The 288,358-nt window shown below is 45.2% G+C and overlaps 3 protein-coding genes, 1 long non-coding RNA gene and 2 other non-coding genes across 8 annotated transcripts; 2 read left to right on the top strand and 4 right to left on the bottom strand.

Moving 5' to 3' along the window:
* Window positions 1-1,129: 1,129 nt before the first annotated feature.
* On the bottom strand, window positions 1,130-22,373 carry RIOK3 (RIO kinase 3). Its single transcript, XM_061399761.1, has 13 exons — window positions 22,141-22,373; window positions 16,375-16,490; window positions 15,512-15,657; window positions 15,312-15,419; window positions 15,016-15,125; window positions 13,712-13,855; window positions 12,927-13,054; window positions 7,794-7,991; window positions 6,386-6,545; window positions 4,602-4,682; window positions 4,424-4,513; window positions 3,463-3,570; window positions 1,130-2,732 (listed from the first exon to the last, which is right to left on the bottom strand). Exons 1-13 carry the CDS (start codon window positions 22,201-22,203, stop codon window positions 2,625-2,627), a joined length of 1,560 nt encoding a protein of 519 aa, XP_061255745.1. The 5' UTR covers window positions 22,204-22,373; the 3' UTR covers window positions 1,130-2,624.
* Window positions 5,747-5,818, bottom strand: TRNAC-ACA (transfer RNA cysteine (anticodon ACA)). Its single transcript has one exon. It is a non-coding gene; the product is annotated as a tRNA-Cys (tRNA).
* A 78-nt stretch (window positions 22,374-22,451) lies between the features above and the next one.
* TMEM241 (transmembrane protein 241) lies at window positions 22,452-147,214 on the top strand. Of its 2 annotated transcripts, none has more exons than XM_061399762.1 (16): window positions 22,452-25,355; window positions 26,237-26,958; window positions 29,308-29,354; window positions 35,170-35,247; window positions 56,574-56,655; window positions 74,529-74,606; window positions 77,953-77,978; window positions 82,645-82,696; window positions 85,146-85,194; window positions 85,936-85,981; window positions 89,086-89,121; window positions 92,623-92,657; window positions 99,108-99,177; window positions 104,272-104,365; window positions 133,480-133,544; window positions 144,664-147,214. In XM_061399762.1, the coding sequence occupies exons 2-16, from the start codon at window positions 26,887-26,889 to the stop codon at window positions 144,722-144,724; spliced, it is 891 nt and encodes a 296-aa protein (XP_061255746.1). In that variant the 5' UTR covers window positions 22,452-25,355; window positions 26,237-26,886; the 3' UTR covers window positions 144,725-147,214. The 2 variants fall into 2 exon arrangements, with proteins under 2 accessions (XP_061255746.1, XP_061255747.1); XM_061399763.1 differs by having other exon boundaries at window positions 22,452-22,618; window positions 26,641-26,958.
* Window positions 147,215-159,039: 11,825 nt separating this feature from the next.
* On the top strand, window positions 159,040-164,355 carry LOC133237574 (uncharacterized). The gene is made up of 2 exons (XR_009733250.1): window positions 159,040-161,579; window positions 162,459-164,355. It is a non-coding gene; the product is annotated as an uncharacterized LOC133237574 (long non-coding RNA).
* On the bottom strand, window positions 163,846-266,065 carry CABLES1 (Cdk5 and Abl enzyme substrate 1). 2 transcript variants are annotated; one of them, XM_061399759.1, is made up of 10 exons: window positions 265,139-266,065; window positions 218,438-218,509; window positions 211,433-211,525; window positions 198,741-198,818; window positions 184,638-184,734; window positions 182,556-182,712; window positions 181,269-181,372; window positions 169,116-169,222; window positions 166,921-167,128; window positions 163,846-164,959 (listed from the first exon to the last, which is right to left on the bottom strand). In XM_061399759.1, exons 1-10 carry the CDS (start codon window positions 265,975-265,977, stop codon window positions 164,819-164,821), a joined length of 1,896 nt encoding a protein of 631 aa, XP_061255743.1. In that variant the 5' UTR covers window positions 265,978-266,065; the 3' UTR covers window positions 163,846-164,818. The 2 variants fall into 2 exon arrangements, with proteins under 2 accessions (XP_061255743.1, XP_061255744.1); XM_061399760.1 differs by lacking the exon at window positions 198,741-198,818.
* Window positions 177,527-177,599, bottom strand: TRNAW-CCA (transfer RNA tryptophan (anticodon CCA)). Its single transcript has one exon. It is a non-coding gene; the product is annotated as a tRNA-Trp (tRNA).
* Window positions 266,066-288,358: the final 22,293 nt, after the last annotated feature.

Raw genomic sequence — 288,358 nt, forward strand, 5'->3', positions numbered from 1 at the left:
CTGGAAAGCCAAAAGTCATACTGTTTCCAAATGTAACCTTTTTTATTTATGAATTGGGAAATAAATATGAAATCAAAGAATAAAAACAAGAGGCTTTGACAGGAATAAACTGGTATCTCCAACTATAAACTTTGAGAAATTAAATCATTCATAAAATACGTCTTCAAAAATAGAAATACTGAGGTTTGAAAATACAATCAGATGAGCTTTTCCCTAGCAATTTCTAAAGTGTTGGAAACTGATCAGAAGTTTTCAAAAGGAGCAGACAACAATCTCTTCTGATGCCCTGCACCTAAACAAGCAACACTGTATAGCCTCTAATGTATCTTAGGGCCTTTGTCTCCTTCATCTTCCTTAGGGCTTTACCATAATCGACACTCCACCATCAGCTGCCTAGCTTCATCTCTTTCTGTCCAAAGATTTTTTAAAAAAAGAGAATATAACATTTACTGAGAGGAAACAATATGGCATAGATGTATGCCCCACTGCATGCAGTGATTTTTGGAATTCAAGGGGGCATTTATTTCAGCACTTCTGGATTTCTGTAATATTTAAATTTAAATAAGCATGCATGTCTTAGTTTTGTAAGCAGGAAAATTGATTTTTTTTTGGCTGCTCTGTAACTTCTGACTGAGAATTCAACCCAGGCAGTGAAAACAAGGAGTCCTAACCACTGCCAGGGAAGTGGATTGGATTGCCAGGGAAGCCCCTGATTTTCTTTTTTTTTTTTAACAAAAGGAAACTGGGAAAAAATTACCTTGTTGAAATAAAAATTCTCTACACATATCTTCCTTATTTTGATAATTTATCTCATATTCATACATCCACTTCCATTAAAGTGAGGCAAAAGATCCTTGTTTCCAGATTTTGTTATTTCCCATTTGTATTTGACTATTTAGCAAATCAACATTTTGCACTGTGTGAAAAATTTACTCTCAGCTCTGCATGAGGGGAAAAACCTATTTGTAATGTGAAATAAGTCATTTAAAAGTGAAATCTATAGATGGGAAGTTGGGGGGGGGGGACTGCTTAAAATAGCACTGCTGAATTTAAACAGGACGGTTAATGTAACTCAATGCCAGGACCTATGTTAATATATGGAACAGGAAGAATACACACAAAGAACCAATTCTAAAATGATCTCTTCATTTTTAATTTCTTAAAAAGCATGTTCACAGCACACTCCAAGAATGCCACACAGCAGTAGTTTGCTGCTACTGTCAAACGGAGTATGTCAGAAAACAAAACAAAACAAAATTTAATGGTTAATGGTTTTTAAAATTAGTTCTTTAAAACTTCTGTAAAGTCAGTAATTCCCGGTCATTTAAATATTTGTTTCATAGTGGTAAACATTTCATGAAATGCAATGAGGAGCCCCAAATCACACTTCTCTGAAACACAATTAAAAGTTATACAACAGAAACAAAATAAATATTTTTCTAGAGAGAACGTATTTGGCATTTTAAAATAATCTTGTGTAACTAATGTCAGGTTTTACTTTTTACTATCAGAGTTTAGGTCTTCAGTGATTTCAATCTGATTCTAGTAATAGGAGGAACGATGCTGTTGTTCTGAATAAGCTTCAGTCTTAATAGAGTCCATGTATTTCGTCTGCATTAAGAACTGGCGCCCCAACAGTACTAAAAATTATTAAAAGCGAGATCAGGCAGTTTAAATTAGTTGGTGATCTGGTACCCAACTTGTTTTGTATGTACTTTTCATCCTTTGAGTATATAATCTTTCTAGGTAGCCTGCTATATTTCTTTAAAAATCAGTAAGTATACAGCTTGAGTGATGTGTAAACTGAATTTTGTTTCAGTGACTTCATTAAAAATGTTAAACATGGTTGAAGATTCTACTCTGTCCTTCCAGATAATTTACATTTTCATTATAAATGCAGAGCGGCTGCACCATGAGTTACATCCCAACCATTTCACCTAAATGTAGAAAAGCTGGAAGTTAAATTTAAAAACTGTGGATAGTTGAGAAGTACTTATTTATCTCTTTCAGAAATTGATGATGCCTTTTCCTTGCATATTTGTGGGAAAAAATTCAAGATGTACCAATAAAAAGCACTTTACTTCTGTCAGCCATTCTCAAACCAAATTTCCATTTATGTCACCTACTAAAGAGAAGAAATTTCCCTTTAGAATCATGGTCACAATCTGGAAAAAGAATTAAGAAGTGCTAATTTTAGGCCATAAAATATTTGAGGAAAGATGCAACACAAAAGAGGAAGGTGAGAAAAGCCAAGTGTGTTGTAATAAATGTCTCCTTTGTAAACACATCTGTCCCTTCCTTCCATATTTGGAAATGTTAAAAATTCTCATCAAAACATTTTATGCCACAAATCCTGTAAAATCAGGTTGATTTCGGCCAGATAACCTGTAGCTGTTAAGAATTATATTACCCTATTCATATCATGAGAGGTAGTGACATTTTATTCTCTCAATGCTGAGCTAAAAATTCCACGCATCTGGTATATGGGTTACAAGGGAAAAAAAGCACAGAAGCACCATTGTACACGCCTCATGTTTTGATATTTCAAGTCACCCATAACTTCATTTGCCATTGGCAGCTGACAATCACCACTGTGTCAACACTGAAAGCAGTGGGCATTAGTGCTATTCATCATATAAGACTGGTGGACCTCCATCATCTTTCAAAAATGAAGCAGCTTTCCTTCCATTCTTCTGAACATGATCTTCATTCATTTTCTCCAAAGCTTCTATCTATAAAATACATACATTGAATCCGTTGGTCAAAATGCTACTTCACAGAAATCATGCTTGAGATTGAACTGGTATTTTTACTCCCCTACAACAACATTCCTAATGACACTGGACTTGAATCAGAATTACAGTGTGTGACACAGATCACAGTGTGATACATATGTGTGTGTTTTTACTTGATTATGTTATCAGGATTGATGCTTAGTGTCTTTATCAAGCTAACCACTGGCATCAGATAGGTCTTATGATATAATCTATACAGCTTTCAGGGAACAAGAAAAAGGAAATCCGAAAGTTGACTCAGCAGCAGCAACATCAAGTAACTGTCCTGAACTAAAGGCTAGATGTACCAACTTCCCGTCACTTCTCTTCTGGCCTTAGACTCCAGCATGGCTTGGCCAAACTCAAGTCACACTGGGGCTTTCTGAAACAGATTCTACAATCATTCTCTGCTTTGGTAGGTTGTTGGGAATAATTAGTTGCTGTTTCACATTTCGGTTTTTGTTCAGTTTTGAGAGACCTTCCCTGGAGGAAGGTTTTTTTATGGTTCTGTAGATCCACTGCAATGACTGGGTATTTCCAAGGAAGGATCAAAAACATCTCAAGAAAAGAAAAATCTCTAATTTTGTTTCTGAGGGGATGAGAGGATAAACTCAGCTCTGGGTTTCATTATCTACTCCGTCCAGCTCCCCACTATCAGCGAGGTGAAAAACAGCCTTACAGCACTTACCTCAGCTAAGAAATCAGCTTCATTATCTGCCGAGATGTTTAAGCCTGAAACAGCATTGAAGAGTTCTCGTTCACCAAGGGCTTCCTTTACTCCTCCTTTCTGAAAAAACTAGTAAAGAAATATGAGGAAGTCAGCAGAGATATTAGCAAGGTTCTCTCAGAAACAGGAAACAGTGAACTTGTGAGACACTGGTGAATTCCCTCCATAATTTTTTAGCTACAGATGTTTCCAACTCAAATAAAACTGCGCTCAGGTTCTACTTGCTTCCTGTCCTCTCACACATTCGGGCTGTCTTCTGGATTTAGTAATAAGTCTGTCATGTTGCACCTTCTATACCTATGAGTGATATACATAAAATTGCTTGGCATTGCTTTAAGTAGACACAAAATAATCACTAAATTTCATGAATTAAACTTTTCCAGTAAAGTCAGACGTTATTTCCAAAATGAAGTTGTTCTATCATATATAGAAAGAACATTCCTATCTGAATCTGTTGCTGACAATTCATTTCCTTTAGAAAATAGCAAACAGATGTGTCCCAACTCTGTGATGACTGAGTTTTACCTTCCCTCGTCTAGGGAACTACACCACTAGGAAGACTCTTTTCTCAGTGTAGTAACAATGGCAGGAAGCATGCAGGGTTGCTATAGTTCAGCTTCCCTTAAAGCACTGTGCATGGATTACATGTCTACTTGACGGATCAAATATTTAGAACCAAAATAAAGCTTACTCTCTCAGAAATTTAATTCATTGGCCCAAATGTGAGGCATGTAATCAAATTCTTGCAAAAAATGAAATCTGACAAATCAATCTTTGTCTCTTTATCATGAAAGCAAAGCAAAGAAGAACTAAACCCTTCCTTTAACTTCTAAGAACAGTGTCTTCTTATTGGTCTTAGGAGTCAGAAAAATATTTCAATCTATTACAGCCCACCCATAAAAAAGACAATTTACATTCCCACCTGTGAGACATTCCTACAGTCACGAAACAAGAACTCCAGGCCATGAGGGTGGGTTGGTTCTACAGACTGACTGACATCGATCAACCAGACCTGTTTAAATACACAGCACAGTGATTTCTTTACAGTCAGTCATTTACATCAAGTCACTAAGTCTGAACATGAACAAAATGCTCCTCACCTTCCCAGCATGCCAGAGCATGTTGTACTCACTGAGGTCGGCGTGTACGAGCGTACATTCGTTATATAACTGCTGCATCAACTGTGAGGAGGCAGGACAGACATTTAGGACATGAGGAACCATTCTAAGTCACCCACACAACATCTACATCAACCAATATTTTTCGGAAAGAGCAAAACCAGGGTAAAGAACTTAACTTCTTTTTTGTGCTACAGTCAAGGCTGTGCCTTTTTTTTTAACCTCAAGGAAGGATGGGAGAACAATGAAACAGTGGAAGAGATATGACACTCTACTTCCCTGCCCATGTGACAGAAATGCGATCAGGATGCCAAAGGGCTGACCTGGATTCCCACGCATGTGAGAGAGCTGTGGTCACTCAACCAGGGGACCTAGGCTTACCCTTCATAAAAGGGCAAACATCTCACTGAGAATTCCAAGGGGTGCACACAACTCCAAGATAAAAAGTACTTCCTGCCAGACATGTGAAAAAGAGACAGTCTTCTAAATTAAGCGGTATTATATATATATATAAAATATTACACATACTATGGAGAAGGAAATGGCAACCCACTCCAGTGTTCTTGCCTGGACAATCTCAGGGATGGGGGAGCCTGGTGGGCTGCCGTCTATGGGGTCACACAGAGTCAGACACGACTGAAGCGACTTAGCAGCAGCATACATACTATATGACTCACGGTGATCCCTAGCCTTAGAGAAATCAGCACTAATGTCTGTTTTCCAGCTTTAACAGAATCAAATATGAAGTTCATCACTACTTCATCTCTTCCCCAGCCACCCCACGGCCAAAAGAAACAAAAAAGGTAGGTTTGATTTTCGTTGAATGTTTTCCTACTAAAGGCAGAGAAAACTGGACTAACTCTCTAGCCATATTTTAAAAAATTAATTTGTATAACATGTTCATATTCACATCAACTGCTGCATGATATGAGAGCTCCATGCACATACTGTGCTAAAAACACCTTTCTCCGATTCAGTTAAAAAAAAAAAAAGAAGTGAAGTGAAGTCACTCAGTCGTGTCTGACTCTTTGCAACCCCATGAACTGTAGCCTACCAGGCTCCTCCGTCCGTGGGATTTTCCAGGCAAGAGTACTGGAGTGGTTTGCCATTTCCTTCTCCAAAGGATCTTCCCCACCCAGGGATCGAACCTGGGTCTCCTGCAGTGTAGGCAGACACTTTACCATCTGAGCCACCAGGGAAGTCTTAAAGAGACGCATAACAGTATCAGGAGCAGTTTCTTGAGCTAGAAGGATCCCAGACTGAATTTGGTTGCTGTCCCAAAATATAAATACTTTCCTCAAGATTCCTGACATATGCCTTCTAATGCCTGCACAGATGGATAAACCTCACCTCACCATCTTCTGATCAATACTTCCTTACACTGAGAGCGAATCTGCTTCCTTCTAAGTTCCCAACACTAACGGTATTTCCTTCACTGTTTCAAGAAGGTATACAAACTAACAAGGCACTGTATCTGGTATATATAGTAACATCAAATTTTATTTAATGAAGTTTTATGAATAGCTTCTGGCTTCCATGTCACTAACACTGACCCTTCACTTGCTCCACTGGTCCATAATTTTTCTAAAACAACTCAAAACACACGCATATTGATAGAAAGACCACTCTTCAATATTAACATTCCTTCACAAACTTCCGTTTGTCCTCGTTATAACACCTTAAAATAGTCCTGTTAGGAATTTTTTTAGTTTAGAGGAAGCATTTTTAAAAATTGGTATCTGAATGCTCTGTACGGCACAACTTACATGAAGAGTTTGATAGTAGGCGTCTTTCATTTCTTCACTGCTGAGCTTTACTTCTTTCAATTTAGGGGCTGGAACTTGATCATGGCCAATAAAAGACATAACTAAAATGTGTTTCTTGAGTAGTACAACTGTTGGACAAGGAATTCCAGCTCTCTGCATCCTATACACAAAGAAAGGATCAACAAGGTAAAGACCAGTAGGAGAGAATATTTCATTTATTCAACAAATATCTAACGAGGTCCTGCAATGAGCTGTCACTGTGTTCCACTCTGGGGAATGCTGGAATGCAAAGGCAGTATATGACACAGCCTCTGCCCTCACAGAGCCTGTGGCCTGGTGAAAAACACAGATGAGTGAGGAGATGACGACAGCACAATGTGGCATGGGCACTGGCAGAGGTGCGGGTAGGCGGCATCGAGGAAGCAGCGGGCAGACGGAACCAGCGGGCAGACGGAACCAGCCAGGCTCAAACTGTGGGGAGGCGTGCTGTGGAAGCTGCTGTGAGATGCAGAGGCATCAGGGTGCACAGTCTACGTGTGTGTGTGTGTGTGTGTGTGTGTAAATCCACACAGTTGGATCTTGAGTGGGAGCAAGGACATGTGGGCTGAGCCCACAGAGAACGGCTGGCTCTGCATCACAAAACAGCTTTGAACTTTACACTCAAGACTATGGGAGCTACGGGAAAATGTTAAGAAAGGCAATGATGAGATCTTAGTAATACAGAAAACAGCCTGCAGGGCAGAAAGGCCTGTTGGGAAATTATCCTAATTAGAAGTCCTACTAAATACAAGACTTGCAACTAATAAATATGGATAATTATGTTTGAAAACAAACAACTTTAGGAAAAGTAAACTAAAATTAAAAGCTTTTAATAGTTCAAATATAGGAAGGTTTGTAAATAAGAAAGATTACTAGTCAATTTCTTGGTTGACAAAACAATTTCCTTGATAAATTCTGCTTAGAGAATGGACAACAAGTCTAATAAATTAAAACAAATGCAATCAGACTGGTAAAACCCTGCCCTGACCAAATTAACAAATATTAGATGGGATAAACCTTTCCTGAAACAAAAAAGGAAATTATTATTTATAATATGCCTAACTGGAAGCTGGAAAAGAGCATTTAGATATATGACAAAATATCTTTAGTAGAAAATGACTTAATTTCCCTCAAACTTTACTGAGGAAAAGAAAAAACAAAATGGATTTTTCACCCTATGAGTATGAATTCAGGTTATACGCATGGAAATGCTTTCTTACAGAAGCCCTCCTTAAATACTAGAATTAAGGCCTTTCATGCTTTCTACAAATGAATTTAAAAGAAAGCATGGGTGTTTTTGCCAGGCTAGTAGACTTAATACAAAGAGGTGATCACCCAAGATGACTTCCAGCACAATGATTTTCTTTACCTTGTAAGATTGTGCATTTCTTTTTCTGCCCACATGCGGATGATCTTACGCGGATTTAGTTTACTGAAGCGATCTTTAAACCTGAAATCATCTTTAATATATTTGTCACGATTCTTAAACTCATTAAGGGTTGTTTTAAATACCTTGATGGCACATTCTGTAGGTATAACTTTACTATCTTCCTTTCCATCCTCCATGCTAAGTGGAAGAAACAAACATTAAGTCAGTGTCGATTGCCAGGTAAAAAAACAATTTCAAAATTAAAGATTTTATGACAAGAAAGTAGATCTATCTTCTCTGAGAATGGAAGCCTTGGGGTGTTTTGTTTTTTTAAGCCTCCACATTTTAGAAGAAAACCTTAGCTTTTAGCTTTTTTAATAAGACACACTTTCAAATAAATTGTCAATGGTTTTCACAACCCATAATATAATCTTCATTTAATGACTATGGAATTAAACTTGGAACAATGAAGACCTATACACTTGCCCAAAGTTTATTCAAATTTCCTTAATGAATTTTTTCTTTTTTTTTCGTACACTTTAAAATAGGCTGCAGTCTGCCTGGCGTCCCTCTCCCTCCCCACAGCCAACCCCACAGCACAGACTGTCCACTCTCACTTTCCAAACACACACCAGCCGTCTCCTATTCTTCATCTTCATTACCTGTCAGTCTGACCAAAGTCATCTCTCAACTATCACCACAACTTTCTAACTGATCTGTTTCTTCTCTTGCCTGACTAGAATTCATTTCCCACACAGCAATCTGAGTAATCCTTTGAAAATGAGACTCAAATCTGAGCTTTGGTTCCCACTGCACTGAAAAAGCAGACTCCTTACCCTGGCTTACAGAGTGTTGCCTGATCCACCCTTTGCTTCTCCAGCCTTCTGGCTCCTCCTCACACACTACACTCCAGGGACACTGCTTTCTTAGTCTCCCAAAGATACGAAGCTTACACCTGTCTGAAGGCATTAGCACTAGCTGTTCTTTAGTCTGGAACGTTCTTCCTTCTGATATGTGATACTGAATCCAGGTGTGTCATTCAAATCCAGATTTAAATGTCACCTCATCAGAGGTTTCCCAGTCCTACTGATAAAAAGCAGTCACCCAGTCACTATGACATCACCCTGTTTTATCCATTTGCATGGCACTTATCTGACAGTCTTGGGAGGGGACTGGAGGAAGGGGTGAGAAGGAAGTACAGTCTATGAAAGCAGGGACCTCCCTTGTACCAGTCATTGCTATAGCCCCAGTACACAGAAGATGCCTGGAACATGGTAGCTGCATACTCAGTGAATGAACAAACCAGTTTTCAGTGAGACAGAATAGAGATTCTCTCCAAGGAAGAAATGATAATTTAAAGATGTTATAGACATCTCTGGATTTTGAGATAAGTTCTCTGTCATTGAAATAATTTAACCATAGGTAGATGAGGCCCTATCAAAAATAGCACTGAGGAGATTCCTCATTTGCAAGGTCTCCAGGATAGAATCTAATTTATAAGATTCATCTTGTCATTCTCCTACTAAAAAAAGCTTCCATGTTTCTCAGTAAATTACACAACCATCTGCCGAGCTCTTAAGGTCCTCCTTACCAATTTCTGGTTTGCTTACACAATTTTATATCTTATTACCTCTAAATATGTAACTTCTAATTTTCTGTCTAATCCCATTGTCTAAATTTCAATCCTCCCATTTTCAGCACTCCCTCCTCCACTTTTTTTTTAAGAGTTAAACTTTATAAATAAAGGTGAAATTTCCTTTGGTTACCACCTGTGGTAGTTAGTTTCATTCCCCATTTCAACTCTTGAGAGACAATCACGATCATGAATAGTACTTTTCTAATCTTTTAAAAAAGATACATACATATGTATTAAAAAAAAACAACCTATGTATGTTACAATCTGTATAACTTTTACCAGTTCTTACTGTAATGTCCTCCTCTTGAATATATCATAAGCTCTTTGAGAGTAGAAAACATGTTATACACTTACTTCCTGAAAAAATCTAGCACGTTACTATTCAAATAACTGTTGATTACTTGGTCAATGTGAGCATGACAGAACCCAGAAGAGCTCTGTGGCAGGCAGGACCTAAAAGGGTCCCCAAGATCCCAGTCCCTGGGGTACATGCCTATATAAGCCCCTCCCTTGAGTAGATTACACTACAGTAAAAGTGATGGTACAGTCATTGCCAGGATTATCTTCCATCCTTTAAAACTCAGTCTTAGTAGACCCAAGGCAGAGAGTTTCCTGATTATTCTGAGATGTAACCTGCTGTACAAAGGGGCTTCATGACTAGAATGTACATGGGCCTCTAGGAGTTCAGAGCAGTCCCTGGCTGGCAGGCAACCAGAAGGTGGAGACCTCTGTCCTAAAGTCACAAGGAACTGAACTGCGCCTAAGGAAGACGACCTCATGCTCCGGTAAGGGACAGAGCCCAGCTGACATGCAAGACTGCAGTCCTGGGAGACCCTGAGCAGAGAACCCAGCTAAGCCGTGCCTGCCTGAACTTTTGATCAACAGGAACCCTAAGATAATACATAGGTGTTGTTTTAAGTTGCTATATCTATGGTAATTTGTTATGCAGCAGAGGAAACTAACTTACACTTTAAAATGTATTTACTCTCAGCTGTTGAAAACCAAATGCTCTCTAGCTCTACTAACTTACAAATGCCAAAGTATAGATTATAATACCAATTCCACCATAAGCAAAGGGAGCCCACTTGTTCTATTAAAGGATCATTAAGTTGAACAGAAAATGAACAAAGAATAAACAAGGAAAATGGCACGAAAAAGAAACCCAAGTGGCCAATACATGTGAAAAAAAAAATACAACCTAATCATAACTAAATAAACGCACACCAAAACACTAAAGAGGTACTTTCCATCTTTTACCCTGAGAAAAAAATATTAAGTTTGATAAGACTAGGCACTGATGAGGATGAGGGAAACAGGTTCATACTGCTTACTGGTGGTGGCATAAACTGGTTAACTGTCTCATCAGGCAATTTGGCAACACCTACTGACATTCAGAATTGTGCAACCTGCAGATCTAACTAGCTCATAGGGAAAAGTGTGTTTGCCTCACTTTTAAGAAATAAACAAATTTAAGATTTCTGGCCTTTGGTGTGACACATAAGAAGAAAAAGTTATAAAGAATTTTTAACGAAATAACAGATATCAAGAAACATTGATTGCTGTAACAGCCAGCTCAGCGGGCCAAACAGTGAGCAAAATCTGGTACTCTCCCTTCAGTAAGGCCTTCCACTGTTTAACAGAAAGGGGAAAAATGCATGTAGTCTTTGCCCCAGCAATTCCAAATGTTAGGAATTTAGCTTAAGGATTTATTTGCAAAAGTACACCAAAGCTTATGTACAAAGATATTCTTGTATATTCGTAGAGTGGAATGTTCTACTATAAAAATGGTATGATATAAACCAGTAAAATAGAATGACTTGAGATATATTAATTGAAAAAAAAAGATGCTAAGTGCAGCATATAAACAAAAATAAGAAATACATGCATAAAAACTTCTGTAAGACTAGACTAAACACTATTAATAGTGGTAACCTTTAGAGGGAAAACCTGTGGGGCCACAGCTGGTAAGATGAAGGCTGCTGCTGCTGCTGCTAAGTCGCTTCAGTCGTGTCTGACTCTGTGCGACCCCATAGACGGAAGCCCACTAAGGCTCCCCCGCCCCTGGGATTCTCCAGGCAAGAACACTGGAGTGGGTTGCCATTTCCTTCTCCAATGCATGAAAGTGAGAAGGGAAAAGGAAGTCGCTCAGTCGTGTCTGACTCTTAGCAACCCCATGGACTACAGCCTACCAGGCTCCTCCATCCATGGGATTTTCCAGGCAAGAGTACTGGAGTGGGGTGCCATTGCCTTCTCTGCTACTTTCATTTTAATCCTTTTTGTACTGTTTAATTTTTATTGTGAGGAACTTTTCATTTTAAAATAATTTGTGCCATTAAGTTATGTTTGCCTGATCTCAGGGAACCCTCAGTTGAAATTTGGAAAGAGGGCAACAGAGCTTAGAGGTAAAAAAAAAAAAAAAAAAAAAAGGTTTATTAAGATTAATTTATACCAGGTATAATCAAATATGATCTCAATCACCCCAACTAAAATCCTATGAAGGGAGGGTCAGTTTTCAAGTAAGTTTAGTAGACTGCTTCAGATCACATTGCTTAAAAAATGTTGAATCATTTTAACCTAACATTCATTTTTATCCCTTTCATTTTGGAACTCAGTATAATTCAATACATGATTATATGTGTATGTCTCATCTAGAAAGGGAGACAAGTTAAATAAGAAAACCAAGGGCAAGTACTTCAGAAGTAATTGTTTGAATCCCTTTAAGTATGTAACAAATACCTTCTAAAGCTAAAAATAACTAGAATAATCTGTCATCTATTTTAACATTTTTGTTTATAAACACTGCTAACATAAAGGATTAGCTGAGCTAGTAAGCCTTGCTGAACTAGTAAGACTTCAAAGCTAAGTAACCAGATGACATTATATTCCTGGTTTGCACATTCTCTCTACAGGCTCCACGTTTAAAATGTTTTCTCTTCCTCATGCCATCCTTTATTTGACTAAGATCTTGTAACAAAAGTAAAGTGGGTAGGATCTAAAATGACAAAAAAGCTTTAAAGACATTTCTTTAAGTATAACTCTCCCAACTTGGTATCAGAGTCCCATAGAGAAAAGTTTTGAATCAAACTCAGGTTCAAATTTTGCTATGCCACTACAGCTGCCTGTGTGATATAGAACACTTACAATAATATGAAAAATAATACGTTCATAGAAAAAAGACTGGAGGAGTCTACACAAAATTATTACTGGTTCTCTCTTGATGGTAGAATTGGGATGACTTTTTTTTTTTTTTTGGCCACACGGCGAGACTTGCAGAATCTCAGTCCCCCAGATCAGGGACTAAACCTAGGCCACAGCAGTGAAAGTATCGAATCCTAACCACTAGACCACTAGGGAACTCCCTTGACTGTGTTTTTCTTTTTATGTCCCTATATTGCTAAGACTTCCTAAAATAACACTTTAAATTTTGATCTTATGTAAATTCAGAACAAGGGACTAAGCTTTGGTTTATATTACGGTACTGTTTTCTGCTCATTTACCTCCCTCCATATGCATGAAAGACAACAGATTCCTTTCCTGTACTAATACAGCCAGTGATTGTCTCCAACATTCCAGAGTTGACCATTTTATACATAAGTAAACGTGTCTTAGGATCAACTGCTTTTTCCTGGAAAAGATAAAATGCTGTAAGTGAAAATGACTGGTAATCACAAAACATTTTCTGAACCATTTCTAATATCTAACATTCAAAATATATACTTTTTAAAACTTATTGTTCATTTACTTAGATGTATATATAACAGGCTCTTAAAAGAGGACTGTTAAGATACCATCCATTCCTATAACTCTACTGTCTCTGAAAGTAAATATCTAAAAGAACTACTAAAAATCAGATTCTAGCTTAGTCAAAGTTTTATCTCTAAACTTTAAATAGCTCTCCTGATGTACCTACCATTAGTTTGTTTTTCTAAAAGTTTAAAAATTATTCTCAAGATACTAGACAGTAACTTCATTAATGTAAAACATTATAAACTATTATGTTATTATAAATATATCATGACAGAAAACAATTTCTCATATGCAATGAAAGTAACATAGTCCAAATTAATTATGACCACTGAAAGGCTAGTCTTGAGTAACTGGTTAATAACCACTACATGAAATCTCAAAGTCAAATGGCAAGGCTACTTGGGTTTTATTCACACCTTTGATTTGAAAAGTCAATCTCATGAAAAAATATCAAACATGAACTTTTGTCTTGTTTTTCCCTCCAAACGTGAAGTTTTCCAATATGAATCTTTCCATTAAACGTAAGAATACTTACTGCAGTGGAATGCTCCTTTTTCTCATGGAGGCGGGCACTTCGACGTTCTTCTGAGTAGGCATGTTGTTTTAAAGCATTGAAAACATGGTTTGATAGTTTTAAGTCCATTCCAATTCCATCTCCTACCTGAAACCCAGGTGCAAACTGCCAAAATGAAAAAGAAAAATCAGTATCTGAATACTTTAACATGGGACACAGAAAAACAGTTTTACTCGGATTAGGTTACCTACTCAATAGATGATAATGCTATGAAGGCAGAATCCATAGACATTACAGAGGAAAAACCAAAATAACTCACCAGTGAGCTCAACAGAAAGGGAAACAAGGCTTTTTAAAGAAATTTCATCCCAAAGGAAGGGAGGGTTTATTTTATGCATAGAAAACATCCAAACACATCTGAAAACTAAGGTATTTTAGCATATCCTCTGAACTTTGCTTTTATATCAAAGGATATATTATATTTTGAAATCACACCAAGTCTTAACAAAAAAAAAAAAGAACAATTTCACAGTCAATTATTTTTGAAGAGTAGGGTAAAATAGCAAGCTATGCTCACACCATGACAGTTACGTATAATATGGAAGCCACTAGCCACATGTGGATGCTTACATTTAAATTATTAAAATAAAATTAAAAATTCAGTTCCTCAGTTGTACCAAATTTCAAGTACTCAGCTGTCAAATATGGCTATCATATTAGATAGCACTGGTACACACAGTGTGTGGTATTATCACAAAAAATTACACTGGACAGAGTTGTTCTAGAGTCAGACAAGTATTTGTTCTGAAGTCTAAATGTTTTATATTTACCATGATATTTATGAAGGAGGAAAAAAATGCCATTTTTCTTTTTCTATTTTTCGAAAATCACGTTTTGTTTCTGATTTTGCAGGGGTAGGCACAAGATAAAAAATTTAAAAATTATAACAGGGTATACAGTGGGAAGTATTTCCACCACCCATTGTTATCCTCCAGTCACCACTGTTATGTTTCTCAGGTATTTCATGGAAAACTGAGATACTGAAAAATGTTACTTTCATAAGAACAGTTTCTTAATTTTAGAATCAATGTAAATCAAACTAGTTTTCTTAATATTGTTGGAGAATTTTATTCTGAGGTACAATATATTCTCATCAGTGGCTGAGTTCCCATGGTTTTGATGTACTGTCTTCTAAAATATCTCTAGAAAGGATGAAGGATATTTTTAGAAACTCAAGATAGTATATTTAGAATCCTATGTTTTTAACTTATTCTAATAAAACTTTAGGATATTTATGATTTAGAGGAATCCTTTCTGTAACTTACATTTTCCATTCTGGCTGTGTTCTTTCTCCCACATACTACTTCATCGTGTTTGGTGGTGATGTCTTTTCCTTTTCCAATAAAACCCTTTTTGGGAGTAGGAATTGGTTTTGCTAAAGGTGATTAAAACAAGTCAAGTATGTAAAAATAGCAGAGACTAAACTGCTGCATTCATTATTGTCTGAAAAAGATACCTGAATCTAATAGTAAAGTACCAAATGAGAGTCAAAGATAAATATACAATACTTAATCCTCCTGTCTCCCCATTCTATGCCCCCAGAAGGTCAAAGCCCTGATACCTGGTCTGTAGGGGTCATCACGAGTGTCCTGCCAGTCAACCTCATCTTCAGAGCTATCACTGTCTTCGTAAGGATGCACTTTTCGATAATTTTCAAAGGAAATGCAAACTTAAAAGGCAAAAACAGTGGAAGATTTATTTAGGGCCCATTACAGGCATTTCCTACCACCCAATGGGGTTGTCACAATAAGGTCATAGTACCTTTGCTATCTCCATTGAATTTTTTTTCTTCACGCCTAAGCTGGGCATCATATTCTCTGTCAAACTCCATCTGTAGCATCTGAGCCAGCATTAGGTCGCTGGAAGTGTCAATGTTTTCTCCAGTAATAAATGGTCCTTCAGCAACACTATTCAAAATAAGGCAATATAGACTAATATAATGTGCTGGTGTAAACAGATGCTACCAATTATGAGTGAGACGTGCCTTTTCAGTGTTAACACTGTAGTGAAGCAAGAATGGAGGAACTTTACCAAACCTTTCACCCTCTCCTGCCCAGCTGCCCTCTGACCAACAGCAGGCACCTGTGAGAGCACCGAACAGGATTAAGGGAGCTTTAAGAAACAGAAAGCTAAAGGGCCTATCATAAGAACCAAGCAGACCCCAAATTCATTTGTTCTGTATTCTGATCAGAGGAGGGATGATGTATATATGGAAAGATAAACTACAAACACTTAGTCAAAACTGTTAATCTATTTGATTATTATTTGTTAATCTATTTGATAACAAAGTTCAACTGCTGCAGTGGAAAGATAAACTACAAACACTTAGTCAAAACTGTTAATCTATTTGATTATTATTTGTTAATCTATTTGATAACAAAGTTCAACTGCTGCAGTAACTGAAACCCAGAGAAACTGAGCAGTTTGCCCAAGATAATACTGAAAACTAGTCACAAAATTGGGACTAAAACCCAAGGATCAGTGAACTCCCAAAATGGTGCTCCTTCTATTGCACTGCTTTTCTAAATCTCTGACTCATTTGTCATGACAATCACTAATCAAATCCTAAGACTTGGCTATGGTCAGTTGCTAGATCAAATAGATTCTTTGTGACTTTTACTTACGTAACTTCAGGAAAAGCGGCAGCTTCTTCTTCTAACTGCAATTCTTTAGCCAACTGCTCACTCATTACATCAGACAAAGAACAAGATATTGTATTTTGAGGGGTAGCCCATGGACACTATTAAAAAAAAAAAAAAAGGCAATTCAAAATAATGAAATTAAAGTGACTTCCAAACTTGGAAATAAGGTATCTTTTGAAAATTAAACGAGTTAAATAAACTCAAAAGGAATGTTTAGTTTTTTGCAGAAATCATCTTGAAGGTAAAAATAGCTCCTAGCTCAGATCTAATCAAAGACACACCTAGACTATGACAGCCAAGAGCACTTTCCAACCTGCTTGGTGGGAATGTCCTTATAGTGGAGGGGAGCCCAGGCTACGCCAGCATCACCTGACTAGCCACTGAGTTCGTGTGATGCCCCTTGTTCTGATATCATGCTCACCAAGCAACTTATACTTTGCTCACCTTCCACTTATAATTTGGCTTCCTGGGTAGATTCTGTTAGAGGAACAGGCTATACCAACTACCATAATTCAAAGCCCACTTAGAAGTTACACTTCCTTCTAATTTAAGTAGTAAGTCTTCAACAAGTATATAGTGTACAGCAGCCCCTTTCAAGATAACCTGGGATATGCTAAAACAAAAAAAACTCAGCAGTGACAAACAGTGAACCCTATACTTCTGAACTTTAGAAAATGAGAAATGGATTCTTGAAACAATATTACTAGAGCAAAGTAGTATTCTGTGAGACTCTTCAAGAATAGCTGGCCGGTCATCCCTCCTCAATGGCATCACCATCTAAGCCCTCCTGCAATGTGTATAAACCGCAGCTTTATTTCACAATTCCTAATTTTTGAGGAGAGAAGCTTCACTGAGCAGCAGCAAATGACTCCATCTGCTAGTCCAGTGATTAAGACCATTAATACTAATAAGAGGTCTAAGTATCTCCTGAACTGGTTCTCTATCCCCTTTCCGAGGTGTCATCCTCCCATCACTGGGTTACTCACTGTAAGAGCCTCCTAACTGCCTTCTGTTTGCTTCCACTCTCCACACCACAACACAACGGTTTTTCTAAAATGTAGATTTGACTGGCTCAGTTTCCTTATTAAAGTTCTTTTATTGCTTTAATGTTTCCCACTGCCTTCAAGATAAAGTCCAAACATTTCTTAACCACTACCACTCCTCAGAGTCTAATTTAGAATAGCATGTGATGGTAAGTGTTTTAGCCAGAGTCCAGCATAGGGCTTCAGACCTAAAGAGGCATTCAAGTTCTTTACTGAACAGGCACCAAAAGGAAACCTGGGGATATGTCAAGGAACTGCCAGGGTGTCCCTAGGCTGGAGAGGTCTGATTTCTTTCTACACCGCTCGTAGGTTAAAGTCCTCCTCTCCACCGAGCGGTCAGCCCCTCTGCCCACCCACTTCTCAGGCTTCTAGTCTCTAGCTAGCAGTCAATTAATTCTAAGATGTTAAAACATCTGTGGACAATCTCTCAAAGAGAGGTAAATAATGAAAGGCAGTCACTGTGTTATTTTGGAGGCAGAGATTTACCTGCTTCCAAGACAGACTGAATGGGAAAGGGAAACCTGCAGAGACTGAGAGCACCAGCAAGACACCAGGACTGCTCAGTCCTGCGGACCGCGCTCCTAGGAGCCTGAGGCTCTAGAGCTGGACTGCTCTGTACCCCTGCTGGCCAGCTCAGCTGGGCACCTCACACTGAGGTGACTTCCTTGGGTGGGGTAAATAAGTAAAGATTTCTGAAAGTCTGCCAACTTCCATACTTTGAAATCACATCTTCAAACCAGTAGCCCAAAATTCCTCCTTAAAATGTTCCAGGCTGTGAGGGACAGCTTCCAGGCATGGTAGCTCTCCACAGGCTCAAGTGGTCATCATCCTGAGGGGGGCTTAGAAAAGGCACTGGGGCCCCTTCTCCAAATGGGCACCATGGGGTGAATGGAGGGGAATCTTCTGTCATATTGCAATTCTTCAGGAAGTCGTCGGCTCCCTCTGTCAAATGTTTAAGGAGATAAGAGTAAAAGGCCCTTGTTCTACTCAAGCAGTCCGACATCATTTCCCACTACTGCTTTCAACAAATTAAAACTCACCAGGGCATCCAGATCTGATGGGAAACTCCAACCACTTCCAGTTAGTTATTCTGCTTTAAGTGACATCTACCAAGCCCATCATTAGCTCCCTGACTCCTGTTCGCTGAGGACCCCTGACCTACCCTGTTTTCCTCTCCTGGGAAACTGCAACCACTGAACGCAGCAACGTGGGGTCTTCACAGCTGCCATCCTCCCTCACCTGCTGGCTGCAGACGGGAGGGAAATCATTCCCCCTTCCCTCTACTCTTCAAGATGCATCACAAGCTGCCCATCCCACTTTTTGTTTCTTTTTAAAGATTTTACTGCACACAACTAGAGGGAAAGAATCAACTTAAAAACAAAAAACAAAAAAACAACAGCAAACATGAAGGAGGTACATAATAACAAAAATTCTGTCCTCAACTTGAAGCCAGTCAAGGGAACCATAACTTACAGGAAAGTTCCTTTTCAGCTCATGCAGCTGGAAGACATACTCTAGGCAAAATATTTAAGTGGGTAATTTTACTTCTCAAAACAAGGACTTCTGCAAAATGTGATCTGAGCCTACACAACAATACTAATTTTTTTTTTTAACTTTCAATTGTAGAGTATTTTTACAGTAACAACAACAACAAAAATCACCAAGATTGTAGAGTCACCAGATTCCCTATACCCAGCATCCCCGTGTAAATACTGTACATGTGTCACAATTAATGAACTCAATTAATTAAATTGAGCTCATTAATTAAAGCCCATACTCCATTCAGATTTCCTTAGCTTCCCTCTAATGTCTCTATTCTATTTCAGAATACCATCCAAGATACCACATAACATTTAGTCATCATATCACCTTAGGTTCCTCTTGGCTGTGAGTTTCTCAGACTTTCCTTGTTTTTGGTGACCTTAATGGTTCTGAGGAGTACCACTAATCCACTTGTTACAGCTCTTTCCAACAGAGCTACACACTTCCTCACTTTTGCCTACAGTATGTCCATTCTCCCTTTTTGGAATATTCCCTAAAATTCATTGCTCATAACAGCAGCTCGGCATTTTGTAACTGGGGACCCCCAAGTCCCTTTCGGGGTGTCTAAGAGGTCAAAATTATTTTCATAACAGTTCTAAAAAAGTTTCCACTCTCATTCTCTCAAGAGTGTAGAGTTTTCCAGAGTCTGTATCGGATATGATGGCAGCACTCTGGTGGCTACTAGAATGAGTGCCTGTGAACTGTGTCCTCCAAAAATTTCAAAGGTAGTGGGTTTAGAATATGAACGTGAATTTTAACTACTATATATAGGATGGTCCTGCTCTACAGCACAGGGAACTACAGTCGATATCCTGTGATAAACCATAATGGAAAAGAACATAAAACAGAAGCATGTATATGTATAGCTGAATCATTTTGCTGTACAGCAGAAATTAAACACAACACTGTAAATCAACTATACTTGAACCACATTTTTTTAATGTGCATTTTTAAAGATTAACTCCGTTCGTTCTCAGTGTCTACCGTGCTATTACCCATCTGCAATTATGCCTGCTAAAATCTACGTATTTGTAAGGATGGGTTTTCTTCATATATTTCAACTGATACATACTGCAACGGACTGAAGAAAAACGAGCTATGAAAATCCAGCTGTCTTCTACAAAGTTACTACATTAAAGAGATTTGCAAAAATCCAAAATACTACTTCACTAATTTTTCATTTTGGAAAACAGCTTTTTTTTTTGGTAAAACATAAAAATATTATTTATATAAACATCATGATTTATATCACTTAATAAAGTTTTTCGATATCTGTTTGAATTTCTGATATGACAAATATCAATCGATATAACCAATATAAACAGAAGTTCTTGGAGTTCTCAATGGTTTTTAAGAGTATAAAGAAGTCCTGATGGAAACGTTTTGAGAATCATTAGCCTTTAACATTCTTTCAATTTTCCAAGGTTTTCCTCAAATCTCCACTTACTCCACACAGGTTTCTATAATCACTTCCATCTTCCAAGAGGTTAGAGAAGGAAATGATACTTGCAGTGTGATACCTGCAGTGTATTTCTATTGTTTCCCCCATGAAAATGCTGTCTTCTCAACAGAACATCAGTAAACCCCAAGATGATCTTTTATTGCAAGATGAAAATGAAGTTTTATAGTTCTGATGATGCACACTTAAATGAAAATATGACGGATGTCAAATATATTATTGAATTAGTTTTGGAAGTGAAGTTTGTTCTGAGCTTAGGTATTCTGAGCAAAGTTTGTCTCATCTGACATTTTTACAAGCTTTACAACCTTACCTGGAGAAATTTAACATGTATAGTATATATTTATTAGTGTCTTTCTAATGATTTGTTCTTTTACATCTACTGATCTTGACCTTGTAAACAAAGCTTTGACAGGAAAAAAATAAACAATGTAACAGGCAGATGTAACCACATTTGCCAATTAAATATCCTAGATTCTCCTTATGGTTGTATGAGAACTTTTATAAAAATTTCCTTTACAGTACTTAACAGCTCATACTTCCCCCACTTTCTGTTAAGACCTGGTATGAAGATCTGATAAGATTAATGAGTGACCCTTTAAATGGAACAAATGTTCTGTGTGAATATGTAAAGAAGTCGGTGAATTGGGTAAAGGTGGTCAAAAGATAGAAACTTCTAGTTAACAAAATAAATAAGGCATGAAATGTACTATACAGAATGATAATTAATCTGTTAATAATGCTGTATTGTACATGTGAAAGTTGCTAACAAAGTAAATCTTAAACGTTCTCATCACAAGAAACAAAATGTAATCCTGAATGCTAAATAGACTTACTGTGGTGAGCATTTTGCAATATATACATGTATCATTATGTTGTACATTATGTTGTACACCTTAAATTAACATGTTGGTAAGTGTCCATTTTATTTTAAAAAATGAACAATTAGGAAGTTAAAAAAGTTAGATTCCTTCACAACTTTGAGGAACATAAAATCTCAATTCTGCTTTCAAGAAAACCCTCCATAAAGTGTCAGAAGAATCTTTTCATCCTTCTAATGAAAGTATCATGAAAAGCAGTAGCCCGAAATCAGAAACCAGATGTTAAATGAGCATTTCAGTTGGCCATTACAGGAAAAAGCATAAACGTTAAAACTCAGACATAACCATCTTACAGTTTGTAAACACTTGAGTATTAGCCTGGAGGGGAGGAAGGGTGCGCCTGGACTTATCTCCTAAACTTACTACTTCAAAAACAACAAACTGCCCAAGTAGGATGAGCACACTTGACAAGTTAAGGAAACAGCTCCCTCAACCACCTTTCTGTCTGGGTTTCTGTGAATAATTGGGCTGACTCATTTGGCTGGAGAAAAACAAGTTCGTGCTTGCCTTCCCTCAAACGTCAGCATCTCTAAGCCAGTCCCGCCCAAATACATGCTACGGGGGTTCAGAAACCAAGGTGCAGAACCAGACGGGAGACTCCAAACCGGGGTGGCCTTTGGTAGCCTGTGCCCCTTCCCTGCCTCTCTCTCCCCGACACCCGCAGCCCCGCCACCCGTCCTCCTTTTCCCAGGCGGTTGGTATTCAGCCCCAAACTCCCCAAGTCACCTGGGGAGCCGCTTCGGCGCCTGCCATCCTCTCCGGGTCCTCCGAGAGGACCAGTCAGGAGGCTACGGCAGGTGCGTCAGCGCCGACTGCCACTCACCTTGTTGGGTCCCCAGGCCGCTGCTGGCCCGGGCTCAGGGGATGCCACTCTGACCAGATCCATGTAGGGGAAGAAGTCAGCGACGAGAACAGAGCAGAGAGGTGGCAGGACCGGGAAGCAGCTCCGCCGAGGAGACAGGCGGCGGGGCTGGGACGGCAGGGTGCTGGTGCCGAAGCTCAGATGACAGATGGCGGCTGCGGCAGCCGCGTCCGGAACTAGACCGCTTCTCTTCCGCCTTTTACGCTGGTACGCTCGCTTCCGATTGGCCGCCTACGGGGCTCCACGTTAGGTCACCTTTCTCCGCCCCAGAGGACCGCACTTCCGGTCGGTGCCCTGGCCGGAGGCTGGTGGTCACTGTCACTCTTTAGTAGCAGGGCAGCTCCCGGGTGTGGCTTCCTCTGGTCAGGCTCTACGATGACCCTGAACCACCTCTTTGTCTGCGCGAGAGGGCAGCTGGATCAAGTTAAACGGAATCAGAGTGCGTGGACTGTAAATAAACAAGCAGAACAGACTCTGTTCATTCATTATTTCCCGGAGTGGATTCTAAACTGAGATGAGATGTGAGACAGAAAATGGCAGGTTTAGAGAACGGAGATTGAAGGAAACGGTCGGGTTTTGTTTTTATTACAGTTGTCGGTAGGAGGCGGGGCGAGGAGTGTGAAATTTTGTAAAATGTATTATGTAACATGGAGCAAAAATAGGATTGCGTAATAAACGTTTTGGTTCAGCTTTTCATAATGTGACCGGAAAAATCCGGAATAGGTAAATCTATGAAGACAGAAATCAAACTGGTAGTTGCCAGGGAACAGGGTTGGGAGGAGGCAAACGAGGAGTGATTGGTTAAGGGGTAAAGGGTTTTCTTTTGGGTGATGAAGCGGTTTTGGAACTTGTTATCGTTGATAGTTGGACAGTATTGTGAATCTGTTCAATGCCACTGAATTCTACACTTTGAAATGGTTACACTTTACCTCAGAGAAAGAATGTGTGAACGAACCGTTTAAGTGTTTTAGGGGTAAAGCAGATAGAAACCACAGCGAACAGTGGTGAGGACGAGGTCGGGAAGCTTAAGGGAGCAGGGTAAAATGCCAGGATGTTAGATGGGTGATCCATGTGGACCTTGAAATTTACCCAGCAAGACGGCAGGGCTTGGGGTGGAATGGAAGAGTGTGAGTAGGTGCTGGTCTTCAGAAAATGTGCAGATTGTAACCCAGAAAGGTCGGTAGATCCTCTGCTTCGGAATCTTAGGGACAGGCAGAGATGTCAGAGGACAGCCTTATAGCAGGAGTCACGTTTTGGTAGATGTGCTGGACAAAGCAAGGCGTGCCAGCTGGCTCCCCTGCCTCGCACACCAGACAGAAATGGATAGTCTCAGAGGACACTCAGGCTTTACTTCAGACAGGGAAGAGAGAGGGCAGGCTGTGGGGACAAGGGAAGTTTCTTTATCCTGAGTTGGAATTCCAGGTTAGAACAGAGTTTGTGAGTTAACAATCTTAATGGTTGGGTCTCAACAGTTAAGGTATATACTTGATGCCATCAACTATGTGCTCCTTAAAAGGGAAGATAGAAATTTACAATATTTACAACTTACATTTACAAATATTATTAATAGGACAAATGTGGTTTACCAACAACAGCATGTTGTTGCATGTTACTTGTTTTTTTGTTTGTTTGTTTGTTTAGTCCTATATGATGCTGGGAGGGATTGGGGGCAGGAGGAAAAGGGGATGACAGAGGATGAGATGGCTGGATGGCATCACTGACTCGATGGACATGAGTCTGAGTGAACTCCGGGAGTTGCTGATGGACAGGGAGGCCTGGCGTTCTGCGATTCATGGGGTCGCAAAGAGTTGGACACGACTGAGCGACTGATCTGATCTGATCTGATATTAAATAGTGAGTTCTTGAATGGGGTAAAGGGCATTTTGCTGTGAAATGAAATAAGTACAATGTTTAAAAGATTTAGTTTCAGTTTTTACTCCTATCATCTCTGCTGATAAACTCACTGGTGCTCAGCTGAGATGAGCTAGTCTAGAATTTGTACTCCCTAAGCACATGGAGAAGGCAATGGCACCCCACTCCAGCACTCTTGCCTGGAAAATCCCATGGACAGAAGAGCCTGGTAGGCTGCAGTCCATGGGGTCGCTAAGAGTCGGACAGACTGACTTCAACTTTCACTTTTCCCCTCCAAGCAATGGAGAAGGAAATGGCAACCCACTCCAGTGTTCTTGCCTGGAGAATCCCAGGGACAGGGGAGCCTGGTGGGCTGCTGTCTATGGGGTTGCCCAGAGTCGAATACGACTGAAGCAACTTAGCAGCAGCAGCAGCAAGCACATGGAATCAGCAGATTCTTCAGTCTCTAAAGGGAACAGAATTAAAATTCTTTACTCTTTATTATTGAAATTAGTTGTCAATTTTGAAAGTAATCGTTTCAACCAATCAACAAATATTCAATAACTACTTACAACATTGCTAAAGTCCTGTGGGAGAAGAAGAAAACTATGAGATATAGTTGGAGAGATAACATATTCACATAACAATGTTGAATGACAATACAACACTTCTATCTCAAAAGAGTGCATGATTAATTGCCACATGACAGGTATAGACAGTGAATGTTTCAGGATTCTTTGCTGGTTGGAGAAATCTGGAAAGGCTGCATGGAGGAGGGGCTACCAAATTAGACAACCAATTTGGAGAGAAGCTATAAAGCTAGTTTAGCTGGAATGAACAGCATACAACTAGGTATAAGGGTAGGAAAGTCTATTACATATTTAGTGATGACAGAATTTTCCTAAGTTTTCTAGACTGGGGTGTTATAGGTTGGTTAGGTTTAATTGGGACACAGTGAGTTTTGAACCCTATGTAACCCATTGCCATTTTCCTTCTTTCTTTCTTTTTTTGACTGCACTGTGTGACTTATGGGATCTTAGTTCCCCCAACAGGGACTGAACCTGGGCCATTGGCATTGAAAGCCTGGAGTCCAAACCACTGGACTGCTAGGGAATTGCTGGTTGCCATTTTCTAACAACAAATATTCTGTTTTGTCCCCTTTACTGCACAATTATTTTTTAAATTGATATAAAGAGTTGGACATGAATGAACTGAACTGAATGTTCTGACTATAAAAGATAAAGGGAGAATAATTTTTAATAAAATATATATTCTTGATTGCATTCAGATAAGGTATCCCAAGCAGTAGAAAGAAAATAGATGAGGTACCATTTCACACCAGTCAGAATGGCTGCGATCCAAAAGTCTACAAATAATAAATGCTGGAGAGGGTGTGGAGAAAAGGGAACCCTCTTACACTGTTGGTGGGAATGCAAACTAGTCCAGCCACTATGGAGAACAGTGTGGAGATTCCTTAAAAAACTGGAAATAGAACTGCCTTATGATCCAGCAACCCCACTGCTGGGCATACACACTGAGGAAACCAGAAGGGAAAGAGACACGTGTACCCCAATGTTCATCGCAACACTGTTTATAATAGCCAAGACGTGGAAGCAACCTAGATGTCCATCAGCAGATGAATGGATAAGAAAGCTGTGGTACATATACACAATGGAGTATTACTCTGCCATTAAAAAGAATACATTTGAATCAGTTCTAATGAGGTGGATGAAACTGGAGCCTATTATACAGAGTGAAGTAAGCCAGAAGGAAAAACATAAATACAGTATACTAACGCATATATATGGAATTTAGAAAGATGGTAACAATAACCCGGTGTACGAGACAGCAAAAGAGACACTGATGTATAGAACAGTGTTATGGACTCTGTGGGAGAGGGAGAGGGTGGGAAGATGTGGGAGAATGGCAATGAAACATGTAAAATATCATGTAGGAAACGAGTTGCCAGTCCAGGTTCGATGCATGATGCTGGATGCTTGGGGCTGGTCCACTGGGACGGCCCAGAGGGATGGTATGGGGAGGGAGGAGGGAGGAGGGTTCGGGATGGGGAACACATGTATACCTGTGGCGGATTCATTTTGATATTTGGCAAAACTAATACAATTATGTAAAGTTTAAAAATAAAATAAAATTGGAATAATAAAAAAAAAAAAAAAAGAATAAAAAAAAAAAAAAAAGAAAATAGAATGGTAGTTCCCATTCCCAGGGGCCCAGGGGGATCAGGGAAGGGTGGGGGGAAGTCGTTCTCTGGGTGTAGAGTTTCAGTTTAGCAGGATGCAAAAGTTCTAGAAATCTGTTGCACAACAATGTGCATGTAATTAACACTGCTATACACTTAAAAATGGTTAAAATGGTTAGATAGCAAATTATATGTTGATATTTTTAATACAATAAAAATGTGAATTTTAATACGTAAATATATCTAAGTGGATTTCTTTTCATTTAGTTTGCTCAGGATTCAGTGGGGTAGCTCTGAACATTTTTCTTTCAGTGCTAATAGACTGTTGTGAATTGTTCTGTCAGCTGCTTTTCTCCCTTCTTATACCATTTTCTACCTTTTTACAAGGACTACCCGCTCTTGCTCTACAGGTGGTCACAGCCCTAGAGAACCTTATTCCTCCCCCCACATCCTGGAGAGCTGGCCCCGCCCACCGCGAGCCTGAGCGTTCTTGAGGAGGCGCTGCCCCTTTAAGAGGCGGGCACCGGAGGCGGTCGCTGCGCAGATTGGCGGAGCTCGCAGCCACGTGGCGGTCCTGGCAGCAAGGGCTGTGGCCCGGCCTTGGTGGCGGCAGTGGGGCTTCTGGGGGGTCCCTGGGAAGGGGCGCAAATTAACAGATGTGCATGAAGAAGTGTCTGGTCGGCCTCACGTTTTGTACCTGCTACCTGGCTTCTTACCTCACGAACAAGGTGAGGAGGGGCGGGTGCGGGGTGGTGATGATTGCCCGTGGGGGATCTGAGTCCCCACATCGTGTGTGCACCAAATACTGCCTCCCGATTTTTATCTGATTTGTTCCTGATGGTGATGGAGAAGAAGACAACTCTGCACGATGCTCTTTTAGAAGTAAGATTTGTTGGACGGTACTGTCCTCGTTTCTCGTGCTGTAATACGTCCTTTACATCTACTGGGACACTGGATTTTTGACTGGTGAATTCCCAGGGACCTCATTTTTGGACATGTGGACTACTTTTTCGGGAAGGGGAAAGCTGTTGGCCCCTGTTCCCTCTAGGAGGAAGAGTAGGAGAAGAAATCACGCACATTTTGCTCTCTCTTCTAAACATACCCCTGCCCCAGAACCACCAAGCTTCCAGAAGCCTTTAAATAGAAGATATCAGTCCATCTCCATCTCTGCCTCACGCCACTGATTGTCAAACCTATTTTTCTTGTGGCTCCATCCCAGGCATTTCGAATATTTAAGAGTTTTTCATGAAATTATTAAAAAATAAAACGTAAACTTAATTTTGTTTAATGTCATAAAACCCTATTGATGAAAAGTCAGAAAAGCAGTGGTACTATGTTTTTGTTTTGTTAGGAGGGAGCCTTGGGTTTGGTACCATGTAGAGAAATGTTAGATCCCTGTGAGCTAGTGTGGGACATCACCCCTTGTCCTGGACTCCGGGGTAACCACCAAGCCAAAGTGATGATAGGGTGCTCAGGACCACCTTTCCCCACTGTAGGATCTCTACTATTCTCTTTCCACTCCCCCTTGGGGGGGAAAAAAAAAGCAAACCAAAAACCGTCTTTCTCTGGAAAAGAACTACTAGTAAATAGCAATGAATGAGCATTTATTGTCTTCATGAAGGTTGTTCAGGATGATGCAAGACATGGTCCAGATGCAAACATAATCTTTCCCTTGTCTCAGTGTTACAAATAAAATATCAGAGGAAAGTGGAAAGGAACATATTGCCTTAACATGAGTAAATAGGCTTCAAAGAAGAATGAAGGTCCATCTCTAGGATATATACACCAGAGCACAGGCAGATAATTGACTATACCTGTGATATTTAGGAATTCATACAAAGGGAATTACAGGTTGATTAATCCATGGGGGAAAAAAATAGAAATGTAAACTTGCATAACACCAGTCTACTGCGCTTTTCAGATCATGTGACAAATCAGTGGAGTACTTGGTTAAAGCCATTTAATGGTCTTTAGGCTTTTAAAAAATTCTTAAAGTGTTCCATCATAGAAAAAATAGAAAGATACCCAGAAAGACAAAATATAGTTCTCTTGTTCGTAATGTGCTATAAATTTGGTTAAAAGACATAATAGAAATACAAGTTGATCTTAGTTGAATTGGCTTAAAAAAAAAAAAAAAAAAAAAAACCTTAAAAAACACACCTAATGTGTTAGATACCTGAGCAGAATTAGTTAGAAAAAAATCCCAAGAATGCAAAACCAAACAAAAGTGGAAGAAAACAAAGGAAAGAACGAATAGGATAGCAAACACAGAAGGCAGTGAATTTTTAGGTAAACTGTGCAATAGATAAAGTGGATATGCTGAAAAAACCGACTGTGTCCAGGGGTTTGTCGTTTTCTCTGGAGTTGCCACAGTTACAGCATGGCACTTCCAAGGTCTGGGAGTGCTGAGAGGGATCAGCTGTCCACAGTATCTGGCCCAGCTGTTGTGTGTTCCACTTTGTTCCATCCACAGCTGAGAGGTGGTCAGGCTTCTGGTGACCCTGCGGAAAGCAGCTCCCCTCACCCCCTTATTAAAAATTTTACTGGAGTATAGTTGTTTTACAATGTTGTATTAGGTTCAATTGTACAGTGAAGTCATTGAGTTATACATATGCTCATTCTTGTTCAGCTTCTTTTTTTCATATAGGTTATCATAGAATACTGAGTAGAGTTCCCTGTGGTCTATAGTAGGTCCTTGCTGGTTGTCTATTTCGTATATATGTATATGTTAATCCCAAGCCTTGATTTATCCCTCTTCCACAGGTTTCTCTTTTCAGTATCTGTAAGTCTGTCTCTGTTTTATAAGTTCATTTGTCATTAAAAAAAAATACATTCCACATATGAGTTATAGCATATGATACTCGTGTCTCTTTCTGACTTCACTCAGCCCCTCTCTTTAGTATAAACTGGAAGGTCATTGTTTTTCCCCACTGTGTGATTTCTTTGGGGAGGAATAAAAAAGGCCTTTTTGAAACTTGAGTGTATTTATGTTTCTTTAGTAGGGATTTCCTTGATTATATGGTCTATCAATTCTCTATAATTTGAAAATGTCCATTAATTTGATATTTGTTTTTCAGTATGTCCTGTCTGTCTTGAAATTTACCTACCCTACATTATTCCAAGGGTGAGTATCTTTTATATACATTTGTAGGAAATGTCCAACTAGCATTATTAAAATATTTTTAATGATTGCATAGATTTTTCATTAGATAGACATACTGTAATTTATTTAGTCCTTCTGTTAATGGCATTTAAATTGTGCCCCCTTTGGGGGGTATAAACACAACAATATTACTAGGGTTTTAGTATTTTCTTATTAATTTAATGAATTCTTCCTATTTTAAGGATGTCAACAACTTTTTTGTCATATTTATTGAAATTTGTTTTTTTTTTAATTTATTCTTTGCCATTTCATTTTGTTTAAAATTATTTTGATTATTTGGACTTTTTAAGTGACATTATAGACAATTCATTATTTGAACATAGGAATGAAGCAGCAGAGAGAAACACAGATGAATCCAGAATGTGGTCTTGTAAACTGAGGGACGCTATTATTAGAAAGAAGACAGAAAATGGTGTAGACTCAGGTCAATAGAGTAGATACTGTAGCAACAGCATAGAGTGCTTTGGTGTTCACATTTCCGTCTTTTAGCTTAACTACCTGCCCCCCAGCTTTTTAAAAAAATTTACTTCCCTCTTTTACCTTAACCACCCGCACCCCCAGCTTTTTAAAAAAATATTTTATTTTTATATTGATTGTTTCTTTTGTGATGGCTACCATTGCTTTTAGGGGCTTCCCAGGTGGCACTAGTGGTAAAGAACCTGCCTGCCAGTGCAGGAGACATAGAGATGCAGGTTTGATCCCTGGGTCAGGAAGATTCTCCTGGAAGAGAGCATAGCAACCCACTCCAGTATTCTTGCCTGGGAAATCCCATGGACAGAGGAGCCTGGTGGGCTACAGTCCATGGGGTCATGACTGAAGTGATTTAGCATGCACCATATACTTATTCTTCTCATCACTATATCATATAGATAGTCACCTATATGTCACTAAAACTTTTTCCAATTCTTAGTTATTATCTGTTTATTTTAGTGTATGGTTCCAATGTGAAGAAATCATTCTCCTCATGGTTTTTATTTATGCTAGCCCCACTTATTATATTTTGTTATATAATCCTTTATTTTGCTTTTAGGTTGTTAATTTCATATGTAAGGTCATTTTCCTAGGGTCTATTTTTGAGCACTTATTTGTCAACTTTTATGGAAAGGGGCTAGTGCTAAATTGTTTTCTTTATTATAGCATTTAAATATGTGGTAGAGCACACCATCCCTCATTCTCCTCTTCTTTTTTTTTTAAAGTATCACAAATGGATACAGAGAAGCAGGGATAGACATCTTAATATCAATCAAGGTTGAATTCAGGACTAAAAGCATTAAGTAAACAAAGAAATATGTGTTACAATGCTAAGCAATGCAGTTCAAAATGAAAAGACGCATTGTAACACTAGAGCATGGAGTTCAAAGTGCAAATGAAATAGGATGAATATTTGTCAACCAAACAACAGAGCATCATCTTTTGTCAAATAAAAATGGCAAGACTATCAGGGATAAATAGAAACATTCTACTAATAGGAGACAAACTTACTACTATTTTTTCCCATGACAGATCAATTGGACAAACAAAAAACTAGAAAAAAATATCTCATCAATAGTGCAATTAATAAATATCAGACTCAGTATCTTGAAAATAGAGATTATGTCCCCTTTTAAAATGCCCATAGAATATTCACCATGAATAAAACATCAATTATTTCCTAAAGAGTCGCAATTATACAATCCCAGTGCAGTAAAACTAGATCTCTACCTCAAAAACATGGAGAAGGAAATGGCAACCCAGTCCAGTGTTCTTGCCTGGAGAATCCCAGGGACGGGGGAGCCTGGTGGGCTGCCGTCTATGGGGTCGCACAGAGTCGGACACGACTGAAGCGACTTAGCGACCTCAAAAACAAAAGTCCTACCTACAAAGGGCTTTTGAACACATAAAAAGATATTCTTCATTCATGAGAAAATATAATTTTATACTGTGTTGAGATATATTTTTACTAACAAGATTTGACAAATAAAATTTTAAGATTTGATAATATAGTGTTGACGAGGATGTAGAAAGCAGGTAGGTGCTCTAGGGATTTTCCTGGTGGTCCAGTGGTTAAGACTTCACCTTCCTATGCAGGAGGTGTGGGTTTGATCCCTGGTTGAGGAGATAAGATTCCACATGCCTCTTGGCCAAAAAGCCAAAAGAAAAAACAGGATCAATATTGTAACAGATTTAATAAAGACTTTAAAAATGGTCCACAACAAAACAATTAAAAAAAGCAGGTACTCTCATGCTCTCATACATTGATTATAGGTAGAAAACTGTTGATGTTAATAATTGGCACACTGTCAGTGATTGGCATTTTGGTAGAATATAGCAATATGGCAATGGTTTGAATCCTTCAATCCAGCAATTCTACTTCTGGGAATCTACCCGACAGATTTACTTGCATTTATTTATTTATTTATTTTATTTTATTATTTTTTTTTACTTGCATTTATTTAAACAAAATATTTGCAGAGATATACATGTGAAACATTGCAGCTGTTGGTGACAAGCATTTTTAATCAGCCTAATTTTCATCTATATAGAATCAATTAAATAAATTATATTGTATTCCTTGTGGAATACCATTCAAACGTTTAAAAAAAGCAAGGAAACTCTTGTGTATTGAAAAGGAGAGATCTTCAAGATTTTGTTCCCCATTTAACGGGGAACAAGAGAAAGTCCAAAACAGTGTAATACACTACCACCTTCTAGAAATGTGTGTATGTTTTCCTCATTTTAAAAGATTGGGAATTCCCTGATGGTCCAGTGGTTAGGATTCAGTGCTTTCACTGCTGTGGCCCCGTGTTCAGTCCCTGGTCTGAAAACTAAGATATTAAAGCTGCCTGGTGTGGCCAAAAAAAAAAAAAAAAAAATCAGAGGACTTCCGGTAGTCCAGTGGTTAAGACTGTGTCTTCCAATGCAGGGGGTGTGGGTTTGATCCCTGGTCATGGAGCTAAGACCCCACATGCTTCCCGGCCAAAACATAAAACAGAGGCAATATTGTAACAAATTCAATAAAGACTTTAAAAATAGTCCACATCAAAAAAAAAATCTTAAAAAGGTGAAGACCCTAATAAGAGTGGTTACCATAGGGAAAGATGGGCATGGTGCAGAGAGCAGACAGGGTAGGGGAGAAGATTTATCATCACTTACTCTTTTATGTTTTTTAATTTTTTGTTCCTTATCATATTATCACCAATATGTTGTTTCGGGTGAACTTTACAATCACTGTCAAGTTTCTCCCTAGTAGTTCATAGCAAAACTTTAAAAGATATCATCCATGATTGTGTATGTTTTGGTCAATAAAGCTGGGATATTGTTTTCTCCTTTTCCGACCCTGATTGCTCTTTCACTTCTGTCCAGGTCGAGGGACTTAGGGAATTTAGGTGGGAAAGGATGTTGTTGTCACCTGAATTGCTTTTTACCCTCCTTCTCTGTGGGCTTCCCCCGTGGCTCAGTGGTAAAGAATCCACCTGCCAAGTAGGTGACGCGGGTACGAAGGTTTGATCCCTGGGTCAAGAAGATCCCCTAGAGAGGGAAAGGGCAACCCCGTCCAGTATTCTTGCCTGGGAAATCCCATGGACAGAGGAGCCTGGCTGGCTACAGTCCATGGGGTGGCATAATACTTAGACACGACTGAGCAGTTCAACAACAAGAAGCTTTGCTGGAGCGACTCTCTCTCACCTGTGAGCCATTGTCCATTCTGGGCCTCCTACTTTGGACAGGCATCTGTTCAGATTTGTTGGGTTGGCCAAAAAGTCCGTTTGGGTTTTCGTACTGTTGCATGGGAAACCTGAATGAAGTTTTTGGCCAACCCAATACTTTCTCTAGGAAAATTTACCCAGCTCCCTAGACTAGATCAGTTGCTCCCTGCTAGCGTGTTTTGTGCTACCTGGTACTGTTCCCCTTAGGACTTTATCACACCTTATTGTATTTACTGGTTCATTCGCTTACTTCCCACTGCACTAGGGTTTCTCAGCCTCAGCACTATTGATGTTTTGACCTGGTTAACTCTTCTGAGAGGCTGTCCACCATGTTACAAGGTGTTTGGCAGCATCCTGGCTTCTACTTATCAGATGCCAGTAGCAATGCCTCCCCCACCCCCAGCTGTGACAACCAAAAATGTCTCCAGATACTGCCAAGTGTCCCCTGGGGGGGAGATCCACACGATCGAGATCCACTGCTCTAGACCAAGCTGTTGGAGGACACAACCCCATGTATTTCCATGCTACCTGGTGGAGTCATAGAAGGCTCCACAAGGGAGACATAAAACCTGGATCTTATAGGATGGGCAGGTGTCCTCCAACACAGAGGAGATGGGAAGACTTTATGGGTCAAGAGGACCACATGTGCAGACTCTAAGAAGTGTGAAACAGCCTGGCACATTGCCAAGGCTGTGGCCAGTTCAGTGTAGCTAGAATGTGGCTGCCACTGGCAGATGAACAGGAGCTGACCCTGGGGAGGAGCGGCTGCAGGTCCTGGGAGGCTTGTGTGTCCCATGCAAGTGACTTTGTCCTTTAGACCAGGGGTTCTCCACTGTCATGTCCCAACGCGTGGATGTGTTGTAATCACCTCTGGAGGTGAGATGTCTCAAGTCATAACTAAAAATAAGGTTTTGAAATTTATGAATGACTCACCAAAAATAGAGTAAAAGCAGTTACTGCAGAACGGGATAAAGTTGTGCCTACAGTACCTGTCACACATTTGGCACTCAGTCATGTCTGACTCTGCGATCCCACGGACTGTAGCCAGCCAGCCTCCTCTGTCCATGGAATTCTCCAGGCAAGAATACTGAAGTGGATTGCTATTCCCTTCTCCAGGGGATCTTCCCGACCTAGGGATTGAACCTGGGTCTCCAGCATTGCAGGCAGCTTCCTTACTGTCTGAGCCACCAGGGAAGACCCTATAATACCCATCATTCATTTGGCGTTTGCTGTACTTTCTGTACTGGGAGGCGAGGGGTGCTTATTTTGTCACCTGTGCCCCCCGCCTGAACTTTGCACTTGAAGAAATATGTCTCCTGAGAACTTCATGTCCCCAGGCATGTTGGCATAGCAAGGGGGCTGAGAGCTGCTGCCTGTGACATCAGGAGGAATCAACTGTTCTTAAAACAAGTGAGGAGCACAATTAGGTTTGCATTTTAGAACAAACCCTTTGGCTGCATCATGGAAGATGGACAGTGCAGGGCAAGCCTGGAGAGAAAGCGGATCCGCTAAGGAACTGATGCTGTGGTCTAGATGTGGGATGATGGGAGGTTGAATTAGGTAGAGGGATGGAAGGGAAGGCTTCAGGTTTCAGAGCTGTTATGGGGATAAAGTCAATAGGATTTTGTAAGTAGATGAGGGACGTGATGGCAGAGGAGGGCTAGGATGACATCTAGGTTTCCAGTTTGGCTGATTAGGAATAGTAGGAGGATGGCCAGGATGGGGAAGGGGAAATTCCAGATTAAGTTTTATCATCAGGAGCTTGGGGTTGGTGTCAAGATGGCTGCATCCTGTGAGAAGGGGGGTTTGGGACTCACCAGTGCAAGGTCATGGAGACGTGCTGGCTGTGGGTGAGACTGTTCAGGAAAAGTCTAGAATAAGAAGAGGAGATGGTCAGTGTCAGCAGGGAGTGGTACCGCTGGACTTATAATAGCAGAGGTCGAGAAGGACAGGTCTAGAGCTGGGGTGATGATTCAGAGAAAGTGGTAGAAAAGAGTTGTAAGAAGGCTCACAGTTGTCAGTCAACACATCTGTGGGGGTGAACCATGAGACCGTGGCACTCTTAAATTCACCTTGGCCCTTTTCCTTTTCAGGTGGCAGACATTGGTTGGTGGACTTTTGCTTCATGTGTCATGGAAACTGGGCTGGGTGGAGATCAACAGCCGTTCAAGGTAGAATTGCCTCTTCTGTGCTTCATTCATGATTCATACCCTGCTTCCTTGTATGTTATTTGTATTGCATGGTGTTACATTGGGAAATACTCATGTTTATTTGAGTTGTATGATCTCTTAATTCCCTTCTAATCTTGAGATTCAATGGCTTTATAATCAAGTAGAACTCAAGTAGAGTTTTCCTGGTTAATGCCACTAATGTAATGTTAAAATAAATTGAGATATAAAAATTATAATGCCATATTAATTTAACTTTGTTTTAGATTATAGGATTACTATGAGTAAGTTATTAAATCAACTTTAAATTTGGGGGATACATTTTTTATTTTGAAACTATTTCCTGCTTACAAAACAGTTAAAAGTGGTATAAAAAGGTCCCATACTCTTTATTCAGATTTCCCAATTATTATTTTACCTTGCTTCTATTATCATTTTCTCTTGATATATACATATATATATATATATATAGTCATTTTTTTCTGAATTATTTGAAAGTAAATAGCAGATTTTCTTTAATTCTAAATTGCTGAGTGTGTATTTCTTAAGAGTAAGGATTTTCTCTTACATGACTTCAGTAGTTATCAAAATGAGGAAATTAACACTGATACAATAGTATTATCTCATCTGTAGACCAATATTTATTTTGCCAGTTTCCGTAATAATATTCTTTATAACCCTCTCCACAAAAATTCTGATCCAAGGTCCAATTCAGTCACACATTGTTGTTATGATTCTATTAAGACCGCTTTTCAAATAGATTTAAAAGAAATGTCAAAGACCATGACGTTTTTCAGCCAAAATGATCATCTGAATTGGCTATGTGAATCATAGATAAATCCTCACATAGGTAAATCCTCATGATTCTTTGAGAACATCATGCCTCACCTGAAATGATGTAGAAAATGAAAAGAAAATGAAGTTAAGATTTACATAAATTAGGTAAATATCCCAGTTGAATGATCAGGCCAAGTCATTTGCTTTGTGGTCCGAGTTATCTGCCCAACTTCTCCATGAAGATAAACTGCTTCCTTGCTAAGTCACCCCTTGGCTTAGCATACTGGAGAAGCTTTGGGAATGAGACCAGTATAAATATTAATAATTTTGGCTCCTCCTGAAAACATATAACTGGAGAGCAAAATACTGGTCTGAAGAGGTTTGACAAGGGTGAGGCCCTGGGAACTTGGGTGTGGATTAATTTCCCTGACCCAATTACATCATAGTTCATATTCTGAAAGAATATCCCACATGAAATGCTTAACTAATCTGAAGGAATAGTTCATTAAGTCATACTCTTGCATTTCCATGGTAGAGTGTTCTCTACTTGATAAAATACAGACTTCTGGGATTTCATAGGTGATATTGAGCACATGTCTTATACTCTGTTATTATGGTGGATAGTTCAGTGAGAACTGGGTCTCCATTTAAACAAATGTGGGTCCTGAATTCACAAAGCATGTGATAGTTCTATGATTTAGTTAAATAACAAAGCATTTGGACTCTGAATAGTTGAATGTATTCCTCCACAGAAGCAAGAGAATTGGCTGTCAGATTTTAGACTAGGGTCTACCAGGGCTGATCAACATGGATCTTCCACTCTTACAGCATTCCTGACTATGATTAACTTGTAGTTTCTGATGAGAATTATTTACTTGTTCATGATGGTCATTTAAACATTACCTAGGGATTCCCAGGTGATACCAGTAGTAAAGAATCAGCCTGCCAGTACAGGAGACTCAAGAGACATGGGTTCAATCCCTGGATTGGGAAGATCCCTTAGAGAAGGAAATGGCAACCCACTCCAGTACTCTTGCCTGGAGAATCCCATGGACAGAGGAACCTGGCCGGCTACAGTCCATGGGGTTGCAGAGTCGGATGTGACTGAGCACAGGACTGGAAACATTACTTTACTCATATTTGCTTAAGAGCAATGCCATTGTTCATACTTAAACATTTTTTGGCATGTGAAAGATACATAACATAATATTTACTGTTTTAAAATAGTTTTAAAGTATACAGTTTGGTGGCATTAAGTATGTTCACAATATTGTACAACCATTACCACCATCCATTTCCAGAACTTTTTATCATTCCAAACAGAAACTCTGTATCTATTACATGATAGCTCTGGCATTAAAAAAAAAAAAAATCTTAAAAAATATAGCTACAGGACTTCCCTCATGATCTGGTAATTAAGACTCCATGGTTCCACTGTTGGGGGCATGGCTTCAATCCTTGGTGAGGAAACCAAGATCCCACATACCTCAAAGACTGGCAAAATAAAAAATAAACAGATGATAGCTCCCCTCTCTCTCTACCCACCCCAACCCCTGGTAAAGCTCTGTTGTTTTCTGTCTCTATGAATTTACCTACTCTGGGTACCTCCTTTAAATAGAGTTGTATGGTACTTGTCCTTTTGTGACTGGTTTTTTTCACTTGGCGTAATACCTACAAGCTTCATCCATGTTGAAGATTGTGTCAACATTTCCTTCCTTGTTAAGGCTTTTCATTGTGTATATAGACCACATTTTGTTTTTATACCACATTGTATACTGCATTTAGTGTATCCATTTATCCGTTGATGGATTTCTTCATATTTTTATTGCTTGTTTTTGGAGGGGGGAAGGGGAAAATGACTAGTAGAATTTAGTGAAGTCAAAGATACTCAAGATGCTTTCCTTGAAAGAAGTGGTTCTCAACAGAGAAGTTTGAGACCCACGAGACACTGCTGTCCCTTGAACACACATGCTGCTAGATGTTACCCATCTCAGAAGAATTGTCATCATATTTCTTTTTAGTCCCCTTGCTAAAGCTCCCAGAGACTTTTTTCAGTTTTATCCCCTGGACTTCTTTGGTGGTTTCACGGCCACACACAATATCAGCCCAGTTAAGCTTCTTGGCAAAGATTCTAGTGTCTTAGTTTGTAGTGGGTCTTGTGGTTGATAACGGGTGTCACAGCTCAGCATTTCCAGTCACCCCGGGCCCTGGGCAGAGGGGTGTTAACCAGGTAGCAAGTGGCAGGGACCCAGGCCCAGGGCTCCTTCATGGGCTGGGCGGAACTGGGTTTGTGTTTGCCGTGGCTGCTGTTTCCTAGCAGGCTTGGCTTTCTGATGATGTCAGTAGAGAACCAAAGTCCAGCTTTGCTGTGTGACTGGACTTGTTCGCTGTGTGACTGTGGACTTGTGCAGAGATAATGGAGGGTGGGCTCTACTCAGAAAGGAAACAACCCCAGGAAGACAGTTTGGAGTTCCCAGTGACATCATGGACATCCGCATCACCCATGGAGTGAAAGCGAAAGTCACTCAGTCGTGTCCAACTCTTTGCGACCCCATGAACTATACAGTCCATGGAATTCTCCAGGTCGAATACTGGAGTGGGTAGCCTTTCTCTTCTCCAGGGATCTTCCCAACCCAGGGATCAAACCCAGGTCTCCCACATTGTAGGCAGATTCTTTACCAGCTGAACCACAAGGGAAACCCCTCACCCGTGGAGAGCGGGCCCCAAATTGGTCCTTCTTTTTTTTTAATTGGAAGATAATTGCTTTGCAATGTTGTGTTGGTTTCTGCTATACAACAATGTGAATCAGCCTTAAGTATACATATTATCCTCTCCCTCTTGAGCCTCCCTCCCATATCTCCCTCCTACCCCTCTAGGTCATCATAGAGCACTGGGCTGAACTCCCTGTGTTATATAGCAACTTCCTACTATCTATCTATTTTACTCATGGTAAGCATATTGAAAAGCAGAGACATTACTTTGCCAACAAAGGTCCGTCTAGTCAAGGCTATGGTTTTCCCAGGGGTCATGTATGGATGTGAGAGTTGGACTGTGAAGAAAGCTGAGTGCCGAAGAATTGATGCTTTTGAACTGTGGTGTTGGAGAAGACTCTTGAGAGTCCCTTGGACTGCAAGGAGATCCAACTAGTCCATTCTGAAGGAGATCAGCCCTGGGATTTCTTTGGAAGGAATGATGCTGAAGCTGAAACTCCAGTACTTTGGCCACCTCATGTGAAGAGTTGACTCATTGGAAAAGACTCTGATGCTGAGAGGGATTGGGGGCAGGAGGAGAAGGGGATGACAGAGGATGAGATGGCTTGATGGCATCACTGACTCGATGGACGTGAGTCTGAGTGAACTCCGGGAGTTGGTGATGGACAGGGAGGCCTGGCGTGCTGCAATTCATGGGGTTGCAAAGAGTCGGACACGACTGAGCAACTGAACTGAATTGAACTGAAGTATATATATTTACCATGTGTATGGTCTTCCCAGGTGGCACTAGTGGTAAAGAACCTGCCTGCCAATGCAGAAGACATAAAAGACATGGGTTCAATCCCTGGGTCAGGAAGATCCCCAGGAGTAGGACATGGCAACCCACTCAAGTATTCTTGCCTGGAGAATCCCATGGACAGAGGAGCCTGGTGGACTATAGTCTAGTCTGTAGGGTCACAAAGAGTAGGACATGACTAAAGCGACTTAGCATGCACGCACCATGTGTATATATTTCAGTGCTACTCTCTCAATTCATCCCACCCTCTGCAAATTGGTCTTTAATAGCCTATGCCGTTGAGAGTTCATTTAAACTGTCGTTGTAGCCGGGAGTACAGGAGAATCCTAGATTCCCTCTCAAATAAGTCACAGAACCTAGTACCACGCTTCTTCCATTGCAGAGAGGCCATGACTGCTGTGTGGGTCAGCCTCTGGCCATGTCATGTACTGACTCCACTACCTGACCCGATGAAATTGTTCTTCTCCCAGATGTTTGCCCAGCACCCAGTTGTTATCACCGGGTGCCGGATGATACCCTGGGAGGCTCTATCTTGGGAAAGATAGCACTGGTTTTCAGTCACAAGCTTGTCATTCTACAGTGGCTCCTGCTGTTGTCAAACCTTTGCAGAACATTGCAGTGATTTTTCTAGCAGATGTTGGAAGGCCTGAGCGGGAGCTTTCTGTATTTACAAAATGTGATCCTGAATGAACATTGTGACCGGTTTCAGCTGACAACATTGTAGCACAGCGAGACCATGTCCTTCTGTTAGATTCTAGAACCGCTGCTGAGGACAGACTCAGTTGTAAATTCACTGGAGACGGTATTTTATTTAAAAATTATTTCTTTATTTTGGCTGTACCTTGGGGCATCCAGAGTCTTAGTTCCCTGACCAGGGATTGAACCCATGCCCCCTGTGATGGACGTGCACTTTCTTAACCACTGGACCATCAGGGAAGTCTCTCACTGGAGACTTTAGATGGCATCTCCCGGCTCCTGTGTTACCAGGCTGTATATTTAAATAAAAATATTTTGAGAGTAACCTTTAGCCTACTTGTCACTTTTTGTCCACTATGAGAAAAAAGTTTGACTCTCAAGGTTTTCAGTTAAGAGAAATTCTACGTTAGAAAAACAACAACCTGTGTCCTAATATCTTTGTGACCAGAGATTTCTAATAGATGAAGAAGCCCCCACCCCTTAATTTTCCACTGAGAGTCTTTGCTGGAGAACCTTAACAAATATCTTTGATAAAACCTGCAAATTAACTTAGCCCTGTCCATAAAGATATGAACAATGAGATAGCCAGCTAGGGTTGAGATTGTACTTCTTTTTAATTATTGATTATTTATTGGTTTTTCAGTGAGCTAGCCCATCTTTGTCAAAGCTACTGGTGGTCCAAATTTCCCAAATAGTGTTGAATGACTCGTAGTTTTCTAAAAAGTGATCTTTGCTCACAGAGGAAAGTTAGCACTCAGATTCATGTGTTTTTGATAGTCTTCCCTGTTGTTTTCGCTCCAGAGGAATACTTTACACATATGCATATGTTGGAATTACTTTAGGGGAATAATAAAGCCAGCTTTCAAAACTTCCACAGGAAATATGCTGCTGCTGCTGCTAAGTCGTGTCAGTCGTGTCCACTCTGTGCGACCCCATAGACGGCAGCCCAACAGGCTCCCCCGTCCCTGGGATTCTCCAGGCAAGAACACTGGAGTGGGTTGCCATTTCCTTCTCCAATGCATGAAAGTGAAAAGTGAAAGTGAAGTCGCTCAGTCGTGTCCGACTCTTAGCGACCCCATGGACTGCAGCCCACCAGGCTCCTCCGTCCACGGGATTTTCCAGGCAAGAGTACTGGAGTGGGGTGCCATTGCCTTCTCCGGGAAAAATGCTAAGAACCACCAAAAGAATAAAACAGGGAATAAAATCTGACTGGTGTTGGTCTGGTGATTGGGGTGGTACCTGGGGAGAGTCCAGGAGGCCGGTGATAGTAAAAGGACAAGATTTTTTTAAGTATCAGCTTTTTCGGGCTGCTTTTGGTCTTCATTACTGCACATGGGCTTTCTCTAGCTGTGGCACATGGGCTTCTCATTGTGCTGGCTTCTTTTGCTGCAGAGCAAGGCCCTCTAGGGCCCTTGGTTTCAGAAGTTGTGGCACGTGGGCTTAGTTGCCCCACAGCATGTGAAATCTTCCCAGACCAGGGACTGAACCTGTGTCTTCTGCACTGGCAGATGGATTCTTAACCACTGGACCACCAGGGAAGTCCTCCTGAAGTATCAGCTTTTTTTGAAGTACCCTTCACAAATACAATTTAAAGTTATTCAGAGTATACAGTGGGGCTTCTCAGGTGACTCAGTGGGTTAAGAATTCACCTGCCAATACAAGAGACACAGGAGACATGGGTTCAATCCCTAGGTGGGCAATATCCCCTGGAGTAGGAGATGGCAACCTGCTCCAGAATTCTTGCTTGGAGAATTCCATGGACAGAGGAGCCTGGTGGCCTACAGTCCATGGGGTCGCAAAGAGTTGGACATGACTGAGCGACTGAGCATGCACACGCACAAAGTATGCAGTGTGGTGATGTATTATATATGTATATACACACGCATTGTGAAAGATTCCCACCTTGCATTAATAAAGGCATCTATCACCTCACTTATTTATTTATTTTGTGAGAACAGTTAAGTTTATTAGCAAATTTCAGTGATAGGGTACAATGTGAGCAGTTGTAGTCACTGTATGATATATTAGATCCTCATAGAATACATTGTTCATTGTTCACCAATAATCAATACACATTATTCACCTTCTAGCTGAAAGTTTGTGTCCTTTTATCAGGAGTTGTTCCCCCCACTCCCTAGCCACTGACAACTACTTTTCTACTCAGTTGCTATTAAGTTTGACTTTCTAAAAAAAGGTGACCCATATAAGTGATACCATGAGGTATTGGGCTTTCTCTGGATGGGATTTTCTGACCTTTGACACTGCAGGCCATGCCCACACCACTCAGTGCAAAGGAATCTGCTGAACTCATTCATAATAGACTCACCATGTGGCGCTGTCACTCCCAGTCCAGACGGCCCTTTCTGGCCTCTTAAATCCATGGTATGAAATGTAAACATCCTTAGACTGTTATGTCTTGCACATTAACTTGGATTTGTAGTTCCCTGGACCCTGTGCATGAGCAAGGTGCTTATTTTCTTTCTCCCATCTATTAGAGATGAGATATGTACCTCTTTTATCCTGCCTCACTTCATATTTGGGGACCTCTGTCCATAGTGCTCAGTCATGTCCAACTCTTTGCGACCCCATGGACTGGGGCCCATCAGGCTCCTGTGTCCATGGAATTCTCCAGGCAAGAATACTGGAGCAGGTTGCCATCTCCTACTCCAGGGGATGTTCCCCACCTAGGGACTGAACTGATGAGTGCATTGCCATTTCCTACTCCGGGGGATCTTCCTGATCCAGGGATCAAACCTGCGTCTCCTGCATTGGCAGGCAGATTCTTTACCTCTGAGCCACCAGGGAAGCTCCCTGATATCTTGGGCAAGGGTTATTTTCAAGTTTGGAAACAGCTTTAGGGTCACTAGGTGTCAGTATAACACAAGAGTTTTTAAGAATTCAGCTCAAGGATCCTGCCAGGCTCCCATGAACAGATAAACTGAGTGTTTTCAGAGAGCAGATGTTCCTTCAATAATGCATGCTCTATTTGAAAAACAAGTGATTTAATTTAATTAGCCTTCATCTCAATAACAACAGTTTTAAGATTCATGCCAACAGACTATTGTTAGCTTCTTGCAAAATGCTTTATTCATCAGGGTTCTTAGGGACAGTAGAGTGTGCAGAAGCAGAAAGCAAAAAGTACACGATGCACACAAGATGCAACATTTGTGCTAATAAATCATGTAGGAAAAACTGTGTGTCACCACTCTTTTTAAAGCAGACCCCATAGCAAATAGTCCTTCAACAGAGTACAGTCTGCAATCTCTCTCAAAAGGAGTTGCTATGAGATCCCTCCTACACACACACACACATACACACACACATGCACGCATGCACGTCCTGGTTCAACAGCTCCCCAGAGGTCCTCAAACCACAGAGACTTCAGATTCTGCCAGGACCTTCTCAGGATTTAATCCTGTCTTGCCTCCTTTGATAGAACAATGCAAGGGTAAACCAGCATAGGAGGCCCAGATGGTGCCACCTTATGAATTAAAGGTGGAGAGGAGATGCTTCTTTGTTCCTAGTAGGCTGTTGAGTGTCTTGGAATCACGCAGTGTTGGAGCTGCCAAGGAGCATCTCCATCAGCTCAGGCTGCTGGCCTGAAAGACCGTGGGCTTAAACAACAGACATTAGACATTTATCTCTCACAGTTCTGGAGGCTGGGATGTCCAGGATCAAGGTGCCAGTGTGGTTGGGTTCTGGGGAAGGCATCTTCTGGGTTTATAGATGTTTGCTTTCTTATTGGGCTGCCCTGGTGGCTCAGTGGTAAAGGTTCAACCCCTGGGTTGGGAAGATCCCCTGGAGGAGGAATGGCAATCCACTCCAATATTCTTGGCTGGGAAATCCCATGGACAGGAATCTGGCAGGCTCCAGTCCCTGGGGTCACAAAGAGTCAGACACAACTTAACAACTGAGCGCACATGCATGCATGAACTCTTTCTTGCTGTATCTTAACATGGTGGTGGTGTGTGTAGGAAACAGAGAGAGGGAGATTGATGAAACAGAGAGAATAGAGGAGGCATGCTCTCGTGTCTCTTCTTACAGGGGCACTAATTCCATCTTGAGGGCCACACCCTGATGATCTGATTACCTCCCAAGGACCCTGCCTCCCTCCATCACACTAAGGGTTAGAATTTCAACATGTGAATTTTGGGAGGACATTAACATGCAGTTCATAGCAGAGAATAAATCAGTATAGGTCCTTGGAAGGCAATTATATAACCAGTTGCAAACTTTAATAGATGTATCTTTGAACAGCAATTCCACTTAAGGAAATGCATTCTGAATATTGTGAACATCATGAATATGAGAGGAGAATATAGTCAAGGATAATTACTGTGTTAGAATAGTAAAAACCTAGGCTGAACTTATATGTTCAGCCGTAGCATGGGATATGCTTGTGTGCTCAGTCCCTCAGCTGTGTCTGACTCTTTGCAACCCTATGGACTGTAGCCCACCAGCATAGGATATAATTATTAATGAGTTGGGGATGACCTTTTTGACATGGGAAGGTGTTAAGCAGGTTATAAAACAACCTGTATAGTTGGATCCAATTTTTGTTGAAGTATTTGTATATGTGCGTATGGGTACTGTTTGGAAAGAGATGAAACAAGGTATTAACAGTGGTTGTCTTTGGGTAGTAATTATAATTGTAATTATAATGTTTTTCTTGATAATCTGTGTTTTCAAAATTTTCTAACATGGAAGGCACCATTTTTTAATAAGAAAAAGAGATTAAATTATCATAGAAAACAAAATAACTGCCTCTATTCCAAGTTTCTAAGTTCTTGTCTATTGAAGAAAAACATGTTTGCTTTTTAATGCAGTTTTTTGTTGTTACGGTTCTAGGTTCCAACATGATTGTTGTAAATGTTTATTGAATTTGAAATTGTTACAGCTCCTCCACTGGGGCCATTTTAGAGAGGCAGACGACAGGATATAGGAATTTTTCACTTTCATCCCTGTCCTTGGAAACTGAGTAGCTGTAAGCACCAACAATTCTGTTCAGAGCAAAGTCTCTGAAGGGCTTGAGAAAAACAGAGGAAGAAATGTGAATTAGGGTCATGACTGCAGTTTCCTGATGTATCTTGTTGCTTTGTACCTAACTAGCAAGAGCAGGGAAAACTTTTTTTTTAAGTTACAAAAATAATTCATGGCGATTCATTCAGCAAATATTTGAGCATCTGTTGTATAAGCTAGATATTGTTTTAGATGTATGGGATAAACAAGGAATAGAACAAACAAAAACCCTTGCTTATGTTCTAATGGAGGTAGACAGACAAGAAACAAATGAAATGTAAATGGATGATGTGATAGGTGTAGAGAAAAATGGAGCTGGATAAGTGGATAGTGTGTATGTGTGTGTGCCTGAGTGTGGGCCAGTGGTGGGGTGATGGTTGTTATTTTGTATGGCATGCGTAAGAAGGATTCAGGGATAAGATGACTTTTGAGTAGAGATCTGAGTACATGAAAGAGTGAACCATGCAGGTATATGGAGGGTGAGGGCTACAGGCTGAAGAATATTTGATGATCAACAGTGAGGTCAATGCAGTTTTACTCCACTTATCAGTGGAAACATCATCATAGATATCTTTAAGTACTTCATCAACAGCAATAATAAATAATAAAGTACATAGCCTCCAGAAAAATACCAATTTAGATTCCCTGATGGCTTAGATGGTAAAGAATCCACCTGTGATGTAGGAGACCCAGGTTCAATCCCTGGGTTGGGAAGATCCCCTGGAGAAGAAAATGGCAACTCACTCCAGTATTACTGCCTGGAGAATCCATCCCATGGACAGAGGAGCCTGGCAGGTTACAGTCCATGGGAGTGCAAAGAGTTGGACACGACTGAGCAACTAACACACTCACACATATCTCACAGCAGTATATGAAGGCATTAATTTTATGACCCCCTATATTACATATCATTTTTTAAATATAAATTTATTTATTTTAATTGGAGGCTAATTACTTTACAATATTGTATTGTTTTTGTCATACTTTGACATGAATCCGCCATAGGTGTGCATGTGTTCCCCATCCTGAACCCCCCTCCCACCTCCCTCCCCATTACATATCATTTTTTAAAAACTGCTAGTTTCTTGGACAAAACTTGGTACATCATTATTTTTCAAAAGATTGGCTTAGGTTTTTTAAATTAATTATTTATTTATTTTTAGCTCTGCCGGGTCTTTGTGGCTACACTTGGGCTTTCTCTAGTTGCAAAGAGCAGAGGCTACTCTAGTTGCAGTGCATGGGCTTCTCACTGTAGTGCTTCTTTTGCTGCAGAGCACAGGCTCTAACTAGGCGGGCTTCACTAATTACCGCATGTAGTCTCAGCAGTCGCTGCGGCACACGGGCTTAGTTGCTCCCTAAGAACCAGGGATCAAACCCACGTCCCCTGCGTTGGCAAGCGGATTCCTGCCCACTGTATCACCAGAAAGTCCAGTATATCATTGTTTTATTTTAAAATTCTTGTAGTATAATGGATGTTGAATAATTTTTTGTATGTTTATTGGCCATTTGTATTTCTTGTGTGTATGTGGGTATGAGAGAGAGACACACACAGAAGCAGGAGAGAGAAAATTACCTATTTTTGTCATTTGACTATTTTTCTTTTTTCTTTAGGGGAGTTGGTTTTTCTGTCATTGATTTATAAACACTCATCCTACATCAAGCATATTAAACTCCAACCGGTTTTATGTGTTGCCTATATTTTTCCTGGTTTGTTAATCATCTTTTCATTTTCTTCATAATATTTTTGGCCATTTTATATAGGCAGATCTCTCCATCTTTCCTAGTAGTGTCTGTTCTTGAAGTTGTGTATGAAAACCCAGAAGCAGAACATTTATTGAATAGTTTTTTAACATGCCATGCTTTGCCCCGAGTGCTGCTTATTCATTCTCTTAGCTAATCATCTCAGTAGCCTTCTGAGCATTATTATCCCTGTTTTATAAATGAAAAAAGTGAGCTTTCACTGCAAATCAGCTTTAGAGTTGGGGTAAAAACCAACTAGCTTCAGAGTTGGAATATAGATTTGCTAAGTAGGAAGGTTTGACCATATTCTTTCTATTACATACAACCCCCTGCTCTGTATTTGTGCATCCTTCCTGCCCCCACCCCTAGATGACCTCTATGACCCCTGGATAGCCCCTGTCCTAGATGCCCTGACCTAGAAGACAGGGCACAGCCCACCCAGAAATGTGAGTGAAATCTGTCCATCTTTTAGAGCTGTTGGTTAAAGTTAGCTGACTGCTGGAACAGTCCTTGGAAGTGAAGAGAGTTAATCATAATTTCCAAGATTTGGGCAACCATGTGACCATATAAGATTATAGTCTCCAGTGCCCAGAACTAGATACGATTTCCATCACTTACTGCTGTATCTTCTGAGAAAAGAATCCTCAGTTTTAGCTGAGCTAACTAGGGTGTCAAAATTATAGTTTCCTTTCTCCCTGAAGAAAGGCTTTTAAAGAACTGCTTCAAGAGACGACAAAAACGCTAAGAAGCACCACCCTTGCAGCTCACGTCTTCACCTTGTCTACACACTGCCTGGAAGATCATGGAAGGTTCAGTTGTCCTGAATTTTATCTGCCCCAGTACTGTTGAAAGGTCTGACCCCTCCATATTGTGAGACCCCACTCACAGTTGTGAAAACTCTGGAAGCCAGAGATCCAAATTAGAATTCCTGAAGCAGCCTGTGTATATTTTTTTCTGGTTGAAGTCCTTTCTTTTTTTTTTTTTTAAAGTCTTTATTGAATTTCTTACAATATTGTTTCTGTGGTACAGTTTTTGGATTTTTGCCAACAAGGCATGTAGGATCTTAGCTCCCCAACCAGGGGTCTAATTGGCACCCCTTCATTGGATGGCGAAGTCTGAACCACATGACCACCCGGGAAGTCCCCTTTCTTTTTTTTTTTTAACAACAAAAAGAAACATGTTTTATTGAGAGAAAAAAATTCTACTCTAGTAGTAAGATATGGAGGAAAATTTAGTCAGACCTTATGCCATGCTCCATACTTAAAGTACTCACAGAGATAGATTTTTTTTTTTTGGCTTAAAAATAACACAAATTTATTATCTTACACTTCTGGAGTCTGAAAGTCTAAGATGGCTTCACTTGGGATGACAAATTTCTGGCTGTAAAGACTTTGCTACAATTGAGAGATTTTCCCTCATTTTTTGTGTTTCAAAGCTTTGCAGTACAGCCTTAACTTTCCAGAGGTCCCAGTTGCTTTTCAGAATCTGCTAACAATTTTTATGCAGAAAAAAATGTTTATTTGTACATATCTTCTAATTTTGCCTAAACTTTCTCTTTTTTAAAAAAATACACATTTTAAAAATGTTGGTGGTATTTTCTTTTTTTTTTAAATTTTTTCCATTTCATTTATTTTTTATTTTTTTAATATAAATTTATTTATTTTAATTGGAGGCTAATTGTATTGGTTTTGCCATACATCAACATGAATCCGCCACGGGTGTACATGTGTTCCCCATCCTGAATCCCCCTCCCACCTCCCTCCCCATACCATCCCTCTGGGTCATCCCAGTGCACCAGCCCCAAGCATCCTGTATCATACATCAAAACTGGACTGGCGATTCATTTCACATATGATATTATACATGTTTCAATGCCATTCTCCCAAATTATCCCACCCTTGCCCTCTCCCACAGAGTCCAAAAGACTGTTCTATACATCTGCATCTCTTTTGCTGTCTTGCATACAGAGTTAACATTATCATCTTTCTAAATTCTCTATATATGCATTAGTATACTGTATTGGTGTTTTTCTTTCTGGCTTACTTCACTCTGTATAATAGGCTCCAGTTTCATTCACCTCATTAGAACCGATTGAAATGTATTCTTTTTAATGGCTGAGTAATACTCCATTGTGTATATGTACCACAGCTTTCTTATCCATTTGTCTGCTGATGGACATCTAGCTTTCTTCCATGTCCTGGCTATTATAAACAGTGCTGCGATGAACATTGGGGTACACGTGTTTCTTTCAGTTCTGGTTTCCTCAGGGTATATTCCCAGCAGTGGGATTGCTGGGTCGTATAGCAGTTCAATTTCTAGTTTTTTAAGGAATCTCCACACTGTTCTCCATAGTGGCTGTACTAGTTTGCATTCCCACCAACAGTGTAAGAGGGTTCCCTTTTCTCCACACCCTCTCCAGCATTTATTGCTTGTAGACTTTTGGATCGCAGCCATTCTGACTGGTGTGAAATGGTACCTCATAGTGGTTTTGATTTGCGTTTCTCTGATAATGAGTGATGTTGAGCATCTTTTCATGTGTTTGTTAGCCATCTGTATGTCTTCTTTGAGAAATGTCTGTTTAGTTCTTTGGCCCATTTTTTAATTGGGTCATTTATTTTTCTGGAATTGAACTGCAGGAGTTGCTTGTATATTTTTGAGATTAATTCTTTGTCAGTAGCTTCATTTGCTATTATTTTCTCCCATTCTGAAGGCTGTCTTTTCACCTTGCTTATAGTTTCCTTTGTTGTGCAGAAGCTTTTAATTTTAATTAGGTCCCATTTGTTTATTTTTGCTTTTATTTCCAGTATTCTGGGAGGTGGGTCATAGGGGATCCTCCTGTGATTTATGTCAGAGAGCGTTTTGCCTGTGTTCTCCTCTAGGAGTTTTATAGTTTCTGGTCTTACATTTAGATCTTTAATCCATTTTGAGTTTGTTTTTGTGTATGGTGTTAGAAAGTGTTCTAGTTTCATTCTTTTACAAGTGGTTGACCATTTTTCCCAGCATCACTTGTTAAAGAGATTGTCTTTTCTCCATTATATATTCTTGCCTCCTTTGTCAAAGATAAGGTGTCCATAGGTGCATGGATTTATCTCTAGGCTTTCTATTTTGTTCCATTGATCTATATTTCTGTCTTTGTGCCAGTACCATACTGTCTTGATGACTGTGGCTTTGTAGTAGAGCCTGAAGTCAGGCAGGTTGATTCCTCCAGTTCCATTCTTCTTTCTCAGGATTGCTTTGACTATTCGAGGTTTTTTGTATTTCCATACAAATTGTGAAATTATTTGTTCTAGCTCTGTGAAAAATACCATTGGTAGCTTGATAGGGATTGCATTGAATCTATAGATTGCTTTGGGTAGTATACTCATTTCACTATCTTGATTCTTCCGATCCATGAACACAGTATATTTCTCCATCTATTAGTGTCCAAAATCACTGCAGATGGTGACTGTGGCCATGAAATTAAAAGACGCTTACTCCTTGGAAGAAAAGTTATGATCAACCTAGATAGCATATTGAAAAGCAGAAACATTACTTTGCCAACAAAGGTCTGTCTAGTCAAGGCTATGGTTTTTCCAGTGGTCATGTATGGATGTGAGAGTTGGACTGTGAAGAAAGCTGAGCGCCGAAGAACTGATGCTTTTGGACTGTGGTGTTGGAGAAGACTCTTGAGAGTCCCTTGGACTGCAAGGAGATCCAACCAGTCCATTCTGAAGGAGATCAGCCCTGGATGTTTTTGGAAGGAATGATGCTAAAGCTGAAACTCCAGTACTTTGGCCACCTTATGCGAAGAGTTGACTCATTGGAAAAGACTCTGATGCTGAGAGGGATTGGGGGCAGGAGGAGAAGGGGATGTCAGAGGATGAGATGGCTGGATGGCATCACCGACTCGATGGATGTGAGTCTGAGTGAACTCCAGGAGTTGATGATGGACAGGGAGGCCTGGTGTGCTGCAATTCATGGGGTCGCAAAGAGTCGGTCGGACACAACTGAGCGACTGAACTGAACTGATTAGTGTCCTCTTTGATTTCTTTCACCAGTGTTTTATAGTTTTCTATATATAGGTCTTTTGTTTCTTTAGGTAGATATATTCCTAAGTATTTTATTCTTTTCATTGCAATGGTGAATGGAATTGTTTCCTTAGTTTCTCTTTCTGTTTTCTCATTATTAGTGTAGAGGAATGCAAGGGATTTCTGTGTGTTGATTTTATATCCTGCAACTTTACTATATTCATTGATTAGCTCTAGTAATTTTCTGGTGGAGTCTTTAGGGTTTTCTATGTAGAGGATCATGTCATCTACAAACAGTGAGAGTTTTACTTCTTCTTTTCCAATTTGGATTCCTTTTATTTCTTTTTCTGCTCTGATTGCTGTGGCCAAAACTTCCAAAACTATGTTGAATAGTAGTGGTGAAAGTGGGCACCCTTGTCTTGTTCCTGACTTTAGGGGAAATGCTTTCAATTTTTCACCTTGAGGATAATGTTTGCTATGGGTTTGTCATATATAGCTTTTATTATATTGAGGTATGTTCCTTCTATTCCTGCTTTTTGGAGGGTGTTTATCATAAATGGATGTTGAATTTTGTCAAAGGCTTTCTCTGCATGTATTGAGATAATCATATGGCTTTTATTTTTCAATTTGTTAACGTGGTGTATTACATTGATTGATTTGTGAATATTGACGAATCCTTGCATCCCTGGGATAAAGACCACTTGGTCATGATGTATGATCTTTTTAATGTGTTGTTGGATTCTGATTGCTAGAATTTTGTTAAGGATTTTTGCATCTATGTTCATCAATGATGTTGGCCTATAGTTTTCTTTTTTTGTGGCATCTTTGTCAGGTTTTGGTATTAGGGTGATGGTGGCCTCATAGAATGAGTTTGGAAGTTTACCTTCCTCTGCAATTTTCTGGAAGAGTTTGGGTAGGATAGGTGTTAGCTCTTCTCTAAATTTTTGGTAGAATTCAGCTGCGAAGCCGTCTGGACCTGGACTTTTGTTTGCTGGAAGATTTCTGATTACAGTTTCAATTTCCGTGCTTGTGATGGGTCTGTTAAGATTTTCTGTTTCTTCCTGGTTCGGTTTTGGAAAGTTGTACTTTTCTAAGAATTTTTCCATTTCTTCCAAGTTTTCCATTTTATTGGCATTTAATTGCTGATAGTAGTCTCTTATGATCCTTTGTATTTCTGTGTTGTCTGTTGTGATCTCTCCATTTTCATTTCTAATTTTATTGATTTGATTTTTCTCCCTTTGTTTCTTGATGAGTCTGGCTAATGGTTTGTCAGTTTTGTTTATCCCCTCAAAGAACCAGCTTTTGGCTTTGTTGATTTTTGCTATGGTCTCTTTTGTTTCTTTTGCATTTATTTCTGCCCTAATTTTTAAGGTTTCTTTCCTTCTACTAACCCTGGGGTTCTTCATTTCTTCCTTTTCTAGTTGCTTTAGGTGTAGAGTTAGGTTATAACTTTTGACTTTTTTCTTGTTTCTTGAGGTATGCCTGTATTGCTATGAACCTTCCCCTTAGCACTGCTTTTACACTGTTCCACAGGTTTGGGGTTGTTGTGTTTTCATTTTCATTCATTTCTTTGCATATTTTGATTTCTTATTTGATTTCTTCTGTGATTTGTTGGTTATTCAGCAGTGTGTTGTTCAGCCTCCATATGTTGGAATTTTTAATAGTTTTTCTCCTGTAATTGAGATCTAATCTTACTGCATTGTGGTCAGAAAAGATACTTGGAATTATTTCAATTTTTTTGAATTTACCAAGGCTAGATTTATAGCCCAGGATGTGATCTATCCTGGAGAAAGTTCCGTGTGCGCTTGAGAAAAAGGTGAAATTCATTGTTTTGGGATGAAATGTCCTATAGATATCAATTAGGTCTAACTGGTCTATTGGATCGTTTAAAGTTTGTGTTTCCTTGTTAATTTTCTGTTTAGTTGATCTATCCATAGTTTTGAGTGGGGTATTAAAGTCTCCCACTATTATCGTGTTATTGTTAATTTCCCCTTTCATACTTGTTAGCATTTGTCTTACATATTGTGGTGCTCCTATGTTGGGTGCGTATATATTTATAATTGTTATATCTTCTTCTGGGATTGATCCTTTGATCATTATGTAGTGTCCTTCTTTGTCTCTTTTCACAGCCTTTGTTTTAAAGTCTATTTTATCTGATATGAGTATTGCTACTCCTGCTTTTGGTCTCTATTTGCGTGGAATATCTTTTTCCAGCCCTTCACTTTCAGTCTGTATGTGTCCCCTGTTTTGAGGTGGGTCTCTTGTAGACAACATATGTAGGGGTCTTGTTTTTGTATCCATTCAGCCAGTCTTTGTCTTTTGGTTGGGGCATTCAACCCATTTACGTTTAAGGTAATTATTGATAAGTATGATCCCGCTGCCATTTACTTTATTGTTTTGGGTTCGAGTTTATACACCCTTTTTGTGTTTCCTGTCTAGAGAAGATCCTTTAGCATTTGCTGGAGAGGTGGTTTGGTGGTGCTGAATTCTCTCAGCTTTTGCTTGTCTGTAAAGCTTTTGATTTCTCCTTAATATTTGAATGAGATCCTTGCTGGGTACAGTAGTCTGGGCTGTAGGTTATTTTCTTTCATCACTTTAAGTATGTCCTGCCATTCCCTCCTGGCCTGAAGAGTTTCTTTGAAAGATCAGCTGTTACCCTTATGGGAATCCCCTTGTGTGTTATTTGTTGTTTTTCCCTTGCTGCTTTTAATATTTATTCCTTGTGTTAGATCTTTGTTAATTTGATTAATATGTGTCTTGGGGTGTTTCGCCTTGGGTTTATCCTGTTTGGGACTCTCTGGGTTTCTTGGACTTGGGTGATTATTTCCTTCCCCATTTTAGGGAAGTTTTCAGCTATTATCTCCTCAAGTATTTTCTCATGGTCTTTCTTTTTGTCTTCTTCTGGGACTCCTATGATTTGAATGTTGGGGCGTTTAACATTGTCTCAGAGGTCTCTGAGATTGTCCTTATTTCTTTTAATTCGTTTTTCTTTTTTCCTCTCTGATTCATTTATTTCTACCATTCTATCTTCTACCTCACTAATCCTATCTTCTTCCTCCTTTATTCTACTATTTGTTCCCTCAAGAGTGTTTTTGATATCATTTATTACATTATTCATTATATATTGACTCTTTTTTATTTCTTCTAGGTCCTTGTTAAACCTTTCTTGCATCTTCTCAATCCTTGTCTCCAGGCTATTTATGTATGATTCCATTTTGTTTTCAAGATTTTGGATCATTTTCACTATCATTATTCAGAATTCTTTATCAGGTAGATTCCTTATCTCTTCCTCTTTTGTTTGGTTTGGTGGACATTTATCCTGTTCCTTTACCTGCTGGGTATTCCTCTGTCTCTTCATCTTGTTTATATTGCTGTGTTTGGGGTGGCCTTTCTGTATTCTGGCAGTTTGTGGAGTTCTGTTTATTGTGGAGTTTCCTCGCTGTGGGTGGGGTTGTGTGGGTGACTTATCAAGGTTTCCTGGCTAGGGAAGCTTGTGTCGGTGTTCTGGTGGGTGAAGCTGGATTTCTTCTCTCTGGAGTGCAATGAGGTGTCCAGTAATGAGTTATGAGATGTCAGTGGGTTTGGAGTGACTTTGGTCAGCCTGTATATTGAAGCTCAGGGCTATGTTCCTGTGTTGCTGGAGAATTTGCGTGTTATGTCTTGCTCTGGAACTTGTTGGCCCTTGGGTGGTGTTTGGTTTCAATGTAGGTATGGAGGCGTTTGATGAGCTCCTGTTGATTAATGTTCCCTGGAGTCAAGAGTTCTCTGGTGTTCTCAGGATTTGGACTTAACCCTCCTGCTTCTGGTTTTCAGTCTTATTTTTACAGTAGCCTCAAGACTTCTCCATCTATACAGCACCATTGATAAAACATCTCCTTTCGAAGACAATGGGCTGCTTTTCTGGGTGCCTGATGTCCTTTGCCGGCATTTAGAAGTTGTTTTGTGGAATTTTCTCAGCGTTCAAATGTTCTTTTGATGAATTTGTGGGGGAGAAAGTGGTCTCCCCGTCCTATTCCTCTGCCATCTTAGGACCACCTCCCTAAAAATGTTGGTGGTATTTTCAAGCTGAACAGTCAATACTGTTTTGTTTTTGTTTATTTATTTATTTTGGCCACACCGCACAGCATGTAGGATCATAATTCCTCAACCAGGGTTTGAACCCATGTCCCCTGCACTGAAAGGCAGACTCCCAACTGATGGACCGCCAGGGAAGTCCCTGTTGTGCAGATTTAAAAAATGATAACAGCATAGTAAGTATTTAGCACAGGGCCTGGTTTGTAGGAAGGCTCAAACAATGTCAGCAGTGATGCTGGTAATATTAACTCTGCTGTGAGCACCTTGTCAGTTGCTTTGAGTTTTGGCTGAATGAATGTGTACAGAAGGTAGGGTTTGAAGGCCTTATTTGAGACTAAAAGCATTTTCATGCTGCATTCTCTGGGAGGTTGTGTAAAAAGCAGATCTGATGATAGATAGAGTCCCTGCTCATGTTAATCCAATTAACAAAGACCATTTCTTGAACAGGCACCATCTGAGGAGAGCAGTTCATTGAGTTACTTGGGATTATTATGTTATGTCCTGCAGGAATGCTTTCATTAATTCATATTTATTATTAGAATGACTCTGGGAACTTGCATTAGCAAACTGAATGCATTTGTAACTAATGGGGAAAGCAAGTTGCACCCTCAGTGATGTGTGCTCTATGTAAAGCCTGGGATTTTGCTTTTCTTGAGGAGAGCAAGACCCTCAGCTGAGTTGAAAACACAGTTCTTGGTGTAGCCACAATGTAACTGAAGAAATGTGCCCTTGAAAAGTCCTTAGAGATTTCTTGAACTGGTATCCCAGGTTAACTGTTGAGGCTCAGCACCTGGCCACCCAGCTCAAGTTCAAGCACTCGTTTCAATTCCACCCTTTAACACTGTGGCTCCTTTCGTGGTTCGATGGAGCCATTTGGTACCTTGGTAGGTGTGTGTGTGCTTAGTAGCTCAGTTGTGTCTGACTCTTTGTGACCCCATAGACTGTAGCCTGCCAGGCTTCTCTGTCCATGGGATTTTTCAGGCAAGAGTACTGGAGTGGATTACCATTTTCTTTCTCCAGGGGATCTTCCCAACCCAGGGATTGAACTTGCATCTCTTATGTGTCCCGCATCGCAGGCACATTCTTTACCTACTGAGCCATCAGGGAAGCCCTTTGCTAGGTAAATAGCTTTTTAAAAAAATTAAAAGGAATTTGGTATGGGTTCAAAGCATCTGACTACTTAAATTTCAAAGAATAATGTTCCCTGGTCTTTAAAAAAAAATCAGGTCTGTTCTGACTCCCAACCTGCAGGAAGCCTTTTTCTATCTCCAGCTTGTCTGTGGCTGATTGTGGGGCCAGTAATGCCACATCATTGGCTGAGTGATGGGCTGTAGGCAGAATGCTTTGGTCAGCCTCCACCCTGCTTGATGATACAGACCGTGTCGGGCTTCACCAGTCACCTGGGGATGCTTAGACAAGCACGGGTGCTGTATTTGGCGTATGGGAGGGTCATATCTTCCAGGGAGGGCTTTCGGACAGAAATATGATGGCCTCTTCCCTCTTTTCCAGATCTGATGTTTTGACGTGGCTTCCTGCTTCGGTGCTATTTGTGGGTATCATCTATGCCGGTTCCAGAGCACTGTCCAGACTGGTAAGTGTGAGAGGCTTTGAGGGGGACAGTCCTTTTCTCATCTTCCTCTTTGCCTTTTAACTGGTTGTACCTCGGATCAATAGTGGATAGAGAATCAGCTTTAATGATGGTACAGCTAGATTGGAGAAGTAGTCTTGGGGCTGAGGCCAATGTGGAGCCTTTTACCCCCTCTTCCTGACTTGAAGGGAACCATGTAACAGGGAAGGGACTTCCCTATAGCTCAGATGGTAAAGAATCTGCCTGCAATGCAGGAGACCTGGGTTTGATCCCAGAGTCAGGAAGATCCCCTGGAGAAGGAAATGGCAACCCACACCAGTATTCCTGCCTGGGAGATCCCATGGACAGAGGAGCCTGGCGGGCTACAGTCCGTGGGATCATAGTCAGATACTACTGAGGGACTAACACACATACACACACATAACAGGGAAGACAGACTTGTGTTACAAAATAGAGAGACGCAGGTGGAGACCAGAAAGACAGAGCAGGGCTATTTGTGGAGCCTGCTCTGTGTGGAGGCAGGCTGTCCTTGGGAGCAGGGAGGGTGGGCTCAGTCTGCTCCTTACGTCCAGGGACCATGACCCCGCCCATCAGTAATGCCGCCTGAGAGCACTGGGCTTACTCGTGGGTGCACATGCCTGGCGTGAAATTGATGCCCACGACACGTGGACCCTTGTGAAACAAGTGTTCATTCTGTCCTCCCACCCAGCCCCAAGAATTGAGATCCTCAAAGGAGGCTACTGTGAGGAACAGATTCCTTCCAGTTACATTATATAGTATGTGGAACTCCAGAAATTTATTATGCCACCAAAAGAGAGCCCACAAATATCACTATTGACCAGGGAGTCAAAATGTGGCTTAAAAATCAGGAACGGTATTAAGGCCTCTTCCCTTTTTAATCCCCTAATTGCTGTTTTTATCTATCAGAAAATGATTGTATTCTAATGTTGGAAAAATGCAAACTTTTCACACAATTTAGTTTTCTGTTTTAAATGCATACTTCTCCAACAGATTTATTTCTATAAAGGAATGGATTTTGAGGAGAAAAAAACATGGGGCAGAGAGGTATGGAATAGAAAATAAATACAGATGTAAGCTATTTTGCTAATTGCAGTATAACCGCAACAAACTAGTACAGAGAATGTTCTGGGCAAAACAACACAATAAAGGTTCAGAGATCGAGGTGTTCCCTTAAGCAAGACTGAAGATTTCAGTCTCTGGTATTTGGAATTTAGGCTGCAGTCCTTGTTTTTGGATGGATCACTGGGTATGTGGCCCAGTCCATGCTTTAAACCAGATTTGAACCAGAAAGTGGCCCCTTGGTCCAGGTAGAAGTCAATGAAGTGTTTGGTTTCATGTGTCACATAACCAGCAAAGTTCCTCCCCGTGATGCTCTGCCGGGTGGGGTTGTACTTCTTGTCAGACTCCTTGATCTGGGCAGCAATGTCCTTCTCTGTATTATATTTCTCCAGTGCCTGAGTAGCACACTCCGCTAAGTCCGATTGCATCTCCTCTGGCATATCAGCATTTAAAAAATGATTATTTTAAAAAAAATATTTATTTATTGGGCTGTGCAGGGTCTTAGTTTCAGCATCTGGGATCTTTAGTTGCGGTATGCGAACTCTTAGGGCTTCCCTGGTGGTTCATTCAGTAAAGAATCTGCCTGCAATGCAGGAGACTCGAGTTCAGTCCCTGGATCAGGAAGATCCCCTGGAGAAGAAAATGGTAACCTGCTCCAGTATTCTTGCCTGGAGAATCCCATGGACAGAGGAGCCTGTTGGGCTACACTCCATGGGGTTGCAAGAGCCAGACACCACTTAGCAACTAAATCACCATCATGCGAACTCTTTAAGTTTGGCATGTGGAATCTAGCTCCCTGATCCTGGGCCTCTGCATTGGGAGCGTGGAGTCTTAGCCACTGGACCACCAGGGAAGTCCTCATATTGGCATTTTTGATCATGGCCTTTCAATCACACATGGTTACCAAGGAACGGTGTGTATGCTTAGTCGCTCAGTTGTGTCCAACACTTTTTGATCCTATGGACGAAACCCACAAAGCTCCTCTGTCCATGGGGATTCTCCAGGCAAGAATACTGGAGTGGGTTGCAATGCCCTCCTCCAAGGGATCTTCCCAACCCAGGGATTGAACCTTGGGCTTCCCTGGTGGTTCAGCTAGTAAAGAATCTGTCTGCAATGCAGGAGACCTGGGTTTGATCCCTGGGTTGGGAAGATCCCCTGGAGAAGGGAATAGCTGCCTACTCCAGTATTCTGGCCTGCAGAATTCCATGGACTGTATAGTCCATGGGGTCGCAAAGAGTTAGACATGACTAAGCGACTTTCACTTTCTTTACCATCTAAACCACCAGCCACCAGGGAAGCCCAAGAATACTGGAGTGGGTAGCCTATCCCTCCTCCAGGGCATCCTCTCAACTCAAGAATTGAACCAGAATCTCCTGCATTGTAGGCAGATTCTTTACCAGCTAAGCTACCAGGGAAGCCTGCCAAGGATCAGAGGGTTGGCCAACTGCGATGGTCTCCTGGGGGAGAGGCTGAAGAGGTTCAGACTTGTTGGGAGCGGTCATCACTACCTAAGCCATGATGCTTCTCCAAATAATTTAGGTTTTTTTTTTTTGGCCATGCTGTGTTGCATGTGGGATCTTAGTCCTCTCCCAGGAGTTGAATCTGCGCCCTCCTGTATTGGAAGCATGGAATCTTAACCACTAGACCGCCAGGGAAGTTCCAAAACAATATTGTTTTTTAATGTAAAGTTTATTGTTGTGCTGGGTCCTTAGAAGTCAGATAGGAAAACGTGTTATGGTAGCTCTCAAAAACAAACAAAATCTGCCTGTCTGGATAATGATAGTGTTGTTAGGACAACTCCGAGGTTGCAAAATAGTGGTTGAGAATTAGTACTGGTAATTTCTAAATGAAATCATCATTTTTCTTTCATGATTCATAAGCTTGAGTAAATGGGATGTTGTGTGAGATGGGAGAGAGAACAGCCCGACTGACCTAAGAAGTGAGCCACCACACCGCATTGGTGGGTGCTGATCTGGAATAGGGGCCAGGTTGGCTCACCGCTGCCCCTTTTGATGGGGTCGAGCTCCTCGGGTCTGTGGCCTCACTTTATGCCCTCTGGCCTGTAGGGGGAGCTGCTTCTCCAACCACAGAGTATAGGAGTTGATTGGGGGAAAAAAAAAAATCTATAGATGTACAAAAGCTTTTAAAATTTTTTGTAGGCTCTGGATAGTTATGGATGCCAGAATTCTGAAGTTTGAATAAGTAAGTTGTCGTGTTAATAATGATAACAGTTTTTTGATTGTACAGTGCTTTTTCATATGTTTCTGGAGTGATTTCCTTTGTATCTTTCTATGTGGCTCTGCCAGTCACCTGACAGGTGAGGCAGATGTTAATCACCCAACAGAGGAAGGAACTTAGGTGTGGGGAGGTACCAAGGCTTTCTCCACCTAACGGGAAGCTCTTCTGACTCCCCACCTTTCACCTTTTCTGATTTGTCTTTTTAGGGTCAGTGTATGTGGATTTTCAAATGAGCCCAGGGTATAATAGTCTTGCACAGACTTGAGACTCTTATGATTGCAAGTGTTAGAAAGCTCACCAACTGGTCTAAGCAAAGGGGAAATCTCCTGGTTTACATTAATGAAAAGTCATCAGGTAGAAACTGCTTTAGGCATGGCTTGATTGAGAGATTTGAACTGTGGTGTTGGAAAAGACTCTTGAGAGTCTCTTGGACTGCAAGGAGAGCCAACCAGTCCTTCCTAAAGGAGATCAGTCCTGGGTGTTCATTGGAAGGACTGATGTTGAAGCTGAAATTCCAATACTTTGGCCACCTGATGCGAAGAGCTGACTCATTGGAAAAGACCCTGATGCTGGGAAAGACTGAAGGCAGGAGAAGAAGGGGACGACAGAGGATGAGATGGTTGGATGGCATCACTGACTCAATGGACATGGGTTTGGGTGGACTCCGGGAGTTGGTGATGGACAGGGAAGCCTGGTGTGCTGCAGTTCATGGGGTCACAAAGAGTCCAGGCACAATTGAGCGACTGAACTGAACTGAACTGATTGAGAGATTCCAATGACCTACTCAGAATCCAGATGCTGTCTGTCTGTCAGTTCTGCTCTATCTTTGCTTCATCTCACAGTTCAGCTTTCCCCCCCTGAGTCTTGTTGATTCCAGGCTCACATCCTCACAACTTCAAGTCTAGTGGAACAAGACTGTCTTCCTTGCAGCTTCTGCATAATTTCCGGGATTCATTCTGATTGCATCAGTTAGGGACACTGCCCATCCCAGGTCTAAAAACTAAAAACTAACCAGGATGGAGTTATGCTGATTGGTCGGCCCTGGTTCATGTCTTCCCTGAACCATTCACTGTGACTGGAAAGACTGAGAACACTATTTGGCCAGCCCTGGTCACACAGGATCCCCACCCACACCCATAGACTGATAAGAATAAGGCACATCCTCAATATTGCAGTGTTTCATCAAAGAAAGAGATCAGGAGATGAGGTAGCCAATAAACCCTCAGAAGTCCATTGTAAATGTCAGTCTTGTATGTCTCAGGCACACGGAGAGCTCTCTAATCTGGAACAGTGCCTCTTGAAGTGCATAGTCCACAGGTGGTAACGGCCTGTGAGCTCTTGTTCAGTTCAGTTCAGTTCAGTTCAGTCGCTCAGTTGTGTCTGACTCTTTGCAACCCCACGGACTGCAGCACGCCAGGCCTCCCTGTCCATCACCAATTCCTGGAGTCTACCCAAACTCATGTCCATCGAGTCAGCGATGCCATCCAACTATCTCATCCTCTGTCGTCCCCTTCTCCTCCCACCTTCAGTATTTCCCAGCATCAGGGTCTTTTCCAATGAGTCAGTTCTTTGCATCAGGTGGCCAAAGTATTGGAGTTTCAGCTTCAACATCAGTCCTTGCAGTGAACACTCAGGACTGATCTCCTCTAGGATGGACTGGTTGAATCTCCTTGCAGTCCAAGTGAGAGAGTCATTTCCTAGGCAGGTTGATAGGAAATCTAGGGGTCCCCAAGGAGAGAGGGGTCTGGAATTCTTAAGGAGGAAGAAAGGACAAACTTTTCACAGTCTTTGTAGACCAGGACCTGGGGACTGGAGTCGATGAAAATGAGAGGGTAACAGGCAGGAAGGCCAGGGGTCTCCAAATGGAGGAAATAGCCTGCAAGTGTCAGACATTTTTGTCTCTCTTAAGCGGCAGGAGGAAACAAACTAGCAATATTTTTTCCTTCTCTATACAAATTTAAAGGGAGGTTTCTCTTAAAATACTGTGTTGCCATAATGACACCCGGTTTCGCCTGAAGTTAGCTATTCTCAAGCCTAGAGATAACCAATGCCTTTTTCTTATGAAAATGTTCATCTTAAGCTATGCTAATGTACTATGCCTTTACCCCAAACTCTGTCTCCAAGTCGGTTCCGCCTCTTGGCCCAGAACCTACTTGACAAACCAGTATGGATATTGTTCCCCTAATCTATGTAAATAAAACTATTTGTATGGTGGTCTGCCCTTCTTCAAGATTCAAGTTAATCATTTTATGGCCCAGGATAAACCATTTGGTGCCAAGATTATCCCAAAATACATCTTATGGGTGAGGGGCCTGGTGCCATTCTGAATTTTAAGACATTCCTTTCTTTCGTTAACAGACTGCTAGTGACTATATAACATCCAGCTAAAGACTAGCAGGGGGTACTCTTTCTGCCCCCTTCTGATGCCTATGTCAGAAGCTTTCTCTATCTCCTTTATACTTTAATAAAACTTTATTACGCAAAAGCTCTGAGCGATCAAGCCTCGTCTCTGGCCCCGGATTGAATTCTTCTCCTCCGGGGGCCAAGAATCCTGGTGTATTCGCGTGATTCAACAACAACCTTTCACAAAGGACTCTCAAGAGTTTTCTCCAACACCGCAGTTCAAAAGCATCAATTCTTTGGCTCTCAGCTTTCTTTATAGTCCAACTCTCACATCCATACATGACCACAGGAAAAACCATAGCTTTGACTATGGTTTGACTTTTGTTGGCAAAGTAATGTCTCTACTTTTTAATATGCTGTCTAGGTTGGTCATAACTTTTCTTCCAAGAAGTAAGCATCTTTTAATTTCATGGCTACAGTCACCATCTGCAGTGATTTTGTAGCCCCCCAAAAATAAAGTCTGCCACTGTTTCCACATCTATTTGCCATGAAGTGATGGGACCAGACACCATGATCTTAGTTTTCTGAATGTTGAGCTTTAAGCCAACTTTTTCACTTTCCTCTTTCACTTTCATCAAGAGCTCTTGTTACCTGGCCCTAAGGAGACTGTGCCAGAGTGAACATCAAGCTTGGCACTAAACACGTTGTTTAGTTGAGCTGACTTTTTTTTTTCATAGCCATACTTTTTGAAGAAGGAAGTAGTGCACTGACTTACATTCTGTGTGTGAGCTCCTTATAGTCGTCTTTTTTTTTTTTTTTGACTGCTCTGGGTCTTAGTTGCAAAGTGAGAGATCTTTGATCTTAGTTTCAGCATGTGGGATCTAGTTCCCTGATCGTGCCCCCTGCATTGGGAGAGCAGAGTCTTTACTGGACCACCAGGGAATTCCCTGGAGCTCCTTTTCTTCTGAGGGGACTGCATTTGAATGGCCCTGACCTAGAACACAGATTTTTTTCATGGGCAGAAAGAAGCTGCTGCATTTCAAACTCCAAGCAAAGAGAAACAACCCCAAACCAAATACACTCGGTTAGAGGAGGAGGAAGACAGAAAGGAGACACTTATTTTTTTTTCTTTTTTAGTGAAATAACCCAGCATCTTTTCTTTGTTTTCTGAGTTTTTTGTTTTTACATAGTTGCTTAAAAATCTACAACAGAGTGGATGAAACACGAGGTACTTGTACAGCTTGTGTTAGATGGAAAACAGGCGTCAACATGCTGGTGCCAAGCTGTCAGTTTCATGGATCCACGAGGAATTGGGGGAGAAAGCACTCAGTTAAAATCCGTGGGCGTGTTGTTATGCAAAACACTTACGGAGTTGCTTTGCTCCATAAAGGCCTCCTTTATCCAACAAGACTTTGAAGCCTTTTTTCTGATGTATAGCTCCTGAGAGGAAGCTGACTTCACTCTGCAAAATCAAGATGGGGACATTCTTTATTGATTTTTCCACCTCAAACTCACAACCAGATGATAGAATTAAGGCAGGGAGATTATTTTTGTGGCTCTCCATTCAGCAAATATTTATTGGGGAGTCTATTACTGGGGGCTTAATGAGGAATAAGACCTGGTTTCTGACCTTGAGGGGACTCCCAGGTGGTGCTAGTGGTAAGGAATCTGCCTGCCAGTGCAGAAGATGCAAGAGATGTGGGTTCGATCCCTGGGTCAGAAAGATCTCCTGGAGGAGGAAATGGCAACCCACTCCAGTATTCTTGCCTGGAGAATCCCATGGACAGAGGAGCCTGGCAGGCTATAGTCCAAGGGGTTGCAGAGTCTGAGCACACACACTTACCTGACCTTGAAGAATTTATAGGGGAATCCATGAGAGACACACAACTCACCGTGGAAACAACCATTGTGAATATTCAGTGTTATATATGTGAGCCAGGCACTTCCTGTTGCCAACCTTCATGACATATGAAGTTGGACTTAATTACTCCCATTTACAGAGGAGGAAACTGAGATGCAGATTTGGTGAAGGTCACCAACTGGTAGATGTTACAAAAATCAGAGATGCAGACTCAAGACTGTCCGACGATAGTGGTTCATCTGCAATGCCTCGGACTTTCCTGGTGGTCCAGTGGTTAAGACTTGCAGGGGACAGGATTCGATCCCTGGTCAAGGAACTAGATCCCACGTGCTGAAACTAAGAAGTCTGCATGCCACAGCTAAGACCCTGTACAGCCAAATAAATAAATAACATTATTTTTAAAAAAGCAGTACAATGCTTACCCTCTTTCCTCCCTAAATCATAGCAAACCAAGGAGATGAGCCTATCAGGATGGAGTGGGGAGAAGGGGAGAGGAGCTGTGTAGTTGTTCTGCTTTCTGTGTGTGCGTGTGTGGTAGGTTGCTTCAGTCATGTCTGACCTTTTGTGACCCTATGGACTGTGGCCCAGCAAGCTCCTCTGTCCATGGGATTTCCCAGGCAAGAATATTAGAGTGGGTTGCCATTTCCTTCTCCAGGGGAATCTTCCCGACCCAGGGATCGAACCCACGTCTCCTGCATAGCAGGTAGACTCTTTACCGACTGAGCCACCAGGGAAGTCCCTGTACAATATATACTTGTTTCTTGTATGTTTTATATATGGTAGTTTGTGCCTCTTTTTAAAATTTAAGTTTATTTAAAAATTAATTAATTTAGTTTTTGGCTGCATGGGGTCTTAGTTGCAGCAGGTGGACTCTAGTTGTGGCGTACAGGCTTAGTTACTCCATGGCACTTGGGATCTTAGTTCCTCGACCAGGGATCGACCCCTCATCCCCTGCATTGCAAGGCAGATTCTTAACTATTGGACCACTGGGGCAAGTCCCTAAGTTTTATTTTACATTAGGGTAGAGTTGGTAAGATAAGCATTTCTTATGAAGAGATTTTAAAAGAAATCTATACATATAGCTGATTCCTGTTGTTGTAAACTAATACAACATCGTAAAGCAATTATACTCCAATTTAAAAAAATAAAATAAAATCTTAAAATGGAAAAAATAAAAGAAATCTAGATCAAGGGAAATAGAAGGCCACAGAGAGACTTAGCACATAGAAATTTATGCTATGATATCTTATGAAACAAATATAATTGGGCCTTGGTTTTAGCTCTTTATCTTTTTGCAGCGAAGTAAAGAAGTTACAAGACTCTCCATGCTTGTAAGATAAATGCAAGCTATTGCTGAGGAAATGCAGTGTCCTTCTTTGCTCTCAATTCCTTCTGTGTTCTCTGTGCTGTCGTGTCCAACTCTTTGTGACCCAGTGGACTGTATAATCCACCAGGGTTCTCTGTCCCTGGCATTTCCCAGGCAAGAATACTGAAGTGGCTTGCCATTTCTTCCCCAGAGACTCTTCCCAACCCAGGGATCAAACCTGCATCTCCTGTGTCTCCTGCATCATAGGCAGATTCTTTACCCATTGGACTCTCAGTTACTTAGTCCTCATTAAGGGTACGATGAGCCACGTAGGGTCTTCAGTCCCATCCTTATAATAAACCCAATGGTAACCTAGTTTCTGGGATTCCTAGTCTGTTGGTAGCATAATGACAGCATGGTTCAGTAGGAATAGTTCTCTGGGGTTAAAACTGCTGCTCTCCAATGATCTGGCTCCTTTCCTTTAGGAACATTTATTTCTGCAGGCATGATTTTTATAAAAAACTAGGCAGCCAAATGTTCAAAGGTATATTCTTTGGCAAGAGCCTGGCAATTAATTATTCTATAATATATTGTAGATTGAAGTCACACACACCCAAATTGAAGGTAGGATTGATGTTCTACAAAACTAAGAAGCCAACCCACAGCTTGGCTAAGCGAGCCATCCACACTCCTGCAGAGGGACCCAAGGCCGTGCCTGTGGACAGGGCCAGGGCTTTCCATAGAAAACTGTTTTAAGTCAGTCCCAACACCTGAACAAACAACAATCAAGGCTTGAAAATTCCACTCTGGGAAGCATGGGAATAATGAAAAATTTGAAGTAAAAGTTACTGATGTCTTTTTACAGCCAGAGAAAAATTTGCAACCGTGCATGGACAAAATGTTGAATTTTAAATGAGTGGACTCCAAGAATAAATTAGTTGCAAATTGTGCCCCTGAGTCATGAAACGAATTGGACTGCAGTGCAGTTGAATTTGGTCAATTACGTTTTATGTTAAAAATGATGATTTGGGTTTCATGGTAGTTGATCTTAGGCCGTTTTTCCTAATGAAAGATGGTGGGACCTTTTGTTATTGAGGCCATTCCTAGCGCCTTGACAGTGTGGAAGAACAGACTTGATTTTCTGTTCTCTTTAGCAGCAAGCTAGTGTCTAGATTGTCTAAAAGTGGTTTCAGATTATTAAGAGGCAGGTTAAAAAAGAGAATCAAAGTATATCCCTCCATTTCCTCATCTGTATAATAGAGATGTTATTAGTATTTCTCTCAAAGGGTTATTATGATGATTCAATATGTAAAAACATTTAGAACGGAGTCTGGCACACAGGAAGCATTCAGGGTATCTTGACTGTTATTATTATTATCATTTCTCAGAAGTTTTTTTTTGGCCATACCATGTGGCTTGTGGGACCTTAGTTGCCCGACCAGGAATCAAACCCATGGCCCTTGCAGTGGAAGCAAGGAGTCTTAACCCCTAGACAGCCAGGGAAGTCCTCATTTCTCACAACTTTTATCTGATTTCACAAAAGTAAGTCTGCTGAACTTCAGTCTGTAAAGGGCAGGTTTTCTGAAATAATTGGTCACTGGGGTCTCTTGAACTAATCACATAGTTCAGACGAAGGCTTGGTACACAGAGGTGGAGGCCAAGGGAAAGTTAGTAATTATAAGTTGCAGATTGCCTTAATATTATTCTTGATAGATCTCTTTGGAGGCCTATAAAAGTCAATGGTAGAGTTACTGTTTCTAAAGTCTGCTAGCTCCTCAGTCAAGAAAAACGGCTTGAGAAATTCAGATTAGACCATTTTAAAGTAGAAATGGATGATGTCCCTTTAAAGAGTGGCATGGAGTTTATGTCAACGTCATCGTTTTAGATCATAGCAGTTTTATCACTGGAGGACACAGACTGGCAGAGTTGGGAACAATACACAGTTGTGTTGGACTTTGTTCAGGTGTGGATCCAGGATGCTTATACTGGGAGCTTGCCATAGCCTGGATCCTATAACTTCAAGGATGGGGCTTCCCTGGTGGCTCAGTGGTAAAGAACCCGCCTGCCAATGCAGGAGACATGGATTCTATCCCTGGGTTGGGAAGATCCCCTGGAGAAGGAAATGACCACTCACTCCAATATTCTTGCCTGGGAAATCCCATGGACTGAGGAGCCTGGTGGGCTACAGTCCATGGCATCACAGAAGAGTCAGACATGACTTAGCGACTAAAGAACAACAAACATCAAGGCTGGGAGTGTGGGCTTTGCCATTACTCGGTTGGAATCCCGGAGTCCCACCCTGAAGCAGCTGTGAACTCACCAGCAAGCTGCCCCATCACCCAGAGCTTCAGTTTCCTTGTCCGTAAATTAGGGTAACAGCATCTGTGGATAAAGTTGTTGAGAGATGATTTAAATAAGAGAATGCAATTAAAATAATTAGCACTGTGCTGAACACATTGTTGGTACCTATTATTAGTGAACTTTAAGATCAGTTCTATATGTACAAATAGATCCTTTTACAGAATCTGCTCAGATTCTGCTAGGGCGATGGAGGAACCTCTCGACAGTTGAGAAAATAAAACCTCTTTGAGGCCTAGAGTTAGAATCTAGTGAAAGTGAAAGTCGCTCGGTCGTGTCCGACTCTGAGTCAACCCTAAATCTCATCTCCTTTCTGATTTTATAGTCAAGGAGGCAAAAACATTTAAAATCAGGTCTTGTTGTTGTGTGCTCACTCAGTCTTGTCTAACTCTTTGTGACCCCATGGACTGTAGCCTGCCAGACTCCTCTGTCCATGGGATTTCCCAGGCAAGAATACTGGAGTGGGATCCAATTTCTTATTCCAGGGGATCTTCCTGACCCAGGGATCAGGTCTTAATTTTCACTGTCATGTACCACAGGATTAACCTAAAGATTTTCTGTTCTGTCTTCTTAGGCTCAGACCTAGAAGGCCAGGGCCCAAGTTTTCCCAACATGAACCTAATGGATGAGGCCAATTTAGAAAATCTCTAGTAATCTTAAAATACATAAAACATAATAGAAAACATAAAAGCTTAAGAGGAATCAAAAGAAGCACAAAAGACATGAAAAACATAGGAAATAATTATGATTTTAAAGGGAAAAAAGAGTTGAGTTGAACTTTTAATGAAAAAGAGTAGAAAACATTAAAAAAAGGAAGAAAAATGTAAGGCAAGAGCTCAGAATGAAACGAAACAGTGTGAGTTAGAACAAAATACTAAAATAGGGCAGAGCTATAAAATTATAAAAGTCTTAATGACAAGGTAAAAACATCTTCCCCAAAGATAAAGAATAAATCCATATGGAAGTGATAGGGCAGTAGCATCTGCTTAAAGACCCACTTAAGGGGCCTTGAAGTGGGAACAGTTTCTCAGCTCAGGGTCCTCTCAGCTTAGGGTCCACTCAGCTCACTGTAGGCTTGGTGCCCATTAACTTTGACAGCCTGCATTTGGGGCCCCTGCATGGCTTCCACCCTTCCTCCCAATAGCTTCGGGTTGTAGGTATTGTTATCCTTATACTACAGAGGAGCAAACTGTTTGGATAAGCGCCCTGCTCCGTGAGCAGATGGTAGAGCTGGAGCCTGAAACCCAGGCTGATGCCAAAACCCATGCATAGTCTTGATTTTCTTTTGCTTTCCAGGAAACATCACCATTGGCAACAACAAAGATAATAGCAAATATCCCTCACCCTTCAATCCCTCCCCTGGCCTTGTCAAGATCATCTGTCAAATTAGGAAAGACTGCTGTTCTTAGCAAACAGCCCAGCAATAGTCAGTGTACAGTGGGTACTCTGTGTATCTTGACAGCCCACTGCTTGTTGTTCAGTCTTTAAGTTGTGTCCAACTCTTTGCAACCCCATGGACTGCAGCATGCCAGGTTCCCCCATCCTTCACCATCTCCCAGAGTTTGCTCAAATTCATGTCCATTGAGTCGGTGAGGCTTTCTAACCATCTCATCCTTTGCTGCCCCCTTCTCCCTTTACCTTCAGTCTTTCCCAACATCAGGGTCTTTTCCAGTGAGTCGGCTCTTCACATCAGGTGGCCAACGTGTTGGAGCTTCAGCTTTCGGCATCGGTCCTTCCAATGAATATTCAGGACTGATTGCCTTTATGATCAACTGGTTTGATCTTGCTGTCCAAGAGACTCTCAAGAGTCTTCTCCAGCACCACAATTTGAATGCATCAGTTCTTTGGTGCTCGGCCTTCTTTATGGTCCAACTCTCACGTCCATGACTACTGGAAAAACCCTAGCTTTGACTATATGGAACTCTGTTGGGAAAGTGATGTCTCTGCTTTTTAATATGCCACCTAGGTTTGTTCCACTGAAGTGTTATATTTTTTAAATATCTTCTCCCTCTCCCCCTTTTTGGGGGAGGGGGTACAGTGTTGATCCCAGTTGTTCCACCATTGACTCCAGTCTCCTCAATGTTTCCCTCTTGTGTCCACTTTTCTCCATCTCCACAGCCACTACCAGGTTCAGGCCACCGTCTGGTGATTCCTTCTGTTAGTTTCCTGTAGCTACAGTGACAAATGACTACTTGCCTTGGTGACTTAAAACAACAGAAATTTATTCTCTCCCAGTTCTGGAGGCCAGGGTTCTGAAATGGCTATGCTCCCTCCAGAGGTTCTTGGGGAGAATCCGGTCCTCGCCTCTTCCGATTTCTGGTGGCTGCTGACATGCCTTGGCTTGTGGCTGCATCCCTCTGTCTCTGCCTCTGGGCCACATTGCCTCTTCTCTGTGTGTGTCACATCTCTGCTTCTCTCTTAGGAGGATACGTGTGTTTGTATTTGGGACCCACCTAGATCATCCAGGGTGTTCGCTCCATCTCCAGATTCTCCATTTAATTACATTTGCAAAGGCCCTGTTTTACTGTATGAGGTCACTTTCACAAATCCTAGGGCTTGGGACTTCGGTATAGTTTTTTTTTAAGACCTATTTTATGTGTTTATATGTATTTGTATGTATTTATATGTACAGAATGTGGTCCACTAGAGAAGAGAATGGCAAACCACTTCAGTATTCTTGCCTTGAGAACCCCATGAACAGTATGAAAAGGCAAAATGATAGGATACTGAAAGAGGAACTCCCCGGGTTGGTAGGTGCCCAATATGCTACTGGAGATCAGTGGAGAAATAACTCCAGAAAGAATGAAGGGATGGAGCCAAAGCAAACACAATACCCGGTTGTGGATGTGACTGGTGATAGAAGCAAGGTCCGATGCTGTAAAGAGCAATATTGCATGGGAACCTGGAATGTCAGGTCCATGAATCAAGGCAAATTGGAAGTGGTCAAACAAGAGATGGCAAGAGTGAATGTCGACATTCTAGGAATCAGCAAACTAAAATGGACTGGAGTGGATGAATTTAACTCAGATGACCATTATATCTACTACTGTGGGCAGGAATCCCTTAGAAGAAATGGAGTAGCCATCATGGTCAACAAAAGAGTCCGAAATGCAGTACTTGGATGCAATCTCAAAAACGACAGAATGATCTCTGTTCATTTGCAAGGCAAACCATTCAATATCACAGTAATCCAAGCCTGTAATGCTGAAGAAGCTGAAGTTGAATGGTTCTCTGAAGACCTACAAGACCTTTTAGAACTAACACCCAAAAAAGATGTCCTTTTTATTATTATTAGGAAGTCAAGAAACACCTGGGGAACAGCAAATTTGGCCTTGGAGTACAGAATGAAGCAAGGCAAAGGCTGATAGAGTTTGCCAAGAGAACACACCTCTCACACCTGTGTTTGTCATAGCAAACACCCTCTTCCAACAACACAAGAGAAGACTCTACACATGGACATCACCAGATGGTCAACACCGAAATCAGATTGATTATATTCTTTGCAGCCAAAGATGGAGAAGCTCTATACAGTCAGCAAAAACAAGACCAGGAGCTGACTGTGGCTCAGATCATGAACTCCTTATTGCCAAATTCAGACTTAAATTGAAGAAAGTGGGGAAAACCACTAGACCATTAAGGTATGACCTAAATCAAATCCCTTATGATTATATAGTGGAAGTGAGAAATAGATTTAAGGGACTAGATCTGATAGAGTGCCTGATGAACTATGGATGGAGGTTTGTGACATTGTACAGGAGACAGGGATCAAGACCATCCCCATGGAAAATAAATGCAAAAGAGCAAAATGGCTGTCTGAGGAGGCCTTACAAATAGCTGTGAAAAGAAGAGAAGTGAAAAGCAAAGGAGAAAAGGAAAGATTTAAGCATCTGAAAGCAGAGTTCCAAAGAATAGCAAGGAGAGATAAGAAAGCCTTCCTCAGCGATCAATGCAAAGAAATAGAGGAAAACAACAGAATGGGAAAGACTAGAGATCTCTTCAAGAAAATTAGAGATACCAAGGGAACATTTCATGCAAAGATGGGCTCGATAAAGGACAGAAATGGTAAGGACCTAACAGAAGCAGAAGATATTAAGCAGAGGTGGCAAGAATACACAGAAGAACTGTACAAAAAAGAGCTTCATGACCCAGATAATCATGATGATGTGATCACTCTCCTAGAGCCAGACATCCTGGAATGTGAAGTCAAGTGGGCCTTAGAAAGCATCACTACGAACAAAGCTAGTGGAGGTGATGGAATTCCAGTTAAACTATTTCAAATCCTGAAAGATGATGCTATGAAAGTGCTGCACTCAATATGCCAGCAAATTTGGAAAACTCAGCAGTGGCCACAGGATTGGAAAAGGTCAGTTTTCATTCCAGTCCCAAAGAAAGGCAGTGCCAAAGAATGCTCAAACTAACACACAGTTGCAGTCATCTCACATGCTAGTAAAGTAATGCTCAAAATTCTCCAAGCAAGGCTTCAGCAATATGTGAACCGTGAACTTCCTGATGTTCAAGCTGGTTTTAGAAAAGGCAGAGGAACCAGAGATCAAATTGCTAATATCCGCTGGATCATGGGAAAAGCAAGAGAGTTCCAGAAAAACATCTATTTCTTCTTTATAGACTATGCCAAAGCCTTTGACTGTGTGGATCACAACAAACTGTGGAAAATTCTGAAAGATGGGAATATCAGACCACCTGACCTGCCTCTTGAGAAACCTATATGCAGGTCAGGAAGCAACAGTTAGAACTGGACATGGAACAACAGACTGGTTCTGAATAGGAAAAGGAGTACATCAAGGCTGTATATTGTCACCCTGCTTATTTAACTTATATGCAGAGTACATCATGAGAAATGCTGGGCTGGAAGAAGCACAAGCTGGAATCAAGATTGCCGGGAGAAATATCAATAATCTCAGATATGCAGATGACACCACCCTTATGGCAGAAACTGAAGAGGAACTAAAAAGCCTCTTAATGAAAGTGAAAAAGGAGAGTGAAAAAGTTGACTTAAAGCTCAACATTCAGAAAACTAAGATCATAGCATCCGGTCCCATCACTTCATGGGAAATAGATGGGGAAACAGTAGGTGACTTTATGTTTCTGGGCTCCAGAATCACTGCAGATGCTGATTGCAGCCATGAAATAAAAGACGCTTACTCCATGGAAGGAAAGTTATGAACAATCTAGATAGCATATTCAAAAGCAGAGATATTACTTTGCCAACAAAGGTCCGTCTAGTCAAGGCTGTGGTTTTTCCAGTGGTCATGGATGGATGTCAGAGTTGGACTGTGAAGAAAGCTGAGCGCCGAAGAATTGATGCTTTTGAACTGTGGTGTTGAAGACTCTTGGGAGTCCCTTGGACTGCAAGGAGACCCAATCAGTCCATCCTAAAGGAGGAGATCAGTCTAGGTGTTCATTGGAAGGACTGATGCTAAAGCTGAAACTCCAATACTTTGGCTACCTCATGTAAAGAGTTGACTCATTGGAAAAGACCCTGATGCTGGGAGGGATTGGGGGCAGGAGGAGAAGGGTACGACAGAGGATGAGATGGCTGGATAGCATCACCGACTCAAGGACATGAGTTTGAGTGAACTCCGGGAGTTGGTCATGTACAGGGAGGCCTGGTGTGCCGTGATTTATGGGGTCGCAAAGAGTTGGACACGACTGAGCAACTGAACTGAACTGAAGTGATACGTTTTATTTTATTTTATTTTTTTGATACGTTTTAGTATGTATGCAACTGTGCTGGGTCTTAGTTGCAGCACACAGCCTCCTCAATCTTCATTGCGGTATGCAGGATCCTTAGTTGTGCCATATGGGATCTGGTTCTCTGACCAGGAATTGAACCCAGGTCCCCTGCATTGGGAGCACAGAGTCTTAGTCACTGGACCACGATAGAAGTCCTGCGGCTAGAGTTTTGAGGGTCGATTTTCAATCTGCCACACCACTAAACTTCTGTAATCATCTCTGTCTCTTCTCCTGCACCCAGCAGCCCAAGTTCCTATAAACATGCAGATGCAATCATGTCACTTGGGCTTTAAACCCTTTAGCATCTCCTCTGGTCCTCAGGATGATCCTGACTCCTTGATATGATTATTGCCTCACCTTCCCTTCCCCCACTTTCCCCTTCCACACTATTTCCACCCCACTCAACTCCCCCCAGTTCCCCGAGAAAGTGGGCTGCCTTGATCCTCTGGACTCTCGTGTGCTCCTCTGCCTCCAGCCCTCTCCCACCTTGTCTCTTTTTGCTGGGCTCATTCTAGTTCATCATTCTGTTCCTGTTTAGACTTTGGGCTTCATTTCCTCAAGAAGGCGTGCTCTGCCCATGCTGGGTTGGTTATGCCTTTCTGTGCATCTGGTCAGAGCTCTCACCTCTAGAGAGACAGCCTATCTGTTACGTGTGCAGCTGTTCACAGGATGTGTCCCCTACACCTGGCACGGTGCCTGACACACAGTAAGTGCTTAATAAGTGATGAGAAAACCCATAGGGAGGGAGTCTCTACACCTACCGAGTATCAAGCCAGCAACAAGAGTGCTGATCCACGCAGAAGAGTTTTTGCTGGAGAGGAGTAGCTATGTGAATGCCAGCAGTTCCCACAAATCTTTTATTTTGAAGCAGACATCAAGAATTATGTAATTATGAGATCAAAGAAATATTTTCATGCTTATTCCTTTGTTTTCTTTCAGGCCATTCCTGTGTTTCTCACTTTGCATAATGCAGCCGAAGTTATCATCTGTGGGCACCAGAAGTGTTTTCGGAAAGAGGTAAATGATTACGCAAAAGGCTAGTTTCACTTCCCTTGCTTGAAATTTCAAAGACATGCTTTTTATGTACGGCCCAGGTTAGAGCCTGCCTTTTTCCTGCCATCTGTTTCCAGTCAAGGCTGCCTGATGGTGGTCATTAATTAATTTCAAGGACCACGGTTTCGACATCCCTTCAGGTCACCCAGCATACATGGGGATGCTTATGGGTCTGAACGGAACTCACCTCCAGGCCAGCGATGAACCAGGGCTTGGGGGGCTGAGGTAGAAATGCCTGTGGGCCTGGGGGGGTGGAGTGGGGGAATGGGCATTACCCCACCGCATCCCAGCACCACGAGGAAATCGATGGCAAGCTTCCCATAGGGTGCTGGGAGCTTTAGCCCACCCTGGGGAAAACTTTTCTTCCTCACCCCAGCTCTGCCTTCCACCACCTGAACAGCTAGCTTCCCTCACCTTCTGGGCCTCCATCTGTGCAAAGGGGAGAGAAATGTCACTCACCCAAGAGTTGCAGGAGGACCCTAGCAACTGCTTGGTGCTCCCAACACTTTCTGGCACACAGTAGGTGCTTGGTACTCATGAGCTATGATTTTTAATATTATGAGTGGGAGTTTTATTTTTTAATAATTTTATTTGATCTTTGGCTGTGTGGGTCTTTGTTTCTGTGAGGCTCTTCACTAGTTGCGGTGCCCAGGCTTCTCATTGCGATGACTTCTCCTGTTGCGGGGCACAGGCCCTAGGGCTTCAGTAGTTGTGGCTCCCAGGCTCTAGAGCACAGGACCAATAGTCGTGGAGCGTGGGCTCAGTTGTTCCACGTGATCTTCCTGGATCAGGGATTGAATCCCTGTCTCCTGCACTGACAGGCAGATTTTTCACTACTGAGCCACCAGGGATGCCCAGTGGTGCTTTTAGGTTGGTGCCTCTTTTTTCTAATATCTGCCTGTTTCAAATGACTTCCATCAAAATTTTGGAACTCTTAAACTCGAGAGAGGCTAGTGGGTCATTCAGGCAACACACTTTTTATAGGCATGCCGGGAAGAGAGGCGGCCTTCCTGTGCCCAAGGCCACTCCACACACTCCAAGGGACCTTTCTGACACACAGATCGGATCATGTTCCCCCACATACAGCTCTTCAGGACTGCCCAGAACCTACCTGGAGGCATGCAAAGCCCTTCACCACCTGGGCCCCGTCCATCTGTCTGGCTTTAGAAATTTCAGCCACAGCTAAACTTCTCCGTTTTCCTAGACCATATCTTGATGTTTCTCTCCTCTGATCTGTCAGGAAACCTCTTCTCACACCCCGCCCCATTCACTCTGTGAATATTTCTACATCCCTGGGTGTGTGGCTGCCCTGCCAGGCCCTGGGTCTACAGTCATGAACAAGAGACATAGTTTCTGCTCTTAAAGACATGACTGAGCCACTGAGCACTTACGTGGGTGCACGCCCATGCATTGGAAGCTCGGAGTCTTAACTGTTGGACCGCCAGAGAAGTCCTGAGCATCCCTTTCATTCTCATCTTCATTCCTACTCTTCCTCCAAACTCTGGAGATGTCGGCTATGTTTAGCTCAGAATCTGTTAGTGACAGGCTTTCCCAAGTTGCCCGCAGTTATTCAGGTGGGAGCCGGGTCACGTCTGCGTGCCATCCTTCTGGGGCCGAAGGGATTCGAGTGTCCACCAGGGGGCAGTGGAGTCCAGGTCCGCTTCGCCTTTTGGACTGCTGAGGCGGGTTCCACAAAGATGAGAGGGAACAAAGGAGCTAAAGACGGGAGCCACTGCTCTGTACACAGACGTCTCGCGTTCATTAAACCAGTACCAACCGGGTGATTTAGTCACACGTGAAAACTTAGGAGAGCCTTCACAGCAGGTCACAAAATTCTCTTGCCAGTGCTTTACCTTCTTTAAAAAAAAAAATTGAGATATACTTGAAAGATAAAATTATATTCATTTCAGGTGTTCAGGATAATGATTCAATGTGTATATTTTGAAATGATCACCACAGTAACTCTAGTTAACATCTGTCACCATGCATAGTTACAACATTGTTTTTCCTTGTGATGAGAATTTTAAGATCTACTCTCTTAACAACTTCCAAAATAGGCAAGAGACTGTTGTTAACTATAGGCACTGTGCTGTACATTACATCGTCAGCACTTGCTCATTTCAGAATAAGTGGAAGTTCGTACCTTTTAAGCGTGTCACTGTTACAGTATGATTTATTTATTTAATTTTACCTGTGCTGGGTCTGCTTTGCTCTGACCTTTTCTCTAGCTGTGGAGAGCGAGGGCGACTCTCTAGTTCCAGTGCACGGACTTCTCATTGCAGTTCCTTCTCCTGTTGGGAAGCACAGACACTAGGACTCGAGGGCTTCAGCAGTTGCAGCTCCCGGGCTCTAAAGCACAGACTCAATCGTTAGTTCCTCCCCTGTACGTTGGATCTTCCCGGATCAGGGATTGAACCCCTGTCTCCTCCACTGGCAGATGGACTCTTTACCTCTGAGCCACCAGGGAAGCCGTGCTTCACTTTTGAATAATATGGTCATATTTCACACTTTGAGCCGGAGGAAGGAAAAAATCCCAAAACTGTAGTTTGTCCTCAACTAGCAAAGTAATCCTTTTGAAATGTACAGAAATAAACTCTTACCTGGCCATTTTCCTTATCAAATGTAGAAAAATCTATGCTTCTCCCTGCTAGAGATTTCTTCCCAAGTGCCAAGGCCTAATTCCCTTAAAGTAATAAAAAAAGGAAGTAATAAAGGTGAAGTCTGTGTTAGAATTTCTTTGTTTCTTCATTTCAGGGAGCTTTAAACGCCAAGTTCCAATTTCCCCAATCTGCCCTCTTTTCCTTCTCTCTAGGGGTGGAATCAAATGTCCCTGGTCCTTTTTTTCTGTTTCCTAATTTACACATCATACCAGAGAATTTATAGCGCTGCTCAGAGTCAGAGCTGGATTAATGAAAGGAAAATTTAAAGAGACAGAGTGGAATAGAAGTTGAACCAGAGCCTGATTGCTTTTCCTGCACAGGATACATCGATTTCTGTCTCCTTTTCATGGCGCGTGAGATATTTGAAGGCTTGGGCGCGGCGGCATTGTGCTTTTTTGTGGGTAAACAGAGTTCTAATGGTGAGAGTGGTAAAACTACTCATCCAGAAGTGACTCACCTCTGGACCTCTGAGTCATCCTTCATTTGGTCCAAGCAGAAAAAGCCTCAATAAATACTGAAGTGCGGCAACTTGTTAAGACCCCAATAAACTTATTCATAATTTATGTGCCTCTTGATCTAAATATTTTCTTTTAAGGAGAACAAAAAAAAATTTTTTTTAAGATTAATGCTGTCTTTTTATTTTCATACAGAAAACTTCTCCTCCAAAGATTTGTAGGTAAGTTTAAAAAAAAAAAACCAGGTCCACAAACCTCTAAAATAGAAGATTTAACCTGATTTTAAACTCTGATCAGAAACCGTCTGTTGATGATTCATACTTGAGAGTTAACAGAGGAATTTCTTACAAACACTCGTATATCCCTATTTCATGTCTTATTCAAAAATCTACTTCCTTTTTTTTTTCTGCAATATTTTATTTCTAAGGGGAAAACAACCCGTGCTAGGTTTCAACCACCGATGCCCAGAATTTCGCTGAGTTGCGCAATACTGATGAAGAATGAAAATGGAAAAATGGAAACGACTTAAAGTTTTAAAAATAAGGTTTGCAGTTTATTGAGTTTTTAAGAATTCCCACGGTGGAAAAAGCACTGACCTGTGCATCCAGGGATCTGAGTCGTGGTCTTGGGTCACACGGCACCATGGCCGTGGACAGGCTGCACACCCCTCCATTTCTCAGTGTCTCCAGTTGAAACATGAACAGTGACCCGCCCCCCCAACCCATCCCTGTGCCCCCTGTTGTACAAATTCTGATCTGAGTGCCTCATTCTCTGATGACTTCCTGTCTCCTCGGCAGTAGCTGCGAAGTTCAGTCCTCAGTCCTGTAGATAGAAAATCAGCAGAAATGCTTTGATGCATGGATTTGGGCCTTTTTGTTTCAGCTATTTCTGGGCTTTTATCCAATCTCCTTTTTTTTGCCTTTATTACAAGCTGCTACTTGAAGAAGGAAAAAAAAAAACCCCACAGTCAGGACTCATCCTCTTGTTTAAGAGATTAGCAGGTGTTAAAAAGAGGCATTAAAACCCATTCATGGATGCCTGGTGGAATCAGGTGTTGCTCAAGGCCAAGTTTGGTGGGAACCTGGGCTATCCCACACCTGGCTGACCCCCTTCTCCCCTCAGTCCCAAGGGCCTGTCTGTTTGAGAGCTCTAACACTCATTGTGGATGGTGAAGTGTCTTGCATTGGAAGCAGGGGTCCCCAACCTCCAGGATCTAATGCCTGATGATCTGAGGTGGGACCGATGTAATAATAATAGCAATAAAACGCACAGTAACTGCAATATGCTAGAATCGTCCCGAAACCATCCCCGTACCCTGGTCCATGGAAAAACTGTCTTCCATGAAACCGGTCCCTTGTGCCATAAAGAATGGGGACTGTCGCTCCACAGCCTTCTGTTCACTGCAGGCAGACACTGAAGCCGTTGAGGGTCCGCCTCTCCCCCCACCTGCAACCTGTCTGTTCACGTGCAGTCGCAGGAAGCCTCCCTGTGAGCCTCCCTCCCCTCGCCTTACCCTGGCCTCTGAGTTGCTCTGCAGTCGGGTGCCAGGGAGTCTTCTTGAGGTCATTTGTGTGTGTGCCTCGAAAGTTGACCAGACTGTAGGAGTGGGTAGGCTGGAGTGGAGAACCTCTGCCGTGTCATCCTGCCCTTCCCAAGGCCTTGAGGCCCCAGCTCCAAGGCTTCCCCTGTGCCCGTCCTCCTGTTCCGGGCTGGGCTGGCCAGGCTAGTCTGTTGGGTACACGTGTGTGTCACGACACCATTGAGGACTCGGGGGAACGGTGTGTGGACAGAACTGATTAGCATCACTATTGCCAGTGTACTTAAGTTAAGAAGAGCCTGTTGTCGTGTATTACATATATATGTAAGTAATACAGAATTCAATACGTGTACAGAATATATGGCTTGCCAGGTGGCGCAGTGGGTAAAGAATCCGCCTGCAATGCAAGGAGACACAGGAGATGTGGGTTCAATCCCTGGGTTGGGAAATCTCCTGGAGGAGGGCATGGCAACCCATTCCAGTATTCTTACCTGGAGAATCCCAAGGACAGAGTAGTCTGGTGGGTTACAGCCCATGGGGTTGCAAAGAGTTGGACACGACTGAAGCGACTGAGTATGCATAGAATATATATAGGTGTGAGATGTCCCACGCTAAAATCCCCTAACGGTGAAAATGCTGTATTCACTGCCCCTGTTCATGTCCTTGACCTTTTGCTGTTTGCCACCTGATGTAATGGTCAGAAGGGACCCAATTCTAAATATGCTATTGCCTCATAAATGGAAAGAGGGGGAAAGAGCATGTGATATGTGGGTTTTGTGTTTTCTGCTGCCTTCCTTTAGGAGGAGAGAATGACTGGGACAAGATAGAGAGCAAGGTATTTTGGTATGCTGCTGTTGCTGTTGGTGCTACTGCTAAGTCACTTCAGTCGTGTCCAACCCTGTGCGACCCCATAGATGGCAGCCCACAAGGCTCCCTTGTCCCTGGGATTCTCCAGGCAAGAATACTGGAGTGGGTTGCCATTTCCTTCTCCAATGCATGAAAGTGAAAAGTCAAAGTGAAGTTGCTCAGTCGTGTCCGACTCTTCGCGACCCCATGGACTGCAGCCTACCAGGCTCCTCCATCCATGGGATTTTCCAGGCAAGAGTACTGGAGTGGGGTGCCATTGCCTTCTCCTGTATTTTGGTATAGGAAACCCAAATACAACATAAAAACCATTTATTTCTAAGTCAAAAAATAACTCCAAATCGACTTTGTAATGAATGAGAAAATTTGAAAATATCTGTGATTGGCAATGTTACTTTTTTGTGCAAGAATTTTTTTAAAAAAAGCCTTTATGATGGCAATTTCTCATTATATGTATATATGAATAAAAAAATAGTAAAATGAATTTCTATAGACTCGTCTCTGAGATTCAGCAGTTTCAACTTAAGCCTGCACCCAGCGTCTCATTTCAGCAAATCACAGGCTCTGTAGGGTTACATCCATAAATATTTTGGTATGTGTAAGAGATTTTTTTCTACTGAAATTTTTAATTATTATTACTATTTGGCTGTGCCAACAGCTTGCAGGATCTTAGTTTCCTGACCAAGGATTGAACCTGGGCCCTTGGCAGTAAAAGTAGTTGGAGTCCTAACCACTGACCACCAAGGAATTCCCTTATTTGGGAAAAAAGTTTAAACTGGTAGAAAAGTTGCAGGAGTATTACAATGAATCCCATATACCTTTTATTTAGTTTCACTCATTGGTAACATTTTTTGTATTTGCTTTCTTTCTCTCTCTCTCTATGCACATGGTGGCTTAGCAGTAAAGCGCCTCAGCCAATGCAGGAGATGCAGGTTCAATCCCTGGGCCAGGAAAATACCCTGGAAAAGGAAATGGCTACCCACTCCAGTATTCTTGCCTGGAGAATTCCATGGCCAGAGGAGCTTGGTAGACTGCAGTCCACGGGGTCACAAAAGAGTTGGACATGAGTTAGCGACTCAACAACAATATATGTATCACACAAAATATATATAATTATTATATAATTATACATATAATTATTCTTACTCTTATTTTTTCTGAACCATTTGAGGATATGTTGCAGGGATTATGACTCTACCCCTAAATACTTCAAAGTGTGTCTCCTAAAGATAATAATCTCTTGTATAACCACAGTGCAATGATTACATTTAGAAAATTAATGTCTCATATAATTCTGTTATGTAATATTGAGTCGGTGTTCAAATTTGGTCAATTATCCTGACGTTTTCTTTTGTAGTATTCACCTCCCTCAAAGATGCCATGTCTCTTCCTAATCTTTTTTTTTTTTTTACTATAACCCTTAATCTGGAACAGTTCCTCGGCTTTTTATTGCCTTTCATCGCCTTCAGATTTTTGAATCGTGTAACCCCATTGTATTGTGAACTGTCCCTGAATTTGGGTTTGTCTCAGCATTTCCCTGAGATTCAGTTTAAGGTCGTGCATACTACCATATGAGTGATACTGTACCCTTCTCAGTGCATCATATCAGGAGGCACATGATATTGATCTGTCCCACTACTGGAGATGTTAAGTTTGATTATTTGAGTAAGTTGATAAGATTGTAATGTGCTTTCCACGGTGTTTTCTTATTGGTAAGCAGCAAAACTGTAGTCTGCTTCGCCACATTTTCCACTTCCCTGGTGGTTCAGATGGTAAAGAACCTGCCTGCAATGTGGGAGACCTGGGTTCAATCCCTGGGTTGGGAAGATCCCCTGGAGGAGGGCATGGCAATGCACTCCAGTGTGCTTGCCTGGAGAATCCCTTGGACAGAGAAGCCTGGTGGGCTGTAGTCCCTCGGACAGAGGAGCCTGGTGAGCTGTAGTCCATGGAGTTGCAAAGAGTTGGACAGCACTGAGCGACTAACACTTTCACTGGCCAGTTTTCTACTAGTGTATTTGTCAGGATTGGTAGTTTAAAAAAAAATCTCCTTTTATGTACACTTTTTTTTTTTTTTTTTTGCCTCGACATGTGGCATGTGGGATCTTAGTTCCTCAATCAGCCATCCAACCCATGCTCCCTGCATGGGAAGCACAGACTCTTAGCCACTGGGCCACCAGGGAAGTTCCTATATATACACTGTTGTTCTCGAGTGAGCCAGCTGTGGTTTTATACATATCCTGCAAATGCTTCTTTCTGGGAAGATGGCTCACTGAGCCCCAGAGAAGGAGCTGTCTGGTGTCAGCAGAGCACGCAACTGAAAACTAGACAGATAATGTGGTGCTCAGAGGATGAGCAGGGCAGCTGGGTGTGGTCTCCCAGGATCTCTGCTTCACCCGAGCTCCAGTGGGTGTATTTCCACCTCCACCCTCTCCGGGACGCCCTTCATGTTGGACAGTAAAACTGTGTCTTTCACCTCCTCTCCACAGCGCCCTCTTCCTCCTGGCCGCTGCCGGGTGCCTGCCCTTTAACGACTCGCAGGTAAGTTCAGGTAGACTCACTTTGCCTTCAAGTATCTCTGAAGCCTGCCTGGATGAGCAGAATTTCCGAGTCCTTCCTTTGAGAAGCAGTATGACCCCGGCCTGTGCAAAGACATGTAAAAGCAAACTTCAGGCAGGGCCTAGGGGATCCACTGGCCAGGCCAGCACCTCCCCTCAGGTCTTCACCTCTCTGTGTGTGGCAGGGTGGCCCACAGAGCTCAGACCTCTGGGTGCTGTGATGGGGGCAGTCCACCCTCTGAACCAGCTAGGAGGACCTGCGAGCCCAAATGACCCACACACCGAGGCAAAATTGATTTTCCCCTCTCATCCCAAGGGGGCTTCCCAATGGCTCAGCGGGTAAGGAATCTGCCACCAATGCAGGAGACATGGGAGACGCAGGTTCGATCCTTTGGTTGAAAAGATCCCCTGGAGGAGGCAATGGCAGCCCATTCCAGTATTCTTGCCTGGAAAAATCCCATGGGCAGAGGAGCTTGACAAGCTGTTGTCCATGGGGTCTCGAAGAGTCGGACATGACTGACCGACTAACATTTTCACTTTCTCATCCCAAGGGCCTTATCTTACACAGTGATTTTCGCTTTGTTTTCCTGAGTTTTCTTTCTTAGGCACTGAGGACCCACCCCCACCTCCAGGAGTCATCTCATTCCTGGGTCTTTTTTCCCTTCTTTCCTTCCCCAGCATTGATTAAATCCCCATCAAGTGTTAGGCACCAAGCCAGGCTCTGGGGGCACAAAGAGAAATTGCCGTCGTCCGGGCAGAAGCCGGAGTCTAGTCAGAGCAGAGGGGAGGGGGCAGACAATGAACAGATAATTATAACCCGGGGAGGCCAGGGCTCTGTCCGGGGCGGGGTGGGATCCTGCCAGGCGCCTGGGAAGACTTGGAGGCTCAGAGGAGGAAGAGCTGACGATTATATTGAGCTTGCTGGGTGCCAGGCTCTGGGCCAATGCTTTAGTGCCTTATTTTATTTAATCTCAACAATAATTCCACAAGGGTAGCAGCTATTATTGTCTCCATTTTGTAGTTAAAGAATAGTGAGACCCAAAAGGTCACCAGCTAACAAGTAAGTGGAGATTTTAGAATTTAACCCAGATCTTTCTGATGCTGGAGCCAGGCTCTGTTGACTGGACCTAAATCTTTATTTATTTGCCTGCTCTTCGTGGCAGTGCTCTCTAGCTGTGGCTCGTGGAGTTCTCGCTCTACTTGTGGCGTGGGGTGTAGAGCACATGGGCTCAGTAGCTGGGGTGCTTGGGTTTAGTGGCCCCATGGCATGTGGGATCTTAGTTCCCTGACCAGAGATCGAGCCCACACCCCCTGCATGGGGAGGTGGATTCTTAACCACTGGCCACCAGGGAAGTCTCTGGACCTAAATCTTGAAGGGTGAGGAGGAGTGAACCAGGAGAAGAAGGCAGGGGAGGCCGGAATCGTGGAGGTGTCCTGAGCGTGCCCTGTGACTCAGCTTCATGGCACATCCACCATGTGTGTGCCCCTGGGCTGATTCCTGCTTTCTTGGACTTGACCATCTCATGGAGGGTGGAGACAGAGGCAGATCATAAGCTGAAAGGAATGTATCAGGTGAGATAAATGGAAAAAGTAAGGAAGGGAAGAAGAGGAGGGAGTGCCCCTTGGCCAAGTTGGCTAGGGAAGTCCAAGCTCTCTTTCTCTGGAGAGGGGATGGGCAGTGGATGGGACTGCTTGGGTTGACAGGGGCTTGTCATGGGGGTTCTTGGGTGCCTTGTGTTTGGATTTTATCCTGAAGCCACTGGGGGACTGTTGGATGATTTTAAGCAATAGGTGACACCATCTGATCTGCCTTTAAAAAAAAAAAAAAAAACAATGATTCCTTTATTTATTTATGTTTGGCTGTGCTGGGTTTTTGTTGCTGCCTGGGCTTTCCCTAGTTGTGGAGAGCAGGGGCTACTCTGTATTTGTGGTGCGTGGGCTTCTCATTACGGTGGCTTCTGTTGTTGAGCACGGCTTAGGGTGCTTGGGGGTTTCAGGAGTTTTGACACATCTTCTCAGTAGTTGCAGCTTTTGAGCTCTAGAGCGCAGGCTCAATAGTTGTGGCCTAGGGGCTTAGTTGCTCTGTGGCATGTGGGATCTTCCCAGACCAGGTATTGAACCCGTGTCTCCTGCAGTAGCAGCCAGATTCTTTAACACTGAGTCACCAGGGAAGCCCCTTGGATCTGCCTTTTAAAGATGCAGTGCTGGGGAGTGTTGGGGGTGGGGAAAGAGATGCTGGAGGCAGAGAGCCCTGTTAGGAAGACATCGCTTAGGCAGCTGGGTGAGGAGTAAGGAGGGTCTGGCCCAAGGTCCCAGAGTCCTGTCTGGCACCATGCCTGGTGCTGTGCATTGGCATTTAAAATCGCCACTCTGGATTCTGTTTGTCTGTACTTACATCCTTTTTTTTTTTTTTTTTAAACCCTGTGTTACAGTTTGATCCAGATGGATATTTCTGGGCTGTAATTCACTTACTCTGTGTAGGTAAGTTTTTTAAGAATTCTTACTTAAACAATTGAGACTTATTATTTAGACCTCATCATGTATCCACTTTTTAGTGATCCCAGACAATAGGAAGATTAAATCCAAGATGTCAAGGTTAAAATTAAATGGGCATTTTTTTTCTGGTTTGATTTTCCTATTTTGGAGTTTTCCCGAAATGGTTCCAGTTCCCATAGAGTCTCCTCTTTCTCATGACAAATGTTACTAACTCACCAGGGCCTAGGGTCCATTTCCTCAGATCCACTTGTGCAGTGCTAGCTCCTTCTCTAAAAAATGGTGGGGAGAATTCCATATCCAGAAGTTTGTGTCCATAAAAACTCTCTTTCAGCAGTACACTTAAAAAAAAAGTGGGTGAAATAAAAGGACCATCTACTTTATTTCAAACCAATGTTTCCTCTCTTAGAGGGAAAACAGTGCCCTGACTTTGTGACACACAGTTCAGAAATCCAGTGATGTTTCTCATGGCACCATCAGAGGAAACCCAGGCCTCCCGTTAACTGTGTCCTTCTGTGGACCATGAGCCTCACTGGCCCAGCCCTTTCTCTGTGAACTGCATCATCTGGGGGATTACCAGATGCACATCCTTGAAGTCCTCCAGAGTGCTGTTGGTCACCCTCTGTGGGCTGCGGGTAACCCTTGCAGGGAGGAGAGGCCCTTTTCCCTGAGGATTCATGCCCCCTGAAGAATTCCCTGTGCGAGTGACTCCTGTTGCTTCCTCTCCAGGGGCTTATAAGATACTACAGAAATCCCAGAAACTCAACAAGTTAAGGTAAACTTTAAAAAAAATACATGTATATATTTTATGGAGCTTCCCTGGTGGCTCAAATGGTAAAGAATCTGCCTGCAATGCAGGAGACCAGGGTTCGATCCCTGGATTGGGAAGATCCCCTGGAGAAGGGAATGGCTAGTATTCTTGCCTGGAGAATCCCATGGACAGAGCAGTCTGGTGGGCTACAGTCCATAGGGTTGCAGAATCGGACGTGACTGAGTGACTTACACACATATATTTTATAATTAATTAATTAAAATTTTTTTGTTTGCAATGGGTCTTGGTTACTACTCACCAGCTTTCTCTAGTTGCAGCACACGGGCTTCTCATTGCCCTGGCTCCTCGTGTTGAGGCCCACAGGCTCTAAGCACACGGGCTTCAGTAGTTGCAGCACTCGGGCTCAGTAGTTGTGGCTCAAGGGCTTAGTTGCTCCATGGCATGTAGAGTCTTCTGAGACTAGGGATTGAACCCATGTCCACTGCATTGGCAGGCGAATTCTTACTCACTCTGATGCCAGGGAACTTTTGAAGTCTGGTAAGTTAATGTTTCACTAAAGGAAAGGGGGAGACCCATGGGGTTGTGAGCTTCTTCCATCAGAGAGACAATGAAAGTCCAGGATAGGGGGAGGGCAGCAGTTTGGGTCCACCAGGAGCTGAAATGTGCCAGCCGCCAGCCATATGCGAAGAGCCTGGAAGTCTCTCCTCTTCCCTCAGGGCAGCTGTTTAGATGACATTTTGTCAAAAATTATGTGCCTGGCCTCCTTGGGCCCCAGTTCACTTCTTGTAGCTCAGAAGCACAAGTCTTTTTCTTGCTTCTCCAGCCCCTTCCAAACTAGACCCAGAAGTCCCTCCCATCACTAGCTCTGTTCTGAGGTAAAATGAAGCGTTTGTTGAAGGCAGTCAGTGGCACAATTGCTGAATATAAATGAAAAAGATGAGAATTCAGGCCTCGGTCAGACTGGAGCTGCCAGGTCAAAGCCCCCTAGTGATCAGCTGGGTTTTGGGGCCGGGTAAGGTCAGTTTTCATTCCAATCCCAAAGAAAGGCAATGCCAAAGAATGCTCAAACTACTGCACAATTGCGCTCATCTCACACGCTAGTAAAGTAATGCTCAAAATTCTCCAAGCCGGGCTTCAGCAATACGTGAACCGTGAACTTCCAGATGTTCAACCTGGTTTTAGAAAAGGCAGAGGAACCAGAGATCAAATTGCCAACATCCATTTGATCATGGAAAAAGCAAGAGAGTTCCAGAAAAACATCTATTTCTGCTTTATTGACTATGCCAAAGCCTTTGACTGTGTGGATCACAATAAACTGTGGAAAATTCTTCAAGAGATGGAAATACCAGACCACCTGACCTGCCTCTTGAGAAACCTGTATGCAGGTCAGGAAGCAATAGTTGGAACTGGACATGGAACAACAGACTGGTTCCAAATAGGAATAGGAATATGTCAAGGCTGTATATTGTCACCCTGCTTATTTAACTTACATACAGAGTACATCATGAGAAACGCTGGGCTGGAAGAAGCACAAGCTGGACTCAAGATTGCTGGGAGAAATATCAATAACCTCAGATATGCAGATGACACCACCCTTATGGCAGAAAGTGAAGAGGAACTAAAAAGCCTCTTGATGAAAGTGAAAGAGGAGAGTGAAAAAGTTGGCTTAAAGCTCAACATTCAGAAAAAGAAGATCATGGCATCCGGTCCCATCACTTCATGGGAAATAGATGGGGAAACAGTGGAAACAGTGTCAGACTTTACTTTTGGGGGTTCCAAAATCACTGTAGATGATGATTGCAGCCATGAAATTAAAAGACACTTACTCCTTGGAAGGAAAGTTATGACCAACCTAGACAGCATATTGAAAAGCAGAGACATTACTTTGCCAACAAAGGTCCATCTAGTCAAGGCTATGGTTTTTCCAGTAGTTGTATATGGATGTGAGAGTTGGACTGTGAAGAAAGCTGAGCGCCGAAGAATTGATGCTTTTGAACTGTGGTGTTAGAGAAGACTCTTGGGAGTCCCTTGGACTGCAAGGAGATCCAACCAGTCCATTCTGAAGGAGATCAGTCCTGGGATTTCTTTGGAAGGAATGATGCTAAAGCTGAAACTCCAGTACTTTGGCTGCTTCATGCGAAGAGTTGACTCATTGGAAAAGACTCTGATGCTGGGAGGGATTGGGGACAGGAGGAAAAGGGGAGGACAGAGGATGAGATGGCTGGATGGCATCACCAACTCGATGGACGTGAGTCTGAGTGAACTCCGGGAGTTGGTGATGGACAGGGAGGCCTGGCGTGCTGTGATTCATGGGGTCGCAAAGAGTCGGACACGACTGAGTGACTGAACTGAACTGAACTGAACTGAGGCCTACAGAGAAAGATCTGAAGGGACTGACTCCTGGGAGGAGGTGGTATATACTCTGAGGGTGTGTGATGGGTCCTAGGGCACCATATTTTCTTTGAATAAAGTGTTTTTGCAGCAAGAAGTTGGTAGAGTTGTTAAGATAATATACAGGATACCCAGTTAAATTTGAATTTCAGCAAATAATTTTTTTAGTTGAAGTATGTTTCATGTAATATTTGGAACACATTTTTACTAAAGTATTATTCTTTACCCGAAGTTCAGATTTATTTGCATGTGCTGTATTTTTACTTGTCAAATATGGTAGCCTTAGAAGTCAGTCCAATGGCCTGAGAGAGCTGACACTCTTTTTATTTTTTATTTTTTGGCCAAGCCTGGTGGCCTGTGGGATCTTAGTTCCCCAACAAGGGATCAAACCCTCGCCCCCTGCATTGGAAGGGTGGAGTCTCAACCACTGGACCACCACAGAAGTCCCAACACAGCTTTTAAAACTGCAGATGTACCCAAAGGAAATAATCAACCAAAGTGAAATTGCATGTGATGGTACTAACTTAGGAAATGGTTTTCAAAAATGAGCCAGGAAATGAAGTACTCTTTGTATTGTTTCTTGTACATAGGTATACATATACATAAATGTAACTTGTACATAGGTATAATTTATTAATAGAGGAAATTTATTATTCTGTATATATAAAACATATCTATTATTTCATCTTTTATCTTTTTTTTTTCTTATTCCTTAGTGACATTGACCAGCAGTACTTAAACTATCTATTCAGGTAAAATATAATTTAAAATTTCAAAAAATAATTTATATTCTTCTAGAGCTAATGGGTTTTTATTTTCAATAATATCTTGATTGGGGAGATCTGAGCCAATGTGCCTGCCAGGAAGGCAACCTAAATAATTGGTGAGACGATCAGAGTTGAGGAAACGAAACAGTAATCCTGCCCTCAGGCCAGACAAGCAGGGCTTCCAACCAGCCTCAAACTTCAGAGGGCTATGCCTCTCCCTAGGGCTTTTGAAGTCTGTAAGGCTGGTAAGAACCCACACCTTTTCTTCTAGACTGGGCCCTGAGATTTCCTACGAAATGGATTCCAAAGTCTATCTTCTTAACTCATTCCTAGACCCAGTGGATGTCCAAGGAAAGGATTTTAGCGGGAAGGTTGTGGGTGGAGGATGGACTCGCAGGCTGAGATGTCCACACACAACACACATGTATGAGGTCCTTTGGGTGCAGGATGGAGCCTGGTTTGGGGAGAGAAGAGGGTGCTTTGGGGGTCGGGAGCCAGAGGCTGGACCTTCCCCACAACGCCACCTTCTGACATGAAGCTCCAGGGACTCTGAGAATTCTGCTTTAATTTGGAGTTCCAGGTTGTTTTGAAGGTGTTTTTGTTAAGGTAAGATGAAGTTTGAGGCTTGGTTTATGACATTTAAGTGTGGCATTGAATAGTATTGAATAGATTACATTTAAATGTCATAAATCAAGTGTAATATTGAATATATGGGCTTTCTCGGTAGCTCAGTGGTAAAGAATCTGCCTGCACTGCAGGAGCTGTAGGAGACCAGGGCTCAATCCCTGGGTTGGGAAGATTCCCTGGAGAAGGGCATGGCTACCCACTCCAGTATTCTTGCCTGCAGAATCCCATGGACAGAGGAGCCTGGCGGCTACAGTCCATAGGGTCACAAAGAGTTGGACATGACTAAAGCGACTTAGCACACATGCATGCATTGAATATGTGGATTCTTTTGTACCCTTGACCCAAAACAGGCATAGAATAAGGCTTAGCCACTCAATAGAATGGCCTGGGAGCATTCTTGAATCCTGGGAGTCCCCAGGGCACCCTGCGGGACCTAACTAAGAAACAACGAGGTTTGCTGTCTGAAGCTCAAGTTTGCCTAATGCAACAGCATTCTGTCCAGAGGACTGAGTTCACAGAGGTGCCTTTCAGCATTTGGTGGTTTAGTCGCTAAGTTGTGTCCTATTCTTGCAATCCCGTGGACTGTAATCCACTATGCTCCTCCATCCATGGGATTCTCCAGGCAAGAATGCTGGAGTGGGTTGCTATTTCCTTCTCCAGAGGATCTTCCCGACCCAGGAATTGAACCCGGGTCTCCTGCATTGCAGGCAGATTCTTTACCAGCTGAACTATGAGGGAAGCCCCTATCAGTTTTGGCCTCATGGATTTCTGGAGGAAGTTACTCAGCTTAAAATGTTCGACATGAGCTGTATTCTCCACCTACAAACCCACCAGCTGCCTTTTCAAGAGATGTTTCTGAAAATGCAGAAAGACTCTTGGTGTTTGAAATGTTTCCATGACATTGTACCACTTTAAACAGTTCTTCCCCCGCCCCCCGACCAGAACTTATAGCCAAGTCGAGCAGCAGCAGAGGGTTCAGGGGATGGAAAATCAAGCCACTGTGACCACCCCCACCTGCTAGTTCTTCTGCCTCTCCCCCTGTGTGAGGGTTTCACTGCCGGGGAACCTGATGCTCAAGGCTTCCTGCCTCAGACTGCTGATTCTGTTTCTAAGTCTTCTTTTCAGTACAAGTGAAGAAGGTAAACCAGGGCTGAGATTCGATTTGCCACAGGCCCTGAGCATCCAAACCCAAAGATCTGCAGTTAGTCAGATCTGTCTGGACCTCTGCCTGCTGGATTGATCTCTCTGCTGGTTTGAAAACACAGAGAGAACCTGCTATGTATCTGGCCCTGCTAAATACTTGAGATCCAAAGATAAATAAAATATGGTTCTTGATCTCAAGGCCATCACAGTGTAGGAATTAGGAAGGCATGACATTACATTTACAAATTTTCAGATGTGGACTAGAGAACCAACTCTTTTATTTAATGATTTATTTTTACCCCCTAGTCTTGTCTTTTAGAGTCACCGTTTGGGGTGATCCTGATGATGGCATTTGGGATGCCATGTCAGGCCCTGGGAGATATTTTGGGATGGAAACGGGATCCTTCACATCCTACCATAAGAGCAATAACTTCTGCTGCTGAAGTTATAAGTGGAAGGGGATCCAGTGAGCTAGAATAATGGGGTATGTAGAGGGTATGTGCTTTCTGGAGAAAGAAGAGATAGCAAGCAGACAGCCTGTGTAAAGGATAGAAAAGCTCCAGTCTTGTTTGTGGTGTGTATGTTTTTTACAGCTGCATGTAAACACTTATCTTATAAACCTACAACTTCTGAATGGCCAGAATGTGGCTATTCTCCATGGCCTTTGTCCTGACCCGCCTCTCTTCTCGCCTCTTTCTGTGATGCTGCTCCTTTGGGAGCTGTCAGAAAATCAGAAATGGTGCTGGGAGGTAACTCAAGAGCAGGGCAGGGCAGTGCTGAACTCACACTGGTTTCCTTGTAAAACTGGCCTCTTCTACTTCCCTGTAGTGTCACCAACTGCGGTCTGAGGTAGTGGTTCTCAGCCCTGGCACTTTATAGCTTCCAGGAGCCATGACAAATTAAAACCATGGATGCCCAGACTATTCCCTTAGAGATTCTAGCCGGGATACTGGGCTCTTCAGATGTGTCTGCAGGGTGAGGCCATCCAACATTAAAACAAACAAACAAACAAACATTCTTGGTTCTACTTGAATACAAGGTTTTATTCCTACCTCCAACTAAACCAGCTGCCTGGTAGCATGAGTTTTGACAGAAGAGGGTATAGAAGGTGGGCTTAGGGCCACACAAAGGTGCTTGTAGACAGGCACTGGGAGATGGGACAGGTTTCCAGAGAGGAAGATGGGAGAGAGCCAAACAGGTATGACCTGCATCGTCCCTTATAGCATCAACTACAGATTGGTCCAGGAAGTTTTCAGGCACAGGGTGGATGGCATGGGTCATGCTGTGGATTAGTTTCTTGGAAATCTACCACTCCTTCTGTAGTTAATTTTGTGATTTAGCTCACAAGTAAATTTAGCTCACATTCAACAGCTAGCTTTTAGGCTGCAGCCTCTTTGTAATTTAGAGTCTGCTTTGTTTCGCTGACAAGGACACTCTGTAGATTAGCGGGCTATGGTGATCATTCATGGTATGGCTGATGCTCAGAGAAGAGTGTGGACCCTCAGAATCATCACAAGAGATCCAGCCCTTTTACCAAAACTTGAGACATTTCAGGACATTCTCACACTCTTCCTGATGAGTTAGATTTCGTCAGAATGAGAACATTCAGTGCAGATAATTTGCTTTTAGGCAAATCTTACTATTTCCAAGTAGAATGGGTGTTGTTTTCTCAGTGCTGGCGAAGCTTTCTTCACTAGTCTGCTGTTTCTTTTTCAGTGTGGTGCTCCTGGCTTTAGCAGCTCACCCCACAGGTAAGATTTCGTTTATTTGTTTGTCTTACATTGCCCACTGACCCAGTGCTCTGATCCTGCTTAAATCTCCGAGGGAAATTTTGTAAGAGAAAGTGGCTGCCTTCCAGGGTGTCAGGAATGGCCCACATACTTGAAACTGCTCTTAATGTTCCATCATGGAATTCACTGTCCATGTGCATATGGGCGTGCGCTCAGTCTCTCAGTGGTGTCCAACGCTTTGCGACCCATGGACTGTATCCCCCACCAGGCTCCTCTGTCCATGAGATTCTTCAGGCAGGAATACTGGAGTGGATTGCCATTTCCTCCTACTTTTATGTGAAATGGTAACAAATAAAACTGTGGTCTATATAAACAGTGCAGTTGTTTCGAGCGAAGTTGTGTAATGCACAGCTTTGTGCAGCTCAAACAGCAGCCCACTGCTTCAAAAAGCACACAGGTTTGTTAGAGTAGATAATTAAGGCAGGTAGATATTAAGGTAGGAATTTGGTGTGCGAGATTATAGAAGCTCAGAATCTAGGAGATCCCTTGGAGATCAGTTTTTCCCAGTTTTATAAAGCCTGGTCACTTGACCTAAACCCTCTGATGGGTCTTGGTGATGTGTTCTCATAGGACCATAAGGTTAATTACAAAATGTAAGCAAGTGAAACGGGAAGAAACTCCCTCTCCTCCAGAAGTGTCCGAGGACTGCCCTGATTGAGCAGCTCCGATTCCTGCCAGTGTGTTAGCTTTCTCATAGGACCCAGCCCCACGGGTAGTCTAGCCCATTTTTACGACAGAGGGACACTTCATTCTTTCCTGCTTGCTTATTACACTTTCCAAGTGAAATGTCCACCTCATAGAGTGGGTGTGGGTCAGCCAGAATGCTTTCAAGACTCCTTATATCTGCACCAATTAAGACACAGTAAGAGTCAGGACCCACGGGTGCAGTCTTTTTCTTTTTTTTTTTTAAAGCTCTGTTAATTTCCTTCTTTTTTTCTTTTGGCCGTTTTGCACCACTTGTGGGATCTTAGTTCCCCAACCAGGGATTGAACCTGTGCTCCTTGCAGTGGAAGCTGAGTCCTAACCATTGGACTGCCAGGGAATACCTTCTGTTAATTTCTGACATTTTAAAACAGGGCTTTATCCTTTTTGGTTTTGTCTTACCTCTTCTTTTTTTCACTTGTGTCTTCATTATTTGGTAGTACTTTCAAAACATTTTAAAACTGAAATATGATTTACGCAAAGGAAATGCATATTCGTAAATGTACAGCTTGATCAATTTTGACAAAGGTACACACCCATGTAACTCACGCCTCTATCAAGACATAAAAAACATCTGTCACTCCAGAAAGTCTCCTCATGTCCTTTCCTAGTCACTCCCTTCTTACCAACCACCAGAAGCCCCTATTGATCTGGTTTCTGTTACCATACATAAGTTCTGTCTATTTTAGAGTCTCATACAAATCGAAACACATAGGAAGGATTCTTTTGTGTCTGGCTCTTGTGTTCAGCAGAGTGTTGAGGTTCATCCAGGTTGTTGTATGTCTCACTAGTCTGTTCCCTTTATTGTTGACGAGTGTACCAGTGTATGAACCTTTTGTTTATCCATTCACCTGATGATGTGCACATGAATTGTTCCAGATTAGTATGAATAAAGTTGCCATCAACATTCTCATAAAAGACTTTTTGTAGACTTACATTTTCAGCCCTCTTGGATAAATACCTAGGAGTAGAATTTCTGTAGAGTAGTCATATGTTTACCCTTGAAATAAAGTGCCAATTTTCTAAAGCATTTGTACCATTTTACCTCCCACCCAGCAGCCAGTGGTAAAGAACCCGCCTGCCAATGCAGGAGACATAAAGGATGCAAGTTCGATCCCTGGGGTGGGAAGATCCCCTGGAGGAGGGCATGGAAACCCTCTCCAGTATTCTCGATTGGAGAATCCCCAGGACAGAGGAGCCTAGCAGGCTACAATCCATAGGGTTGCAAAGAGTCAGACATGACTGAAGTGTCTTAGCATGGCAGCATGCACAATAATGCATGAGACTTCCGGTTACTCCGTGTCTTCACCAGCCTTTGGTGTTGTCTGTCTTATGTTAGCTGCTCTGCCAGGTGGGTGATGGCCTCTCAGTAGTGCTTTTGACTGAGCTGCCCTCCTCACTCAGTCCTGAGTAGCTGGAAGGATAAGCTTTCCTGTGATGCAGATGGTGCGGCTTTGACACACACCTTTGGGACACACTGGGACAGGGCGGTAGGTAGGGACCAGGTAGACAGTTCTCCGTGTCCTGGGTGCAGACCCTGATGCTTCTCCCCCTTCAGGCATTTGGTTTGCTTCTTGGTGAGTGGGGTCTACATCTCCTAACCTTTCAAAGTCACAGTTCATGCAGAAGCTCCAAGAATCTTGGAACCTTGCTTCCCCTGGGACTATTTTAGATAAGAGTAGGGAAAAGAAATCCTTCCTCTGTTTGAAAGTTTGCATTTCCTCTTTGTGTGAGGTCCCTCTGCGGTGGCATTTTCAAGAGAGAACATTTCATAGAAACAGAAGGGCAGGAGGACTTGCAGGAATCTGACCGGAAATGACCTTGTCACCTGGTGTCTATTGCTAGTACTGAGATAAAGCCAACAGTACTCACTACATCTTGGAACTGACCTTCTGCTTTCCCACTGATTCTGAGGACTAAAATGTGGTGAGAGGAAATTTTCCTGCTGTTCAAATATCAATTGTTCTTGGATGTAATAAGATCATTGCCACACTTTTCACTATAGCAATTTCATGCTCCATTATCTTCAGAGAGATGGGATTCATTCCCTCAGAGAGTCAGCAGAATTTTAACCATGGAGGATGAGGATGAAGGCTTAACTCAGACCTTGGTGTGTAAGCTGTGTGTTGATGCCACAAGACAAGTTTACAATGCTTGGACCACTTACTTTGTGCTTAAAGTGGGTGTTCTACACTAGCGGTGAAGGAGTGTTGTCTTTTGAGCATCCTTACACCTTTTTTGGAGAAGGCAATGGCACCCCACTCCAGTACTCTTGGCTGGAAAATCCTATGGACGGAGGAGCCTGGTAGGCTGCAGTCCATGGGGTCGCTAGGAGTTGGACACGACTGAGAGACTTCACTTTCACTTTTCACTTTCATGCATTGGAGAAGGAAATGGCAACCCACTCCAGTGTTCATGCCTGGAGAATCCCAGGGACGGGGAAGCCTAGTGGGCTGCCGTCTCTGGGGTCGCACAGAGTCGGACACGACTGAAGTGACTTAGCAGCAGCAGCACACGTTTTTTAGGCTCCTGGGTTTAGTTGTTATGTGGTTGGGTCCAGCCAGCCACATACGGCAAGATCTTCAGGGCTAACTTTGTAGCACAGTTGAGAAGCTGGTGTGCACCCTCTCTGTTAAAGTGAAAAAAGAGGCCAGCTAAAGTCAGAGGGGAAGCATTAGGGGTCGATTTGAGATTGATTGGGCTTCCCTGGTGGCTCAGACCATAAAGAATCTGCCTGCAATGCAGGATGCCCAGATTTCATCCCTGGATCGGGGAGATCCCTGGAGAAGGAAATGGCAACCCACTCCAGTATTCTTTTTTGAAGAATCCCGTGGATAGCGGAGCCTGGTGGGCTACAGTCCATGGGGTCACAAAGAGTTGGACATAACTGAGCGACTAACACAAAACTTGAGATTAAATACCAGCAGAGCCAAGTGGAAAGTGTTTGGAACGTTCTCTGTAGGGAAAGCAGGAGGTGTTGAGGTCTCCCAGATACTCTTGGTTGACTAGCACTTGTTATTTGTCAGAGATGGCCCTAACACAGTGGATACAAGTGATGAATAATCATAGAATCGTAGAATCATAGAATCGTCAAGAACAGGATGGTTCCAGAAGAAACCTTCATGGGATCAACTACATGACAAATGTGTGGAGGTTTTAGAAGTGGCTCAACGAGAAGAGCCAGCTATGCTCTCTTTTGCTCTCAATAATTTATATGATCAATTTTTTAGGATTTGGGTGAGGATTATTATGTAACTTGTCAATTCCTTAGGATGGTGATTTTTTTGCTTTATCTTCCTCCCTTCCTATCTACTCATGACCACTCCACTGCCCTGCAGATTCCTCCACAGCTTGGGCTGGGCTGTCAATATCTCCTCTTGCCCCACCTCCCTGTTCTGGGCACCAGGAGCCCAGTTCACCTCCCCTGAGTGAGGTGGTAGCACCCAGGGAAATATGAGGTTTGCGTTTAATGTATTCCTTTCTGCCTAGTCCTCCTGATCACACTGACTGCACTGCAGTCTCCCTCACTCTGAAAGGGAGGTTGGGAAAAAGCCAAGAACCAACAGCCGCTAAAGAGACAGAACAAAGCCTCGGAGAACATCCTTCCACCCTCCTGGCAGGGGGTTGGGGCCACCTGCTAGGATCCGGATGCTCAAGGCTACCCTGGCTGTCTCTTCTGGAAGGAAAGGGCCTTCAGAAGCAGTGGAGCTCTTCATGGCGCTTTACACGTCTGGGCCTGATGTTGGTTACAAAGTGCCTCCACCCAAATAAGTCTCGAGTAGATGACAGAGGTGTTCAGTGGGGCCAAATATAAAGCGAAACAAAATTCTTAGCCTTTTGCTGGGCCGTAAGAAAACCAGATCCTTGGAGACCCTCTCACTTTAAACACAGGTACATATGCACCAACCAAACCAAACAAAATCATGATAGTTACGGTAGAAAAAAAGCAACCCTCCGGAGAAATGGAATTCACACCTTTCTTTCCCAATTGATGGTGGAATCATTTGAGATCATTTTTTAAAAATGTAATTTTTTTTTTAACACCAAAACCATTTTGTATTGGGGTATAGCCAATCAACAATCTTATGATAGTTTCAAATGAACAGCAAAGGGACCATTTGAGATCATCTAAGGCTGAGGAAGTGTAGCATGCACTGTATCTCTTGTTCTGAAACTCTTGGTTAATAAGCTTAGTGATCTGATTTTACATACGGTAATGTATATGTCTCAGTGCTACTCTCGCGATTCATCCCACCCTCTCTTTCGCCCGCCCGTTGTCCACAAGTCTGTTCTATGTGTCTGCCTCTCCGTTGCTGTCCTGCAAATAGGTTCATTAGTACCAGCCAGTGGAAATTCACTGGGATCTCAAATCTGGTGCTCTGTGACAACCCAGAGAGGTGGGATGGGGTGGGAGATAGGAGGTGGTTCAGGAGGGAGGGGACATGTGTATTCCTATGGCTGATTCATGTTAGTGTATGGCAGAAACCAATACAGCAATTGTAAAGCAATTATCCTCTAATTAAAAAATTAAAAAAAGAAAAAGTGATGAAGAATGTTCCACTGCCACTGCCATGCTGTGAATACTCAGGAAAATTAGCCTTTCTGGCTCCAGACCATCCAGAACTGAGAGACAGACTCAAGCCTGGGGGTCTTGAAGACCTGGCGCCTCCAGAATCTCAGAAATCCGAGATTTGGAAGGATTAGGCTATCTGCCGTGGAAATGCTTAATTCCTTTTCTCTGGACATTTTTGGAAGGCTTTCTGCTTTTTTAATCTCCTGACTTCTTGTTTGTGACGAAGTTCAAATTCCAGAGAGGGAAGCAGCCAATATGTGTGATTTTCCTCTTGCACCAAGTGGAACTAAAAGAATGAACTTACTTCACTAGAAATAAATGTACCCTTTGGACCTTAAACTAAAATGAGTATGCATGGCCGTTGGCCCCTGCTCTCTTTGGTAATTAAAACACAAAAATGAGAAAAGATGTCAGAGGCATACACTCATGATCCTTTTTTAGATATAAGAAAAAAAATAATAGAAAAATCTTAAAAAAAAAAAAGATTCTTTTTGTCCTATAGTCTGGCTGAGGCAGAGGTGGCTGCCTGGTGAAGAGCAAAGATCTTAGGGTTTGGAGTGACCAGGGTCCATGTTCTGGCTCCAGAGTTCAAAAGTTGTGCAATCTCAGACACTTCACTTCTCTGAGCTCCAGTTGAAATGGGGATAAGAAAGCCTCACAGATTGTTACAAGGATTGAAAAAAACAATGTACGGAAAGCTTTTAGCACAGAGTCCTGCTCAGGGCAGGCTCTCACTAAATGGGTCATAACTGTCATCATACTTGGTCTTCCCAGGTAGCTCTAGTGGTAAAGAACCTGCCTGCCAGTGCAGGAGACAACAAGAGACTCAGGTTCGATGCCTGGGTTGGGAGGATCCCTTGGGGGAGGGCATGGCAACCCACTCCAGTATTCTTGACCGAATCCCATGGACAGAGGAGCCTGGTGGGCTACAGTCCATGGGGTTGCAAAGAGTCAGATACTACTAAAGCGACTTAGCACAACATATCATACTATTATTAATATATTAAGACAGTGCTGATGACAGAGACCCTCGAGTGCTAGAGTGAATTCACTGATACAGTGCATTTCTGGGCAGCTGAGGGCAGGGGACAGGGGGCTTTCGGACTGTGTGTGTCATCTCTTGCTGTTTCCACCAGGTGATCTCTTCAGCGTCCTGGACTTTCCGTTCCTGTATTTCTACAGATTCCACGGCAGCTGCTGTGCCAGGTAATCCCAGCTCATAAAGCCCCTCACACTGTGGATTTGTATGTTTCTGTACTACCACCTGTGTCTTTGTGAAGCCCAGGCTCACTGCCCATTGTCTGAATGTGCAGCAAAAGAAAATGGTGCCCAGTGCCAATGAGGAAGGTTCCCCCCTCAGCCATCAGAGGGTTGTTAAAGGACATTCTTGGATGCTCAGAGCTGGCCTGGGACCTGCGAGGTCCCCTGTCCTGAATAATTTTCTTGGCCAGAGTAGCGGTTTTCAGAATTGCAGGAGTGAGAGAACTCTCCCACTTTTTTTCTCTCCCACAAGCAGTTCTTAAACAGAACTTCAGTATGTAAAAATGATGAAACTGATTCAGTTCAAGGCAAGATTCGGGTGCAGATTCACACCCTGTCAGCTTCTGCCTTGACTTCTCTCTTGTTTCCAAGGGGCGAACTCCAAAAAACCTTGACTGAACCCTAAGACTCTGAGAGACAGATTTTGACACCAACAGCTAGGAGCTGTCTAGAGCACAAGGTGATCCCTGATATTTGGCTTTGGGAAGGATCAGAGATGTGGACCAATTAGATGGATGCATTTATGGTGCTACTGATAAAGAATTCACCTGCCAGTGCAGGAAATGCAGGAGACATGGGTTCATCCCTGGATCGAGAAGATCCCCTGGAGGAGGGCATGGCAACCCACTCCAGTATTCTGGCCTAGAGAATCCCATGGACTGAAGAATGGGGCCGGCTGCAGGCCATGGGGTTGCAAGGAGTTGGACATGACTGAATGTCTGAGCATCACTGATAAACAGAAGTTCATCCCATCCTACCCACCCTCTTTCCTGCAGGAGCCCCACTTCACTTGACTTTCTTGTGCTGAGAAAGGGAAAGGCTTCTGTGGATAATCCCGAAGGATGGATTCTTTATTTTTTTTTTTATCATTATTTTTTAAAACATTCTTATGTATTTATTTGGCAGCACCAGGTCTTAGTTGCAGCATGTGGGATCTAGTTCCCTGACCAGGGGTCAAAGCCAGGCTGCCTGCATTGGGAGTGCAGAGTCAGGCTCTGGACCACCAGGGAAGTCTCAAAAACATGGATTCTGATATATTTGAAAAACTGCACTTGGGTTGAATTCCAGCCTAGCTGTTTGCTCCTTTGTGTCTTTGGGCGAGTTATCCTAGTTCTCTCAAACCTTAGTTTAGTCTTCTCATCTGTGAAATGAAAAGATCATACCAATACAGGATGATTGTGTGTATTAAATAAGGTACATAAAGTTCTAAGCATCTTGCCCAGCCCAGCAATGGTGGGCAGTATTATTATCTGTAAATAGAATATCAACAGACCAAGAGCAATTGCCGCATGAAAGCCAGACCACTTGTTCCCACACAAAAGAGATTGTGCTTCGTGAAGCAGTGATTCTTCACAGAGTCAAAAAGCTGATATGCAGGCTAGGTGCTGTTTCTGATGGGGGTGTGTTAGCACACACACAAACTCAATATTATAGAGTATGCTCCTGCATTTGGGACTTCCCTGGTGGCTCAGATGGTAAAGAATCTACCTGCAATGCAGGAGTTTCAGGAGACCCAGGTTCAATCCCTGGGTGGGGAAGATCCCCTGGAAAAAGGAATGGCTACCCACTCCAGTATTCTTGACTGGAGAATCCCATGGACAGAGGTGCCTGGTGGGCTACAGTCCATGGGGTTGCAAAAGAGTCAGACATGACTAAGTGCTAACACTCTTCTGCATTTGAGCCTTAGAATGATTTAAAAAAAAAATCATCCTCAGAGACGTTTCAGGAAAGCACTGACAGAATTCATCTTCTCAGCTCCCGTCTCTTTGGTCAGGCCTTGTCACTTGCCTGTTAGCTTGGATCTGTGGTGTGAGTGTCCGTGGGCTTGCTTCCCTTTGAGCCTGGTTATTCGGCTGTATTGGGTGACCAGGGTGTGGAGGGAGGGCATCAGGTTTGGTTAATTTGATCAGAGCAACAGAGTTCACGGCCCATGGGTGATGGCTTTGTGGGGTGATCTTCTGCCTCCATTTCTGTCCCTTTTAATCTGTCTCATAACCCAACATGAAAAATCAGGTTTTTTCATTTAAAAGATTTGGAAATCTTTATTTGAGTTAGTTTAACTCTCCGTTACAGTCTACATCTCACTTCGGCACACACAGAGCTTACCCTCTTTTAAGAATGTGTCGGGACTCCCTGTTGGTCCAGTGATTAAGACTCCACCTGCCAACGCAGGGGACACAGGTGCAAATCCCTGGTCTGGGAAGATTCCACGTGCCGTGAGGCAACTAAGCCTATGTGCCCTATAGCCCATGCTCTGCAAGTAGAGAGTAGCCCCCCCACTGCCGCCACTCGCTGCAACTAGAGAAAGCCTGTGTGCAACAGCAAAGACCCAGCACAGCCAAAAAGTAAAAAAAAAAAAAAAAGTAAAATTAAAAAAAGAAAAGAACGTCTCAATTTTCCCCACATCACCTCATGGCTCCTCTATAACTGTATCTCAGACTACAAGCGGTCACCTTCAGAGGTCCTGGGGGAGCTCAGGAGGGGTCATGGAGGCCTGAGGGGTCAGAGGCCCCATTAACAGGGAGCCCCAGGCTCCCTCACTCCTGGGGTCCGCCCAGTGCTTTTTAAGACCTGCCTCCACATCGAGGGGTAGGCAAGCTGGAAGTAGAAGAGCTGGATGAGGGCAGGACCCATGAATCATTTAGAAATTATTAACCGACATGGAAGTCAGGTGATGGGAAGGACTCATGGGTACTTTCAGGAGCATGTTGGTCACAGACCAGGAGTAGCTGAGTCCTCGCAGAGTCTGTGCTGAGGGGAAGGGTCGACATGGAACCATGCCCTCGGGAGAGGACAGGAGGGGCCCCAAGTGGACTGAGGTATGGCGGGGAGAGCCAGGCACCTGTGATGTTGGGGCTGCGGGGCATGGATGCCACCAAGAGGAACCCTGGAGGGCCAGCCACCTCACTGACCCCTGCCAGCCTCACAGTCACGGGGACCCGGAGCACCTCACTCTGTCTCTCCAGCTGAGAGCACATTTCCACAGGTCTGAAGGGCCACGGAGAGCTTTGGAAGAGCCAGGAAACCTGGACCTTAATTGTGTCTCTGCCTTAGTTTGCTTGTTAGTAAAATGAGACTCGGGGCTGGGGAGCCTTTCTCTTTTGAAGATCTGATTCCCTTCAGGTGGGATGAAATGACTATCCTTATTCCTGCTTTGAGAACATAGCACCGAACCTGGGGCAAGAAAAAAAGGGGAAGAAAATGGGGATTTGGTCAAGGTTACAAGGGTCGGTGAGCACAGCCAGGAACAGAATTGCAGGTCACTGGATTCCCAGCCTCCTGCTTCCCCACAGGGGCTCCTGTGGGGTGACTCAATGCCTTAATCCAGAGCGGGCTGGGCTCCCGGCTCCCGCGCCTGCAGAGACAGACCTGTGCAAACTTTGCAGGCTGTTAGGCCAAATGGGCTGGATTGTACACAGAGGAAACCTAATCCCCATCTCTGGTTCTGCCCCAAGAATGTGAGCTCATCAAATCTAATGAAGTGAAGGCGCGCATTTCTGTGAAATCTGGCCTTAGGTGTGTTTAATCAGTTCAACCCGCTTCTAAGTACACCTGTCAAGACACTTACGTAATGCCTGCTGAGACCAAGGCACCTTGTTTGAGTCTGTTCGGGAAATACAGAGACGCCCAAGATGGGACCCCTCCCTCTCAGGGCTCATGAGCTGGGTGGGAGCCACACCCCAGCGCCCATAATAGAGGTCAGATGGCAGGATGGCACCCCACACCCCTGAAAGGACAAAGGAGGAGGTACATAGAGGTCAAACCCCTGGAAGGCCAGTCTCAGGTCCCCTTGGGAAGTGAGGGCTCTTTCAGGCTTTATTCCCAATGCGTCTGTTCTGTGTAGATCCCCTTGTTTTGGGGGACTTCTATTATGCAGCCTTCCCCTTGAACAGCAGGGAGATCAAACCAGTCGATCCTAAAGGAAATCAACCCTGTATATTCATTTGGAAGGACCAGTGCTGAAGGGGAAGTTGTAATACTTTGGCCACCTGATGCGAATAGCCAACTCATTGGAAAAGACCCTGATGCTGGGAAGGATTGAAGGTGGGAGGAGAAGGGGACGACAGAGGATGAGATGGTTGGATGGCATCACTGACTCAATGGACATGAGTGTGAGCAAACTCCAAGAGATTTGGGTGGCCTGGGGTGCTGCAGTCCGACTTAGCAACTGAACAACAATAACCCCTTTAGATTCTTTTTTGTTTAAACGTCTTATTTTACATTGGAGTATAGCTGACTAACAATACTCTAATTGTTTCAGATGGACAGCAAAGGGACTCAGCCATACTTTTATCCATTCTCCCCCAAACACCCCTCCCATCTAGGCTGCCACTTACCACTGAGCAGAGTCCCTCAGTTCTTACCTTGAACCCAGGGGCCAGTCCACACCCTCTGACTTCATATGATGAACGTTTCCTTGGAAGTCTTTTCCTAACAGTTTGTTTTGCTTGGAAAAAAAAAAAGCTGAAGCTCTGTCTTGGCAAACACCAAACTCTAGAAGTATTATAAGAGGGAGCAGGAGATACTGTCCTCCAGATTTTTTTTTCTTTTATGATTTACCCAGAGATCTCCCAGATTTCTATACCCCCTCCCCACCTCCAGGGAAATGATCTCATCATAGCTCCTTGGCATAGTAGAGTTAATGGTTTTTTTTTAACTTTTGATGTTTTTATCCAGAGATCACTGGAAAACAGAGATGAGATAGAGGTGTTGTCATAACTAAAAATTGACTAATGTTTGTAAGGTAAATAAAAAATGTCACAGAAAATAGCTACTGGCTACAGGACTTCCCTGGTGGCTCAGATGGTAAAGCGTCTGTCTACAATGCAGGAGACCTGGATTTGATCCTTGGGTCAGGAAGATCCCCTGGAGAAGGAAATGGCGATCCACTCCAGTACTATTGCCTGGAAAATCCCACGGACAGGGAGCTTGGTAGGCTACAGTCCATGGGGTCACAAAGAGTTGGACATTACTGAGCGACTTTACTTTCACTTTCACAGGAAGACATCTCACTTAAAAAAGTCTATTTTCTCCTTGCAGCGGATTTTTAGGATTCTTTCTCATGTTCAGCACCATGAAGCTAAAAAGCCTTATGGCTCCAGGGCAGTGCGCAGCCTGGATTTTCTTTGCTAAGGTAAGAGGGAGGGAGAGGGTGGAGAACCCATCTCAGGAGCTCTTGTGTCCAGTGTTCTCAGAGCCCATGTGCTGCAGGTTGGTCTTCAGGGACTCGTCTCTAGTTATTGACCCTGCATCTGATCCTTCACTTGTTTGGGTAACAATTTCCGAGGGCTTCTGCCTATTTTAGGCTTCCCTGGTGGCTCAGATGGTAAAGAATCCTTCCAATAGACACAAGTTTGATCCCTGGGTCGGGAAGATCCCCCGGAGGAGGACATAGCAGCTCACTCCAGTATTCTTGCCTGGAGAATCCCATGGACAGAGGGGCCTGGCAGGCTGCAGTTCATGGGGTTACAAAGAGTCAGACAAGGCTGACGCAACTTAGTAGGCACATGCATGGTTGATTTACAATATTGTGTTAGTTTTTGCTGTACAGCAAAGTGAGTTAGTTATACATATATCCACTCACTGTTAGATTATTTTCCCATATATGTCATTACAGAGTACTGAGTAGAGTTCTCAATGCATGCTATGTAGTAGGTTCTTACTAGTTATCTATTTTGTATATAGCAGTGTGTACGTGTCAATTCCAATCTTCCAATTTATCCTTCCCTCCCCTTTCCCCCCTCAGTAATCATGTTTTCTATGCCTGTAAGCCTGTTTTGTATATAGATTCATCTGTATTATTTTTTAGATTACACATACAGGTGATACCATATATTTGTCTTTCTCCATCTGACTTATATCACTTAGTATGACAGTCTCTAGGTCTGCCCATGTTGCTGCAAATGGCATTATTTCCTTTTTTATGGCTGAGTAATATTCTGTTGTTTATATGTATCTCATCTTCTTTATCCATCCTCTGTCTATGGACATTTAGGTTGCTTCCATGTCTTGGTTATTGTAAATACTGCTGCCATGACTCATTTGAGAAGACCCTGATGCTGGGAAAGGTTGAGGTCAGGAGGAGAAGGGGACGACAGAGAATGAGATGGTTGGATGGCACCACCGACTCTCCGGCAGTTGGTGATGGACAGGGAGGCCTGGCGTGCTGCTGTTCATGGGATCACAGAGTCGGACACGACTGAGCAACTGAACTGAACTGAACATTGGTGTGCGTGTATGGGAAGAAATATATTTAACTACATTGGGAGGAACTTCAGCGGAGTAGGAGAAAATGGAGTCCCTAAAAGCCAAGCCATAGAGAGCATTGTGAACTTTTGAATGAGACTGACCAAGGGTAATTTTTTCTTTTTTGCTGCACTTTATGGCTTGTGGGATCTCAGTTTCCTGACCAGGGATTGAGCCGGAGTCATGACAGTGAAAGCCTGGAATCCTAACCACTAGGCCACCAGGGAGGTCCCCTGAGGGTAAAGTTTTAAGCAGATTAATAAGGTGACAGTGCTTAAGACAGATTGGAAATGACTTCCAAGCATTTAGAAGAGAGGTGAATCAAGGTAGAGATGGCAGGAAGAAAGGTGAAAGGTCAAACTTGACTTACAATTTGATCCTGATCCAGGGATGGAACCTGAGTGTCCTGCATCTCCTGCATTGTCAGGCAGATTCTTTACCACTCAGCCACCAGGGAAGCCTGACTTATAATTAGAAGGAAAATAAATTTTAATTATACAATTTGTCCTATAACTGTTATGTGATGTGATAAAATTAGCTAACAAAGACTCAGATCATTTTAGGACAGATTTGGGGGATAGTTTGGACAAAGGAATGATGAATATTGTTGTTTGTTATTGTTTAGTGGTTAAGTCGTGTCCAACTCTTTGTGATCCCATTGACTGTAGTCCACCAGGCTCCTATGTCCATGGGACTTCCCAGATGAGAATACTGGAGTGGGATGCCGTTTCCTTCTCCAGGGGATCTTCCCAACCCAGGGATAGAACCTGCATCTCCTGCACTGACTGGTGGATTCTTTGCCATTGAGCCACTGGGGAAGCCCAGTGATGAATACGGAAGGTGACAAAGTGAGTCCAAAGTTTTTGCTAGAGACAAATGAGATCTGTGGCCTTAACACACAGAAATGGGGGTGGTTATGAAAGAACATCCTTTAGGAGAAAGCTGGCGATATACATTTTAGACAGATGTGTATAGTGATAAAACATCTGCATGGAGCTTTTTTGTGTTGGAAACATGGGGTCAAATGTAGATGAGTGTTCAGGGATTTGTCCATTTGAGCTTCGCCTGTAGAAAGATGCAGTTGAAATCAAGAAAACCTATCCATCAAGGAGCTCACTAAGAGAGTGAAAGTGAAAGGATTTGGGGAGAGTAGAGCAGAGTCCTAGGACTTAGCCTGGGAGAAACTTAGATACTAGGGGCCAATAATGAGCAGGAAAGAAAAGTCATAGCTGGAAGGTAGAGGGGATCAGAGAAGTTCAGAGCAGGGAAGTCTAAAGGAGAATTGTAAGGAGTAAAGCAGAATGCCACCCAAAGGTCAAAGTGACCACAGTAAGAAGAGTCTACAGCACGCACTTTGCTAAGCTTTTCGGAAACAGTTTAAGGAAAAGGGCAGAAGTGGGAGTCGGGCAGAGGGGGATCATAAACACTCAACAATACCTAAGATGTGGAGAGAAGATTGTGACTGGTGGTGGGCAGAGCTAATGAAGATAACTTCTTTTCTAGGAAAACAGGGACTTGGGCGAGCTTGAAAGTAGAAAAGGAGACACCCTGATACAGAGATTTCATGATGCTAGAGAACGAGGAGAAAATTTGGAAAATAAGTTTCAAAGGGAAGTAGAAGGAGTGTGTGTGTGTGGCGGGGGTTGAAATGTAAAACCCTTTTCCTGGGCTTTACTTGAAGGTAGAGGGCTTCCCAGGTAGCTCAGTGGTAAAGAATCTGCCTGCCAGTGCCAGAGATGGTGTCGATGCAGGATCCATCCCTGGGTTGGGAAGATCCCTGTAGGAGGAAATGACAAATCAAGCCAGAGGAACCTGGTGGGCAACAGTCATGGGGTTGCAAAGAGTCAGACATGGCTGAGCACACGTGCACTCATGGGAAGGTAGCCAGGCTGTTCTGTGAGTTACATGGCAGAGGAACTGGGATTCGCGGGAATTCAGGAGAGGAAAGACTGACTTTGATCACGATGCATTGAACCCCTTTAGTCCTCAGTTTTTTTGTCCATAAAGCAAGGGATCTGGACCAGAAGATAAAAAGAAAATTAAAAAACATGATTTGGACAGGGAATGTCTCATACTTGGGACTAAATGCTGATGGCATCTACATCCAATTGTAGGATTATCTGTGATGAAGATCTGCTGGGAACCATATCATTGAATGTCAGTGCCTACTTAGTAAAACGTGTGCCAGATTTTAAAAGTCTTTCATAGAACTTATCAGAATAAAGTAGGAAACCACTTAGCCATCAGACTTTCTTTCATCTCTATTATCAAGTTCCATCTTCTCCTGGGGAAGATTATGTATAAAGGCCATACATGTATTATGTATAAATGCCATAAGATATGTATAAAGATTATACCAGAATGTTCCTCTGTGTTCTTATTTAGAGTCTTTTTTATTGTTTTTTGCTGTTATTGCATGCATGCTCAGTCATGTCCAACTGTTTGTGACCCCATGGACTATAGCCCACCAGGCTCCTCTGTCCATGGGATTCTCCAGGCAAGAATACTGGAGTGGGTTACCATGCTCTCCTCCAGGGGATCTTCCCAACCCTGGGATCAAACCTGTGTCTCCAGCATCTCCTGCATTGGAAGGCAGGTTATTTACCACTAGCACCACCTGAGAAGCCCCTGTGAGATAATGCATGTAAGGATAAACCACGGAGTGCTATGCAAACACAGAGCATGGTGTAGAATCACTCAAACCCTGAACAAGATTGAATTTATGAACAGCTCTGAGTCCCAGCTCGGCCACACTTTCTAGGTGTGCGCTTTGTTTTCTCATCTGTAAACAAATATAATAATAATGTCTATGTTCAGAGAGGGTTGAGTAATATTTAGACAGCCCTGGAATAGTGAGTATCAGGCAGCTGACAGGCCCTCCTTGGCCCTGTCGACCCCTGGTTTAATTCTTCTACCAGATTAACCAGTGATTTCCTGAGTCTGCATTTTCCATTTGTATTTGCTGGTTCTAGACTGTGAATTGAGTTGGGAACTGCCTGCTCCAGACTCTGCTCAGAGATCAAAGCTCAGGAGAATAGACTCTCGTACAGCATATTTCATGAGACACTGCCTAACAAAAGATGCAATTGATGTACCATTCACAATGTTTTTCTGCCTATATAAAGAGTCATTGATTCAGAGCAGTTGCTGTGCCTGTGAAAATGTGTGTTTGTTGGTCTCCATGGAGACCACCTCTGGCTGTTCCGTGACCACCAGACTTAATTATACACTGGGGTTGCCAAGGGAGCCTGCAGAGCTGTCTCCATAACAACACATCCTTGTGTAGTAAAAGGACTGCAGTCCTGAACTATTTTCTGTTTAGGAGTTTCTCTTAAAAGAGTTGAGAAGGCTGTGCTGGGAAGTAGCAGCCTTGTTTTGATTTATCCTTAGGAAGAACCCTTGAGCGGATAGGAATTGCTCTCAGTTTTGACCTCCTCTTGCTCAGGTTGTTTGGCCAGGTCTCGGGAGCATGACCTGGCATCTTCCTTTTTCCCAGTGACATGTTGACATTTCTCTTGACCTATTGCCAAGATATTGAACTGAGAAGGAAGCTTGGCTAAGTGAGTTTCAATGTGTTTTAAGTATAGGATGAACTTGTGAAAATGTCCTCAACAGATGCTGTGATGGTTTGGTGTTTGGAATTTTCAGATGTCTCCCAAGACCATGGGGGAAATGCTTGTTGTTTCTGGTGGAACTGCAAAAAATAAAAAGAAGAAGCAGCCTAGTGTCTTTTATAATGGAATCACACAGATTTCATAACTTCTAAATAACAATTTTTTCCATCAAATTTTTTTTTTCTGATGTATTTGCGGGAAAGTTTCAGAGCTTAACATGAAGTCATACCTTGAACTTCCGAGAAAGTGGCAAGTAAACAAATCCTTCAGGTTCTGAAATAGATGTAGATTCAGTTTCTGGTGCATACATGCTTGTTTGCACACACACACACACACAGATTGCAGAAAGATCCTGGAAGTACAGTTGTGATCCCCATCACACTTTGCTGTCTCTGGTTCTAGTCTACACTGAACAGAGTGTTAGTTCTTCTCTGTCTTCTACTTCCTACTCTGTACAACTCTTAAACTTTTTTTTCCCCCCAGTTTCATACAAATGTAACTGTCACATGGCACGGTATTAGTTTAAGATGTGGAACATAGTGATCTGATATTTGTATATACAAATGATCACCACAATATATTTAGTTAACATCCCTTACCTCCCATGGTTTAGTCGCTAAGTCGTGTCCGACTCTTGCAACCCCATGGACTGTAGTCTACCAGGCTCCTCTGTCCATTTGATTTTCCAGGCAAGAATACTGGAGTGGATTGCCATTTCCTTCTCCAGGGGATCTTCCCGACCCAGGAATCGAACCCAGGTCTCCTGCATTGCAGGCAGATTCTTTACCAACTGAGCTATGAGGGAAGCCTTACCTCCCGTAGTTACAAAAAATATAGATTTGCTTTGTGAATTTGCACGTCATCCTTCTCCGTGTCATTCTGGTTTAGTGTATGTGCTGCTGAAACAAACACAGTTACGTCTTTTTCTTTATCATCATCGTCCCCATCATCTTCATCACCATCTGTTGGTGTGGAGAGCCTGTTGCTGTCTTTCCTTGCTTCCTAGGTGGGAAAAGGTAATCCCCAAAGAGAAGGTTACTCCCCTCAGTTTATTACTGGTATTGTGTGCTCAGTCATGTCTGACTCTTTGTGATGTGGACTCTAGCCCACCAGGCTCCTCTGTCCATGGGATTCTCCAGGCAAGAATACTGGAGTGGGTTGCCATTTCCTACTACAGGGGATCTTCATGACCCAGGGATCGAACTTGAGTCTCCTGTGTCTCCTGAATTGGCAGGCAGATTCTTTAACCACTGGGCCACCTAGGAAGCCCTTCCCCTCACTTTGGTATTTGCATTTCTTCCTATTTTCTCAGCTTCTGTAGACTCCTCACTTGTTCTTCCTGTCACATTTAAAATCTCATTTGAACAGATTACTTTCTGGGTAGCAGTTCATATTTCTTTATTTTCTTCCTCAAGCTGTTATTCAGCACCTTGATGTGTTCTGGAATAGTCTGATGAAAAGACATTATTCAACCCAATGTAGCTGTAGCTTTTTTTTTTTTTTTTTAATTTTTCTTTTTAGCTGTAACTTTTATGTTGAAAGAGTACGCTTACGAAATCTAATCATGACTGTTTCCTAATTAAATCATTTTTCTTTTTCACAGTCTAAGTGGCTAGGGCAATGAGAAAAAATTTTTCATGGAAAATGGAAACTTAGAGGCAGCAGCATAATTTCCTTTACAGTCTCTAACTGGGCAATAATAACATGTCTATGTCTTTCCATGACATCACCGCTGAGGCGACGGGAACATGAAATAGCAAGTTCAGAAGCTGCTCTGTGTTTGTTGAACTATATGGAAACAGTCAGCAAGAAGCTGGTTATCTGGGAATTATTCGTTTATAAGCAAGGTTTTCCCAGAGGACACGTGAGAGGGGAAATACAGTTTTGGACTGAGGGGGGAAAATTAAATTCCATTTCCTTTTGTCAAAATAATTCCTAGGGAAGTGAGTGATGTTAATGGACATTTTGCTATTTTGGATAAGGTTGTTTTTTTTTCTTGTTTCCGATTATGAACTCCTGATTTTTTTCTGGGCTATTTTTAGTGCCATTGATCATCACAGTGTTCTCTGCTGCAAAAATGTGATAACGATTCTGGACTTCTCAACTTTTGACCTGAATGAATTTGCTTTAAAGGAAATACCCGGAATTTCTGCCCATGTTCTGACTGCAAGGTTTATAGGAATTCTGTCAGTATCCAAGATAATTTATAATACCTAAAGTTTTTGGCAATACAAAGAGCAGTTAATTGGGAAAGTTTACAAGGCCTCCACTGTGGGAATAAATTGATATTTCCATGGTTCATTGTGGATGCAATAAGTGATGGCTGAGTGAATGCTTATTTTATGCATCTTTGCAGACTTGTGCACTCAGATCAGAAATAAAGGTACAATTCTGCACATATCTTGTAGAGTCCCTTCCACTGCCCCCAGTTATGCTCTTATAATGTATGTGCCTCTGTCTTTAGCTGTGCCATTCATCTTGTTTGAGTTCATTTTTCCTTATGAAGATCTTTTGTCCCAGTCATTAGATCCAAGTTCCACAGGGTGTGGCTGGACACAAGGGAATTAGCAGGGTGCACTTCACCATCTGTATGTGCCCAAACCAGAGGGCAAGCTTCAGGCCTGTGTCATTGGAGAATGAGCTGGCAGTCAGAGCTAATAAAATAAAGCAGTTTTTGGGAAATCAGAAGGAGCAAACTTTCATTATGGGAAAGCTAAGTTTTTTGTTGTTGTTTTGCTTTTTAAAATATTTGGCTGTGCCAGGTCTTACTTGCAACCAGGGATGGAACCCAGGCCTGCTGCATTGGGCGCTTGGAGTCTTAACCAGTGGACCACTAGGGGAGTCCTGGGAAAGCTAAGTTTTGACACATGATAATAGAAAAGAATAACATGTGGATTTGAAAAACTTAGTAGACATCTACTTGGTGCCATGTTGGGCAAATTACTTCTCTTTCCCACAATGCCTTAGAGACATCTTGGTGACCTGGCCCCCCGGGGGCCCCAAGTACCCCACTGGATCTTGCCCCATACTTGTTCTCCTGTTTTATCCCCCAAAGTGGAATTTGCTTAAAGTTCCAGTGGCTCAGATGATAAAGAATCTGCCTGCAATGCGGGAGACCCAGATTCGATCCCCAGGTCAGGGAAGATCCCCTGGAGAAGGGAAAGGCAACCCACTCCAGTATTCTTTCCTGGGGAACTTCATGGACAGAGAAGCATGAGTCCATGGGGTCTCAAAGAGCAACTAACATGACTGAGCAACTAACATTGCACAGATAGTCATTTGCTCATTTTTTTTTCTGTTGAAAATGCCCTCCCTTACAAAAAGTAGTCCAAACTTGCTCCGCACCCCACCCCGCCCCCTCACCCCGACTCTCCATCAGCACTTTAAAGTGACCCAGTGGTTCTTTAGGTTAAGATTTCTGATGCTGTTTTTGTTTTTCTCTTAAGTAGGCTGCGTCAGTCTGTAAGGCCAGGCAGTTCAGTATTGAACACAAGCTGTTATGTGACACCAAAACAGCCAATCTGTTAGTCAAACATGTGGCAGAAAAGGTTTTTTACAGTCAACAGTTAATTGCCTGATATTATGTAAGATGTACTAAGTCGCTTCATTTGTGTCCAATTCTTTGCAACCCTGTGGGCTGTAGCCTGCAGGCTCCTCTGTCCATGGGATTCTCCAGACAAGAATGTTGGAGTGGGTTGCCATGCTCTCCTCGAAGGGATCTTCCTGACCCAGGGATTGAACCTGCATCTCCTGCATTAGCAGTTGGGTTCTTTATCACTGGCACCATCTGGGAAGCATATATTATGTAAGCTAGACCACATTTGACCACGTGTTAGAACACATGTGTAATTGTATTTGATTGTTTCTGTGCACACCTGGGGGTTTGGGGTAGTTGATTATGAGAGGAACAGGCTGTCTCTGGCTACATTTCCACATCTGTCTTCTTGTCATGTGACTTCTGGGGGTGTTGCAGGGGATACAGGGAGACACCCCTCCTTCAGTTATTTGAAATGAACTTCTTTTCTAATGTCTTGAGTGTTCTAGCTATCTGTGAAGGACAGAACATATCAAGTGTATTCCAACGAAAAGGGAAATGGAATAATTGCCAAAACGTTCCCTCTCAAAGTGTTGAGCTCCCAAATCCTAACAATCCTGTATTGTTTATCTTAAAAAAAATTTTTTTTTATTAGAGTATGGTTGATCTGGGGCTTCCCAAGTGGCACTGGTGGTAAAGAATGTGTCTGCCAATGCAGGAGATGCAAGAGAAATAGGTTTGATCCCTGGGTCAGGAAGATCCCCTGGAGGAGGGCATGGCAACCCACTCCAGTATTCTTGCCTGGAGAATCCCATGGACAGAGGAGCCTGGCGGGCTGCAGTCCATGGGGTCAGAAGAGTCGGACAGGACTTAGCATGCACCTGTGGACATGGTTGACTTACAGTGTTGTGTTAGCTTCTGCTCTACAACAAAGTGAGTCAGTTGTGCCTATATTAACATATGTATCCACTCTTTCTTAGATTTTTTTTCCCATAGGCCCTTACAGAGTTTTTTCATTTATTATTTTTTATTGAAGTATAATTGCTTTACAATGTTGTGGTCGTTTCTGCTATACAGCAAAACAAATCAGCTCCATGTATATATGTATTCTGTCTCTCTTGAACCTCCCTCCCACCAAATCCTAACATTTTCAGGGTGCACAGAAGTAAACAGCTCTGGCGTAGTCAGGTGGGAGCATACATTTGGCAGTTTGGAACAGGAGTAACAACACTGTTTACAGTAGGGTTGAGATGGGAATGCAAGCCTTGAGGTGGTGAGCATGTCTCTGACTCTCACTTGAAGGGAAAAACCAGCCCAGTTCTGAGCCCAGGGAAGAAATGGTGCTTCTTCTACTGGTGTATCCCTGCTCTGACATCTGAGTTGAGCTTCACCATGTGAACCACTCAGATCCAGTCAAGTCCTAACACATCTTTTGTGAAGCTGGCCACGCTTAATCTTATTTTCAAGTTATGCTTAGACAGTTGACTGTTCACTCTAAGAATTATATAATCATGACTCCATTTCAATACTCACACCTCCTATGAGGGTTTTCTTTTCCCTGAAAAAGAATTTTTCAAGTTGCTCTGTGGGAAGTTGATATATTCAACAGAGATTCATAGAGTGACCTGTCACAGTCCAGGCTGAGAAGATGAGACAGCAGAGGGAAGTGACAAAGAGCCCTGCATTTTGGAGACAAAGAGGATTGGAAAAAAATCCCACTCTCCAACAATGTAACTTTGAAAAGATTCCTTAGCCTCTGGATATATCAGTTTTCTCATCTGTAAAATGGGAATAATCGTATAACTTTCACAGAAATATTACAGGGATTACATGAAATAATGTACTGTTGTTGTTGCTCAGCCGCTTAGTCCTGTCTGACTCTTTGTGACCTCGTGGACTGCAGCATGCCCGGCTTCCTTGTCCTTCACTATCTCCCAAAGTTTGCACAAACTCATGTCCATAGAGTCGGTGATGCCATCCAACCATCTCATCCTCTGTCATCCCCTTCTCCTCCTGCCCTCAATCTTCGCCAGCATCAGGGTCTTTTCCAATGAGTCGGCTCTTCGCATTAGGTGGCCAAAGTATTAGAGCTTCAGCTTCAGCATCAGTCCTTCCAATGAATATTCAGGGTTGATTTCCTTTATGATTGACTGGTTTGATCTCCTTGCTGTCCAAGGGACTCTCAAGAGTCTTCTCTAGCACCACAATTTGAAAGCATCAATTCTTCGGCACTCAGCCTTCTTTTTGGTACAACTCTCATATCCGTACACGACTACTGGAAAAACCATAGCTCTGACTACACGGACCTTTGCTGGAAATAATATATGTTGAGCAGTTAAAGTTTGCTCATATTAATTGTAAAGAATAAGCTTTTCCCTTGCAGATGGAGAAATGTTTGAAGTACTCTTTGTATTCTGGATTTGTCTACAATTTGAGAGCTGCTGACTTGTATCATTAGAAAGCCTTCACTTCTGCTTTGTTCCAGTTTGACAATCTAGTGTCAAGAGGAAATTAAAGTGACCAGATTCAAGTGGCATCATAGGTTTTAAAGTTCTTCTTTCAAGTAACTCAAGGAACCTGATTTATCATTTGATCTAACATTTTGGAAGTCACAGATGTCTGTTCTAAAAAAGAAAGCAAAAGAGGAAGCAGCAGTCCTAAAGGTTGATGGATGAGCCTTCAGCAGGGAAATGCAGCTTTCAGTCTGTGCTAGTTTGGTTGTCAGAGAGTGGGGGTTTGAGACAGAAGTGGTTTTAAATCTGATGTAGAGCCACACACCCACCAGAATGGCTAAAATTAAAGAGACTGACAATACCAAGTGTGGGTGAGGATTTGAAATAATGCCTGGTTTAGAAAACACTGAAGCTCAACAAGATTTGTTATGACTAGGCAGCCTCACTCTTGGTTTATACCCACGAGAAATGAAGACATATACCCGCAGCAAGGCACGTTCGGTGGTAGGGAGTTAGAGGTGATGGTCCCACAATTCTGAATAGAGTAAAAAACTTTTTTTTTTTTTTTTTGCCACACCATACAGCTTGTGGAACCTTAGTTCCCCAGTCAGGGTCTGAATGCATGCCATGGCCGTGAAAGCAGTGAGTCCTAACCATTGGGCCTCCACGGAATTTCCCATACTAAACAACTGTTGAATGGTACACTTTTAACAGGGTGAATTTTATAACATGTACATTCTATGTCAGTAAGACTTATTTTTAAAAAAAAATCCATAATAGGAATATCCACAGTAGTTTTACTCATAACAGCCTCCATCTGGAGGAAGCAGTCCATACATCAGTCAAGAAATAAATTTTGATCTAGCCATACAATGGACCAGTACACTGCAATAAAAGAGCCTACAGCCACAAAAGTGATTTGGATGTACTGATTGGGAAAGAACCTTGTGAGATGCTGAAAGGGTTTCTTTTCTCTCTGGTGGTGGTTACATGGGTGTTTAAAGATGTAAACATTCAACAAGCCCCACACTTAAAATTTAAGCTTGTCATGCACTTTACTGTATTTATGTTATAATTCGATTTTTACAAGTCTAATGCGGGTGCTGCAAGGGTGTGGTCCTCAGAAAACACAGCTGAACCGCCTCTCCAGCTGGTCCCTGGGAAGCCCAGGTGTTGGGGCCAGCAGACCCTCCCGGCTCTGACCTTGACCCTGTCTTTATACTGCAGATGACCATGGGTTTCACTTACTGAAGAAAGAGAAGAGCCCACAGGCTGGTGCCTTGCTGATCTGGGCCCTGGCCACCAGTTCTCTTGAATATCACTGTTGGAGAGGATTTCTGATCAATATTCGGCTCAGTGCCAAGGCAAAGAAAGTGAGCTCAGCCTTCCTGGTAGCATTGCAGAAGTATTTATTGTTCTGCCTCTGCTCCACAGGCTTCAGTGTTTCTTCAGTAAGAAGTAGCCTCTGCTGAACCCTCTCTCTTGACAGAGGGGTGCCTTCGATAGGCTCCTGGCTGCACCTGGAGGAGGGTGGGTCCACGATCGCTACCTGCACTCAGGCTTCCTGGTTTATTTGATGGAACCCAGGCAGGACCACAGCGCAGACTGCTCTGTTCTTAGCTTTCTAAATTGTTCAGGGGCTACTCCTTGTGAATCACATGGGGACTGCCTCACTCTAGCCAGCTTCCCAAGTTTTCTAAGTTAACTGATCTCTGATTTGGGGGAGAGGGGGAAAGATACATATATTCAGTCACCAAGTCATGTCCGACTCTTTGTGACCCCATGAACCGCAGCACGCCAGGCCTCCCTGTCCATCACCAACTCCTGGAGTCCACCGAAACCCATGTCCATCCAGTCGGTGATGTCATCCAGCCATCTCATCCTCTGTTGTCCCCTTCTCCTCCTGCCTTCAATCTTTCCCAGTATCAGGGTCTTCCAGTGAGTCAGTTCTTCCCATCAGGTGGCCAAAGTATTGGAGCTTCAGCTTCAGCATCTGTCCTTCCAGTGAATATTCAGGGTTGATTTCCTTTACGATTGACTGGTTAGGGATATTACTCAGCCTTAAAAAAAGAACAAAACTGGGTCATTTGTAGAGACATAGATGGACCCATAGAGTGTCATACGCAGTAAAGTAGGTCAGAAAGAGAATAACAAATATCATCTATTAATGCATATGTGTGAAATCTAGGAAAATGGTACAGATGAACCCATTTGCCAGGCAGGAATAGAGATGCTGACATAGGGAATGGATGTGTGGACACGGGGTGGAGAGACGGCCTGGGAGATTGGAGTTGACTTGTGTGCATTGCCATGTGTCAAATAGATGGCTAGTGGGAACCTGAGGGCAGAGAGCTCAGCTCGGTGCCCTGCAGTGACTTAGACAGGTCAGGTGGAGGGTGGGGAGTGAGGTCCAAAAGGGAGGGGATATATGTATGCATGTAGCTGATTCGCTTTATTGTACAGCAGAAACTAACACAGCGTTGTAAAGTAACTATACTCCAATTACAAAAAAAAAAAAAAAAAGGCTGACTAACATTAAGTGGCTTCTCTCATGCAGTCGGTCTGCCTGCCTCTTGGGGACACACGTTGTGTGTCTGGTCATGGACCTTTTTGGCTTCGGCTGCAGTGAAACTCCTGAGCCGCCGCCTCCTCTGCTGTCTGCAGCCTCCTCCCCACCGCGAAGGTAGACGTGTCTGGCGTGGATTTGCTGTAATAGCCTCCTCTCCACCTCCCTATCTTTGTTTTCCTGCTCCCTTCATCTCTCTTATCTACTTCCTACAGACATCTCAAGTCTGTAACACTGTCTTTTAAGCTGCTTGAAAATTCTGACTGGAACAAGTCAAGGAGTAAATCAAATTCCCTCTGTCCCTTTCAAAAAACGTTGTAAGTGAAAGAGTAAAATGCAATCCCTGAGAAATGCTTTATAGGTGATTCCTTTGTCTTAGGGATGGGGAAACTGAAATCCAGAGGGAGGAATGGCCGGCCTGAGGTTAGTCAGTGAGTTTGTGGTGCAACAAGGGGACACCAGGGACTCTGAGAGTCCCGAGGCTGCCTCATAGACATGGCGCAAGGACAGATTAGGGTGAGCTCTTCTGAAGTCCAAGTCTGGACATCTGATGAAACTACACATCCCGTTGTCCTGGCCCTTGCTGCCCATGGTTTTGGGGTTTTTTTTGTGTTTTTGGCCACACCGTGTAGCCTGTGGGAACCTAGTTCCCTAACTAGGGATCAAACCCTCACCCCCTGCATTGGAAGTGCAGAGTCTTAACCACTGAACTGCTAGGGAGGTTCCTGCCCATGGTCTTTAAGTGAATAGAATTCCCATGGGATTTGTATTTTCAATACCTTGCAAGGAAAAAGGGGTTTCCAGCCATTGGTTTTTTTCTCTCTCTTCAGGTTTTCTTTGGCTTTAATGGTGGCCTCTACCCACCTCACACTTTCCATTCCCATTAGTACTAATGCCCAGTGGCTTAGAGTTTGTGAGCTTGTCCATACTGTTCCTTCTGTGTAGAAAGCCCTTTCCCCCTTTCCTCACCTGGTAATTCTTAACTGTCATTCAGCATCAGCTCAGGAATAATCTCAATGTGGGACTTGTTCCCATAATTGGGTACACCCATGTCTTGGCATGAGTGTGTGCTCAATCACTCAGTTGTATCCAACTCTTTGCAACTGTAGTCCGCCAGGCTCCTCTCTCAGTGGAATTTCTGAGGCAAGAACACTGGAGTGGGTTACTATTTCCTCCTTCAGGGGATCTTCCTGACCCAGGGATTGAACCCCTGCCTTCTGCATGGGCAGGCAGATTCTTTACCACTGCACCACCTGGGAATCCCATACCCACGTCTTCACACTTACATTGGATATAGAAAGCATTTTCTTATTAACCTCCAGAAGTGGCTAAGCTAGAATAGGGGTGTTAGGGGCAGTTTCTTACCTTTCCTTTTTATCTCTTTAGTTCCTAGTAAAGGGGATTTGACCTTAGCTTCATTCCAGCAATAATTCAAAGCCCTTTTCCTCTTTCCTTTCTAGTTCAGTGAAAGCTTCTTCTGAAGCAGTTTGTTGTTTTTTCAGCTTTTCTCTTTTAAACTCTCCAAAAGAGCAAGGAATAATGTCTTAGCTCTGGCTGCCATAATAAAATGTCATAGATTGGGAGGCTTGAACAACAGATATTTATTTCTCACAGTTTGAGAGGCTGAGAAATCCAAGATCAAGGAGCCAGCAGGGTTGGTCTCTGGTGGGAGCTCTCTCCTCAGGTTGCAAGTGGTCTTCTGTCTCCATCTTCACATGGCAGAGAGAGGGCATGAGCTCTCTGATCTTTTCTTATGAGGTCACTAAGCCCGTCATGAGGACCCCACCCTCATGAGCTCCTCTAACCCTAATTACCTTCCAAGGGTCCCATCTCCAAATACCATAACACTGGAAGGTAGGGTTTCAACATGAATTTAGGGTGGAGGACAGGCACACAGTTTAATTCATAGGCAAAGAGTGCACGGGTGACCCACTGACATTTTGCAGTGAGTGCCAAGACTTGGGTGGCAAGAGCTAGAAAGTCTTCATGGTTTAAAGAAATCCCTCAGGTGGAACTGAGCTGGTGGAGTGAGTCTTGTGCAAGCTTTGTCTGTTTCTAAGGCATTCTCACTCTGGTCATGTGAAACTGGGTGTAATCAGACCTGGATCTGGCATACCGCCCTTGACATCATGGACTCCCTTCTCCCAACTGATCCTCCTTCAGGAATTGTTGGGATTAAGAAAACAGCCAGGTTAAAAGTAGCAAAAAGGTTTTTTTAACCAAATGAGTACCACATTTCCTATCTTGAAACATTGCAAGCAGATTTTTTCTCTTTTTTTCCTTTCTCTCTCTCTTTTTATTTTATTTTATTTTTTTGGCTGCACTGCCTGGCACGCAAGAGCTTAGTTCCCCAACCAGGGATTGAACCCATGCCCCTTGCAGTAGAACGACGGAGTCTTAACCACTAGACTGCCAGGGAATTCCGTTCAAGCGGGTCTTGCTGTATATCTTTTGGCAAATCTATTCTTTCACTTCCATTATTTCCAAGTACAACAATATAAAAGTGAAAGTCACTCAGTCGTGTCCAACTCTTTGCGAACCCGTGGACTATGCAGTCCATGGAATTCTCCAGGCCAGAATACTGGAGCGAGTAGCCTTTCCCTTTTCCAGGGGATCTTCCCAACCCAGGGATCGAACCCAGGTCTCCCACATTGCAGGCAGGTTCTTTACCAGCTGAGTCACAAGGGAAGCCCAAGTATTAAGTATAACAATACTGTGACGTTATTGTTAAATTAAATGGAGATTGAAAAAAAATCCTCATGGCCTTGGAATAAGTATAATTATGGTGTTTTATTTAAAGCTTATTTGAGCTTAAATTCATTTCATTCCTGAAATTTGATGGCAGTGATGAGATCCATTCTTTGAGTGAATCAAAATAACTTAGAAAATAAAAACACTTGGGTCCTTTTCTTTACAGAAGCACAGAGTAACTGCTTAGCTGGGAGACTGAACAACATTTTTATCAATAGGACAGAAGTTTGGAAAATGACTTGAGCAGAAATCCATCTTTACAAAAGTAAATCTGTCAGTAGATGAGTACATTTACTGAATAGAATGGGCTTCCCTGGTGGCTCAGATGGTAGAGAATCTGCTTGCAATGCAGGAGACCTGGGTTCAATCCTTGGGTCAGGAAGATCCCCTGGAGAAGGGAATGGCAACCCACTCTGGTATTCTTGCCTGGAGAATTCCATTAACAGAGGAGCCTGGTGGGCTGTAGTCCATGGACTTGCAAAGAGTCCTGGATGATGGACTGACTAACACACTGAACAGAATGAGACTGAGAAAGTTGAGAAAAAGTACTAGAAGGAAGAATCTATCGTGTCTATACCAGGCTGTCACTGAATTGAATTTGAAGGAAAATTAGAGTAGTCTCAAGTTCTTCTTTTGTCTTCAACTATCGGATGTTCTGAATATATCATTTTGCCCTTTATACTTCTTGCAAAGAAACAGTACTGGGGGGAGTAAAAAAAAGAAGTAATACTTGGCAAATTGGTCCATGGGGTCGCTAAGTCGGACACGACTGAGCAACTTCACTTTCACTTTTCACTTCCATGCATTGGAGAAGGAAATGGCAACCCACTCCAGTGTTCTTGCCTGGAGAATCCCAGGGACGGAGGAGCCTGGTGGGCTGCCATCTGGGGTCACACAGAGTCGGACACGACTGAAGTGATGCAGCAGCAGCAGCAGCAGCCCCTTTATTTATTTTTTAGATTTTTTTTTTTTTTGATGTGGACCATTTTTCAAGTGTTTATTGAATTTGTTACAGTACTGCTTCTGTTTAATGTTTTGGTTTTTGGCCCTGAGTGATATGGGATCTTAGCTTCCTGACCAGGGATGGAACTCGCACCCCATGTACTGGAAGGTGAAATCTGAACCACTGGATCACCAGGGAAATCCCAATAGCCCCTTTATTTAAAGAATTATAGTATGTATAGACGGGGAAGCCTGGTGGGCTGCTGTCTGTGGGGTCGCACAGAGTCGGACACAACTGAAGCGACGCAGCAGCAGCAGCAGTATGTTATAGAAAACAAAACAACCAACAAAATCAGGTATTTTAGGATGAGCAGAGGTGGAACGCCCACAGAGATAGATGAAAGGCACCACCCCAAAGATGCCAAGGAATACCGCTTCAGCAGACATGATATTAATATGGCCTCTTGAGAAATGTTTGAGGACTCAAGAGAAAAGTCTGACACCCAGCTCTCAGGGAGAGCCGATACCTTCTGGCACTGCTGATCCAGGAAGATTGCGGGTCCCAGATAAAAGGTCCAAAGGTCCGTAGATTTCTAAAAGTGAAACCAAAGGACCAGTGCCAAATGGTATGAAAAGTCACAGGTCTTTTCAGCACACAGTATGTGTTAAAGATTTCAGAGTTTTGGTATTTGAATTCTTCTGTCCATTTGTCCTCCCTTCTTGGGATGTGGACTAAGAGAATATATGAGACTTCCCTGGTGGCTCAGTGGTAAAGAATCCGCCTGCCAAGGCAGGAGACACGGGTTCGATCCCTGATCCAGGAAGCTCCCGCATGCCTCGGAGCATCTAAGCCCACGCGCTGCAACTACTGAGCCTGTGCTCTAGAGCCAGGGAGCTGAAACGACAAAGCCCGCATGCTGCCACTACTGAAGCCTGCGCACCTAAAGCCTGTGTCTGCAACAAGAGAAGCTGCTGCAACGGGAAGCCTGCGTACCGCAACCGGAACGTAGCGTCTGCTCTCTGAAACTATAGAAAGCCTGTGCCCAGCAACGAAGACCCTACACAGCCAAAAATAAATAAATAAATTATATCAATAAAAAAGAAAGAGAACATTTACTGAATAGAATGGGCTTCCCTGGTGGCTCAGATGGTAGAGAATCTGACAAGGAAGAGTAGGCAAGTGGGAAACAAAGTGGAATTAAAAACTCAGCCTTGGTTTAGAGACATAAGGCTTTCTGTTCCTTGTAGGAGGCATGCCTTCCCCTCCACCCTCCACTCCCAACCCAACAGGTGGAGACAGAGGGTAAAGAGAATTTCATTGCATGGATTCCAGAGAAGAAATAAACCATGTGGAGGTTGGATTCGTGCCTTTAAAGCGCTGGAGTCCCACTAACTAGCGTAATGAGCCTCATCAAGTGTACAATCAGATGAATAATTTTTCCCACTAGAGTGATCTTGGAAGAGATTGAAAGGATGAAAGGCAGAAGATTTTCCTGCCCCCCAGGCAGAGAGAATCATGAGGAAAGAAAACTGTGTGTTCCTCTCACCTCCTGTTTGTCCGATTAATCATTGTCAACTGCATCATCTCTAACTCTGTGTCTGAAGAGAAGGAGACTGGGTCTTTGAGGAAGTCCTGGTGCTGCTGGCCATTACATACAAGATCCTGGACTATAATAAAAAGACAAAGCCAATTAAAATCGTAATGATGAGTTAATATGATTATTACTAATCAGGAAGGTGTTCAGAACAAATCAAATAAAACCCCACCTTGCTAAAGAATCCGTCTGCCAGTGCAGGAGACAGGGGTTTGATGCCTGATCAGGGAAGACCTCATATGCCAAGGAGCAACCAAGTCCACGCACCTCAACTATTGAAACTGTTCTCTAGAGCCCAGGAAGCTGCAATTACTGAGCCCACTTGTGACTGTTGAAGCCCACATGCCCTGGAGCCTGTGCTCCGCAACAAGAGAAGCCACTGCAGTGAGAAGCCCGCATACTTCAACTAAAGAGTAGCTCCTGAGCAACTAGAGAAAAGGCCGAGCAGCAATGAAGAATGAAGACTCCAGCATAGCCATAAATAAATGAATTAACAAAATTATTTCTTAACCCCCGCCCGCCTCCGCCCTACCCCACCATGACATCCTAGGTGGCTCTAGGGAAATTGTGGCCAGCCAAACAAGGTAAAGCAGTGCCTTACCATCTCTCTGTGTCTTAGTTTTCTCATCTGTGTAACAAAGGGAAATCCTCTGCTTCAGAGTAGAATGTTGTGCATTGTGACAGGCCAACATTCAACTGAAACAACTGGGAGAAAAACAAATCAATTGCAAAATATCATATTTTTAAAGAAATCAGAGATCTATGAAGGCAATGAGAACCAAATTAGATATATTTCCAGAGAAGGAAGACCCCTGCCTAGGTATTCTAAGTAACACAGGTTATTGTTTTTCCCAGAGTGGTGTTGGAGGGTGAAGGATAATTGTTGATTCTGGGTGTGCCCTAAGGATCTGACTTGGTCCAAGAAGAGGAAATATTTTGTGGGAAGGAGAAACTAGCAGATCTTTTGACACTTGTGTGGAACTGGCTTGACGGGTTGGAAAGCAGAGGAGCCCCAAAGGCAAGTCCAGTATTCCCACAAGTCATTTGCTGAGCTCTGAAGCAGTTCTGGGGGATGCAGGCTCACCCAGGGAGGCAAAGCAAAAGCTCATAATATTGGGGGTACTAGGAAATAAATTCTGTTTTTTTCTTTTTTTGCAGCAGCAGCATTCGAACTTTCTTAGCTTTTTATTTTATATTGGTGTATAGCCAATTAACAATATTGTGGTAGTTTCAGGTGGACAGCAAAGGGACTCAGCCATACACCTACATGTATCCATTCTCCCCCAAACTCTCCTCCCACCCAGGCTGTCACATAACACTGGGCAGAGTTCCCTGTGCTATCCAGTAGGTCCCTGATGGTTATTCATTTTAAATATAGCAGTGTGTACATGTCCATCCCAAACTCCCTAACTGTTCCTTCCCCTCATCCCTGGCAACCATAAGTTCCTTCTCTAAGACAAAATCTTGCTAGAAAGAGGAGGCTGAAGCAAATATATGATGAGTCTTCACCTAAAGACTGTTGCCAGATTTTGAATCTACATGGGATGAGAAGCTAAAAAGCTAAGGTCAAAATTTTTGAAAGGCAGAACTTACAGGAATGAGAAGACAAGCGTAAGTCTTGGAGGGCCACACCTGAAGGCCTAGGTAAAGAAGAGGTGAATTAAGCCTTACTAGAGCTACGACCCATCTGATTCACTCATCCTTGATTATAGTTCCTTTATACACAGTGTTCGACATATAAAGTTGTAGAGGACTTCTCTGATGATCCAGTGGTTAAGACACCGTGCTTCCACTGCAAGGGCACAGGTTTGATCCCCAGTCAGAGAAGTTCTGGATGCCGCTTGGTATGGTCAAAAAATAAATAAATAAAAAATCAAAGTTGTAGACATGTGAAGAGGCAGGAACACTGACTGATAAGTGGAAAAAAATACTGAGAATGTAAACACAAAGGATCTGGATTTTAGAGCTAGTGATAACTTAAAGTGACTATGAAGAATATGCTAAAGAAAATAGGAAAATACGAATTAAATGAATTTCTTTGCAAAATTGGAATCTAAAAAAAATCAAAGTTATTACTGAACTGAAAAATTATATGTCAAATTAATAACTTAATGGATGGACTTAAGAACAGATTGGACTTAGTGATACAGAATTAGTGAAGTACAGAGAGAAAAAATTCGGAAGTACAAAAAAAAGCATAAGAGACATGGAGGAAATTCTCAAAGTCTTCAGTTCAGTCGCTCAGTCGTGTCTGACTCTTTGCGACCCCATGAACTGCAGCACGCCAGGCCTCCCTGTCCATCACCAACTCCCGGAGTCCACCCAAACCCATGTCTATTGAGTCGGTGATGCCATCCAACCATCTCATCCTCTGTCGTCCCCTTCTCCTCCTGCCCTCAATCTTTCCCAGCACCAGGGTCTTTTCAAATGAGTCAGCTCTTCGCATCAGGTGGCCAAAGTATTGGAGTTTTAGCTTTTTTGATGATCCAGCAGATAGATGTTGGCAATTTGATCTCTGGTTCCTCTGCCTTTTCTAAAACCAGCTTGAACATCTGGAAGTTCATGGTTCATGTATTGCTGAAGCCTGGCTTGGAGAATTTTGAGCATTACTTTACTAGTGTGTGAGATGAGTGCAATTGTGCAGTAGTTTGAGCATTCTTTGGCACTGCCTTTCTTTGGGATTGGAATGAAAACTGACCTTTTCCAGTCCTGTGGCCACTGCTGAGTTTTCCAAATTTGCTGGCATATTGAGTGCAGCACTTTCACAGCATCATCTTCCAGGATTTGAAATAGCTCAACTGGAATTCCATCACCTCCACTAGCTTTGTTCATAGTGATGCTTCCTAAGGCCCACTTGACTTCACATTCCAGGATGTCTGGCTCTAGGTAAGTGGTCACACCATTGTGATTATCTGGCCTTGAGAACCCCATAAACCGCTTCACTTCTCAAAGTCTAATATATAGGTAATTGGAGTTCTAGAAGGTGAGGAGGGAAGCAATGTATGAAGGAATAATGGCTGTGAATTTTCTAACACTGCTGAAAGACATCAACCCACAGTTTCAAGAATCTCACCAAACCCTAAACAAAAAATACGAAGAAAAGTAAGTATCAGGACTTCCTGGCGGTCCAGTGGCTAAAACTCCACATTCCCAATGCAGTGGGACTGGGTTTGATCCCTGGTCAGGGAACTAGATCACACATGCAGCTACTAAGACCCAGCACAACCACATATATAAATAAATACTTAGGAAAAAAGAAAAGTAAGTATCTTTAGGCATATCCTAGTTAAACTGTTGAAAACCAAAGATAGAGAAAATCTTAAAATCAACCAGAGGAAAAAAACACCTTCAATTTAAAAAGTAAGTGACTTTTCAGCTGAAATTATGAATACCAACAGACATGGAATGACATCTTTAAAGTGTTGAAATTTAAGGGAGAAATTAGATAATCTGAACATGGTATTCCTTTATTCTTTATATTTGTTTATTTTTATTTATTTGGCTTCTCTGGCTTTTAGTTGCAGTATGTGGGATCTAATTCCCTGACAAGGGATCGAACCTAGGCCCCCTGCATTGGGAGCTCAGAGTCTTAGCCACTGGACCACCAGGGAAATCCCCAGTGTTGTTTTTCGATACCTGGAAAAATAATGGTGAATTGTGTATTTTAATGAGGTGATACTAGACACTGTTAATAGCTGTGCCTGGAGTTTAACATGATTTGTCTGTCAATAATTACACTGATCCTGGAATAAATCACAGGATTGATATTAAATTAATTCAGTATTTTAAAAACAGCGATCAGAGTTGTCAGCTTTAGCTGTGGTTTCTGTCTAATGGATTTGGAATAGTTTCTTTGGTCCTAGGCGAAAAGGAGAGCCTGCTCTCAGATTATACATTTTTGTTAGATTTACTCTTGAACCTAAAAGACGGGCGTGGCTGGTAACATTCATACATGAATCTGTGACACAGATGGATTCCAGGACGGTCTGACACATGTGGCTACAGCGTGTGAGAAAGCTGGAGTCTGCCCGTCTCTGGAGATGGGACAGCACCATCTGCACAGTGTTAGAGCTGAACCGTATGGAGCAGAATTCCTCACATTTTAGTATGCATGCGTCTCACCAGGGAAGGAAGGGCTGTTCCCTTCTAGAGGGTGCTCAGGCAGTCTGGGGTGGGGCCCGAGATCCGGCCTTTCCTCCAGGCTCCCAGATGGTGTTGATGGTAAGGGTGTAGAAAACAGCTGTTCTTCTTTCTGCCCACCACTTTCCCTACCTTCCACCAGAGAAATGTTCCTTCCTCCATTCCCACAGTGAAGTTCAAGGGTGAGCTTCCGTGTTCTTACCTTACTCTGATTCCCAGGCCATAGTCAGGTGGTTCAGGGACCAATCAGAATCTTCTCTGGCATTTTTAAACTTGGAACTAGAGAGCCAAGATCTCAGTTCTTCTCAATGGAGGTAATTGGTCAAGGAAGCACAGATGAGGGACCAAGGGTTTGTCTTCATGGTTCTCAGGTCTGGGTTCCAATGGTCCCTAATATATGAAAATTGATTTGAAAATCAACATCATGACTTTTGGGGTTATATTAGCGGCTCTGATGATTGAGTGTATTTGCATAAAACGTTTCAGACACTTACCATAAGCAAGTCTCTGTTGCTGGGCCCTGGTTGGGGAGACTACCATTTCAGTAGAATTTGGCATGTGCAATGATAAGGGGTTATGGAAGCCCCTAGAAGCTTCTGATCCACTCGAATCTGTGAATGGCAGTCAGGGTCAGGAAAAGATTTCTAGAAATGTATTTTCAGAAGGTGAGTAGGAATTGTTTGAGGAAGCCTATGAAACTGTTCTAAGTGGAGAGAACTTGCTGGGCAAAGGCAAGAGATGGGATGCAGCAGTGTTTGAAAAACTATAACCTGTTTACGTGGGAGGTGCCTGGCTGAAACTGGGGCATTTATGGTGAAGGGCCTCATACATGTGCTGACGTGGTCACGTTTTCCTTAAGTCATATATATTTCAACAGACAACAACGGCATCAAGACAATGATAAACAATAAAGCTAAATTTCTGATTCTTTTCCAAATCCTTGACTCTGGCAGGTTCCCACTAACAACTGCTCCTCTTTATTTTCCTTTAAACAAACAGGAAATTTGTCTCGGGATCGAAATGAATGTTTAAAAAACAAACCTGATCTGCTTTAAATACCAAAATCTGTTTAAAGAACACAGAGGTTGTGACATGCATTGACAAAGCCAGGAAGTTCAAAGCCCCGCCGTTGACACAATGTATTAAGTTCTGCTGTTGTTGGCAGCCCAGGCTGTGGCAGGTCCTGGTGTTTGTCATTCAGGTCTGCATGTGCGCAAGGGAGACATTCCTGAGACCACAGGACTCTTTCTTCTTTGGGGAAACATTTGTATTTTTTAAAATGCTGTTCGAAGGCAAGAACAATAATTGGCAGTAATGGCTGCTACTCCCATCTCTTGAATGGCAAGTCCCAAGAGTAACTTGGAGTCTTTCTCATGAGCAGATTTTAGCCATTTTAAAGGTTAAAAAAAAAAAGTTTATGCTTTTACTGACATCCATCTCCAGAATTTTTTCATCAACCTAAATTGAAACTCTGTACCCATTAAATGCTAACTTCCCACTCCTATCCTTCTCAGACTCTGGTAAAATTCATTCTGCTTTCTACCTCTGTGAGTTTAGCTGTTCTAAGTACCTCACATAAGTGGAATCATACAGTGCTTATCTGTGTCTGGTTGATTTCGCTGAGCTTAATGTCTTCCAGGTTCACCCATGTTGTAGCATATATCAAAATTTCCTTTCTCTTTAAGGCTGAAAAACATTCCATTGTATGTATACACCAGGTTTAGCTTACTCATTCATCCCTTGATGGACACTTGGGTTGCTTCCAGATTTTAGCTATTATGAATAACGCTGCTGCAAACATGGGTTTGCAGATATTTGAGTCCTGGCTTTTAGTGGATTCTTATTTTCAAAAAGGCTATATGGAGCTCCCTTGGGGCCTCTCTGGCTGTGAGAGGAAGCTGACCTGGGAGTCGGAGCCTGGGCTCCACGGCTCCCTGACATGAAGTCGTCAGGCCCTGAAGTCAAGTCACACACTATCTCTGGGTCAGTTTCCCCACCTCTGAGCTTAGGGAATTGATTGCACCTCTCAAGTTCTGCCCTCAGGTGTCTGTGCTTGGGACATTCAGTACCCAGACCTGCATAGTCAGCTATTCCTGGCTTCTATCTGTTCCTCAGTGGAATTAGAAGTGAAGTGGACTCTTGGCACAAGCAGATTTATCATTCACACTTTCCAGTGTTTTTGAGCAGCCCTGAAGGCCCATGGCATATGGAAAGCTGTCGATTTGCTGAGGCATGAATTTGAAGTTCATACAGGGTGAGGTCGGTGTGTGGGTAGGTTGGGCTGGCCTGTCTGCCCCTCAGTGAAGTGTGACCGGCTGCTATTCATCCCTTAGACAGTGAGTTTTGTGAAGTGGTCGAACTTTAGTGACTGTGTGTGTGATACACACACACACACACACACATATGGGATGGGTCAGGAGGCAGGGGGAATGAGAAATGCTTTTAAAAAGAGAGCTGATGGTTGGGGCTGGTTATGGAAGTAAAGAAAGCAGAGAAGGGATCTCCCTAGCCGTCCAATGGTTAAGACCTCACCTTCCAATGCAGGGGGTAGGGGTTCAGTCCCTGGTTGAGGAGCTGAGATCCCATGTGCCTTGTGGCCAACAAAATAAAACATAAAAAACAGAAGCGATATTGTCACAGATTCAATGCATGTAAGCACATTGTCACTTCAGTCGTGTCCAACTCTTTGCAGCCCCATGGACAGTAGCCCGCCAGGCTCCCTTGTCCATGGGATTCTCCTGGCAAGAATACTGGAGTGGCTTGACCCAGGGATCGAACCCATGTCTCTTACATCTCTTGCATTGACAGGTGGGTTCTTTATCACTAGCGCCACCTGGGAAGCCCACAGATTCAATAAAGACTTTTTAAAAATGGTTCACATTAAAAAAAAAAAAAAAAAAACCCAAACCCAGAAAGCAGAGAAGCCTAAGGAACTAAGGGTCCTTCTGGAAATAGATTAAAAAGTGTCCCATCTAACTCCCGAGGAGTGCTATAGGACAAACAAGGTCACTATAAATTCCCTACAGAAATAAGACAGATCTCTTTGTGAGATTTCACTGAGTGTCTCAGCCAGCAGAAAATTTGCTCCACGAGAGGGGAAAATATAGAGATGTTTGAAAGAGGGGCCCAGGAGAAAGGCAGGAGACCATGCAAACGTTTCCAGGAAGCAGCAGATGGAAAGGCACCAGTCTGGCTACTACACCAACCTTATTTTCAAGTCAGGGCTGGTTTGAAACTTTTCAGAGGTGTTTTTCTTGGCAAAAGGTACAGTTAATAAGAACAAGCAGGCCAGCTGTCTATTTCACGGCAGACGAGATTCCTTCTGAGCTGAAAGAAACCAGCAGAGGGCCCGAGACGTAAGTCCTCGGCTGGACTGTTGCAGGGCACGTGGGGTGTGACAGTGTCACAGAGGAGACTGAAAGTCATATGGAAAAAGCCACCAGAAGGACTTCCTGGTGGTCCATTGGCTAAGGCTCCAAGCTCCCAAGGCAGGGGGCCCTGGTTCCATCCCTGATCAGGGAACTAGATCTGACATGCCACAACTAGGACCTGGCACCATCAAATAAATAAAAATATTTTTTTAAAAAGCCATTCGAGAAGCCAGTCAGAGCAGGCCATGTATGTGTATGTACATCCAGTCGTGGTGTGCAAGTGAAATGTATACAGTTACATTTGCCAACTTTATTCCTCAATAAAGTTGGCAGAAAAAGACAAGAGCTGGAAAAAAGGGTAAAGGAGATGAAGATAATGGTGAAGAGTTAAGAAAGGCTTCAGAAATTTCATGAGTTGTTCCATTAACGCCAAGCTGCCATAGCTAACCTCCCGCAGTACAACAGAGGCTTTTTCAGCAATCCCAAGAGATAAATCTCTGTTGGCACTCTCCCAGGAAATGAGCAGGAAGTTGCAAAAGTAAAGAGGGATTAATGAGATTAAGATTAACTTTGGTTGAGACTAAAGAAGGAAAGAGAAAAAAGTATGAGAAAATGATAAAGTTAGAATAAAAGGGAAGATGATAAAAATGGGCACAAATGAGATAGAATAATATTTCTATAAATCGCTGAATGTTAATGAATGGAAAACCTAGATGAAAATATTTTTGGAAAAAATGAAAATAACAAACTTGAATCCAGGAGAAAGAGAGGATTTGATTAGGACAGTGGGCATTAAAGGCCACCCCAATTAGGGCGTCCCTGGTGATTCAGATGTAAAGAATCTGGCTGCAATGCAGGAGACCTGGGTTTGATCCCTGGGTCGGGAAGATCCCCTGGAGAAGGAAATGGCAACCCGCTCCAGTATTATTCCTGGGAAATCCCACAGACAGAGGAGCCTAATGGGCTACATCCATGGGGTCACAAAGAGTCGCACGCGACTGAGTGACTAACACTTTCACTTTTCACTTTCAACTAGAACCTCCAGGTCCAGGGGCAGTCAGGTCAGAGTGGAGACCCCAGTAAAGACCGTCTTTATCCTTCACCGAAAAAGAAGCAGGAAGGCTGATGTATTAACTTATGTGGTTTGTATAACCTTGTTTCCAAAACTAGACAGTTGCATTGCAAGATAATACATTTTAGGCCCACTTCATTTATGACCATAGATGCAAAAGTCCTAAATAAAATGTCAAACAAGAAGAGGGGAGGATGGGGGAAGAAGAGCCACTCTTTGAGATAAAAGCTCTTTAAGATAAAAGCCAGCACTCCGTTTTCACTTTGAGAAGTATTTCCTCTCGTCCTTTGCGTTCTGCTTTGCAGCTGTCTCTCTGACTTTGTTGTCACTTCTATTTTGTTCCTGAAGACACCACAGGTTCTTTTTTGTTGTCAAGGTTTTTAGCTGCAAATCGATACAGGGAAGCAAATAGAAAGTGACCTTAAATGAGTGAACTATTACAAAGGTTCTAAGATCTCACAAGGTTTCTATACTGAGAGTTCCAGGTTTATATTTCCAGACTTCTTTTAGAGACGGTAAATGAGTGAAGATGAGACTCATCAAACATACTGCCTCCTCCTTCTTTTTTAAATTGTCTAAAAGCATGTTTGGCTGCACTGGGTCTTCTTTGCAGCGTGGTCGTTCTCTAGTCATGGTGCACAGGCGCATTCGTGTGGTTGCACGGGCTTAGTTGCCCCACAACACATGGGAGCTTGGTTCCCTGACCAGGCATTGAACGCATGTCCCCTGAATTGGAAGATGGATTCTTAAACACTGGACCACCATACTCCATACTCACTTCTTCTGACCATCTGCCTGCTGCCTTGTTCCCATCTTGAGACCTGACGAGGCCTCCAAGACAGGACATGACGTTCCTTTGAGCGAGATGGTAGTTGATATCTCTGAGGACACACAGCCTGAGTGACCTGTCCTGATACAGCCTGCTTTTTACTTCTTCTCATTGCAGAGAAGCAAGTTCTTAGGGTAACTTTCCTCACAGAAGCTGCTTTGCATTCCAGAGTGCAGAATCCTGGGAGGAAAAAAAAAATCTTACCTGAGCTGGCATTTCAGAGTTGGTCTTTGGTTCTCAAAACTTTTTGTGTCGACTTTTTAGAGGCATCTTGGGAGTCTGAGTCCTGTTACTGCCACTTCTAAGAGGTTTTTTTTAAATTTCTAGCTCTGAGAAATGTGGAGTAACTCTTTTCTCTCCTTTGCCTCCTGTGTTCTTCTCAGTCACTGCTTCAGTCATGTCTGACTGTGTGTGACCCCATCGATCATAGCCCATCAGGCTCCTCTGTCCATGGGATCTTCCAACAAGAATACTGGAGTGGGTTGCCATGCCCTCCTTCAGGGGATCTTCTCGACCCAGGGATCAAACCCTCATCTCTTTTGCCTCCTGCATTGCAGGTGTGTTCTTTACAGCTGAACTGCCAGGGAAGCCCATTTACTGGCTCCTAGATGTTTGCAAATAATTAATGATTTCATTGCTCCCTCTCTTAGGAAGAACCTGGTTTCTCAGAATGTGTGCATTGGGCCAGAAAGACAGGGACATTAGGACAGGGCGAGAGACAGTGCTGTTGGCGAAGGTGCGTTGGCAGCTCGGTTTTTAGCTGGAGGATCTGGGAATGGGTGAATGGATACTCTGACTTTGGGGGTTCTTGTTGTGTAGCTGAGACAAAATGGAAACAGGTATTCTTGCTCTGCCGTTGCCCTGGAGAGAGAAGAGTGCGATCTTAGCTGTGTGCCTCCTCTTTTGAAAAATTTGGAAATTAAATGCTTCTTTGAAGATTCTCATCTCAAAATAGACAAGGACTTAGCATTTTCCGTGAAACACCAAGGACTAGGAAGTGTGTGGAGGTGGGAAAGACAGAGTGGGAAGACATAGCTGATGTCTGGGATCTGAACTGCCACCAACTAATGGCTTTGGAGAAGGTCCCCAAGGTCCTGCTGCTCTGATGACCTTTTGCTGAAATTGTTTCTGCAGGTGATCACGTCTGGCTTATCGATGTTGCTGTTTGATACAATTCTGACCAGGGAAACCATGGGATGGTAAGTCTTTTAGCAGAGAGAGGAGAGGAAGATAAGTTCTTTGGATTTCCTTGGGATACTAATATTTGCTCTCCAGTGTTAGTGTGTGTGTTTGGGGTGTATGTCCTGCTGCTGCTGCTAAGTCACTTCAGTCGTGTCCGATTCTGTGTGACTCCATAGACGGCAGCCCACCAGGCTCCCCTGTCCCTGAGATTCTCCAGGCAAGAACACTGGAGTGGGTTGCCATTTCCTTCTCCAATGCATGAAAGTATGTCCTATGGACATATAAATAAACATACATTCAGAAGAGTGCTTATATCATGAATATTTTCACAAACTGAATATATTATATCTGGTACAGCCAGCATTCAGGAAGCAGAGCCTCACCAGGACACCTTTGAGCCACTCATCCACACAAGAGTAACCACTGTGGGTGAACCACCAATTATGTGTGTATATATAACTATAACTGTAACTATAAATATGTAACTGTAACTTTAACTGTGACTATAACTATGTTTGTGTTTCTTCCTTTGATCCTTCAATTCATTTTTCTCTTAGACAAGCTCCAAACCATCCTCGTTTAGAATGCACTCACCCATTTGCTTAAAGACAGTACCGCTTTTCCCTCCCATATTTGAGCACAGACCTGAAGAAGTGGGGGAGTGAGCCCTGGGGACACTGTGGGGGTAACAGAAATTGCAAAGGCCCTGAGGTGGGAGAGTGCTTGGTTTGCTCAAGGAGCAATGTGACCGGAGCAGCTTGCTGGGCGAGAGCAGTAGGAGATGAGGCTGGAGAAGTAGTAGGTGGTTGACCATGTGGGTTCTTAAAGGCCATTATAAGGGCTTGGCTTCACCATGAGTGGAGGCGGGGAGGAGTGATCCAAGGATTTTTGAGCAGCGCAGCCACATGCTCCTACTTTAAAATCACGCTCCCCTGTCTGCTGTATGGAAGGTAAGGTGGTAGGGTTCTGCACCTGAACCCTGTACACAGAATACTGATCGGTGACTGACCGCATTAAGACTTTGTTCTCCTCCAGCTTACTAATATTCAGACCAGCTGACGTGATGATCACCAAGGGTTATGGTTGTCATCTTCAAGGAGGGTGAAGGTGAGGTGGGGAATGATGGTGAGTTTAAACTGTTAGGACTGCTGTTGCTCCCCTCAATCAATGGGCATGCTATTTTGGGGGGTATGTACTTCGGTAGGGCTTCCCAGGTGGCGCTAGTGGTAAAGAATCTGCCTGCCAAATGCAGGAGACATTAGAGACATGGGTTTGATCTCTGGATCAGGAAGATCCCCTGGAGGAGAGCATGGCAACCCACTCCAGTATTCTTGCCTGGAGAATCCCACGGACAGAGGAGCCTGGCGGGCTATCTTCCATAGGGTTGCAAAGAGTCGGACACGACTGAAGCGACTTGGCACGCACGTTTATACTTAGGTATTTTATTTTATAATTTTTGGCTATGCTAGGTCTTGGTTGCTGCATGCAGGCTTAGTTGCCCCGTGGCATGTGGGGTCTTAGTTCCGGGACCAGGGATCAAATCCACGCCTCCTGTATTGGAAGGCGGTTTCTTACCTCCAGACCAACCAGGGAAGTCCTATACTTATATATTTTAAATCTATATAGTAACGTATGCTATTTGCACCATAAGCAAGGTAGTCAAAACTACCATAATAGGCAGCAAAATTGGAAGGCAGTCAGTGTAGGGTTGACTTAGGAAAAGGACGGAGAGTCATCAAGACTGTTGCTTAACAAGTTATAATAGAAATATATCAAAAATGGATAAGCAGAAGGCAGAGATCATTTACCTAATTTAAAGTGACAATCCTTGGCCAGTTTCCAAACGCAAGTCAATTCTCAGAATCAGAATCCATTAGCTGAGGAGAAGATCAGTTCCTAATGAGTAAAGATTCAGTAGGAGACATTTGCAACAATACAGAAATGCATCCAGCAAAAAAGTATAGATCCTCTGTTTCCATGGTCTCCACTTGCCAGAAGTCACACTCGTTTGGGCTGATGGTGAGGACAATGCAGTGTTTCACCAGGGGAGTCTGTGCGGAGGGAGGTGGGCTCCACTGTCTATGAAGTAACCACGCTGAGTGGTGCCTGTCGAGCCAAGCCTGCGGAGCCTCTCAATGACCCGGACATGGGTCAGTCCTCCCCAAGTCTTCACCCAGCTTGCCAGCTGCTGGCCTGGTGACCCACAGCTTTCCTTTCCTGTGACCACGGCTACCTGCTATGTGGCCTAACTCACTAATGCAGCACCTTAAGGAGAATAATTCGTGTTGGTTCTCACTGCTTACTGTCTCTTAACCTCTGTTTTAAAAAGAAAAACAAGCCTAGGTCCACTTGAAGTTATATAATGCTTATTTTCATTCCAGTTTGAATATATTGTTTGGCAATACCCGCCCCCACTCCCAGCACCAGGAATGGCACTCCAGAACTGACTTGCAGACAAGTTTTGGAGGTTTTTACATTTCTTTACCAACATAATGGAAAGAAAAGCATTTTATTTAGTTTTGCTGAAATAAGGCATAGTCCTAGAAAATCCGTATTTTTTTCTCATGCTTGTTGTTTAATTGCTAAGTCGTGTCTGACCCCTTTGCAACCCCATGGACTATAGCCTCCCAGGCTCTGCTGTCCCTGGAATTCTCCAGGCAGGAATACTGGAATGGGTTTCCATTTCCTTCTCCAGGGGATCTTTCTGACCCAGGGATCGAACCTATGTCTTCTGCATTGGCAGGTGGATTCTTTACCACTGAGCTACCAGGGAAGTGCCTTTCTCGCTTGGTATGAGAGTAATCCTAAGGGTTGGCTTCCTCCACCACCTCCCCCAGTTTTTGCATTTGCTCCAAGGCCACAGTGCAGGTTGATGGGGCCAGCACTAGGCCCCGTGTGTCCAGGGCAGCCTCCTGTCCCCCAGGACAGCCTCCTGTCCCCCAGGACAACTTGTAAATAATCCCCCATCTTGTGCTGTCATAGTCCCCCTGCCCCAACTCACACACACACACACAAATGGTATCAAGTTTAAACATCAGTATGAGGTTCCTGCAGGATGAATGTGAGGGGCAGGACCAGGCTCTGGGAATACCATGATGAGGAAGTCCAAGAGGCAACTTTGCATCTCCTGTGTCTTTGGGCTGGAAGGGGTTTGTTCAATAAACAGGTATTTCCTGGGACCCAGTATGTGTCAGGGCCAACTCTTGGATAAAAGTGAAAAGTCGCTGCCCCTGGGATGTCAGTAGTTACTTATCTTCCTGCCTGGTGTTAGTTGCTCAGTCATGTCTGACTCTTTGAGACCCCAAGGACTATAGCCCACCAGGCTCCTCTGTCCATGGGATTCTCCAGGCAAGAATACTGGAGTGGGTTGCCATCCCCTTCCCTTCTCCAGGGGCAGGTCTGTATCTAAACCATCCACACTGACAGAAATGAATCTTTTTGCTCATGGCATTCTGTGAAAGTGGTTTTCAGCTTCTCTCAGAAGCCCCTAATGGGGCACTTCCTGCCCTAAGAAGAAAAATGGAAAGAAAAGAAAAGTTAAGAAATACTTCTATGCCATCCTCTTCCTCCACCTCCTAATCTCTTCTCTCCTTTTTAGTAATAACTAACCATTTATTGCGGAGAAGGCAATGGCACCCCACTCCAGTACTCTTGCCTGGAAAATCCCATGGACAGAGGAGCCTGGTGGGCTGCAGTCCATGGGGTCAACGGAGAGTCGGACACGACTGAGCGACTTCACTTTCACTTTTCACTTTCATGCAGTGGAAAAGGAAATGGCAACCCACTCCAGTGTTCTTGCCTGGAGAATCCTGGGGACGGGGGAGCCTGGTGGGCTGCTGTCTATGGGGTCGCACAGAGTCGGACACGACTGAAGCAACTTAGCAGCAGCAGCAACCATTTATTGAGCAACTACTATATTTCAGACATTTTCATATTAATATTATATATCTCATTAACTTGCACAGCAACCCTCCAAGTTAGCCCCCATTTTAATTAAAAAAAATTATTTTGGCTGTGCATGGCATGTGGGATTTCTGTTCCCTGACCAGGGATCGAATCTGCACCCCCTGCATTTGAAGCAAGGAGTCTTAAGCACTGGACTGCCAAGTAAGTTCCCTAGTCCTGTTTTAAAGATGGAGAAGCTGAGGTTCAGACGTTTAACTGTTTTTTCCCCCAAGATTTTAGAGCAGTCCATGGGGTCGCCAGAGTCAGGCACAACTGAGTGACATCACTTTCACTTTTCACTTTCATGCATTGGAGAAGGAAATGGCAACCCACTCCAGTGTTCTTGCCTGGAGAATCCCAGGGACGGGGGAGCCTGGTGGGCTGCTGTCTATGGGGTCACACAGAGTCGGACACGACTGAAGTGACTTAGCAGCAGCAGCAGCAGCAGGTGATTGGAAGAAAGGAAAGGAAGTATTATTTGCTCAGTCATGTCTGACTCTTTGCGACCCCATGGACTGTAGCCCATCAGGCTTCTTTGTCCACAGGAGTCACCAGGCAAGAATACTGGAGTGAATAGCCATTTCCTCCTCCAGGGATCTTCCCAATCCAGGGATCGAACCCAGGTCTCTTGCATTGTAGGTGGATTCTTTACCATCTGAGGCAACCTCTAATGTTTCTCTTCCCACCAGTCTGATCATTTATAAGGAGTATCTGGATGATTCGGCAGCAATATGGAAGGAGCGTTACCCAAGACATATCGGCCCTATTTCTTGTTCAGAGACTGACACGGTGAACTAGGAATGTCCAGTGGAACATTTTTAGGAAAAGGATCTCACTGCCTTAGATTTTTAATACTATAAGTTATGTTTCTGTGAATTAACAAAAAAATATGTATTGAGTGACTGGTGTATGCAAAGCATGTGGAAGTCATTAAGGAGCATAAGACATCATCCAGCCCTTGAGGAGTTTTCAGGAGAAGAAGTCATAAAGATAATTTCTGAGGTAGGATAGTAACTGTTTTTTGTAAATACATATATTTTTTTGGCCGTGCCACTACCACACAGCATGTGCGATCTTTCCCAACCAGGGATCAGACCTGTGCTCCCTGCATTGGGATTGTGGAGTTTTTGTTGTTAGTGGTGGTTTTGTTTTTTGTTTTTAAGCCATTGGACCACCAGGGAAGTCTTGGATAGTAAGTATTTGTATGCACAGTGGGTGTGAAGAACAGAGAGAGAGGCCCAGGGTGATAGGGAGGGGCTTGAAACTGGACCTGATGCAGAAGAGAGAGGCTTAGCCAGGCTGTGGGTGGAACAGGACTTGGTCCCTCTGGGCCTGGGAAGACAGGGAAGAATGGAGGGGCAGAAGGTGCCTATGGTGAGACTTAGCAATTTGGAACTAGAGCTGGGGCAGGGGGCAGGAGCTGACCCTACAGTCCCTCCTCCTCCCCCTCACCTGTCCTCCTGGGAAGGCAGAACCCAGATGGTGGGCAGGTTGACGTCCAGAAACCCAATGGCCAAGGTATCCCGGTGCATCCTTGAGGCTGTTCCCGCAGTTTCTGTACCTTAACCTTCATCTAATATCATGGCATCTGGTCCCGTCACTTTATGGCAAATATGGGGAAAAAATAGAATGACAGACTTTATTATCTTGGGCTCCAAAATCACTGTGCCTGGTGACAGCAGCCATGAGATCAAAAGACACTTGCTCCTTGGAAGAAAAGCTATGACCGACCTAGACAGCGTATTTAAAGAAGAGACATCACTTTGCTAACAAAGGTCCATATCATCCAAGCTATGGTTTTTCCGGTGGTCATGTATGGATGTGAGAGTTGGACCGTAAAGAAGGCTGAGCGCCGAGGAATTCATGCTTTTGAACTGTGGTGCTGGTGAAGACTCTTGAGAGTCCCTAGGACAGCAAGAACATCAAACCAGTCGATCCTAAAGGAAATCAACCCTGAATATTCCTTGGAAGGACCGATGATGCTGAAACTGAAGCTCTAATACTTTGGCCACCTGATGCGAAGAGCTGACTCACTGGAAAAGACCCTGGGAAAGACTGAGGGGAGGAGGAGAAGAGGGCAATAGAGGAATGAGATAGTTGGATGGCATCACCGATTCAATGGACATGAATTTGAGCAAACTCTGGGAGATAGTGAAGGACAGGGAAGCTTGGTGTGCAGCAGTCCATGGGGTCACAAAGAGTCAAATACGACTGAGTGACTGAACAACAACAGCAACCTTTATAGTGACTATCTCAATTCTTGATGGCATTTTTTTTTCAAATAATTCTCATTGACTATATTTTGTACATAATTTCAGAATGAACTAAAAAAAAACAAAACCTAGGTATTGAACTGAGTGTAAGAAATAAGTGTGAGATGCTCTGCAGTGGGGAGGACGTGCTTAGTCTGAAGGTTCCCACAGCTGTCTGTGGGAGCTGTGCCTACAGGCTGTCCCACATCCTGTGGACTTCATGGTATGCCCTGAACACGATGGAAAGAAGGGCTGTGTGTACCCAAGTCAAGGAAACAGCATGTGTGATCATTGCAAAAGGAACCTTGACTTTGGAATTTCCTGATTCTTGAGAACTCTTGAGTTTAAGGATGGTGTGTTTTCAGCCTCAAAGAATTTTCCGACCACAAAGTGAACCACCAGAAGAGGAGTGTCAGACTGTGTTTCAGATTTCCTGTCTTTTGCACAGGGCTGGTCTGCATTGTCCGTAGACTGGGTGTGTTCAAGCTGTGACTGGGTGACCAGCTAATCGGATCCTGGGCAGGAATCCATGGCCCATCTCTGCCCCGTGGGAGCCTAGACTGATCAGAAGTCACAAAAGGCTGTTTGGTTTGGACCGACTGTGTTTGTCTGCATAGTTATCGTTTCTTTTTCTTTTTCCCCCTTTGATTTTCAAATTTCAAATTATTCAACATTTAGAAATCAGGTGGTTTCCCTGTAAAAGTCCAGATCTCCAGATTCTTTCAAAAATATGGAGCAGCTGTTAAGTTGGGCCTGCACGCCCACATGGCAGCAGTTGCTGGAGTGGGTGGAGGTGAGTAGAAGCTGTACAGCCACCCCCCTGCAGTCCGGCTGGGGCGGAGGACCCTGTATCCCCTGACACCCTCATCTCCATTGCTTGTATGTGCTTTCATTCTACCAGAAGTGCTTACTGGGTTCTGTAGACACAGTTCAAGACCCCAGTGAGGTCACCATCTAGGAGACCAGGGTACATGTTATTGTCCATCTCCTTGGATGGGCAGCAGCTTAGATGCACAAAATAGCTCGTTATCTGAAGGTTTTTCACCCTCGGTGCTGTTGACCTCTTTGTTGTGAGGGGCTGTCCTGTACCACATAGAATTTTTAGCAGCAAGCCTAAGCCCCACCTCACCAGGTGCCAGTAACACTCCCTCAATTCCAACAACCAAAAAACATGTCCAGGCTTTGCCAAAGCTCTTCTTGTTGGCAGAATCACCACAGTTGGGAATCACGGATCTAAAGGTTTGTGGTGGTTCATGGACAAAAACGCCATTTGAAATTTCAGCAAGATCTTAAAGAACTTATCTCCTCACTAGAGATTTGGATCAGCTCCAGGCTCAGGCCCTTGGCAGCCCCTGCCACCCCCACTGTGTACCTCCATCAGCAGGTACCACAGGAAGTGACAGATGTGCACTTCCTGCCTACCTGCTGGCTGAGGATCCTCCCTGAAAGGGTTGTTTCATTCACCTTTCCATCTCTCTGTCTGGCACTGTTAGCTCAATCAGTGGGTCCTGTACTCAAGAAAAATGATAAACCCATACCCCCAACGTCGGTCAGCTTTTAAAGCCTTTAATTAAAAGCCACTGCTCTTGTCCAGCTATCTTATCTTCTTTTTAACGATAAAAGCCCAGCATTTTAGTATCTATTGCAAGCTTGGTAATTTAAATATCCAGATTCGTATTTAGTTATTTGTTTTGAAATTAACAACATTCTAGGTTATGAATCAATATGAATTCCCAGTATTCCAAAATTTTGGCAAAGGGAATTCAACACATTAAAAAAAAAAAAATTCTGAACTGTGAGTGGTGTTTCTGTCAAGTAGAATTATTAGTAGTTGTCGGTACTTCCTCTTTGAATGCTCTTTAGATGAGGAGAGTCGCTTTTCCTGGTGAAATAGTTTAAGTACAAGGAGAGAAAGGAATCACCAAAACACAGCCTCTTTGTTTGTAGGATTTGGTGATCAGCTTCTCATTTGTGCTCATCATTCACTGGGCTTGCCATTGACCCTGGGTTACAAACATGGTGGTCACTTCAACTTGATCCTAGTCTCAACCTCACCCTTAGAGAATGGTCTTATATCGTCTCTGAGTAAAGATGTCTTTGCCTTTAGTTTTAGGGGAATGCTCAGGGACTGCCTAAGTCTATTTGGAGGAAGAGTGAATTTCAGAGTGAAGAAACAACTTCCTCCAGCATACCCCAAAGTGCAGCTAGGATCATGGTGTTTGCAGTTTTTCAGCAGAATTAAGAATCTGAAACCTCTTCTTTAAAATGCTGAGAAAGGCCTTCTGAATAACTACACTCATTACCTTTCCACACAGAGTAATTAATCAGATTGTGAATCGTCACAAAGCAAGTCCCCAGGGGAGTGGTGCATTTATTTTGGTGAGGAAAAGAGAGAAAAAAATAGTTTGGAATCCAGATGGGAAAGTGGGGAGCAGGTATAAGAATTCCATCACTCATTGAGCAAATATTTATTGGGTGTTGTGTTAAGTGCTAGGCCTACAGCTGAGAAAAGGATACAGTCTCTGTCCTCAGTCTGGAAAGTTCCATAGGAATTCATTGAATCACCACAATAATAAATGTAAGTTCGAGATGGGGCCTTTGGCTCCTGATAAGAGAGAAGAGAAAGAGTGGAGAGACGCTGAAAATAAATAACCCCCTGGAAGAGAACTGAGTGATGACTATTTCTGGCTGGCTCTGCAGTCTGAATGTTTATGCCTTCGTTACATGAAGTTTGTTCATTTCGGGAATGATGGGGATTACAAGATTTGCAAACAGTTCAGTAAAGCTCTGACTTAAACAGCTGTAATGCTATTAAGATTCCTGCACCCCGTGTCAGCGTCTCCCGCTGTTTAGAAAACAGCATCAAAGCTCACCTCCCTGGTGCTCTTCAGGGTAAATGGAACCTGGTTTGTTTTCATGTCAGCATTCTCTAAAGCCGCTCGGTGTTTTATTAAATCGCTAAACCAAGGCGATGCAATGCAAGGTTATTACACTGCAGCATTGTTCTAAGGCTGGGGGAGGGAGGGTGGCAAAGAGCCAGCCGAAACCCTGTTCTCCCCGGTGATTAAGGAAGATTAGTGGAAATGATTGACCCCCTGTTACATTTGCAGAAATAAAACTCTTCCCAAGTCGGAGTTCTGTACTGATCTCGCGTTAGGTCACGGTGACTCTGTGCTCATCCAGGGATTTGAGAAGACGGTGTGTGTGTTCTTAAAGGAATGCAGAAGGAAACAGCAGATTGGCTTAGAAGGCAAAACTGGGTCTTTAGAGGTGAGCCTGTGTGCAGAATGGGCTTCCCAGGTGGCTCAGTGGTAAAGAATCTGCCTGCCAATGCAGGAGACACAAGAGGCACAAGTTCGATCCCTGAATTAGGAAGATCTTCCCTGGTGGAGGAAATGGCAATTTTGGCATTTCATTTCATTTTCAGTATTCTTGCCTGGAAAATTCCATGGACAGAGGAGCCTGGTGGGCTATAGTCCATGAGGTTGCAAAGAGTTCAGACATGACAGCACACGCGTTGTACAGAACAAATGGCTTCCCCTCCCTGGGTCCTTCATCCAAAAAGAAGAGGTGATAGAACCCACCAGCATCTAGGTCTGTCCCCAAACTACAGCGGGGACAAGTCCAATGGGGTCGTATTTAAAAATACAGTCTTTTGGAACTTGGTGCCCAGTTTCTCCCAGAAGCAATTTTATAAATGATGAGTATAGATCTAGGAAAGTCCTCTGAAATCTGTTTGGTTTGTAACAAACTTCAGCTACATTATTACGAATTCAGTGTGTGTTAGAATTCATTGACTTATTGTCATTATTTGTAATACTTCTGATTGGGGAACTAAGATCCCACATGCCACGTGGTACAGTCAAAAAAAAAAAAAACCCCAAAAAACCAAGAAACACCTGAGCACACTTTGAACTCAGCTTATTGTTTTCCTGTTCCCATTTAGTTCACTTGGAAGTGGTTCATGGTAGATGTTATCTTTAGGTCATAGTCACCCCCATAGGTGACTTTTTTCACTGAGAACAGAATATACACGGCCTAAGTGTATCTCATACATTTGATGCCTTAGACATATATTAGGACCATGGAGGTACCACTACCCAAGTATGAGTGTGTTGTGTGTGGGTATGTATGAGGAGTGGGTATATAGGAAGCGTGCGATGCTGGGGGTTAAATGGAGAAAGAAAAAAGGAAGAAGAAGGTGGCATCAGAAGGGCTGTTGGCACCTCTGAAAAAGAGCAGTTTATCCTCAGGGACCCCCATCACAAGCCTTTACTCATGGCCCAGCCCAGGCCTCAGAGGTGCTTTGGGGGAAGAATGACGGGGGCTTCAGACAGACACTAGAGTGTCTAGTGAGAAGTTTAAAATAGAAAATGTGCAAACCCTCAAATGTGTTACATTTTAGGCATGTAAAATCCACCTCTTTCTCACAGTCTTCCGTTCTGCTATTTTTCATTTTCATTTTCACTGACCATAGATCTTTCTGCTCTGCTGGGAAATTCATGAGTCCCCATTTGTATTTTGTCTTTAAATGTTCTTAGTCTAAATGAAATAAAAGGACTCAGAGACTGTCAGTAATCATAGGCTTATGGATACATGCATGGTTTCTTATCCATCACTGTAGCAAAATGCACCACTGGGAAGCCCTCCTCCTATGTTTGAGCCAGAGAGCAGTAAGGAAGTGCAGTCAGCATCACCTGGTCAGGATGGTTGGGACACGTCACCTTTCTCCCTGAGGGACAGCTGAGGTTTACCCTGGACGACTGGGCAGTCCGGGACCTGACTTGAAGTCAGGCAGTGTGGGCAGAGGACAGGATGCTCAGCTGCATGATGAGGGAGCATCACTTGTCCTGTGGTAGGTGGACACCAGGCAACTCCACATGTCCACAGCCTCTAGGCTCCAGAGAGGGCAAAGCTGACCTCTTGCTGTTTCTCGCAGCCTCCTGCTTGGCGGATTTGGAGAGGCCTTGCTGGTTTTCTCAGAGCGGAAGGGCTCCTAAACCTGGGAAAAGTGGACTCCCAGGCTGTAGTGGAGAACACCACGTTCTCCAGGTGATAGAAGAAAGCAAGGATGGAGAGGCGTCACTGCTCGCTGCGGCAAGGAGAACTCTCTTTCTGGGGTCTCTAGGATGCTTCAGGGAGTGGACTGTGTCGAGAGGCTCCCCAGGTCCAGCTGACTGTGCCCCGCGCCCAGGCGTGCAGAGAGAGATGCAGGGTTTCACCTGCATGGGGATGGCTCCACCTTCCTGGATTGCTGCGCATGCTCCTTATTAAACACCCTTCAGCAAGCAAGCTTTCACTGCCGGGTGGTGGAGGTATTGTATCGTGTTTTTGGTTTTGTTTTGTGATTTCACAACCTGGAAGTCTTCTCTGAGGATGTCCTTTCCTTGCTGTCAGGTTGGCTTGCCTCGAACCCACACTCACTCACTTAGGGGCACACACAGACTTCCATAAGGGGGCTTCCCCTGGGGGCCGAGTCGGGGGGCAAACGGGAGTCCTGGGCCAAGTAAGACGCCAGCAAGGACACTGTTTCTCTCCAGCACTGAAGACTTTCTGTGGTTGTGTGTTGTGTTGAACACCCTTTTGGGCCCACCATCAGGTTAAATCAATTACCCAAGGGTAATGATTACCACTGATGAATAAGCACTGACGGATGAAATAAACGTAAGTATGCAAACACACACATATTTTTATTCATAACCCATGTAATTCCCTGATAGATCAGAAGAGTTTTCAAATCATTGGAACCTGAAATATATTTTTCAGGCCAGATTAAAAATGTAAAACTCTAAACCTTGCCTTTATGGGAGTCTGGAGAAATGAATTTGCATGGAATGGTCATTTGATTCTGAACTTTGATGGTGGTTTAAGAAAATAATGTCTAACTGTAAATATCCCTGCTCATAAGAGGTTTTTTGAATACATTATACTCTGCTAGGTGTCAGTTTTGGTCATTTTGAGATGTCAAAGGTAGTCAAGTCTGGAGAGTCCTGTCCGGGCAGGATCCAGGCATTGCAGGATTGGACACGCATGTCAGTAACGAAGGACCATCTCCAGCATCTGGGAAACAAGCCTTGTCCATTCTTGGCCTTGTGAAGACTAAGGTCAGCTGAGTTAGGACATTCTTCTCACACGTTTTCTCCAAGCTGTTGCACAAAGAAGCAGAAGATGAAACAAATAGGAATGGATTAGTATATGCAGACCTTGAGTACCTTAAATTCATTTCCTTGTCTTTTCCTGCTCTCTGCTTGTCATTTAAGGTAAAGATGTTCAGAGTGACCTTTATACATATATAGTTGCACTTTGCTTTTTGTTCCTAACCTGTGATGTCAGACTTGCTGCTCGGGATCAAATAGAAAATCTAGGTTTACAGTTTTCCTTGTTCTATTACTCCCGTAAAACCCTCTCTGTACTATCGAGGCTGGTTCCCTGTTTGCGGAAAGTGACATCTGTCCAAATGTCATCTTATGTCTGTCCTTCCAAGTGTCATTTGAGCAAATAAGATTCCTGAGGCTGGAAAGAGCTGTGCACAGTTAACAAGCCCCCTCCCCTGTTCTAGCAGAACTGACTTCAATAACAAAAGTTAGCAAGTTGCAAAAGCAGCAAGTTTTTTTTCTTTTGAAAGAATCTCTAGCAAGGATTTTTGTGTGTGTGATTTTTTTAAAAACTACGTTCGAGAATTCCATTATTTTTAAAATCTCAAGTCTTTTCTTAGTTTGACACCAGCAAGAGGCAGAGGATAGGGGTTACCTCAATATATTGTTCTGTTTCCTTTAGCTTCCATTTCTTCATGGGCTTTTTTCTTCAACCACCATCTTTTATGCCCAAGTTCACATGCTCAGCTCTGATCTGAGGATGAGCCTGTTGTTATTCAGTCGCTAAGTTGTGTCCGACTCTTTGAGACCCATGGACTGCAGCACACCAGGCTTCCCTGTCCTTCACCATCTCCTGGAGCTTGCTCAGACTCATGTCCATTGAGTCGGTGATGCCACCCAACCATTTCATCCTCTGTTGTCTCCTTCTTCTCCTGCCTTCAATCTTTCCCAGGATCAGAGTCTTTTCTAATGAATCGGCTCTTTCCATCAGGTGTCCAAAGTATTAGAGCTTCAGCTTCAGTATCAGTCCTTCCAATGAGTATTCAAGACTGGTTTCCTTTAGGAGGATGAACCTAGAGCTCTGTAAATCAAGGGACTTCTGTCTCCTTAGCTCTTAATCTTTGTGGCTCTCTGGTTCCTTGGGCCCCCAGGCAGGGAATCCACATATAACCCCAGCACTCCCTTTTACCCGAAATGATCCATTTGGTCAAGACCTATCTGGGGCATGTCCTTGGTGGCTGCAAGTCAAAGCCATGGTGTTTTTAGTTTTGTTTTTTTTTAAATTTGTCCAAATAATATGATTTCTGTCAAGAGAGGCATGGTTCTGTCTGGTGGTGTATTATTACAAATCTGCTATGGATGTAAAGAAAAATAAACCACTTATTTTCTTGATAATTTGCCTTTCTCTTCAATGTTGACAGGAGAGTAGAGTACAAAAAAAATACTGTTATCCTGGGGGAGTGAGTTCTTACATTTTAAACACAGGCCTAGGGACTTCCCTGGTGGTCCAGTGGTTAAGACTCTGTGCTGCCACTGCAGGGGGCACAGGTTTGATCCCTTGTTGGGGAACTAAGATCCCTCATGCCCTACAGTCAAAAAGAAAGAGAAAGAAAGAAATCCAAATACACCAGTAATAATAATAATAAAGCCAAAACACAGGCCCAGACTTCTACCAGCGTCCAGGCCACTTATCTCTGCCGGGCGAGTTCCACCCAGCTCCTCCTGTAGACCTGCCCTGGCCCGTAGGGTGACCACCGGTCAGCTGTGGTTGCTGAGCACTGTGATGGTGTTTCCACACCTTGCAGTTCCTGTCTTTCTCTTGAGTCTGGGCTGGCTCTGACATACTGGCGGCCAGTAGGAGGTGATAGAAGCTGCCAGACTTCCAAGGTGGAGTTGAAAGCAGCCTCCATCTTCTTGAACAGCCTCTGGGAATCCTGAGCTGCTGTGTAGAGGTCTGACTCCCCTGAGGCGGCTGTGCTGGAGAGACCAGGGACAGGAGCCCCACAGACGGTCCTGCTGCACCCAGCCTTCTAATGGCGCCCAGACGTATAAGGGAAGCTGCCCTGGACCCTGTGGACCCAGCCAGTCTACCAGCTGCCGAATGCCAACAGGTGGCCTCAGTCAGTGCCATGTGGTGCAGAAACATCAGAGCCTGCATGATGCCTGACCACAAAATCATGAGATACAGCAGCATTGTTTCAAGCCACTATGTTTTGGGGAAACATCACACAACAGGGGCTTCCCAGGTGGCCCTAGTGGTAAAGAGCCGGCCTGCCAATGCAGGAGACATGAGACGGGGTTTGATCCCTGGGTCGGGAAGATCCCCTGGAGAAGGGCATGGCAACCCACTCCAGCATTCTTGCCTGGAGAATCTCATGGACAGAGGAGCTTGGCGGGCTACATTCATGGGATCGCAGAGTCAGACATGACTGAAGCGACTTAGCATGCACACAAATATGCATCACACAGTAGAGAGCCTTGTATTCGCCTTCTCTTAGGTGGATCTTATCTGAGCACTCTCAATCCCTCCCCTGAATGGACTCTTGCTGCAGAATAACCAGTGTCTGCTCCAGGTGCCCTCCACCCTGGAGCTGCCCTGAGGAGGGGGCCCCACTGACTGTCTGGGGCTTGCCCAGATACCCATTACAGAGCAGGATCTATGCCTTTGGGTCAAAGAACCTCACATTCATTCATTCAAAAGATACCAAGAACCCACTATGTGCCAGACTCTGTTCTGGGGCTTGTGGATACGACTGTGAATAAGACGAGTGCCTTGAAGCTTACTTTCTAGTGGTAGAGACAAGAAACAAGTAAATAGTGAATTTTCAGAGAGACTTAAATGCTTTGAAGAAATATTGCCCAGATGGGAAACACAGTCTTCTGAAAATCTGATGAAAAGTAAGGGATATCTCTTCCAAAATGTGCAGTCTCATACCTGCATGCACACACAGACACGCACACACATATATATGCACACACATATATACTGACACATGCACACAATTAAGCATGTAGTCAGGGGATTTATTCTCCAAGAAGTCCATCTGTTCAGCCTCTGTTGGACTCCAGTTAAGAACAAAGGAGTGAGAACCTCTTTGGGGGACATGGGGTATAGTTGATTGTCCCCATAGTGGAATGTCCCCCACTGGTCTGAGTGGAGGCTGGATCACAGTACCAGATGGGCCTTGTGCAGACAATGGTGCCATGGAAGGCTCGGCCCTGCCTCAGAGTTGCTCTCAGCTGGTGTGGGAGAGATGTGCAGACCTGAAGATGGATCTTGTGGTCAATTTCAAGGACATGACGCACCTCGTAGGAGCCTGAGGAGATGCTTGGAGGAGACGTCCAGCTGTGAGGCCCAGCATCGAGACTCACTGTGGGCCTCGCAGAGTGTCGCCCAAAGGCCTTCACTCCTGCGGCCTCTCAACTAACCCTCAAAGGAGCTGCCGGTGGAGGAGCTACCATTGGCCTCGTTTCTCAGAGGAGAAGGTAAGTCGCCTCCCTGTGGGGGATGGGGGCGCGGGGATTGGAGGGGCCTGTGCGACCTCGAAGCCCTGCCTTTCAGCATCCACGGTGTCTGTCCTCCCCGTGCGGGTGACAAGGGGCTGGAGGGAGCAGAGATGGACTTGGGAATTCTGGCCACAATCAGGGAGTGACCGCTGGCACATCAAGACTCAAGAGGGCAGGCTGTGGGTTGGGCTAAGACTGGGCTGTTTTGAAGGCCTGGCTGGGAAGTCACATTTGTGAGCTCCGTGATTCTCCAGTGGGGGTGCAGTTGCTCCCCCACATTATATCGCCTGCTCTTCATACCTCCGGACTTAAAGATGACACCTCTGAGAGCCTGACAGGGCAGGAAAACTCAGCCTGCTCACCGCTCCTGAGCTGAGATTCCAAGGCGGCTTTCACGACCCTTTTGCCCTGGCCCCTCCCATGTTACGGGTCATCTGTGGGTTCTGCCCACCTCAGCCCCACTCCACACCACTGGGGTCTGAACAAACCAGAGGAGCCAAGCCCCCTCACTGGCAGCCCTTCTGCAGGGCCGAGGGGAGTGCTGTCCACCGGGGGCATCAGCTGCCCTGGCCCCACACAGGCGGTCTTGCCCGCAGCTCCCAGGTCCTCTGACCCGGGCAGTGAACCACTGGGAAGGCTGAGCAAATAGTGGAGCTTGCATGAGGCTCCCTGTGTTCTGGAGACTTTCAGAGACTCGGCCATCCTGTGCTCCTGGTGAAATGAGGGATCCTTTGCTCCTGCCGTGAGCTGGTTTTTTCAGTGGCCTGACCAGCAGCGGATTGCCCTTGGCAAAGCAAACATCGGCATACAGGCCTTCATCCAGTTCCATCCAGGACACACTGGGCTGGGGTCTGAAGGAACGGCGCCCCTCTCCACCCCGCAGCTCCCCTTCCCTTGGCTGCGGAGGGTGGAATCCTGTTTAAACAACCACCTGAGCCAAAAGGAGCATTTGAGTCATTTATTTTGATGACTGTGTGAAGAGGCTGTGGGCAGGGGCCACTGCGCCCCAATGCAAGGCCACTGTGCCCAATTTTGTCTTCATACCCGTCACTCTGAGGGAGCCCCTGGGAGAGCAGTGGAGACCTTGGAGACATGGGGATTCAATCCAGGCACCGTTGCCTGGGTCCATGGATCTGCATGGCCAATTATTGAAAAGGGCTGTCTCAGTTGGGGACAGACCCCTAGGTTCTGTCCATGTTCTCTCACCACCCCGGCAAGTGCTATTCATCATTCTTTATTGATCGCCTCTTCTCTTCATCACATACCATCGAATACCCACTGGCCGCTAGTCTCTGCTATCTCCAGGTGTCTCCAGAATGCTCCGCGTCTTCCAGCAGAGCTGACCTGCCATCTCTGTTACTGCAGGTGAGGCCTAGCTCTTCACACAGTGAGGCCGTGGATGCTCATCCTCCCATGGGGGCAGCTGTAAGTTGTCCTGGAGGCAGGAGCTCCCTTGTCCTGGTGGGAAGTGCTCTGGTGACCTTCTGTGTGACTATAAACTACAGCAGACACACACTCCCTGTTCTTAGGGATGCCCCGAGTCTACAAGAAGACCTTAAGACTGAGATTTTTTTTTTTAATTTAAATTTTTAAAAATGTAAAAATTTTTTAAATTCTATTTATTTAATTAAAAAAAAAAACAGCTTTATTGAGATATAATTGACATGCCCTAAAATGTATTCTTTTAAAGTGTATAGTTCAGTGGTTTTAGTATATGTACAGAATTGTGCAACCATCACCACTGTCTAATTTTATTTTTTTAAATATTTATTTGTTTGATCCCTGGGTCAGGAATCTCTTGGATCCCCTGGAGGAGGAAATGGCAACCCACTCCAGTGTTCTTGCCTAGGAAAACTCCCATGGACAGAGGAGCTTGGCGGGCTGCAGTCCATGGGGCCACAAACAGACAAGACTGAGTGAGAGCACAAACAAAACCAGCAGTTGGTTTATTTCCTTGGCTGCAGAGGGTCTTAGTTGCAGCATGTGGGATCTAGCTCCCTGACTAGGGATTCTACCTGAGCCCCCTGCACTGGGAGCATAGTGTCTTAGCCACTGGACCACCAGGGAAGTCTCGCCACTATCTGATTTTAGAACATTTCCATCAGCCCCAAAAGAAACCTTGTACCCATAATCACTCCTTCCTCCCTCCCCCACTCCTGCTGACCCAGGTAATCCTCTTTGTAGTTCTGCAGATCTACCTCTTCTGGAGATTCTGTATGTACAGGGGTTACGCAGTAGGTGGCCTTTTGTGTTAGAATCCGGTTTGTGAGTAGTTCATGTCCTTCTATCAAAGCTGCCCTCCCTGGTAGCTATGCATCTGCCTGGAGGAGCTGGCGGGGCAGGTGTCCTGAACATGAAGAAAAGCTGGGGGTGGGAAGAAGGCTGCCCAGACATCTGCAGGTAGGCGAGGGAGCTCCAGAGAGGCAGCAGGAGAGAGGTGGTCCACACTCTTGCAGAGCCCAGTGGCCACATCTAAAGTTCATTTTTTAGCCAAAGCCCTTTATGATTCTCAAGCCTTCAGTAAAGTCTGTTTCCCATCACAGCCTGCTATTGGCTGTCCTCCGGGGAATAAAGGGCCAGGGTCTCCCATTTGTGGTGAAGCTGGACAGGGGAGAGGAGGAGTGGTCACCACTGTCCAGCTGGTGCTTCCACTTTAAAAAGCTTTCAGCTCCCAAAACTGTCCTCCTCTCTCCGGAGGTCTTGAAGGTACAATGGAGTCAAACTCGTCATTATACTTGTGTGTGTTGACTACTTATCACATGTTCCTTAGTAAAGTGCTCTCGCCTGGAAAGAAGGAGAGAACCAACATGGCCGTTTGAGGGTTCAGTTCCTGCAAAACAGATTCACGCCCACAGGTGACAGACGACAGGGACCAAGAGAGTCTTCCGTTATGAAAGGAGAAAAGATGGCCCCAGTGTCCCACTTTTCCAAGAGCTCAGGCTATTTGCAACGTGATGGGGCCAATTCCCCACTGCTCAGATCTGAGTCAGCCTTGTGACTTGCTCTGGATGATAAATGCAGTGGAAGTGACCCTGCCCATTTTGAATTAATGCCTTATTAGAAGTCTTGGACACTTCCACTTGCATTCTTGGACTTAATCCTGCCAAGCCAGTTTAGCAAGAATGCCCCCTCCCTCCACTTGGTACCTGATCGAGTTTCCTCTTGGTATTTTTCCATCCACTGACTCCCTTGCCCTGCCCATTGGCTGTAAATCCCCAGCTGCTTCCGTTGTATTCCAAGTTGCATTCAGTCTTTACCTCCTGTTATCTCAAGCTGTCTTGACTCCTATTGCAATAGTCTTAAATTAAGTTTTTCTTGCCTGTTTAACTCTCTCTGATGCATATTTTCATTGACCACTTCCATTGTGAGAATTAGTCCGGATGACCTGTTGGAGAATGAGAGACCATGTGGAACAGAAGTCAGTCCTCCCAGCTGAGGCCATTCTAGACCACCTACCCTCAGATAACTGCAGTCACGTTAACAAGCCAGGTCAAGATCAGATGGACCCCGAGGCTCTTGAGAAAGAGTAAATGTCCCGTAGTTCACTCCACAATGATTTACAGTGAATTGATTTGCAGCAATATGGCTCAGATGGTAAAGAATCTGCCTGCAATGCAGGAAACTCAGGTTTGAACCCTGGGATCAGGAAAATCCCCTGGAGAAGGAAATGGCAATCCATTCCAGTATTCTTGCTTGAAGAATTCCATGGACAGAAGAGGAGCCTGGCAGGCTACAGTCCATGGGGTTGCAAAGAGTCTGACATGACTGAGCAACTAACACTTTCACAGAGAAGAAAAGCAGAGCAGAAGGACCTTTAAAAAGAGCCTCTGCCCTGAGCACCATGGATCCTGCAGGGTGTTATGGCTCCCGGGGCATTAGTGAGGGGGCAAATGTGTGTTTTTGGCCGCTGTTCCCGGAAAGGAGGGAATAGAGCTGCAGCTGACTGAGTGGGTATTGCAGCCATCGGGCAACAACACAGAAGGGAAGGAGAGAGGTGCCTTGGGCAGGGAGGGACCGGCTAGCGCTGGGGCTGCCCTCCTGGGATGTGTCAGCTGGGAAGCGATCAAGTCCTGTATTCCAAATCCCTTCAAGTGAAGGCATTAGGACTGAGTTGTCGATAGCAGGCAAAGAAGTCTGCATTATCAGCAGCAGAGCCTCAGGCTGGTGTCACCCCTTGAATGTTCTCCTCCCAGTCTGCCCCTCCCCCCGCCTGGACCTACTGTTCTCCACACAGCTTCTCTCACCTCCTCAGCCCTTTTTTTTATTTTGGCCAATTATGGTAAAAGATACATAAGATAAAATCTATCATTTTAAACCATTTGTAAGTGTACACTTAGGTGCATTCACAGTGTTCAAAAAACAAAGATCATGGTATCCTGTCCCATCATTTCATGGCAAATAAATGGGGAAACAATGGAAACAGCAACAGACTTTATTTTCTTGGGCTCCAAAATCACTACAGATGGTGACTGCAGCCATGAAATTAAAGGACTCTTGCTCCTTGGAAGAAAAGCTATGACCAAACTAGACAGCATATTAAAAAGCAGAGACATTACTTGCCAACAAAAGCCCATCTAGTCAAAGCTATGGTTTTTCCAGTAGTTATGTATGGATGTGAGAATTGGACCATAAAGAAAGCTGAGTGCCAAAGAATTGATGCTTTTGAACTGTGGTGTTGGAGAAGACTCTTGAGAGTCCCTTGGGCTTCAAGGAGATCCAACCAGTCAATCCTAAAGGAAATCAATCCTAAATATTCATTGAAAGGCCTGATGGAGAAGCTGAAGCTTTAATACTTTGGCTATCTGATGTGAAGAGCTGACTCATTGGAAAAGATCCTGATGCTGGAAAAGATTGAAGGCAGGAGGAGAAGGGGGTGACAGAGGATGAGATGGTTGGATGGTATCACCGATTCAATGGACATGAGTTTGAGCAAGCTCCAGAGTTGGTGATGGACAGGGAAGCCTGGTGTACTGTAGTCCATGCGGTTGCAGAGAGTCGGACATGACTGAGCAACTGAACTGAACTGAACGGGATTGTACAATCATCACTGATGTCCATTTCCAGAATTTTTTTTTTATTATCTCAAGTAGAAATTCAGTACCCATTATATAATAACTCTCCATTCCCTCTATTCCTTCCCTATCTCCTAGCTCCCAGCAACCCCCTTTGGAACCTCTATTCAACCTTCTGTGTCTATGGATTTGCCTAGTCTAGGTATGTCATGTGAGTGGAGTCATATATTTGTCCTTTTGTGTCTCTCCAGCACTTTATTCTTTTTAAAAATTTTTAATAGAAAGATTAATTGATTTACAATAATTTGCTGGTTTCTGCCATACCTCAACATGAATCAGCCACATGTTACAGCATGTGGGGTCTAGTTCCCTGACCGGGTATCCTGACATGAGAGCCTAGCTTGCGATTGCGGAGTCTTAGCACTGGACCCCCAGGCAAGTTCTTGCACTTTCTTTAATACCCATCCCCCTTCCTTTGGCCTGCAAGAGTTGGGTTGCATGACTTTGGCCTTGAGGTGTCCCTGTTCCCATCAAATCCCCAAACAAAACAAACAAGTCACTCTTCCTGGTCACTCTGAGCAGGGCTGGGAGGACACCCCACCCTGCATTTTCTTCTCTGCCTTTGAGTCCAGCTGTTCTCACCCATGCCCTCTGCAGCCCTGGCTGCTCCCACTGCAGGTGGATGGAGAGCATGGATGGCACCATGGGCCTCAGGTTTGTCTCAGCAATCCCCAGAGAGTAGGGTCCACATTCTTTGAGCAGCTCCAAGGGGCCTGCCCAGTGTGAGGTCAAAAACTCAACGAGTAAGTTGAGCTTCAGTAGCCGAAGCCCTGACTTGAGGTGAGTTGGAATCAGGCCAGCCCTGTGGGACTGGAACAACCCGATGGAACCTGAGGCCTGTAGACACCTTGTCTGTCCAAGGTTGGTGAGGCCAAGGAGATGCTGGGGAAGACGCAGAATATTGCTAAGTTTCCACCTTCTGCTGCTCCTCCCTCACAGACACGCAAACATACACACTTGCTCACTCACAGACACTCATGCACACCTGCCTTGGGGACTTATGTTTTTAAAGCCTGAGGTGAGAGGTTTACTCCAGCTATTAATCAAAAATGTGTTCTAGAAGACCCTGGGGGCCATGAACAGTGGGATCAAAGGTAACACTGAGAAGGAGAGAGGGAGTTTTCCCCAGCTTCCTAGAGGGTACAGCGCTGCTCTGGCCCTTCAGCACACTGGGGACAGTCCCGGGGGCCTGTGGACAGGGGCTGCGGTGGCCCTTGAGGTGGGGAGGCTTGAGGGCCTGTGCTTCCCTGAGGGGGTGTGGGGGGAAGGGCTGGCAGCTTGTTGTTGCGTGTCCCCCCTCCCAACCCCGCCCCGGGGACTCTTCGGTGGTCTTCATCAAATCAACTTTGCCCCCAGTGGGAGACCAGATAGTAAATCCACTTTGTCCTCAGACGTGGAATTTATTTTCTTTCTTCACTTTCATTGTGAAGCTGATTCTTCAATGTTGAGAATTCTCTACCTGCCTTTTCTTGGTTAGGGGGGTCACGGCTGCCTCTGTTGGACAGGGGGTTCCGGGCAGGAGTGGAGGAGCCCCATGGAGCCCCAGTTCTTTAAAACGGGAGGGGTAAACTAGTCTCCTCATAGATTTATGGAAATACTTAAGTGGGAAAAAGTTATGTGTGTGTGTGTATAAGTATGTGTAAACATACATTCACTGCACATGTATGTATGTTTATGTACACGTACCATATATAGACCATCTGTGGATGTATGGGGCTTAGATGGCACCCAGCACATCATAAGCCATAAATGTTACTGTTGAATCTTATCATCACCTGGGACTTTCCCTAGTGGTTGGCTTTCTGTGGCAGGGGACTTGGGGTATCCAAGTAAATGAAGTGTGACCATGAGGTAAAGTGACTTTAAAATCTCTTTGCACTCACATATCCCAGTGAGTGTGGAAGGTTACCTAGAAACCTTCATTCATTTCTTTAGGAAGTCATAGAACAGAGTGGATTCCATTCTCTACACGTTCACAAGTGCCAATCTCCGATGGCTCTCTGCACCACCGAAAACCATGGTTGCTCAGGCTGGTTCATGTTCCCAACTTGTGCAAACACTTTCACTCTCTTGGGCTTCCCTGGTGGCTCAGATGGTAAAGAATCTGCCTGCAATGCAGGAGACCCGGGTTCAATCCCTGGGTTGGGAAGATATCCTGAAGAATGAAATGGCCACCCACTCCAGTATCCAGTATTCTTGCCTGGAGAATCCCACAGACAGAGGAGCCTGGCGGGCTACAGCCCATGGGGTCGCAAAGAGTCGGACACGACTGAGAGACGTAACCCAACACCCACCTCTTACGTAAAGGGAAAATGGAAGCTCTCAGATGAGAACTGTCACCTTCCCAGTCTCTTCCGGACAAACCTGCTCCCCTGAGCTCGCCTCAGCCCTGCTTTTCCCTGTGGTGAAGTCCCTTCCTGCTGCTCATTTTGATTCCAGCCCCACCTGCCTCCTCAGGAAGCCAAGCTGCCCTCTCTTGGTTATTTAAACTTTCCCTGACAACTGGCTTTAAACACCCTCAAGTCTTTCAACACAACAACAACAAAAAAGGAGAACAAAAAAAATGCTGAATTTGACTTCTTTCTTTAACCCAGTCACCAGCAAGCTCCCCAGGTATCACCAAAACATCCACTAATGAGACAAAGCCGAGGGCGCCAGCTGCTGCCCTGGCCGGGAGGAGAGAACAGCAGTATCCGGAATTCAAAACCAGGAAGACAAGGTCAGAGCTTGCCAAGAATTGCAAGTTTGGTTTGATGAGGGTATCTCAGGTGGGGAGTAGAATCAGGTAATCATGGATCAGTTCAAAGAGCCGGACACGACTGAGCGACTGAACAACAATGTTGGATCAGAGTCCCACAGTCCAGGCCGGGCGGGGATGGCAAGGTGAAGGGACTGAAAAATCTTTAGGGACAAACAGGTGATGCTTTTCACAGAACAGCTGTCTTGCGGGGGAGGTTTCCGTAGGAAACACTTTGCTTGGGAGTCCCCTAAGAGTAAAGAAACGCCAATACAGACAGTGGAAGGGCCCTGCCTTGTGACTTGTGACTTCAGGCAGTAAGGTGTAGTTTCACTTCCCTCTGTCTAGGCTGAGTGCGGATAAAAGGTTTGGTTCTCAGCCTCAAACTTCTGCCCTAGCTCCTTCCTCCTGTTCATGACTCTACTTCTCAAAAACCCCCCCAAAACAAGAAATAAACAAAAAAGCTCTTCTCTGCCTGCTGATGCCCCTTCCTCCCCTCCTACTCATTCCTGCACCTGCCTTGGGAAGCAGGACTCACTGAGCCAAGCCTGGATGCCACAGAGGCCTCATTATCTCCCTGTCCAGTACCAGAGGTCAGCGCTTGGGGATAACTTGGGTTTAAAGAAGCAGCAAGGCACCTAGCACCCATCTGCCGCCTCTCCCAGATCCTGAGTCCCAGAGGGCAGTCAGCACCAGTGTTTGCCCAGCAGTGGGGACAAGAAAGGAGCGACTCCTTGGGAGTGAGTCGGGGAGAGTCAGTGAGTGAAATGCTATGGGAATCAGGAGGACACTTCCGGCTGAAACGAAACAGACAGGCTGGGAGCAGGAAATGGAATCAGCACACAGTGCATTGTTGCAGAAAGATACTTTCTTGTCATGTCTCCGAGTCTCCTGAGATCTGAACTCATGCTTAGGGTCCATCGTGGGCAAGAGCAGTCGGTCTCAGCCCTTGCCTCTTACTCCAAGCTCTGCAGCCCAGGGCCTGGCTGGTCTGACTCAGGCCAAGCTGGTGAGTGGAGCCTGGAACTCTGGGTGAAATTGACCCAGTGGCCAAGGGTAGGCTTTGCTTAAGGGGTTCAGTGAGCAGAAGGCCCTTCCTTGACAATAACCGTGCCCCCACCTCAGTCTCGGGGGGTAAAGTGCTGGCTTCAGGTCTTTATCTTTCCCTCTTTAGCCTTCAGGAAAGTGACCTTTTGTGGGAAGGAGGAGGTGCTGGGAGAGCGTCTGAAAGTCAAGGTGAAACAGGACTCCCTGTGTCACTGGGCTTCTCCAAACTCCTTCCAAGAGGTGACTGACCACCTTCCAAGAGGTGACCTCCTGCCCGGCCTCCACCAGGTAAAGATGCTTCGAGAGCTGGTCCCTGCACCCTGCTGCACTCCTTCGTATCCACCTTGCTCTGGCCTCCACCACCACCCTCTTCTCCCCCAGCTGGTGGCTGAGGCAGGTGGCTCCTTGCTGTGTCTCTGCTCTGCAGCCCCAGCCCACCCCTCCTCACCTTGCTCAGAGCTGTTCCATTTCCCTTGGATTTCTAGGGAGCTTGTTCACGCTCTACACCCCTGACCATGGATAGCATGGCCTCCTGATCCTCTGAGGGACCATGTAACCCAGCTGCACCCCAGGGCTCTAGCAGCCAGCTGCCCCATGGGATAGGGCTCATCTCATTGGACTCACAGGGCCTCTGATGATCCCTCCACCTCTACCCTCTGCCCGCTGCCCTCCCATCACCCAGCTCCTCTGAAGGGTCAGGTGCAGACCTGCCTTTACCCAGCTGCCTGAGCACAACAGTCAGAGAGGTGTCCCTTCCTCCACACTTGTGCCTTGGACACAATTTGGTGAGTGAAGCTACGGCTGAATCGCAGCCTCCCAGCACCTCCTCAACTGGGCACCTGGGCAGGGTGCAGCCACACAGCTGTGCCCTACATGGAGACGCTGGGTCACCTACCCTGGGAACCCAAATGAGTCAGTGTACCTTCTTTCTCTGGTCCTAGACATCATATCTGTGCTCCAATAGCTTCCCCTATAGAGCAGGACTTTTTAATTTTTTGCTAACTCAGTTAAGTTCAGTTACAAAATTGATGATGGCCATTTATGGAGCACCTACAGGTATTTCTTGTAGCATCTCATTTGAGCCTCCAGAACCCCTCTGATGGGAGGTATTAAGGCCCCTAGCAGGCCAGCAGAGAAGGCAATGGCAACCCACTCCAGTATTCTTGCCTGGAAAATCCCATGGGCGGAGAAAGCCTGGTAGGCTGCAGTCCATGGGGTCGTGAAGAGTTGGACACGATGGAGTGACCTCACTTTCACTTTTCACTTTCATGCATTGGAGAAGGCAATGGCAACCCACTCCAGTGTTCTTGCCTAGAGAATCCCAGGGACTGGGGAGCCTGGTGGGCTGCCATCTATGGGGTCACACACAGTCGGACACTTCTGAAGCGACTTAGCAGCAGCAGCAGCAGCAGGCCAGCACCCTTCAGTGGCTGGCTGGAGGTCCCCTGGTCTGCTGGCCCCAGAGTCTTCTCCTTTGCTTCTCTGCTTTCCTTTCCCAGGGTTGCCCCCTCTCGACTTTCAACTGGCTGCTGCTGCTGCAAGTCATCCTTTCTGATCTGGGCCCTCCTGTTTCTGGCTGTTGCTCTCCCCAAAAAAATCTCTTGCCAGCTGTCTCCCCTAGAAAACTGCTCCTGCCTCCTTCTAATGGGCTTCTCTGGTGGTTCGGACAGTAAAGAATCTGCCTGCAATTCAGGACACCCAGGTTCAATCCCTAGGTTGGGAAGATCCCCTGGAGAAAGGAACAGCTACCCACTCCAGTATTCTGGCCTGGAGAATTCCATGGACAGAGGAGCTTGGGGGGCTGTAGTTCATGGGGTCGCAATGAGTTGGACACAACTGAGCAAGCATGCGTCAAGCATCATCACATGCTGAGAACAGCCTGCCCAGGGGGGTGACTCTTTCGTGATGCTTTATTTGACGCGAGCAATATTTACGTGGCAAATTGCATGTGCTAGATGCTGTGCTGGGTGCGTAGGGGTATGGCGGCTGATACCATTCCTGCCCTCATGATCCCTGTGGTCTAGAGTAACAGTTAATGACTGTGAAAGGGCCTCTCTGCACCTCTGATGCGGGCCCAAGTGCTGTACATGACGCCTGGGGGCCGAGGCACAAATTGTCTCCAACAGCTCGTAACCCCTAAGCCATTCCTTGGCTCTACCTTGTGAAGTGGGTCTCGCTGCCAGCTGATGGCCTGCCCGAGGTGAACTTGGCTTCGCCTCAGAGCAAAACAAATGTGCATTTCCTAGCCACACACTGACCGGAGGGACAGCAGCCAGGAACATGCGGAGCAGAGGGGCAAAGAGAATTTGTGTTAATTGTACCGCCTATGGAAAAGCCACACACATGTGCACAATGAGAAGCCGACAGATTGAACGCTGGCGGACACCCACCCTGGCCATGTTACCCTCACCGTGATCTTTTCTTTTCTTTTCTTGTTTTTTATGTGGGCCATTTTTAAAGTCTTTATTGAATTTGTTACAGTATTGTTTACGGTTTTGGTTTTGGTTTACCGGCCACAAGGCACGTGGGATCTTAGCTCCCCAACTGGGGATGGAACCCGTACTCCCTGCATTGGAAAGTCATCTTAACCATTGGACCACTGAGGAAGTCCCCTTTAATTTTGCGGGGCCCTGGTCATGTTACTGGAGGAGACCCAGGTTCAATCCCTGGGTCGGGAAGATCCCCTGGAGATGGGAATGGCTCCCCACTTCAGTATCCTTACCTGGAGAAGTCCATGGACAGAGGAGCCTGGTAAGCTACAGTGCATGGGGCCACAAAGAGTTGGACACGACTCAGTGACTTTCACTCACATGCTTATATGGAGGAATTGTACCTCTCAGATTTTCATGCATGCAAATGTCCGTGGAACCTTGTTGAGATGCAGATTCTACATGTGTCACAAGGCCCCAGGGGATGCTGACGCCCTGATCCTCAGACCACACTTTGAGCAGCAAGATGGAAGGAGGAGATGATACATAGCACCATCCTCGCCAGGTGTGTGTTCAGGGTTCAGTCAGCCCTGTTTTTGCAGACTTTCTAGAATATCTATCTAGAAGTCTTGATGCAGTGTGGGTTGTCAGAGCTAGCACTCCCTGCTTGGGCAGTAAGAGGACCATGCCCTTCAATGATTATTTTCTTCTCTTAGAGCTTTTTGGCTCATCTGTTGCCTTGCACTTGCCGTCCTGGAAGCCACGTTTACACTCGCGTTGACAATATGTGACCCAGATTTATCGTGTGGATGTTTCCTCCCCTGTCGGGCCCTCAGCTGGGACCTGGCCAGCAACTGTCCTGACAGCTCCCAGATGAACTCAGGCTGTCTCTGGAGGAGGGGAGACCCCCAGAAACCTCTCTCTTTCAAGAACTCCTTCTATTGCTGGACAGATACTTCAATTAATGGGTAACAGAACTACTTGGCTCAAACTTGCTCAGTCCCAGCCCATCCCGCCTCGTCACGTGCAGACTGCAAGGGAGCCGAGAAGGCTTCAGGGAGAATGAGTTATAGAGGCAGCCAGGGTGTGGGGGGTGAGGGCTGGCCATTCAGTACTGCACCGGAAATGTCTGGGAGAGACAGTTCAGCGGTGAGGGCAGTAACCAGACCTATGTGCTGCTGGGATACGCAGGGGACTGGCACCTTCTGCCACCCCTGTGCCTGCATCAGCAAGGCAGGGTTGTGCTATGGAGCAGTTTGTGTAGGGTAAGGGGTGGCCCCAAATGGGCCTGCTGGGTGGACCACAGAAAGAACAGAGGAGTTTCTGATCAGGAAAAACAGCCAAGGAAAATAAACAGCTTTGTGTTGTGTGTGGGTTGCTTGCTTGAGGGTAGGTTTGACTGAGCAGGGGGAGGGTGTGGGTAGAAGGGAAAGGAGGGACCCTACTAAGTGTCACTGGGCTGAGGTTCCAAGGCTTTTAGGGGGCGGGAGACTGACCCTTCCTGGCAGGGCACACAGCGGGGCCCATGGCTTCGGGACAGGCTGGCTGCTTTACTGGCTTCGGGCTCTAAAAAGACTTCACAGTCGGGCCATCAGAAGAGAGGCACCCCTGGTCCACGAGGCCAGGCTGGGGAAGCTAAGTCAGGTGGAGCGGCTTCCTGCTGTCCGACGGGCACATGGCTGTGGTGGGCTTCCCCACACACGTGGCCTTTGGGAGAACAGCAGGGGCTTCAGGGAGCCCTTCAGGGAGCAGGGCCTGCAAGGGGCCTGAACTTGCTCCTGTGGTGAAGGGTAGAAGGGGGCAGAGCCTCAGGATCTTCTAGAATAGTCTGCCTTCTCTCCACACAGGCTCAGGCTGCCTCCACGACTCTGGACCAAAGGCCGAGCGAGGATGGGAAGTGACTGGAAGGCGCCAAGTCACAGGGAGGCTCCAGCAGTGACCCTGGTCCCCTAGTCTCCACCTGGTTCTCCCTTCCCTTCAGAAAGCTCATCAAATGGACAGGAAATAGAGAGACCTCTGGACAACATCTTTTGTTCTAAGCCTCCCGCCCAACTAAATTAAAACCAATAAACGCCTCACTTAACAGACCCACAGGTCAAAATAAACTTTTAAATTAAGTCTTAAAAAAAATAGACCCACAACTTTGTAAGTCTACCTTCTAAATGCCCAAATCCAAACTGCCCCAAACCGAAGAATGTTAGCCTGACTTTAAGACAGGGGGAGGCTGCAGGGTGTAGCCCAACACACATCTGAGCTGGTGGCCTGTGTCACCCATTGGACGTCCCCCCAAGCTTGGCAGGAGACTCAAGGTGGAGGGACGGCAGGCAGCCACCTGGAGGCAATTTCTAAATGCAAGTGACCTGGCTTCTATGTAAGGCCTTGCACCTGAAGAACTTCCCTGGTGGCTCAGATGGTAAAGAATCCACCTGCAATGCAGGAGACCTGGCTTCAATCCCTAGGTCAGGAAGATCCCCTGGAGAAGGGAATGGTTACCCACTCTAGTATTCTTGCCTGGAGAACTCCAAGGACAGAGGAACCTGGTGGGCTACAATCCATGAGGTCGTAGAGTCAGACATGACTGAGTGACTAACACTTTCAACTAGTAATTGACGAATCAGGCCAAAGAGGTCACGTTCATCATACCTCTTGACAAAATCATCTCACAACTGAACGCAGTTAAGGAAATCTGTTTGCAAAATATTTAGGACTAAACTTGGTTGCATGTCCTGTGTGCTCTCTCCCCCACCACTCTTTGAATTCCTCCAACCTGTGACTGTCAGATTCTTTCAAACCCTGCTAAGTAAAGCTGGGTACACTCTGTTCCCCCATTATCCCTTCTCTGGGATGAGATGCTCTGAATCTGTATGTGGGATTGACGTGGAGCTGGTGGCATCTGCAAGGCAGGGTGAGGGGTGACTGCTGAGACTTACATGTCTACACATACATGGGTAGAGAAATCATAAAATATTTTAATTCTCTTTTTGCAGGGCCACAGGCTTCCTTGTGTCAGGTGAATCCCAGCAGGCACCTCTCTCTGGCAGCTACGAGGTGACGACATGTTGAGGGGCCTCCGTACAGGTCGCCCCAGTTAATCGGTACAAGTTGCAATGAAACCTCTGCACTAACAGCCCCGGGGACATGGTGACGCTAAGAGTTGCTGCCTCTTTGATTGACTTAACCTCAGCTCAAGACGCAGTTTGTCTCAGCTGTCAAAAAGTTTCGAAACACCAATCATGCATCTTACCCCTATTCTGGATTTTATAAAACACTTTATATATATACATATATATATAGATATAGATAGATAGCACAAGAAATGTGCCTGCGATGCACTCTAACATAGAGCACAGGAATACACCCCACGGAGCCCAACCCCAGCGTGTCCACAGGAGAAAAGTGCGAAGGTTCAATGCACACACGAGGTGTGACAGTGGAAAGGTGCAGAGTGCCGCGCCACACCTCTCCACGCGGCCCATCTGACGGTGACAGCTTGTCACCTCTGTCCCGCTAGTGGTGATGGGAGCAGGAACAGAAACTCTGTGATTAGGATATCCATGTGGTTTGGAGAGAGTGATGGTTATCCAGAGATTTATCTAGAAATAACTGTTGAAGGTCAGTATGCCTCCAGGCTGGGGTCCGCGGGTGGGGCTGGCTTTGCAGGTGGAGGCTGATTCGGCATCTCTCAAACACACAGACTCTCACACTTCTCCATACACTCCTCCGAGGGAAAGTGCACTTCCAACAGCGGCTACAAAAATAGGTTGGCACGCTCTTTTGATACAGTGAGGGAATCTTCTAGAAGCTTTCCCCCTACTTCCACAAATTCTCTTCCCGGATCTGCTCTAGAACTTTGCACTCCGACTTGGAACGGGTCCAGAGAGAAGGCCCTGGACCACGCCTGCAAGGTCTGGGTGTGGCTGCGAGGAAGTCCCAGAGGGGCCAGCAAGGGACTTGTACTCGTGCTAGGGGGCAGCCATCTTCTGGACGGGTCTCCCCTTCCTGGTTGAGCAGTAATCTGCTCACTGCCCATCTCGTCTGGCCAGATGAAAGACTCCCTGAAAAGTTCCTGGTACGGCTTCTGTACAGAAACAAATGTTGAGAGGAAAAAAATTTGCTATGTTGAGCTCTAGTTTTGCATTTCCAGTAGTATGGCGCTACCACTCCGGGCTCAGAAGAAATGGTCCCCGGCCCTCCCAGGAGGCCTGTGCTAGGAGCTCTGGACCAGGCGTCTGTAGTGGGGCATAACTTCGTGCTCTGGGAGGTGAAGGGCAAACTCCAGGGCCACCAGCACTGGGAACTCAAAGGCAATCAGTTCTCGTCGATTCAGCCGGAACTTCTCTTCCAGTTTCTGCAAAAAAATGTAAGAAAACCAAAAGGCTTTTAGCCTTGAAATAAAAATCCTAGGTTTTCTCCATGTGTAGTCTCTATATCCATCAGCCAGCATTTACAGAGAACCCCGTTATGGGCAAGACTGTGGAGGAAGAAAGGGAGGTGTCAGCTGTGTTTCCTGCTCGCAGTCCTAGGGCAGAAGGACTCATACCTCCTGAGGATTCACAGGCTGCCGGGAGCCTGACATACATCCCATGACTTCATTTAATCCCTCAATAATCTTACGGTGTCAGTGGTTTTTCAAATCATTTATTTATTTATCTGGCTTCACCAGGTCGTAGTTGCAGCATGTGGGATCTAGTTCCCTGGCCAGGGATCGAACCACGGCCCCTTGCTGTGGGAGCATGGAGTCTTAGCCACTGGGCCACCAGAGAAGTCCCTGAATACACTGAATTTTAAAACAGGCATGCATATAACTGTCCAAGAAGGTCAGTGTTTCCTTGCTTTGATGACATTCTACTTTAAAAGCAAGGACATCGAAAAGTCTACAAACAATAAATGCTGGAGAGAGTGTGGAGAAAACGGAACACTCCTACATTGTTGGTGGGAATGTAAACTGGTACAACCACTATGGTGAACAGAACGGAGGTTCTTTAAAAAACTAAAAACAGAGCTACCATTAGACCCAGCAATCCCATTCCCGGGCATATACCCAGAGGAAATCATAATTCAAAAAGATACATGCATACCAGTGTTCACTGCAGTGCTATTTACAATAGCTAAGACATGGAAGCGACCTAAGCGTCCATCAGCAGAGGAATGGATAAAGAAGACGTGGTACACACATACAATGGAATATTACCCAGCCATAAAAAGAAGGAAATAATGCTATTTGCAGCAAAATGGGTGGACCTAGAGATTGTCTTACTGAGTGAAGTCAGCCAGAGAAAGACAAGTAACATGATATTGCTTGTACGTGGAATCTAAAAAAAATGCTAAGGTTCATTTGTACAAAATGTACATTACGTACAAAACAGAAAGAGTGAAAACAAACCTATAATTACTGGGGGAGAAAGGAAGGGAGTAAGGCAGTGGGAGATTTTGATTGACATATACACACTACTTCATATAACACAGATAAATTACAAGGACCTGCTGTACAGCACAGGGAACTCTGCTCAATACTTCTGTAATGGCCTATATGGAAAAAGAGTGGATACTATGTATATGTGGGGGCTTCTTAGGTGGTGCTAGTGGTAAAGAACCTGCCTGCCAATGCAGAAGACATAAATGATGCAGGTTCGATCCCTGGGTCGGGAAGATCCCCGGAGGACAAAAAGGAAACCCACTCCAGTACTCTTGCCTGGAAAATCCCATGGACAGAGGAGCCTGGTGGGCTACAGTCCACAGGGCTGCAGAGTCAGACACGACTAAAGTGACTTAGCGTGCACACACGCACAGACTGTGAATAACTGATTCACTTCACTGTACACCTGAAACTAACACATTGAAGATCAACTATACCCAGATAAAAAAATTTTTAAAAAAAAAAGAAAGATATTACCACTTAATCAAGCCCATGCCCTTCCCCAAAAAGGAGGTGGCCGAGGTCACAGGAGGCCAAGGTGTGTTGAGCCAATGTGACTGATGGACACTGTTGGTCACAATGCCCACAAGACCCCTGACCATCACAGTGGCTTCTGTGGCTTTTAGAATAAGCTCACCCCTCTCAGTGCCTGAATATGGATTTTTATGGCCAGACCCAATACTAGGGATCTCCCATCTCTCTGTTCTAAGACAGCCCAAGATGTGGGGTCTGACATTTGCTGCAGAAGGGCCAATCTCATGGTCCTGGTCCCTCAGCTGGTACTAAAGATCAGAATTCTCCCAGGCAGGGTCACCAGTCAGGCTTTCTGAGAGACCAGTGCTGGCCTGGAGCATGTGCTCCCACTCCAGCCAATCAGGACTCAGGCCACTTACGTCAATTAAATGCTTGACTTCATGCTTTTTGAGGTCGCTTCCGATTTTGGCCGCTAAGAGCACGCAGGCACCGGCACAAAGCTTCCGGTTCTGTTTGTTCAGTTTTCCCTTGAGGGTGAGCTTCTCAAAGTAGACAAAGGCCATAGCCACCGTGGGCTCCTCGAGGCCACAGTCCTCCTGAGCGAGCTTCCGCATCTCTCGTTTCAGGCTACAGAAAAGCGGGAAAGAAGGAAGAGTCTTGTTAGAATATGGAGTTTCAGAGGACTGCAAAGAAAAAGACTATCCTGTCTTGAAAGCATCTTCTCTTTCTCAATCTCAAAAGGGTGATGTGGAATGGGAGTCGATCTCTATAAGCAAGATTTATGTTATATGTGGGCAACACACTTAAGAGATCAAACCAGTCAATCCTAAAGGAAATCAACCCTGAATATTCATTGGAAGGACTGATGCTGAAGCTGAAGCTCCAATACTTTGGCCACTTGATGCAAAGAGCCAACTCCTTGGAAAAGACCCTGATGCTGGAAAAGATTAATGGCAAGAGGAGAAGGGGGTGACAGAGAATGGGATGATTGGATGGCATCATTGACTCAATTAACATGAGTTTGAGCAAACTCCGAGATAGTGAAGGACCAGGGAAGCCTGACGTGCTGCAGTCCATGGGGTTGCAAGGAGTCGGACCGGACTTAGTGGCTGAACAACAACAACAGACTTAAGTCACTGGGACTTTGAACCCTTCTCTGTTGGTTAGCCTGTATTACACCATGTCAATTCAGGACCATGGTGAACTCAAGTGGACAGCTGAGGGTCTAGAAATGGAATAGAGCCGTTCACAGTGACAGGAGGAAACAAAGGTCATTCCAGAGAGATAGTCACTGAGATAAATTAGGTACTTGGTATCAGCTCTGCTGAAGATCACTTATGGCCACTAACTATGGCAGAAGAGGCCTTCGACTAAGAGTGCAGCAACCAGGGGAGGGAGGCCCCCGAGGGAGGGGACATATGTATACCTATGACTGATTCATACTGATGTATGGCAGAAACCAACGCAAGATTGTAAAGCAATTATCCTCTAATTTGTTCTTGTTCAGTTGCTTGGTCATGTCCAGCTCTTTGTGACCCCATAGATTGTAGCATACCGGGCTTCCCTGTCCTTCACCATCTCCCAGAACTTGCTCAAACTCATGTCCATTGAGTTGGTGATGCCATCTAACCATCTCATCCTCTGCTGCTCCCTTCTTTCCCAGCATCAGGGTCTTTTCCAATGAGTCAGCTCTTCTCATCAGGTAGCCAAAATTAAAAATAAATAACATTTTTAAAAAAGGGTGCAGCAACCAACATTCCTATGAGAATTGCCTGGCCAGCCGACCAAGTATGAATAGTTAATTTTTCTTACTTCTTGACTCAGAACATGCCAGAATCAAATCAGTATTGGGATACGTACTCACATGTAGGTTGGCACATGTTCCAACACTGTATTTGTGTATAGTTTAGCCTCCATTACCTACCACACACACACACACACACACTCTCAAATCTTGGCACACAGTCACCACAACACAGGTCAGCTTCTCTCCAGCCCAGCAAGACCGGCAGATGTGGGTCACCGCAAGGCCGATCCAATCCTCTGCAGGGGAAATTGGGGCCTGATTTTGCTTTGGCTGTTTTGCTGATGGCTTACAGATAGGGCTTGGCTGTCACCTCTGGACGGACGACTGTGGGTAGAGTTATCTCAAACCCTATAATGCCAGCTCTTTTCTGTTTTGCCTGCATTTAAGGAAGCAGGGGACCGAACGTTTCCTATTCTGACTTTTCCATAACATAAATCTTACTGAACTGTGAGCCACAGAGAGTATGAAATGATTCCTTCATGAGCAACCTCCTCCCCCACGCCCAGATCCTTGTCAGCTCGTGTCCAGCCTCCCTCGGCTCTCACACTTGCGGGCGCTGGTCAGCCAGCATCGGACGAGCCTCTTTAATTAGAGCTGAACATGACCTGTTTCACTTCCCCAGAACAACAGAAGAGCCGCATACAAAGAGTGAGCTGAGGATGTGCTGGGGGAAGGGCCTGGGGGGAAGTTCAGGTGGGGGCCCAGCCCCAGTGTGCATGTGCGCTTGGCTGTGTCCGACTCTTTGCGACCCTCTGGACTGCAGCTGGCCAGGCTCCTCTGTCCGTGGGATTTTCCATCCCCACCTACCTCCGAATTTTGCTGAGTGTTAACTTAATGTGAGGGAACTTCTCCTTGAAGGTCTCGTTCATGTCCTTCTTGAGATCGGAGGGCTTCACATAGTCAATCACTGTGGTCTGAAACAGATGGGGCCATGTGAGTCACTCCTTAAAATATGGGTCATGGGTCATAATCACATGCAAGTCACAGCCAACTTCCAACACCCCCACCACCAGCAACAGGGAACCCAGGCCAGAGCCATCTCAAGGGCTCCACCGGATGCAGGAGCCCGTTGAGGCAGGACGGCTGCAGGTGGATGGAAACAAAAGCCCAGTCATCAGCAGGACCCGGCGACATTTAGAAACCCTGGCCGCCAGAGTCAGTGCCTGGCAGACAGTCACGAGGTTTGTGATGATGTGAGCAGGTTCAAGCAAAGACACTCCATCTTTCGTTGGGTGCCAAAGCCGGGTGAGTCCCCAGTGAGGATATTCCAGGAGCTGGAGGTGGGATGGGGGATGACTGGATCTCACCCATCTGTCTTACGTGTAGATACATGCAATGCTTCTTTCCACCTTTTTTTGGTGTATGGGATACTAGTTCCCTGATCAGGGATGGAAATTGGGCCCCCTGCAGTGGAAGCATGGAGTTTTAATCACTTGAACTGCCAGGGAAGTCTCAGCACAACACTTCTCTTGAAAGAAGCCTCCCACTGCCGAAAGAAAAGTTTTCAAGTGCCTTCCAGCCACCCTAACCTTATGGAGGAGGAAACAGAGGGTCAGAGAGGTGACCAAGCTTGTCCCCACTGAGGAAGGGCGCACTGCTTTCCTGTTCTGAATCAGACTGAAAGAGTAGTGGTTAGTAGCAGCCAGGAGCAGCTCCAGGCGGCTGAAGGTGGAAAGGGTTGGGGGGCAGAGGCTGGAGGCTCCATGTCCAGTGAGTCAGGCAACTTGCAAAAAGTGGCTTAACCTCCCTGAGCCTCACCCTCCTCTTTGCTGCAGAAGATAAGAATCTGCTTCACAGATTTCTCTCAAAGACCAAACAAAGAGAACCCAATGTATCTAAAGCACAGTGGAGAATTTTATCAAGAAGACAACAGGGAGATGGCAGCCAACTGGGCTGTGCTCCTGTTCCACTGCTGCTAAGTCACTTCAGTCGTGTCCGACTCTGTGCAACCCCATAGACCGCAGCCCACCAGGCTCTGCCGTCCCTGGGACTCTCCAGGTAAGAACACTGGAGTGGGTTGCCATTTTCTTCTCCAATGCATGAAAGTGAAAAGTCAAAGTGAAGTTGCTCAGTCGTGTCCGACTCTTCGCGACCCCATGGACTAAAGCCTACCAGACTCCTCCATCCATGGGATTTTCCAGGCAAGAGTACTGGAGTGGGGTGCCATTGCCTTCTCTGCCTGTTCCACTGAGTCAGTGTCTAAGGGCGGGGCCTTGCTCTCAGCACTGTGATCTTGCCCAGGTGGTTTTTATGCAAATCAGATCCTCCTTTGCCTCGCCTGCAATGTTACTTCTGCAGGATCATCTTCCCTATGTCCCCAGGTGGACTTGCCTAAATCCTAGTCATCCCCCTTCGCTATACGCTATAGCTTAGATAGCCAATCCCCTTTCAGACACCGCGCTGTCCTTCCCAATTCCTTCGCAGCTAGGATTCCACACACAATTCCAGTTCCTCTGGGGTGACGCACTGGTGTTAGAAAGCAGACTGGAAGCAGAGGCTGGGCTTCTGTTCTTTCTGCTGCCAAGAGGAGTGGTGGCAGAAGCCCTGGAGTCCCAGTTTCCATTCTGTGGGTGTGGACCACAGCAGGGCAGCATGGATCCAGAGCTGGCAGCAGTGGCAGCGTCCTGACCATGCAGGTGGCAGGACTGTCATATCTGGAGCTGATGGCTGGTGCACATTCCCCTGGTGACCTGGTTCTGCAGTACAGTTTGGGGATCATTCCTGAAATCCCAATTCAGGCTGTTTCATCAGCCTCCCCAGTGACAACAGGCCATTTAGTACCCTGTAAAAAATGCCTTTCTTCTTAAACTAGCTTGAGTGGATGCTGCACTTCATAACTGAACCAGCAGACACTGTCCTCGTTGATGGCATTTACCCCTATTGTAACACGACATCTCTGGGGGGACGTGGGATGACAGCAGAGCTGTTTCCCCTAAAGGCACTAATGTCATCTCTTCACTGCAGCCCTGGGGACCTCCCACGCCACTTCCTGACCAGCTCTAGCTTTAAAACAACCCAGTGAACAGCAACAACCCAGCCCAGCTTGCAGCCTTGAAGGTGGGGCCAGGAGGGCTCAGGCCATCCCAAGTCTGGACCTCACAGGAGAGGTCCTTTATTTTTACACGCAGCCTCATTCTAGCTCTTAGGGGTACAGAGCTAGGGGCTTATTTTTCCTGGTGGCAGGATGAGTGGATATGTATATTTGTTTCCACACTGGACACTTGAGAGGAGGGTAGAGGGAAGGCCAGTGAGTTGATGCTATGAGACCCTTGGCCCCCAGTGAGGGCTGCACATAATCAAGCCCTCAAATTCATTTTCTTGGTGGCAGAATTCTGAATCCTGGCTCTGCCACCCGAAGTTGCAGAGGTGGCCTTCTCTGATGCCTTCTGGGGGAGGTTTCCAGCCACTCGACATCTGGGCACCAGTGCAGGCGGTTTCAGCTCCCTGTGCCTGCTTCTTCCTCTGGCTTCTCTGTCACATGCTTTACGTTGATGGTTGCGGGGCACCAGCTGTGCAGGCTGCTCGCGATCAGGTGCTTGGGGCACGCAATCGTGGTGGCTGTGTGGGCGGCCCCCAAAGTGACAGTCTGCTCCCAGGCCCTTGCCCAGAGAGGACCTTGCCCACACAGCGTGCCTGTGGGCCACAGTTCCAGGCTGGCCCAGGCGCCAAGTACAGGAAGACTTGCTCAGAGCCCAGGAAGACCCTGCAGTCAGATTTCAGAGGACAACAGGCCTTGCTGTCCTCAGCCCTGGTTCCCTCGAGGGAACACTTTCTGGGAACATAGCAGCTATGGTCCCGTGTGTCTTGAGGGAGCCTACGACAGCCTCTAGAGGCTGACCTCCCCACATTCCCTCCCCCTCCCTAGAGACAGCTGTCCTCTTCCCGGTGATGGGGGTGAGCCGAGGGGGCAGTACTCAAGGCTGAGTTGCAGTTCGACCCCAGCCACTCACTTGTTCTGGCTCGTGTGTGTATGGTATGTGTGTGCGTGTGCACGCTCAGTCATGTCCAACTTTGCGACCCCATGGACTGTAGCCCGCCAGGCTCCTCTGTCCATGGAATTTTCCAGGCAAGAATACTGGACTGGATTGCCATTGCCTTCTTCAGGAGATCTTCCCAATCCGATCCAGGGATCGAACCCTTATCTCTTGTTTCCTGCATTGGTAGGCGAGTTCTTGACCACTAGCGCCACCTGCGAAGCCCAAGCCTCAAGAGAGAATGAATTAACCAGGAGGCCCATGCTTTGTTCCAAGTCGCCTCTCCCTCTAATTGCATAGTTTATGAAGACTCGCACCCAGACCCAAGTCTGGGTTTTGCCACTGCACGTGCATTCCTAGGAATCAAACTGCTAGTAAATGGGCTGTGGGCCCCTCCTGGCCTGGGACAGAGCAGGTGGCCACTGTGTTCAGTGCCATCAAATTCCCGGCCAGGGGATTGGCCAAGTGCAGGGGTCCTTGTGGCCCCAGCAATAGCCAACAGCTGGGCCAGGCAGGCTATGTGAGGGACAGGCAGCGCCATCCTTGGCGCCCACAATTTGCAGAGGAGGGGTGAGAGATGGCTTCCGTGTGCTTTCTCACAGCTGCTTGGTTGCAGGGACGCTGTGTGTGCACAGATGCAGAAAGAAGAAGGGAGGTCAGCTGGGAGGAGGAGACCATCCAAAACGCAGAAGGTCCAGGGGTATGCAATTCAGAAAGGAGCCCTGCTGGGCCTGCCCTGCCGGGTACAATGGCAGAGTTAGGGAGGCCAGCCTGGGGCTGATGCCCACACCCCTTCTGAGATAACAGGAAAGGGCGGTAAGGCCACAACCTAGTGATCCAGTTGGAAGGATCTACCACATCTACTGGAGACACTGAGACACCTTTGCTTTATTCAGAAACAAAGGCTTGACTCATCCTGAGAGAAGGGAGGGAGCCTCCATGAGGAGCTAAATGTGGGCCCGGTTCTGGCCCACAGCAGCCGCCACGATGTCCCAAGGTAAGGGTCTCTCAGGGTGAGGGTAGGGGGCAAGCAGCGGGGAAAGCGAGGCAGTGTGTCAAGGGGGGCACTTGCCCCAGAAGCAGTGCTGGAATGAGGGGCTTGGAGCTAACAGGTTGCTGCTCTGATTCCCAGAGAAACAACAGAAAAGGTGCTTCCACCCGGGGCCTGGTAGGGTCCCCTTCCTTCCGCCTCCACTTCCGGGCCTCACACCTCCCTGGGAATTCTCAGGGCAGCTCTGAACAGACGTGAGCTTGCAGTTGAAGCTGCTAGTGCTCGCCTTTGGGTGGGAGGAGCCCCCGGGGGCAGGAACATTCCAAAGGAGCCAGGTTCCAGCCGCAGGGCTGCCTGTCACCCAGGAGGCACGGGTGAGCTGTGCAGCCACCCCTTCACCCTGAATCTCACTTTCCAGGGCCTGTGACTCGGAGGATACAGGCAGTGATGGGTGCAACTCTTTTGACACCTAGAGCCACGGCCTCCACAGCACTCACCCGCTGTCCACAGGGCTCCAAGCCCAACTGGGCATCGGAAAGCAGACATGCCGTGCTCGCTAAGGAAAGCGGAGCCCCAGCCCTGCATGACATCTCTGAAACCACACACAGCCGGGCATTCCAGCTGCTCTCTGTTTACGCCTTTTCCCTGTGCTGTGTGCTCTGTGCTCAGTCCCGTCTGACTCTCTGTGACTCTGTGGACCGTAGCCCATCAGGCTCCTTTGCCCATGGGATTCTCCAGGCAAAACTACTAGAGGGGGTTACCATTTCCCCCTTCAGCGGATCTTCCCTGACCCAGGGATCGAACCCACATCTCCTACATTGGGAGGCAGGTTCTCTACCACTGTGCCACGAAGGGAGAGGAAAGCAAGTCACAAAGAAACTTCAGGAATGAGGGCACAGGCAACACGGCCTGGGGCTGCATTTGTTGCTATTTCTACCCACCGATTTCAAACACAGGATCCTGGATCTAACCTCTGTCCTGTCCCCTGAAGGGGAGCAGCTCTTCATGCTCTCTCACTGAAATGAAATGCATTGCTTCGAGGAAAGCCACACAGGGAAAGCTGCCTTTGTCAGAATTACACCATCACGTGGGCTGGGCAGGTATGCAAAGCATGTCCACAGTCTCAGATATGTGACAGGCATTCACGTGGTACCACAGAAACGTCTAGAGTCCTGCCTCCACCCTGTAAGCCTCAGGCAACCACTAATGTACTTTCTGTCTCCATAGACTTGCCTATGGTGGATATTTCATGAAGATGGAATCATGCACTGACACTGTGGAGATGTGGCCCCCGAGGTCACACCCAGCCAGCTTGCATTTGGATGTACTTCTAAATACTCGCTTCTTAAGACGGTGGTCAGAGCACAAGCTGATGCCCGTGTGTGCAGTGTCATGGTCAAACTCATAGTGTGATAATCGAAAATCTGACACAAATACAGAGAAAGGGAGCAGATGCTACAACACCTCGGGTGAAACCTAAAACAATGTTTCACATTAGTTTTACGAGAAAAAACAGATTAAAAAAAAACCCAAACCACAATACTGATGCATGCTGCCACATAGATAACCCTTGAAAATGTAAGTGAAAGAGGCCAGAGGCAAACGGCCACATGGTTGCACAATTTTGTGAATATACTAAAAACCACTGAATTGCACACTTTAAAGAAGTGAGTTGTACAATACGTGAATTACTATATAACTAATAAAGCTCTGGGGCTTCCCAGATGACTCAGTGGTAATGAATCCGCCTGCCAATGCAGGAGACACAGGAGACTGGAGTTTGATTCCTGGGTCGGGAAGATCTCCTGGAGGATAAATGATAATCCGCTCCAAAATTCTTGCCTGGAGAATCTCATGGACAGAGGAGCCTGGTGGTCTACGGTCCATGGGGGTCACAAAGAGTTGAACATGATTGAGCAGCTGAGCAAAGCAAGAGCAAAAAAAGCAAACAAAGCTCTTACCAAAAAAAAGAAAAAACCCAAACCCAAAGTGGAAAACAAAACCCACCATGACACAATAAGGCATTTTAACACTTAACCAAAAGTCAGCAGGCCTCAAAGCCCCACTGCTCAGTGTCTATGCAGGTGACTGGCGGGGAAGTTCCAGGGCCCCTTTCAATCTCCAGAAAGGCCTAGCAATGGTATGTTGGTGACGCTGAATCACTTTCCTTAGAGAGGGTCTCCCAAATTAAATAAGCTCCAGGCACTCTGAAACCGGGGGGCCTGGAAAGAGCCTTGCAAGGGAGGGGCCCTTGGACTCAAAACTGCTTTAGCTTCTCAATAAATCCACCTGCAGACAGGTAAGTAAGTGCCCACATCACCCAGAGAGCTTTCAATGAAAAAGAAATAAGGAGGGAAAGCAGAATCCAATCTCATGGAAGGCTGGGTTAATCTGCCTTTTATTGCTTTCTATTCCCTCCTGCTCAGCATCTCACACTGTCCTGAAAAATTAAGTTCTAAGATATATTCCCATAAACCTGGGGAGATGCTGAGATGGGAGGAGGGGCTTTTCTGGGAGTCTTTAGAATGTAATATTAAGTAAATCAAAGAACAGGCACTTTACCACAGAGGTCAAGCCAAGGGATGTCCTCTTGAAATGCAAATATGCTAAGTCACTCAGTTGTGTCCAACTCTGCGACCCCATAGACTGTAGCCTGCCAGGCTCCTCTGTCCATGGGATTCTCCAGGCAGAAATACTGGAGTGGGTTGCCATTTCCTCCTCCAGGAGATCTTCCCAATTCATGAATCAAACCCGCATCTCTTGCATCTCCTGCATTGGCAGGCAGATTGTTTACTACTAGTGCCACCTGGGAAGCCCCTGAGATGTAAATATCTACAGACATCATAAAGGTTGCAAGTCGGCATCCTTTCTGATGTCAAAACAGTTCGTGAGAGCTACCTTCCTGAGAGAGGAGAAGGATCCAGAAATCCATTCACAGAACATTAATTTTTTTGGCTTTATCTCAATCAGCTCTTTCACTCACTTTCTCCTCTGAATTGCTCTCCACACCCATAAAGAGGAAAAAAAAAAAAAAAAAGCCCACTACCAACGTGGCTGCCAGGTTCTAATGATAAATAACCACTGTCAAGGGAAACGTAAATTACAGGCCAGGAGGCGCACAGGGCAGGAAGCACCGGTTTGGGGAGCCGGGGTGGAGGGCGCTGGCCCTCCCTCTCCTCATTGAGAAACCACCACGAAGCTCAGGCCCTACAGGAACCTGCTTGCAGCCAGCAGACTCGACAGGCTTGCGTGCTATCTTTTTTTAAAAACAAGCTTTTATTTTATGTTGGCGTATAGCCAAATACAAATATTGTGATAGTTTCAGGTGAGGACAAATGGACTCAGCCACCATGTACACATATCCATTCTCCTTCAACAGATTTTCATGTTCTGGCGTCACCTTCTAGAAACTTTAAGGCCAAAACCCAGGCACAGCTGCAATCTGATTTCCATCCTGCCCCAGGAATTTTTTTTTTTTTTGGTTCAAACTTCTTTGCCCTTTCACAGTGGCAAGTATTGGGAGTGACTTGCTTGGATCAAAGTTTAAAAACACAACTGGAACTAGGAATGCAAGGCTGGCTTCAAAGGGTTCCTCTGAAACTTTGTAAATAACAGCCTTCTTTCTCAGCCTCAGGGAATGCTCAACTCTGGAACCCTCCCACTTTGGGGGATGTCCCGTTGGTGGTGATGAGTGGCCCTTTTATCGTCTATGGAGAACAAACGTGAACCTTCAACTACACCCTGGTTGGTAGACATCACCTCCACTATGACTCAGAAAGCCCACCCCCCAGGTATTTACCCAAGAGGAATGAAAATCTATGTCCACAGAAAGGCTTGTATGGGAATGTTCATAGCAGCAAGATTCACAATGTCCCTAAATGTAAATAATGCAAGTGCCCACCAAAAGCAGAATGGACAAATAAGTGATGGTCTACCCATACAGTGGAACCCTACTCAGCAATTAAGAGAAACAAACTGCTGATTCATGCAACACGAGTGAATCTTACAGATACTAAGTTGTGTGAATGAAGACAGATTTTTTTAAAAAGCACATATAGACAGGACACGATTCCGTTCCTATGAAGTTCCAGTAGAGGCAAAACCAACTTTGGTGACAGAAGTCAGAATGGCAGTTGTCTTTGCTGGGAGCAGGCATGATGCAGAACAGGATGGAAAGGAGAGAACTTTCTTTTTTAAAAAATTTAATTAAAATTTAAAACATTTTTTGGCCACACTGCATAGCTGGATCTTAGTTCCCTGACTGGGGGTTGAACCCATGTCCCCTGCATTGGAAGCACGGAGTCCTAACCACTGGACCACCAGGGAAATCCTAAGGGAACTTTCTAAATGGACAGATGTGGTCAGGGTGGAGGATGGAAAATTCATGGAACTATTCACTTTCAATGGATACATTTGATTAAAATTACATCTTAATATGAAAAGAGAAAAACAATAACTGCTGCATGATTTAATGGGGTAAAAGGGCTAGCTCGTCACTGTGAAGGTAGCTTGATTTTGTAGAGGCCACACCAACACCTCATTCCACACATACAGGACCACCCCAAAACCCGGAACAATCCCTGGTTCCTAAACCTGGGCCCCTGCTGGGCTGACTAAACTTAAACTGCGCTGGGTGCCTAGCAGGGTCAGGCCTAGGGTGGCAGGACCTCAGCGGCCTTGGAGGCTGATATTTAGGGAGGTGGGTGGTGTTGCTCAGACGGTCAGCCTGTGGGGGACTTGCTAGTCTCTTGCCCAAACTCCACAGCTGGGAGCCAGGGAGGGGGTCAGAGGGGCTGGGCTCACAGGACTTCCGTCTGCCTGCAGGGGCGCCCTGCCAATCACGAGGGGTCACCTGTGTCAGTTCTTCCTGCCCACCTACACACAGGTGCCCCACACCCTCAAAGGGGGCCCTCAGCAGCCTGGATCAGGTAACCCTGTCCACCTCGGTGTGGGTGTGCTCAGTCGCTTCAGTCACGTCTCTTTGCGACCCCATAGACTGTAGCCTGCCAGGCTCCTCTCTCCATGGGATTCTCCGGGCAAGAATACTGGAGTGGGTTGCCATCTCCTCCTCCAGGGATCTTCCAGACTCAGAGATCGAATTTGCATCTCTCACGTCTCCTGCATTGGCAGGCGGGTTCTTTACCTCTAGCACCACCATCCACCTTAGTGGATCCAGCTTGGCGCCTATTAACAAGTGCAGCTCTCTGTGCAAGGGGTTAAGTTAATGGATTAAACTTGTCAGGATCATCAGTTTATGGACTTTCCCGTGTGTGTGGGTGTGCACGTGTGTGCTAAGGGTGGCAACTGTTACTGCTCAAAATACCCATTTGACACAAGGTCAACCTCTCACACACCTCAGGCTGTGGCGTGTGGGGCCTCCCTCCTGAGCCCCAGCAGGCCGGCGCCTTCTCTCACCTCAGCGTTCACTTTTGATCCACTTCCTCAGGGCAGCCTTCCTGGAAGCCTACTTCCAAGTCCTGACCCGTCCTGTAAGTCATTTCCCACCACTTTTCTAGGATGATTCTCTCCTTGCCCTCCTCACTACAGTGACTTGTCTGACTTCTCCACTCAATCTAAGGTCGAGGACAATGGGGGCGGTGGCTGGTTTTTCCTCTGCTGTAGAAGGTAGCACCTGGCCTGGGACACAGTAGGGCCTCACAGTACTGGTCGAATGGACACATTCTATACCTGTTACCCAACACACAAAATAAAGCGAGCAAACCCAAACCCACCCCCCGCCCCCCACCCCACTCCTTCTCCTGCAAGTTCAATGCAAAAATTCTGGGTCTAGCAGACCTAGAATCCATGTCTACTAGAGAGGAAGTCTCTAGTAGGAGACTAGGCTGAGCCAGGCTGAGGTTCTTTATAACCCTCCACATGCACGTCAGGGTTGCAAAGTAGATGTGCCATATTTTATTAAAGATGTTATCAATATCTGTGGCCAGATCAGAAAGACATATAGGTCTTATGAAGCTGGCCAGGCAAGTGCAGCTCACGAGCAATTTCATTCCCTAAAAAAATGGACAGTGACAGGAAGCACAGGCTACAGACTCAATGTGGTGAACTGAAAAATGACCCACGTGGGATTATAAAATGAGGGTAGGACATATTAATATATGCTGACCTGGCAGGCCGTCTACCACACCGTCCAGGAGAGGGGAAATGATCTGTGTGCACAGGTGTGCCGGCATAGACTGCAGCCCAGAACCTCACAATTAAATCATTTAAGGAAAAACAAAAAATCAGAACCACACTGGCCAGACACCAGACCTATAAAAGTAAAATTCGCTCAGTCGTGACCAACTCTTTGGGACCCCATGGACTGTAGCCCACTAGGCTCCTTTGTCCATGGGAATCTCCAGGCAAGAATACTGGAGTGGGCTGCTATTTCCTTCTCCAGGGGATCTTCCTGACCCAGGAATTAAACCTGGGTATCCTGCACTGCAGGCAGATTCTTTCCCATCTGAGCCACCAGGGAAGCCCAGACTCCTTTAAAAGGAGTGAAAGTCACTCATCCGTGTCCTACTGTTTGTGACCCCATGGACTATACAGTCCATGGAATTCTCCAAGCCAGAATACTGGAATGGGTTGCCATTTCTTTCTCCAGGGATCTTCCCAACTCATGGAACCCGGGTCTCTCGCATGCAATTTCTTTACCGTCTGAGCCAATAGGTCATAGGAAAAAAATAATCATACATGGCCCTGGTTTTGCCTTTTGTGTTAAGAGTTGGAGAGTAAGGATGGGAGAGAGTAGCCGGGGCAATTTTAAACAAGATGCCTTTGGCAATTCATCCTGGCTCAGTGTAGCATTTTAGAATGATCTCTGAGCTATTTGCCAAATTATTAATACAAGAGGATCTATGTTGAAAGTATCAGTGCGGGCTTGAGCTCTGCCTGGTGCTTTTCTGACGTCAGCTACTTGCCAGATGCTGGCCAGATGGACAGGCTGGGGGGAGGGGGTGGGGGTGGGGGTTTCCGCTGCTAATAAGCTTAACAGTGAGTGCATGGGCTGGGGTCTGACTCTGGCCTCTGCAGACATAACAGCCTAGAACAGAGAAAGGATCCTCTGCCCACTCCTGGGGCCACGGCTCCTGACAACAGGCCGGGCTGCGGGGGGAGAAGGGAACCAGAGCTCGATGTTTTTAGCTGTACCCACCCATCTGAGCCTGGCAGGGGGTGGTGGGGGTATCCTGGGTCTGTGCTTTTTACCTGGAGGTGCACATGGCAGGCCTGGCAGGGGTGAAGGTTCCCACAAAGCCTGGCTCCCCTCCTCCTGCAATACCCTGGGCTCTGCCCACCTCTCAGTCAGGGCAAGTCTGCCCACTGAAAGCACACGGGACCCTGTCAGGCCCCACAGGTGTCTGGAGACCAGCGGCCGCAGTGGTGGGAAACGGTGGTCAGCCAAGAGCAGAAAGCGAATCACCCAAAGGGAAAAACAGGAAGAGCCCGTGAAACAAAAACAGCAAGGAAAGGTTTTGCATTTAACACCCACATTGTCCTACTTTCACTTTCCCAGGAGATGACTCTGTCATCCGGAGCCTGGTGCCAAACATTTGCTCAGAGCGTGGACAGCGGCCTACGGTCACCAAGGAACCCCAGCGAGCTGAACTTGAACTCAGCGCTGCCGGTGATGGGCGGGGCTGGTCGTCCCCTACCCACTGGGTCCATGGATGTACAACCTCAGAGGTGCAGTTCCACCCTGAGCTGGCAGCGTTCACACACATGGGCCACTCAGCCGTCTCATACCTGCTGAAGTGCTGGACCTGGGCCTGGTGGCCGGGAGAATCCTGGATATGATGCACGTGCTGGTCCTTCCCTGGGTGACCCACCCGGGCAAGCGGGGGCAGGAGGGTCGCTGAGAAGAACCACGTGGAGCGGTGTTTGAAAGCCCCAACCGCAGGAAGAACCACCATCCACAGCAACAGCATGGCACCTATGAGTTCCCCAGGAGGCTGAGGGGGCCAGCTCCCTGACCATCCCTCCACCGCCACTCACCATGTAGGAAGGGAAGATGAGAACTCGCTTGTGCTTGCCGCAAGGCCACTGCGGGTCATCCAGGAGATTCGGGTCATAGTCCATAAAGTCTCCCAGGTCACTACCTGAGGGTCAACGCAAAATGACAATTAGGAACCTGACCCCCCGAAGCAGAAGTGGCCGGGTGAATGCCTGGTACAAAGTTCGACGGTAGAAAGGTTGGTTTCAGGTTTCTGAGCCCAGTCACATCGCTCGCTCTGACCATCAGTAGATGTCTCCACATGCCAATGAAGTGTGTCCCACCCGTGTGCCCACCACCCCTCCCTGCCCTGGGCAAAGGAGTTCATCAAACACTTCACATTCTGGCATTTTTTCCATTAAAAAAAATTATATATTAATCTCCCTGACCTGGCAGAGCACAAAACCTCATAAGCATGAATGTTGCTGTGAACATTCACAGATTGTAAGACAAGGCACAGCAAAGGCTCATTTTCTAAACCTACAGATCGAATGAGCCTCAAATTTCGCATGTGAGAAGCACACTCGGTGTGAATAATTCTGGGCAGGCTCTGGGGGTCTGAATGCACACAAACCAGAGCAGATACCAGTGCAAACGGCAGTCAGTGACTGGAAGAGGCTGAACAGCACCTGCACGGGCCTGAGGAACTTCACGTCCACCTGGAATTTCTCTGAGAGTGGAAAGAATCCTGCCTCATAAAGCATTTTTCTCCTTGTCAATTCCCACAAAGGCTTGTACAGGAGAAGCTGAGGTCTTCTGTCAGCGGCTGAGTAAGCTCACCTGCTGTGAGAGTCACTAAGGGGGTTTTCACACCTGACTGTTCATTTATGGTCCAATTATTTGAAAAAGGCCAAAAAAACCCCACACTTATTTGGCCACACCAGGTCTTAGTTGCGACTTATAGGATCTTTAAGTTGCAGCATGTGGGATCTAGTTCCCTGACCAAGGATCAAACCTGGGTCCCCTGCATTGGGAGAGCAGAGTCTTAGCCACTGGGCCACCAGGAAAGGCCTGAAAGGGCCAACTCGAGCACTAGGAGAATGTAGGTAAGAAGCAGGTAAGCGGAGAGATGAGGAGCTGAGAGGCAGAAAGAAGCCAGGGAGCCAGGCCTCTCTGCAAGGTGGTCTGGGCATGTCTCCTCGTGGAAGCTTAGGGGCTGGCGACTGAGGCCTCTTATTAGAGAACCTGCCCTGTGGCCTGGTCATGAGCCTGCCCATCCACCAATGCACACAGGAAACCCAATCCATGCTGTCCACTGAGGCACCTCCTGCGGCCAGACCCCAGCTTACCCGTGTCAAGGCTCCCCTGGGTGCTGCTCGCCCGGCCGATAGAGAGGCTGCGGTGGCTCAGGGTACGGAGCTGGGAGAAGGAGGACGTCGAGTCTAAGGTGTTTCTCCGTGTTCCAAAGGCATTCGTGGGCAACAGAAACTGGGTGTAAGAAACAGTCTAAAAGATGAAGACAAAAACAGGTCAGTGATTAACCCTCGGCAACGAAGGGGACGACAGAGGGTAAGATGGTTGGATGGATGGCATCACTGACTTGATGGACATGAGTTTCAGCAAGCTCCAGGAGTTGGTGATGGACAGAGAAGCCTGGTGTGTGGCAGTCCATGGGGTCACAAAGAGTCAGACACGACTGACTGAACTGAACTGAATGTGAGGTTTGCATTCTGACCAAGCTGCGTTACCACACCAAGTTTATTTAGGTCCACAGTCTCATAGCTGGGCAATTCTAAAATCCAAGATCTGAAAAATGAAATTTGTTTTTGCACAATGTTTGTGCCAAAACCTAAACTAGACTGACTTGAGGCCATCCTAGTTTTAATTTATCCCAGTCAGCGTGAATATTCATGTTATGGGGCAGAGACAGTCGTGTGTCTGATAGCAAGGGACCATCTCCGAAGCTACTGGGAGGTTTTCTAACTCAGAAGGCATATGCCGCAATGCTTTGTTTAATCTACCACGGGTAGAATTCCAGAAGATCAGGCCCCAAGAGTCTCTGATAAAGGCTCTGGCCTCCCCCGTTCCCCTGGCAGATGCTGTATCTATGGTGCTCATCCTCCTTCCTTTCCCTGTGAACACTCAGTCTTCAGGAATGAAGCTGCAACACGTGATTTTCTTTTCACCTGCTTGGCAGAGACGTGGTTCATGACGCCAGTCGGGTGCGACGCGCGTGTGTGTGTTAAGTCGTTTCAGTCGTGTCTGACTCTTTGCGACCCAATAGACTGTAGCCCACCAGGCTCCTCTGTCCATGGGATTCTCCAGGCAAGAAGACTGGAGTGGGTTGCTATGCCCTCCTCCAGGGGATCTTCCCGACCCAGGGATCAAACTCACGTTTCCTTCATTACAGGCGGACTCTTTACCACTCAGTCCCTGAGGAAGCCTGGAAAGCCCCTAAACACTGTTTAGTAGTGGGATTGCTACTCACCACAGTTAATACTTTTTCAAACCATCCGCCACCCCATCCAGGCACACGTGCGTGTGTGTATGCAAGATAAAGCAGTTTCCCCTCACTCATGGTTTGTTACTCATGGCCCAAAAAAACTACATGGAAAATTCTAGAAGTAATTCCTCAGCTTTAAACTGTGAGTCAGTCAGAGCAGTATGATGAAATCTAGCACCGTCCAGCCCAGGACATGAACCATCCCACATCTTTTTTAGTCATGGAGCAGCCACCTCGGTTATCAGATCAATTATCGTGGTATCACAGGGCTCGTGCTCAAGCATTATTTTACTTACAAATGGCCCCAAAGCACAAAGCAGTGACAAAGTACAATTCGGATAGTCTCTTACTGTGCCTAATTTAAAAAGTAAACTTTATTACTGGTATGTATGTATAAGGCAAAACACAGCACAGGTAGGGTTCTGCCCTACCCAAGGTTTCAGGCATCCACTGCGGGTTCCTGGAACATATCCCCCGAGGATAAGAGTGGGTGACTGGACTAGTCAGGATGGGCATTCATGGAGAAACAGTTGGGCTGCTATTTAACCCATCTGCACACCTGGATAGGGGGCTTCCCTGGTGGCTCAGACGGTAAAGAATCTGCCTGCAATGCGGGAGACCTGGGTTCGATCCCTGAGTCAGGAAGATACCCTGGAGAAGAGCATGGCAATCCACTTCAGTATTCTGGCCTGGAGAATCGCATGAACAGAGGAGACTGGTGGGCTACAGTCCATGGGGTTGCAAAGAGTAGGACACAACTGAGCGACTAACCCTTCCTTCTGGACTGGCGTCACTCACGCACCCAGGTTGTGCCCCACGTCAGGTTTTCCAGCCCAAGGGTGGTTCGTGGTCCATCACAGGCTCTGCTTCCTGGCCCCTTCTGGTGTCTGTCGCACAAGCCGGAGGTCTGGGAGCCAGGCGGCCTTACCTTCCCGTCGGCACCCAGCTCCACGCCTTCCAGGCCGATGATCTCTTTCAGGCTCACGGCTCCTGCTGATTGTCTCCCTCCGTCCAGCTTCAAATCCCTGCAGGGACAAGCCAAGGATAAAGATGCTTCTGTGTGCACCCGAAGGAGCCACGGAGATGTTTACTGTCGGAACACCAGAGTCACTCTCACAATAGTGATGGAGGAGGTCCCGCCGTGCCTGACAGGATTCTCTCTTTGTCCCTCTTTTGGGACTTCTTGATAGTTCCACCCACTTTGACATAATGAAATTCAACTGAACAGAAAGCCTGAAGATGAGAGTCAGGCTCAGTAGCCAGTGGATTACCAAAGTCCCTTCCTGCTCAGCAAGGCCGTCAGCTCTTAAATGGCCAGCTAACAGGAAGCCAGGGGAGGTCACCTCTCCCTGCCACCCCTTATTAGACAGGAGGAAGAAATTCTTACCCTAAACAGTTCTCAGCTTTATTACTAGTAATAAAGGGACTAATGCCACAACAGCCACCCCAGGTACCTTACCGGGCCACTCAGACAATGACCATTTCTATAAAAGAATAATGTCCAGTACTACCAGCAAGGTCTTCTGTGTCGCTCAAACGGTAAAGCATCTGCCTGCAAAGCAAGAGACCCAGATTCGATTCCTGGGTCAGGAAGATCCTCTGGAGAAGGGAATGGCAGTCCACTCCAGCATTCTTGCCTGGAGAATCCCAAGGACAGAGGAGCCTGGCAGCCTACAGTCCTTGGGATCGCAAAGAGTCAGACACGACTGAGTGACTAACACTAGTACCCCTACTACCAGCAAGCACTTCCTAACTTACTTTCACACATCCTCCTTTTCATTCTTTAAGCTCACCCTATTGTACATGCATTCTATTATTATCCCATTTTACAGATGAGAAAAACGAGGCCCAGTGCAAGTAACCGGCTCGCCAAGGTCCCCGCTGACAGTGGGCTGTAGACACTGGTTTTTCGTCCAGTGCAGCATTTCGTGCCACGTTCTTCCCTGGGTCTGGCTGCGGCTCAGCTTGCTGGTAACTGTTCACATTTTCAAGGCCAATCCCTCTCCTTACAGGAGCTCTCAGACTTTCACTGTGTATTAGAATTGCCTGGGATCTTTGACAAACTACAGGCACATCTCAGAGATTCTGCAGGTTCAGTTCCAGATGACCCCAACAACACAAATATTGCAACAAAGCGAGTCACACAAATTGTTCAGTCTCCCAGTGCATATAAAAGTTATGTTTGCACTTTAGTCTATGAAGTTTGCAATAGCATTATGTCTAAAAAAAAAATGTACAAGCCTTAATTAAAAAAATACTGCTAACAAATGCTAACCATCATCTGACAATGCAGACTGCCACAAACCTTTAATCTGTAAAAGGAAAAAAAAAGCAGTGTCTGTGAAGCACAATAAAACGAGGTGTGCCTGTATGGTGTCTGGCCCCCGTCCCCAGACATTCATTCTGATTCAGTTGAATGGGGCGTAACCTGGTGGGCTTGAGTTTTAAATACTCCCAGGTGATTCGGATTGGAACTGAGTTTGGAAGCTCCCTCTTCCAGCTGGGCTCCACACGCAGCCTTGTTAGTCAAAGCCACCCAGGCCGGCAGCATTCAGGCCTTGTGGCCCGGAGGGAACCACCACACTCTGAGACGTCTCCTACAACCTAAGCAAGAATAAACACCATGTAAAGGCCAGACTCTCCAGGCCAAAGGTGACGGAATCACAGGAAGAGAGAACGAGAGCCCATGTGTGGTGGGGAAGAAAGACAAGAGGCCATCCCTCCCACCTTCTAGGAGGGAAAAAAAAGGATCTTTTCACTTTATTGAGCAATCATCCTTGTCTATGGGCGTTCCAGGCATGGACTGGCACCCTTAATCCTATCTGATTGATGACCGTTTTCAAAAGAAACACCCAAGACCTGTATCTAGGAAGTACTGCACTTTCTAAGGTAGTCTCCTTGGGAGGCCATGGTTCTGCCCAGATCAAAAGGTCTCTGCAGCCCCTTTTGGAATCAACACTAACATCATGCAGATAGAAAAAAACAACCAACCCATCCCAGTCTTCAAACTTTATACTTATATATATAGTGCATGTGTATATATGTGTGCATGCATATATATATATTAGTGTATATATATATATGTATATATGTTAGTGTTAGTTGCTCAGTGATATCTGACTCTGTGACCCCATGGACTGTATAGCCCGTCAGCCTCCTCTGCCCATGGAATTCTCTAGGCAAGCATACTGGAGTGGGTTGCCATTTCCTTCTCCAAGGGATCTTCCCGATCTAGGGATCGAACCTTGGTGTCCTGCATTGCAGGCGGATTCTTCACCATCTGAGCCACCATATATATATATAAATTTTTTCTTTAAAAAAAATTTTTATTGGAGTATAGTTGATTTACAATGTATTAGTTTCAGCTGTACAGCAACGCGAATCAGTTATACATATACAAATATCCACTCTTTTTCTGATTCTTTTATATGTATATAATTTTAATCTTGAACACTTACCACTTCAATCAGTGTCCTAACCTCTCTCCCCATTGACCAGGTTTGACTGTAAATGACTTCAAGTACTTCCAAACATCAAACTCACCCCTTCAGGACAGTACAGAACAGGAGAATTGTAAACACTTAGAAGGTGCATATTACCCCATTGAAAGTGAAAGTGTTGGTTGCTCAGTTGTGTTTGCAACCCCATGGACTTTGGCCCACCAGGTTCCTCTGTCCATGGGATTTCCCAGGCAGGAATACTGGAGTGGGTTGCCATTTCCTTCTCCAGGGGATCTTCCTGGGTCTCCTGCATTGCAGGCAGACTCTTTACCATCTGAGACACCAGATAAATCGCATACAAAGTAATTGCAATTAGCTTGCTACTGAGAATGAGTGTTAGTCGTGTCTGAATCTTTGCGACCCCATGGACTGTAGCCTGCCAGGCTCCTCTGTCCATGGAATTCTCCAGGCAAGAATACTGAAATGGGTAGCCAGCCGTTCCCTTCTCCAGGGGATCTTCTCAATCCGGGGATGGAACTCAGGTCTCCTGCATTGCAGGCAGATTCTTTACTGTCTGAACCACCAGGGAAGCCCATTGAAAGCCCCTCAAATACTCTGAGTCATAGAAGTGCTCTGGGGAGGTGTCTGAGTCCACCTTGGGTGCCTCCTCTGCTGGGGACCACACTCCCTGAGGGCTCTGAGGGCCAGGCTGATTTAAGTCACATCACCTTATGAACATGCGACACCAACACAGAGCCCTGCTTCACAGTTATTGACCTCAGATCCAAAGCTGGAAGGACCAGGTGGGCTGGAGCAGAGCAGGGCTCAGCAAGACCACGAGAACCTCAGGTTCCCCGGAGACCATGTGTACAGTTGCCTCGCCTCCTACGTGAGCCACCGGGGGCAACTCTCAGAAGATTTCCTCAAGCAATTAAGGATGAAGATGATGACTTCATAAAGGCCCTAAAAAGGGAAATGCCTTCAGTGCAAGCACCAGAACAAGAGGCAAAAATAGCTGTGGTGGGAAAGGATGGAGTGGCTCAGTGGTGGAAGACCAGGAGGTGAGCTGGCACAAAGCAGCAGAACCTGTATCTTGTTAAAGGACCCACAACACGCTTCTGCAGACTTACTGCTTTCCCAAAGTCTAACCCAGCAAGCACGTGCCTCAAATTCCCAGCTCCTAGACAACTGTCTCCTGGTTTCCACTTCACCCGGATGGAGAATGTTACTTAGGACTGAAACTAATACAAGAGCAGGAAATATCTTTATGGGATGAGAAGATTAAAAGAAACAAGGCGTATTCAAATAGGTCCCTATTAAGAGTGCTCCAGGACACAGACATACAGAATAGACGTATGGACACAGGGGTGGGGGTGGGGGTGGGGAGAAAGGAGAGGGTGGGATGATGGAGAGAGTAACAAGGAAACATACATTACCATATGTAAAATAGGCAGCCAATGAGAATTTGCTGTATGACTCAGGGAACTCAAACCAGGGTTCTGTAACAACCTAGAGGGTTGAGTTGGGGAGGGAGATGGGAGGGAGAGTCAAGAGGGAGGGGACATATGCATATCTACGGCTGATTCATGTTGATGTTTGGCAGAAACCAACACAATACTGTAAAGCAATCATCCTTCAATTAAAAATAAATCTTAAAGACTTAAGAGTCTTAAGTTAAAAAAAAAAGAGTGTTCCTACATGGAGAGCTGGCTGTAGGCAGCAACAGAGTCCCAATCCATGTCTGTATCCTGTCTACCTAGGGTCTGATGTGCAAAGATGCTTAAAGAAGTGTTTGCTGAGCAGAGGTCAACTGACTCCTTGTCGGTTCATAAAGATGGCACCGATGGTGGGTGTTTTTCCATTGTGCCCCTTTCCATCTGTCTCAATTTGCTCCCAGGCTCAGTGCTTTCCCGGGGCAGCCCTGCCTTTGCCTGCCAACTGGCCCCTTGATGCTGGAAGCACAGATTTCAGTTCGCAGAACCAACCCAGCCACCTTTACTCCACACTCCCCTTCTTCTTTTTAAAAAAAATGTTGGCAGCACCTAGTGGTATGTGGGATCCTAGCTCCCCGACCAGGGATCAAACCCACGTCCCCTGCATTGGAAGGCAAAGTCTTAACTGCTGAACCGCCAGGAAAGTCCCTCCATGTTCCCACACACTCCCCTTCTTGACTTCTCTCTTGTGAGAAATGGAGCCATAACAAAAATTATACTTTAAGTGCACATGAAATGCAAGACTCTTCTCCATGAGATAAACCCCAAGCCCGGTTTAAAAGGAACAAGAGAGGACTTCCTTGGTGGTAGAATGGATAAGAATTCACTTGCCAATGCAGGGGACACAGGTTCAACCGCTGGTCCGGGAAGATTTCATATGCTGTGGGGCAACTGAGCTGCGTGCCACAACTTCAGAGTCTGTGCTCTGGAGCCCATGAGCCACAACTACTGAGCCCACGTGCTGCAACTACTGAAGCCCATATGCCCTAGAGCCTGCGCTCCGCAACAAGGAGAAGCCACCGCAATGAGAAGCCCGTGCATTACAACGAAGAGTGGCCCCCACTCGCCACAACTAGAGACAGCCAGTGAGCACCAACAAAGACCCAGCACAACCATAAATAAATGAATAAAATTATTAAAAAATTCAAAGGAACAGGGGTTCTTAGCCTACCCAAGTGCCTCACGGACACTTTGGACCACATGGAAGGGAGAGCTCTATGGGCAAAACTCCACCACCCCTGACCGCAGGAACCCTTCTCCGGAGAATTGCTGTGCCCCCTGCATACCACAGCCACCACTTTCCACCCCTGGCACTTCATCTGTATCATTCTACTTTCTAAATAACTACGGCACGCTGAGAATGAAAGTGAGACAGGAGAAGACTGTGTCCACCCTCAACAGCTACTGAGAAAACACACACTGCTCATTACAGTCCGGCAGGATCTCCCTCGCGACAGATAGTCCTCCATCTGAGCCGTCCCGCAGGGCAGGCACGAGCCACATAGGGCAATGGAGTGCTTGCAGTGTGACCAGTCGACCGAAGAACTGAATTCTTACTTTTGGTTAAAATTTAAATAGCCACGTGTGGCTACTGTACGGGATTAGTAAGTCGGCCTTCCAGAGGTGGCCTGGCCACTTTCTGCCCATTGTCTCCGGGGATGTCTCTGACCCAGGCCCCAGCTCAGAGAAGAGTCCATGTTAGGAGCCCCGGAGTGAATGGGGCAGAGGCAGGACCCTGTGGATGGAGCCAGTGCAGCAGGTCTACCCTCAGCGGGGAGGAAATGAGGACTGTGACGCCCATGGTCACAGGGGACCCATGCCCCGCACCCCATCAGCATCCCAGGAACAGAGCTCCCGGCTGAGATAAAAATTCACATCCTATACGAGGCACAGAGTGGCACATCCTTTTGCCCTGAGGGGCTGTGCAGACAGAGGAGCATGGCAGTGAGGGTTTTGGTGATGCCAGCACATACAAAGGACAATGAGCAACGGTGCTCCCCAAGTCCACAGCATTCCAGGTCCTTCATGCATCCTGGAGAGGAGAAGGGTGGTGCCCAGTGATAAAGTCTGAATTTCCTGTCAGTTTTGTAGAAGGGAGTTTATATTATGTCTATTAACTAAAAAGATATTTCTTGCAGACTGAAGCTGCTGCACCAATATTGGCTATATTCACATTTCAGAAACTTCACTGACATGGTTATAAATATCACAACTGCTCTAGAAAAACTGACTGCTTCGTGGTGGCGGCCGAGGGCACACTTGTTCATTTTTTTCTGCCTCATTTTCAGGAAGAGGTTGTCACTAACTTCAGGACTGCCATTTTGGTAGGACTGAATTAAAAGAGCCCACATATACACATCCATTTACACAGCCAGGTGTGCACGGAAAATCAAACATATCTCATCTTAGTCAATAATGTCATCTCTTCAACAGCTTTTGAATTTGTTCATACTGAGACTCTTGGGATCTTAAACAACACATCTTTTATAAAGAGGCTGACAAACTTCTCGAGGTGCCTTAGCTAAGTGCTCTTATAAGAGTTGGCGAAACCATATACAGTTAACCCTCCATATGCCAGGTTCTGCATCCATGGATTCAACCAACCTTGGATCAAAAATATTTGGAAAAAAAGTCCAAAAAGTTCCAAAAAGCAAAACTTGAATTTGCTGAGTGCTGGCAACTATTTATGTAGCATTTACATTGTACTAGGTATTATAAGTAACCTAGAGATGATTCAAGGGGCTTCCTAGGTGGTGCCAGTGGTAAAGAACCCACCTGCCAGTACTGGAGATGCTGGAGACAAGGGTTCGATCCCTGGGTCAGGAAGATCCCCTAGTGAAGGGCATGGAAACCTATTCCGGTATTTTTGCCTGGAGAACCCCATGGACAGAAGAACCTGGTGGGTTACAGCCCATAGTGTTGCGAAGAGTCGGACATGACTACAGCGACTTAGCACGCACATTCACAGAAATGATTCAAAGTACACAGGAGGATGTGTGTAGGTTATACAAAAATACTATGCCATTTTATTTAAGGGACTTAAGCTTCTGTGGATTTCAATATCCACCAGGGATCCTGGAACCAGTCCCCCATGGATAAGAACCACATGAAATTGCTGTTGTCTGTCTAACTCACATAAACAGCAACTTCATATCATGGCTCCTAATTTATAGACGCAGCAACTGCTCGGGGCTCACGTGTGAGTGTTAAGCAAGCAAGAGACCCATGGCCCTTGATGCCCCACTGTTTTGGGATTCAAGGGTTGAAGCTGACCTCAGAAAGGAGTTCTGAATGATGTTGCTGGTTTACCCAAAGAGAGTCCTCTAGAAACAGCAGTGGAAAAGAATTAAGCAGAAGTCCCAGAGGAGCAGTGATAAAATCTTGATGTTTTCTTTCTAAGATCATCCTTCTGAATTCTCATCAAAATGCCATATGAAAATAGAAATATCTTTTTAGCTCAAATGCCAGCATTAACCCTCCAGTACCAAGAGACTGAGCTGGATAACCAAACTGCAGCGGAAAGTAATTAAAAGCAAACTGAAGTTGGACATTTCTATTTCTCTGAAAAGCCTAGGAGATTATTTTTTTCCCCAGGTATCTCGAGAGTTCAAATGTCAATTTATTTATGTTCTACCTGCTTCTGAAAACAGAATGAGGCAGGCTCAAAAATACCAGATGTGGATATTGTCCAAAATTGTATGCATTAAGGTTGAAATGCTGTTGCATGCACTCAGAGACAAACAGGGCCAATCAGATTACAGAAGAAAACCTCATTCGGGCAGATGTGCAGACAGAAACTCATAGTTAAGAAACCGCGGACAACGCAAAGGTCTGATTCCTTCTCCTCCACAGGCCTGGGGGATTCTACAGCTCAGACTTATTTTGCTACAAGAGCTCATTTCTCATTCTATTCAAGTCTGTTAACTTTTGCAGAAGCTGTAGGCATGAAACATGCTTTGAAAACTCAGCACAGATTTTTTTATACAACGTGTGGCCAATGGGGGATGGGGAATGGATGCTGTCGGTTCAAGGAGGGGGAATGGGGAAGTGGGGAGGCTAAAACAGAAGATGAAAATGCATCTGGGGACGCATCCAATCAGCAGGTGGACCCTTAAACAAGGAGCAGAAACACAGGCTGGTTCTTTTGGGGGGTATAAACCCCTCCTTCACCGGATAGCACTGGAAGTCATTCAGTGTAGCTCTCCCGAAAGCTCCACGCTTGGAAAGCCCCTGGCCCTCTGTCTTAGTTTTGGCTCCCACGGCATAAAGTGAATGTACATGATTGCACAGTTGTGAAGTCAACCGGCCAGAGCAGATGGCCAATCTAGATATTCTGATGCCCAAAGGGGGTTACCCAGGTTGCTATTAACCACACAATGGCCAACTCCTGATTTTACCTTATGTAACAGGCAAAATGATCTTTCATGAAACTGATCAAACAAGATTCCCTACTAGATAACAAGAAATTCAAGTGAAGACCCTTCCCTTAGGGAGCATATGAACCAATATTCCTCTTACTTTTAAAATAAAAAAGGATTTAACTACTTAATACCTGGGAAATAGAGGAAAAAACTGTGTCTGTGGTCAATTAACTGTTTTCCATGGCTTTCTGCTTCCAGAGTGGGGATGGCCTTTTATCCCTAGTCATTCTGCTCATGGTGCTCTAAACTCAAGACCTTGGAATGCCAGCCTGGAGCTCCACTGGGCACTTGCTCTTTAAAGGATCACAATAGGTTGAACACTGATGTGTAAATAATTTAAAAGCCAATTAAATATTAACAGGATTTCCAGATCCTGCAAAAACAAGAGAGCTTTGTGGTGCAGAAAGCAAAGCTTGTAAAACTGGATTAGGAAGGAAAATACCACTTGTGGGCTCATTTTAATTAAGAGCTCATACATCCACTGGAACTCAACCACACAGTATGTATCATCGTCTGAGAGATCCTATTTGCCACCTCGTCAGATATGGTACAGCCGCCATCTTGGACTGGGCCTGCTCCCTTCTATCAGAGCAGAGCGATACAAAATCACGGTTTAGTTGATGGAACAATGCCCAGGACTGACGGGAAAAAGTGAAATCAAAGCAGCTTTTAGTCCAGAAGTCCAGCCTCTTCCACACTCAGCACTTCATTGATAAACCACCCCTCCTCCCCACTTGGGTAACAGGCAGACAATGAAGGGACCTTAACACAGCTTACACCAAAATCTTTGTCTAAAGGCAGTGCCTATAAACAGCGGGGTAATAGCATGATTCACCCATGAGATCATTCCTGAATCTGTCTCTGTGTGGAAATATGCTTGGTGTGAGGAAAGAAACACAATTTGTGAATGTGCAATTTTCCACAACGAAAAGAGATGTTTTTGGCGAAAATGGGTGGGGAGGAAGGGGGGATGGGCCGGGAGCAAGGCAGGCAGCACTTAGGCTTGGAGCCCCTAAGAATAGAAGAAGCTGTTCTCTGTGTCACAAAATGATCAATTCAGGAAATGGACCCAAGAGGATGACCTCATCTGAAATGCCCCAGTGCCAAAAAGCTAAGCACACACACACCATGTGGAAGCTGCTATTTTATATCACGCCCCCCAGAGGTACCTTGTGCTCCACTGGGAAGCCATTTTCTTCATCATATGGTCTCTGATACACTCGTTATTTTTTTAAAAGTCTTTATTGAATTTGTTAACAATATTGCTTCCTTGTTCTGGTTTTCTGGCTAAGAGGCATGTGGGATCTTAGTTCCCGACCAGGGATGGAACCTGAATTGGGAGGCAAAGTCTTAACCACTGGACCACCAGGGATGTCCCTCTGATACATTTATCATAAAATTAACCCAGTGACTATCATTCAATCAAGTATGGTTATCTGGATGAGTCTGTACCCACACACGTCTAAGAAACTGGTTTCTGCTGGAATCACTAGTTTGGTCATCTTCTTACATAGCTCTGAATCACAAGTTAATTGGATTAATTCCTACTTCGTTTTCGTTGGATCCATACATATAATAGCTTCCCAGGTGGCTCAGTGGTAAAGAATCTGCCTGCCAATGAAGGAGACACCCGTTCGCTCCCCGGATCAGGAAGATTCCATGGTGAAGGAAATAGCAACCCACTCCAATATTCTTGCTTGGGAAACCCCATGGACAGAGGAGACTGGCAGTCCATGGGGTCATAAAGACTCAGACACAACGGAGCACACACAGACACACATATCATACATACAGGAATACCTACGGATATCCACATGTTTCAGGAAGTAAGAGTATGTGGGCACCCACATCACTCCCCTTATGCACAGGGGCAATCCCCGGACTGGTCCCCAGTACAACGCCTGCATCTCTCACTCACCAGCAGGCTGTTATCCAAAAGCTTTCGAGTTGGCCCTCTGGACTCAGAATGCATTCTCTACTGATGCAATGTTATAAATGGCAATTAGCCCTTACAGGGCCCTTTTGGCCTGCAGCGTGACTCAACTAGCCCAACAGTACCAGCAAGAGCTACGGTTGCAGGAGCAACAGCTCAGAGGGTGAAAGACGGTGAAGACATAAGATGAAGCTGGGTTTCTCTTGTGGTTTCCTGGTTTGGGGCTGACCCTCCATATTTTAAAAGCGGTCGAGTTTGCATTATTTCCACCTCCCCCTCTGAATTTGCTTTTTCTTCTCAGGACTGCAGGAGCCTTTCTCCCAAGCTGTTTCTCCGTTTCACAATTTCCTCTCTCTCTAATTCTGAACTCATAGATTCCTTTAGAGCTCCCAGATTTTCCACTCCAGCTCCCATGGTGATGGCACACCAGCCCAGAGGATGGGGTGTGAGCTGAGAAGCAAGAAGAGGGGCAATGGTTTTAGAACGGTGGATGAGCTGTTTATCAAGTAGGATCTGCCTACTCAGGAAAGATGGGCATCTTGCTTACGATTCATTTTATAAGTGGAGGGTCGCCAAGCCAAACCACAAATCCATGCTAGAAAGAGAAGGTAATGAGTAATGTGGATAAAAAGCAACAAGACTCAGTTGGGCCTTGGCAACTGGTTGAGAGAAGAGGAGCTGGTTTAAGGCTGGGACTCTTCCCAGAAAATGGCATAATTTACAAGCTTAATCTGAGAAGAGTGTTTACAGCTATGGGAAGGTTTGATGTTTCAGTTATAGTGAAAAAGACAGGCAACATCTGTTCCTCTTCTCAGCAACCAGCTTCCAATAGCTTGTTTTGAAAGGTGGGATCTGGCAGAGCCTCTTACCATCAGCAAGAAAGATCAAAACAGAACAATCATCTTGTCATATTCCATACAAGCACATGTTCCAATGGAGGGAAAAAAAAAAGACTGGAAGGAAACAGACCAAAATATTCATGACGGCTTTGAGGTGAGGCTCAGTAATTTTCATCTTCCTTTTGTTTTTATGTACTTTCCAGATTTTTTTTTTTTTTTCTTTTTGAAGTGTGTTATTTGCTCAGTTCTGTCTGACTCTTTGCGACCCCATGAACTGTAGCCCTCCAGGCTCCTCTGTCCATGGGATTCTCCAGGCAAGAATACTGGAGTGGGTCACCATTCCCTTCTCCAGGGGACCTTCCTGACCCAGGGATCAAACCTGGATCTCCTGCATTATTGGCAGATTCTTTACTAATTTGGCTGCACTGGGGCTTAGTGACCCTGAGGCACATGGGATCTTCCCTGACCAGAGATTGAACCTGCATCCCCTGCACTGGAAGGTGAATTCCTAAAACCACTGGACCACCAGGGAAGTCCTAATTTTTAAAAATAATGATGTATCACTGAGGAAAACAAAGACCAACTCCAAGAGCAGATGAATCCCTTGGGTTTCTGTTTGTAGGCACCGGCTAACTCACCATGAAGAGGACTGGGAACTGCCGTATAGGGGCAGATCTAGAAAGAGTGATGAGGTAGCTCTGTGACCAAACACGTTCCCAAAGTTAACATTTAATGAGTATCTACTGTAGCCTGGCATGGTACTCAGAGTGTTCATATGTTAATCTTCCACTAATGTTCTCAAAACTCTGACGTTGACATTATAGCTGATTTTACAGACTAGTAAGCCTGGGCCCAGAAAGGCTGGTTAATTTGCTGGGACTGAGGATCCAGCCTGAGCCAGCTCTCTCCCATGTACCTGATGACTCCCTGGCTTGAGGGATGGATAAAGACTATGGTTTCCCTAATGGGACCATGAGGGACAGAGTGGACATGAGTGGGCGTCTCATCCTCACTCCCACTTTGCTGGAATAACTCTGCAGTTAGGGATTTTATTTATTGGTACTTTGTGTAAACTTGCATTGGAAGAATGGCTTCTTCAGCTAAAAAAGAAAAAGCCTGCAAACCACAGGACTAGACAGTCTCCGAGTTCCTTCTAGCTCTAAAAGTCTATCTTGGGAGCTGAAGAGCAGTCCCTGTCACTGAGCTCACATGAGCTGGTGTTAGCTGGTGCACTGTCCACACCAGATGACCTTTAATGAATTAGCTGGGGGATACCTGAGGAGAAATCTCAATGCCCTTGTGTCCAGGAAGAATTGATGCTTTTGAACCGTGGTGTTGGAGAAGACTCTTGAGAGTCCCTTGGACAGCAAGGAGATCAAACCAGTCACTTATAAAGGAAATCAGTCCTGAATATTCCCTGGCAGGACTGATGCTCAAGCTCTAATACTTTGGTCACCTGCTTCGAGGAGCTAACTCATTGGAAAAGATCCTGATACTGGGAATGACTGAGGGCAGGAGGAGAATGGGGACAACAGAGGATGAGATTGTTGGATGGCATCACCGACTCAATGGACATGAGTCTGAGCAAATTCTGGGAGATAGTGAAAGACGGAATCCTGGCATGCTGCAGTCCATGGCGTCACAAAGAGTCGGACGTGACTGAGCGACTGAACAGAAACTACAACAACAAACAGTAAGATTATTATTGTTCTTAAGGTGGCACTAGTGGTAAAGAATCCGCCTGCCAACGCAGGAGACATAAGAGATGCAGGTTCTATCTTCTCTGGAGGAGGGCACAGCAAACCCATTCCAGTATTCTTGCCTGGAGAATTCCAAGGACAGAGGAACCTGGTGGGCTACAATCCATAGGGTCACAAAGAGTTGGACATAACTGAAAGCAACTTAGCACTAATAATAGTCAGTATTCCATGAATAAGATGCATGATGGAGATTTTGGTGTAGAGTAAGAATAAAGATCAGAGTGAGTTTAACAGGCTGGAAGTCTGACAGGTCTGTGGGAGGGGCGGGGAAGGGAAGGTCACGGTGAACGGGGAATGACCAGGCAGAGCCCATGGAAGTGGGTGGGAGAGGAGTGAATGGTCAGGGGCATAATGCCCTTGGAAGGGGCAACAGTCGGGTGTCACTGTTACAGTGACCAAAGGGCAACACCAGATTTGGTCTGCAGAAACCAGACCTGCCATCTCACAGTGCTCCTGTCATCCTCCACAGGGACCTGTCCTGCCCTAAATAATACCAACAGTTCCCTGATGACAAATAGTGGATGCAGTGAACAGGTGAGGGGGCGAAGGAGTCAGACTCAGGGTGGGGGTTGGAGTGGAGAAGCAACACAGAGTTCTGGGATGCAGAATGAGGAGGCGGGGCTTTGCCACGTCAGAGCATCACCCTAGTTCTTTTTAGAGCAAAGGAGGGGCTTGTTGATTGAGAGACGCGTGCATTCCTCCATCTGAATCACACAGGTCTGTTCGGATACTGCTTTGCTTTAATATTTGCTGCAGCTCACTGGTCACTGTCCGGCCCCCGATTCAAAGGCGAGGATGCAGGAATGCCACCCATTCGTCTGATTCCTTTCTTGACCTACCTTTCTCCAAAAGTTGACGAGGCCCTGCAGGATGGGTGGGCCCCAGATTGCTCTTGCCTTATAGTATTGCAAGAGGTTTAAAAACAGCAGGCAACGTGCTAAGACACACACACACATACACACACAAATAGCAACAACAAGCAAGCTTCTTGGCTGAAAAGAAAGTGAAACTTCTTTTTCCTTTCAAATTTACAAATACTGAATTGCCAAGGCAAGCTCTTTGAAATGTAAAGCATGGCCACATCAAACACAGGGTGTCAGAAGTTTTCGCCCAGAGGGCTACAAAGCAAGCATGCATATACATACCCAACTTGGGTACTGTCCCGATACGGCAGCACTGAAAATATACTACAGAAGGATCTTCTGCCACTGATAAGGACTATTCTAAAAAATAAAAATAAAAAACACAAACACAAATAAACAAACTAAATGCAAAGCGTCATAAGTTAAAAAAAAAAAATTCTATAGCAATTCAGCATTCATGGAATTCACAGCAGTATCTGTACCCTCCCGCCACCTCCTCCGACAGATGGTACTCTGTTCTGCTTGCAAAAACGGAACCTCAGGGCAGCAGAGGTTCGCTGCCACTCCTCATTTCAGTGTTAACACAGTGAGACCCCGCGAGGGTCTCTAAGGAACACATGAGCATGAATCCATTTTCTGGTGGGAGGGGCTGGCTGTGGGAAGCACGGGGCAGATGGAGCTCTGAATCCAGGGTGCCCTATGCGTGGTGAACAGTCCTGCCACATTTAAACCATCAATTTCTACTTTTCAGTGAGCGATGCAAAAGCAACAGTGCCAGAAACCGTGAGCAGGAAAGATACTCAGATACCATTGTGAGCATCAGGGCTTTTCATATGCTGGTGGCATGTTAGCTTCTGAGAATAAATTGAGGGAACAATTACATAATCAGTCTTAGCCTCCATTCCTGCTAAAAAGATACTACTGGAAACAGTTCTACATGACGCTCTTATGCAATCAAAGGCACTTAAAAAAACATTAAAAAAAAAAAAACCCCAAAAAACCTCCCCAGTGCTTATCTTGGCATCTGAGAATAACTTCTGCCAAAGAGGATTGCTGATGAAAAGATGAAGAAACAGTGGGGGAGATTAAAAGCCAACATTCTTCAGCATGATGGTAACACATCAGATATGGAGCTTACTGAGTTTGATTATCTTTTCCTTCAATAATTATTATCAGGGAATAAAGCAGTATGTTTGGGTATTTTGACCTTGGTTTAAAACTATGATATTCAATTGCCTACATGCCCAGAATTAAGTCAGGTTCCCTGGCATGGGGCTTCCCTGGTGGCTTCGACGGTAAAGACCTGCCTGCAAAGCAGGAGACCCAGGTTCGATCCCTGGGTCAAGAAGATCCTCTGGAGAACGGAATGGCAACCGACTCTAGTATTCTTGTCTGGAGAATCCCACGGACAGAGGAGCTTGGTGGGTTACAGCCCACAGGGTTGCAAAGAGTCAGACATGACTGAGCGACTAACACTTTGATACTTTTCCTGGCATGGCAGGTTCCCAGGCCCTTTGTTTTCTGGCTCTTTCTGCCTCTCTGGTCTCAACACACACAGTATTTTCCCCTGCGCTTTATCACTCATCCATGATAGAAGTGCTTGCAGTACACTTACTTTTTTTTTCATAAGGTCCCTGCTGGGGACTCTTTTTTTTGGTCAAGCAGCATGCATGCGGGTGGGATCTTAGTTCCCCGACCAGGGATTGAACCTGTGCCCTCTGCAGTGAAAGTACTGAGTCTTAACCACTGGACTGTCAGGGAAGTCCCACCTTCATCTTTAAAAAAAAATCCCTGCTGTTTCATATCTCCATCCTTTGCATGCTATTTCTTCTGACTGTTGTGTCTTACTAAGTATGCTGGGTGAACTCCTATTTAGTCTTCAGAACCCAGTTCACAAGTAACCTCCCCAGGAAGAATTTCCTCCCCTTTCACTGAGTTACTCTTTCCCTCTATGGTGCGGCCTCCACTCTGTTTTTACTTCCAGGAAATCCTGATCACAAAGTGCTGCTAAACACTTGCTGCCCGCATCTTCTCCATACCTGACAGCTGCTCCAGAAACAGCCTGGGCAAGGCGGTGCTTCAGAGCAGCCCTGAGTACCCGTCACTGGGAAGGCAGGACCAAAGCTCCAACCTCAGCCTCCAATACCAGCTCTGGCACCTTTCTGTGACCTCAGGCAGCTCACTCATTCTCTAGTTTCCTCAGCCAAAACCATGGCACAAAAATAAGTAGCCATCTCATTGGAATGTTGTAAAGAGTAAATGAGTTCCCATATTGCAAAGTCTACAGAACAGGGCCAGACAAATAACACGGGCTCAATAAATACTCACTATTTTCACCAGGAGCTGCCCTCTTGGGTTGAGGTAAGTTTTCTCAACAGTCTGTGGATTCAGACCCTAAAATACACAGGCCTGCTAAAGGCGAAAGGTTGAGAAAGGACAGCTGAAGGCCGACACACGCAGCCTCACAGAGGTGAATGGGGACACAGAGGTCCGTCTCTCCTGTCTCCAGGGAGATGTTTCTCATCAGATATCACAGACTCAAACCCTAGCCTCAGCTCCGAGAACAGAGCCGAGAAAGCTTATTCAGGTAGACCAAATGCACACCTATTAAGTGTCAATTAGGTGCCTTCATGCTAAGTCGCTCAGTCATGTCTGACTCTTTGCGACCCCATGGACTGTAGCTCACCAGGCTCCTCTGTCCATGGGATTCTCCAGATGATAACACTGGAGTGGGTAGCCATTTCCTTCTCCAGGGGATCTTCCCGACCCAAGACTCAAACCCGGGTCTCCTGCATTGCAGGCAGATTCTCTACCGACTGAGCTACAAGGGAAGTCAATTAGGTATCAGATTCTAAATGCTTTAACTGATGAGGCATGAATGAGTCAGTGACAGAACCGATGTACTAGCTGGTGTGACTGGAGATTTGAACCATGCACTTTAACATCCTGGGCCTCAATGCCTTGCTCTTCTCTATGACTTACTAGAAAAATCTGCTCCTTCAGGTTTGACTGGGCACCCATGGATGCTTTTGTCAAAGATTTTCTAGGGCAGCTTTCCAGACTGGCCCTCAGGTCATCAGGAGGAGTGTGGGGTGGGGCCAGAGGGTGACCGATCACAACAGCCCTGATCACAATCGCACAGGAGGTGCAGGAGACCCAGGTGGCTCCTGCTCCCACTCTGCTCAACCTGGGCCCCTTTCTAGATGGAAGGATGGAGATTCCCAACACACAGCGCCCCTGCCAGCGGGGCGCCCACCCAGGCAGGAGGCAAGCCCGAGTCCCTCGTGATCCTTCCACATACAGAGGAAAGCATGTGCTGCACAAACTCAACAGGCTTAGTTAGTGGTCCTGAGCTTCTTTCATTACTCACTGCTCATGTGGCCTTCCTACCCACACACAGAAACCAGACATTTTTGAAAATTCATTTTTAACTAGAGGATAACTGCTTTACCATGTTGTGTTGGTTTCTGCCAAACATCAGCATGAATCAGCCACATGTCCTGATGTGTCCACCTGATGCGAAGAACTGATTCATTTGAAAAGACCCTGATGCTGAGAAAGATTGAAGGTGGGAGGAGAAGCAGACAACAGGGAATGATGAGATGGTTGGATGGCATCACCGACTGGATGGACATGAGTAAGCTCCGGGAGATGGTGATGGACAGGGAAGCCTGGTGGGCTGCAGTCCATGGGTTTGCAAAGAGTCAAACACAACTGAGCGACTGAACTGAACTGATACACATGTCCCCTCCCCCTTGAACCTCCCTCCCACCTCCCACCGCATCCCAACCCTCTAGGTCATCACAAAGCACCAGGCTGAGCTTCCTGTACCATACAGCAGCGGAAGCTGTGGGAACACTAGCTAGTTATTTTACACATGGTAGCTACTCTCTCAATTCATCCCATCCTCTCCTTACCCTGCAGTGTCCATAGGTCTGTTCTCTATGTCTGCAGCTCTATTCCTGCCCTGCAAATAAGTCCAACAGTACCATTTTTCTAGAATTTTTGGACACTTTTAATAGAACAAGAAGATGTGCTTAGTCACTCAGTCATGCCTGACTCTTTGCGACCCCATGGATTGCAGCCCGCCAGGCTCCTCTGTCCATGGGATTCTCTAGGCAAGAATACTGGAGTGGGTTGCCATGCCCTCCTTCAGGGGATCTTCTCAAACCAAGAATCAAATCCAGTCTCCTGCAGATTCTTTACTGTCTCAACAACCAGGGAAGGCTGAACAAGAAAATCAGAGACTATAAATGTAAACCTTCTTTCCAAAGTTTCAACCGGGATGTGCCCATTACTAAACGGTACATTAATTCAATTGCATGCTACTGCCGTGTGATCCTCACTTCGAGATGCAGGAGAGGCTGGCAGCATGGGTCCCATTCAGAAAAAACTGTTATTCTAATGCCCCGGTCAAGTCTAGCTCCTACAAGGTGATTGCTTCACATCAATTACAGGAGGGTTGGTCCTCCTCTGGTTGGCCATTTTTGAGCAGCTGGAGGAGAGGGCAGGAAGGAAGGAAAGAAAGAAGACAACATCTTGGGCACCTTCTTTCCATTCTTGGGTCCAACTACCCCTAGATGCCCACTCTTGGCAGGGACCAGAGAAGGAATCCAGAGGAGAGATCTGCACGGCACCCTGCAACAGATCTGCAACTCTTCACGCTCTGGAGAGCTGAAAGGAGCCGGCAGAGCTCCCAAGAACACATCCTACGTGTTTCCCGAAACATCTTTGGAGTCAAGGGGGGACTTGAGGTCTTCGCCAGAGCACACAAGTATCAACAAGTGGCCAGCTCTTGACAATTTCTTGCTCTAGTGACTTCAAATGGCATGAGTCTCAAGATGGGTCCCACGTGACCAACTGCTGTGTCAAGAACCTGGAGGGCTCACGTGAATTTGCAGCTTTGCTCTTTACAAGCATCAGGGCAATGTCCATCATAACTGAGATGCTCACAAAGAAAGTCAGATTTGTTTGCCTCCTTTGAGTGCATTTGTGAAAGAATTAAATCACATGCTAGTTGTCTGGAATGATGTTAAGACAGCCAAACTCCATTTCCAATGGGCTTTGGAAATTCACCATGTTTTCCCCTCCAGCACTACAGTTATCTTCCTCTGGGCCCAAATGTCATGCAAGAAGCCCACAGAATTTTCCATCTGTAACATATAACACTTGGAGTCAAGATGACCAAAAAGCATTACACAAAAGATTAGGACTTCAAAAGAGGGATTAACTCCGGGGAGATGGGTCTTTAAGGAATTAAAGATCACATTTCCATACAAACATCTGCTGGAGGGGAAAAAAATAGCAAGCGGGAAAGTTCCCCAGGGCTGCAGCTCACGTGGGCAGAGTTCCCTCTGGACATACCATGTTTTCTGAGCCCTTAGGAAACATTGAGTGTGCTCATCTGCTGGAACACCGTCTGATCTTCTTTATGTAGCTCCATTTCCGGGCTTACGAAAGTGTTTCTGGTATGAGGGAATTTACAGCTTCAGACCACAAAGCCTCCAAAGGCACGCTTTGCCCGTGAGATGCTGGAGCCCTCAGAAACAGCGTGGAGATGCATGAGGGTCACCACAGCTGATCCAGGACTGCAGACCACTTTCACTGCGTCTGCTTTCAAAATATCTGACCACGCAACGTCTAACACCATCCAAGATCCTTAAGTGTTCTCTCATACGCCAAATACTGGCTTCTTGTTCTATTTCCAGCCCCCTGGGGAGTCTCTGTTGGCTGTAAGAAGTTTTGATCTCTTCCACGTGGAATATTCCATGATAGCAATGGTATTCACTTAAGGACATTAAAAACAGGCAACCAACTTTGAAAGTCTAAAGCAAAGAAAATCACATTTGCAACAGCGGAGGGTGAACACAGTGATATATGAACACAGCCCAGGGTGCCCACCGCCCAGGGCCCCATGGTGGGCACTGGGCACCGTGTAGAAGCACATTCTCAAATTCTGTACTTCCTTCTCTACAGCCAAGGAAGCAAGGGAGAACACACTTAAAAATGCTGGTGTTGTGGGTTGAACCGAATTCCCCAAAAGACATATTCAGGTCTTAATCCCTGCGGACATGGCTTTACTTGGAAAAAGGGTCTCTGCAGACATGATCATTTGGTATAAGGTCATACTGGATTGCACTTCTTGGGTAATGCCTGTGGTAAAGAATCCGCCCACCAATGTAGGAGATGCAAGAAATTCGGGTTCGAACCCTGGTTGGGAAGATCCCCTGGGGGAGGAAATGGCAACCCATTTGTGCTCTTGCCTAAGAAATCCCATGACAGAGGAGCCTGGTGGGCTACAGTCCATGGTGTTGCGGAGTCAGACACTACTGATCCACCCAGCACACACAAGGCTGAGAGGAGGAGCAGAAGGCCCAGTGGAGGAACAGTGTGTGCAGTGAAACTCCCTTCACTGACGTCCCATGCTTGACGCACCATGGTCTCCACTCCCCTCTGTAAATCACTTTAACCAACAACCACGGCACGCCCAAAGCTCAGGCTGGTAGGCCGCTCTCTAGAACACTGTGTGAACAGTGATAGCGTGAGGTCAACGTCACAACTCACTCTGCTCAGGAGCCTCACTGCACAGAAAGACCTGGCATCACACATCTGAGGAATGGCTGATCGCCACGTGCCTGAAATGAAATCCGAGGTATTTAAACTACGTAAGTTAGGACTTCCCTGGTGGTCCAGTGGTTAAGGCTCTGAGCTTCCAAGGTAGGGGATGTAGGTTTGATCCGTGATCAGGGAACTAAGATCTCACATACTGGTGTGGCCAAAAGTGAAAACTACTTATGTCATTTTGTGAGTATTTTTGCCCACTGTTTACTGACCTCTTCCCCTTAACCAAGCAGTTACTGTGAATAATTTAGCAGAGCTGGACCTGGGGCTCGGGGGGCCTGGGGCAGTTAAGATGGCGATGGTGACTGAGCAGTGGCTGGGTGAGCACCCCCAGGGCTGGGTATGCAGTGAGGAGAGGGGATGGGAGACAGGAAGTGACAAAGCCCATGAGACTGCAGCGAGAGAGCCTAAGGGAGCGTGTGAGTTCGCTGGGGCTGCTGTAACAAGGAGCCCGTGTGCCCTGCTCCTTGGCTGTGGCTTCCACAACAGAAATCAATCATCTCATGGCCATGGAGACCAAGGCTCCCCTGAGGGCAGGATCTGTCCCAGCTTCTGGGAGCTCCTTGTCTTAGGGCAGCAGGACAGGAGCCTGCACAAGGTTCTGTCCCCAAGGTTCCCCCTTTTATAAGGACACCAGTCATGAGATGAGGAGCCCACCTTCCCCCAGCACAATCTCCTCTTAACTCTTTACATCTGCCACAACTCTATTTCCAAATAAGGTCAAATTCTGAGGTACAGAGGGCTGGGACTCAGCATAAGAATTTGGGAGGGACATCATCCAGCCCAAGAGAATGACAGGAGGAAGACTAGCTGAGTGCGGTGTCACAGAAGTCCCCTCTGGGGCCCTCTCGTCCTTGCTCTTCCAGGACAGCACTGGCATCCACGTCCTGGGCATGGTTTGGGCCTCCCACCAGCCCTAATGATGGTTTCCCTCTCACACGGCCAGGTACCACTGGTGGAGACCAAGGTCTGGTCTCTCCCAGGCTCCCAGGCCCTCATCAAGCAGTGCTGAGACAGAATTACCAAGAGAAGGAGCCCTCTCCAATCCCTTACACTGTTTTTTTCTGTGACTCACTTTATTTCCTGTAAATCAAACTGGTTAGAAAGAAGCAACAAGCATTCTCAGGCTGAGCACTTTACAGCAAGGTATTAATACATCTGCTCAGGAGAACCATGTTTGCTTATGTTTGAAAATCATTTTCTCAAAAGTCTCGGGAAAAGTCACAGAAAAAGCCAGCATACCTGCTGTGCTTCTTAAAGAGGTATGGACAGGGACTTCCCTGGCGGTCCACTGGTTAAGACTCTTGAGCTTCCAATACAGGGGGCACAGGTTCAATCCCTGGTCAGGGAACTAAGAGCCCACATGCTTCAAGGCATGGCCAAAAAACAAAACAAAACCCTTAATTAAAGAAACAAACAAACAAGAAATACGGATAATAAGACTGTTATAAACCCTGCATGCAGTGCTGAGCCAGTGCCAGCACCAGTTTGTCCCTGGTGGCTATGGTCTGGCTTCTCCTTCCTCCAGTGGCTCAGAGAACCAGGGAAGAAGCAGAAGAAAATCAATGGATCAGTTTGAGAGCATCTCTGGGAGACAGTTTGGTGGCAGAAGAGGCTGGGCCCAGGAAGTCTCAGAGAGGTCTGGAGGTTACTAAAGCCTTCCTCAGGGCTTCCTGGTGGCTCAGACAGGAAAGAATCCGCCTGCAATGCAGGAGACCTGGGTTCGACCCCTGGGTCAGGAAGATCTCCTGGAGGAGGGCATGGCAACCCACTCCAGTATTCTTGCCTGGAGAATCCCATGGACAGAGGAGCCTGGCGGGCTACAGTCCATGGGGTTGCAAAGAGTCAGACACGACTGAGCGACTAACCCTTGCTTCCACTTCCTTCAAGTCTATCCACTCGATGTCCTTTAGGTCGGAGGTTTTGCTGACAACTGGTTATAAACACAGATGATGACACTGATAAAGATGCTTCTCTTCCAGCCTACTGCTGCCGGGGGATGGAAGGGTCTAGTCTTTTAATAAAAAACAAAAGTTTTGGGAGGAGAAAAGCATGCTGGGGAAGAAGCAGACATTTCACGGAGTCTCACAGAAGATGCCATGCATCTATCGAATCAGAAGGCTTTGTTTCAGGGAGAAAAGGCGATGATGACATATTTCTGCTTTCTAGAAGGCCTGTTCAGAGCTGGTGACTAGCTGTTTTGTTTTTTGAAATGTGCTACTTCCTCCAACACATCTTTCAAACTAAACGAAGCTGACAGATCGGAACTGATGAGATGACAAACAAGGTTTTAATTTAGTTATTACCCATTTGCCTAGTTCCCTCCACAATTTTCAGTATAAAATGAGAAGTGACAACTTGACTTCAGTTACTGCATTTTTTTTTTTTAACATCTTACTTTACAAAGCAGATGAAAGGTGTTGGAATCTTTCATATTTTTGTTTTTCCTACTGAGTTTGCACTTTAGAGAGAGAACCCTCTGGCACACATCTCTGTCCACTATTTCAAATCTTTTTAAGTCTCTTTGAAAATTTCTGTCAACGGACAAGACAGACCAGTCCACGCACTGCAGAAAGTATTTCTTTGTCTGCAGAAGGCAATGATTCCCACGGCAAACCCAGGAAGGGAGCACTTCCAGTGCACGTGGCAGCCATCGACTGTGTTCAAGGCAGACATTCGAAAACCAGATGACTTCAAAAGGGTGTGAAATAATGTTTGGGGGAGGGTGATGCCCACTTGAAGCCATGGCTCTTGTCTCCCATTGCTCTCAAACATTTTGAGTCCTGAGGCTGGAAGTGCCCAGAGGAGAGGTCCTGTCCTAACAGGACCATGAGGGTCACTGGACATGAACGTGTCTTTGGCCGGTGGCTGGTCTTCAGTCTTCACGCTCACCTTCCATTCTGATGACCCAGCTCTACCTGGCCAGCAGTCAGCTCCCTGTTGGCACCTGCTTTGGCCTCATAATGTTTGTCATTTTCAAGGGTGTCTCCTCCCTGAGGGCCGAGATCTGTCTTCACTTCCAGTTAACATCCTCATGCAGATGAGAGTGGACGCTGACTGGCTCTTCTCTACTAACCAAGCGGCAGCTCCCAGTCCCCACTGACCATCCTCAGAATGTTCAAGGGTCCCCTCCAGATGCCAGGACACGGGGCCCTGGACTCCTTTCTACCATGACATATAGTTTGCTCACACATGTGTGAACAGTTGTTTTAAAGACTTCACATCATTTCTGGAGAAGGACATGCCAACCCACTCCAGAATTCTTGCCAGGAAAGTCCCATGGCCAGAGGAGCCTGGTGGGCTACAGCTCATGGGGCTGCAGTGCTGGGCACAACTGAGCATGCACGGGCTGTGCAGCATGTGGGATCTTAGTTCCCCAGCCAGGGACCGAACCCTCGTCTTTTGCATTGGAAGCGTGGAGCCTTAATCACTGGACCCTCAGGGAAGTCCCCCTTTGAGTTCTCCAGGTGTCTCGGCAAAGCCTCTTTCCGTCTCGGCAAAGCCTCTTTCCTCCCAACGTGGCAGGAACCTGAGTCGAGAGGCTCCAACATTGGGCTTCGAGAAGCAGTAGGTGTGGTGCTGTGTGTGTGCCCTGCATGCCTGAGGGCGGGTATCAGAGGCCCACCACCCGCGCCCCTCCCCCCCCCAGCCATCTTCCCAGTCCCTCCCTCCTTAGAGCGCACCCAGGCCCCCTGGTACCCAGCACCGCTGCCCTGAGCTCAGCCCTGCCCCTGGCCACCTCCAGCAGGACTGGAGGTGCTCTGCCTGCTGCCTGGCTGCAGTGGGGGCCTCTCCTTGCCCTTCTCAAAAAGCTGGATCTTCTCCTCCCACTTATCAGCTCTTGACCACAATTTCCTTCTGTCACCTCGGAAATTCTAGGCTCTTCCTGGTGTGCTCCTGAGTTCTTCCTTTCATCTAAGAACGGTCTATCCCTGCTACTGAATCAGCTGGAAGGGAGGAAGGGGTGCATCTCCAGCCCTTTCATCCTCGCTGGCACATAAAAGCAGTTCTCACCTGTGCAGGTATGACCGGCTGTCATCGCAGCCTACAGCCAGTGCTGAGGGCTCGATTTTCTGCCTGAAATTCCAGTTCTTAGATCTTCAGATGATCTGAAGTCCTTCCTGGTTCCATCTGAAAATTCCCCAGCGAGACTACCAGCAATTGCATGTTTTCTGGGCTATTTCTGTTGTTTTTGGGTCAAAAGTGTGCCAGGAAAGGCAGCTTCCATATATGCTAGACACTGGTGATCCCATTAGTCCAAATCTTTTAACTACATCCCTTCACTGCTTCCCTGGTGGCTCAGACAGTAAAGAATCTGCCTGCAGTGCAGCAGACCCGGGTTCGATCCTTGGGTTGGGAAGATCTCTTGGAGAAGGGAATGGCTACCCACTCCAATATTCTTGCTTGGACAGAGGAGCCTGGTGGGCTACAGTCCATGGGGCTACAAAGAGTCAGACATGACTGAGCGACTAGTACAACACTCACTGCAAACCATGCCAGGTGATTATCTGACTCTGTATCCTCGACAGCATTGAAAAGTGGGGAATACTATTAATTTGGCCCATTTTTTGGCTTTGTCATTGATTTTATTTAGGAACTCGTGGTTTTATATGTTTGTTTATGGTTCAAGAGATTATGAACAAAAACACCGACATAAATAAATGATGAGTAATTTATACTAAAAATGGTACAAGTAAGGTTCAGATTCAGTAAGTAAAAGACACTACAGAAAAGAAAAACATGGTGGTTAAATGCATAAGGCACAGTAATTGTGACAGTGAAGTCAGGGTGAGAGAAAGAAACCCAGAGTGTATTTTATTTCACAGATGACTCTTGGGTTCATTTTAACTAAAAGCTTTGTACTTAAAATAGGAATGCATACTGATTCATAAAAATTATCTGACGGGAGAATTCAATCGTGCCATTCTGAAATTGTTGAATAGCTATAAAATTATGTTCTCTATTCAAGAGAGGTTTAAAAACTTCAGGAAAAGAAGTCTTTACACACTGTAATTGTTAGTTATTCAGGTTGTACAGTGTATTTTACACTAAATTATAGTGATGGCTGGGCCTTAATCATGCCATGAGTCTAAGTTTTTAGCAATTTTCATTTGATATAGATTAGAAAAAATTAGTGGGGCCCATATGAGCTTCTGAAAATCAGGAGGAGATTAAACGAAATTGTCTTGTGTTAGGAAGTCCACTCTGGGATGTGTCTCTAGCTACGATCTAGGTCACAGATCAGAGAGGAGGAGCCACCCCCAGGCAACAGAGCTTCAGGGATCCTAAGAGGTCTTAGCGCCCTATTCTCAGCACTACCGTGAGGCTACCATTAATGGGCTTCACCATTCAATCATAATCTACGCTGGCAACAAAGACTCATGTCCACTTGTCACCAGGACAGTTTTAATACCAAGATCGTATTGCAAGTTCTTTCGATTGCAAGGAGATCAAACCAGTCAATCCTAAAGGAAACCAACCCTGAATATTCATTGGAAGTGCTGATGCTGAAATTGAAGCTCCAATACTCTGGCCACCTGATGCAAAGAGCTGACTCATTAGAAAAGGCCCTGATGCTGGGAAAGATTGAAGGCAAGAGTAGAAGGGGATGACAGAGGATAAGATAGTTGGATGGCATCACTGACGCAATGCATGTGAGTTTGAGGAACCTCCGGGAAATGTTAAAGGACAGGGAAACCCAACGTGCTACAGTCCATGGGGTCGCAAAGAGTCGGACACGACCGAGCGACTTAACAACAACAACATATACATGTTAACCATAATTTTCATGTTACAGCGATTTCCCGAAGAGCAACTCTTTGCTGGAGAAACACATGCTCACAGACGTCAGCTGGCCCAGGAGTCTGAACTGGCGCCCGGGACGAATCTGCTGGCAAAATCAGGATCCTCCTCTCTTAATGCACATCATCAGAGAGAGAGAGCCAAACCCGGCTTTAGGCCCAAGATCTAGCAGGATATTTACTGACCAGAGCACAGAGCCCTGGTGAAAAGAGAAAACAAAACCCAACAAAGCAGAAAAAGAAACGACGACAAACCCTCGCCAAAAAAACTCAACTGTTTTTCTGTTCAAAGTTTCCTAATACAAATATATTTCAGTACTATTGAAAATTCAGTTTTGGTCTAAAAAACCCAAGCCTTGGGTTACCATTTTCTACAGACTTCTTGGCATGATTCTGGTGGGAGAGGGGTGGAAAGAGTGGTCTGTTTGGGAAGGTTACGTGAGATCATGTTCATTAGTGGGCTTCACTCCGTGAGGTATGGCCATGCAAAGGGTCCCCGCTTCCCTCCCCTGCAGGACCAGCCCCCTCCCAAAGCTCCTGTCAGCACGCTACCTGCCATTCCTGGTATCGTGCTGCCGCATATTCTTGATAAAATGAATCTTCTTAAAGTTCTTTGGTCTGGGCGAACCTGAGAGAGTTCGACATCTGAAAAACAAAGCCATTTCAAAAACACAGTCAGTCGGTCTCGGATAGCTGAGACATCTCCACACAAAGACAGGAAGGAAAGACCAGACGAATGGTTTGAGTCACCCCAAGGATAACGAGGACCTTGTGGCTAGAATCGAGGAAGCTTAAAAAAAAAAAAAACAATCCAACAGACAGACAACTTCCTTGAGAATACTTCCTTGATAATAATTTATATGGCTCTGAAGAGCCAGCTAATGAAAGCTATTGCCCTTAATTCCAATAACATAACCTACATGGATTCCAAAGACATTATTTGTTCCCGTCATCTTAAAAAAGAATCCTTCCATATCGACACAGGTATCAGGAACGGAAAACTGGAAATTCAACGAATTCAGAGGCAGGGAAAAACACTGGCAAATTCAGTTTAAAAACAACCCTAAATCATTTTTCTTCTATAGCAGGACTCTGGCTTGAGTCCCCTGGACTATTGCCTCCACACTCACCTTGGCTATGCTTGGAAGTCACAGCTTTACTTTGAATGAGAAGCAGAGACCTGGCTAGTGGCTATTTGTTTTTGTTTTTTTAGATAAATTTTAAATAAATATTTGTTCAACAAATTGACTTGGATTCTAATTAATTTTCCCTAGAATATATGACATGTGCATGCACTGCAGGAATAACAGAGCAGAAAGGTTTTATTTGTGTATATTTTTTCAAAGTTACCTGGCAAAATTCTAAGACACATAACTGCAACAACAGCTAAGATAAAAAGCAAAATCCCAACAAATGAGAATCTGAAGTTTGGTCTTATCTTGAGAAAGGGAGCAACGTCCTCTCTAGTTGGGTTTTTGCTGCCAAAATTTTTTGTTTACTTAAACCTTTCTGACCATAGAACCCGAGGGCTGGTTTCTGGGATCACATCAGATGTGGGTCCCAAGAAGTGGTGCCCAGGTTCCCAAAGCCACACTGAGGGTCTGAGCTGGGCTGTCACCTGAGTTGAGTCAGTTCTGAACTTGGAGGCTTCAGGTAAGAAAACAGCAAGGTGACCCAAGGAGGAGGTAAACCTGAGGGCAGTGGGGTGTGGGGGCCCTTTGGGGGGGCAAAGGATTAAGGAATGTTCAGAGTCACACACCTGCCCCTCAGCTCTGATCTTTACTCTCCCCCAGAGGCCTGAAAGGGGCTTCTCAAGTGGTACTAATGGTAAAGAATCCACCTGTCAATATAGGAGACATTAAGAGACATGGGTTCAATCCCTGGGTTGGGAAGATCCCCTGGAGAAGGGAATGACTACCCTGGTATGGAGCCTGGTGGGCTACAGCCCAGGGGGTTGCAAAGAGTCGGATACGACAGAAGCGACATAGCACGCACTTACGCAGGGGCCTGAAGGGAAATTAGGGGACAGCCCCGGTCTAGACTTCAGGGTGTACATTCCCCTGAAACCCCCTTTCCTGCCCTCCAGGAAGGGCCAGTCTTCCTAGAAGCTGCTTCCTAGGGAGCACTGAAAATTATTTTTTTCCCATAGAAACAGCACCTTAAAATAGAATTTATCTTGAAAAAAAAATACAGTGAAGTGAATGAGTGGTCAAAGCAATGACATGGTAGCCGTATCTGGTGACTTTCATCAGGAAAGGGGGGTTCCCTGGGCATTGGGTCTAGAGGCAGGAAGATCCCCTGCCAGTCATGTCCACTTCACCAGAGTGAAGTGTCCACAGCTCATGGCCACAGCCCGAGTGGCCCTGCCAGCATCCACTCCAGCTCACTACCAACCCTAGTGATCTATCACTAGTAATATCCCCTGGAGCTCTTGTGACAATTACACTTGAAGATTTCTATAAGAGCTTCATACGCTGTCAAGTGATACGTTCAAATACACATGTTCATGTCCATACGTATGTGTGTGTGTTAGTCGCTCAGCTGTGTCTGACTCTTTGGAACCCCCCATGAACTGTAGCCCACCAGGCTCCTCTGTCCATGGAATTCTCCAGGCAAGAATACTGGAGTAGGTAGCCATTCCCTTCTCTAGAGGATCTTCCCAACCCAGGGCTCGAACCTGGGTCTCTGGCATTGAAGGTGAACTCCTTACCCTCTGAGCAATCAGGGAAACCCACTCTTTGGGACCCCATGGGCTGTAGCCTGTCAGGCTCCTCTGTTTCTCCAGGCAAGAATACTGGAGTGGGTAACCATTCCCTTCTCCAGGGGATCTTCCCAACCCAGGGATCGAACCCAGGTCTCCTGCATTCCAGGTGGATTCTTTACTGTCTGAGCTACCAGGGAAGGCCCATATGTACACACAGGTAAATATTCATATACACATTTCAAGTGTTGTGATTATTATTAAAACTTTTAACTACAAAGGGTGCATATTTTGTTACTATTTGCTTCCTATATTCTTAAAACTGTAGTCCTGGGACTTCCCTGATGGTCTAGTGATTAAGGCTCTGAGCTTCCAGTGCATGGGGTGTGGGGGATCTGATCCCCAGTTGGGGAACTAAGATCCTACTTGCTGTGCAATGTGGCCAAAAAAGTATTTAAAAAAAAAACAAAAACCCCGCAGCCTTTATTAAGGGTCCTTTCTTGGTTTTTAAATAGATTCTTTTAAAGACAGGCAGTGCCCCACCTGAGGGCATTCTATAGATGCTTCCTGTGGACCTCAGGAAGGGTTTGAATCAGGAAAGACACTCACTGGTCCCACTCCCCACTCTGAGCTTCCAAACCCAGATCCAGCCTTCCTGGGGTCCAAAGAGCTACAGCCTCACTCTGCCTTCTCGAGGCCACACTTGGGAGCAGACCTAGCACCTTGAAGGGTCTCAGTTCTACCCCCAGAATGACTGTTAGAGTCTGCAGGCCACTCAAGGTCCCCCACTGTCTCTCTCACACACGGCAGAAAGTTCTAGAAATATGTAGTCACTGGAGAGAGGAGGATCCTTGAAGGCATAAATGTGTGCTTCCACTGGTTTCTGGACAGGCATTCAGGAGCATCCTTACACACTTACCCTGTGCCCTCGCCCCTTCCTCCACTGCCCCTACCCAGATGCAGAGTTTCCAGGCTCCCGAGTCTAGATGAGGGCAGTGGGCTAAAAGCTGAACTGTGACGACACCCTCCTATGACCTTGAGCTGCTCCCAGTCTCCATGCCTGCAGAAAGAGGTGCTGTTACCCTCGGATTTAGACACAAAATCTTTCAGTCTTCAGCTGGAACCAGAAGTTGGCAAAAGGGCACTGGCGTGTGTTGGCACTGGTAATTACTGAATGGTACAGCAGACGGCACCCCTCAATCCAGACAGGCTGGAGACCAGGGCCGGTGGTGATGGCTGCCACACCTGCGGTTAGCCAAACAGAGGTTTTTCTGGACACCTAACAGACAGCCTAGGTTCTTATTTCTGGGAGACCAGGTAACCACCAGACAATGTGGAAAACCCCCATCTAAAGGCTCTCACGGTTAATGCTCAAGTCTTGGAGTTCAAGGTGGATACAAGAAACTAACTTGTGATGTGCAAGAGAAAAGTGAAACTTTTAAAAAGATAATTGAGCACCAAGTTGCTTCAGTCATGTCCAACTCTTTGTGACCCTATGGACTGTAGCCCACCAGGCTCCTCTGTCCATGTGATTCTCCAGGCAAGAATACTGGAGTGGGTTGCCATTTCCTACTCCAGGGGATCTTCCCAACACAGGGATCGAAACTGTGTCTCTTACGTCTCTGTATTGGCAGATGGGTTCTTTACCATTAGCTCCATCTGGGAAAGGCCCAAAAAGATAACTGAAGAGGTGCTTTATTTCTATATTAGCATACAATTCTAACTGCAAAGGGACTTCCCTGGTGGCTCAGTGATAAAGAATCTGCCTGCCAATGCAGGAGATGTGGGTTAGATCCCTGGGTCAGGAAAATCCCCCTGGAGAAGAAAATGGCAACCTGCTCCAGTATTCTTGCCTGGGAAATTCCGTGGACACATTGAAGGAGCCTGACCCACTGTAGTCCATGGGATCACAAAAGAGCTGGACACGACTGAGTGACTAGACAACAACAACGCTGATGATCTAGCCCTTGGAATTGCAAGCTGTATGTTGTGTTGTGTGTGTGTGTGTGTTTTTAAAGCGTTCAGCTATCACCACCCCGGACCTAAGAAACACTTTAAGAGAACTGTGGCATTGGCAACAATTGCCAAGGAAACCGGAAGACTGAGCACTCAGGTTAAAGCAGGTTAAGCAAGGAAGAAACTAATTTCAAAGCTGCCTGCATTAATGTGTAAATATCCATTTAAAACCATACATTATAAGTGACGCAAAATTAAATTAGGATAGAATTAAATTAGAAACTAATTTAATGAAAGATTAGCTCTTTCTTGTTAGCACTGATTACAGGATACACCTAATTATGCAAAAGGTTTTTAATAGATGCCTTGAAGCAGTTTGTTCTGAGTGCTGACTTTGAAAGCAAGTTGGGCGAATAGCCTTCCGCCCCCGCAGTTCCCAAAACACTTTGGCGTCATTACTGGTACATTCATTTCTCAGAATGGAAAGGACCTTAGAGATCAGTCAATTTGTCCCTTCCATTTTACAGGTGGGAAAACGGAGGCCTCAGCATAAGTAAATGAGTTTCCAAAGCCATGTAAGCAGTTAGTATAAAAATGGGGCCAAAAATTCAAATCCCCTGACTCCCAAACTGTTGCCCCTTCTGCGACTTTTATGTCTTAGGAACAAGTTTCTAAGTACATATCAGAATTTTTTATCGAAGTATAGCTGATTTTTTGTGTTGGTTTCTGGTATATGGCAAAGTGATTCACACATGTATCTCTCTGTGTGTGTATTTATTCTTTTCCATTATGGCTTATTACAGAACACTGACGACAGTTCCCTGTGCTCTACAGTAGGATCTCGTTGTTGATTTTATACATAGTTGTTTGTATCTGCTAATCCCAAATTCCTAATTTATCCCTCCCCTACCCACTTTGGGGCTTCCTTGCTGGCTCGGTGGTAAAGAATCTGCCTGCCAATGGGTTCAATCCTTGGGTCAGGAAGATCCCCTGGAGTTGGAAATGGTAACCCACTCCAGTATTCTTGCCTGGGAAATCCCATGGACAGAGGAGACTGGCAGCTATAGTCAAAAGAGTTGGACATGAACAGGACAACCTCTTTCAATAACCATGAGTTTGATTTCTATGTCTGTTTCTATGGTAAGCATCAGAAATTTTTTAATTAAAGAAAGTCCACTAGGGAAAATCTAGACTTCTTAAACTGCCCAACTCCCCTGATTTTGACTTATTTTTTAAACTTTGTATTTACACAAGATTTGTTGGAAATTAAGAACAGCACTCTGTACGTAGAAGCTGGATGAATTTACAGTTAAGGCAAATCAGCCATTCCATTTTTACTCTGACCGTTTGTGGCATCATAGGCCTGAGAGCCAGAGGACAAAGGACCAGCCTGGGCGATGCTGAGAGAGGGTACAGGGATGATGGGACACCTGACCAGGAACACGGCGCCGGGCTCCTCCTACGCCCCCTCTTTACCACAGGAATCCCTAAGGGGGTGACATTTAGAGCCTGAGATTTTTTTTTTAAACCTGGTTTCCTTGGTCACAGCTACCACCTTGTTCGAATGACCGTGCTCCCTGCAGCCTCTCCAAACTCCAGGGCCTTTGCAGTTCTGTTCACTGATGGGCATCAATTGTGCTCAAATGCCGAAGCCACTCGGTGCCACTTGAGGACGTTTCTCCCCTGCATTCACTAATTAACTTGGGCCACTTAACAGAGACTGACAGGAGAACACTTGCCCCGGGCCACGTGGATCACAGCCACACGCCATCAGCCTAACGTGGTCCCAGAAGCTATGAACATTTTCTTTTTTTCAATTTATTTTATTTACTATTTGGCCGTGCCAGGGCTTAGTTGTGTATCAAATCTGGGCCCCCCTGCATTGGGAGCATGGAGTCTTGGCCACAGAACCACGAGGGAAGTCCCTTGGATGTTTTCAAAAAGCCATCAAAAGTGGAAATCAGACTGTCTGGCCCTGACTTTCTGTTTAGAATGATGTCGGTGATGAGACTCACAGTCACGGACGCTTCGGAGCAGATCCCAGGCCTGTCTGCGCTCCACGCTTTATAACCAGGCGGTCCATGGACATGACCTGTGGCCTGGGAGTGAGGCTCTGTGCAGGGAAGGGGCCGGCTCCAGGGGGAGACTCTCCCTCCATCTCAGCCTGCCAGCATCCCCCGTAAACCCGCAGCACACCATCCTACCTGCCTACCCCGCTGCCCCAGCCCCCTGTGCTGACCTCGTCTTCCCTCAGCCTCTCCTCCACCGGCCAGCCCAGTAGGAGCTTCAGTGAGGACTGAGGGGGACGCGGTGTGGGCCCCCTGCACTCCAGGAGGGCCAGGGGAACCGAGCAAGATGACAGGAAGGAGAGCTGCCAGTCAGAAGCCAGGCACAGCTCCGCAACTGCTGTCGCCCATCGCCCCCTCCATCCCCCCAAAAAAAGTTGCCTTGAAAGCACTTTTCTAATCCGGAGGGAGAAACGGAACACTTTCAGCCCTGAGGGAGCACTCATAGGTGTCTTACCCTTGTCCCCAGCACCTGACCATGGAGGAACTTAGGGCCCCGTTAACCAAGTCAGAGACTGCAATGCCTGTGTCCCCTCTGCAAAAGCCAGAGCAGGGTCACATTCTTCTCCATCAAGCAACAATTTTCAAAAAGAAAGGGTCATAGCACCCGAATTCACATGCACACCGGGCTATCCTGGTACATGGTTGGGATTTCACAGCATTCTCCTTCTAATATTCCAAAGGGTTGGGGTTTCCAAACTGAGTCTGGGGATCAGATTGTCATTTTTAGAATTTAATTCTGTAAATAAAGACCTGGAAAAGAAAAGCAAACTTTGGCCTCCTTCTCGTATTGCAGGCCATTCACATACACATAAATGCAACCAGAAAACTGACCTCCGTAGAGGGGCATTCTCCTCAATGTCTTCCAGGGTCTCCAAGGATGATCGCTGGGAGATGAGGCGACGTCTGCAGAGAGAGGGAAAAAAATCTAGGTGTTAAAACTGCGTCATGAAATGGATCAGGAATTTCCGTAAAGCTAAAACTGTTCTAAAATAAAGTCCGTAAAAAAAAAAATCAGACGAAAGGTGTCTTTAAAAGGCTGTCATACTCTCAGACTGTACCCTCAATGCCAAGCCCATCTTGCCTTGCTGAATCCTGACATTCTCCCTGGGAAGAAACGAGACGTGATGGAGACATTGTATGCTGCCAAGTAACAAAACCAGACAAGGTGCCTCTTACTGCATTTAAGTTTGGCACTGTGTGTGCACGAGTGTGCTCAGTCGCTAAGTCGTGCCCCACTCTTTTGAGACCCCATGGACTGTAGCCCTCCAGGCTCTTCAGTCCATGGGATTTTCTAGGCAAGAATACTGGAATGGATTGCCATTTCCTCCTCCAGTGGATCTTCCTGACCCAGGGACCAAACTCGCATCTCCTGCATTGGCAGGCAGATTCTTTACCACTGAGCCACCTGGGAAGCCCATTGGTACTGTGTGCCCTTTTCCTAGAGCATTAGATATGTTTTTAGTATTAAAATACTGTTAAATATTGAAATATCAGTGGTCGGAACCAGCTTTAGCTGATAAATATTAAATTTTAAAACCATACTAAATAAAATATCAAAATCAGTAGGAGGCAATAAATAAAACTTATGGTCTCAGGGACTTCCCTGGTGGTCGAGTAGGTAAGACTCCATGCTGCCAATGCAGGGGACTCAGGTTCCATCCCCGTTTGGAAAGCTAAGGTCCCACATGCCTTGTGGCACAGCCAAAAGATCAAAACTTACCGTCTCTGGTTGGCCGTGATTTCAAAAGCAACTAGAAACACAGATGACATCATTTCCCCAGGAGAATTTCTCAGTGACCATTAAGAATATATATCAGGACATAACTAGGCAAAACACAAATGCTTTCCAGATGCTAAAGAATTGAAAACCACCTGCCCAAACCTCCTTGATCTTCCTTTGTCCAACTGAAATAAGAATGGGTCCTAGATAACTCAGAATATCTGATACAGGGACCGGGTTGGGTGATGGTTGGCAATGTCACAATAAATCCATTTGAATAAAGACCATCACTTCATAATACAATAGGTGATTTGGCTGATGGTGGGGGGTGGTGGTGATCAGAAAAAAATCTGATTCAATCTTTACCTTGGAAAGGACTAAAATTAGGATGTCTATTTTATATTCACTTGACAACATTTAGGTTAAGAACATGCAATTATAACCAAGGTCTAATTTGTCATTAAAAAAATGAAATGTTTTTTGCTTTGTTCTGTGTGTATTGTTTCTGACCAACCATGTGGCTACCTTTTTGTTTCACATTTTATTTTTAATAAGAAAGGTCATTTTTGCAAACCATTTGAGGGCTTCATCGATTTTCTCAGAGCCTGTCTTCATCTTTTTAAAAAATATTTATTTATTTGGCTATGTCGAGTCTTAGTTGCAGCATATGGGATCTCTGATCTTTAAGGTGGCATTCAGGATCTAGTTCCCTGACTAGGGATTGAACCCGGGCCCCCTGCATTGGGAATGTGGCGTCTTAGCCACTGGACCACCAGGCAAGTCCCGTCTTCATATTTTGACATCAAGTCCTTTCTAAAACACTCAGCATGTTCTCCCTGCTTTTCTCTCCAGTGACCCTTGTCCATCCACGTGTGAGAACTGGAAGCACTCCGACATCACCTTCAGTGTCTTCATGACATGCTGACCTTTTATAAGATATGCAGTTTTATTCTGCAGTTAACTTACACTGAATTTCCATTTCTCTAATGTTGCCAGATTTCCAACAGTTAGCCAGACTGGAGGCAATGGCCTTGGGGAGACACTGGTCTTAACCGAGGGGTAGGGAACTGATTTTATAGGTGGGGATTTGAAAGGAACCCAATTCTTGAGCAAGCAAGAGCTCTCTATGCAGCCCCATGAGTCCGGGGACTTGGCTCACCAGGACCCCTGTGACCCTGTGGTTGAAGGAAGGGGCCACTTCATCTACTGAGGTCAGTTCCTCCGGGTGCCAGGTCTGGCTGGAATGTAGCTGCAGGCTGGGATGGGGGCCTAGTTAGTCCCACTCCCATCCACCAGAGCTCTCAGAGATAGGCGTCGCCATGCTCCCCACCCAAGGGATGGTGTGATGCTACAAGGAGCATGTGTGCTGGGGCAGACAGACTGAGATTTCAATCCTGGAGTCTGGAAGCTTTGGAACCTTAGAAAACTTCTTAATCCTTGAGCCTCAGTCTCCTCATCTATGAAATGGGGAGATGAGAAAAATTAAGAGAGAGACATAAAGTCCATGGTACAGAACAGTTCATGACTAGGAGCTCCTGGATTTTCATTATCACTCCAGTTCCTGCCACCGGGGCTGCACCGTGACCCATAACCCTCCCCACTCAGTTAATGGGGTCATCTTGGCTCTCTTAGCTCTGGCAGCTCCTCCAACCCCAGCCAGCGTCTAGACTGTCACTCCAAACACCCTGTGCCTGAGTCAACCTGTGACACGTGCTCCCTCCACTCCTGCCCCTCCTTGTAAGCAGAACTAACTTGGTGTCACATGTGCTGCTGCACCGGTAACATATATAAATTGTGTGTGCTGCTTCTCACCTAATACCAACATCTCCTCCAATGGGCATGTGATTAAAATGATAATTTACTCTGTCTACTTCTGGATAATGTTCTGAGTTGTTAAGTCAAAAGTGAAATATTATTTTAGGTATGCACCTCTAGATTGTCATTAGACAACCTATTCACAGGCAGAAATAAGCGTATGGGTTTCGGACCCTGAAAATTCCAACAAATTCCATCAAACTCCAAGCCTTCCTTTCTAGAATAGCATCATCAGGTGACAGGTAAACACACTTGGCTCGACCTGCAACCGGGGTGACTACAATGACCGTACAGCTTCAAGCTCTCCCTTCCTTCAATCATCCTGACAGGGGTCAACCAGGAAGCCCTGTGGTCAGCCCTGGGCAGCAAAGATACAACCAAGGTTGCAGCAAAGGCCCGGCAAGTGTATTCTGCCCACCCGCCCAACCACACCAACAGCGAGCCTGGCCTGTTGGGACCGCAAAGCTGACCCCGGCTTGACTCCTGTCTTCAAGGGCTCATATTCAAGGAGGAATCCGTGGGACCATCAGCAGGGAATTCCATTAACAATCCCTCGAGCTCCTCTGGCATTTGGGGCTGCCCCTCCTCCCACCTCAAAAATGGTGAGGCCAGTCCTCCAGTTGCGAATGCCAAGTGAACCCACAGAGGACACATCAAGCCCTGTAGGGTACCCTGAGGCTCACAGGCTCCTGTCCAGCACTCAGACCTGGAGGTTCACCTTGGAAAACTAGGTCCAGTCCCACAAACACACAATCTGACAATTTCCTAATCTAAAAGCCACTCCAAGCATGCTCTTTGAAAAATAATCAAATTAGGATACATCTTTCTATGTATTTATAAGGATTTGTTTTCTAAAAGCTATTAAATCAGATATTCTCTTCATGAGTTGAACAGCTATAAATTCTCTCTTTCTCTCTCTCACACACACAGAGGCACTCTTAAGGTCTGGATTCCTTAAAGGGAAAAAAATCCAAAACTCAAATGCCCAACTGTTCCTTTAAATTCAGCAAACGTGCCTCCCGTCTTCATGAACAGAACCAAGCTATATACTCTTTAAGATGCACATACAGAGCTTGGAAAGAACTACCATGGATCCTTATAAAGAAACCATCATATGCATGTATACACTGCTATATTTAAAATGGATAACCAACAAGGATCCACGAAATAGCACAGGGAACTCGGCTCAGTGTTACGTGGAAGCCTGGATGGGAGGGAGTTTGGGGGAGAACGGATACGTGTATATGTATGGCTGAGACCCACACACACATATATATGTATGGCTGGTGGATATGCTGTCCCACCAGCATATCATAGTGTTAATCAGCTATACTCCAATATAAAATAAAAAGTTAAAAAAAAAAAAGAAATTGTCACATGGCAGCAGGAAAACAAAGATGTGATCCCTGCCCTTCCTGCCACAAAGGGCCTGCCCTGTGGTGATCGCTCATCTCTGCCCCCTACCACCCAGCTACATCCTTCCAGGCTGTGTAAGAACATCTTCCCTTGCCTTCTATTCTCAGAAAGCCCCAAATGAAAGGGAAGGCTAAGAATAGGTGGCCAGCCTTCACCAGACACTTTTCACACTGCCGTCTGCCTCATAAACCAAGTCCATGACTGTGCAGACTCCTAACCATTGGGCACGGTTAACAAGCAGAGGTCTTTGCATATTTTAATGACTGATGAGGAATACTCAGCCTTGGACCAAAACAGCATGCCCCCTTATTAACCAAGCAGACATTCAATAACAGCCCAAGCATTCTGCGTCGACATCACTACATGGATGGCTGAGTCCTCAGAATTCAGGGTCCCCTCTGTTATCTGACAACTATTATCTGGGTCCTTCCACACTGGCCACCAACACTTTTGAGGCCGATGTGGTTCACATTCAACACTCGTAGGTGAGTCAGCCTCCCTAAAGCCCCCAGGCTCATTTTAGAGTATTATCCTTTGAAGGCTGGACTCTGCTGGGGCAAGAAAATGCCAATACCTGATGTGTTTGTCTATCTAGATATACCTACGTGGACCGACTAATTCACTTCTCATTCGGGCTAATGGTTGACAGTGGTGCAAGTCACCCAGGACCCAGGGCTGGTCACAGTGGGAGTCCTGGCAGTGGAGCCTCATCATAGTGGACACTGGACTCACTGATGTCCTTTTTGACCAGTGAGGCCAGGGCAGGGTCATCCTGGGTCCCTCTGCTCAGGGTAATTCCCTTATGGGGTGACCCAGGGCAGCAGCTTGGCCCCAAATCCAGTGTCAGGTAGTGGGCACAAGCGGGGACAGCTCTGGTCCCTGATGTAGGACCAAGAGGAGATAAGGAAGGTGATCCCTGGTCCGACAAGTAAGTCGGGTTGGATCAATGCTCTCCACCCTGGCTACACCCAGGGAACGCGCACCATCTCTGGGAGAAAAACTCAAGCTTTGAGAGTAAGAAGAAACCCTGACCACCTGGGCCAACAAATTGCTATCCTGTGTGGCTCTGCTTCTCCCCATGTAAGGAACCCCCTTCCCGGCTATAAGACAGGCCACTGGACGGGGCGTGAGGGCCCCATGGATTGCTCAGCTATACAGGGGATGTGCCAGCTGAGGTCATAATTACTTCAAATCCATCTAGACAGTTATCATGATCAAAAAAGCCCAAACAAACAAAACCTCCAACCACAGAACTCTTTCCTCTAGTCACCAGACACCTATACACTTGTACTTTATTTGCTTTGTTACTTGTGTCCTTCTCACACTGACCACCTCCTTCCTGTTGGAAAAAAAGTGATGACTCCAGGGGATTTCCCCAGTGGTCCAGTGGTTAGGACTCCATGGTCCCACTGCAGGGGGCCTGGGTTTGATCGCTGGTTGGGGAATCGTGATCCTGCAAACATTACAGTGTGACCAAAAAATAAAAATTAAGAAACCAAAACAAGTACAGAGATAATAACACAGAAACATATACATTACCATATGTAAAATAGATAGCCAATAGGAATTTGCTATATGACTCAGGGAACTCAAACTGGGGCTCTGTGACAACGTAGAGGGGTGGGAGGAGGTGGGAGGTGGGAGGGAGGTTCAGGAGGGAGGGGACATATGTATACCTATGGCTGATTCATGTTGATGTATGGCGGAAACCAACACAATATTGTAAAGCATTCATCCTTCAGTTAAAAATAAATAAACTTAATTATAAAAAAAAAAAAAAAAAAATGGCCCCTCCTGCCACTGAGCTGCTCAGCAAAGCACTCGCTCCCCTCACCTGTGCAGGCTCAGGGGTGGCGTGTACTTAGCCAACAGCAGGGACTCGATCAAGGCCAGCTGAATAAACTCATAGAGTTCGCCATCAGCAGGTGGGTGTCTGGGGAAATCTTCCCAGGCAGCGTTTTCGTGGCCTTCCACTCAAGGCTTCCCTATACACAGTTATTACTGGGATTTCTCTGTTCAATCCACCAGATCCCAGTCTGATCACCAGAGCCCAGAAATCCTCCTCAGAAAGCATCCCATAGCCTCACGACAGTGAGAAGCAGTAGACCCTACCCCTGCAGGAGGTGGGGGGGCGGGCAGGAGGGATGGGGAGGAGGGTCAGTGCTCCCAGCACAGCCCAGCAGTGTGCAGGTAGAAGGCCTGATCTGTTTAAAATGGATTTCTTCTGAGTTTATTAAACATTCATTTCCCACTTGCTTTTTGACTATAAGAGTAATAGGTTTTCATTGTTAAAAAAAATTCGAAGATGTGTGAAATAGAAATTGAGGAAATGACCTGCAAACCCCAGGGCCCAGAGAGCACCCTCTAAGAGTCTGGTGTGTGTCCTTTCAGACTTGCTCCTAGTTTCACACATGCTTATAAACATAAATGTGTATATATATATATATATATATATACATACACACACACACAGCCTCCTCTGTCCATGGGATTCTCCAGGCAAGAATACTGGAGTGGGTTGCCATGCTCTCCTCCAGGGGATCTTCCCGACCCACGGATCGAACCCATGTCTCTTACGTTTACCTGCATTGGCAAGTGGGTTCTTTACCACTAGAGCCACCTGGGAAGCCCTTTCAGACATACACTTTTTATTTATCTGGCTGCATCGGATCTTAGCTGCAGCACATGGGCTTCTCTAGCTTTGGTGCTAGGGCTTCTCTCTAGTTGTGGCACACGGGCTCAGTAATTGCAACATGTGAGATCAGTTGTCCCGAGGCACGTGGGATCTCAGTTCCCTGATCAGGGATCGAATCTAAGTCCTCTGCATTAGAAGGAGGATTCTTAACCACTGGACCACAAGAGAAGTCCCAGAGATGGACTTTTTAGCAGGTAGAGAATCCCTTTGCAAAATGTCCTAAGATTCCATCCCTTGGTCAACATATCTCACCTACAAGAGAGGGCTTATTACTTCATTAAGCCATAAAGAGAAGAACCCCTATGAATCCAAGAATCATACTTTCACTGATACAGCTTTTATGAAAATGCTGGCTTTCAAATACCAGGCTCTCAAGGTCAAGTGCTAATGTTCCACTGCTCTTTCCTTCATTCTCTCACACGGCTTCTGATTGTTGGGGTCATAGCACCAGAAGCTCGAGCTCCACACTCAGCATCTAAATTGGGATGATTTTGGTCGTGATTTGGCAAATTTTAAAGCCAAGATCCCAGATGCTTCTGTAGCAGAAATTGTCAGATTGTGCTCCTTGAAGAAGCAAACTGTTTTGCACCAGTACATATGTGTTCACAGATGAAGGAAGAGAAGTCAGCTGCCACCTCTCAACAGAAGTTACAGAGTCTTACAGCAAAACGGCCCTGGCTTCAGCCAGAAGACGTGTTCGTTAGACGCATGCTCAGTTCTGCTTTCCACGGATCTAAAGCAATCTGTCTCACAGCAAAGGTGCTGGTGGAACTGAGTGAGGCCCTAGCTTGCCCATGTGGCAACGGCTGCTTGTCAGACTGTGGAAGAAACTCCAGAGGAGAGCTGGGGACTCTCAGCCAGACATCACAGTCTGGCTGGGCCAGGTCACTAGGCTGGGGTGGCTGCAGAACCCCCGGCCTGGACCAGTCAGGCCCTGCAGGAGTATTAGGCAAAGAGCGCATGACTGGTTTGCTTGAGCAGGGGAAAAAACCCTCTCCCCTGCGGCAGCATAATGCATGTACAGCCAGATCCACCCTCAGAATACTGATGGACACAGTTGACACCTCCAGAGGATCATGGCAGGTTTCCTTGCAAAGGAAGGAAATAGATAATCTTTAATAAAAGAAGAGCTGTGTGGATCCAGAAACAGACCAAAAAAAAAAAAAAAAAGGCTAGGAAACTGATTTCGAATCTGACTACATTTTAAGAGTCTCTAGCTGATGAGCTGGGCAAAGAATCACATTGAAATCAATACACTGAGATGCCAATCAGCTTGTTCAATTAAGATCTGTTTCTATGTTTAAAAAACTCAGCCATTTCCTGTTTTTGCAAACATTTATTTATTAATGGAATATCAAATAGCAAGCAGCAAGCTGGATACTGAGAGACAGCAGTATATAAATACTGTCTCCTCCCTCATGGAGTTTACATTTATGATAAGGAAGACAGACAAGAAACAAGTAAAATGATTCTAATTGTAAAAGAAATTAACACAAAGGGGGAAGAAAGCAAATGGTCTAATAATACTGTGGGGCTACTAGCAAGACAGACTTCCCAGGTGGCTCAGCGGTAAAGAATCCGTCCGCCAGAGAAGGAGCTGCAGCAGACACAGGTTCAGTCCCTGGGTGGGAAAGATCTCCTGGAGTAGGAAATGGCAACCCACTCCAGTATTCTTGCCTGGAGAATCCCATGGACAGAGGAGCCTGGTGGGCTACAGTCCGCAGGGTCGCAAAGAGTCGGACGGGACTGAGCAACTGAGCGCACACACACGCTCTCAGGATACATTTAAGTCATCTGTAAACGTATTCAGTTCTTGTTGCCACATTTTTATACTCCTGTCAACAAAGCAACTCCAAGTGTTTACAGGGAATTCGGAGGCACTCAGCTTGTCCGAGTCTACTTTTGTTTCAAGGTTCTCATCAGACTCACCAAAACCTGGAAAACCAAGGTGTGAGGTCATCTTGGCATGGAGGGCTATGCACAGACAGACTTGTGGGCAGGGTTTAATAACTGGCCAGGTTATTTACACCTCAGATTCCAAGTCCACCCTACCCACTGGGCCCTGCTGATCTTACAAAATCCCCTTTCCATCATGTCATTCCCTAATTTGAAGATCCACAATGATTCTCCCTGGGAACAAGTTCAAACTCCTCTTAAAAAGGGACTAAGACCTCTGACTAGAGGTCAGAGGACAGAGCAGACACAGCACAAGGGGCCATCCTGAAAGCAGGTCTCCTGGGGGCATTCCTGGGATCCCAGCGAATTGGGGCGGGGGGCTCAGCCAGGGCCACAAGCTGACAGTGGCACATTCTAATTCCCCCTGCACCCCATCCTGGAGGGAAGGGCCTGGCACTGCAGCTGGAGGGAGCAAGTTGGCCAAATGTACAGAACAGGAACCAAGAGCAAGTGTTTTTGTTTTAAAATCAGGACCCAGAAAAGTTTTGGGCTTTGTGTGACTGATGAGATAAACAACAGTGTCCTTCAAAAGAAGATGCCAGATACCCACGGCGGGTGAACAGGGAGCCAAGCCAGGACAGGGTGAGGATGGGAAGGAGACATGAGCAATAAAAAGACCACTCAAAATAAAAAGATCAGCTTCATACTAGAAAGGAAAGAGGCCTGTCGATCGAAAAGAACCAGTTCAAGAAGTCTGGGGCCAACTCACGTTTGTTCTGAGTAGGAACCAGAATCTAAAGAATCAAATCCAGATATTTCTGTGAAAAGGGTGCCCTGAGCCAGATGCGGAGCGTGTGGGAGGCAGGGGAGGGTGCTAGTGAGCTCAGACAAGAGCCAAGATTTAACTGGGAGAGGACCTGCTGGAGAAGGAGCAGCCGGTCTAGCACAGGAGGTTCGAGGGTAAACTCAGGAAGGATGGACACACACGCCTCACGGGAGCTGGATAGGACAGAAGACCAGGTTTTGCAAGACACAGAGGCATTCCCTGAAGCAACGTCAGGGAAGAAGCCCAACAGAAATCAGGAGCCAGACAGGTCCCAATCAGATGGCGGTTCCAGGAGGAGCTGGTGAGACCCCGAAAGTCAAGTGAACATGCAGATGGGTGGGCTGGGAGCTGCACCGCAGTGCGGTGAAACAGACATGTGCACCCCGAAGCATGCGTGCACGTGTGTGTGCATTTACACGGTTGTTGTTGTTCAGTTGCTAAGTCACATCCGACTCTTTGAGACTGCATGGACTGCAGCACGCCAGGCTTCCCTGTCCTTCGCTATCTCCTGGAGCTTGCTCAAACTCTTGTCCATTGAGTCGGTGAAGCCATCCAACCATCTCATGCTTTGTTGCCCTCTTCTCTTTTTGCCTTCAATCATCAAACATTTATATGGTGTTTCCTTCTAGAGCCGGGAACTTTCTGATGTTGAAGCTGGTTTTAGAAAAGGCAGAAGAACCAGAGATCAAATTGCCAACATCCGCTGGATCATGGAAAAAGCAAGAGAGTTCCAGAAAAACATCTATTTCTGCTTTATTGACTATGCCAAAGCCTTTGACTGTGTGGATCACAACAAACTGTGGAAAATTCTGAAAGAGATGGGAATACCAGAACACCTGACCTGCCTCTTGAGAAATTTGTATGCAGGTCAGGAAGCAACAGTTAGAACTGGACATGGAACAACAGACTGGTTCCAAATAGGAAAAGGAGTTCGTCAAGGCTATATATTGTCACCCTGTTTATTTAACTTCTATGCAGAGTACATCATGAGAAACGCTGGACTAGAAGAAACACAAGCTGGAATCAAGATTGCCAGGAGAAATATCAATAACCTCAGATATGCAGATGACACCACCCTTACGGCAGAAAGTGAAGAGGAATTAAAAAGCCTCTTGATGAAAGTGAAAGAGTAGAGTGAAAAAGTTGGCTTAAAGCTCAACATTCAGAAAACGAAGATCATGGCATCCAGTCCCACCACTTCATGGGAAATAGATGGGGAAACAGTGGAAACAGTGTCAGACTTTATTTTTCTGGGCTCCAAAATCACTACAGATGGTGACTGCAGCCATGAAATTAAAAGACGCTTACTCCTTGGAAGGAAGGTTATGACCAACCTAGATAGCATATTGAAAAGCAGAGACATTACTTTGCCAACAAAGGTTCGTCTAGTCAAGGCTATGGTTTTTCCTGTGGTCATGTATCGATGTTAGAGTTGGACTGTGAAGAAGCCTGAGTGCCGAAGAATTGATACTTTTGAACTGTGGTGTTGGAGAAGACTCTTGAGAGTCCCTTGGACTGCAAGGAGATCTAACCAGTCCATTCTGAAGGAGATCAGCCCTGGGATTTCTTTGGAAGGAATGATGCTAAAGCTGAAACTCCAGTACTTTGGCCACCTCATGCGAAGAGTTGACTCATTGGAAAAGACTCTGATGCTGGGAGGGATTGGGGGCAGGAGGAGAAGGGGACAACAGAGGATGAGATGGCTGGATGGCATCACTGACTCGATGGACATGAGTCTGAGTGAACTCCGGGAGTTGGTGATGGACAGGGAGGCCTGGCGTGCTGTGATTCATGGGGTCGCAAAGAGTTGGACACGACTGAGCAACTGATCTGATCCTTCTAGAGCAGAGCAACAAAGGAGGGGCAGGAACACCTGCAGGACAGGTGTGGGGGAGTGACGTGGAGGCAGTAGGTTGGAGGTGCTCCCTTAGACTGAGGCTGATTGTAACCTGTTCTGAACCTTCCGAAGGCCCGCAGGCACCTGAGTGGTGTCAGATGGACTCCCCTCCGGCCTCTTCAGGAAGTGTGTCATCCTGGATCCTCTTTTTGGTAGTACTCAGCACGGGGTCTTCTCTTAAACAGCTCACCCTGACAATAGCTCCAGCATCAGCGACCTCACCTTTCTTTCCCAATCCTCAGGAGGACTTAACTGTTGCTTTGCAAGGATGCCTTTACATGCTAAAAACCTTCTGGGACTTTCCTGACGGTCCAGTGGTTACGACTCTGAACTTAAAACACAGGAGGCAGAGGTTCTGTCCCTGGTTAGGGAACTAGGATCCTGCATGCTGTGCAGCCAAAACAACAAATAAATAAGAAGACCTTCTAAGCCATTAGAAGCCAGAATGGGGGCCCTCCATGCCCAGCGCTGTGGGGTCTGCAGCACAAAGACTGGCGACGGACAGGAGGAAGTTGAGCTCTACCCCGGGAGGTGATGTCTGCTCCCTGACTCTCCGTTTGAAGAGCTGAGATGTCAGTGGAAGCTGATTTAATTAGAACCAGCAGAGACAGGCGGGGCAGGTTACTTCCATGCTGGTATTTCACAGAACCTTTCGAGGCCTTTCCAGCATAATCGTTCCCCTGAGTTTCTCCTTTGGTTTCCAGCTTGACCTTTCTCTGCTCCAAAGGGCCTTCAGTAGAAATGGATTCTGACAGCTCGGAAACAGCAGGCAATTATTTATAGCAAATTCAGGATGGATGGGGTTTCATCAATCTTTATTTTCTGGTTTTCCCGATTAACCACGGCCTGCACTCAGTCACAGCGTACAGAAACGAAGACAGATGAGCCCTTGTCTTTCCAGCTTCAAGCATCAGCCTCCTTTTGCCCACTGAGGGACTCAAATGATCTCATTTGTCTCTGGAGCCTTTTAAAAAAATCCCTTGTTTTTCCTGGGCTGCCGAAGTTTAGTCTCTTTATTGAAAGCTGATGGGGACTTTCACAACGGGATCGCTAGGCTCATAAGAGGCTTATGGGGTAAGGAATGTGCCATGGTGACCAAATCGTAATTCAAAAGAAAACTCAGAATCTGTTTCACCTGCTCTTCATCCAAATCCTACCATCCTCCTAAGGCACAGTGCAGTGTTACCTGATCTGCCAAGCTGTCTCTGACATTTTCTGAGCTCTTACAACATTTCTGAGTTCTTACAACCATACTACATGGAAATATTGATATCTAGATACTTGTAGAATGATTGATTTTATTCTTATTATGCCCTGTATCTCCATGACGCATGCAAGCTTAGTTGCTCAGTCGTGTTTGATTCTTTGTGACGCCATGGACTGTAGCCCTCCAGGCTCCTCTGTCCTTGGGATTTTCCAGGCAAGAATACTGGAGTGGGTTGCCATTTCCTTCTCCAGGGGATCTTCCCAACATAGGGATCAAACCTGCGTTTCCTGTGTCTCCTCCATTGCAGGTGGATTCTTTACCTGCTGAGCTATCAGGGAAGTCCCCGTCTCTCCAATCTGACTGCAAATACCTGGAAAAGATAATTATGTCTTCCCTTCTCTATCTTCTATTTTTCTGGCTGCGCTGGGTCTTTGCTGTGGCATATGGGCTGTTTATTGCAGTGTGCAAACTTTACCTAATTGCAGCCTGTGGGCTTAGTTGTTCTGTAGCACGCGGAATCTTAGTTCCCCAAGTAAGGATTGAACCTGTGTTCTCTGCATTGGAAGGACCACTGGACCACGAGGGAAGATCCTGTCTTCTGTTCTTTGAAACCTCCTTAATGACAGCACAAAGCCTTGTCATAACAGCTGTCTGCAGCTACATCAGGCTCACAAGAAGCAAGGATGGATCTTAACTGCTCCAAGGAGTCAGATGAACACTGCTCAGGGGGACTCTTCTGAGTCCTCTCAAAAAACTAGGAGATCCAAACCATATCACAAATGAGGTCCAAATGAAAGCTGGGACTGCAGAGATCGTCAGTGGTCAAACTTCTTCCGAGTAGCAGAATTTTTTTTTCAAACTAAATGTTAAATCAAGTCCCAAGATATAAAACAGATTAGAGTAACGATAAGTTTTACAAGTAATTTTTTGACATTCAAATGTATAACTCCATCACGATTAGAGCAGTGAAACTATTTTGATGCACAAGCAAATCTCAAACGAGTAGTTACAGATGATATTTCTAACCTGAGGTCATGTCAGTGTCTAGTTTGTCTTTTTAATCTTGGTTGTACAGTATGGAGATAATCCCAGTTGATACACATAAGTAGGTACCTATGGTAACCATTTTCAAACATCTCAAGACTCACTTCAATTAAATAGACGTGGCCAGTTAAACTTAGTTGCATAAAATCAACTTACTCTGGCAGCATAATTAAAGCAAAATTAATGTACAGGCGGTCACCAGCATGATAGGATTTGCTATAGAAAGCTATTGATTTTGTATTTTTCAGCAGTTTTTAAAAACACTTTATATATATATGTATACATTATAAGTGTATAACATTATACCTCAAAATGTTAAACACAAAATTACCCCATATAAGTGGCGATTCCATTCCTAGACATAATTCAAGAGACATGAAAGTTATATTCACACAAAAAGTTGTATGTGAATGTTCACAGCAGCATTATTTATAACAGCCAAGAGGTGAAAACAACCTAAATTCCATCCGACTGATGAATGGATGAATAAAATGCAATATTCTTCAGCCATAGAAAGGAATGAAGTACTGATGCTAAGCTAAGTTGCTTCAGTCGTGTCCGATTCTGTGCAACCCCATAGACGGAAGCCCACCAGGCTCCCCCGACCCTGGGATTCTCCAGGCAAGAACACTGGAGTGGGTTCCCATTTCCTCCTCCAATGCATGAAAGTGAAAAGTGAAAGTGAAGTCGCTCAGTTGTGTCCGACTCTTCTCGACCCCATGGACTTCAGCCTACCAGGCTCCTCCGTCCATGGGATTTTCCAGGCAAGAGTACTGGAGTGGGGTGCCGTTGCCTTCTCCGAAGTACTGATAGAGGATACAAAACAAATGGACCTTGAAAACACTATGCAAAGTGAAAGGAGACCGCTGCACAAGACCACATAGTGTATGAGTCCAATTAAACAAACTCCATAGAAGCAGAAAGTGGATTAGAGGTTGTCTAGGGCTGGGTGTGGGAAGCAGAAGGAATGGGAAATGACTGTTGATGGCCACAGGCCTTCTTTTTACGGTGATGAAAATGCTCTAAATTAGAGCATGGTTGCACAAGTCTGTGAATGTACTAAAACCCAAGACTTGTGGTTTGTTGTTCGGTCACTAAGTTGTGTTCGACTCTTTGTGACCCTGAGGACTAGGATCCTCTAGGCTCCTGGTCCTTCACTGTCTCTTAAAGTTTGCTCAAATTCATGTCCATCGAGTCAGTGATGCCATCCAATCATCTCCTCCTCTGCCTCCCCCTTCTTTTGCCTTTAATCTTTCCCAGCACAGGGTCTTTTCCAAAGAGTTGGCTCATACTGTTTTCTAGAAAGGACAGAGCCTGGGGGCAACTTTCAAGAAGCAAGAAGAAAGACAAAACACCCTCCGAGGTGCTTCTGTCAGCGTCTGGGGAAGTAGTTTAATTTTTTAACAGCTTATTCGGAACCCTTTGAAAATACATTATTAGCACATCGGTCTCACTGTCTAGCTAATTAGCAACTGCAGTTCTAATTACCAGGCTGTTCAGGAAAGGTTTCCAAAGTGAATGTGCAGTCAGAGAGCTATGCCGAAAACCACATGGACATTCACTTAAATGTCCTGTGGATCCAACTGCTTATTGGATGCTCTGGCAAAAGTCCAACCTAGAGGTCTGAGCAGCTCTTTATGCCAGCACTTCGGTGTGAGACTCCATGGTTATTATGGGAAATAACCTATTTTTATTAAACATTTGTATTGCGGGCTTCCCAGGTGGCACAGTGGTGAAGAACCCACCTGCCAGTGTAGGAGAAGCAAGAGATGCAGGCTCAATCCCTGGGTCAGGAAGATCCCCTGGAGTAGGAAATGGCAACGCACTTCGGTATTCTTGCCTGGGAAATTCCATGGACAGAAGGGCCTGGTGTGCTACAGTCCATGGGGTCACAGAGTCCGACAGGACTGAGCACGTGTACACACACACACACACGGTTGAGTTATTATATTAGTTTTAGGTGTACAACATAGTAATTTAACACTTTTATGGGTTATACTCCATTTAAAGTTATTATTAAAATATTGGCTATATTCCCTGTGAAAAGTGAAGCTCGCTCAGTCGTGTCCGACTTTTGCGACCCCATGGACTGTAGCCTACCATGATCCTCCATCCGTGGGATTCTCCAGGCAAGAATACCCAGGGACTGAACCCGGGTCTCCTGCATTGCAGGCAGACGCTTTACCATCTGAGCCACCAGGGAAGCTCATATTCCCTGTGACACACAATATATCCTTGTAACTTACTCATTTTATCCACAGTAGTTTGTGTCCTTTAATTCTCCTACCCTTATCATGCCTCTCCTCTCTTCCCTCTCCCCACTGGTAACCACTTGTTTGCTCTCTATACCTGTGAGTCTGTTTTGGTATAACCCATTTGTTTATTTTTTTAGATGTGCATATAAGTGATCACATATAGTATCTGTCTTTCTCTGACTTACTTCACTAAGCATAACACCCTCCATGTCCATCCACGTTGCTGCAAATGGCAAAATCTCACTCTTCTTTACGGCTGAGTAGTAGTCCATTGTGTCCATGTGTGTGATATATCACAAATAATATATTCTTAACAACCTCCAAGGTGAGGGATATATTATTTTCAACTAATGTTTCCAAAAGCAATGGGCTAAAATAAATGTAACCGGTTGCCATTTTATCTTCCTAAGGATGTTCGCTGGTGTTGTTGAGGGCAGGATCCTTATACCGGATCTCTGGGATCTCTTAGGGGGTCTGCCTGCACACCTTTAAAATCAGATGTAAGGCACGCATGCATATATGTGTGTCTACACTCTCTCTCTTCTAAAAGAGAATCTATGAGATCCCAAGAAAAGATCAGAACCCACTGTTATCAGGTAAAGAATGATGCCAGCAGGGGTGACAGGGCAGAGTCCCAGATCCAGTTCTGTCCCTATTATGTAACTTGCAGCAAGATATCATTGTTACCATTATCAATGTCATCAGTACATACACACAAATATTCAGTCCTTGGTGGTGGAGATACAGAGAAAAGCAAAGAAATGTGAGACCTGGTTCCTGTTCTGGGTGACTATTATGGAGACAGGGCAAACACAGCTCTGAAGCTTGGAGAATTTGATCAAGTACTCACAAGCCAGAGCATGAAATGCAGGTGAGCTCTGAGCCATGCCCACTTGGCAGGGAGGCAAGGCTGACGGGCTTGTGGGGAACCAGAGTTCCACTGAGGATGCGTGTAGAGGGGGACTCTCTGCAGAGCCTTTGGCTCTGCCTGATGAGGGAGGCATGGAGCCCAGGTGGCTAGGGTTTTACTAGGTGGCAGGAATCTTGGAAAAAGCTGAGGGATGACGGTCAAAGCAGAGATGAGGGTAGAGCGTGAAAGCTGGGTAGACTCTAAAGATCGCAGAAGAAATAATAACACTCTGATCTAGCAAAAGGAGAGTAGCAAAACAGAAGGATTTTGTAAAACGTTACCAAGAAAGGGATGCTCAGGACTTCCCTGGTGGTCCAGTGGCTAAGACTCCACACTCCCAATGAAGGGGTCTGGGTTTGATCTCTGATCAATGTCAACTACAAACTGGTACTTGCCAAAAGCATTGCCAGTGACTGAACAACCAGGGCATTTGCCATCTGCCTCTGCAGATTGAACCCTATGTTGCTACAGCTGTTGACCTTCAACACCCACTGCGGGAGTTCAGGGTGGAGTAAGGCACTCTGTGCTCCAGGCAATCTGGTGGGACAGGTCTTTAGATAGCTAGATATCTTCAGCAATTGATTTCATAATCCCAATCCTTGCATCTCCTCTTACCTAGAAAAGCATTAAATCCATTCATGATGATGTCAGCTCCTCATGACAAGCAGAAAACCTTTCATAAAATGAGTACTTAATTGCATTGAACTCCTCCTTCACCAAAATCTTATATATTGACCTTCCCCCAGTGCCTCTTCAGAGCAGTCTCTCAGAGCTATCTGAGGTGCTGCCTCCTGGGCTGCAGTCCTCATTTGGCCCCAGCTAAAACTTAACTCCCAACTCTTACATGGTGCATCTTTTTTAGTCGACATCAAGGACCTAGATCCCACATGCCGCAACTAAAGATCCTGCATGTTGCAACAGCCAAAAAAAAAAAAAAGAAAAGGAGGTATGAATCAAGACACTCAGAGCAGACAAGAAGCGTGCATATATACTATGTGGAGTTTCCACACACATGAACCTACTCCTCCATCTCTGGGACAAAGCTCACCTAAATTATAAACTATTATAAATTATAAACTATTCATTCACACATTCAAACGTCCATCCAGCATTTACTAAGTACCCACGACAAGGAACTGGGGGATCAAGAATGAACGGAGCACAGTCCCCACCTCCAAGGACAAACTGATGGGGAGACAGCTGAAGAATGCTTAGGGACGTCCCTGGTGGCCCAGCGGTTAAGATTCTGAGATTCCATTGCAAGGGGCTCAGGCTCCATCCCTGGTTGGGGAAATTTCACATGACATGAGATGTGGCCGAACAAAAAGAAAAAAAAAAGAGAGAGAGATTATAAAAAGGAGAGGATGTGTTGTGAGGGCAAGGGGAAGGGGGAACCCCAGGGCAGGGCCAGGGAGGAGACCTGGGAAGGCTTCCTGGGTGTCAGTGCTTGGACAGACCCTGCAGATCACTCATCCAGGTGAGGAGACCACACACAGTCCGGCTGCAAGAGTCACATGTTAGCAAAGCCCCAGGAGGAGCTCCCAAGGAGGTACCACACCACCCGGTCATCTCCAGAGGGAATAGCAACTCTGCCCTTCTCTGCAGCCAGCACATACGAAGGTTAAGAAGGCGATCTTAACTGTTTCTCTGCAATGCAAATCATCCCCTGAAACTGCCCCCGACTCAGTCTGGGAGATTTTATGTTTGGATTTCAACCTGAGTCCTTTAAAACAGAAGCTTGTCAGGCGTCAGGACATGCGAAGCTCACCCTGAGGCTGGACTGTGCCTATTAAATTGGCGCCAAGGTTTAATACCTCATAATCATCAGGAGCCCAATTTCCCAGGTTCATAAACCCAGCAGCAGTCCAGCTTCTGAGTTTAGACTAATAAAAAGCACGAGGCATAAAGGGACCCACGGCCCAGCCACAGGCAGCCCGAGAAGCTTGGGGTATGTGGTCCTGGAAACCAGAAACACCCCCACCGCCCACCCTGCCAGAGGCCAGAGAGAAGGTGTGAAGAAAGCATTCCTCCTGTATGGCTGGGACAGACCCTCCAACAGCAACCAGGCTCTCAGCAAGGACGTCAGACCAGACCAAAAGGCTGGCAGGCCCTTGTTACAGGAATATCACATCCTAAGCACTCCAAGGGCTTATAAATATCCTCTGTCCATGGGATTCTCCAGGCAAAAATACTGGAGTGGGTAGCCACTCCTTTCTCCAGGGGATCTTCCCGACTCAGGTATTGAACCAGGGTCTCCCTCATTGCAGATGGATTCTTTACCATCTGAGCAACCAGGGAAGCCCTTAAAGACATCTCTGCATTTAATTCTCACTTTCTCTATAAGGTAGGTACTGTTCTGACTCCCATTTCACAGATGGAGAAACTGAGGTTCCTACATGGTATGTAACTTGCCCACGGTCCCAGAGCTGGGAGGTGGTATTGACAGATAAGGAACTCTGGATCTCTTCCAGAAGGAGCAGCTCATAGCCTGATGGAGGAAGGAGTGGGCTGTATTCCAGAGGGGAGTCAGGAGGGATGGAGGGCTGCTCAGTGGTGCCCCCTCCCACGGGGCTGACGGCTTATCACTGTCATCGCCAAGCCCTGCAAGGAGCCACCGCTCTGAGGTCTCCCATGATCCCACGGGGCTGGCTTCAATCTGGGGAAACCCCCAGGTTTCAAAGGAGTCTGGGAGAGCCTCTGCAGGTCACACACGGCTTTAAACCCCCTCATGTACTTATCTGAACATTAGGACATCTGCCCCCATGGTCCTTTCAAATTCTGATGCATTCTCCAGATGCTTGTTTCAAAAGAAGTGAAGTTCTAACAGTTTTTGCTAGGTTTGAAAGAAAGCTCTTTTACTTCAAAGTTTATTTCAAATGAAAGCTATGTTGTCAAAGAAATAAGACAGCTTTCCCAAACTAGGTAGGAATGGTGGTTTCAAAAAAAAAGAATTCACTTTTGAACCTTGATTGGGCATAGAAGAGCTTCACTCTTGGAGCTCCAAGGCTCGATTCGCATTAGGAATAACTGAGTTTTCCTCATAGATCAGGCTTTTTTTTTTTTTTTTTCCGGTCGCCTGGGTTGTGGGATCTTAGTTTCTGACAAGGCATGGAAACTGGGTCCCCTGTAGTGGAAGCGTGGGGTCCTAATCACTGGATCATCAGAAAAGTCCCTCACAGGCCAGGCTTAATGTGTTGAATCATTAGATCAACACATCAATAGATCAATCATTAGACTTCAGAGGCTGGAGTCTAATGGAGATCCTGTACTGTGGGCACCGGGGAGGGGAGCCCCCAGTGCAGGTCTGAGCACTTGTCTCCTGCACTGAGGACCTCATCATGGTGGGGGCCTCTCAAGTGTAGAGGCGGGGGGCTCTTCTTCCAGGCTCAACTGTCAGTCCCACCCTGGGGCTCAGCTTTGCTCTGTGTCCTGGTTTTTCCCCACTAAAAAAGTTTTTTTTATTGTGGTAATATTCAGGACTTCCCTGGTGGCTCAGATGGTAAAGAAGCAATGCAGGAGACCTGAGTTCGATCCCTGGATCAGGAAGATCCCCTGGAGAAGAGAATGGCAACCTACTCCAGTATTCTTGCCTAGAGAATCCCATGGACAGAGGAGCCTGGTGGGTATAGTCCATGCAGTCGTATATACACAATCTAAAATTTAGCATTTTAACTATTTTTAATGGCAACCCACTCCAGTACTTCTGCCTGGAAAATCCCATGGACAGAGGAGCCTGGTAGGCTGCAGTCCATGGGGTCGCTCAGAGTCGGACAGGACTGAGTGACTTCACTTTCACTTTTCACTTTCATGCATTGGAGAAGGAAACGGCAACCCACTCAAGTGTTCTTGCCTGGAGAATCCCAGGGACGGCGGAGCCTGGTGGGCTGCCATCTATAGGGTCGCACAGAGTCGGACACGACTGAAGCGACTTAGCAGCAGCAAGCATACAGTTTAATGGCATTAAACACATTCACATTGTTGTAAAACCATTACTCTCCCCTCCCCACAACCCCACCCCAGAAACCACCATTCTCCTTTCTGTCTCTGTGGATTTGACTATTCCAGGTCCTTCATCTAAGTGGAATCATACAGTATTTGCCCTATTTCAATTGGCATAATCCATCCAAGTCGCATGTGCCAGAATCTCCTCCCTTTGAAAGCTGAATAAGTAATATAGATCACATTTTGTTGAGTTTTCATCCATTATAGGGCTTCCCCGATTGCACATGTAAAAAATCCACTGGCAAGGCAGGAGACAAGGGTTCGATTCCTGCATCAGGAAGATCCCCTGGAGGAAGCAATGGCTACCCACTCCAGTATTCTTGCCTGGAGTATCCCATGGACAGAGGAGACTGGAGGTCTATAGTCCATAGTGGTGCAAAGAGTCAGACACAACTAAGCCACTGAGCACACAAACTCACATCCATTAACGGATACTTGAATCGCTTCCGAGACTTCTGGGTATCGTGAATAATGGTGCTATGAACATGGGTGGGCAAATACCTGTTCCAGTTCCGTGCCTGGCTTTTTTGTTGTTTGAACTCTGAAAGGGCAAACTGGCATCACTCCTATCAGATGCCCCAGGGTTGCCCCTGGGTGGCCCGGAGGGGTGAAAGGAAGGGAGGCAGTCCCCAGGGGGTTGCCCACACAGACACAGGTGTCTCCCAGCGAGCTGCCAGTGAAGCTCCGGTATTCATGGGAGCCGGCCTGGTGCTTTTAAGTGTGGGGATGAACGAAAAGCCACAAGCCCCTACGTGCCCATCTCCTTCCCTGCCCCAAACATACCCTTCCGTCCAAGAAAGGTAAGCCGCCCACTGAGCCCCCCAGGGCACGTGTGGGCAGCTGGAGCCCTGGTGTGGAGCATCTCCATCCTCCCTCCTTCCCCCTCGCCCCCTCTGCAGGCAGAGCCCCCTCCTGGCTCCCGTGACATCCTGGACACGGCTCTGTCACGGCAGCCCTGCACCGTCCTGGTGGATTTCCCATCTGGCTCTCTTAGGTGACTCAGGGCTTCCGAAGTCCAGGACTAATGCATATTACCAAAGGTGGTGGCTCAGACAGTAAAGAATCTGCCTGCAATGCGAGTGATCCAGGTTTGATCCCTGGGTCGGGAAGGTCTCCTGAAGAAGGGAATGGCAACCCACTCCAGTATTCTTGCCTGAAGAATTCCGTGGACAGAGGAGCCTGGTGGCTACAGTCCACGAGGTGGCAAAGAGTCTGACACGACTGAGCAACGAACACTAATGCACATTAGGTCCACAATTAATATCCGTTGAAATGTTAGTCGCTCAGTCGTGACTGACTCTTTGCAATCCCATGGACTGTAGTGCGCCCGGCTCCTCTGTCCACAGAATTCTCCAGGCAATGCTGAATGATGGAACAAGGTGAAATAACTGGCTCCTCAAAAATCCCCAAACAACCCCAAATAAACACCACATAAATTATCACGGACAGAATCAACCCAATACGTGTTTCCTAACGATGGCACCTTGCTAGCCTTTTCAAGTGTATTTTGAATGAGCCAACACAACTGCAAAAAAGGGGCATCTGGCAAGTAACATGGACCCTGAATTTCCAAATAACTTTTTGAAAAAATTAGTCTGCAGCTGGACCATCCGGAGCTGGAAGATTCTCGGTGGGGGTGGTGGTGGTAGGGTCCCAGGCTCTGTCTGTTCTGAGGCTCTGTTTCCTGACACATGAGGGGAAAAATCCAGGAAGTCTCCCAAAGAAGCCTGGAAAGTTTTTGTTTTTTTAAGTGGAAAAAAAAAATAGACGCAGAATTGAAATTACCATTAAGCAAACATGAAAATATGAAAGCACACTCCCAGGAGAACAGGGAAAATAATTTCCACTGATAGTGATCTTGAGGTCAGTTTTATGGAGTGAATCAGGCACCAGGCAGAGAGCAAGGGATCGGCTTTCTAGTCCCAGCTTCCCGCGCCCTGGTTCAGTCATTCAGAAATAACTCCTACTCCTTGCTTTTTCTACTTTACAACGAGGGAACTGCCGCCCTTCCTCCTCCGTTAAGACTGTCAGCAGAGAAATTGTGCCCGACACAGAACCTGGAGGATGCCCTGACTTCTGACAACACAGAAAGAATTCCATAAGCGCCCACAAACACAGCCACCAACAGACACATGCAGGATGAGACCTCATAACAAGAGGAGGTATTCATAATGTGATACTTAGTGAAGAAAGGAAACTTGCAAAATCGTATGTACAGTTTGGTCTCTATTAAAAGAGAGAGAATATATACGCACACCATAACCAAGTGATAGACTGTAAAGCACCCAGCTCTGTGCATTCGAGCATGCTCAGTCACGTCCGACTCTCTGCAACCCCGTGGACTTGTAGCACGCCAGGCTCCTCTGTCAATGGGATTTTTCTAGGCAAGAATACTGGAGTGGGTTGCCAGTTCCTCCACCAAGGGATCTTTCTGATTCAGGGATCAAACCTATGTCTCTTGTGTCTCCTGCATTATAGGTGGATTCTTTACCACTTGAGCCACCTGGGAAGCCCCATGCCCTACACCAAAAACAGTAACTGGTCATTTCTGGGTAATAATAGACTTACGGGTAATTTGAATTTCTGGCTTTTTTCTAAATGTTTCACACAGGTATTCCTTTCTGTTATCAGGAAAAAAAATATAGTTTTTAAAAAGATGTATAATTACACAGAGACATAAATATATATTATGTGTGTGTGTGTGTGTGTGTGTGTGTGTGTGTGCGTGCACGCCCTTTGAGTGTATTCTGGGTGATAGGGAAGAGTCAACTGGTGCCATTATTGAAGAAAATAGGTGGAAAGGCAAGAAATTAAAGGTTGATAAGACAACCCTTTGGATTAAGTGATTTCTTGGCCAGTGGCTCACACACACATATCAAAAAAATCCCTAGAATTGCTTCTTTCCAGCAGACAGGAAATCACTCATTTCCCCTGAATTGTGAACGTTCAGGCACCAAGTCTGATGAGGAATCACTGCATTCAAACCAACCTTCCTTTTCCTTCTGTAAATCACCTCTAAGTGAGAGCTTGCTTCTAGACAGTTTGGGAAAAAACAGCAAAATCCTTAGTTGTGTGTCCACCCAGGTTCACAGCAGTATGAGTCACAACAGCCAACAGGTGTAAACAACCCAAGTGTCCATCAACGGATGAACGGGTAAACAAAGTGTGATATATACACAACAGAATATTATCTGGCCTTAAAAAGGAAGGAACTTCTGACACATGGTACCACATGGATGAACCTTAGCTGCTAAGAGAAATAAGCCAGTTATAAAAGCACAAAACACGACACATTCCAGCCCTAGAATCGGCTGGATTCTAGCCCTTGACGGCTCCTAGAGCAATCAAGTTCATAAAGACATGAAGTAGAATGCTGGTGTCCAGGAGCTGGGAGAGGGAGGCATAGCAACTTATTGTTTAATGGGTACAGACTTACAGTTTTGCAAAATGAAGAATGTTCTGGAGATCAACTGCAAAACACTGTGAATGTTGAACACTACTGAACTGTACATTTAAAAATGGCTAAGAGTAATTTTAAACTGTACATTTAAAAATGTGTGCATGCGTGCTAAGTCACTTTAGTCATGTCCGACTCTTTGTGACCCCACAGACTGTAGTCTACCAGGGTTCTCTGTCCATGGGGATTCTCCAGGCAAGAATAGTGCAATAGGTTGCCGTGCCCTCCTCCAGGGGACCTTCCTGATCCAGGGATTGAACCTGAATCTCATGTTTCCTGCATTGGCAGGTGGGTTCTTTACCACTAGTGCCTCCTGGAAAGTCCTAATGTAAAATTTGAATCATAGAAAAAGCAAGAGAGTTCCAGAAAAACATCTACTTCTGCTTTATTGACTATGCCAAGGCTTTTGTGTGGATCACAACAAACTGCAGACAACTCTTAAAGAGATGGGAATACCAGACCACCTGACCTGCTTCGTGAGAAATCTGTATGCAGGTCAAGAACCAACAGTTAGAACCAGACATGGAACAATGGACTGGTTCCAAATTGGGAAAGGAGTACATCAAGGCTGTATATTGTCACCCTGCTTATTTAACTTATATGCAGAGTACATCATGTGAAATGCTGGGCTGGATGAAGCACAAGCTGGAATCAAGATTGCCGGGAGAAATATCAATCACCTCAGAGATGCAGATGACACCACCCTTATGGCAGAAAGTGAAGAGGAACTCAAAAGCCTCTTGATGAAAGTGAAAGAGAAGCGTCGAAAAGCTGGCTTAAAATTCAACGTTCAAAAAACTAAGATCATGGCATCTGGTTCCATCACTTCATGGCACATAGATGGGGAAACAATGGAAACAGTGACAGACTTTATTTTTTTAGCCTCCAAAATCACTGCAGATAGTCACTGCAGCTGTGAAATTAAAAGACGCTTGCTCCTTGGAAAAAAATCTATGACCAACCTAGACAGCATATTAAAAATCATAACAGAACTTTGCTGACAAAGGTCTGCCTGGTCAAACCTATGGTTTTTCCAGTAGTCATGTATGGATGTGCGAGTTGGACCATAAAGAAAACTGAGTGCTGAAGAATTGATGCTTTTGAACTTGGTACTGAAGAAGACACTTTAGAGTCCCTTGGACTGCAAGAAGATCTAACCAGTCCATCCTAAAGGAGATCAGTCCTGAGTGTTCATTGGAAGGACTGATGCTGAAGCTGAAGTTCCAATACTTTGGCCACCTGATGCAAAGAGCATACTCATTGGAAAGACTCTGATGGTGGGAAAGATTGAGGGCTGGAGGAGAAGCAGATGACAGAGGATGAGATGGTTGGACAGCATCATATTGACTCAATGGACATGAATTTGAGCAAACTCTGGGAGATAATGAAAGACAGGGGAGCCTGGCGTGCTGCAGTTCATGGGGTTACAAAGGGTTGGACACGACTTGGCGACTGAACAAGAAAGAGAAGAGTAGCCACAGACAAGTATTACTTGATTAATTCTCCGGAGACAAGAAAGAAACCTAGCTCCCGGTGAGGCTATCTTGATGGTGTACTTTGACAATGAGTTTTTTAAAAAACAGTCAAACCTTCAATCATATTCTCTACCTAGATTTTTAGGATGAGATAAAAATAGGAAAAAAATCATAAACTCTCTTGAGAAAAATATAGTCTTTGGAACAGCAGACTAATTTTAATCTCGCTAGGAGCAACCAACTTTTTGTCTGTGCATGTGTTTTAATTATTTATTTTTAAACTTCAACAGATGTCTTTTATAAGCTCACACAGCCAGGATCATCTGACTGGAATCTATTTAGCAGCATATCTCGCACTGACGCCTTGGGCTGAATAAACATTGACATGGAAGAAAGAATCACTGTTCACTGATAAAAGTGTACACAGTAGAAAAAAACCATCGAGGGGAAAAGCTCTACTTGAAATACTTGCTTATAGGCAAGGTGTCCTTTCCCCTTAAGGAAACAGGAGTTTTCTTTCTTTTTAAAAAACTTTTACTGAAGTATAGTTGATTTACAGTGTTGTTAATTTTTGCTGTACAGCAAAGTGAGTCAGTTTTTACATTTTCTTTTTCATATTCTTTTCCACCGTGGTTTATCACGGGATACTGAATGTAGCGAGTTCCCTGTGCTATAAAAAAGGACCCTGTTGTTTATCCATCCTATATATTACTAGTTTGCATCTGCTAATCCCAAACTTCCAATCCTTTCCCCTCCCTGGGCAACCACAAGCCTGTTCTCTATGTCTGTGAGTTGGTTAGTTTCGTATATGCATTCATTGAGGTCATATTTTAGATTGCACGTGTAAGTCATACCATATGATATTTGTCTTTCTCTTTCTGACATCCTTTGTTGAGTATGATAATCTCTAGGTCCATCTATGTAGCTGCAAATAGCATTATTTCATTATTTTTAACGGCTGTAGTATTCCTCTGTGTGTGTGTGTGTGTGTGTGTGTGTGTGTATCACACCTTCTTTATCCATCATCTGTCAGTGGACATTGAGGTTGTTTCTTTATCTTGGCTATTGTAAATAGCACTGCTATGAACAGAAGGGTGCATGTATCTTTTTGAGTCCCAGTTTTGTCTGGGTATATGCCCAGGAGTGGGATTGCTGGATTACATGGCCACTCTATTTTTAGTTTTTTGAGGAACCTGAAAATAGGAGTTTTCTAACAAGAGAAGGCTGGCAAGCTCATGTTATGAAGGCAAGCAGATTCAGTTCAGTTCAGTTCAGTTCAGTCGCTCAGTCGTGTCCTACTCTTTGCGACCCCATGAATCGCAGCATGCCAGGCCTCCCTGTCCATCACAAACTCCCGGAGTTCACTAAGACTCACGTCCATTGAGTCAGTGATGCCATCCAGCCATCTCATCCTCTGTTGTCCCCTTCTCCTCCTGCCCCCAATCCCTCCCAGCATCAGAGTCTTTTCCAATGAGTCAACTCTTCGCATGAGGTGGCCAAAGTACTGGAGTTTCAGCTTCAGCATCATTCTTTCCAAAGAACACCCAAGACTGATCTCCTTCAGAATGGACTGGTTGGATCTCCTTGCAGTCCAAGGGACTCTCAAGAGTCTTCTCTAACACCACAGTTCAAAAGCATCAATTCTTCGGCGCTCAGCTTTCTTCACAGTCCAACTTTCACATCCATACATGACCACTGGAAAAACCATAGCTTTGACTAGACAGACCTTTGTTGGCAAAGTAATGTCTCTGCTTTTGAATATGCTATCTAGGTTGGTCATAATTTTCCTTCCAAGGAGTAAGCGTCTTTTAATTTCATGGCTGCAGTCACCATCTGCAGTGATTTTGGAGCCCCCAAAAATAAAGTCTGACACTGTTTCCCCATCTATTTCCCATGAAGAGATAGGACCAGATGCCATGTTCCTCGTTTTCTGAATGTTGAGCTTTAAGCCAACTTTTTCACTCTCCACTTTCACTTTCATCAAGAGGCTTTTGAGTTCCTCTTCACTTTCTGCCGTAAGGGTGGTGTCATCTGCATATCTGAGGTTATTGATATTTCTCCCAGCAATCTTGATTCCAGCTTGTGCTTCTTCCAGCCCAGCGTTTCTCATGATGTACTCCGCATATAAGTTAAATAAGCAGGGTGACAATATACAGCCTTGACGTACTCCTTTTCCTATTAGGCCAAGTTTAATATTCCATGCAAATAGAAATATGAATTTAGGGTGGCAATTTTTTATAGGCAAATAACAGAAAGCCCCACCCCAACCCCCTAAGACTGAACACTTCCAAACTCTGCTTCGAGAAAGCAAATAGGAGTTTCCTACATTGCTCTCACAGTCAGCTGCTGTCTGTCCTTGTGCCGCAGCCTCCCCCTCAAAAGATTAATTTTGTACCACTCAGCTGTGAAGCCCAGGGTTGTGGAGGGAGGGAAGAAATGCAGGAAGTAACTTGACTGCCCAAGAGCTGAGATTCTAGAGAGGGAAAAAAATTGATTTTCCAAATCACTACCATATCATGATTCCACAGATGTGGAAATGAAGCGGCATCTTTTGTTTTTATTTTCTGCTGGTGACATGAAATGCATTACCAAGGAAACAGGCAGGGTCTGCCCCGGGGTCTGCTTAGAAAGGTACATGTGTGATGGGTCCTGAGATGACTCCAGGTTGGGGGGCCCCATAAGATCTGGTCTCCCCCTCCCTGTGGGACACAGGATTGCTTTTGACTAACATCGGTACCAGATGCTGAGTTGCAGATGGAAGGGAAAGAAAACTCTGGTGGTTTTAAATATATTTGAGTAGCTGTAAAGATGGAGGTTTGGGGGTGACATGGAAATTTGCTGTTTACATGCCTTAATTATGCTCTCCCCATGTGACATCTCGTATTCTTGTCCTCTGCCACTTGAATGTTCACAGACAGGGACTATCAAAGCCAGCAGGGTGCCTGGAACCTAGCAGGTGCCTGCTAGTATTTGCTCATCTGATTAGCTGTCCACTCATCAAAAATGGTGGGGACTTGACAAAAGTCTGTTTAATCTGCTGACTGCTGACAGTCAAACTGGATAAATAAAGCTCTAAAACAGATTTTCCAGGTCCGAACTACATAACCCAAATGGATCAAAAGGACTGGAAAATTGCAAAATCTCCTCTTGGCTCTGGGCCGTGCAATTACAAGCAGACTTTACCATTTGCCTAATTTAAGAGCCATCGTTGATGACCGGACACTCATTTCCTGAGCACCTGTCAGCTCGATAATCATCACGGCTAATGCACAGAGGGTCTAAGGCAGGCGTAGTTCTAAGCACTGACTGTGAATGAATTCACAGAATTCTCACATTAACCACACACACTGGGTGTTCATACTATATTCGTTTTACAAAAGAGGAAACCAAAAGCCAGAAAAGGTTTTACTTTATTTAAGAAATTGCCCAAAGTCACGCAGGTAGGGAGGAGCAAAACCAGAATTTATTTTTGGTTTTGCTCCAGAATTTATGTTCTTAGCCACAATGCTATACTGCCATTATGTATTTAAATCACAGAAAAATCATTAGGAAGATAACTTTTTCAACAGTATTAAACTATGATGTCAGCATTTCAATTCCGTTGTTTAAAGCACTCTTGCCCTGATGAAGGAAATGGCAAGCCACTCCAGTATTCTTGCCTGGAAAATCCCAGGGATAGACGAGCCTGGCGGACTACGGTTCATGGGGTCGCAGAGTCAGACACAACTGAGCGCCTAAACAACAACAAACATGGGTGCTAATCTCTTATCTTTTTACTTTTATGTGTTTTAGAATTTTCCATAATAAAAACTTTAAGAGGGAAAAAAAAAAGTACTCTTGTACTGTGCCTGCCCTGCAGAGTGGGAAGAAAATGGCCAGAAAGTCAGGCTTCACTTCTGGGGGACACCCGAGTCCTGTCTGCTCTGTGGTTCTTGGTTTCCTCATCAATAAAGGGAACACAGTAATTTCAGTCCTTTCCCACTCAATGGTATTAATGGGAATAAATATGAGATGGATGGGGCAGGCGTCTCTAAAACAGCAAACAGAAAAACTCCACGCCTCCCAAGACAGACCAGCTGTGGGAAGCCCCCAGCACACAGCATCTACTTATACCTGTCCATAGGATTTTCCAGGCAATAGTACTGGAGTGGATTGCCATTTCCTTCTCCAGGGGATCTTCCCGACCCAGGGATCGAACCCGGGTCTCCCACATTGTAGCCACACGCTTAACCGTCCGAGCCACCAGGGAAGTCTTAAACCTGAATTAAGTTCAGGCGAATCTCATTATTCACAGATTTTGCAGCTGTGCATTCATCTCCTTGCTAACATTTATTTGCATACCTGTTAATATTTATTTGCAACCCCAAATCAATACTCACAGGACTTTCACAATCATTCATGGACATGTGCACGTGCAAAGCAGGGAAAATTCTGAACAGCTGAGGTGAAAAGGAGGGCTGGCCTTCCTGTTTTCAGCTCTCAGACTGCCACGAGTAACTCAAGGTACTCTTGAGCGCCTCACTTACTATACTTTTGCACTTGCTGTCGGTGATTTCACCATTTAAAACAGCGTCCAGGCCAAGTGGCCAACGGGACAAATTTGTGAGTGAGTTTTGTCCAGGAATGAGGTACTGCTGGCTGTGAGTTCAATGCTAACGAATTAACACTATGTATTAACTACGGTATCTTCCTTTCCCAGGGCTTCCCGGGTGGTGCGGTGATAAAAGAATCCAACTGCTAAGGCAGGAGACACAAGAGACTTGGGCTTGATCCCTGGGTCAGGAAGATGCCCTGGAGAAGAAAATGGCAACCCACTCCAGTATTCTTGGCTGAAAAATTCCATGGATAGAGGTGCCTGGTGGGCTACAAAGAGTTGGACAGACTGAGCACGCAATCCAATGCACACCCAAGGCATCTTCAAGCAGAGACACACGTAAAACCAGGTTATGTATTGACTGGATGATGAAAATATGACAAGAGGCTGGCAGGCGCCCCCCCACACCCTGTATTTCCCTGGGAACAATGGTCCAGTGGTCAGTGTTTGCAGCTGATTCGGGGTTCAGGGCCACTTGACAGAACATAATTTTGTACCACCATATCAGTTCAAAGTTTTATATTAATAATACAAATTATATTAATAATATAAATAATACAAATTTACTCCCTTGGAGTAGAGGCAGCTGACACAGGAGGACGAAGTTGAGTTCTAAAGAGTTAAGACTTAAGTACTTGGAGCTCAGTCTCAGCCCCTCCCCTGAGTATCCATCCACAAACCAGGAGCCTCTGGCCAATATTAGCCTCAGCGAGCAGGGTCAAGGGCTCTCATCCTTTCATTCCACAGTAACCTTACCACTCTGGGCCTCTTCAAGGTCCCTTCTTGTCCATCTGAAAGTCTAGAGTCCGGCTGCTGTAGGAAACTCCAAGGCCTGGGGGGCGTGGAGCCCCTCTGCTCCAGGCAATCCCCCTCCACTCCACTCCTGCGAACCCCCAAGCCACCGGGCTCTGACAGTCCTCTCTTCCAGGCCGAGAAGGATTCTCACCCAAGTCTGCCGGCATCCAGGTTGAGGACCCAGAATCAGACTTGCGCTTCCTGGTCATCTGGGAGATTCTCCAATACCTCGAATGGGAAAGTCAGCAAACATCCTTACACAGAGGCACCTTTAAGAAAGTACTCAAGGAATGTAGCAGAGGTGTCAGGCTACTCAAGACTCTATGAGTCATTCCCACGCCAGCGCCAGGGAGAAAAACTGCCTGGAGGAGAAGGGATCACTGTTGAGACCCAAGTAAGACTCAAAACAAAAAGCCACTTTTTTAAGCCACTGGGGGGAGGGGTGGAGGGAATGAACGAGTCATCCTGTGAGCCTGGGGTCCTGAGGAGACGACACGATGCCAGCTGCCCTGGACACAGTGCTCTTGTGTTCTTCCTCCGACCTGAGGTTGAAGTAGTATGGGAATGAAGCTCCTGGCTCTGGCCATGGCTACACAAGGCTGAACTAGCTCCCAGGGCAAGCCGGAGATGCCAATACTAATAAAATGTCACTTCGATTACGTCTGCCAGCGTTATAATAAGAAACTGGAGACTTCCTCCCTTGGGCATCCTCTGTTAATTGCCATTTATAAAAGTTCTGTTTGCCGGGTCTGGAATATGCATTATTTTCCCTTTGAAAACAAAAGGAAACTTCTAAAATATCAATTGGCATTCCAAATGGCAAAGTGATTTGTTTTCCAACTGACACTCTGAGATCAGCTTGGGAGTCTGTCTGGAAGGCAGGCATCTGGTATCAATTTGCGACAATATAAAATCAAAGCCTAACTCCTATGTAAATACACTTAAAAAAAAAAATTCCGCAAGTCCCTTCTCTACATCTGTGTCTCCATTCCTTCCCTGCAAATAGGTTCATTAATATCATTTTTTCAGATTTCATATATATGCATTAAATATAATATATGGCTGTTTCTCATTGTAGTATGGCTGAAACCAACACAACATTGTAAAGCAATTTTCCTGCAGTTGAAATAATTTAATTAAAAAAATAAATAAAGATTTAAAAAATTCCATATTTCACCAGCCAGCATGTATCTTATCGATTTCCTTATATTTCAGTCTTGACTTCTTTTTTTTTTTTTTCTGGCTCTGGAGAACTAAAGTTACAGATAACAAATGTTGCACCTCTTAATAAAGATCTACTGGCTAAATTCATTCTAGCTCTGTGAAATACAGCTTAGAGGGAGGGTGTATCTAGATGAGTGACTGGATTGAAATATTCCCTTACCATCTCCTCCAATCTGTGTTTAGAACAAACAGGGTCAGATAAAAAATCTGGTTGAGCTACCCAGGGCAGCTCCCCACAGACACATAGTCAAACATGGGCTGGATATGTACCTGACAAAGACCTGCACATATTCTTGGACAGTTCAAGTGTCCAGAAAACCATCCGGACCCTAAAGCAAAACCTGTTTTGCTCAGGAAGGTCACAAAACTTGTTTGGATGAACTTTTAACACATGACAAAGGCAATCAAGCTCAGTGGCAGGAATATGGTTCAGGATTAGACAGGATCCCAGCTCTGCAAACTCCATTGTGCATTAGAGAGAAAAGTAAGCTGCACGGAGTTCAATTCCCTTATTTACATAGTAATGTCAGCCTCTATGAAAGAGCATCAGCAGAGGAGTTGGGATATAATAGTTACATTGAATACTTACTGAGAACTATGGTTTTTCCAGTAGTCATGTACGGATGTGGGAATTGAACCACAAACAAGGCTGAGTGCCGAAAAATTGATGCTTTCGAACAGTGGTTCTGGAGAAGACTCCTGAGAGTCCCTTGGACAGCAAGGAGATCAAACCAGTCAACCCTAAAGGAAATCAACCCTGAATATTCACTGGAAGGACTGATGCTGAAGCTGAAGCTCCAATACTTTGGTCACCTGATGCAAAGAGCTGACTCATTGGAAAAGACTCTGATGCTGGGAAAGATTGAAGGCAGGAAGAGAAGGGGATAACAAAGGATGAGATGGTTGGATGGCATGACCAACTCAATGGACATGAGTTTGAGCAAACTCTGGGAGATGGTGAAGGACAGGAAAGCCTGGCGTGCTGTAGTCCATGGGGCCGCAAAGAGTCAGAGATGACTAAGAGACTGAACAACAACAATATATGTACCTAGCATTGTGCAAAGTACTTCAGAGAAATCAGATTTAATCCTGGCTGTTATGCCATGAATCTGCTGTTGTTTAGTCACTGAGTTGTAGCTGACTCTGTGACCTCATGAACTGTAGTCCGCCAGGCTCCTCTGTCCACGGGACTTCCCAGGCAAGAATACTGGAATGGGGTATGTGATTATTAATATGTCCAACTCTTACAGAGATTCTGGAATCTGCCTATGGGCACACCCGGGAGATGGCAGATCTGAGATGTGTAGCTATTTCCACATGGCTCTGCAGCTCATAACGTTAGTGTGCAATAAGCAAACCATGATTATGAAAAACCACCCGTAAAACAAGAAAAAGATGAGATTGCTGCTGGAATCTTAAGACTGTGTCCTGGGACTTTCCTGGTGGTCCAGTGGCTATGACTCCGTGGTCTCAGTGCAGCAGACCCAGGTTTGATCTCTGGTCAGAGAACTAGATCCCACATGCCACAACTAAGATCCGGCACAGCCAAATAAATAAATAACTTTAAAAAAAAAAAAAAAAAAGACCGCATCCTGGCCTTACTTTGAATAACAGAGTAAATACAAAATCACTCAACACTGGGTGCTTGTTTAGTTACTGCAGCAGACTATTACGCAGCTTTGCAAAGGCATGTTTTCCTTCTCCTGAGAACATATCTTTATCCTCCACACTCGAGATCACTCAGACTTCAACACCTGGTAATTAGCTGTAAACATGCACAAGCTGAACCCAGGAATTGTTTGAAAAAGAGTCTCATGATCTCGCTCAAGGGTACTTTTTTCTTTAATAAAAAGAAAGTATATGTCTTAACTGAAATGCACAAAATCTGACTTTTTTAAAAAATTGACATGCTCAGCATTTACCTTAAAAGGTAACATTAGAATTTTTAGACCAAAGACCAATGAGCATAAAACTTGGTTTCTCTTGAAGCTGAAAATGTATACATCCTCAACCAATACATTATTTATGACCCTACATACTTCATCTCGAGCTATCTGGAGAGTAAAGGCACAGTGTTATGAGAAACAAGACAATGAGAAGAAACAGGGTCAGAACTTTCTTGGTGGTCTGGTGACTAAGACTCTGAGCTCCCAATGGAGGGGGCCTGGGTTTGATCCCTGGTCAGGGAACTAGATCCCACATGCCACAACAAAGAGTTTGCATGCGCAAGTAAAGATCTTGCATGCTGCAGCTAAGAGCCGGCACAGCCAAATAAATAAATATTAAAGAAAGAAAGAAACAGGGTCATCTTCAGGTCTGCAATTTTTTCTTCTAGAGAGTATTTATTAAACGCATAGCATTGGATTGTGCTCACATCCATCCTGTCACTGAGATGGCTCTGCTATCCCATCAGTCCACACACTGGAACCCGTGTATGTGTGTGTGGGGGGGGCCCCTTGATGCCTCTGTACCCCGCCCTCCACAGCCAGTCCATCTCCAAGTTCATTCTGCTGCACCTTAAATCCCTGTGGGATCCACCCCTTCTCCCCACCCCCATCACTGCCACTCCAGCCCAGTCGCCACCATCCTCTGCCAGGACAGTAGCTACAAACTGTGGTTTCCTCCCATCTGTGGCTTCTCTCATCTAACTGTCCTTCCATGCTGCCGCCGGCCCAATCATTTCAAAACACAGGTCTTACTCTGGTTCCACCTGGCTAGTGATATCACATTGCTCTGCTGATGAACATCAAAATCCTCCCTGTGGTCCAAACACACCGCCTGCCCTTCATCTGCTTCCTTCACATCTTCCTGCTTCTTCCCACCAGAGACCCTTCCCAGACTGGTCCTGTGGTCTACACACTCCTCCCAGCCCGTGTTCACCCTTTAGACACCTCCAGAAGCCAGCCCTCCCCACCACAAGCAGGTCAAACCCACCATGGCGCTCATTACAGGCCCCAATGGGACGAAGGCCCTCCCCTCTGTCCACACAAGAGAGTCGCAGCCCTACACCTGTGGGTGATTATTTAAGTGTCTAACTGGACACAAGCTGGAAACGACCACTCAAGTCACACATGTGTGTGCATGCTCAGTTGTGTCTGACTCTTTGCAACCCCATAGATTGTAGCCCCTCAGGCTCCTCTGTCCACGGATTCTCCAGGCAAGAATATTGGAGTGGGTTGCCATGCCCTCCTCCGGGAGATCTTCCCAACCCAGGGAAGGAACTCATGTTCCTTATGTCTCCTGCATTGGCAGGCAGATTCTTTACCAGAATTGGAGCCTGTCATTCTATCTTGTTTTTGAGTCAGTGATCCCCTCACTGTCTCCACCCTAGTCTTGGATTGAACCTGCAGTATCTCTGAGGTGCACCTATATTTCCAAATAAGGTCAGAATGTTTCTGAGGTTCCAGGTGGGAACCCCATACCCACAAGAGCTGCAGAGATGGGTGACCCGAAGGACTTCAGGGAGCACAGGCAGCGCCCCAAATCCACGTGGTCGCCGAGCACCACAGTGACAAGTTGGTGCTGGGGGTTAGTGACAGCAGAGGCCTCCGGTCTCCACTTCTCTCTGGGGCTCCTAACACCAGCTTCTTTGCTGGTCTCCCTTCCTCCAGGAGAAGTTTCCAAGTGTCCATGAACCTCCTGAAATTCTTTCTAAAATTCTCTCTGTATTAAAATAGATGAACTCCCAGAACAGAAAATTTTTCATGGGCACAAGTTCCTCTTTCTGAAGTGACGACTAAGATGCTAAAAGTGTTAAAAACAAAAGGCACTGCTCTCCTTCCTCTAGCCAACCCGCCTCGTTTTCATAAGCCCTGCTCTGTGCACACCTGTCCTTGCTCACAGGCCTCCCTCTGAGCACTGGGCCGCCAGTCCCTGCAGGCTCAGCTCCGAGGCCACCTCCAGGACAACCACCCGCTCCAGAGGGGGACCAGGGAGCCCCGCTGCCTCGGCCTGTAGTTCTCCTCTCTTCTGGAAGGTAGGTGCTGGTCCACTGATCCCTGAACCACCAAGCGACCTGATGGTTCACACACAGGCGTGTGAACAACCTGGCACGTGGAGGGGAGTGGGTTGCTGCTGACCCCACGCCACATGGGTCACAGCGGGGACCCGGACAAGCCCCATCTCTGTCTTCCCAGAGGGGTCAAAGGCAAGGGCCAGGTGCAGAGAGACCTGCGAGCAGGGAGGGGATGCCAAGTCCATCACCGAAGTAGCATTCAACCGACTCCATGGTCATGGCCACAGGGACCTTGAGGGTGTCCCAAGAGCCCTCACACTCCACGGGTGTCCTGCCTAGAGAAGGCGGCTGAGCAGGCAGCAGGCAGACCACAGGAGGAGGGCCACGGCTTCTGCAAGGGGAGGGAGCAGAGACACATCTTCCAGAATTGTCTTGGCAGGTAGCTCTCCCCTCCTGCAGTCCCGATGGGCAAGGCAGTGTCTTGCATGCCTGGGTGCGGACCAGACCGGCTATTGCTCTTGACCGCACTGCTGTGCTGCTTTAAGCAGATGACACCGAACATGTGATTCACCTCCTTGCTGCCCTGTCCTCAAGACTGTTATTTTCCAGCGTACAAAAGGACAAAAACGCTAAGGGAGGGGGTGGTGGTGTCCTCAGCTGCTCTGGTCTTATTTTACTACTATTTATGAAAGTGAACCGATGCGGTAAATCATCTGGAAGCAAAAAGCTCCACTCCGGATGATCTAAGCAGACCCTGTTGGGTTTCTCAACTGCTTTTTGACTGATGGTGAAGGGCAGAGCAGGGCAACTGTGCACAAAACAGCCACGGTCTTACCAGCCAACCACCAAGGGCCAAACCTCTGCTAGGTGCTTCTCACGTTCATGCTCACAACACCCCCAAATGGGCGGGAAGTTGTTAAAAATTTATTTCTTTATTTGACTGCACTGGGTCTTAGTTGCAGCATGTGAACTCATAGATGTGGCATGTGGGATCTAGTTCCCTGACCAGGGATCGAACCCCGGGTGCCCGGCATTGGAAGAGGGGAGTTTCACCCACTGGAAGTCCCCAGGCAGGGATTATTAGCCCCATCCTACAGGTGAGGATGCTGACGCTCAGAGGGGTTGGAAGAGTTTCCTCAAAAGGTGTTGCTATGTGGCAGAGTTGTCTGACTCCAAGGTTGGTGCATCTACTCCTGAATCTATTCACTCAATTTTCTGGGAAGGAGGCAGAGCAGCAGGGGTGTGGGAAAGGAGGAACCGACACCAAACTACTGTTTGGAGAAAGCTGTTGTTATTGGGAAAATTTTCCACAACTCGGGCCCCAAACCAGCGTTCTCTGTTGGCCTGTCCCTCGAGGTTATCATATGAAAGTCAGAATCCTAGCTTGATGAGAAAGTGTTGCTGGCCAAAAATACAGCACAATATTTCTTTGTACTTGAACATCCTGACTTTGGTTGACTCCAGCCCATAGGTCTGAAATACATGAGGCCCTAGCATTTTTGTTCTCTGGAGGTTAACTAATATACAAGTGGAAGTTGAGGGCAGGAAGGAGAATAAAATTCTACAGCATTTAATAGAGGTCTTTGTTTTTCTTAAGTGAAACAACTACATTAGAGTTTGTGGTTTATTTTTAAAACTCTCGGCTTGGAACCAGAAAACCCAGGTTTCAAAATTCCAGCTCTGCCATGTGTGGGGTACGTGACCATGGACATGACCACTTCATTCTTTGTGGTCTCAACTTTCTAGTCTATAAAACAGCTACCACATTGCCTTTCTGAAAACTATTTAGTATATACGAAAGCACTTTGTAAATGGTAAAGCCCCAAACAAGTAAGTAGAATTTAGTAATCAGAAGTTTGTCTTGTGGTGGATAAACTGAATCCTCAAGGACTTACACAATCACCTTTGTAATTTGTAATCTCATCTTCTTTCCTCATAACTCCCTCTTTAATAGCAAACTTTATTTGATTCAATAAAACATAAAAAACTTCATCAAGAACCACTTTTCCACGTCAGATCAACCATTTATCCCCTAACATCCCAATTTTTAAAATTATTTTTGATTGAAATATAGTTGACATACACTACTAGTTTCAGGGGTATGACCTAGTGGTTTGGCATTTAAAAACATGGAAACGTGCACCTCTTAATTCTTTCACCTTTTTGCCCATCCACACCCCCCATGCCAACATGCCAATTTTAGTCCTTAAGCAAAACATTATAGACTTTGGCTGTTTTCCCGTCTCTCACAACCCCCCATCCCCTTCCTAAGATGATCAAAGTAGACACTTGGCTCTATAAATCATTGGGTCAATGAATAAAATGCTTTAAAATAAAAATCAGTGTGCTAGACACACAAATCTTTGGCATTCTCCAATATTTTGTTAGTCTTTTCCTGAATGGCTTGCCGTCTATTTGTCATGGGTTAAACTTAGATTTAAGTACTCTCCTACCCTTTAAATTGGGGATAAGATTGTATCCTTTCATGAACACACACATTATTACAATATCCCAAGTCCTAAATGTCTAGTATTCCCAAGCTCTGTTTTATAAGCTTTTGTCTTTGTGACCAAATGTTCAGCAATAAACTCCAAACCACATTAATAATAATCCCATTAAACATAAACTAGTGTGCAATTATCCAAAATACTAACACAAACAAAAAGGGGGGAAAAAAAAAAACAGGAAACCCTGATTGATTGTATTATCTCAGAGACTTTTAAAAACCAAACAAAAATAAAAATGCATCACAGTTTGTAAAGGAGAGTAACAGGTAATGATTTTATGATTCCTACAGATAATACTAAGCAATCTGTTTGAGACTTAGTGTCTCAAAGTTTAGTTTTTAAATTGCACGCAGGTTGAAGCTTGAGGTGGGGGGTTGTTAGATGTTTTTTGAGGTGTAAACTGGGTGGTGATGGTGGTCACCCTTTAAGAAAGTCACAGAATCATGTCAAGTAACAGATTCTGATAAAAATGTTTGGTTTTTCCCTCTTCCTCTGATGACCACATTTTGCACAGCCCCCCAGGGGAGAATGGAACCAAGAGATGTACCGTTGAGGCCCTGGCACACGTGCTGACAAACCAGCTCTCTGAAAGGGAAAAAGCAAAACCCTGGCTTGTAATAACCACTGGCTGATTCCTGTGGTGTAAACACTCCCACTATGGCTGATTTCAGTTACCCATCAGCTCAGATTCCGTGGTCGTCCCGTCCCTACCGAGTCAGTCCAGCATATTCTCACCTCTGGCAGAAACCCAGATCAGAAGCCAGAGAGACCAGGCCTCAAATTCTAACTCTAGATTCCAGCTGTGAGGCCTCTGGCAAGCTTCCTTAAGCCCTCCAAACCTCATTGTCCACAGCTCTAATATATGTATAAGCCCTATGTCTTAGAATTGCCATACAAATAAAACAAAAGATGGATATGAGGGGCTTCCCTGGTGGCTCAGTGGTAAAGAACCCACCTGCCAATACGGGGGACTCGGGTACAATCCCTGGATTGGGAAGATCCCCTGAAGGAAGAAATGGCAACCCACTCCAGTATTCTTGCCTGGGAAATCCCATGGACAGAGGAGCCTGGTGGGCTACAATTCATGGGGTCTCAAAGAGTCGGACATAACTTAGGGACTAAACAGCGAATACATATGAAGCCCATAGCACACAGGAAGGTGCTGCTTCCCCTCCCTGCAGAGTGGGGAGAAGCCAGCGTGGGTGGGGTGGGGTTGGTGGATGAGTGAATGATGCAAGGGGAGAGGAGAGACATTCAAGGAGGGAGGTTCGTTGCTGCAGGACTGAGGGAGGAGGTGGTAGAGTGGCTAATTTACCAAATAAAATGTTGAGAGTGATTCTGGTTAAAAATAAAAGACCTAGAAAGTTGGAGGGGGGACACTCCCAGGCCTGTCACCAGCAAGTCCCCAACCACCAAGGAGTCAGGGACAGGTGCACTCAGACCCACAGAGAAGGAAGAAAGTCATCCCTAGGAGGGCGTGCTCAGCGCCAAACCTGGGGCCTCTGCAGGGCGATGGGTCTGCAACGGAAGAAGGGGCGTCTGGTGGGGAAGCATCCCATGGAGAGGCCGGTGGGTGCCAGAACCCAGGTGCCCTTTGTGAAGCCAGCGCAGAAGACAGGTGTGCAGGGGAGCAGAGAGCATGCTGGCCACACATGGAAGAAAAGGAGTTTAGGACTGCCGGGATCCGACGTGGGCCTCAGAAAGGTCCCTCGGCCAGCTGGGAAGAAGGGATGGCGGGTCCAAACAGAAGCCAGGAGCTTCCAGGAGACAAGGATAGGGGACCAGCCCACATCTCTGGGGACAGAGACCTGGGCAGAGGCATAGGTCTCGCCCATTTCCATAAGAGTCAGAGAACAAACAGTTTAGGCTCTGCGGGCCATGTGGTCTCTGCCACAGCTACTCTACTCTGCTTGTAGCACAAGGACTGCCCAAGACAGTACAGAGATGAACAGGAGGGGCTGTTTCCCAGAAAATCTTATTTATAAACAGCTCCTGGGCCTGAATGTGCTGACCCCTGGGCTGGGGAAAAGGGGTGATGCTGAAAAGACACCAAAGGTCCAAAAAAAGGAAACGCATCCAGGAGGGAGGTAGTATTATTATCATTCCCATTTCACGGATGAGACCCTCAGCACTAAGGAAGAACTACCGCCATACACCCAATTCCTGGGGGCGCCAGGCTCCTAATTCTCCTGTCTCCCTGAGGGCACAGAGCCCAGGTGGACTAAACAGGTAACAAAGGTGACGGGAATTTGGGTGTGGCAGAGAAACGCGGGCGTGGCAGGGAGCGGGCAGGCACTGGGCAGGACTGGATCCCTGTAGACACCGACAGAGAAGAGACGCCTAAATAAGGAAACTGCAGGGCCAGCACTGCTCTTAGAGGTCACGGAGGCCACGTTCGCCCCCGACCAGCTCAAGCCAGTCAAACAAGTATTTAGGAGCCTGACTCAAACCACAGCAGAGCAGAGACAAGCGCGTTTGGACACATATCCTGGAGCCAGACTGCCCAGGGGCAGGCAGAGTGACCCTGGGCCAGTAACTTAACTTCTCTGTGCTTCAGAATAAGGGTGATGCTGTGTAAGGGCTGTTATAAGTGTGAACCAGCTGATGCGTTGTTCCCTTAGAACCACACCTGGGATGTGGTAGTTAAATACAAATACTGCATCAAAACACTGAGCCAGGTCCCACAGTGGGCACATGAAGTGTCTCTGCCCTGGTAGGGCTCAGAAAACAGGCTCAGCTCTAATCAAGCTCCCATCACCAGAAAAACCATCCTGTTGATGTGTGCCTCCCAACAGACAAGGATTACGTTCAAGCCTGTACCTCCCATAACTGGTACATCTTGATATTCATCACATTCATGTTTGTTGAATAAATCATACAAGGCTTTAGGTCCCCAAACTAGAATTTCCTCCATGACATAAAACACAGCTCCTAGGGTCATCCTCTGCCCACTCTGTGACCCTGGATTCCTGCTTCTCCACACTGTCGGGACCTGAAATCAACATCTACTAAAGCACTGTGTAAACCTGATGGCCTTTCGGTCCATCCTCCCCAGAGGAGGGGACCACGGATCACTTCTGTGACGGGGCTCGTAGAGACAGGGCTGGACTGCCTCAGTGGCTGTGGCTTCCAGCCTGGATGGAGCAGGCAGGCCAGCTGTGACACCTCCGCAGCCAGAGGAGCACAGCTGACCCTCCCTGCCAGCCTGGGAAACCCATTCCTTCATCCATGAGCGCACGTCCTGCCTATGGGAGCCACCCGGGATAAACTTAGCTCCACCTCCCCGTCTGACGCTGAGGTTCAGTTATCCACTTGTTCCCAGGCATTATGCCCGGCCTCCGAGGCAGGTCACAGGGCACTAGCCTGGAAAAGCACACCACTCCACTGTCCCAGCGCTTTCGTCCCAGAAGAAAACTGAGGTGGGGCAGGGAAGCCACCTGCCCTTGGTTGCCAGCCAGGGCAGGGACTGGCTCTGAGCCCAGGGGGGCAGGGTACCAGCTTGGCATTCCTGATTGACATGCTGTCACCTCATCCAGCCTCACCTACTGCTCCTTCCCAGTGCGTTCAAAGGCCGCCTGTCTCTTGCCCTCTCCCTACCTAACAACTCTCCTTCCCGGGGGAAAAAAATCCAGGCAGGTGGGGCTCCCCGGGGTGGCTATGCGGACACAATGCAGAGCCAGGCTATGGCTTCCCCACCCTCCCCAGAGGACAAAGGATCACGCTTGAACGTGCTGCCTCCCTGGGCACTTGTCAGCAGTGGGCAGGCTTCCAATCCACTTCCCCTTCCGAGTTCACCCACACCTGACAACCTGGTGAGTGTAAGGAAGAGGGCGGCGGGTGAGCCTTGGGCTCTTGTCTCAGGCCCTGGGAGGAGGCACAGGGGAGCATCCTGACCAAGGCCTAGACCAGCCCGGGGCTGTACCCTTGGCGTCCACAATGCACATTGCTGGAAAGATGGCTCAACAGTAACTTGGGTTCGCTTATTGCTAAAATCCAGATAGGTCAGGTTGCTTACAGCTAAAACACAGTGTCACAAAGTCACAATGCAGAGAGGTGACAAAGTGGGGGGATTAGAATCCAAGGCTTGGGGCTCTTCTGCACCACGGGCTCTTTCCATTTAAGACCGGAGTCTCCACAAGGCACACCGTTAGCAGAGATGTTCTAAGAAGCAAAACCCTCACCTTGTTTGAAATGAATACCCTGGTCCCCACACACCCCTTCATCGGGCCCCATGGTACACACGTGTTCACCTAGGCCCCATTCTGCACTTCAGCAGCACCAGGAAGTGGAGGAACCCAGGACTGCTGCCAGCTGCTACCTAAGGGGAAACTTTTCAAGTGAAAGAAAGCCTTGAAACACACTCCCTTTCACCTATTAACGCCTTCCTTAGGCAGAGAACACAACAGGGTGTCAAGCTAGAAGGCATCTTTCTGGCTTCTCGCTTCTGACACCTAGCCACAGAGCAAACTCAGCATAAACCCCAGTGCACTGGCTTCCCATCCCTGGAGCCCCATCCATGAGGCCTGTGGTCCTGGGTTCTCTATGCACGTCAGTAGAGACTGGAAAGTAGCAGCAAAGCCAGGGACCCCTCAGAGCAAAGCTAAATGTGGGGAGGATGACTCAGAGAGGGTGTACAGAACCTCACAAGCACCACTGGCCTGCTACGTGTCCTGGACAAACATCTAGTAGGGTCCAGAGCTCCCAAATTCTCCTTGGGCCCATGCATGCCCGGCACGGTGATCCATGCAGGGGCAGAGGAAAGGCATCAAGTTCCGGACTTCCCTGGTGGCCCAGTGGCTGAGACTGAGCTCCCAAAGCAGTGGGCCTGGTTTGATCGCTGGTCAGGGAACTAGATCCCACCTGCCACAGCTGAGTTCACATGCCATAACTACAGATTCCACATGCCGGGAATTAAAAGGATTCTGCATGCCGCAACAAAGATCGAGGGTCCTGCATGCCATAGCTGGGACCCAGTGCAGGCAAATAAATAAATATATATTAAAAAAAAAAAAAAACAAGAAGAAAGAAAGAAGAATGTCAGGTTTGGATCTCAAAGATATGGAGTCCTATCTTGGCCAACACTGGGTCTGAGAAAGAATCTACACGTAGGGAGGCTGTGAGAATTCACTGTGATAAATATCAACTCTCCAGCACAGAGATGGTGTCCTCAATCCGTCAACACATCTGTGCCAAGGTCTGGGCACACACATGTTCCTGCCATATTTCAAGATTTGGAAGTACAAGTCATAAATGTGATCAGTCTTGCAAGTGTCCAGATGAAAGTAACAAAATAAATAAGATTTTGGATCAGGAGATTCTGATTTTTATATACCCATAACAAACTGAATGTGTGAAATTCCAAGTTCATGGGGAAAAAAGAGGCAGATTTCAGATGAACTATGGCAGTTTTTCCAAACTTTCCCTTGTATATGAATCATCTGGGGAATCTTGTTAAAATGCAAATTTGTACTCAAGTAATCCAGAATAGGACCTGAGGGTTTGTGAAGGTCCAAGAACTCACTTTTGAGCAGCAAGGTTGTTTGGAATTCTTTAAATTGAAAGAAACAAATCCAAGGAAAATATATGATTTAAAAATGACACCCCAGGAGAACATCCATGAAATAGTATATGGAACCACCCAGGCAAGCAGTATTTCTTAAAGCGAGGCACACCAGGAAAGTAAATGACATTCTTTAAACTACCCTGAGTTCTTTAAGTTGGCCCTGGGCCTGATTCAAATGAGTCTATATGCCACATCACAACTCATCTAAGCATGTGAAAGTTCTCTCTAGTGATCAGAAAAACAACACACTTCTGACAAAACTCCTGTAAGCGGTGCAGTGTAGGAAACAAAATGCCCTAGGAGATTCCAAGTTTCTGGCCATGAGAAATGGCCATGCTCGCACTTCAAGGCCTTTCTTCAATCTCAGTCTCACCGATTTATTTCCTCTCTGCACATTAAATTTGACACGGTTTCTGTTGACAGCTGTAATTTTTTAAAAAGCCTGTCAAGTTGCCAGATATGGATAATTCCAAAGTTATAAGATGAATGCGACTGTCAAGTAAGGAAGCATCACACTGACTCACTCATCTTAATGTGTGTGTTGGGGGAGGGGATCAATAAAACACCCACGGGGTTCATCTTTATAGGATCAGCGGTTAAATCTGGCTATTTGGGGGATCAGAAATATTAACACACAAGATCGTCTAAAGGTGATTCTTAGAGACGAAGTGTGAGGTCATTTGACCTCCAGCTGTTGCGAGCAGGGGAACACATCTGTCAAGCATGAGACACAGGCCAGTCTGGCACATGGCTTAGAATAACACCTATGTTTATTACCACTCTTGCCCTGACCCACTGGACAAGCTGGGCTCAGGCTCAAACTACAGAGTCATTAGGAGCCAGTGTGTGATGTCAAGCCGCTGGGAAACTGCTGCGTCTGAGCCACTCACCCAGAAAGGAAGGGATCCTCCTCCCCTCCCGCCCACTGGCCTGCTATGCTATGGGGGAGATGTGAGCCCTGACAAGAAACTCAGGCCCAGATGGTCACCTGTGCCCAGCATCGCTAATCACCCAGGGAAATCACAAGGCTGTCTGACAGGTCCACACCCCTGTTCGCAGACATGTGCACTCAACTAGGATGCTGCACACCAAACAGGGTCCTGATTTCAACCCTTAGGAGGAAAGAGACTCCGGACAAAATTCTGAAGGAGCCTGGTCCATTCATCACCATCTGTCCATTGGGAGAGGAAGTTAAGTTTTCCAACAGACCACCTTCTTAATAGACCAGAAAAAGCCTAAGTGTTCAGAGCATCACAGGAGAGAGGCTGTAACAGAAAAGGTTCTCCTTTCTCATCTCCAGGCCTGCAACAGGCTGGCAAGTTCCCATCCCAGAAAGGGAAACTGAGGCCTCAGGAAGCTGACATAACTGAGCCATAGGAGGCCTTCCTAACTAACTAGCCTGGACGTTCCCTCCCAGGAACCAGGCCTGCACTTCCTCCCGGTTGCTCAGTCCTGTTCTCCCCCTATCCCACCTGCCTGATGCAGACAGAACTGCCCAGGGTGCCTGGAACAAGCTCTAGCCATTTCCTGAATGGGCAAGTGTCCAGCATTTCACGGTTTTGCTAAGATGGTTGAGACCTGGAGATGACTTAAGCTACCAAACACAACCTTTTGAAAGGTGAAAAACTTTTCACTCATTTCAGCGAATTCACGTTGGGATGCAAAAAAGAATCCTCAAGCCCTATTTCCTCTCTGTCCCCCACCCTCAAGGCCTTCAAGGGCACATAAGAAGGGCTTTCCTTTTCTTAGGAAAGCAAAAGGAAAATGCCAAGTGCTCCTGGGACACTGGAATACTTGGAGCGCAAGCAGAACTTAGAAGGCATTCGCGGCGGCGTGTCTGCGGCAAGTTAAGACTCACACGCGCCGCTCGGCCGGCTGCCGGACCCACTGCTGGACTCTGCGTCCCGCCTAGTCTTGCCGGGAGCGAGAAGAGTGCTTCTCTGGTCCGGCCCGGGTTTCTGAAAGCTCATGCTCTTTTCCTTGCAATGAGAGGTTTTGATGCCACTTTTTTTGGTGGGCTCCCGCAACCTGTACCTCCAACCCCATTTGCATAAGCACGGTGCTTCTCGGTGAGTGCTGGGCTCGTGCACACACGTGTAAAAACACACACACACACTCCCCAGAGACCTTCCTTCTTCCGCGTGCCCTCGCGGTTTGGAATTCGCGCCAGAAGCCCAGGGATCCGGCAGGGCGCGGGAAGTGGGAGCGCCGGGTGTCCCGCAGCAGAGCGCCGGCCGGGCGGGGTTAGGAGAGGCGCGCGCCGCGTCCTGGCTACTCACCGGGACCTCTGCAGCTGCTCGAAGGCGCTGGAGCCGCTCCCCGGGCCCGCCTGCTCCAGCGAACAGTAGTTCTGCGAGGTCTGCCTGGAGAAGGCGATGGGCAGGATTCCCTGAGTGAACGAGTTGAGGCGGCCCCGACTGCCGCTCCCGCCCCCGGGGGTCCCGGAGCTCAGGAAGGCGGCCGCCGGCACGTGCACTCCGGTAAAGGCATCGTCCTCCTCCAGCTCCTCCGGCCCGGCGTCCCCGGGCCCGTCTGGCGGCTGCGGCTGAACGCCAGCGGCGAAAGGCGCGGGCCGGAGCTGCTGCCACAGCTCCCCCGACGCCCGGCCGGCGCCCAGGGAGCTTGCGAACCCCCGGGCTGCCCCGGGGCCGAGCACGGTCGCGTGGCCGCCGGGGACGAGCGGCGAGGGCGGCGGGAGGCAGGGGCCCGATCCAGCCGCCAACGCCGCCGCCGCCGCGCCCGCCGCGGAGAGCGCGCCGCAGCCTCCCCGCTCGGCTGCTGCTGGCAGGCTGAGCCGAGTCCTCGCGCCGCAGCCGCTGCCGGGCTTGGCCGCGCTGCTGTCCTCGCCGCCGGCCCACTCCTCGTCCTGCAGCGGCGGCCGTCCGTCCAACGAGATGTTGGTGAGGAAGGAGAGGGCAGCTTGGCGCCGCCGCGGGTCCATGCGCGGCTTCCTGGGGGGCTCGGGCGGCGGCTGGGCCGGCGCTGCGGCCGCGGGCCGGGGCTGCGGCGGCGGCTGCAATCTGCCGATGCCCGCGGCGTCGGTGCCGGCGCTGCTGGTGCTGCTGCTGCGGACGGCCGTGCCGGCGGTGGCGGCCGTGGTGGCGGCAGTCGCCGCCATTGTGTCCGTCTGCGGCGAGATTTCCGCGATGCCCCCGGAGAAGCGAGTGGCGCCCGAGTGCTAAGCGGCGGGCGCGAGCGCCGGTGACCCGGGCTGGGCAGGGCGCGGGGCGCGGGCGGCGTGCGCGGCGGCCCGGCCCCCCAGCGGGCGGGCCATGCTCGCCCCTCGGTGCTCGGGCGGGGGGCGCCGCCGCCCTGGCCCACGCGCGCGGCTGCTGGCTGGCTCGCTGGCCGTCTGCCCGCCCGCCCGCCCGCCTGCGGGATCGGTGCTGGGCCCTCCGGGACCCCGCGATCTGCGGCTCTCCGGCCCCCGGGTCGGTATTTATAGGTGCGCGCGCCCCGCGCTCGCTCTGCGAAACGCTCTGTGCAAAAAAAAAAAAAAAAACACAGTATCACGTGTGGGGGGTGAAACCTGGGAGGAAAACAAAGCCGCAGGCGGCAGCCGCGCAGGCAGGCAGCTGGAGGCGGGGGGCAGGAGGAGGAGGAAGAGGAGGAGGAAGGGAAAACCGAGCGGGTGGCGGGGCGGGGATCGGCCTGGCGGTCCAGGTAGTCCGAGCTGACTGCGGGGAGAGTTGGTGGCTCCCTGCCGGGGCGCGCGCCCAGGTGCGGGAGGCGAGCACGCTTCCCCGTCGCGCTTGGACTGGGAATTGCGGAGCGTGAGCAGAGCTCCGAGTCACGCGTGAGGATGTGGTCCTAGGAAGGTTATGGGTCTGCGGGACGAGTCACTGGAATTGAAGCGATTTGGCCCGCGAACTTGTTAACTGGATCCTGCTCTGCCCTTGTTGGGCCCCGAGAAAAAAGTCCTTATTAATAGTTACACGAGTAGGGCCACACCCCTTTATGTGGACAGTCCCACCAGCAAGCGGTCGCTGACCGTTGAGTTTGTGTCTCATTCATTTGCAGGCTGAGGACGCAGCTCCTGTTATAAATACACACCCCGGGGTGCACAAGAACCCCAAACCCTACCAGTGTCTTCTATTAAGTACCTGTCCAAGGATGCAGTGACCCTTCCAGAGCTGCAACTACGGATCTGGAAGGGGTCGCAGTATGCTGTACCCCAGCCCCACCGCCAACAACCTTCTGTTCTGGAGTAGAGGGGGCTTTACCGTGGACCATCTGAAAATGCCTGCAGATTTCCCTCTGTGGTTTGGGTGATTTATCAAAGGCAGTAGTAACAGTTGTCACACTGACTTGAGTTCTCTGACATCTAAGAAACCTCTCTACACTTTCCTAAGGGAGAAGCAATGTGTTTAAGATCAAGTGATTAATTTAATTAAAGGTTTAAATTTAGCCTTGGAGCTAATGGGTAACTCTACATTGAAATTCCACTCCATTTCAAGTTCAGGAAAGTAAATTGAGTAATGCAGGGCAAATACACCCTTCCAGAGACATGCCGCCAGCCTGGAGGAGGAGATATGGGTGAGTTCAGGTTACAGTGGCTTAGGCCAAACTTGGCACATGGCCCTTTACATGAACAATTGTTCATTTTTTATTTTATGCCATTTTTAGGCCTTTTGAAAAAGTGGAACCAAACGTCTAGAGCAGCCTTATTGCAACTAAGTGACCAGCTCTGTGTAATTTCATTACGATTTTAATTACTCTGTTTAACTTCTTGAAACTCCCAAGTTACTCTATTACAACTAACTTAATTTACTTGACCACTGTTCTGGTTGTGCTGGCAGGCAGTGTTTAAAAAAACCACCTCCACTGCACATGTAAAAGAAAGACTTTAAATCACAAAAGTGATATATATTAATTGCAGAACATTTACAGAATAAGTAAAGAGAAGTAGGGGGAAAAAACTCCATTAACAATCTCATCTTGTATGGAAATAACTATTACAATTTTGATTTCTGTCCTGTATTTATTAAACAGGTTAAAGCAGGCTGTTTGTCTCTTGTGATCTTTACTTGCTGTGTTTCAATTATGCTCCTTTTAAGAATATTTTTCTATAGGATCATTGTATTTATTTATTTTTATATAGCATCATTTTAATGACTGCACAGTGTTCAATTTGATGGAGAAACTAGAATTATTAAGCCTATGCCCTACATTGAACATTTAGGATGTTTCCCTTTTGCTGTTATAAAGAGAGATGATGAAATCCTCTATTTTTCTAAAGCTTGCTACTTATCCAGTATTATTTTCCTAGGTTAAATAGATGCTGGGGCAAGATAATCTGGCCCCGATCATGTTTTTAAGGCTTTCTATCCAGAAAAGTTGCTACAATCTGCTTCCTCACTCTTGCCAGCATTGGATATTAAATTTTTTCATTAATATGCATTTATTTGCCCATTCAGGCTATTTTAAGGGTTAAATATGCAAACTAATATCAAATATTTAGTAAGCATCAAACAAGAATTAACTGGTTCTGTGATCTTATGGCAATCAGGAGAGAAACAATTTATTGTTCACCTACTATGTGCTGGGCTTCCCTGGTGGCTCAGATGGTTAAGAATCTGCCTGCAATGTGAGAGACCAGGGTTTGATCCCTGGGTCAGGAGGACCCCTGGAGAATGGAATGGTTACCCACTCCAGTGTTTTTGCCTGAAGAATCCTACTGAGAGAGAAACCTGGTGGGCTACAGTCCATGGGGTCACAAGGAGTCAGACATGACTGAGCAACTAACACTTACTTTACTATGTGCTAGGCGACTTCACTTTCACTCTTCACTTTCATGCATTGGAGAAGGAAATGGCAACCCACTCCAGTGTTCTTGCCTGGAGAATCCCAGGGACGGGCGAGCCTGATGGGCTGCCTTCTATGGGGTTGCACAGAGTCGGACACAACTGAAGCGACTTAGCAGCAGCAGCAGCAGGCGATGGCACCCTACTCCACTACTCTTGCCTGGGAAAATCCCATGGATGGAGGAGCCTGGTAGGCTGCAGTCCATGGGGTCGCGAAGAGTCGGACATGACTGAGCAACTTCACTTTCACTTTTCACTTTCATGCACTGGAGAAGGAGATGGCAACCCATTCCAGTGTTCTTGGCTGTGAGAATCCCAGGGACGGGGAAGCCTGATGGGCTGCCGTCTATGGGGTCGCACAGAGTCGGACACGACTGAAGTGACTTAGCAGCAGCCACAGAATATTTCTAATTCTTATGTTTATGACCACACTGCAACGAGGGGAGGGGAGTTATCATCAATAGTTTACAAATGAGACTCAAAAAAATTAAACGATTAGCCCAAGGTCAGTAGCTCTTAAAGAGCCTGGGCCAGGATGCAAATTTTATTCCAAGACCCATGCGTATTCTTGCGCCCTCTGCTGGTGAGCACATTTTATAGGGGCGTGCTGTCTGCACATTAAATTTCATATACTTACTGAAGGTCAACTATAATAGCACTAAAACAAGCTTTGGAGGAAGGGATCCGGGTGTCAAGAGCAAGTCTCTTAACTTCTCCAAGCCAGTTTCCTCTGGGTTATTTTGAGGTACAAATGAGATGGCTTGAGAAGTGTTTTATAAACTTTAAAGTACTTTTTTAAATGTCTGTTATTTATACCATACTCATCTACTTGCTCCCTGAATTTTTCCAAATTCACTTATTTTTCACATATTTATGCATGGATTAAGTATTATTAAGCGACTTTCATGTGCACAGCACCATCCTGCTACAAAAGGGATAAAAAGAAGTATAGCTTTTAACCCTTGTGCCCTTGACACGGGAAGTAATGAAAACCAAAAGCTCAGGACACATTGAAGTAAGATGGACTCTGATTAAGTGATCAATTGAGCAATCTGGCTGGACTGTCTATACATGTTATCATAGTGTGAAGAAGTGGTTTTTATTTGAGGGGAGGCCTCAGGCAAGAGCCAGGATTTAAGCTGACCTGGGAAATGGAGGAAGGAAGGAGAAGGTCAGTTCAGGAAGAGAAAATTCTGCAAATTCCTCGTGGACTGCAACCACAAAAAACTAGAACTTGAAGTCTAAATCTTTCTGGTTTACCAAGGTTTTTTTTTTTGTTTTTTGTTTTTTTTTAACTTTCATGTTGCCCCTTCCAAGCACCCATTCTGAAAACTGTAATTGCGTGCACAAACTGTTTTGATTGACATATATGGGAGTCAATTAAAAAAGAAAAAGAAGAGCCTATTAATACAAGTAATCACTGACCCTTTTAAAAAAAATGCAGCAGACCAAAAAGTCTGAAAATTTGCTTTGAGATGACTATGTTAAGAAAATACATTTCAGATGCTTCGCTGAGGTGTCCTCAGTCTTCCAAAAGGAGATTGTTTATGCCCATCATGCTACCTACAATTGCAGAATGTTTATGATATTGGCATTTAAAAATCAATGAATTCTTTGTATTACTTTGATACTTGAATTATAACAAACTCTTGATTTTATTTTGTTTGAAATTAACCTGTTTTTTTAAAATTATACTGATTATGCATGAATAAGCATGTCATGTACAAAGAAGGGGCTTCCCCAGGGGCTCACCGGTAAGGAATCCACCTGCAATGCAGGAGATGCAGGAGACGATCCCTTGGTGGGGAAGATCCCCTGGAGGATGGCTATGGCAACCATTGCAGTATTCTTGCCTGGAGAATCCCGTGGACAGAGGACACTGATGGGCTGCAGTCCACAGGGTCGCAGAGTTGGACATGACTGAAGCAACTGAGCATGCACACATGTACAAAGAAAGCACTTCTCATGTAATTATAACTCCTGAACATGCAAATTACATATGGTGCCAGCTTCTAGATGAAGGCTCCCCTAGATTGTGCACAGAACAACAGGACTAGAAGGCTCTGTGTCTCCCAGTATAAAAGCATTATTTTATAGCGTTTGTGTTTGCTCAGGTCACTCTCACATCAGAGTGGGATGAATGTGGCCAGATTCTGAGGGAAACATCACCTCTTTGCTGCTGGGAAGATCAGCTGGGCTAATTAGTGGCCCATAGTAACCTTCACTGATAGGTGGGCAAACTACATGAAGGGACAGCTCAGAGCAACTGAAATGCAAATGCCCACCAAGCATTTGAAAGAAGAAGGAATGAGTGATGGACATTCTTATTGGAACAACCTTTCTGGAAAGTCATTTGGTAAAGGTATCATGAGCCTTAAAATCATGCTTGAGAGCTTGGGCTTGGGAGTCGCACTGCCCAGGTTAAATTTGGGGCCCACTATCACAGTTTTGAGAACATTGAGTATGCTATGGTTTGTGCTTCAGTTCTGACACCTGTGAAATGGGAATGGTAATATCTACTTTGTACGTTGATAGCATTGTTACTAGGATTCAGAGCAGTAATGGTGCAGTTAATGCATGGAAAAGGTAACCACTCAAGACATGTAGTTACTATAATAATTCTCAGGAGCTATTGAGAAACAAGGTCAAACATGTATGCACAAAAATATTCATCACAGCATTGTTTAAAGAAAACTTGGAAAAAGGAAACCCTAAATGTGGAGCAATGGAAAAACTAAGTAAAAAATAGTTTTCTCAAACAATGGGATATTGTGCTTCTAATTTTTTTTTTTAAATTATCTTTACCAAGCTTTCTTAATGACATGAAAAATGTTTTTTTGAAACAATGCTAACACAAACAGAATAGAATAGAAACTAAACAGATCACAATATCTCAACTTTGTGAAAAAACAGAATCGTTTTAAATATTAATATGGGCCTAAAGGGTACATGTGACCAAAAGGTTAAATAATTGGCTAAGACTGGTAGGATTATGGTGATTTTTATTTGCTTCTTTTTGCTTATATAAATAGAAATATGCGTGTGGTCATTATAGAAGCTGCTTTCCAATGAATACTTTTAAAAATATTTTTTAAATGCCTGGAAATAAAGCTTGAAAGAAAATATGGTCAAATGTTAACTGGTGGAAGTATTGGGGAACTTTTTTCAATTTCTTTAGGGATATTAGGAAGCAACTAGCTTTCTTTGCTACAGATGGGTAGGAGGTGGTTAGCCAGAGAGAAGGAAATTCTTTTAGGAAGGAAACCAAGTATGAATGAAGGTGCTGAGCCAGGGATAAGAAAGGAAAGGACTTTTTGGAACTGGCTGGCAATGAACAGACCTCCCAGAACAGCGACATTGAAAGGACTGTAGCAAGGACTTCTCTGGTGATCCAATGGTAAAGATACCGTGATTCCAATGCAGTGGGGGCAGGTTCAGACCCTGTCAGGCAACTAAGATCCCACATGCCTCATGAACAACAACAACAAAAAAACCTACAGCAGTGAATAATGGGAAATAACACCAAATAACAGTATTTAGGGCCAGATCATGAGGGATCCGTAATCTAAAGGAAGAAATTTGAACCTATGGGTACTGGAGACCCATAGGTGATTTTTTTGAATAAGAAGTGATAAGTGTGTTGAGAGCCAAACTGAAGGACTATAAGAAGGACTATTAATTTGGCAAGTGTGCACATGGGGTTGAACAGAGAGTCAAGAGTGGAGAGGGTTTTTTCCTTCAATCTTCCATTTACGTATTTATTCACTCAGTGTGCTTTGAGCTCCTGCTTTATGCCATGCTCCCTGCCAGGCCTAGTAATGCAAGGTTCCAGGTTTTGAAGAGTTAGAAGTCTGGTGAAAAAACTGGTGAGAGAGAGCAAAGGGAACGAGGATGGGTTCCCTTTTAGGTGCAAGCCTCGAGATGGTCATTTCTACTTAACAGTTTGACTGAATTCTCATCAAAGTCCTGCTGTTGATTCTATCGAATATACACAGAAAAAGAGGCTCAGACAAGTTAAGCCTCTGGGGTCGTGCTTAACTGGATAATTAAGCTGGTCCCTGGATAATTTTTTCCTTAACGTCTTAGGGTGCATGTCCACGTCACAGGGAGTGTCTGAATCCTAGTGGTCAGAGAGGCCCCACGGGGAAGGTGGTATTTGAACTTGGATTGTAGTGTACATATGAGACGGGGCATTTCAGGCCACGCAAAAGCACAAGGACAATAATGTTAGGACTCTGTTACAACAATTTGGGCTCGAGGCAGTAGCACTTGGAATTGGCAGTGAGAATGGAAAAGAAGGGTCAAGGGCATGAGGCATTGAGGAGAAACTGGTTTCCAGATTTCCAACCTGGGGGGCAGCTGTAATTCCTGAAACAGGCAACAATACCCTGGGAAGGGGAGCCCAGATGAGAGGGGAAGAAGCTGGCTGCATTCTGGCAGGAGTTCCTGGTCTACACTCTCATACAGGGGCCCAGGGAAAGGTAGGAAGGTCTCATTTTACTAAATCGTAACTTAATTAGATGGAATAAGAAGAAGACTCTGTGTTTGCATTGTCACAACCCCCTAATCTGATTACAGATAGGCTCGCAAGGGGAATGGCAGAGGACACTGGTCTCTGGAGCCCCTACACTGGCCATAATCACTCACTCATTTGCCCTTTGAGACAGTTCAGAGTCAAAACAGGATCCCGGCCCCCTTTTGTGATGTACCCAAGAGAAGGTGTTAGAAACAAGCCATTCTAGAACTGGGCTCATTTCAGCCACATTCAAGGATCCCTTTGATCACAGGTGACCAAAACCCAAGTCAAAGTGGCTTAAGGAGACTTTATTATATTTATAATATCTAAAGGTATAGGAAGGTTTCCGGACTTCCCTCGCAGTCCAGTGGTTAAGCCTTCACCTTGCAACTCAGGGAGAGTTGGAAAGGGGTGTGGGTTCAGGCCTTGGTGGGGAGCTAAGCTCCCACATAAACAGGCCATAAAAACAGAAACAATATTGTAAAACATTCAGTGAAGACTTTGAAAATGGTTCATATAAAAAAAAGTCTTAAAAAAAATAAGGATATATGAAGGTCTCAAGGAACACAGAAATAGGAATACAGGTGGGTCCCGGGTACAGAGAGTATGTGGATCTGAACACTTAGGAGCCTGCCTTTTCTTGCCCCCTTGACCTTTTCTAGCTCCTGGTTCACACACTCTCTCTGCAGATTCTGTTCTTTTAGTCCACTGGGCAAGAAACAGGGCCCTGGACAGAGTCTCACCTTTATAACCTACAGAGTCTGGACCCTCTGGTTTCCTTCTCAAATTTACAAAGGAGGACTGATTAGCAGAGCTTGTGTGGAGCAGGCCCTGGACTTCTCATCTTGGCTAACAGGCATTCACTCCCAGAGGCAGATGGATGGTCACAGGGGGAGGGGCATTCCCAGAAGAAAGATGTGCGGGGCAGGTAAAAAAGTAAAGTCTAGCCTACTGGGACACTTTTCTAACTTCTCTAGGTCAAATTTTCTTGCTTGGGAAATGGAGATACACACTCTTATCTTGGAGCTTACTACTGTAAAGAGTAAAGAGGATGGGACTTCCCTGATGGTCTAGTTGTTTAGAATCCGCCTGCCAATGCTGGGGACATGGGTTTGATCCCCAGTCCAGGAAGATTCCACATGCTGTGGAGCAACTAAGCCCATGCCCCACAACTACTGAGCCTGTGCACCTACAGCCTGTTTTTTGCAACAAGAGAAGTCACCGTAATGAGAAGCCCTCGCACCACAAAGAAGAGCAGTCCCCACTCACCACAACTAGAGAAAGCCCTGGGCAGCAAGGAAGACCCAGCAAAGCAAATAAATAAATAAATAAAAAGAGTAAAGAAGATAAAAAGGCTTCCCTGATGGCTTGGATAGTAAAGAATCTGCCCCCCGCCCCCCCCGCCCCACCCAACACACACACACAAACACACACACACACACACACACACACACACAATGCAAGAGACCCGGGTTCGATCCCTGGGTCAGGAAGATCCCCTGGAGAAGGAGGGAATGGCTACTCACTCCAGTATTCTTGCCTGGGATATCCCATGGACAGAGGAGCCTGGTGGACTACAATTCATGGGGATGCAAAGAGTCGGACACAACTTAGGGACTAACACTTTCACTTTCAGAGAGGATGAAAAGATGTTGCTGGTACTCACTCTTCCCACCAAGTGCTTCTACAGGCAAAAAAGAGACTAGGATTTCCCTGGTGGTTCAGTGGTTAGGACTTGGTGCTTCCCCTTTAAGGACGCAGGCTCAATCCCTGGTGGGGGTACTAAGATCACACGTGCTGCACCATGATGTCAAAAAATAAAATAAATAAAAAAGTTAAAAAGAGAAAACTGACAGCTTGAGGGGTCTGTTGGTGAAGCTCAAAGCAGAACATTTATTTGAGGTCTTTTTAGCATAAAAATGTGTGAGCTAGGGGAATTTAGCATATGATAACTGACATCTCAAATTAGTAAAGATAAGATAAATTAGTCAGTGATGCCAAGATTACTGGGTTGCCAGTTGGGAAAAAAAAAAGTAGATCCCTCACAGTTTATACCATGTTAAATTCCCAATGGAAAAAAGATTTAAATGCAAAAAAATGAAATCATGTAAGTAGTTAGGAAAAGTGCCAAAGACCTTAGCAAAAGAGCTCAGAACCTGTACTCATGTTTGCCTTGTTCAACACTGAAACTCCAGCCCCTGAAGCAGTGCTTGGGACAGAGTCAGAACTTAATACATTTTTTGTGGAAAGATTTAATGAGAGAATATTTTAAAAATCAGCTCAGACAGGGGAGAAGCCTTTGTAAATACGACATAAAACCCAAGAGCAATGAAAGCAAAGGTAAATTGGGACTTCCTTGGTGGTCCAGTGATTTAGACTCTGTGCTGCCAATGCAGGGGGTACAGGTTCAATCCCTGGTAGAGGAACTATTATAGTTTGCCATATGGCTTGGCAAAGATTATTTTAAAAAGATTTTTAAAATAATAAAAACAAAATGGGTAGGGAATTCCCTGATGGTCCAGTGGTTAGGACTTGGTGCTCTCATTTTGGTGGCCTGGGATCAGTCCCTGGCCTGGAAACTAAGATTCCGCAAGTGGCACACTGCATCCAAAACGATACTAAATATTGCTTTAAAAAAAGCAAAGGAAAATTTAGCTACTATATACATATGTATAAAACAAATAAGGTGGGGGGCGGGGCAAGGGAACCGGACTAATCAAAAGACAACCATACTGGAAGAAAATATTTGCAAATTCACTTTGCAAAAGGCACCTTTCTTTAATATTTAAAGAAATCTTAAATGTCAATTAAAGAAAAGCCAACAATCCAAGAGAAACATGGGCAAATGATATGAAGAAATAGCTCCCAGAATAAGAAATACAAGTGGGTCTTGCACATTCAGAAAATAAAAGGATACTCCTCCTTCTGCATAATTAAAAAAAAAAAAAAAAGAAAACTCTAACAGGATACAAGTTTCACCAATCAGATTGGCCAAGGTCAGAAAGGTTGAAAGCACATTGTTTGTTGTGACTTGGTTAAGGGATCGGAAACAGATACTCTGATGAAGTGTAGACTGGGAGCACTCTTGAGAGAGCACGTGGACCATGCACTCTGCCCTGCGACCTACTTCCAGGAATCTGCCCTACAGATATACTAACACATGTACAGAAGAATATTCAGGATTATATTTGTTGGAATGTTCCTTGTAATAGGAAACTATTGGAAAAAACCATCACAGGGCTGGTTAACAAATTTTGGCACATCCACATAATGAAAAATTGTGCAGCTGTTGAAAGAATGAAATAACTCTTTATGAATATTTATGAAAAAGTCTCCAAGATGTAGTGTCATCGGAAAAAAAGAAAGCTGCAGGGGCAATGCGTATTTTATGCTCCTTATACTAAATAACAAATAACAACCCACATACATACTTACTTGTACTGTGTAGAGATGATTTCTTGGAGAATTCCCAAGAATATGGGAAAGGTGGTTGCTTCCTGGGAATGAAGCCATGTGGTTGGAGAACAGAGGGGTAACTTTTCATTCTCAACTCTTTGATACCTTTTGAATTTTGCTTCACGGACATGTATTATCTCTTCAAATAGTAAAGTAAGAACAATGTGGGTTAATTGAGCATTCTGCCCCAAAGTATATCCACAATTGATTTAATGTGAAAAGGTTTTAACTGGCTTAGGTTATGCTAATGAACTCCCCCTCCCAAATCTCTGAAATTAAAATTCAGGAGAAGACGCAGCAGGCTTATCCCAGGACTTGGTCTGCTGGGCACAACGGCAGTGGCCCCTTTCGGAAGAGAACAGAACTTTGCAGGGTGTTTGGCACATCACGAAGCTGTCCTACAAATGTGAGTTCCTGTCTGTGGGAAAGGAAATGCTCTGGGAGAGGAGCTGGAGGGAACCTCCGCTCCCCTGGCAAGGACAACAGGCTGATGAACGGCTGGTGCTGGGAGCAGCGCCTTGGGAGACCAGGAAATTCAAGGTCATATAGGGTCCGCATTCTTCAGCCTAGCACAGTCCCCTGCACACAGTAAACACTCAAAAAAAAAAAAAAAAAAAAGCATTCGCATTTCCGGAGCGAATGAAAGTACCAAGAGTTACCGGGGGATCTTGCCTAAGGGTGGTGTCAAATGCTGTTGGAAAGCTTTGGGGAAGTCCCATAAATAGATGACATTTAGCCTGGGGCTTTAAGGAGGAATCCCCCAGACTTCCCTGGCGGTCCAGGGCTTAAGGCTCTGTGCTTGTAATGCAAGGGGCATGAGTTCTATCCCTGGCCGGGAACTAAGGTAGACCAGAAATTTAAAAACAAAACAAAACAGCCGGCGGACAAGGGGGATAAAACGGGATTTTAGGCAGAGAGAACAAGTTACCTTTGGACAGAAGAGTGGAGGGAGAGGAGCTAATAGAACACCTATCTGTCCTGCTTAGCTGGCTCAGTCGCTCAGCGCTGTCCGACTCTTAGCCACCCCATAGATTATAGCTCACCAACGTCCTCTGTTCGTGGGATTTCCCAAAGCAAGAACTCTGCAGTGGGGTGACATTTCCTTCTCCAGGAGATCTTCCCAACCCAAGGATCAAACCCGAGTTTCCTGCACTGGCAGACAGATTCTTTAGCGCTGAGCCACCAAGGAAGCCCCCTGTCGTGTTTGGAGCAGCCATCATGTGGTCAGTTACCTCTGAGGGCATTGCGTGTGTTGGCAGCTGTCTGACAAAATGAGCTCAAAAAGGTCCAAAACTGACAGACAGGAAAGAGAACAACCAGGTCGCATTCACTTGAACAGAGAGGAGGCTTCAGGAAGGGAGGGTCTCACTTGGAACCCATCCCTACCTCAAAGGCTAACTGTGAGATGTGGGCGGAGCCGAGCTCGCAGCCTATCAGATCCAGTTCCTCCTTGGTAAACCGCCCCCCCTTCATTATAAATATTATCTCTGAGAACCACAGATAATGGAGGGCCACGATCCGTAACTGCTTTCGAAATCCTAAACTGGTTTTTAAAATTTTGTCAACAAAACCCACCCTGAGCTGATCTGAAGCTACTCGTAGACTTAATTGATCTCACTCCATGTATCTGTATATACGTTCTGCTGTGGCAATACGCGTGATTGATTACAGGATGCTATGCTAGACACTGCTGAGGGGTTCTATAACATATCCTAGGTGACCATGCTGCTTTTCTAAAATTTGGAAAATTCTGAGTTCTGAAACACATTAAGCCCCAAGAGTTTTGCCAGGATTTGTGATCTAAAAGACCAAAACAGGTAATGTCTAAAATAAAAATAGTATAATGCCCTGGGTATAAAAGAAGAAGAAATCAAAGAATAGAAATGTATAAAAATAGAATGCATATTTCATTATATAAATGCTAGGGCAGGACTACACCAGAAGACTTAACACAAACTGGGGAGAGTGGTAGACACTCCTCCTATGGGGTGGCTGCTGCTGCTGCTAAGTTGCTTCAGTTGTGTCCGACTCTGTGCGACCCCATAGATGGCAGCACACAAGGCTCCTCTGTCCCAGGGATTCTCCAGGCCAGAGTACTGGAGTGGGTTGCCATTTCCTTCTCTGCCTATGGGGTGGGGGTGGCCCCTAAAGTGGACTTTTCTTTTTTTTTTAAATAATAACTTGTTTGTGTGCTTTTATTATTTATCCATTTATTTATTTAGCTATGCCAGGTCTTAGTTGTGGCATGCAGACTCTTTGATTGAGGCATGTGGGATCTAGTTCCCTGACCCAGGCCCCGGGCATTGGGAGTGCAAAGTCTGAGCCACTAGACCACCAGAGAAGTCCCAAAGTAGACTTTTGAAGGTGGCAATTCAAATGAAACTGATAAAGTTGTATACACTTTTTTTTTTTGTATACACTTTTTTGCAACTCAAATACTAGGAGTGACATTGCCGTAATTTTCCAAAATGGTGAGTAACTGTAGGTAAAGTTCTAATACAAAAAAAAATTAGTCTCCCTCAATCTACTCAATAGCTGCATTCCTGGAAAATCTAGTGTATATAAAAACCATGCAAAATTACTTTCTGTTCCTTTGTAAAACATAGTTAGGTTTTAGGCCCAGATGATTATAATGAGGTTTTTTTGCTTACTTACAATATATGTTTTAATGACAGGTTAGGAAGAGATTCAGGATGCAGGACAAGTCTTTGTCCTGGGCGACTGCCTTACACATGGCAGGTGCCTTTCGTCCCTGGCCCCACATGTTAAATGTCAGTAGTGTTCCCCATTCAGATCATTATGACAACTAGAAATGCCCCTCCCATTTCTAAAACCCTTAGGATGGTAACCTCCAGGGAGAACACTGCTCATTTGCAGCCACCCTCAGAACCACCAAGTGGAGGGCAAGGCTTGGTGGATGAGCAATGGAGTCCCAAGGCACGCATAGTCCAGCTGAGGAATCTTGCAATCGAGTCTGAACTGAGCAGTTTGGAACTGAAGAACCTTGATTTTCCCAGAAACGAAGGCTCAGGAAACACATAGGCATTGAATACCTAAGTTCCTCATCAGGGGTGCCAGCGTGGCACTGTGGCTCTCCAACTGATGGCTGAACTGCAGGAGGTTTCGGCCTCTGGCATCACTGTCCCCTGCCCCCTCCACCCCTATCAGTGAGGTGGCACCTTCTCCAAGGGCCAATGGGCCATGTGGTACTTGGCTGATCTGCCCAGGTTGGGGCATGTCAAGCAGTCCATGGCTGCTCACCTTCCTGTAAAACTCACTCTCCAAGTCTCAATATATCTTAAGGGTGAGGAGTTAAACACAGCAGTCTGTTCACCATAGCCAAAAGGTGGAGGCAAACCGAGTGTCCTTCCATGGATGAATGGGGCCCCAAATGTGGCCCATACATACAGTGGAATATTAGTCAGTCTTAGGAAGGAAGGAGATTCTGGCACATGCTACAGCGTGTGAATGAAACTTGAAGACATCATGCTAAGTGAAACAAGCCAGTCACAAAAGACAGATACTGTTAGATTCCGGTCTCTAGAGCAGTCAAATTCAGAGACAGGAAGTGGAATGGTGGTTGCCAGAGGCTGGGAGAAGGGAATGGGGAGTTATTGTTGAATGGGGACAGAGTTTCAGTTTTGCAAGATAAAGAGAGTGCTAGAGATGGACGGTGGCCATGACTGCACAACACCGTGAAAGGTACTTAATGCCGTTGTACTGCACTCTACTGTACTTAATGCCACTTAAGAATGGTTAAGATGGTAGATTTCATGTCAAGTGTATTTTAGCACAAATAAAAATTTAAAACCAAAGAATGAAGGCACTGATGGAAAGACTGGGAAGCAAGTATGGACCCTGCCATTGACCAGGTTGTTGTGGATCTTGGCCAGGTTAACCTCTCTGGGTCTTAGTCTCCATACCTGTGAAACAGGGATAGCAATGTACTCTTCTTGGGGTGGGAGTGCATTACCAGATTCACCCAGGATTGTGTGTGTGTAAGCCACGGGGCAGGCTGTCTACACTCAGGAAACATGGTTGTTATTATGCATGCACGTTTCACTTACTGCTCCTGAAAGCAATCTTTTCCCCTCAGACACTCCCATAGAAGCCTTTGGGGGTGTCCAGCCCAACAGCAGGGTTAGATGGACATTAACAAAGAAAAATGACTGGAGACTGGAGACCCAGGGAAGTGTGAGTAGAAGCTTCCTGGGTCTTCCTGCCTGGGGATCGGCATCCTTCTCACCCACAGTGAACCATCCTCAGAAGTGTTTTAGGTAACTTCGCTGTATCTAGAGAAAGCCCTTCTTATGCAACCCCCCCTCCCAGAAGGACACATCTCCTTAAGTGTAAAACCTTCACTATTCCCATTTAGACTCTCAAGGAGAGTTGATAATTGTTGTTGACAGCAGCAAGTGTTCATTTTCTTTTGTTTTGGTTAAACAATAATTTGATTGGAAAAAATGCTTCCTGGTGCAGTAATTAATGATCGGCTGGAGCTGATAACACCAGAGGTAAAAGCAAAAGGCACTTAACCCAGCTAGTCATTAGCTACCAGGAAAAATGTTAGACCTGGAGGGTAATCTGTGCTGGTACAAACTCTAAGATTAGTAGGAAGAAAGAGGAAAAAAAAAAAAAAACAAACCCTAAGCCATTTCTTTTTGTGAAATGAAAAGTTTAAAAATGGAGCATTTTTGTTGCCATAGACACCATTCCTGGCTCTGGGCTGTCCTCCACGCCTGAACCCAGCCACACAGCAATTAGACACAGTTCTCAGCAGGGCAGCGAAGCCTCCCAAGTACCTATAATGAATATCTGTAGCTCCAGGCTTCCGCGGAAATCCTCAAGCCTTCACTTGTCACCGTAATTTCCTTGGGAAGTGTTTCTAATTACACATTTCTTGCTGCCTGCTCCAGGTCAAGTCTTCTTGTGTACAATATACGAATTACATAAAACCTCAAAACGGTGAGGGGGACCCTGGAGTGGTCCAAAGTGCTCTGTAGTTGTTTTTTAACTTAGTACTTAAGCATTACTGGGTTTAACAGGGCATCATTTGCATGAGCAAAAATAATGTTTAAAGAACAGCACGTGCCTTGTTTTTTATAAATCTCTGTAGAGGTCAGACCCATTTCAGCAAGACATTTATATAGTAACAGAATCTCCATGGCCAACACATGCTCTGTTTCTTTTAAGTGCTATAGCAGGGTCCGTGTGAAGAGGAACTTCATTCTTTTGTATTATCTCCTGGGGCCTGCCACTTAGGGGACTCCTGGCAGTTTAGTTTCCTGGAGGTGGACTCTTAGTTTTGGTAATTCTCCAAGATGTCAATCTCCGCCCACTGTTCTTAGAGAAAATTGAAGTCAAGTTAAATCTCAATCCAGATGCTACTGTATGGACGGTAAATTTTCTTTGGATTTGAATAAATTGGAGGATATTCTAGCTCTTGAAGAAGAGGCAAAAATAGGTTTTCTAAAAGGGTGAGTTTGTTTGGACTGGGGGTTCCCCTCCTTACAGGGGAGCTCTAAGTTCCACTAACCTCTCTAACTTGCCTTGGAGTACTGAGTCAATGCTCACAGGTAGGGACCCTCTGAGCACCTTGGTGGGGCTGAGGAGTTGGGCTCAGCAGAGCTCCCAGGCAGTGTCCATTTGGGGAGGGCTGGTCCTGGCCCCAGCTTGCAATTGATGCTGACGCAAGAACATGCTGTGACCCTGGTCCCTAAGGAGTCTCAGCAGAAAGTGGCAGCTGCTGCAGGATATGGCATTCGCTCCAGGCTCACCTCTGCCCACTGGCTCCTCCTCCCAGTTTCTAAATGTTGATACCTAGGGCTCAATCCAGGACCTCTTTTCTCTGCCTATACTCAATTCCTAAGTGACCTCATCCAGTGACAAGGCCCTAAATTAATACTGTCTGTAGGAAGATTGTGTTTTCCAGAGTTGGCCCCAACAGTGATGTCTCCATCCTCTATGCTCATCTACAATGTGGTCTTCACACTCTTTCCATGGAGAGAAGGGATCTATATCAACCACCCTCTCATCCCACCTTGAATCCTGGCAGGCTCTAACTCTTCGGTAGCCCACAGAATGCAGCGGGAATGATTTCTGAGGCTAAGTTAGGAAATATCTTGTTTACTGATAGTCTCACCTTTTGAAGCCCTGAGCTGCCATGTAAGTAGTCCAACTACCCCAAGACTGCCATGATATAAGGAGCTCAAGCCACATGGAGAAGCCACATTAAGTGTTCCAGTTGACAGCCTCTGCTGAGGTCCCAGTGATTAGCCAGAGTCAACGGTCAGATTTATAAATGAGGACATTTCCAGGTGGTTCCAGCCCCAGCCATCATGTTGCTCCCAACGCTTGAGTCTTCCAAGCTCAGACCCCAAAATTGTAAAGTAGGAACTACACTTTCCTGCTATATGCTGCCTCTGAATTTCTAACCCCAAAATTGATGGGTAGATGAAATAGATTTTTTAAGCTATGTTTTGGGGTCATTTCTTTTTTTAAAAAAATACGTATTTATTTGGCTGCACTGGGTCTTAGTTGCAGCATGTGGGATCTAGTTCTCTGACCAGAGATTGAACCTGTGCCCCTTGCAGTGTAAGCATGGTGTCCTAACCACCGGAACTTTTTACATCTTACTTCTCTTTAATCCCTCAAGTATATTTATATATATTCTTGAGAATATACGGAGTTGCCCAGCTCTCTCTCTATATACGTGGAGTCCAGTGACTATAAATTTCTCAAGGAACAGGACTTTTTCTTTGATTCATCACTGTTGCTTTTCTGCCCTGGTCTTTGCACCATTCATGTGTGTTCATTACGCTGTGTGTGCTGGTGGAATTCATGAAGAAGCAATTGTATCCAGTGTGTGTTTTACCTATATTTAATAACCCTGGAATGTAGTAGCTGCTCAATTAATACATGTGCTTAGTGACTGGATCATGATCTACTAACTGCAGGACATGTAAGGGGGAAGTAAGCATAAGAGCTGGTCTTGGCCTTCAGTTACTGTTTATGCCTTGCCCAACAATGAAAGAGCTATCCCAAGGCAGTATGTGATTATGATTTGTTGACAAAAGTTTGTGGGATGTAGAGAAAGCTTTTCTAAGCCTATATAACCAAAGTCATAAAATATAAATGAGAAGACTGTTTGTACTGCATAAAAATGAAACATTCTGCACATTTAAAAAAAAATCATAAATATGTTTTTAAGGCAAATGGAAAGCCAGGAAAAACTTGTCGATGTATTAGCAGAGATATAAAATATTTTTAATATTTCAAGAGATATTCTATGTCAATAAGAAAAAGATGAATAGTTTTCAGTTAGGGAAACAATATAAACACTCAAAATAAACAAAAAATGTAAATTGTGAACAAAAGGGGAAAAACCTTCAATCTCATTAGCCCATAGAAATTCATAGTAAAACCACACTAAAATAACATGTTTCTTTTATCAAATTGGCAAAGTATTTTCCTTAAGATAATCTGTAATGTTTGGCAAGATTAGGAAGGCTGAAAATTGATGTTTAAAGTTGCATGTCAAAAACCTTTCAAATGGTCATGCATTTGAACGTCCAGCATTTCAACATCCCCAAATTTATGCCTAAGAATTTATTGCTGAAGTTTGCCAAGATCTGTACACAAGATACTTCATGAAGTACTGATCTTAATAGCAGAAAATTGGGATTAATGTCCAGCCATTGGGATTTAATTGGTTAAATCATAACACCACTCTGTAATATAACATTATATAATCATTTCAAGTGCTGATCTGAAATAATATTTAGTGAAGTGGGAACATATTCATGTTATACAGTTAAAGATTCAATGTATCAAGCAAATGTAGAGTCATGTTTTTTTCATCATATATATATTTCCATCATCAAAAAGATGCATAGAAGAAGCCTAGAAAGATTTACACCAAAATTTTCAGAATTCTGTGATTTTATTTTTTCTTACCTTTTTTGTGTTTCTAAGTTTTCTACACTAATGCTCTTTTATATTCAGGAAAAAAAAATACCATTATTTCTTTTAAGCTGTATAGAAGGTTGCCCCTGCAGGGAAGGTGGAAATGCCAGTTCTGATTGCTTCCTTTGAAAATCTCTCAAGGCGCCACGGGCACACATTTATAAGAGCCCATTCTGTCCTGAGAATAGAGTGGGTGTGGGAGGAATTTGGGTGAATGTTTTGTGCTCGAAGCTCAACCTGTAGCAAACCTTTAGGACTGTGGGAATAGGTGCTTTGCATTCTGTAGAGCTGACAGATGTAAGTCAGGTTTCTTCTCTGTCTGTCTCCGTCATGTGAAAAGATCTGTGAATGGAGGGCTTCATTAGTCTCAATGCATCTGCAACCCCATCAGGAGCTTTTCAGTTTCATGGGCAAGTGATTTGCTTTTTTTTTTTGGCTCCTGATAGAAATAAAGAATCGATACAATTAGTTGTGTGTACTGCACTTGAGGGTGGAGCTGCAGTGAATTCCAACATTCTGCAGCAAATGAGATGGGTGTGAGAAGTGAGACAGTCACAGGGAAGCAAAGTTGACTGGTTTTCTCCTTTATCTGGCCCTTAGTTTTACAAGGATACAAAAAAATGATCGAAAAAGTCTGATGGGAATAGTCTGTAAAACTAAAAACAACATCACCAGTGGTTCAGCCTTCATGAATTCCTCTGACTATATTTCCAAATGCAAATCCCTGTATATAAAACCTTCCTGTATAAGACCATCCCTTTCCGCTTTGGGGACCACTGAAACAAGTGACTATAATAGGACAGAAAGAAGGAAAATGTTTTTAAAATATGTGTGTTTAGATGCTCACATCAAATGTGATCAATTCACAATGCAGAATACCACCTGCGTATAGATACAAACAAAAGCATTTCCTTTGCTCCAAGGGATCTTTTCTGCATTTTATTATTGCTAGTATAAAAGATCCCTGGATTGGGAAGATCCCCTGGAGGAGGAAATGGCAACCCGCTCCAGTATTCTTGTCTGCAAAATTCCGTGAACAGAGGAGCAGTCCATGGGGCCACAAAGAGTCGGACACAACCGAGCAACTGAGCACACTGTAAAAGTTCAGGAAATGTCTTAAAATGCACGAGTGGCTTTGCTGACATTTTATGAGATTTCTTTTGGATTCAGGAAGCTTTAAATGACTCTGTACAGATGTTTCTAGAAGGTTTATGGCTCTTCTTCGAAGTTTCCGGAGAGTGGTCAGCTCCACATCACACCTCAGGGGACCCAAGGCTCATGACAATGAAAATCAAAGGAGGCTTTCTCTCAATTTTCTTTGGGCTTGAAAATTGGAAACACCACGAAAGACAATAAATTCAGTGACAAATCAGACTGGTGTCTTCCCTGTGCCAGCAACCACACCCACAAGCTGTCATGATGTGGTGTGTTACAGCCTTTGACCTGCTGGAGTTTATAGTTGGGGGTGAGGATGGAGCCAGGGAGGGGACATTCATTTTAATAGGCTTCTGAGTGTTTCCATTCTTATTTCATTCTTGGGTGAGCAGAAGGAAATGGTTTTCAACAACCTCTGTGATAAAACTATTTGCTTATTCAACTCAGCTCTAAAAATGCTAAAGGACGATTTAATGGTCACACAAAGTCCCCCAGCTATCTCTCTCTAAATATACTTCACATATATGAGGCAGGAATCTCTCTCCTGCTTTCCTCCACATTCTCCCCAAGTTCCTCCCAAACTGGCCTACCTTGGCTCTTTTCTTCTCTCTCCTTTTTCTCATCCTTTTCCAGTGGATTTTTCCTTCTCTCTGCTCTTCCCCTATAAATCAAATCAGCCTACCTTGGCCTTTCTCAATTTCCTCCTTTAGCCTAACACCACCCACAAAGCCCAGTATCTACCAGGAAAGAGAAAATTCTCTTACTGGGTGTGGTAACTCCAAGTATTAGATATGGTTAACTCACCCGACAGATGAGAAATCTGGAGATAGAGCGGGAAGATAACTTAGCCAAATTCACACAGCTCACAAGCAGCAGAACCAGTCTTCAAAATTCCTCATTCCAAGGACTGCCTCGTGGTCCGGTGGCTAAGACTCTTTGTTCCCAATGCAGGGGCCTGAATTCAATCCCTAGTCCGGGAACTAGATCCCACATGTGGCAACTAAGAGTTCACATGTCACAACAAATGATCCTGCTTGCCATAACTAAGATGCAGTGCAAGAAAAGAAAAGCTATCAGTTCCGTTCAGTCACTCAGTCATAGCCAACTCTTTGTGACCCCATGGACTGCAGCACACCAGTCTTCCCTATCTATCACCAACTCTTGGAACTTGCTCAAACTCATGTCCATAGAGTCAGTGATGCCATCCAACCATCTCATCCTCTGTCACCCCCTTCTCCTCCTGCCTTCAGTCTTTCCCAGCATCAGGGTCTTTTCCAATGAGTCAGTTCTTTGCATAAGGTGGCCTAAGTATTGGAGCTTTAGCTTCAGCATCAGTCCTTCCAGTGAATTTTCAGGACTGATTTCCTTTAGGATCAAATGGTTTGATCTCCTTGCAGTCCAAGGGACTCTCAAGAATCTTCTCCAACACCACAGTTCAAAAGCATCAATTCTTCAGGGCTCAGCCTTCTTTATAGTCCAACTCTCACATCCAAATATGCCTACTGGAAAAACCATAGCTTTGACTAGACAGACCTTTGTTGGCAAAGTAATGTCTCTGCTTTTTAATATGTTGTCTAGTTTGGTCATAGCTTTTCTTCCAAGGAGCAAATGTCTTTTAATTTCGTGGCTGCAGTCACCATCTGCAGCGATTTTGGAGTGCAAGAACATAAAGTCTATCACTGTTTCCATTGTTTCCCCATTTATTTGCCATGAAGTGATGGGACCGGATGCCATGATCTTAGTTTTTGAATGTTGAGTTTTAAGCCAGCTTTTTCACTCTCCTCTTTCACTTTCATCAAGAGGCTCTTTAGTTCCTCTTCACTTTCTGCCATAAGCGTGGCATCATCTGCATATGAGGTTATTGATATTTCTCCTGGCAATCTTGATTCCAGCTTGTGCTTCATCCAGCCCAGCATTTCGCATGATGTACTCTGTATAGAATTTAAATAAGCAGGGTGGCAATATACCACCTTGATGTACTCCTTTCCCAATTTGGAACCAGATTGTTGTTCCATGTCCAGTTCTAACTGTTGCTTCTTGACCTGGATACAGATTTCTCAGGAGGCAGGTCAGGTGGTCTGGTATTCCCATCTCTTTCAGAATTTTCCACAGTTTGCTGTGATCTACATAGTCAAAGGCTTTGGCATAGTCAATAAAGCAGAAGTAAATGTTTTTCTGGAACTGTCTTGCTTTTTTGATGATCCAATGAATGTTGGCAATTTAATCTCTGGTTCCTCTGCCTTTTCTAAATCCAACTTGAACATCTGGAAGTTCACGGTTCACGTACTTTTGAAGCCTGGCTTGGAGAATTTTGAGCATTACTTTACTAGCGTGTGAAATGAGTGCAGTTTTGCAGTAGTTTGAACATTCTTTGGCATTGCCCTTCTTTGGGACTGGAATGAAAACTGATCTTTTCCTGTTCTGTGGCCACTGCTGAGTTTTCCAAATTTGCTGGCACATTGAATGCAGCACTTTCATAGCATCATTTTTTAGGACTTGAAGTAGCTCAACTGGAATTCCACCACCTCTACTATCTTTGTTTTCAGTGATGCTTCCTAAGACCCACTTGACTTCGCATTCCAGGATGTCTGGCTCTAGGTGAG

This window comes from Bos javanicus, chromosome 24, assembly GCF_032452875.1.
Source record: "Bos javanicus breed banteng chromosome 24, ARS-OSU_banteng_1.0, whole genome shotgun sequence".
Lineage (NCBI taxonomy): Eukaryota > Metazoa > Chordata > Mammalia > Artiodactyla > Bovidae > Bos > Bos javanicus.

Excerpts from the sequence above, each read along its gene's own strand:
- RIOK3 (XM_061399761.1), bottom strand. The coding sequence starts at position 22,203 with ATGGATCTGGTCAGAGTGGCATCCCCTGAGCCCGGGCCAGCAGCGGCC. Across the intron at positions 13,856-15,015 it reads ACACAGCCAGAATGGAAAAT|TTTGCACCTGGGTTTCAGGT; the intron begins GTAAGTTACAGA and ends TCATTTTGGCAG. Across the intron at positions 6,546-7,793 it reads GAAATGCACAATCTTACAAG|GATGCAGAGAGCTGGAATTC; the intron begins GTAAAGAAAATC and ends CTTTGTGTATAG.
- TMEM241 (XM_061399762.1), top strand. The coding sequence starts at position 26,887 with ATGTGCATGAAGAAGTGTCTGGTCGGCCTCACGTTTTGTACCTGCTAC. Across the intron at positions 29,355-35,169 it reads TACCCTACATTATTCCAAGG|GTGGCAGACATTGGTTGGTG; the intron begins GTGAGTATCTTT and ends TTTCCTTTTCAG. Across the intron at positions 74,607-77,952 it reads AGAAGTGTTTTCGGAAAGAG|AAAACTTCTCCTCCAAAGAT; the intron begins GTAAATGATTAC and ends ATTTTCATACAG.
- CABLES1 (XM_061399759.1), bottom strand. The coding sequence starts at position 265,977 with ATGGCGGCGACTGCCGCCACCACGGCCGCCACCGCCGGCACGGCCGTC. Across the intron at positions 211,526-218,437 it reads GAGAATGCCCCTCTACGGAG|ATGTCGAACTCTCTCAGGTT; the intron begins GTCAGTTTTCTG and ends TTTGTTTTTCAG. Across the intron at positions 182,713-184,637 it reads AGCTGGGTGCCGACGGGAAG|ACTGTTTCTTACACCCAGTT; the intron begins GTAAGGCCGCCT and ends TTCATCTTTTAG.